At 44.0% G+C, this 288358-nt stretch overlaps 9 protein-coding genes and 2 long non-coding RNA genes across 58 annotated transcripts in view; 1 reads left to right on the top strand and 10 right to left on the bottom strand.

The window, feature by feature from the left end:
• The window catches only part of LOC118365954 (protein O-mannosyl-transferase TMTC1-like), a 130513-nt gene extending 129562 nt beyond the window's left edge, over positions 1-951 (bottom strand). For both annotated transcript variants that reach the window (XM_052492073.1, XM_052492074.1), the window contains exon 1: positions 552-951. In XM_052492073.1, coding sequence (XP_052348033.1) covers positions 552-844 — 293 coding nt within the window. In that variant the 5' untranslated portion in view covers positions 845-951. The remainder of the gene's footprint in view (positions 1-551) is intronic.
• A 20143-nt stretch (positions 952-21094) lies between these two features.
• LOC118365952 (importin-8-like) lies at positions 21095-37061 on the bottom strand. Of its 2 annotated transcripts, none has more exons than XM_052492071.1 (25): positions 36868-37061; positions 35331-35412; positions 34903-35059; positions 34488-34646; positions 34085-34241; positions 33865-33954; positions 33655-33749; positions 33439-33523; positions 32769-32903; positions 31887-31986; positions 31671-31747; positions 31418-31534; positions 31231-31320; positions 30442-30607; positions 30206-30366; positions 29667-29792; positions 28855-28930; positions 28180-28305; positions 27911-28008; positions 27737-27832; positions 27249-27469; positions 23909-24111; positions 23103-23318; positions 22571-22700; positions 21095-21934 (listed from the first exon to the last, which is right to left on the bottom strand). In XM_052492071.1, coding segments are annotated over exons 1-25 (3048 nt in total). In that variant the 5' UTR covers positions 36952-37061; the 3' UTR covers positions 21095-21933. The 2 variants fall into 2 exon arrangements, with proteins under 2 accessions (XP_052348031.1, XP_052348032.1); XM_052492072.1 differs by having other exon boundaries at positions 28864-28930.
• A 9192-nt stretch (positions 37062-46253) lies between these two features.
• Positions 46254-47064, bottom strand: LOC118366002 (uncharacterized). The gene is made up of 3 exons (XR_008088893.1): positions 46734-47064; positions 46492-46606; positions 46254-46389 (listed from the first exon to the last, which is right to left on the bottom strand). It is a non-coding gene; the product is annotated as an uncharacterized LOC118366002 (long non-coding RNA).
• Positions 47065-53743: 6679 nt separating this feature from the next.
• Positions 53744-61852, bottom strand: LOC118366261 (caprin-2-like). Of its 4 annotated transcripts, none has more exons than XM_035748795.2 (21): positions 61649-61851; positions 60658-60907; positions 60485-60547; positions 60295-60381; positions 59465-59700; positions 59236-59318; positions 58947-59087; positions 58791-58831; positions 58421-58654; positions 58249-58287; positions 58028-58174; positions 57715-57817; positions 57588-57640; positions 57337-57465; positions 57110-57223; positions 56852-57004; positions 56560-56713; positions 55683-55859; positions 55367-55407; positions 55181-55247; positions 53744-55084 (listed from the first exon to the last, which is right to left on the bottom strand). In XM_035748795.2, exons 2-21 carry the CDS (start codon positions 60892-60894, stop codon positions 54504-54506), a joined length of 2880 nt encoding a protein of 959 aa, XP_035604688.2. In that variant the 5' UTR covers positions 60895-60907; positions 61649-61851; the 3' UTR covers positions 53744-54503. The 4 variants fall into 4 exon arrangements, with proteins under 4 accessions (XP_035604688.2, XP_035604690.2, XP_035604689.2 ...); XM_035748797.2 differs by having other exon boundaries at positions 55746-55859; XM_035748796.2 differs by having other exon boundaries at positions 57733-57817; positions 61649-61850.
• Positions 61853-65446: 3594 nt separating this feature from the next.
• On the bottom strand, positions 65447-76220 carry LOC118366260 (SIN3-HDAC complex-associated factor-like). 4 transcript variants are annotated; one of them, XM_052492068.1, is made up of 8 exons: positions 75991-76220; positions 72287-72414; positions 71634-71761; positions 70877-70976; positions 70503-70614; positions 70101-70251; positions 69618-69747; positions 68174-68323 (listed from the first exon to the last, which is right to left on the bottom strand). In XM_052492068.1, the coding sequence occupies exons 3-7, from the start codon at positions 71759-71761 to the stop codon at positions 69639-69641; spliced, it is 600 nt and encodes a 199-aa protein (XP_052348028.1). In that variant the 5' UTR covers positions 72287-72414; positions 75991-76220; the 3' UTR covers positions 68174-68323; positions 69618-69638. The 4 variants fall into 4 exon arrangements, with proteins under 4 accessions (XP_035604686.1, XP_035604685.1, XP_052348028.1 ...); XM_052492067.1 differs by having other exon boundaries at positions 69618-69806; positions 75991-76218; XM_035748793.2 differs by lacking the exon at positions 69618-69747 and having other exon boundaries at positions 65447-68323; positions 76081-76219.
• Positions 76221-76829: 609 nt separating this feature from the next.
• On the bottom strand, positions 76830-222948 carry LOC118366259 (DENN domain-containing protein 5B-like). 16 transcript variants are annotated; one of them, XM_052492028.1, is made up of 25 exons: positions 163333-163383; positions 163084-163149; positions 150443-150602; positions 119336-119395; positions 113772-113881; positions 109810-110494; positions 101402-101589; positions 98466-99041; positions 95181-95412; positions 93444-93594; positions 91558-91651; positions 91117-91227; positions 90289-90420; positions 87552-87704; positions 86981-87062; positions 86621-86702; positions 86299-86427; positions 86094-86215; positions 85214-85359; positions 84378-84419; positions 82543-82849; positions 82348-82430; positions 81440-81566; positions 80346-80520; positions 76830-79952 (listed from the first exon to the last, which is right to left on the bottom strand). In XM_052492028.1, the coding sequence occupies exons 3-25, from the start codon at positions 150549-150551 to the stop codon at positions 79769-79771; spliced, it is 4080 nt and encodes a 1359-aa protein (XP_052347988.1). In that variant the 5' UTR covers positions 150552-150602; positions 163084-163149; positions 163333-163383; the 3' UTR covers positions 76830-79768. The 16 variants fall into 16 exon arrangements, 13 of the variants coding, with proteins under 13 accessions (XP_052347988.1, XP_052347987.1, XP_052347989.1 ...); XM_052492027.1 differs by lacking the exons at positions 163084-163149; positions 163333-163383 and having other exon boundaries at positions 150443-150867; XM_052492029.1 differs by lacking the exons at positions 163084-163149; positions 163333-163383 and having other exon boundaries at positions 91558-91648; positions 150443-150867.
• Positions 95466-96303, top strand: LOC127914609 (uncharacterized). 2 transcript variants are annotated; one of them, XR_008089026.1, is made up of 5 exons: positions 95466-95613; positions 95679-95710; positions 95807-95870; positions 95967-96094; positions 96224-96303. It is a non-coding gene; the product is annotated as an uncharacterized LOC127914609 (long non-coding RNA). The 2 variants fall into 2 exon arrangements; XR_008089025.1 differs by lacking the exon at positions 95679-95710.
• Positions 179516-247612, bottom strand: ttll12 (tubulin tyrosine ligase-like family, member 12). Of its 4 annotated transcripts, none has more exons than XM_052492039.1 (14): positions 247359-247608; positions 245372-245520; positions 244827-245025; positions 244574-244733; positions 239913-240046; positions 239425-239501; positions 239226-239342; positions 238370-238564; positions 238160-238271; positions 237077-237228; positions 231008-231089; positions 230720-230788; positions 225895-226033; positions 223090-223999 (listed from the first exon to the last, which is right to left on the bottom strand). In XM_052492039.1, exons 1-14 carry the CDS (start codon positions 247509-247511, stop codon positions 223848-223850), a joined length of 1890 nt encoding a protein of 629 aa, XP_052347999.1. In that variant the 5' UTR covers positions 247512-247608; the 3' UTR covers positions 223090-223847. The 4 variants fall into 4 exon arrangements, with proteins under 4 accessions (XP_052348001.1, XP_052347999.1, XP_052348000.1 ...); XM_052492040.1 differs by lacking the exon at positions 247359-247608 and adding an exon at positions 247213-247353; XM_052492041.1 differs by lacking the exons at positions 223090-223999; positions 225895-226033 and adding an exon at positions 179516-179626 and having other exon boundaries at positions 247359-247612.
• On the bottom strand, positions 211403-217787 carry LOC118372255 (hornerin-like). Of its 21 annotated transcripts, none has more exons than XM_052492055.1 (5): positions 215650-217787; positions 215405-215470; positions 212777-212968; positions 212621-212692; positions 211403-212500 (listed from the first exon to the last, which is right to left on the bottom strand). In XM_052492055.1, the coding sequence occupies exons 1-5, from the start codon at positions 216473-216475 to the stop codon at positions 212178-212180; spliced, it is 1479 nt and encodes a 492-aa protein (XP_052348015.1). In that variant the 5' UTR covers positions 216476-217787; the 3' UTR covers positions 211403-212177. The 21 variants fall into 21 exon arrangements, with proteins under 21 accessions (XP_052348015.1, XP_052348017.1, XP_052348020.1 ...); XM_052492057.1 differs by having other exon boundaries at positions 212813-212968; XM_052492060.1 differs by lacking the exon at positions 212621-212692 and adding an exon at positions 212693-212776 and having other exon boundaries at positions 211403-212464; positions 212855-212968.
• A 10696-nt stretch (positions 247613-258308) lies between the features above and the next one.
• On the bottom strand, positions 258309-274811 carry LOC118372261 (patatin-like phospholipase domain-containing protein 2). Its single transcript, XM_035758080.2, has 10 exons — positions 274745-274811; positions 273998-274211; positions 272478-272710; positions 272103-272168; positions 265716-265925; positions 262851-262911; positions 262463-262651; positions 262127-262259; positions 261527-261646; positions 258309-261401 (listed from the first exon to the last, which is right to left on the bottom strand). Exons 1-10 carry the CDS (start codon positions 274751-274753, stop codon positions 261170-261172), a joined length of 1467 nt encoding a protein of 488 aa, XP_035613973.2. The 5' UTR covers positions 274754-274811; the 3' UTR covers positions 258309-261169.
• A 10931-nt stretch (positions 274812-285742) lies between these two features.
• Positions 285743-288358, bottom strand: part of LOC118372257 (patatin-like phospholipase domain-containing protein 2) — a 26486-nt gene continuing 23870 nt past the window's right edge. Inside the window, exon 9 of the mRNA XM_035758076.2 lies at positions 285743-288358. This exon is cut by the window's right edge and continues 98 nt beyond it. Coding sequence (XP_035613969.1) covers positions 288228-288358 — 131 coding nt within the window. The 3' untranslated portion in view covers positions 285743-288227.

Raw genomic sequence — 288358 nt, 5'->3', positions numbered from 1 at the left:
AAAAACGGTCAACATCTGTCAGGTCCAGCTGTATTTCGACTCTAGGATATTTGAAAATGTTTCACGTTGCATTTCTGTAACATATTCTAAGATGAAGGAGCACAAATAAAATCGTATTTTCTTGCGAGTGTGCAGAGTTCATGGCACGCTTCAGCAAGTTTAGCTAACTGCGCAACCTGACCGCCGTATCATTCTGATTATAACCCATTACAGGCGACATACATGTTTGGTGATGGTAGGTGCAGATGTGCGTCCTTCATAGCCGCTGGCGATCGACCAAGCTCAACCCAGCTCAAAGCGTGAAGAAACCTACAGTAGGCTAGTCTATGACGTTAGCCTATTTCGGAGAACCCGATACATGGTATTAATTGTATCGGATCACAAGTTGGATAGCCGACGAGGCCAGCGCATTTATGGACGTTGCCACCAACTTCAGCAACATTGTTTCTCATTCAAGCCCGAGACCAAGCTGTTCAAGTTAACTACAGAGACTTTGCAACCGATGCTGGGAAGATAACCACAGAGAGCTATAGGGGATAGAGAGAACTTACTTGAAGGTGAGGATGCATAACGGTCTGTAGGACTTGTGGCTCGTGTTATCCGCCATCCTCTTGCCCCAAAAGTCGTTGGTGAAGATGTTCTGCAGGCTGGACCCGGGCCGGACGTCGGGGTTATTGCTGATAGCCCACACATCGTCGTGCACGAACTCCCCGTGCAGAGAGTTGCTGTAGCACAGCGCGCACAGAGCCAGCAGCACCGCATATCGACCTGCTCCTCTCCCTGCTTCTAACGGGACCGTCAGGCGGAGCGGGCCAGGGGTCTTCTCTCGACCGTGTACTGTCATGTCGGCCCTCGCCTGGCAACAAGCCGCTTGGGTCTGGGAAAAAGCCGGGGTGAGTAGGGAGCCATAACCGTTCCGCTAGACAGACAGGCAGCGACTGTCTTGCCTACTGTGGGCTGCGGGGACTGACTATAAAGCAGCCAGCAAAATGAGAAGCCTCCTCTTAACGCATGCGCACGGAGCAGTACGGTCCTTCCCGGAGCTGGAGCGATTCATTTGCACCACCTAGACCGAAAATCAATAGCGCGCAGCATACTGTTTCAGCCGATTGCTATGGCACCGACATGACCTTTATCTTTAGACTAGGCCAATAATAAACAAATGATTGTCTAGGACAGGCCAGGCGTGGACGCGCTAATAGAGAGAGAGGGACATGCCCGTGTCCTGTCAGTCTGAGTGGGACAGATGAGAAAACAAAGACATTGTCTGTCCCCGAGCTCGAGGTCACTGACTCTTACCCTGCCAAGCGCGTTATTATACACACAAAACATTTGGGGTTCAACAAGGGTTCTTCTAAGATCATCAAAGTTCTTCGAAGGACCTAAGGGTTCTTGGCACTGAAATTTGCCCCAAAAAGGTTATTCTAAGAACCCAATAAGAGGAACCTCCTTAGTTGGTGGGGGTTCTGCCCAACTGAAACATTTGGATTTTGAAAAAGGACAGCAGGATGATATTTGTGCAAATCTTTCTAAAACAGAAAATGGACACAATCCAATGGATCAACAGAGAAGTATGAATATGTCGGCTATGAGAATATGTTCTATTGGGTGCAATGACTGAACGGCTCACCTCTGTGTCTGTGTCAGCAGGTATCTGAACAATATCTGAACAAAAACCAAGGTATGAAAACTGTCATGTGGATGTTTTGTTAATCATCTGTATAATAACCATTTTTGGATTCACAGACTTCACCCTCCCTACACCTCTGAATATAACAGGAAACGTGCTCAATCACCATGCACTGCAAAATCATTCTGGCTGTGGATACAGAGAACATCAACAGGCCAGAGGATATACCTATTGGACTTGGGGCTCTAATGGGAGTTCATCTGATATTTAAAGTTTTTATTCTGCTTTGCCACTAAAATCATAATAAACACTGTGAATTAAACTATTATCTGATGCATATTTTTATTAATAAAAACAAAATATTCCTGGAGTATCGTTTAGGGGTTCTTCAAATTGAAAATGTGGGGGAACCCCTATAAGTCTTTCAAAGAACCCTTTTAATGGATCCTCAAAGACCCCTTTTAATGGATCCTCAAAGAACCCTTTTAATGGATCCTCAAAGAACCCTTTTAATGGATCCTCAAAGAACCCTTTTAATGGATCCTCAAAGAACCCTTTTAATGGATCCTCAAAGAACCCTTTGGGGTACATTGAACTACTTCCCCTCCCCTGTTATTATTATTAATATTACACATAACAATAACACAATATGTTTGTTCTCAGTGTTTATTAATAGTGGCAAAGCAGAATTTAAAATATATATAACTATGATATAATCTCCCATCAGAGCCCCAAGTCCAATGGGTATATCCTCTGGCCTGTTGATGTTAAAGTGTTGATGTTCTCTGTATCCACAGCCAGAATGATTTTGCAGTGCAGGGTGATTGAGCACGTTTCCTGTTATATTCAGAGGTGTAGGGAGGGTGAAGTCTGTGAATCCAAAAATTGTAATTATACAGATGATTAACAAAACATCCACACGACAGTATTCATACCTTGGTTTTTATGGTGAATGTGAATGAAAAAAAACTGTTTTAATAATGGTTTTCATACACATACCTTGTCCATAATGTAGAGGCCTCTGGGATATTCATTGAAGTGGTAAGGGAGGAGAATGGTACATGTGATCTGCATAACATACCAATAGACATACCTTTGTATGCCTCCTTGTCTGTATACCTGCCGACACAGACACATAAGTGAGCAGTTCAGTCATCTGCACCCGATACATCTAGCCTTCAACATATTCTTATAGCCTAACTATTACCTCTGTTGATTGATATCCATTGGATTGTGTCCATTTTCTGTTTTAGAAATATTTGTACAAATCTGAAAAGACAATGTCAATTTAGATCATACAAGGGTCAAACCTTACCTTATAATATAATAATAATATATGCCATTTAGCAGACGCTTTTATCCAAAGCGACTTACAGTCATGTGTGCATACATTCTACGTATGGGTGGTGCCGGGAATTGAACCCACTACCCTGGCGTTACAAGCGCCATGCTCTACCAACTGAGCTACAGAAGGACCTTAAACTGAGGAGATCTTTACATTTTTCAGATAAGTGCGTGCACCTGCTGTCCTTTCAAATTCATATCCAAAATGTTCAGTTGGGCAGTTAGGTTCCTGTAAGAACACCCACCAACTAAGGAGGTTCCTGAATGAACACCACCTCCTATGGGGTTCTTGCAGGAATCTAACAGGCCAACTGGTATTGCCAAGAACCCTAAGGTTCTTCAAAAAACTTTGAGGATCATAGAATCCTTGTTGAACACCTCATTTTTAGAGTGTATATGTGCCATTCAGGGGGGAATGGGCAAGACAAAATATTTAAGTGCCTTTGAATGGGGTATGGTAGTAGGTGCCAGGCACACTGGTTTGCGTGTGTTCAAGAACTGAAATAGTGCTGGGTTTTTCCATGCTCAACAGTTTCCTGGGTGTATCAAGAACGGTCTACCACCCAAAAGAAATCCAGCCAACTTGACACAACTGTGGGAAGCATTGGAGTCAACATGTGCCAGCATCCCTGTGGAACCCTTTTGACACCTTGTAGTCCATGCCTCGATGAATTCACCATTTTCTGATCGCAAAAGGGAGTGCAACTCAATATTAGGAAGATGTCCCTGATGATTTGTAAGCTCAGTGTCGACACGGGTAATAAACACATGTTTACAAGAGAGATAATCATAAATCAGTGAACCATGATGATGGCTACGATGTGGGATGTTGACCTGACCATAGCAGGTTATGACGTAACATCCATCCACTTCCTTGTGGGCTACTGTTCTATTCCTACTGAAAATCAATCCATCAAATAAACAGCCACTTGGTCTGCATGTTTAAGCTACACTTTCCAAAAAACACTGCACATAAAAGCCCCTCTTTCAAAGCATTACTTTAATCATTTCTAAATAGGCAGGTGTTGAGTTTGTCCTCAGCAGCAGAATGCAGGTGTAGTGCCAGCCTGGTCGGTGGGAACGGCTGTTGTGTTGTATGATGATCATCCATCCAGCGGGCCCTGCTACAGGCACACCAGCTGGCCACTGCAACCCCACACCGCTCCTGCTGCTGTCCTCCACAGAAACCTGTACAGTCAAGACGGCTAGTAATGAAGGGCTACATTCGTATGCGGCAGGTAAAGGTGAAGGAATCGTCCAGTCCCAGTAGAGACAGCGGCTACTCTCAGACAGCTCAGAGCCCGTGTCAAAACCATCCCCGCTTACGCAATAGGACTAATGGAGAAAATTGACTACAGGTACTTGACTTCCAAATGATGTAGCACTTAAAAATAGAGGTGTGTGTGTGCGTGTGTGTCTGAATATGTCTGTCCAATTAAACACCCTCTCCATAAAGTTGCAGTGCCAAGGCAGCATCATCACCTGTTGATGAAGAGGAATGATTATACTTCTACAATGGCCTATTTTTATTACCACCATCTGTTGGGAGGGGAATATCATCACCATCCAGTATGAATTTGTTTGGGTTTGGTGTTTAATAATGCTAACAGTGCTTTAGGATGAATCCAACTCACACAGACTGATATGAGAAACATAGATGAGGGTGGACACACACACACACACACACACACACACACACACAGTTCCCTTAACTATCCAGTGTTCCCACTCACATTAACACATGTCAGTTCCAGTCTGATGCCTGAGACGACTTTAGCTCTCAGACAAATGAAGGGTAGAGAATTAGGTCTCCTTGTGCCCTGTGGGGATGGTGGGCACAGTGTGTGTGTGTGTGTGTGTGTGTGTGTGTGTGTGTGTGTGTGTGTGTGTGTGTGTGTGTGTGTGTGGTCTACTGTGTGTGTGTGTGAGACTGTGAACAAATCCAGTGCCACAACCTTGACAGATTGAGCCACGGGTAGGATGTTTTACCTCCTCTGTTTTAGAGGCTTCAGGACAGGAATGAGCAGTGAGCTAAAAACACAATTGCACTGAAGGACAAGTACAGATGGGCCAGACTAAGTAATGTCTTATTCAAGCAGTGTGGAGGACATCCGTAGAGCAGCTACCATTATTACATCAGGTTAGTCAGCTGATCTAATGCATACACACAGTGGCGATTTTAGCATGTACATCTTGAGTGGGGAGGAAAAAAGTGGGATGCATGCCAGCAAAGCCACTACACAACACAACACTAAACAATACATGAATTGTACTATAACGGTGACAAACGGTGCCCACAAACTGTTAGGGCCTACATAAAGCTGTCCCAACACCTTACCACTGCTACACCTGCCTTTCAGCGGAGCCGTGTCTGGCAACGAAACAGTTTAATCAACCTCATTTACTGCCTTTTAAAAAACCTAGCTGATATGGCTAACTTGCTTTGAAAAAATGTGATTTCTACTGGCAATTGAGATGTACAAACTATTGCATAAGGCGACAAGTGGATAAGAGGCCATCCGTAATTTCGATTAAGACATTAATGAGCGAACTAGGACGGATGTAGTCAATATAACTATTTGTTCAGCACTTTTGAAATGTACAGCAACCGAATTCAGAACATGGGTCGTTTTTATAGTGTTCTCCCAGTACACCAAGTCAGAACTGTAGGATAAATGAAGGGGGCATATAAGCAGACAATGATAGCTCTTACAATATTCAATGATTACATTTCTCTACAACAGGTTGTAGGCTACATGTACACCATCAAGTCAGAACAGGAGGCGAAATTAAGAGGAGAAAATAGACCAAATTATTAGGGTGAGGCACATGGGCTACTAACAGCTTACTACACAACATAAACTTAGTATTACTTTCTTAGCTACAGTATACATACAGTGGGGCAAAAAAGTATTTAGTCAGCCACCAATTGTGCAAGTTCTCCCACTTAAAAAGATGAGAGAGGCCTGTAATTTTCATCATAGGTACACTTCAACTATGACAGACAAAATGAGAAAAAAAATGTAGAAAATCACATTATTTGCAAATTATGGTGGAAAACAAGTTTTTGGTCAATAACAAAAGTTTCTCATTACTTTGTTATATACCCTTTGTTGGCAATGACAGAGGTCAAACATTTTCTGTAAGTCTTCACAAGGTTTTCACACACTGTTGCTGGTATTTTGGCCCATTCCTCCATGCAGATCTCCTCTATAGCAGTGATGTTTTGGGGCTGTTGCTGGGCAACACGGACTTTCAACTCCCTCCAAAGATTTTCTATGGGGTTGAGATCTGGAGACTGGCTAGGCCACTCCAGGACCTTGAAATGCTTCTTACGAAGCCACTCCTTCTTTGCCCGGGCGGTGTGTTTGGGATCATTGTCATGCTGAAAGACCCAGCCACATTTCATCTTCAATGCCCTTGCTGATGGAAGGAGGTTTTCACTCAAAATCTCACGATACATGGCCCCATTCATTCTTTCCTTTACACGGATCAGTCGTCCTGGTCCCTTTCCAGAAAAACAGTCCCAAAGCATGATGTTTCCACCCCCATGCTTCACAGTAGGTATGGTGTTTTTTGGATGCAAGCATTCTTTGTCCTCCAAACACGACGAGTTGAGTTTTTACCAAAAAGTTATATTTTGGTTTCATCTGAACATATGAGATTCTCCCAATCTTCTTCTGGATCATCCAAATGCTCTCTAGCAAACTTCAGACGGGCCTGGACATGTACTGGCTTAAGCAGGGGGACACGTCTGGCACTGCAGGATTTGAGTCCCTGGTGGCGTAGTGTGTTACTGATGGTAGGCTTTGTTACTTTGGTCCCAGCTCTCTGCAGGCCATTCACTAGGTGTGGTTCTGGGATTTTTGCTCACCGTTCTTGTGATCATTTTGACCCCACGGGGTGAGATCTTGTGTGGAGCCCCAGATCGAGGGAGATTATCAGTGGTCTTGTATGTCTTCCATTTCCTAATAATTGCTCCCACAGTTGATTTCTTCAAACCAAGCTGCTTACCTATTGCAGATTCAGTCTTCCCAGCCTGGTGCAGGTCTTCAATTTTGTTTCTGGTGTCCTTTGACAGCTCTTTGGTCTTGGCCATAGTAGAGTTTGTAGGTGACCAAATACTTATTTTCCACCATAATTTGCAAATAAATTCATTAAAAATCCCACAAAGTGATTTTCTGGATTTTATTTCTCATTTTGTCTGTCATAGTTGAAGTGTACCTATGATGAAAATTACAGGCCTCTCTCATCTTTTTAAGTGGGAGAACTTGCACAATTGGTGGCTGACTAAATACTTTTTTGCCCCACTGTATCTCCCTGGCATATTACATAATTTATGCAGCAGCATACAATACATTTTTGGACTCACCTTGTTGTGCTGTGCTCATTTGAACAGGAAGGTGGCCAACGGTGCTTTATGGGCAAATTTAGTCATCAAAGTCTGGCATTCTCTGGATTTATGGTGCTTTCAAGACAATTGGAAAATAACACCAAAAAAACAAGGTCGAATCACGATGACGTCAATAATCTTCAGGTCGTAGCTCTTAAAAGAGGCCCGAGTTCCAGATTTACAATTCCGAATTGGATGACCGTTTAAAACGTATTTTCCCAGTCGGAGCTCGTTTTTTTCCCCAAGTTTATTTTTTAACAATGTTTACAAACTGATATTAATGCCAAAATAACATGCAATACAGGCAAGCCAAAACAATTTCTTTTTTTTTGCAAAAAAATGTGCGGCTCAAAACAACCCCTCCCCCCTTTTGAATGTTGCATACTCAGTATAGGACTGAAAATCACCGTATCTAACCCGTGGTAGACCTTGGCAGAAGCTATAGTGTGTGTTCATGTGGGGAAATAGTGTGTAAGCAGGGTTGGAGTGTGTGCCAGCACCCTGGCACTGGACCCAAGTTTGCTTCTAACACTCATTCACGGCAGCGGAGTGTGTGTAACAGTCCCTGGATGTAACAAGTCAGCAGCTACATGAGTGGCGGTGGGAGCAACACAAACAGACAACTATGACTGGCTACAAGACACTCACGCAACACTGCGCTAAATTACACACACACACACACACACACACACACACACACACACACACACACACACACAGACAGAAGTGTGTTTGCACTCATGATGAAAACGCATTGGCTATGGCTTTAAATCAAATCATGTGCCGAATACAACAAGTGCAGGCATGAAATGCTTACTTTCGAGCCCTTTACCAACAATGCAGTTCAAAAGTAAGAAAATAGTAACACAATAAAATAATGAAGATATATATGGAGTATCTGTCTTCCCAAGGAAACTAGTTGAAACATATAGGCTAGGCCTACTGTATGGTGAATACATTCTGAAAGATCCACCATGCTGGCTTGTTTACCATATGACCGGGTGGCTCAGATTGGCCTACTGTATGGTGAATACATTCTGTAAGATCCACCATGCTGCCTTGTTTACCATATGACCGGGTGGCTCAGATTGGCCTACTGTATGGTGAATACATTCTGTAAGATCCACCATGCTGCCTTGTTTACCATATGACCGGGTGGCTCAGATTGGCCTACTGTATGGTGAATACATTCTGAAAGATCCACCATGCTGGCTTGTTTACCATATGACTGGGTGGCTCAGATTGGCCTACTGTATGGTGAATACATTCTGAAAGATCCACCATGCTGCCTTGTTTACCATATGACCGGGTGGCTCAGATTGGCCTACTGTATGGTGAATACATTCTGAAAGATCCACCATGCTGCCTTGTTTACCATATGACTGGGTGGCTCAGATTGGCCTACTGTATGGTGAATACATTCTGTAAGATCCACCATGCTGCCTTGTTTACCATATGACCGGGTGGCTCAGATTGGCCTACTGTATGGTGAATACATTCTGAAAGATCCACCATGCTGCCTTGTTTACCATATGACCGGGTGGCTCAGATTGGCCTACTGTATGGTGAATACATTCTGAAAGATCCACCATGCTGCCTTGTTTACCATATGACCGGGTGGCTCAGATTGGCCTACTGTATGGTGAATACATTCTGTAAGATCCACCATGCTGCCTTGTTTACCATATGACCGGGTGGCTCAGATTGGCCTACTGTATGGTGAATACATTCTGAAAGATCCACCATGCTGCCTTGTTTACCATATGACCGGGTGGCTCAGATTGGCCTACTGTATGGTGAATACATTCTGAAAGATCCACCATGCTGCCTTGTTTACCATATGACCGGGTGGCTCAGATTGGCCTACTGTTCAACTTGAGAAGGGTGCTCCTCACTCACTTCTGCCTGGTCATCTCTAATAATGTCTTACAAGTACTGTAGAAAACTCTCACGTCCCCCCTTCCCTGGAGGGGATCCTGCCCCTTATTGGCCACCACACACCTCCATTAAACTTAATCAAAAACCCAATAACGACCACCTGGAAAGAGGCGGGGCATTGCTATAAAAGAGTGAATTCATTTGGCCTCTTTCCACCAAACAAACCAGTTCAACAGAGTCCAGGCCAGCTAGAGCACCTGGTGTCAAAGGAAAGCCAAGAAGATCATTAAGGACCTCAGCCACCCAAGCCAAGGACTGTTCACCGGCTACCGTCGGACAGACAGTAAAGGTGCATCAGTGCCAAGACCGAGAGACAAAAAAAAAAAGTGTTGAACAGCCAACACTAGCCATGTACCAGGTGAAGCACAGTCATTCACACAAAACACACAAGCTATGACACACACACACCTCATATTCACACACACACGCAGCCAACACCACGGTCCCATGCTATAGAGACATTGAACCACTGGTCACTTCCCGTTTCACCCTGTACGTAAATACTGTATCTCACGTAGCTCATAATTCTACTATTGCACATTGTATTTTAATTACACCGTTTACACACCACATTTATTTATACACCTGACATACAGTAGCTTACTCATATCTACTGCTGTACATATTCTTAGCTGATCTTGTGTAAATTCTCCCGGTGTACATGCACACAGATTGCATTTGATTACTACTACAGTGCTATTTGGGTTAATCCAATTTGTCCTGTCTTTTTATCTTGTCTTTTTTTGTTGTATTTTGTTCCCCATTACATTTGAATTATTTGACATTTAACTGTTAGTAACATAAGCATCTGACACCCGCTCTAACATCTGCTAAACTGTACGCAACCAATAAACTGATTTGATTTTAAAGATGCTTGTATAGTAAGGTGCGTATTGTGGGTGGCAGCCAATATTAAGTAAGGCTGTGTTATACACAGACAGACCAACTGATTTCTTACAGGCAAAATACCTGCTCTGATTAGTCAAAAGAACAACAATTGGGCAGAATATCAGATTTGGGCTGCCAATGTAAAAGCAACCAAAGTGCTAATTGGAGGCCATCTTTAGAGTCTGTATTACTACAGCATCAGTGACTTCATACTGATTGTTGCATTTAGAATATTTCAGTTGAAGCGTTTCCGTTATGCCCACGTCAATATGCCCTGTTGTTTGTTTTGTCCTAGTAAATTCAGCAGTCATCCATCAAGACACACCGTTTTTTGGGTCATAAAACTATTTTACTAACAACGTATTGCTTGAAATCCAGTCTTTATAAAGTACAGTAACTTTACAGTTAATGATAATGACATTTCAGATGCACTCAATGGATGTGGTTTTTATGATTTTACCAGCCTTTGGTTGTTGGCCCACATCTCCACAGATGTTTCTGGACAACTCCCAATTTGAGTGCCTATCTCGTGAAAAATTAAGCATTTTCACTCAGGAGTTGTCCATTTTAATTTTAGGGATGAGGGTCCAAAATGTGGAAATCCCACAGGGTGGAGGTACAACCACAATCACTACTATTTGATTACAGTATTACCGGTTGCAAAAATCTAATTACCCCCCCAATTTGTTGAAGTACATGACATTGTAGTGTGTTTTAAAACACATTTTTAATAGGGTATGAATAACATGTTTGACAAACACACAGTTGTACTTTATACGACTTGTGAATAGCTGTCACCTTAGCCAGCAGGGGATACGATGGAGGGGGTTCTGATGGCAGAGTAGAGGGTTGGCAAAGGGTACACTGATCACTGAACCATGTACAGACTGCCAGGAAACAAACTGGCGTACAACACCTGCAGACAACCACCTCCTCCTTCCTGTGCCCTGAGTCCAGCATGACAGGACCTGGGGAGGAGGAGGGGGTGGGGCATGCCCACTGGGAAAGACATGCTAAAGGGCAAAACAACTCGAAGTTGTCAAGCACTCCTTCCCCTTACTCTTTCCTCCTCCTCTCTTGCTCTCTAGTCATAGCCAGAGGGTTGTGCGGTCATAGGATATCCTATGACAGCGGTGGGCAACTTTGATTGTGGTGGGGGGGTCACAACAAATCTAAACTCACGAGGGGCTGCAGTTGCTCGCGGGGTGTAGAGAATGTTAGTTTTAAAGCAACTGCTGCAATCCTACACATTTTTGCCATGGGACACAATATTTTTCAATTTTATAACTAATTTCATGCAATTCTACTCATTTCGCTATGGGGCAGATAGGAAAATGAGCTGTTTTACAGCTAATTTCCTGCAGGTCTACACATTCTGCCATAGGGTGGAGAAATGTTTGCATCAAAATTGCATCTTGTGTATTCTAACATGCAACAGTTGAAACCTGACTGAATTCCTAAAAGACATTTATTTTGTGGAAATTGATCTGAGGGCCTTCAAATGGGGTGGGGCTCGTGGGCCACCCGTTGCCCGCCAGTTTCCCACCCCTGTGCAAATTATACTATTGCTGTATGCACATCAACATGAAGGCTGGTCCAGGCCATTTCTTCACCCAGCAGCTGGCGTCTAGCCACCTACACGGATCAAGGTTGTCTTCTCGACCATGTGTTTCATCCATTATCAGCTCGCTATTCACCAGTGTATAAAAACACCTGTTCTTAGGTAGGCCCGTGTATCTAGCCGCTACACGCAGCAAGGTCATTTCATCCCTATCCATGCTGCACACCAATGTTCCCTCTAAACACGCAGTAGCCCCAAGACTGCTGCAGAGAAATATCAACACACAGAGAGAAGCACGAGATTGAACTTCACTAAACTTTCTAGTGCAATTGTCACCAACCCGATTGGTCAATCTCCAAGGCATTCCTAGTCAATCACCAAACATTTCTGTAAAAAACAACAACGATATAGCCTTGTGTTCCTATTTTTATTATTTGTCTCGGGCTGTTGGCGGTAGGTGCACCTTACTCAGCTGCCCTGCACGCCGGGTAGGCGAAATGTTGCTATTTTTTACTGTGGTAATGGTGATCACCCCACCATACACCTGTCTGCGCATTATGCCCTGAATATATTCTACCATGCCCAGAAATCTGCTCCTTTTATTCTCTGTCCCCAACGCTCTAGGCGACCAGTTTTGATAGCCTTTAGCCGCACCCTCATTCTACTCCTCCTCTGTTCCGCAGGTGATGTGGAGGTAAACCCAGGCCCTGCATGTTCCGCGGGTGATGTGGAGGTAAACCCAGGCCCTGCATGTCCCCAGGCACCCTCATTTGTTGACTTCTGTGATCGAAAAAGCCGTGGTTTCATGCATGTCAACATCATAAGCCTCCTCCCTAAGTTTGTTTTACTCACTGCACACTCTGCTAACCCTGATGTCCTTGCCGTGTCTGAATCCTGGCTCAGGAAGGCCACCAAAAATGGTGAGATTTCCATACCCAACTATAACATTTTCCATCAAGATAGAACTGCCAAAGGGGGAGGAGTTGCAGTCTACTGAAGAGAGCCTGCAAAGTAATGTCATACTTTCCAGGTCCATACCCAAACAGTTCGAACAGTTCGAATTTTGAAAAGTAGTCTCTCCAGAAATAAATATCTCACTGTTGAGCCTGCTACCGACCCCCCTCAGCTCCCAGCTGTGCCCTGGACACCATTTGTGAATTGATCGCCCCCCATCTAGCTTCAGAGTTTGTTCTGTTAGGTGACCTAAAATGGGATATGCTTAACACCCCGGCAGTCCTACAATCTAAGCTAGATTTACATTTACATTTAAGTCATTTAGCAGATGCCCTCAATCTCACACAAATCATCAAGGAACCCACCAGGTACAACCCTAAATCTGTAAACAAGGGCACCCTCATAGACGTCATCCTGACCAACTGGCCCTCCAAATACACCTCCGCTGTCTTCAACCAGGATCTCAGCGATCACTGCCTCATTGCCTGTATCCGCTACAGAGCCGCAGTCAAACGACCACCCCTCATCACTGTCAAACGCTCCCTAAAACACTGTGAGCAGGCCTTTCTAATCGACCTGGCCCGGGTATCCTAGGACATTGACCTTATCCCGTCAGTTGATGCCTGGTCATTCTTTAAAAGTAACTTCCTCACCATTTTAGATAAGCATGCTCCGTTCAAAAAATGCAGAACTAAGAACAGATATAGCCCTTGGTTCACTTCAGACCTGACTGACCAGCACAAAAACATCCTGTGGCGGACTGCAAGAGCATTGAATAGTCCCCGCGATATGCAACTGTTCAGGGAAGTCAGGAACCAATACACGCAGTCAGTCAGGAAAGCTAAGGCCAGCTTCTTCAGGCAAAAGTTTGCATCCTGGAGCTCCAACTCCAAAATGTTCTGGGACACTGAAGTCCATGGAGAACAAGAGCACCTCCTCCCAGCTGCCCACTGCACTGAGGCTAGGTAACACGGTCACCACCGATAAATCCACCCCCCCCCCGCAGCTACTCGCCCAAGCCTCTCCAGGTTCACCTTTACCCAAATCCAGATAGCAGATGTTCTGAAAGAGCTGCAAAACCTGGACCCGTACAAATCAGCTGGGCTTGACCATCTGGACCCTCTATTTCTGAAACTATCCGCCGCCATTGTCGCAACCCCAATTACCAGCCTGTTCAACCTCACTTTCATATCGTCTGAGATCCCCAAGGATTGGAAAGCTGCCGCAGTCATCCCCCTCTTCAAAGGGGGAGACACCCTGGACCCAAACTGTTACAGACCTATATCCATCCTGCCCTGCCTATCTAAGGTCTTCGAAAGCCAAGTCAACAAACAGGTCACTGACCATCTCGAATCCCACCGTACCTTCTCCGCTGTGCAATCTGGTTTCCGAGCCGGTCACGGGTGCACCTCAGCCACGCTCAAGGTACTAAACGATATCATAACCGCCATCAATAAAAGACAGTACTGTGCAGCCTTCTTCATCGACCTTGCCAAGGCTTTCAACTCTGTCAATCACCATATTCTTATCGGCAGACTCAGTAGCCTCGGTTTTTCTGATGACTGCCTTGCCTGGTTCACCAATTACTTTGCAGACAGAGTTCAGTGTGCCAAATCGGAGGGCATGCTTTCCGGTCCTCTGGCAGTCTCTATGGGGGTGCCACAGGGTTCAATTCTCGGGCCGACTCTTTTCTCTGTATATATCAATGATGTTGCTCTTGCTGCGGGCGATTCCCTGATCCACCTCTACGCAGACGACACCATTCTATATACTTCCGGCCCGTCCTTGGACACTGTGCTATCCATCCTCCAAACTAGCTTCAATGCCATACAACACTCCTTCCGTGGCCTCCAACTGCTCTTAAACGCTAGTAAAACCAAATGCATGCTTTTCAACCGTTCGCTGCCTGCACCCGCACGCCTGACCAGCATCACCACCCTGGATGGTTCCGACCTTGAATATGTGGACATCTATAAGTACCAAGGTGTCTGGCTAGACTGTAAACTCTCCTTCCAGACTCATATCAAACATCTCCAATCGAAAATCAAATCAAGAGTCGGCTTTCTATTTCGCAACAAAGCCTCCTTCACTCACGCCGCCAAACTTACCCTAGTAAAACTGACTATCCTACCGATCCTCGACTTTGGCGATGTCATCTACAAAATTGCTTCCAACACTCTACTCAGCAAACTGGATGCAGTTTATCACAGTGCCATCCGTTTTGTCACTAAAGCACCTTATACCACCCACCACTGCGACTTGTATGCTCTAGTCGGCTGGCCCTCGCTACATATTCATTGCCAGACCCACTGGCTCCAGGTCATCTACAAGTCCATGCTAGGTAAAGCTCCGCCTTATCTCAGTTCACTGGTCACGATGGCAACACCCATCCGTAGCACGCGTTCCAGCAGGTGTATCTCACTGATCATCCCTAAAGCCAACACCTAATTTGGCCGCCTTTCGTTCCAGTTCTCTGCTGCCTGTGACTGGAACGAATTGCAAAAATCGCTGAAGTTGGAGACTTCTCTCCCTCACCAACTTCAAACATCTGCTATCTGAGCAGCTAACCGATCGCTGCAGCTGTCCATAGTCTATCGGTAAATAGCCCACCCATTTTTACCTACCTCATCCCCATACTGTTTATATTTATTTACTTTTCTGCTCTTTTGCACACCAATATCTCTACCTGCACATGACCATCTTTTCATTTATCACTCCAGTGTTAATCTGCAAAATTGTAATTATTCGCCTACCTCATGACTTTTGCACACAATGAATATAGACTCCCCTTTTTTTCCTACTGTGTTATTGTGTTGTCTGTTCACACTGCTATGCTTTATCTTGGCCAGGTCGCAGTTGCAAATGAGAACTTGTTCTCAACTAGCCTACCTGGTTAAATAAAGGTTAAAAAAAAAGAATTTAAAAAAAATCAACTCAACATTAGCCACTTTCAATTCAAAATATTAGCCACTTTCAATTCAACATTTTGTTGTTGGCAGAACGCATCGGAGTAGGATTCTATTGCAATCAGACTTGCAGTAGACCAGTAGTGGAAAAGTACTCAATTGTCATACTTGAGTAAAAGTAAAGATACTTTAAATCTTCTTTGGGATAGGGGGCATTTCACTTCTGGATGAATAGCGTGCCCAGAGTAAACTGCCTCCTACTTAGTCCTGGATGCTAATATATGCATATTATTATTAGTATTGGATAGAAAACACTCTGAAGTTTCTAAAACGGTTTGAATGATGTCTGTGAGTATAACAGAACTCAGGCAAAAACCCGAGAAGAAAATCCAAACAGGAAGTGGGAAATCTGAGGTTTGTAGTTTTTGAACTCCTATCAAATACACAGTGGGATTTGGGTCATTTTGCACGTCCTAAGGCATGGGGTCAACCGTTGTTAGAATGTTGTTTCAGGCTTCTACTGTGAAGTGGGAGCGAATGAGAGCTGTTTTGACTAAGGAGTCTGGCAGCAGCCTCGTTCTCAGTCACGCACAGTTCACATGAGAGGTATCTCTCGTTCCATTGCTTTTCTACAGACAATGGAATTCTCCGGTTGGAACATTATTGAACATTTATGACAAAAACATCCTAAAGATTGATTCTATACTTAGTTTGACAAGTTTCTTCAACCTGTAATATAACTTTTTGTACTTTTCGTTGTTTACCAAAACTAGCTAACAAAATAAGCTATTTGGACATAAATGATGGACATTATCGAACAAAACCATTTATTGTGGAACTGCGATTCCTGGGAGTGCATTCTGATGAAGATCATCAAAGGTAAGTGAATATTTATAATGCTATTTCTGACTAATGTTGACTGCGCAACATGGCGGATATTTCTTTTGGCTGGTTTGGGCTCTGAGTGCCATACTCAATTTCATTGGCTGCTGGCGAAGTCTTAGACAAGTTCACAGAAAACGACTCAAGTAAAAGTGAATATTACCCAATAAAATACTACTTGAGTAAAAGTATAAAATTATCTGGTTTTAAATGTACTTAAGTACAGTAGTAGAAAAAGTACTAAATTGTCATACATGAGTAAAAGTACCAAGTAAAAGTAAATGCTATACATCAAATTCCTTATATTAAGCAAACAAGACAGCATGATTTTCATATTATTTTTAATTATAGGGGCACACTCCAACATCATTTACAAACACAGTAGTTGTGTTTCGTGAGTACGCCAGATCAGAGGCAGTAGGGATGACAAAGTGTTATATTGATAGGTGCCATAATGCTGTCCTGCTTGAGCATTCTAAATGTAACTTGTACTTTTGGGTGTCAAGGAAAATGTAAGGAGTAAAAAGTACATTATTTTCTTTAGGAATGTAGTGGAGTAAAAGTTGTCAAAAATATAAATAGTAAAGTACAGATACCCCCCCAAAAAGTAGTACTTAAAAGTATGTTTACTTTAGTACTTTACACCACTGCAGTAGACCTGCATGCAATAGACCTGCATGCAATAGACCATTGCCATATATGGATCTTTGCCATTTACTTTGAACTGGACTGTGTTTACAGCATGAGTGGTCATGAGTAGATTCACTTGTTTTGAGATCAAAGTGAGAGTTGCATGTAGCCACATGCACATTTTGTTCATATCCTTTGCTAGTTAGGGAATTATTAGGCCTGTCTATGTAGTAATGGTATGAGAATAATAATGCATTGTATTTTGTTAAGTGGTTACTTGCATCAAACAACAACATTTTCAGTCACCCCCTTGTCTGAAAGACAAGTGGATAAACAGGTTAATGTCAAGCTCTGCATGTTTTTTTTTTTTAAGTCTCATGGAATGTAGGCCGACATTGAACACCACACATTGGCTGCTACTGTAGGCTGAGGGCACGGGAGAACACCACACATTGGCTGCTACTGTAGGCTGAGGGCACATGAGAACACCACACATTGGCTGCTACTGTAGGCTGAGGGCACAGGAGAACACCACACATTGGCTGCTACTGTAGGCTGAGGGCACAGGAGAACACCACACATTGGCTGCTACTGTAGGCTGAGGGCACAGGAGAACACCACACATTGGCTGCTACTGTAGGCTGAATGATAGAACAGCTACTTCCATGTTAGAATGTTATGGGATGCATTTTCTCCTTTGATTTTGATGGCAGGCCATTCTGGTAGGCCTACATTATGAGCAAATAGTCACAGTAGCCTACTTGGCCACTGTTAAAACTGTGTAACTTAAAGTGGGTACAGCCTCAGTGTTCACATTAAACACGCACTGGAAGTCGCATAGAATTTTCACAATGTTCAAGTTTGCACTCAGCAGACCTGAAATTTGCTCAGTGCCTGGAAAACATTTGAGGGAACATTGCTACACACAGCATTGTGAGGTGAATATATATATTATATATTCACCTCACAATTCTGGGACCAGGAGAAAACTAAAAATAATGAAATGGTTTTGCCTCGTTAATTTGCTTATTTATTAGTTATTTTTTTTCATTGGAACGATGCATCTGCGAGTGTTCAAGGTGCCGTTCTGTGCGCTAATTGCCTTCAGAATACATGGTGCACTCACCAACCGCCACACCGCCCAGAAGGGCTAGGCAGGCCTACATTCCTGTGGGCGACGGAGCGTGTCGACCACAATAGCCGTTATCCATCGGTAATGATACGGTTACATGTTCGAGGCGAGTGTGGGCCCCTCTCTTTCTACAATAGCGTTTGATTTCATTACCTTAGGCTTACAGCTCGGTGGCTGACTGCCACCAAACGAGCCGGTCTGGCAGTTATGCCACCACCAGTCCCATCGCAGCACGAGGTGGTATTCAATCTCAAGGGTGTACTTGAGGATGAATAGCTCATTAGGAGGAGAGGTGATTATAATACTACTACTCTGGAATGAAGAGCTTTGGGATGGAGTCGCCAGACTAAACCTATTGCTAGTTGTTAATAGTAGTTGATGCTATTATACAGTCCTTTGCGGGTGTCACTATCTCCTTAGACAGTCCATTATTGCTCTTGTGCCATTACTGATTCTGTCTCATGCCGTTTATTCATTCACATCTCTCCTCTGTACAGAACCACATGTCCTCTGGAAAACCTCCCTCTGAGGTTGCCTTATTCCTCTGACCGGGAAAGGTGACGGTGAAGCACAGACCAGCCCAACTGGAGACCCGCTCTCTTTCAGAACCCCTCCGGGGTTAAAGAAGATGAGGCACAAGGGCAGGAGAGTGGCACATGATTCATGATATGCAATCAGCCTCCCTCATTACCAAAGCAAATGCAATTAACTGGCGTGTGAGCAGAAGTTGCAATGTAGCCAAGACCTCCATTCGGAATCAAATATCCCATTACTAACGCAGCGGTGGAGGGGGAGGAGTCAGGAATGAGGCTTGAACCAGTGACCCTATATTGTTACATTGCGAGGCAGCACACTCTCACCTGTGCCATAGAAGTCCACTCCTCTTAGCAGAGGCCAGTTTCATAGGGAGGCTACACTGTTTGTGGATGCTCCCTCAAGTCGACACCAGCGCCTGGGAAACTTGACACCTTTATTTATTCCCACTCCTCACCAACTGTGGTGGAGTCTGGGGACCTCTGACTCACACAGCGGAGATAAAGCCACAGTCAGCGCTAGTCAGTCTGCATCTCTCAGCTTCAATGGCATGTGGAGACAGCCCCTGTGTGCCCTGGACACACACAGACAACGGCAGGAGAGAGTTCTCTGTGTGTGTGTGTGTGTGTGTGTGTGTGTGTGTGTGTGTGTGTGTGTGTGTGTGTGTGTGTGTGTGTTTTGGGTGGCTATAAAGGGCAGGGAACTACCACGTGACACAAAATGCACTTCACCTGAACTTTGCTTACCCCCATCCATCCAGGTAAGTGATTCTGACAGAGGCACACACTGCAGAGAGACAACAGGCAGTTAGCTGCCCCAGAGAGCAAACACACATCACAGTACTCCACTCAATAGTGAGCTGGGGACTTCAGCTCACTTTTTAAACTGTCTGTGGAAATGGGTTATTTGGTTGCTGAACTGCAGTCAGGTCTCTCTCTCCGACTCTGGCCTTGTTTTCCCTTCTCATACTCAGATCTGATTAGCTTTGCCCAGCACACCATGGCCTATGGCCATCATCATTACCTCCACTCTGCTCCCCAAGGGGAAGAGGCCACCAGGCAGGCTGGAGGAGAGACACCCTCACTGGGACACAGTGGCCAGAGAATCCCCTCGATTATTACCAGGGCAGTAGACTAGAGTTAACTGAAGGGAGTTTAGATCGGCATAGATAATTGGCCACATTTGAAACTTTGACACAATCACCCGCAGGGATCAGCATCACTCTTTGTAACTGGTACCTTCTATACTGGGTCTCTCTATACCGCTCTCTCTCACCTCTACTGGTGTGAGACTGAAGATTAATTACTGCAACAGCATCCTAGCATGGCCTGGAACTGTTAGGAATACGCAACATCACCTACAGAAAACGGTCACTCAGTCATACAGGCCAATAGAAATGAAGAGAGAGAGGGGGAGGGTGTTTGTTGAAGAACACCCCCCCATGTTGGTTTCACCGCCCGCAGAGTTCGACTGCTCTTCAACGCTTGGCTGCTCCTTAATGTCTCGCACACACACAGTCTTCAGTACAAACTGCAGTGGGCTAGAACATACAAACTGCAGCTGAACACACACAGAATACTAACACAGGGAGAGAGAGAGGGAGAGCAAGAGCACCATCGCTTTACCAAAACCCATCCAAGTGTCCAATCTGAAACATCAGGATCTGACTCCCAACCCTGCAAGCAGAGCCCTCTGACTCCACTAGAGAATCAAATGCTGACTATAAAACGCAGAAAGAAGCCCTGTGGTATTTGGACATCTCTAACATTCCAGAGGACATTTTTCTGGACAGCTGGGGACACGAGAGAAAGAACTGTCTGGTATGGAGAGATTCTCAGCTGTGATATGAATTTGATACCCAAGTTCAGATAGTTTGTGGACTGGTGAAAGCCAGATTTCACCCTGTTATTCCCTCTGTCTTGTGTCAGAACCATGGAGGGAGGAATCCCCTTTTAAAGTATCTGAACATGGGCCCTGAGAGAAGCCTGTAAATGAAAACATATTTACTCCTGCCGATACTGTTAACCTGCATAATGTTACAGTAGTTGTTCAATCCAACTGTGTGTTACTGGGCTGGATGTTTTATAAATGAGGATTGATCGCAGCAGTGAACTCTGACCTAGTATTGATTCAACAGAGCAGGAAGAGATGTTCAAAGATGCAAAGTTTCAGCTACAGCAATATCCACATGTTCTCTGCGAAATCAATATAAAAAATCTTAACCCCCACACGCACCTGCAGGCTGAGGAGCACAAACCTACAAACACTCACTATAGTGACATAACAGGAAAGAGCACTGGGCTAGATGTTACATGAACGTTTATGATTTTCTTAAGTTAAAATGAAAACAGTTATAAAAACAAGACAGAGACAAACAAAAGCTCTCCTCCCAGCATCTTGCCCCCTATTACATTTCATCAGAGTGAAAGGAACCCCCCCGTGGGTCAAAGGTCACTGACCCCTAACCCTTAACCTTTCACCCCAAACACGTCTGTCTGTCCGTCCATTAGCACCACAGCCTTGGTTCAGACTAACTGACATATGGTTCTGATTGATGCTATGGCAACCAAGGACATCTGGCCAGTCCTCTCAAGACCATACAAAAGCCAGGCTATAAAGAAACAGGGATTTTGTATACAATACTTACATTCACACAGTTACAGAATCACAGACCCAAGGACTGCACTGTACTAGATGATGAATTCGCTGGTCAGTGATACAGAGTAGGACATCAACCTCTCTCACACACACACACACACACACACACACACACACACACACACACACACACACACACACACACACACACACACACACACACACACACACACACACACACACACACACACACACACACACACACACACACACACTCTCTGGGGTGGGTGTGGTCCAATTACGGTCTGGGATATGAACCGTAAAGTGTGTAAAGTCCTGGTATTATGGTTTCTGGTGGGTCTCCACCCAGTTCAGTTATGGGTCTAGATGGCCCGGTGTTGGTGAGATCAGTAAAGTCTAGTTAGATCTGGTCTGATCTGGACTGAAACAGTTCTTGGTGTGTTTTAAATCCACTTCAGATCAGGCCAGAAGCCTGCTGCTACTCCTCCTTCCATCCAGGCCTTCAGCCAAGTCCCTTACAGCTCTGAAACAACATGACACAGTGTTAGGACTCAACGTAATGGAAAATACAGCATGCTTGTCAAAATACATGTTTAAATCAACAACCTTTTACTGTATGTTGTATTTTCCACCCTGCATCCTTATTCTTCAGCCTCACCAGCTCCCAACCCATTGGCCCTCTGTCCTCTCTCCCCCGTTGGCCCTCTGTCCTCTCTCCCCCCCCGTTGGCCCTCTGTCCTCTCTCCCCCCGTTGGCCCCCTGTCCTCTCTTCACCCCCCCGTTGGCCCCCTGTCCTCTCTTCACCCCCCCCGTTTGCCCCCTGTCCTCTCTCCTCCCTGTTGGCCCCCTGTCCTCTCTCACCCCCCGTTGGCCCTCTGTCCTCTCTCACCCCCATTGGCCCTCTGTCCTCTCTCACCCCCATTGGCCCTCTGTCCTCTCTCACCCCCATTGGCCCTCTGTCCTCTCTCACCCCCATTGGCCCTCTGTCCTCTCTCACCCCCATTGGCCTTCTGTCCTCTCTCACCCCCATTGGCCCTCTGTCCTCTCTCACCCCCATTGGCCCTCTGTCCTCTCTCACCCCCATTGGCCCTCTGTCCTCTCTCACCCCCATTGGCCCTCTGTCCTCTCTCACCCCCATTGGCCCTCTTTTCTGCCTCACCATTGGCCCTTGGCGGCGGTGCTCCTCCTCTGCTGGGACAGGCTGTAGATCTCCTGCAGCTGTTTCTTCTGGTCATCACTGAGGGGCGTGGTCAGAGACTGGTACCAAGGCTGGTCAGTGTTCTGGACCCCTATAGTACACACAGGAGAGTAAGGAATTAGATGCCTGGCATGTATGCATGCATATTCCTTTTTTTCAAATCAAATCAAATTTTATTTGTCACATACACATGGTTAGCAGATGTTAATGCGAGTGTAGCGAAATGCTTGTGCTTCTAGTTCCGACAATGCAGTGATAACCAACAAGTAATCTAACTAACAATTCCAAAACTACTGTCTTATACACAGTGTAAGGGGATAAAGAATATGTACATAAGGATATATGAATGAGTGATGGTACAGGGCAGCATACAGTAGATGGTATCGAGTGCAGTATATACATATGAGATAAGTATGTGTGTGTATGTGTGCGCACAAGTAGCTGTGTGTGCGTTTGTGAGCGAGTCGGTGTGTGTAGATGTGTAACCGCTTACTGAGTAGGGCAGCGGTGAAGAACTGGTACTCGTCCTCCCCATTGTCATAGTCCAAGGGCGTGTTGTACTCCTCCAGGGGTGTCCCCTCCAGCCCCTCTTCATCCCAGTAGTCTTCATCCTCCTCATCGTCCTCGTGGCCTACGGGTGTGCAGGTCTGCTGTTGCATCGTGGTGTTACGGTTTGCATTCACCTCATCCTCATCACTGGGGATCTCCTCTGTGGACGCAACACACATGCAGACAGAGACAGACACAGCGAATCACAAACACATAGAAAAACAGAATGACTAGAAAGAAATGACCCTTTTACCTTTTTTGAAAGGCACAATTTTTTCTTAATGCCGTTTTAATATACCCAATTACAGTAACAGCTGCTTAGCTAACATACATAACAATTTCCTTCATCCTAACGTCCCCTGTACCCTGCCGATCTTTACACTTGACTGAGGAATGCCAGCACAGCTGCCCTGCGGCATGTAGGGCAATGTAGTACAACTAATATGACCTGTATTCAGAGTGAGGAGTCAAGCGAGAGAGAGGTGTTGAAACCTGGCCACAGATGTGTAAAGCAACACGCGTGATCAGCTGAGGACTGATTCCTACCACATCCATATCTAGGTCTAGTCTTAATCTTCTACCATTGACATTATCCCTGACCTTACCCCATGGCTTCCAAACAGAAGGTTTGACTCAACAGTATTAGCAACTCGCCATTCCCTTTCTCTCCTCCTCTCTTGCCTGCTCTCTCCATTCCTCTCTCATTTCTCCTGCCCTCTCCTCCTCTGTTGCCCGTTTTCCTCCTCTCACCGTTCTGGTCCTCCTCGGGTACCCCAGTGCAGGCCAGTAGGTCTGGCTTGTTGAGGCGGGAGGAGTACAGGTGTTTGAGCCCCAGGAACAGGAGCAGGACGCTGGGGACGATCTGAGCCGCTACCCCTTCGACCACCTCTGGCCTGGAGGGTAGCTCCATCAGAACACTCAGTCCGATGATACACATCTTACGGTCATGGAGCCTGGGAGAGGGAAGAGTGGAGGGAGGGAGAGAGAGAATGAACGACAGGTAGGTGGTGAATAAATCATGTATAGTGTACTGTAGTAGGTATAAATACTGTATATCCCATATGTTTTACACTGCTATAGGAAGACCACAGTGTGACTCAGTGATGGCTAACAATATAGTTGATGAAGTTGACTGTATACAGTATGGGTCTAGTAGTATTTAGGCATCATGGTTTAGGGCACGTTGTTTAGCCACTGTGTAATTTATAGTGGGTTGTGTATATGGCATAGGATGTAGGGCGTGTCATGACGTTGGCCTGGTGGTAGGTTTATGACAGTCATAAATACCTCTTCCCCCCTTTGCCTCTCTCTACCCTACTGATGTGACATTTGCAAAACCCTTGGCTAACATAGAGATTCTGGGAACGTCAGAAGGTGGGGGGAAATTAACTATATTCTGGTAATCCGACCAATTGAACATATGCGGTGGTAGTTAATGAATATGATGTCAGTTCGGTTGTCATCTGAGACAGTCTCATCGATGATAGGATGACATAAACTCTACAGTGGAAAGTCTACACATCAGAGTTATCGGATTCACATGGAATTGTTGTTCAATTTAAATGTTTGAATATAAAATTATTGGTGAAAAGATTAAATGTAATTTTAGCTTCCAAATGAGAGATTTGGGTTTTCATAAGGTTAGGGTTCTGCTCAATCAGTGGCCCGCCCCTGTGAAGAGACATGGGTTATAAAACTTTTTAGACACACCCTTCTCGCCTTCCTATATAAAGCCTTGACGAAAATGTAACCTCCCGTTCCGAGGATGTGAGGATGACGGTCCGATGTCAGAATGGTTCAGATAATAACTACAGAACGTAGCCAACCTCAGCGTGAGCTTTGGTTGCGAACGGTATGAACTTTGAACTCTTATTCACTACAGAAGTGATACCTCCTAGCCGTTGAGTTAGCAACAGCAGCTGCAAACGTAGGCTAGGAAAGAACAGACAGAGTACCCCGTCTACCACACAACGACGTTACTACAACAGCCCCTTTTCTTTTGTGTAACCAGCTGTCATATCTTTTCCGCCCGCTAGGAACGATTTTCCTTTATGACGTCATTTGTAATCAAGGTATAATTCATTCTGTGTATATGTAATTCTGTGTGATTAGTTAGGTACAGTGCCTTGCGAAAGTATTCAGCCCCCTTGAACTTTGCGACCTTTTGCCACATTTCAGGCTTCAAACAAAGATATAAAACTGTATTTTTTTGTGAAGAATCAACAACAAGTGGGACACAATCATGAAGTGGAACGACATTTATTGGATTTTTCAAACTTTTTTAATAAATCAAAAACTGAAAAATTGGGCGTGCAAAATTATTCAGCCCCCTTAAGTTAACTTTGTAGCGCCACCTTTTGCTGCGATTACAGCTGTAAGTCGCTTGGGATATGTCTATCAGTTTTGCACATCGAGAGACTGAAATTTTTTCCCATTCCTCCTTGCAAAACAGCTCGAGCTCAGTGAGGTTGGATGGAGAGTATTTGTGAACAGCAGTTTTCAGTTCTTTCCACAGATTCTCGATTGGATTCAGGTCTGGACTTTGACTTGGCCATTCTAACACCTGGATATGTTTATTTTTGAACCATTCCATTGTAGATTTTGCTTTATGTTTTGGATCATTGTCTTGTTGGAAGACAAATCTCCGTCCCAGTCTCAGGTCTTTTGCAGACTCCATCAGCTTTTCTTCCAGAATGGTCCTGTATTTGGCTCCATCCATCTTCCCATCAATTTTAACCATCTTCCCTGTCCCTGCTGAAGAAAAGCAGGCCCAAACCATGATGCTGCCACCACCATGTTTGACAGTGGGGATGGTGTGTTCAGGGTGATGAGCTGTGTTGCTTTTACGACAAACATAACATTTTGCATTGTTGCAAGTTCAATTTTGGTTTCATCTGACCAGAGCACCTTCTTCCACATGTTTGGTGTGTCTCCCAGGTGGCTTGTGGCAAACTTTAAACAACACTTTTTATGGATATCTTTAACAAATGGCTTTCTTCTTGCCACTCTTCCATAAAGGCCAGATTTGTGCAATATACGACTGATTGTTGTCCTATGGACAGAGTCTCCCACCTCAGCTGTAGATCTCTGCAGTTCATCCAGAGTGATCATGGGCCTCTTGGCTGCATCTCTGATCAGTCTTCTCCTTGTATGAGCTGAAAGTTTAGAGGGACGGCCAGGTCTTGGTAGATTTGCAGTGGTCTGATACTCCTTCCATTTCAATATTATCACTTGCACAGTGCTCCTTGGGATGTTTAAAGCTTGGGAAATCTTTTTGTATCCAAATCCGGCTTTAAACTTCTTCACAACAGTATCTCGGACCTGCCTGGTGTGTTCCTTGTTCTTCATGATGCTCTCTGCGCTTTTAACGGACCTCTGAAACTATCACAGTGCAGGTGCATTTATACGGAGACCCGATTACACACAGGTGGATTGTATTTATCATCATTAGTCATTTAGGTCAACATTGGATCATTCAGAGATCCTCACTGAACTTCTGGAGAGTTTGCTGCACTGAAAGTAAAGGGGCTGAATAATTTTGCACGCCCAATTTTTCAGTTTTTGATTTGTTAAAAACGTTTGAAATATCCAATAAATGTCGTTCCACTTCATGATTGTGTCCCACTTGTTGTTGATTCTTCACAAAAAAATACAGTTTTATATCTTTATGTTTGAAGCCTGAAATGTGGCAAAAGGTCGCAAAGTTCAATGGGGCCGAATACTTTCGCAAGGCACTGTATTTAGTAAATAAATAATTAAACCCAATTTTGTATTGCTGACTCAACTTGTTAGCCAGGGTTTGTGAAGATAACCAAGAATGTACAACTTTCAGATGAAACTGAATTAAGGTGACGATTAATATTGACTGCTATTGATGTAAAATAATACTAGGTCTTTAAGAGTTTATTCGGAAGATAACAGCTCTATAAATATTATTTTGTGGTGCCCCGACTCTCTAGCTAATTACATTTACATGATGAGCTCAATCAGGTAATATTAATTACGGATAAAGGATTTTATAGAATAGCATATCACTTAATCCGGCATAGCCAAAGACACGACAGGCGTATGGCTTAGTTTATACACTTACCCCAGGAAGAACTCAGTATCATTCATCCACTGGTTGATGAAGTGAGCGGTGATGGGCTGTGGGGTGTGGGGGAAGTGCATGTTGTCCAGCGTGTGGATGAGCAGGGCTGGGTTGTAGTAGAGAGCAGCGATGGCCACCTGCAGACACATGGTCCTCAGCTCACTGGACTTCACACCTCTGGTTAGCCGCTCCAACACAGCCTCCACGAACAACGGGATACACTGGAGGGGAAGAGGGAGTGAGAAAGAGAGAGAACAAGAGATAGCTATTGTTGACTGGGTAATATCTGTCTGACATTTACAGGAAGATCATTAAAACTGTGGCAGATAACATGGGGCTGAGAGAGAAGAATCAATACAATATTGATAGCAATCATCCCTCCTAACGGGAGATTCAGGGTGTGGGAAAGGAAAGCTAACTGGTTTGGGCTGAACTGGGACCACGTCTACCCTTAAATACTACCCAGAAGTCTTCGCGGTCATTCTCACCTGGTCGATGCCCCTCCCCCGACACTGGAGGACGATGACCTCTAGCAGCTTAGCAGCGTGACACTCTGCATCCTCACCTGCATCACTGGTCAGCACCTACAGCACAGGAGTCAAAGGTCAACATGGGACACTTCATCAAACTCTACCTGAACACATAAACACACACACACACACCTTTTTGCACATGGTGTATATGACCTCTAAGTATTTGGGGTTGGACAGGAGCGTGTCTGTATCCACGGTAACGTAGTTGTGCAAAAGAGGCATCATATCTGAAAGAGACCAGACCGAGATCATCATCGTGTTGGGCGAGCATCAGCGTCACCATCATGCAATTCGACATTACATTCACTGTGATATTCAATGTTCATCTAGACAGGTGTGTAAGCCCAATATTCTCACTAACAGACAGGTGACTGTTGACCAGTGACTCTGTACTGTACCCGTGAAGTAGTCAAAGCAGTCGTGCTGGAAGACCCCGTAGAGAACCACCAGTAGCTGCCACATCTGAGGGGAGATGGTCTGGCAGGTCAACCCAAACGCCAGGGACAGAATCTCCTCGTAGAACTCTGGAGGGGAGGGAGAAGAGGAGGAAACAGATCATCGAATTGATGTTTCCCTTTGAGAGATAAATAATCTTCCACAATGACCCTTCCACTCGTCCTGAAGGAAACTCTCGTTATAACAGGTTATCACATAATCCATTCATTAACATAGAGCTGTATTCTCTCCTTACACACACAGCACAGAGGTGATACAGACACACACACACACACACACACACACACCACAGATGGGATTACACACCCAGAAACACACACACACGAGCCAATTACAGGCATGAATGGTGCCTGGTCATCTGGGATTTGGGAAGTGCAAGGTGAACAGCTTTTGACAGTTAGACAGTGTTCATTGTGAGACGGAAATGGACAAGGTGTTATACAAAAGAGGGGGGTGGCTCACTGGAACAGGGAAGTGAGATGAATATGGTTATTGTGTGAGGTGTGTGTGAAAAGCACACACACACACACAAAAGGTCACAGAGAGGAATAGACACACACAGCAAACAAATGAGTATGTGTGTACACACAAAAACAGAGTGACGTGAGCACACACACCTGCCATACCTATGATGGGCTTCTGCAGCACCAGGCCTATCACCTGTAAACAGATGCCCTCCAACTGCTGAGTGATCTGAGAGAGAGGGAGATGGAGAGGGAGAGAGGGAAAGAGAGAGAACACGATAACGAAAGAACGAGAGGCAGTCAAGAGGGTGAGAGAGGGAAGATACAGGCAGAAAGAGAAAGTGATAACAAAAGGTTAAAGATCATCTATTGATCCCAGGCTAATATCGGTCTGACATAGGGCTGGCACAATTACCATATAACCGACGGTTACGGATGAAGACCTCCATGAAAATAAGTCATAACCGTAAAATGGGGAAGAAAAAAATGAAAGAAAGTGGAACGAACAGCCAGCTGAAGACAGGACGCCAGGGCATTCCCGCGGTTGAGCGTTTCCCGCGGTAACGTGGACTCTTAACAACATTATGAAACTTATGCCATCATTGACTTGAATGGGGACGCCCGTTCTATTCATTCTATTTCTATGGCGGCACATGCAATCAGGAGTGGAGAGGAACAAATATGCGTAAAAGATCAAACAGTTATTACGTTATTACGTTAAGCAGTCATTTGGCAGGACAATTACAGTCACGCAAAATGACATGACCGTCACAGCCCTAGTCTGACATAACATTCACCCCCATGCTCAATAACACTGTGTGTTCACACAAAGCAGGGGAGAGGGAGCAAATCAATCACCAATCATCACACATTCAACTGGAGCTCCAGAGGACTCGATTCAGAATAGGGTGAGTGTGTGTGTACATCTGTAGAATGTGTGAGTGAGTATCCAGTGTCTGTCTCACCTCCTTGTGGTCCTCCATAACAGTGAGTATGGTGTCTATGGTGCTGAGGATCCCCAGAGCCATCACCGTCTTGTCTTCACTCTCTTCATACTCTTCACTCTGTAGCACCTTGGTGAAGATCTCGGCCTGGAGACACACATATGCAGGCGGTGTTAAGGCTTTCGCATGCTTCGGTTTGTCTGTGCTGGCTTAAAATGACCTTTGCTTGAAAAAAAAATGGGGGGAAAAAACGACAATAGTACTGTTTGTCCGTCTTGAGACACCGCAGCCAAAACAGTCAGAATTAATCTAACTAAAAAAATGGCATGCCTAGGAGATCTTAGTCACGCAATTTCACATCTAACGAAGATGTTTGGTGCAGTCCGCTATCGACTTTGGCTTGCCTCAAGAAACAAATGCGGACGCCTGTACACACACACACACACACACACACACACACACACACACACACACACACACACACACACACACACACACACACACACACACACACACACACACACACAGTTAACCAGTAGAGCACGACAATGGAGGCGTACCAGGTTCTGGGTCATGTCGACGGCGATGACAGCCACTTCCTGGTTGTACTCGCAGATCATCTTTTGAATGACGTTAGTGAGGTCATCGTTCTCCGTCTCCTTGATGACGTGGAGCAGCTCCTGCATGACAGGCCTGATGTAGGGCCTGATGTAGACCTTAGCTAAAGAGAGGGAGAGAGAGGGTTCAGTGTGTGTGTGTGTGTGTGTGTGTCCATGCATGTGTGTGAACCTCAGACCTTGCTCCTGGTTGCTGACCAGTGTCTGCAAGGCGATAGCAGCCTCCACCTTGACGGGCATCTCCTTGTCTGCTATGAGGCCCTGTTTGACCAGCTCCACCGCATTCCTCAAGACCAACTCGTTATGGAAACGCAGCGGGCTGAACGAATGCAGCACCCAGCACGACTGAGGACAAACACAGGGTTACAATCACTGATCTATATCTACAATCACTGATCTATATCCCACACGGATGGGCATCGCTATCAGTTTGGAGCCTATCCACATCATGTACAAATCAGCACTATCCACTTCCAGTCACCAAAATGTGCAGTGGTGCTTCCCAACACGTTCACCTGCCCGAAGGTGGCCAGTAAGTAAAAGAGCAGGGGTGAGGGGGGTAAAGAAATGCAGGGAGGGGGATGTTTAGTCTATATAAAACAGGACTGACAGACCATTCTGACTCACATGGATGGGACTGTATGGAATGTAGCACCCAACAGGACTGTAGATATAAAGAGGGAAGGAGCCATTTTAAAGATTGAAGAACTGCAAACACACTCACACATGTTCTTACACACCCATTCTCAGCTCCATGAGAAGAGTTGGGTTAGAGGCCCCTTGGAGTGAAAGCGCGCTGCGTGTGTGTGTGTGTGTGTGTGTGCTTCTACACCTGCATTGCTTGCTGTTTGGGGTTTTAGGCTGGGTTTCTGTACAGCACTTTGAGATATCAGCTGATGTACGAAGGGCTATATAAATACATTTGATTTGATTTTGATTTGATTTGTGTGTGTGTGTCTCTCTCTCACCCTAGCCCGGAGGTATCCCAGAGGGGAGTTGAGTAGAGGGAACACATAGTTCTGTAACATCAGCTCCATCTGCTCCCTGTACACCCGCTTCTACAGGACGACAACAGGAAGAGAAGACTCAGTCACAGATAGACTAAACAGGCCATAAAACAAGAGGAGAAAGTACAGAGACACACACACTGCTGACCTTCAGTAGGAGTTCGGCCAGTGAGCCGATGACGTGCAGTGCCCCATCCTTCCTGCGGGGGTCAGCAGAGGGCTCCATCATGATCTGGTGGCAGAACTCCATCATCTGGGGAAGAACCTGGGAAGAGGGGGGGGCAGAGCAGTGATGAAAGTCATATCAGCAAAGACTCAGTTAAGGAAAGGAAACTAGGAAAATAAGCTATTTAGGACTGTTGGGTAGTGTTTGTTAGGTTCTAGTGTGGTTCTCCACTCACCTCCTTCCTCTTGCGGGCTGCTTTACACAGGAGGCTCTGGGCGGCAGTGGCAGGGAGGGCATGGTCATCATACACATCTGGAACAGAGAAAGAAACCCAGCCAAGCTCACAATTCACTGTATGTCTATTCTACGGAAGCCTGTGTATACAGACCATACAATGTCCCACTACCTCCGTAACTACTAACTGATTGAGTTACAGAACGTGTGTACTCACTGAACTTCATGCGGATGTACTCGTATGGATCCTCCTGCCACAGTTTCTCATCCTCGTCTTTGTAACACATTAGAGGGAAGATCACCTCTTGGCTGATGGTCTGTGGAACACACAGTACACACACGTTCAGGTTAACTACTAACTGCCAGAAGTGGAATTGCAACAGTTTTTAGAAGCATAGCGGTATTCAGATTAGATCAATTACTAAACAGTGGATTTAAATGCTGACATGAAGATTAATCAAAGTTACATACTGTAACTCAATCCAAAGTGTAATGTCACAACCTTATAACAATGGTATAACAAGGTGTAATTTCACACACAATCCCACATTTGTGATGGAGAAGCGCTATATATATATAAATCCATTATTATTTACATGTCACAGGGATACAAGGTGTAGTGGTGTCTGTATGACCCACCTGCATGTGTGGCTTTATGGGTTTCCAGGTGAGGGAGTGAGACAGGCAATGGTTCAGGTCGTTCAGAGAAAGTGTGTGTGTGTGTGTGTGTGTGTGTGTGTGTGACCCACCTGCATGTGTGGCTTTATGGGTTTCCAGGTGAGGGAGTGAGACAGGCAATGGTTCAGGTCGTTCAGAGAAAGTGTGTGTGTGTGTGTGTGTGACCCACCTGCATGTGTGGCTTTATGGGTTTCCAGGTGAGGGAGTGAGACAGGCAATGGTTCAGGTCATTCAGAGAAAGTGTGTGTGTGTGTGTGTGACCCACCTGCATGTGTGGCTTTATGGGTTTCCAGGTGAGGGAGTGAGACAGGCAATGGTTCAGGTCGTTCAGAGAAAGTGAGTGTGTGTGTGTGTGTGTGTGTGTGTGTGTGTGTGTGTGTGTGTGTGTGTGTGTGTGTGTGTGTGTGTGTGTGTGACCCACCTGCATGTGTGGCTTCATGTGTTTCCAGGTGAGGGAGTGAGACAGGCCCTGGTTCAGGTAGTTAAGAGATTTCTGGAGAACGTGAGGCGTGACATACTGCTTCTGTCGGTGTTGGTCCAGCACCTTCAACAGGACCTGAAGGAGACCACCCAGAGAAGAGGTCACACCAGATCGTACAAGGTCAGACTTTAACAGAAGACTACCGCTGCTCATGTACACACATACATCAACATTGGTAGATGTGGACAACAGACATATATACATTCAAGGTTTGATGTAAATATTTAGAGTGTTACAAACTCTTACCTGTTGGATCCCTACAGCGTACGTCTTTAAGAAAAAGTCTACAAACTATTACCTGTTGGATCCCTACAGCGTACGTCTTCAAGAAAAAGTCTGCAAACTCTTACCTGTTGGATCCCTACAGCGTACGTCTTCAAGAAAAAGTCTGCAAACTATTACCTGTTGGATCCCTACAGCGTACGTCTTCAAGAAAAAGTCTACAAACTATTACCTGTTGGATCCCTACAGCGTACGTCTTCAAGAAAAAGTCTGCAAACTCTTACCTGTTGGATCCCTACAGCGTACGTCTTCAAGAAAAAGTCTGCAAACTATTACCTGTTGGATCCCTACAGCGTACGTCTTCAAGAAAAAGTCTGCAAACTATTACCTGTTGGATCCCTACAGCGTACGTCTTCAAGAAAAAGTCTGCAAACTCAAAGTACTCCTTCGTCACGTTGCCTGGGCTTCCGTACCTGCCACGCAAGTATAGAAGAATATGGTTAGACTGAAAAGAAAGGCTACGATCCATAAACACACAAACATATTCACATCAACATACATCCAAATTCATCAACACACAAACACATCTCCCGTGTCCCCTCACCTCTCGAACAGTCTGGTGATGATGTGTAGGGCCCACTTCTTACTCTTCCACCACACCAAGTCGGGACGGTCGTCCTCATCCACTTCCAACGTCTCCTAGCAACCACACACACACAACAGAGGTTTTTTACTCCCCTTCAATAAAAAAAAAACATAGGTAGAGGAATTTGCAGAAGGTCTACACAATGAAGAAGGATGAGATAAACCTTACTGGGGGGACATCTCTGTCCATAACAGCTCTGAGGATCTCCATCCACTGAGTAATGACTGTGTTATTAATCAGCTGGAGAGGCAGGGAGTACTGTAGGAGCAGAATAGACACACACTGGTATTAGTATCACACAAACGTGCACACGCATGCCACATGCAGTTAGTCACAGACACTTGAGCGTACAGTCAGTCAGTCACACACACACAGTCCCTTCTCTCACCTGTACGAGTGCGTGGAAGATCTTGAGGATCTGTTTCTGTATGAGGACAGAGAAGATGGTGCCGTCAGGCAGTAGCTGGGTGACGAGCTGCTGTATACGGGGCAGGAAGATCTGCATGGCTGCTAGCAGCGGATCCCTCTCCTCCGCCTTCTTATACCTGACACACACACAGACATAGACATAGACACAGACACACACAGCACATCAGCATGAGACAGCACGCAGATGTGACATCATCGACAACAAGCTGGGTGCAATGAGTGAAAAGTGTAAATGGAATAATCATTTATGTCACTCAGCTTATACACCAGAACTACTAAACTCGGACTAAAAAATGGTGTCTCAAAATACAGCATCGTTATGACTTGATCACTAGTAAGTGATCCTCGGGTGGTTGACTCACTCGTAGGTCTTGACCAGCTGGTAGAGGGCCAGGAGGCTGCCGTACCAGCTGCCACTGTTCTGAGACTGCAGATACAGGCCGATCTTATCCACTATGGCCGTCCAGCGCCCGGGGAAGTCGTGCTTTATGATGGCTCGCAAACACACTGTCAACTGGGCCCTGGGAGAGAGAATACACACACATACATACATCAGCATTGTATTCTTTCTCTAACATGCCATCACTAAATTATCCTCCCATCGCTCTTCATTGGGCACTTGTAGTCACCTATACAATCAAGTGACACAGTTTCAAAGGCTCTTGGTAGAGCAGAGCAGGGGACCGGAGCACGGCACCACCTGCCCTGAGTATCAGGCTAAGAGGTAAGGGTGAGTGTGTTAAGGAAGGTAAAGGAGGTTAGGACAGCAGGACCCACCGGATGGACTCGGGACACTGGATGATGCCCTCCACGATGTTGTCTCTGATCTGCGTGCGGTCGTTCTCGTGGATGTTGAAGGGGAACACCACCTCCCCTAGAGAGGGCTCGCGGTCCTGCCAGTACTGGCTCACCATGTTCTTTAGGTAGATGGCCGCTGGCGCACAAAGATAAACATCACTCAGACTGGCAAGACTGACACAATTCTACCTTACAATTCATTCATTCACGTGGCAGCTAAAAAGCCAGCTTGATGAAGAATCTCCATTGAAAGTGACTTCTGTCCAGGAGGCTCGATCTGTGTCCGGGACACCGGCCCAAAGTGAGGCTATTATCAGTGTTGTTTGTAGCTGTTGCATTGGTCCAGTGATGTTTTAAAAACAGCCAGATGCAGGTCTTTATGTCATGTTCTGGGGCAGGGTTCTTACCTGCTTGGCGAACAGGGAACTCCACCTGTTCAGACACAATGATCTGGAGCAGAGTGGGGGCGAAGTTGATGATCTTGTACGACTGGAACACACAAGATAAGACTGCCTTGAAATGAGCTCAACCCAAATCGGACCCCATACAGTCAAGCGCCTGACCACTTGAGCGGTCAGTTTGACATCTACAGCACATCGTGAGCACAGGGGTCAAAACATCTTTATGGTGACATGGCAGAGTGTAAGGAGGTGGATTCCCAGGTTGTTTGTTGAGGTCAGTACTAAATGAAGAACAAGGAAAATACACAACAGGTGAAGCATGTAGCCTATTCGCTCGCTCCCAGACCAGTTATCAGATTTAAGGTAGTAGAATAAGCCATGGTCTGTCAAAGATATAACCAGAAACCAACAATTTAAAAAGGGATATTTTGTACCGAACGCTTTCTCTTTCCCTCACTATCTCCCTCTATCCCTCCTCCTCTGCCTGTCAAAACTGCTCACCTGCTGCAGAACAGTCAGCATTCTGTCTCCAGCAAATGCCCCTAATGTCACTTGGTTGCATCACTGACAGGCATTTCACACAGACACACCAATCTTTTGTCCTGATTAGTGTAAACCTACTGAAGTGGACATTATGTAAAGTCAAGGCAGTGCAGCCCTATTGCAGATGTAGTTATTCTCAGTGATGCAATCATGACCTAGGCCTGCATGTGCTACAAGTCTTATATGTAACACATCTTTCAACTAACACAGCGTTCTGCCCGCCCCTAATTCAGTAAAAAGCTGAGGAAGTGGCTGAAGAAAATGAACTACTATTAAATTCATAGACTGAGCTATGGATGCAAGGCCTGACCATCCATGAAATAAACACGAGGCTATAGAGTTTGTTTACATTTCCCTTTGTTTACAAACAGAGTGAAACAAGTTTATATTTTGGATTCTGATGGGGTGGGAGAGTGGAACTAAACTCGGGAGATTCTTCACGAATCAATAGGTACATATGATGAATTTATAGTCGAAAAATAGATGTGGCAATTGCAGATTGACCCTTTAAAGATGCATTTGTCTATCGCATTTAGATTTGGTTTTGGATGAAAGAGCGATTCTAACGAATTCACCGGTCAAATCCCATCAGAATTGTAAACTTTTACTATCGCTGGCTGAAATTTCTGCAATTGTTACAATGTTTCAACTCGCGCATGATGTCTACAATTACAATCAAATCGGACACTTGCTAGCTAGATTGTTTCACGAAAAGCCACATCTCTGGACTGCTGCACAGTGTGCGCACACTGCCTCAAAATTCTATTGTTCTCCGGTGCAACAGTTTGTGTCGGAAGTTACATTAAATGTCAAACTACTGTTTCGTGTCCTAAAAAATAAACATAGAGATGCACATATAAGTTATAGAAAGACAAAATCATTGATCCCGAAACATGGCCTTATTGCGATCCAAATCATAAACACGGACAACCCTTTCTGGAAATGGGTTCATGCTGCCCGAATAACAAAAACAACAAAGTTATTTTGGCCATTCACCCACCTGATTGAGTTCGTTTTCAGCTGCTATCCGAAGGTTGGGATCTATCGTCCCTTTCAGTGCTTGAATTATCCGATTGGGATCCATAGTATTTAATCGAGCGGTAATTGCTATGTTTCACAATCACATTTATGAACTGCTCCAAATTCGGCAAAGCGTTACGGAACTGCCCTAGCCCTGCCCCATTTTACCGGCAATCAGCAGGCGGTGGACGCAAATCAATGTAAATAGTGGCGATTTACGATAGCCCTTCGTTCTTCTTCTCTCTGTAATAGGTATTTACAGTGCAGAGATTAGTTTTTACTGCCACCTTAAGACCTGGAGTGGTCATGACTGAAAATATCCCTTCTGTCACAATCATTTGCGGTAACCTTAGATTTGACATGATGTTTCTTAACCAGAGACGTAGGCCAGGGTGGGCCCAATGGGGAGCCATGGCCCACTAAATCAGATTGAGCAACAATAACAAAAACTGCTCTTTACTTGTCTGTGTTCCAAACAGGCCATTAGTCTTTTTACATAAACATGCAAACACCATCATATATAATTCATAGCGAGCAGTGCACTGAGTTAGTCCGATTCGATGAAATATGAACAAATTAACTCACAGGATGTGTTGCCAAAAAGAGCCAACTGAAAGCCACACCCCCAATAACAAACCAATATGACTGCATTGAGGCATGTCACTGTGCTTCTATGGCTGCGGCAGGTACCCTAGTGGTTAGAGCATCAGACTAGTAACCAAAAAGTTGCTGGATTGAATCCATTAGCTGACAAGGTAAAACTCAGTTGTTCTACCCCTGAACAAGGCAGTTAACCCACTGTTCCTAGGCTGTCAATAAGAATTTGTTCTGAACTGACTTGCCTCATTAAAATATATGCTGCTGCCTACTTCGTTTGTTCATTTTGCAGAGCTGCCAACTTTTGAAGAAAGCTTAGAGAGATTTGCTATGTGAATTTCCTTGCCCCCTGGCACAACCCCTAGAGAGGGGGAAACGTTACTATTTTAAAGCTAATTTCCTGCAATTCTACGTATGTTGACATGGCTTAGGCCTATGACCAGGGTGGAAGATAAAATAAATAAAACACGGGTCAGGTGTATTCAGAATGTTTTGAACATGAAATGAACACTCAAAACTGGACGACTTGTTACATTGCAATTTTTGGTGGATGACAGGTGAAGTATGGGGGAAAAAAGGTGGTTTGACACTTTATTCAGACAGTAATGAAATGAGATAGGGAGACAGGCCGATGCTATAAACAGTGGGAAGGTTGGAAGCAGGGATTAATCCCTGTTCTCAGGTGGACAGTTGTATCCAACATGGTGTGTAGTGTTTCCACTACACCAAGATTTTGGCCAGGACATTTTAATGGTTAATGGCAGTGGGTAACCAAATCATAGATTGCAGTCTCCTTGTCCATAGACTGCTTTCAAGGTAAGGACACAAACATTTTGTAATTTGGGTGAAATATCACTTTAAAAAGGGCTGGAATAAAATCATGCTTGGTCTTCAGGAGGGTTGGCCAAAACTGATCCATATTTACCAAGTGCTGGGTGTTTGAAAATGTTCTTGTTATAACAATTAATTTATCAAAATCACCAAAACTTCAAGAGAAATTGAATGAATATCAATATTCAGGTGGTTTATGCCTACTGGTTGAAGACTCTTGCCATCATCTTACTCTAGAAAATATGATGTGTTTATGAGTTGCCTAGCATATCCACAATACTAAAATGTCAAAAATGATATTGGATACCTGGAGCATTTCATATCCAATGCTTATTTGTATTTCTTATTCAAAACTGCCCACGAATGACTGAAAAAATATAAAAAACAAAAATTTAAACGCAACATGTAGTGTTGGTCCTGTGTTTCATGAGCTGAAATAAAAGATTGCAGAAATGTTCCATATGCACAAAAAGCTTATTTCTCTCCAATTTTATGCACAAATTTGTCCACCAGAGCTGTTACCAGAGAATTTAATGTTAATTTCAATTCAACGCAATGGCTTTATTGGCATGGGAAACATATGTTAACATTGACAAAGCAAGTGGAGTAGATAATAAACAATAGTGAAATAAACAATAAAAATTAACAGTAAACATTACGCTTACAGAAGTTTGTAAATAATAAAGACATTTGAAATGTTATTATGTGTATATATACAGTGTGGTAATGATGTGCAAATAGTTAAAGCACAAAATAAGTAAATGTAACTGATGTGAAATGGCTAGCTAGTTAGCGGGGTGCACGCTAATAGTGTTTCAATCGGTTACGTCACTTGCTCTGAGACCTTGAAGTAGTTGTTCCCCTTGCTCTACAAGGGTTGCGGCTTTTGTGAGCGATGGGTTACGATGCTTCGAGGGTGGCTGTTGTCAATGTGTGCAAAGGGTCCCTGGTTCGATCCCAGGTAGGGTCGAGGAGAGGGACGGAAGCTAAACTGTTACATAAACATAAATATTGGTTGTATTTACAATGATATTTGTTCTTCACTGGTTGCCCTTTTCTTGTGACAACAGGTTACAAATATTGCTGCTGTGATGGCACATTGTGGTATTTCACCCAGTAGATATGGGAGTTTATCAAAATTGGGTTTGTTTTCAAATTCTTTGTGGATCTGTGTTATCTGAGGGAAATATGTCTCTCTAATATGGTCATACATTTGGCAGGAGGTTAGGAAGTGCAGCTCAGTTTCCACCTCATTTTGTGGGCAGTGTGCACATAGCCTGTCTTCTCTTGAGAGACAGGTCTGCCTACAGCGGCCTTTCTCAATAGCAAGGCTATGCACACTGAGTCTGTACATAGTCAAAGCTTTCCTTAAGTTTGGGTCAGTCACAGTGGTCAGGTATTCTGCCGCTGTGTACTCTCTGTTTAGGGCCAAATAGCATTCAAGTTTGCTCTGTATCTTTGTTAATTCTTTCCAATGTGTCAAGTAATTATCTTTTTGTTTTCTCATGATTTGGTTGGGTCTCCTTTTTTTGCTGTCCTGGGGCAATGTAAGGTCTATTTGTGAACAGAGCCCCAGGACCAGCTTGCTCAGGGGACTCTTCTCCAGACCTTACAACCATAAAAAGGCCATTCGGTTCTATAACTGATTCAAGTATTTTTAGCCAGATCCTAATTGGTATGTCGAATTTTATGTTCCTTTTTGATGGCATAGAATGCCCTTCTTGCCTTGTCTCTCAGCTCGTTGACAGCTTTGTGGAAGTTACCTGTGGCGCTGATGTTTAGGCCAAGGTATGTACTGTATATTTTTTTGTTTGCTCTAGGGCAACGGTGTCTAGATGGAATTTATCTTTGGGGCCCTGGCGACTGGACCTTTTTGGGAACACCATTATTTTTGTCTTACTGAGATTTACTGTCAGGGCCCAGGTCTGGCAGAATCTGTGCAGAAGATCTAGGTGCTGCTGTAGGCCCTCCTGGGTTGGAGACAGAAGCACCAGATCATCAGCAAATAGTAGACATTTGACTTCAGATTCTAGTAGCGTGAGGCCGGCTACTGGAGACTGTGCTAGTGTCCTCGCCAATTTGCTGATATATATGTTAAAGAGGGTGGGGCTTAAGCTGCATTCCTGTCTCACCCCACGGCCCTTTGGAAAGAAATGTGTGTGATTTTTGCCAATTTTACACTTGTTGTTTGTGTACATGGATTTTATAATGTCTTGTGTTTTTCCCCCAACACCACTTTACGTCAATTTGTATAGCAGACCCTCATGCCAATTTGAGTCAAATGATTTTTTTAAATCAACAAAGCATGAGAATACTTTGCCTTTGTTTTGGTTTGTTTGCTTGTTTGTCAATTGGGCTGTGCAGGGTGAATACGTGGTCTGTCGTATGGTAATTTGGTAAAAAGCCAATTTGACAGTTGCTCAGTACATTGTTTTCATTGAGGAAGTGTACGAGTCTGCTGTTAATGATAATGCAGAGGATTTTCTCAAGGTTGCTGTTGACGCATATCCCACTGTAGTTATTGGGATCAAAATTTGTCGCCACTTTTGCGGATGGGGTGATCAGTCCTATGTTCCAATAAGTGGGGAAGATGCCAGAGCTAAGGATGATGTTAAAGAGTTTAAGTATAGTCAATTGAAATTTGTTGTCTGTATATTTTATCATTTGATTGAGGATACCATCAACACCACAGGCCTTTTTGGGTTGGTTATATTTTGTCCTGTAGTTCATTCAATGTAATTGGAGAATCCAGTGGGTTCTAGTAGTCTTTAATAGTTGATTCTAATATTTGTATTTGATCATGTGTATATTTTTACTGTTTGTTATAGGGCCAAAAATATTGACCCATACATCTCCACTTGGATAGATATCTCTGTGTTGTTTGGTTAGTGTTTTCCAATTTTCCCAGAAGTGGTTTGTCTATGGATTCTTCAATTACATTGAGCAGATTTCTGACATGCTGTTGCTTCTTTTTCCGTAGTGTATTTCTGTATTGTTTTAGTGATTCACCACAGTGAATGCATGGACTCAGGTTTTCTGGGTCTCTATGTTTTTGGTTGGATGGGTTTCTCAATTTCTTTCTTAGGTTTTTGCATTCTTCATCAAACCATTTGTCATTGTTGTTCATTTTCTTCGGTTTTCTGTTTGAAATGTTTAGATTTGATAGGGATGCCGAGAGGTCAAATATACGGTTTACATTTTCTAATGCCAAGTTTACACCTTCACTATTACAGTGGAACGTCTTGTCCAGGAAGTTGTCTAAAAGGGACTGAATTTGTTGCTGCCTAATCGTTTTTGGTAGGTTTCCACACTACATTCCTTCTGGCATTTAGGTCACTACAGACTAGTACATGTCCCTGGGCCTGGTAATGATTGATTTCCCCCTCCAGGATGGAGAAGATGTCTTCATTAATGTATGGGAATTCTAGTGGGGGGATATAGGTAGAACAAAAAACATGAGTTGGCGCACACCCAGAAAAATTTGGAGAAATAAGGAGAGTCGCACACTCCATATATAAACTCCCAGTAATTGATATAATTATAATAATTTAGTATTTACCAACGTTTCGGCATCACTGTGCCTTCTACAGGGTAATGTCATGAGTACTTGAACCAGGTTATGTAGACAAACAGTGCAATTAGTGCAACCAATGACAGTGAGGGGTGTGTCATAATGATTAAGTTAATTCGAATGAATAAACAATAGTTTATGGCATATTAAATATATTAGGCTATTGTTATCATATAGAAACATAATTGAATATTCTACATAATATTAGCATCAACATACACATTGTTTAATTCAATTTCACATATTTGTTTTGCATTTCATTTGTTACATGTCATATTTTGGTTCAACCTTAATGTATAATAAGCATCATCAACAGAGGAAAAATATTAGGTGTACGCTGATAGGTTGTAGAAAGAATATATACATTTATAAGACTTCATAAAATAAAGAATTGTTCTTAAGGCCATGAGATCAAAGTCAATATTCAGACCACTAGGGGTCAATGTTTTTAGATATTCAGTGAGCCTCCCTCTGTAGTAGTAGGATCTCCATGTTACCTCTCCTTGGTAGAGCAACATGCTCAATGCCTGTGTATTTGAGGGAGGATGGGATGGTTAGCTTCAACAAAGTGAGCTTCTACTGGATAGTCAATGTTTTTACACCTGATTGAGGTGCAGTGCTAAGCTATGCGTTGTTTTAACTGCATTTTCACTTGTCCTACGTGGGCTTTTCCACATGAAGAGGTGATGATAGATTACTCCCTTGGTCTTGCATGAGATGATACCCCTAACAGGGATTTTTCAACCTTTTTGTGGTTGTCTGAAGGATGTTTTTAATTGTGCTGTGGCACTGTGCGCATGAACATGTCGTTCCCATTTGGAATGGGTATCAAGAGTGTCGGAGTGGGCTTGTCAGATCTCACCAATTTATCTCCAATATTGTGACTATGCTTCTGGACCACCAGTGGGGGTTCCTTGAAAAAGATGTGCGATTTTGTCTGATTGCAGAATATGCCTGTGCTTTTTCAGGATTTGCTTTCATTTTCTCTGAACCCTTGGTGTACTCAGTGCAAAACAGGGCTCCGGGCAGCCGAGCGGAAATGGAGGAAAACTCGCCTCCCTGCGGACCTGGCATCCTTTCACTCCCTCCTCTCTACATTTTCCTCCTCTGTCTCTGCTGCTAAAGCCACTTTCTACCATTCTAAATTCCAAGCATCTGCCTCTAACCCTAGGAAGCTCTTTGCCACCTTCTCCTCCCTCCTGAATCCCCCTCCTCCCTCTCTGCAGATGACTTCGTCAACCATTTTGAAAAGAAGGTCGACGACATCCGATCCTCGTTTGCTAAGTCAAACGACACCGCTGGTTCTGCTCACACTGCCCTACCCTATGCTCTGACCTCTTTCTCCCCTCTCTCTCCAGATGAAATCTCGCGTCTTGTGACGGCCGGCCGCCCAACAACCTGCCCGCTTGACCCTATCCCCTCCTCTCTTCTCCAGACCATTTCCGGAGACCTTCTCCCTTACCTCACCTCGCTCATCAACTCATCCCTGACCGCTGGCTACGTCCCTTCCGTCTTCAAGAGAGCGAGAGTTGCACCCCTTCTGAAAAAACCTACACTCGATCCCTCCGATGTCAACAACTACAGACCAGTATCCCTTCTCTCTTTTCTCTCCAAAACTCTTGAGCGTGCCGTCCTTGGCCAGCTCTACCGCTATCTCTCTCAGAATGACCTTCTTGATCCAAATCAGTCAGGTTTCAAGACTAGTCATTCAACTGAGACCGCTCTTCTCTGTATCACGGAGGCGCTCCGCACTGCTAAAGCTAACTCTCTCTCCTCTGCTCTCATCCTTCTAGACCTATCGGCTGCCTTCGATACTGTGAACCATCAGATCCTCCTCTCCACCCTCTCCGAGTTGGGCATCTCCGGCGCGGCCCACGCTTGATTGCGTCCTACCTGACAGGTCGCTCCTACCAGGTGGCGTGGCGAGAATCTGTCTCCTCACCACGCGCTCTCACCACTGGTGTCCCCAGGGCTCTGTTCTAGGCCCTCTCTTATTCTCGCTATACACCAAGTCACTTGGCTCTGTCATAACCTCACATGGTCTCTCCTATCATTGCTATGCAGACGACACACAATTAATCTTCTCCTTTCCCCTTCTGATGACCAGGTGGCGAATCGCATCTCTGCATGTCTGGCAGACATATCAGTGTGGATGATGGATCACCACCTCAAGCTGAACCTCAGCAAGACGGAGCTCCTCTTCCTCCCGGGAAGGACTGCCCGTTCCATGATCTCGCCATCACGGTTGACAACTCCATTGTGTCCTCCTCCCAGAGCGCTAAGAACCTTGGCGTGATCCTGGACAACACCCTGTCGTTCTCAACTAACATCAAGGCGGTGTCCCGTTCCTGTAGGTTCATGCTCTACATCATCCGCAGAGTACGACCCTGCCTCACACAGGAAGCGGCGCAGGTCCTAATCCAGGCACTTGTCATCTCCCGTCTTGATTACTGCAACTCGCTGTTGGCTGGGCTCCCTGCCTGTGCCATTAAACCCCTACAACTCATCCAGAACGCCGCAGCCCGTCTGGTGTTCAACCTTCCCAAGTTCTCTCACGTCACCCCGCTCCTCCGCTCTCTCCACTGGCTTCCAGTTGAAGCTCGCATCCGCTACAAGACCATGGTGCTTGCCTACGGAGCTGTGAGGGGAACGGCACCTCAGTACCTCCAGGCTCTGATCAGGCCCTACACCCAAACAAGGGCACTGCGTTCATCCACCTCTGGCCTGCTCGCCTCCCTACCACTGAGGAAGTACAGTTCCCGCTCAGCCCAGTCAAAACTGTTCGCTGCTCTGGCCCCCAATGGTGGAACAAACTCCCTCACGACGCCAGGACAGCGGAGTCAATCACCACCTTCCGGAGACACCTGAAACCCCACCTCTTCAAGGAATACCTAGAATAGGGTAAGTAATCCTTCTCACCCCCCTAAAAAGATTTGGATGCACTATTGTAAAGTGGCTGTTCCACTGGATGTCATAAGGTGTATGCACCAATTTGTAAGTCGCTCTGGATAAGAGCGTCTGCTAAATGACTTAAATGTAAATGTAAATGCAAAAGACCGAAGCGTTGTTTTTCTTCCAAGTTCAGTCATTCTTAGTTTAAGATATTTGTCATTGTAGCATCAAGAGTTTTGTCCTTGTCGCCTCATTTTGAATTTAGCTGTTATTTTTCTGTTATTTCTGTTATCTGTCTGGTGGCCACAGAATGATTTAACCCTGCATAACTGGCTAGATGGTAGACCATTCTTGAGGGGAAGGGGATGCATACTATCCACAGACTGCAGTACCTTGCTGTGGGCTTTGTGTATTAGTCTGCCCATAATGCGTCATTCTCTTTGATGATCCATAAATCCAGGTAGTTTATTTCTCACTCAATCTGCATGGTGAATTGGAGGTATTCAGCGCTCTCGTTTAGTAGAGTTTGGAATTAATTTAGTTCCTGCTGACTTCCTTCCCAGAGCACAAAGACTAAATGTACATAGCTACAAATCAGGTCACCCTCCCAAACGTCACTGCTAAAACTTACTGTAGGTCTGTCTGCTGCCTTTTCGTCGTCACAGCCTAAATGTCAATCACGAAATCGACTTTAGGACATGCTGTCAAAAGGCTGCCTTATGCAATAGGGACGGGAGTAACAACCTAACTTTGACAATATCGTACATAGAGATATTATTTTCACAGTTTTATCAACTGAGCAGATAGCGTTCTTTATCTCCAATATTGAGAGGCATTTCTTTAAAACATGCATCCAATCTCTTAACTAGACCAATCGCATGCTTCAATGTGCTGTGGTTCAGTGCTGTGGCAAGACAGGAAAATGAGGTTACGCACGTGATAAATTACAGGCGCAGATTTCAAAAAGATTGGAGCGCAGAAGAAAAGTTTACGCGCAGACTATATAAAATGGACGAATTAGTTAAATAAAAGTAGTACTTTTCAAAGCGTGAGAAGAGGGTCAAATGCGTGTCACTGCCAATGCGTAGTTGGCTGGTCTGCATTTAGCAAACAATCCTGTGCCCTCAGTCAACACGTAGTTTTCAGCTTTAAAAGTGCTAAGTTCTGTAAACGCAAAATGTGTAGAACAGCATGAGCTATAGAACTGCACATTTATTTTAAGTTTCCCCTGCATCATTCTCTCAGCCTTTATTTAACATTCTATTCTGACATGTAGAGTTCGAGAGAACTTTCCTGACTCAAACACTCATTTCTGCCTGGAGTAAAATTTAATGCAATTTAACGTTGAACTTCCAGTCAATGCTCAGCCCTACTTATAAAGTAGGCCACACTCACTATACTTTTAGTGGGGCCATTTGAGCAAGTAGTACTATAAATGTATTTAGTACAAATAAAGTAAATAGAAAATAACATGGTTAGCCTTCACAAAACATTTTATTAGGATATTTTAGTCCTCAATGGGACTCATCTTTCAAGAGTCCATAAAACACATTAAAATACATTAAAACAGTTGATGACAGCGTGGTCCTTAGGGAACCGATATTTACATGCCTGTAAAACAAGAATTGTGGGGGGGGTTACTATTACACTTTAGCATAACAGCATATAATAGTCATTGTGTTTCTGGTTTTAATGTAGACAACCTGTACGTACCATACACCACGGGTGACCTGCCTGGGAAGTATGCAGGCCATGGAAGAACTGCGACATTGTCACCCTCCAGGAATTGTGTCTAGATCCTTACGACATGGAGCCGTGCATTAGCATGCTGAAACGTGAGGCGATTACAGCGGAAGAATGGGCCTCAGGATTTCCTCACGGTATGTCTGTGCAGGAACACTGTCATCGATTAAATGCAATTGTGTTTGTTGTCCGTAGTTTATGCCTGCCCATACCATAATACCACCGCGACCGTGGGACACTGTTCGCTACGTTGACATCAGCAAACCACTTTCCCACTCTACGCCACACACGTGGTCTGCAGTTGTGAGTCCGGTTGGATGTACTGCCAAACCCCCTAAAACGGCGTTGGAAGCGATGTATGTACACAGGTGTAACTGTTTAATGATGTATGGTTAAGAAATGACACAGCAGCACCTGTGTATTGATAAATGCTGTTTAATGATGTATGGTTAAGAAATGACACAGCAGCACCTGTGTATTGATCATACTGTTTAATGATGTATGGTTAAGAAATGACACAGCAGCACCTGTGTATTGATCATACTGTTTAATGATGTATGGTTAAGAAATGACACAGCAGCACCTGTGTATTGATCATGCTGTTTAATGATGTCTGGTTAAGAAATGACACAGCAGCACCTGTGTAATGATCATGCTGTTTAATCATTTTATTTATATGCCACACCTGTCAGGTGGATGGATTATCATGGGAAATGCTCAATAACAGGGATTTAAGCACATTTGTGACCCAGTGTACATCCATTTAAAATGTCACACAGCCTACATATCAGCATATACACACACCATATCTAAGTCAAATAGGGGTGCAGTATTGTGCAATTAGGTGCTGCTTTATCTGTTTTTAAAAACCAGATTTGCTGCCCACTTCTGAGATGAAACGGAGTTCCTTGCAATGATGGCTCTATATAATACTGTACGTTTTCTTGAATGTGGCATGTCTGGTGGGGTAAGTGTGTGTCAGACCTGTGTGTAAGTTGACTGCAAACCATTTTGAATATAACACTCCCAATTGAAATAATTTTTTTGTGTTTTTTTTTTTTGTGATGCAGTCAATGCCTCCTCTACCTTTAGCCAAGAGAGACTGGCATGCATAGAGCATAGCAAGACATGCCTCTGACCATATAACTGGGCAATAATCAAGATAAGATTCAATTAGATCCTGCAGGACTTGCTTTGTGGAGTGTGGTGTCAAAAAAGAAGAGCATCTATCATCACAGACAGACCTCTCCCCATCTTTACAGCCATTGAATCAATATGTTTTGACCATGACAGTTTACAATCCAAGGTAACACCAAGTAATTTAGTCTCCTCAACAGAAACGTTATTAATGATCAGATTCAATGAGGTCTAGAATTTAGGGAATGATTTGTACCAAATACAATGCTCTTAGATGTTCCAGACTAGTTGATTACTGGTCACCCATTCTAAAACGGACTGAAACGCTTTGTTTAGGGTTGCTGTGGATGTGTAACCTTTTATTTAACTAGGCAAGTCAAGTTGAGCATATAGGGTTGAATCATCAGCGTGCATAGACACACAGGCTTTGTTTAATGCCAGGTCATTAGTAAAAATAGAAGAGTAGAGGGCACACCACACTTAACATGTTTAATAACATCTGAATCCATGATATGGCAGAGGTTGAAAAGCCATACGTCTTTTTTAACACGTGGTCAATAATATCAAAAGGCTGCACTGAAATCTAACAGCACAGCTCCCACAATCCCCCAATTTCGTGACATCCAATTGCGATCGTCTCATCGCTGCAACTCCCCAACAAGGTCGGGAGAGGCGAAGGTCGAGTCATGCTCGCTCTTTAACACCCGCCCTCTTAACCCGTAAGCCAGCCACACCAATGTGTTGGAGGAAACACAGTTCAACTGATGACCAAAGTCAGCCTGCAGGCGCCCGGCCCGCCACAACGAGTACCTAGAGCGCGATGTTTGGCTCCCTGCCTTTGACAAAGTGGGCACTGCCTATCAAAGGGCGGCATCAGCAATCACGTAAAAAGTCCATATGCCACTGGTTAGGAGAAATTGTCATTATTTTGGGGCAGAATTGTGAGGTTTTCTGTGTTTGAGGTGAGTCTTGGTCAGTTTAGCTCAGAATAGGCCGCCCCTGTCAATCTGCAGCCACAGGCGGAGGCCTTGCCAGCCGTGAGGCTACCATCCTCAGGCTACCATCCTGTCAATACCAGGTAGTTTCTCATTTATTGACAATACATTTTCCACCTGACCCAAACTAACTCATTTTAAATGGCACATTTCTTTCAATAGGTATTCCATGCATGAATAGCATGGCTCAGTTTGTTGTTGGAATTTCATGCCTACATTTGCCAATGAAGTAGTAATTATTTAATTGGCACCATCAAAAGGTTGTGAGTTAATTTAGTCTGTCCATAATTTCCTTTAAAGTATTCGGAAGCTTTTTTCCACTATAGGTTATGTCACTTATATTGGCTTCATAATACAATTTATTTTCAGTTTAGTCATTTCTCAATCAGATGTGCAGCCAAACTTATTCATCACTCCTTTTGCCTCGTCCCTCAACCAGACAGCTTTTAAATTCCTCATCGATCCACAGGGCTTTAAGTTCTGTCCGCTTCTTATGACAGCACCCCTGTGCGTTCAAGTGTACATCACATTAGGAAGATGTTCTTTCCATGACAGACTGACCAGATGAATCCAGGTGAAAGCTATAATCCCTGGTTGATGTCACCTGTTAAATCCACTTATATCCGTGTAGATGCAGGGGAGGAAACAGGTTAAAGGAGGATTTCTAAGCCTTGATACATGGATTGTGTATGTGTGCCGTTCAGAGGGTGAATGATTTAAGAGCCTTTGTATGGGGAATGGTAGGTTCCAGGCACACCGGTTTGTGTGTGTGTGAAGAACTGCAACTTTCTGGGATTTTCCATGCTCAACCGTTTCCTGTGTTTCAAGAATGGGTTACCACCCAATGGACATCCAGCCAACTTGACAACTGCTGGAAGCATTGGAGTCAACATGGGCCAAGCATCCAAGTGGAACACTTTAAACACCTTGTAGTCCAAGCCCCGAAAATGTTGAAGCTGTTCTGAGGGCAAAAGGGGTGAAACTCAATATTAGTAATGTCTCCTAATGTTTTGTACTTGACAATAAGGACAATTTTCAAACACAAGTATGAACAAACGCTAGTGTGTAGTTTGAGTCTCAATGGATAGTTGACCCTTAGGGCTGGATCCAAAGCCTGGACAGTGGTTCCTCAGGACCAGGACGGAGGAAGAGAAAGTTACATTAACCCTTGTTCACCTTATCAGATAGTGGCAGAGGAACCATCAGTTTTCCCCTTGGCCATCAGCATAGTATTGACCTTAGTAGACATCTCCACTCCTCCCCATTTTCTGTAGGCTTGGCCCCTGAGGTCCGGGGCCCCAGTAGACCTGCTCCAGGGAAACAATAACTGAACTGGGACACTTCAAATTGGGTATAGATATCCAACAGCTAGGGTCTAATTTACCTGTCTGGCTAGTTTTCCATCTTGCTCAAGCCGATTTTGCAAGGCCGGGTTGGAGGGCTAGCTAGTGTCTGCCAGCCCAGGTTCTGTTACAAACAATATATACATTTTCAATAGGGATATACTTAACAATGGCCACCACAATAATACATTCTACAGTATACAATCTGTAAGACTCTGTTGAACTGGTTTTGTTAGTGGAAAGAGGGCTGATGAATACAGGTGATCACCCTTTATAGCAAAGGCCCACCTCTTTCCAGGTGGTTGTTATAGTTTTTTTGATGGAGGTGTGTGGTGGCCAATAAGGAGCAGGCTACCCTCCAGGGTGTTGCCCGTGTTCCCCTGCTCAGACATTGCTGACGCATGCCAGATCTTACAACGCCCGCATAGGTATTTTTCATATCAGCTAACCACATCATATGTTACAGCAATCGGGTGCCTGACGGCATAATTGATGACATGGCATGCAACCAGTGGTTGACGCATGAAACGGGCACGTAGCTCTTGTAGTGGATATTTGAATCAATAATGAGAAGAGTCAAGGTCAATCATCAATCAAGATATTCTCTATATGTATCGATAAGGAGCTGGTCACACCACCAACAATGTGAATGGAGTGAGATCCCACTGAGTGGAGTGAGCTTCTGGGTTATATACCATCTCAAGATACAGTGGGGCAAAAAAAGTATTTAGTCAGCCACCAATTGTGCAAGTTCTCCCACTTAAAAGATGAGGCCTGTAGTTTTCATCATAGGTACACTTCAACTATGACAGACAAAATGAGGGAATACAATCCAGAAAATCACATTGTAGGATTTTTATGAATTTATTTGCAAATTGTGGTGGAAAATAAGTATTTGGTCAATAACAAATGTTTATCTCAATACTTTGTTATATACACTTTGTTGGCAATGACAGAGGTCAAATGTTTTCTGTAAGTCTTTTCTGTAAGTCACAAGGTTTTCACACACGGTTGCTGGTATTTTGGCCCATTCCTCCATGCAGATCTCCTCTAGAGCAGTGATGTTTTGAGGCTGTTGCTGGGCAACACGGACTTTCAACTACCTCCAAAGATTTTCTATGGGGTTGAGATCTGGAGACTGGCTAGGCCACTCCAGGACCTTGAAATGCTTCTTACGAAGCCAGTCCTTCGTTGCCCGGGCAGTGTGTTTGGGATCATTGTCATGCTGAAACACCCAGCCACGTTTCATCTTCAATGCCCTTGCTGATGGTAGGCTTTGTTACTTTGGTCCCAGCTCTCTGCAGGTCATTCACTAGGTTCCCCCGTGTGGTTCTGGGATTTTTGCTCAGCTTTCTTGTGATCATTTTGGGGTGAGATCTTGCGTGGAGTACCAGATCGAGGAAGATTATCAGTGGTCTTGTATGTCTTCCATTTCCTAATAATTGCTCCCACAGTTGATTTCTTCAAACCAAGCTGCTTACCTATTGCAGATTCAGTCTTCCCAGCCTGGTGCAGGTCTACAATTTTGTTTCTGGTGTCCTTTGACAGCTCTTTAGTCTTGGCCATAGTGGAGTTCGGAGTGTGACTGTTTGAGATTGTGGACAGGTGTCTTTTATACTGATAACAAGTTCAAACAGGTGCCATTATTACAGGTAACAGTTTGTAAGTCGCTCTGGATAAGAGCGTCTGCTAAATGACTTAAATGTAAATGTAATGTAAATGTAACAAGTGGAGGACAGAGGAGCCTCTTAAAGAAGAAGTTACAGGTCTGTGCGAGCCAGAAATCTTGCTTGTTTGTAGGTGACCAAATACTTATTTTCCACCATAATTTGCAAATAAATTCTTTAAAAATCCTATAATGTGATTTTCTGGATTTTCCCCCCCCTCATTTGGTCTGTCATAGTTGAAGTGTATCTATGATGAAAACTACAGGCCTCTCATCTTTTTAAGTGGGAGAACTTGCACAATTGGTGGCTGACTAAATCCTTTTTTCCCCCACTGTAGGTGCAACCTCAGTGCCAAACACCAACCCCACACATCCTGTGCCAGGACTTGGCCTCCAGTATAAAGAACTTGTTGTTTTGTTCAGTACTAAGAACACAAAAGGACATATTTCGTGACTTAGTCTCCACCTTGCTAAAAAAAGAAACCAGGGGAGAGGATCATCTCCCCCAAGGCCCAAGGAGAGACTGACGCACAGACATTGTGGAGACAAGTGATTGGTTCCCCATTACTCACACCATCCCTTCACATGGTTTATATTAGATACATATTCACCTATGGAAACAATGTTCCCTTCTGACCTCCTTTGTCATATTCTCTTTCTGATATTCTGTATAGCAACAGGGACATGTGACTGAGGCCCATATGAGGAAGTGCAGCTGCCAACACCAGAATCCGAAGGGAGACATTCTAATAACGAGATCAACAGTTCAATTATATAAGCATATTCTGCAGATCAGACATGTTACTTAACTAATTCTCTGCTTAGACTTTACTGACGACTGGCAGATTTTTCAATCCCTGGATAGGTATTTTATGTATCAGCATGCCACATTTTGGGCACGTTCCTCTGCCCAGATGTTGCTGACGCATGCCAGATCTTACAACACTTGGATAGGTATTTTACGTATCAGCAAACCACGTTACAGCAATCTGGCCGTCGATGGCACAGTCGATGACGTGGCGCGCAACCATTGTTTGATGCATGCAACCTTTAAGCAGGGGAACGCCACCTATATGTTATGCAGCGTTTCTAACCAAGTGGGAAGGCGGTAACTACCAGTTGGATGCATTCATGTGCTTTGAACTCGTTGAGAAACACCGATTGGCTAATGGCAAACCATAAACTAAAAGTACAGTGATCATGCTAGTGAACAAATTTGTTAATTGCATTTTGTTTTATATTTAACTGCCAAAAATGTTAGAGGTAATTTCCTTAGTCTGGAATGCATCTTCGTCTGAGCAGGGAAACAGATGCATTATTCTCAAGTAGAAATGTGTTAATGTCACATTCATACCCTATAAAATGTGATTTACTATTAAATACAATGTAATGTACTCAACACCATAAATGCACTGAAAGACAGATGATCCATTAACCAGATACTCAAAGTGGCCGCTCTAACAGAAAGAAGTGTCATAAAGGGAAGGCAGTTGAGAGGCGGCAAGATCACGTGGGACCAGTCTAGCCAATGAGAGGGCAGATGTGTGTGAACAGGCACACTCCACATTTGACACTCATTGACCGCCATACAATAACTTGTTGCTTGGTGATAACATTTTTAGAAATTCATGTTGCAGAAGACAGATTTTGGGACCAGTTGTCTTGGTCACTTGGCCTCTTTCTGCTGTACTGAAAGAGGGTTGGGATATGCTAGTGACGTTACACACGTGCGGTATTTCTTACCATTTGCTAGTATCCTTTAGTCACTAGCCTAAGATTTGACATTTGAGTGTAATTATACCTGTAGAAATAGACAACTACTCAGACAGTAATACATTCACTGTGATCCGTAGGCTGAGATGCTAATGTGAAGTGACATTTCACAAACCATACAGAGATGACATATCCTTTGGAAAAACTAATACTCTCCTTTCCGCATGGACTGTACATTAAGATGCAGAACTGTACAGCATCTAAAATGCATTTATAGTGAGATACAATGCCATAGCCTACTGCTAACTAAATGGATGGACCAACAAGTGAACAGGTAGTGCCACGCAAAAACACAAGGCAACTTAAACTGCTGAAACATTGTTTTATTCAGGCACATAAGGATCACATCTCCATAGACAATATGGCCTTTAGTGTTCAGAATCAGACCCCCCGAAACATTTTACCCCGATCACCCCACACAGCAAGGCAGCACGGAATGCATTTAAAGTGCTTAGCATTGTCAAGTACAGTCCATTATAATTCATATTTCACCAACCATACATTAGCCATTCAATGAATTTACCCAGTCATTCAGAAACAAACAAAGAAAACAATTCATAACTTTTCATTTAAGGTCTTAGAGACCTGACACATATTAACTAAAGCGGACCTGCTACTAGAACTAAAATTGTGACACCGAATACAGCAGCAGCAGTGTATAGTAGAGGCAGCTTTCTGAGTTAATGTGTAACAACTATTCACAATCTAACAGTTTGTCAGAAAATGGAGTGTCGGTCTCTAAGCACCACAACCAAAAACCACATTTATGGGAAAATGCTCACATTATGGGTCATGAAAGGTCAAACCAGGAATTATTCCCCTCAACCCCTTAGTGACCCAGAAGTTAGTGGTTGCAATTTATAGGGTAAACAAAAAGGTGATCCTGAAAGGTTTGAACATTGAACACACCCCATACACTCTAGGACTGGGGTAGGCAATGAACCCAGCACTGGGTGGATATGCAGTCTGCCACATGAAATGGAAAACGTCAGTTTCTCCTTTTAAGTGCAAAGCAATAGTCTCTCCTCCACCTGTATCCTCCATGTTGGCTCAAGACGCCACAATAGCTCAGTCCTGGTAGAGCAGGAAGCCAGAGAATGTGCTGTACTTCCAGCTGCTGCCATAGATGGATCCGCGGTGCAGCCGCAGCCACACCTGGTCTCCCTGGTACAGCTGCAGGATGGAGTGGTTGCTGGCCGTCTCGTGGTCCGGAGCCCCGTCGTTGGCATACGCAGACACCATCACCTCGTCGTTGCGCATCAGGTTGACGTAGAGCGGCACGTTGACCGCCAGCTTGAGGATGTGGAAGAGGAAGACGTAGGTGCCGTTGGCTGGGCAGATGAAACGACCCACGTTGGTGTTGAACATCTCCCCCAGGTTGCTGTGGAGCTGGTCGAAGGTGATGGGCTGGTCCAGGGTGCCCGGGGTGTAGTTGGCTGTGCGGGCTGCTGTGAAGGCCACGCGGAGGGGCTGGGGATGCTGGGGGAGCGGGTACATGGGTACGTGCATCAGGGTGTGGGGGGCATGAGGGGTCACCTGGGGGGTGAGGTCCATGCCAACACCCTGCAGCGAGTCGCCGTGGGCGGAGTCCACCAGGGAGTAGTTGCCCTCCCGGTCTGGGCTGCTCACCTGGGAGGAGTCACTCCAACCTGTTGCGGAGGACCAATCAAAAGCCAGTTAACTAAGCTCCAAAATACCCAACCAATCAGATTTTGTATCAAGCCTGAAGAATGATGTGAACTTACCACTATTATTGTGCCTTTGTCCTGCATTGCCTCCACCACGCCTGTAGCTGTGCTGGTAGCCAGTGTCCTAATGGTGAAGAACACACCATTACACAAATCAAAACCTCAACATATCACTTCAGCAATCTATACTAATGTACATACAATATCAGATTGTGCGCACAGAGTCGGGAAGCAGTGTCTTACCCGAGCGCCGTACAGGTGAGCCTGGGGGATGAAGCTTCCTCCTGGGGAGAACAGACCAACCAGAAACCCATCAAACCCAAGGGGAAGGGGACATATACAAATTGGGTTGTGAAGGCTAACTCAAAACCTCGTAATTTTAAGAGAAGGTCATGTGGAAACTGTTGTGAGGCAAGGGAACAGAGTTTACTTGATCCAATCCATTAAGGTTTAGAAGCTCAATCTGAATCAGTAGCAGACATGCATACGCAGAAGATAGGATAGAGTGAAAGGATGAAAGACGGGATTGAGGGATGGGAGAAGACAAGAGGATAAATACCTCTGTGCCCACCAGGAGAGCGAAAGTAGGAGTGTGCCAGCCCCTTGCCACCACGTGCAATACCTCTAACAGATCCTCTGTAGTATGATTGGTCAGAACGGCCCATGGTGCCACCTGATTGGCTAGGGGACAGGAAGATCTGCCCACCACCACCCACCAGACATTCCGACTGGTTCACTGCCCAAGGGAGAGAAATAAGAGTAGACTTGGTCATATTCATTAAGAAGAAAACAGACAAACAAGGGGTGTATTCATTACGTCTTGGAAACCGTTTACCCAACAAAGTCCAATAGAAACATATTTCACGCGTATTGAATACACCCCTGGTCTTTTTATTTATCCGTTATTTTACCAGGTAAGTTGGCTGATAATGCATTCTCATTTACAGCAACGACCTGGGGAATAGGTACAGGGGAGAGGGATGAATGAGCCAATTGTAACCTGGGGATTATTAGGTGACCATGATGGTTTGAGGGCCAGATCAGGAATTTAGCCAAGACACCGGGGTTAACACCCCAACTCTTACGATAAGTGCCATGGGATCTTTAATGACCTCAGTCAGGACACCCGTTTAACGTCCCATCCGAAAGACGGCGGCACCCTACACAGGACAGTGTTCCCAATCACTGCCCTGGGGTATTGGGATATTTTTTTTAGACCAGAGGAAAGAGTGCCTCCTACTGGCCCTCCAACACCACTTCCAGCAGCATCTGGTCTCCCATCCAGGAATTGACCAGGACCAACCCAGCTTAGCTTCAGAAGCAAGCCAGCAGTGGTATGCAGGGTGGTATGCTGCTGACTTGCCCAATAAAGGAATTTGAGTTTTCCGTTACAAAACGTTTGATTCCCTGCCCTAATGAACACAACTCTGGCATACCCGACTGTAGGTGTTCGTCCTCCAGGGGAGCAAAATCCGGTGGGGTCTGGGTGCTGGTGGTGACATAGCACAGGTCGTTGCCGGAGTCCGAATAGGGGATAATATCAGATTTAAAGTCTCCAGTCGGAAGTAAGGGGGCATTCACCTTGAATACCTTCAGAGACAAAACAGACCCAAGACTCATACTAAAATGTCCCTCAAAGACTACCTGGGAGTGTATTTTATGGGTATTCAGACTAAAGCCTGTTGCCCATTCTATGACCACGTTAAAAGTATGGTAGGGTAGACTTACTGAATGCATGGTCTGGAAGGGAACAGAGGGGGCCATGCTGAGTGTACGTCTGCTGGGAGGGGTAGAAAACGGCTGCCCCTGGGTGGGGGTTGGGGTGCAAGGAGGCACTACCCCGTTACAGGGGGATTGCTTCCCAGATTCAGAGATGGGAGTCTGGGTACAGATAGGGAACACTGTCAAGGGAGACTTAAACAAAATCAGAATAGTAAGCACTTTAGACTTGCTGATCCTACATGTTAAAGGAATGAGTTGTTTTACCCGAGCAGAGGTCTTCTCGTCCAGGGTGATGGAGGACTCCCTACGGTAGAAGGGAGGAGGAGCTGTAGGAGAGGGGCAGGCAGTCTCACTCTCAGACAGCAGCAGAAATGGATCCTGGAGAGGACAACCATTGCGCTTTATAAAAGGCTTCATAACAATTGTGGATCTCAAAGAAGAAAATGGCATTGTTTTAATGAGTCTCATTTAACAGATAGGAGAGTTCTTACAATGGCTATGACATGAGCCAGGTCCTCTGTAGTCAGGTCCAGGTCACAGCTCTCTAGACAACCCCCGTCTCCATTGGTCATATTGGGTTCGTCATCAACAGGGAGGAGTTTAGAAGGCAATGGAGTGGACTGAGGACAAAAATATTAATTTTAAAATACTTACTCCAACAGTCAAAAGCTTAAATAACTGAGCCCTGGTCAAACTTTGTGCACTGGAATAGGGTGCCATTTCACACTTCTCCAGATCTTACATGCAGTGTTTTAGGGAGAAGGTCCACTGGGCTTCTCCTTGACTCTCTCTGTACTGTTGAGATTAAGAGATAAAACATATGTTAACTGTTCACTGTTCTGCTAGAAGACAGCCACTTAAATACCAACTTTGTTGTGGTAGGCTACCGAGTGGAGAGGGGGATCCAGAGGCTTGCCGGCCCAGTCTAGGATGGCCGTTAGTGGATGATCCTTCTCCATCCAGAAGAGAATCCTGGAGACAGGGGATTAATCCAGCATTATTATTATTATTATTTATTAGACACCCAAAAAAACAGACTTAAACATTGAGGGACTACATGGACTTAACCAATAAGGAACTTTTATTTTTCGCGCAGTGCCCTGTGTTAAACCCGACCCAGGTGGAACATTGGAAATGACCCATGACTTTTCACCTGGAAGTGATTTTTGAGCAGTACTGTACCTGCATGAAGCTGAAGGAGCCTCTGATCTTGGTCATCAGGTCCTCCAGCTGCTGCTTGCGCAGGATGGGGTCCTTGGGCAGGATGGGGTCCTTGGGCAAGGAAGACTGGGAGTTGAACACCTCCACAGGGGTGTCCACACGAAGTGCCTGATGGAAATTATAATGTGATGGAGTGGTATGGACAGGTCCATCAAACCTAAGAGATTCAAGAGTCTACTCACAGCTGTGGCGTCTCGCTCCCTTTTAGACTTCGCTCTTCTCTGGGGAAACAGAGTCATTGAGTTGTATGATTGATCTGAACTAAGATCAGCTAGCCCAATGTTGCCCATTATTAGATGTCACAACTAGTCTCATGTTCCAACTGCCCTGAGAGTTAAGGTATAAGAATCTCACCTGTTTGGGTTCAGCATTTTCTTTCTTGGTAGTAACCGGCACTTTGGAGATGAACACAGCCGCCCCTCTCCATGGTTTCTGGACTACAGGCTGAGTGGAGTCAGACTCCATATCCCACGAGTCCGGTGGCTCCTGTTCCTTCATGGCCTGGAACTCAGCCTTCCAGTTCGGAGTAACGGGAGTGTCTCGACACCCATTGGGGTCTGTGTCAGGCAGGTAGTGTCTGTTAAGAAACTGGCATCACCCACAGACTATCAGCACAACAGTACGATATCCACAGTGCATTCAGCTAAATAGCTTAAGGAGAACGCTGGTTGAACGTTGAAAAAATAGTGGCACACAACTCGCAGGAAATGTTAGAGGTTCTTACCTCTCTGCTAGGCACGTCTTTTTTGTTTGACATCATTAGGGCTGCAAGGCAAAATAACACCCAGCTAAATGACAAAATGTTGTATACATTCATTCTTCTATACCCAGTCTGATAAGTGGCTTTTCAATAAGAATTTTTGCACTGTTGTAGACTTACTAGAGAGGCTGGCTGTTTCAGACACAGTCTTCTTGGTCATGGGATCCTCCACTTCCTTGGGACTCTTGCTCGGAGGCGGCGGTACACAATCAAAGTACCCACAATCCATCAGCTTCGCCAACTTAGCCTTCAGGACCTTGTCTGGAAACATGTGAAGGCATGCATTTTAAACACGGCAGCTAAAGTAGTTCAGCAAATGGCAGATAAAGTTGAGGATACAGGTTATAGTAAATGGAGTATCTGTGCAGGTGTGTAAAAAAGGTACAGGACAGGTAGTGTTTAAACTCACAGGTGGTTCCAGCTACAGCTTTATTATTCCCCTCCAGCAGGTCCAGGTAGACCAGGGCTGCGCTCTCCATCTGCTCCTCCAAACTGGGACACAGTAGAAGGGGATCAGACTAGTCTTCTATCAACACAGTCGTGTGAGAGTGCGTTTCATAGTAACTTATGCTGTTGTTCCTCAAGTCCAACAGAATGTGTGTGTGGGGTGTGTGGTGCGCACATCTCTTCCCCAGTACCTCACATTGTTGTCCCTCTTCACCCCCAGTAGTTCAGCGAGCTCAAGCAGGCTTTGTAGCTCTGCAACCTTGAGCTGGGGGTTGCGGGCAGAGAGGAGGTCCTTCCTGATGTGCTCGTGCTGCAGCAGGGTCTGCAGGAGGAACTTAACCTGCAGCACTACACACAGCCTCCTCTTCTCTACCTCCTGCTTGGCCATCTGCTCCTTCCTCAACGCCTTCTTCTGGGCTTTTAGCAGCTAAAGGGGGATGGTTAGATGGATTCTATGAACCAATCCCCAAAAAACTCCCACACCTAGGCCTGATCAACAGTCCTAGGCCAATCGACAGGCTGTTGTAGATTTCAAAAGTCTGGATGGGTGCAAGATGAAGTTCATTATGTTGTCTTGCAAAATTACAAGATGATTCATCATGAATCTGGACCAAAAAAAAAAAAAAAAAAAAAAGTGATCTGTTGACCAGATAATAGTTCTACATTACTGACACTATCTGACCATGCACTTAGAAGCAGGGAAAGTCAAAACTAACCACGAAAGAAATCAAGGCATTCAAGCAGCCGAATGGAACAGCAGTGTTCTAACTCCCAACTCAGCTCTGCAATGGGCTGTAGCCTCCAGTATACAATCCATTGACGAGGCTGGACTCCAATCCAATACGTCATACCCTTATCGACCTATTCTCAGACGCTTGAAATGAACGGAGAAGCGCTATTCAGACTACGCATAAGAAATGACACCCGGTCTACCAAAAAGAATGCATGCGGAGCTGCTCTGCCCACCCCCAATCATACACACAGCAGCACTATGATAAGATTGGCTAACAGAGATCCTTACTTCCTGTGTTAGGCTCCCCAGGGTCTTGTGCAGCTCCTGGGCAAACTGCAGGTTGTGGATCACTTCGTCATACTTCTCCACTGCATCCTGACACACATTGAAAGAGTTCAAAAGACAAGGCAACATCTCAATCGTCTGGTTGAAAGAAGTGTACTGCTTTTATTACCACAGTTGGAAATCCTGTTCTTACTATCTGGTCTTGATTGAGTGAATCCCCATGTTTCAAACGCTTCCTGTAGTCTTCCAATTTAATCTGTGGATACAAACACTTACGGTAACACGCAGGAAACACTGAAAGGAACGGTAACTTCTCTTACTCAAACACCCACCAAACCTCTAATCTTGTCAAGTCCTCCATCCTACCTTCTTTTTCTCCAGGTTGCGGATCTTGTGCTTGAGGCAGATGAGGCCGTCCTCGATGTAACTCTCGTAGCCCTGGTAGTTGGGGATGGAGGTTCCCAGTGCTAGCTGGAGAGGACTCAGCCCACCGTGGGAGCCCATCTTGGGGCTACCTGTCTTTGGGCTCCCCTGCCTCCCCCTCTCGGAGCACTCAGGTGAAGGAGACGCATCCCGGGCTGGGGATGGAGACAGCTGCACCATGTTCAAATCCTCGCTGGCGGGGGTTCAAGACAGAACAGGTAATGGTCGTGACTGGTGTCCATAGGATGAAAATGTTGGCCATGAAATGTGTTGCTTTAATGGGCCAATTTAATTCCTAGCAGAAAGGATGTCTCCCCCCACTATGAGTTTCCATAAATGTGCGAATGTTCTAGTAACGCGCTAGCCTCTGGGTGATTGCCAAACCCGTGATAGTGCATTTTTGGCCATTGCACAATCGGTGTGATTACGTACGGTGTTGATGGATTTTATTAATTAGAGAAACAGCAGATAGAAATCACATAGCACGCGACGACGTTAAACAAATCATTAAAATAATTGTTATTATTTGTAATTATTCCCAAACACATACCCAATGTGTGCGAATTTAGTGTCGCCGAAAGGATTCATCTCATGCTTAAAGTTGTGCATTTTTTTAAACGTTGTTTGGGAATCAGGCGTGGATGTTCATTATGTAATCTTAAACGCTTCCATCTTAATCAGTATCACATTCTTCAGACCCGCCGTGCCCGTATCTCTTCTTCAAATGCCTACTCTCTTTATAGAGCACAGACGCCCCAAACACATCCCAAACCAAAATTATAAGAACGAACAGCAACTCGAATACTGCATTTCTTAACCATTCATTATACAACAAGTATGGAGTTCTTGAAAAATGTGTAAACATAAATTGAAAACCCGTGTCGTCATTCTTGACAAAAAAACAAGTGCCACGTTTAGAAAACAGCTGACTAACCTCGTGGCTGGTTGTGTGTGTTGAAAATGCTGTTGCTGCAAATCCCGACGCTTGCTATTCAAACACCAAATAAAGTACTGGTAGCCCTCTCTAACCCGTCCAAACAGTGATGTTAGTTTACAGAGGGAAACGAGTGCGAACTCATACCTTTATATAGGCCTACCTTTCTACGCCCAAACATTGAGAGAGTTCGATTAAACCTAATTGCACCGGGCTATGGCCCGTGACTTAAATTGGCAAAAGCGGGGAGGGAGGAGCGACCTTCTCAAATCGATCAGTAATCTGTGCCGCTCGGTCTTGTTGTCAAGAAGGCAGCATACATAGTTCAGAAACATAAATATATTTTCCATAAAATATATGTTAGAATTTTCAAATTTGTTTTATGTGGAAAGGCAGATAAAGCCTTTTTTATCAAACGCGTTTATGCAACAACAACAAAATAAACTACTTTTGCATGTGAAAACAGAATCATGCTCATTAAGCCTTCTCCATCTGCTTAACCTACATCACTTTTATTTTGAGGCCACTTCGCTGTCGGCCAAAATGGGGGACCTGGCTCATGCCTGGGAGGTAGTCTCGTTCCAAAACGTAAACGAACAAACTCGGTTGCAGGGCATTAATCGAATTCCCACATTTGGACTGCTGGGGCACAGAAAATCGACGTGACGTCAAATAGCACCTGCTTTGCAAGCGCATCCACCTCCAATCCCAATTTAGGGCTGGGCGGTAAATCGTATAAACTGTATATTTTTAATTTACTATGTACCTAGTAGGCGACACCGGTAATTCATCCACGGACCGGTTTGGGTTTTTATAATGTTAATGTTTAGTTTGTTAAATGTCAAAATTGAGTAATGGAAGTAAAACAATTAACATATTTTTTATTTCACCTTTATTTAACCAGTTAGGCCAGTTGAGAACAAGTTCTCATTTACAACTGCGACCTGGCCAAGATAAAGCAAAGCAGTGCAACACAAACAACAACACAGAGTTACACATGGAGTAAACAAACATACAGTCAATAACACAATAGAGAAATCTATATACAGTGTGTGCAAATGAGGTAAGATAAGGGAGTTAAGGCAATAAATAGGCCATAGTGGCGAAATAATTACAATATAGCCATTAAATGCTAGAGTGATAGATGTGCAGAAGATGAATGTGCAAGTAGAGATACTAGGGTGCAAAGGAGAATTAAAAAAATAACAGTATGCGGATGAGGTAGTTGGATGGGCTATTTACAGATGGGCTATATACAGGTGCAGTGATCTGTGAGCTGCTCTGACAGCTGGTGCTTACTAGTTAGAGAGGGAGATATGAGTCTCCAGCTTCAGTGATTTTTGCAGTTCGTTCCAGTCATTGGCAGCAGAGAACTGGAAGGAAAGGCGGCCAAAGGAGCATTTGGCTTTGGGGACGACCAGTGAAATATACCTGCTGGAGGGCGTGCTACGGGTGGGTGCTGCTATGGTGACCAGTGAGCTGAGATAAGACGGGGCTTTACCTAGCAAAGACATATAGATGAAAACATAGAACTTACTAGCACAGCCAAAGAAACCTTATAGTCTATAACTCAGTGTTGGGACCATATACATTAAAGGGACAGCTTCTGAAGCGGGAGAAAAGGCGTAGAAATCGGTTCAAAATAAGAACTGCCATTGAATCAATAAAAAATACATTGTCACAGAGGAAAATCAAAAAAAATAACTGATTTTTTTTTACTAAATAGAGGCATATAAAGACAAAAGAAACATAAGTGTGTAAATAACACGAGTGCATGAAATGAAGAAAATGAAGGACTACAAGGAAATGGTGGAATTGAACAAATAACTTTAGTTCTAATCTAGAGTGAGGCTACAAGAGGATTTTGATTCCTTTGAATAGTTAATTGGATGCTTCAGTCAATTTTGTCCTATTATTTTTGGTTGACGTTTAGAAGAGTATAAAGCAATCAGTTTTAAAGCCAATGTCCTGTAATTGTGAACATTGTTTTCATGTCTTATGAAGTGTTCATACATTGTTCATACATTGCCTTCTGACAGTATTCATCCCCTTGATTGATTCCATATGTTTCAGCCTGAATTCAAAATGGATTACATAAAAATCTCACCCAACACATATTTTTTAAAATTTTAGCAAATTTGTTGAAAATGAAATGCAGACATGTCTATAAGTATTCACAACCCCAAGTCAATACATGTTAGAGTCACCTTTGGTCGTGATTACAGCTGTCTTTCAGGGTAAGCCTAAGAGCTTTTCATACCTGGATTGTACAATATTTGCACAATTTTTTTTTTCAATTCTTCAGGCTCTGTCAAGGTGGTTGTTGATAATGGCTAGACAGCCATTATCAAATCATGCCATGGATTCTCAAGCAAATTTAAGTCAAAACTGTAACTAGGCCACAGGAACATCAACGTTGTTTTGGTTAGCAACTTGTATATTTGGCCTGTTTTTCCTTTTCACTCTGTCATTTAGGTTTGTTTGTATTGTGAAGTAACTACCATGTTGATCCATTCTCAGTTTTTGCCGATCAAAGCCATTTAACTGTTTTAAAATTGGACTCATGGTGAAACCCTTGAATGGTTTCCTTCCTCTCCTGCAACTGAGTTAGGAAGGACGCCTGTATCTTTGTACTGACTGGGTATTGATACACCACCCAATGTGTAATTAATAACTTCACCATGCTCAAGGGGATATTCAATAACTGCTTGTTTTATTTGTACCCATCTATCAATAGTTGCCCTTCTCTGTGAGACATTGGAAAACCTCTCTGGTCTTTGTGGTTGAATCTGTGTTTGAAATGTACTGCTCGACTGAGGGACTTTACAGATAATTGTCTGTGTGGGGTACAGAGACAAGGTAGTCATAAAAAAATCTCCATGTAAACTGAACAAAAATACGAATGCAACATGCAACAATTTCAAAGATTTTACTGAGTTACAGTTCGTATAAGGAAATCATTAGGCCCTAATCTATGGATTTCATATGGCTGGGCCTTGGAAGGCATAGGCCCACCCACTTGGCAACCAGGCCCACCCACTGGGGAGACAGCCCCAGGCAATCAGAATGAGTCTTTCCCCACAAAAGGGCTTTATTACAGACAAAAAAAATCCTCAGCACCCCCCAACAGATGAAAAAGCCAGATGTGGAGGTCCTGGGCTGGCGTGGTTCCATGTGTTGTGCAGTTGTGAGGCCGGTTGGATGTACTGCCAAATTCTCTAAAACGACATTGGAGGCAGCTTATGGTAGAGAAATGAACATTACATTCTCTGGCAACAGCTCTGGTCTACATTCCTGCAGTCAGAATGCCAATTGCACACTCCCTTAACTTGATACATCTGTGGCATTGTGATGTGACAAAACTGCACATTTTACAGTGTCCTATAGGGGCTAGCCTACTTTATAAAGACTGTATTTTACACAATACATCATTATTCAAATAGTTTTATGACCAGAAAAATCATGGTTTGTTTGAGGATGATGACAGATGGTTTTACTATAAAACACAAACCATGTCAAAACAGGGCATCTTCGCTTGGGCAATAAAAAGGAAACATACTTGAACTGAAAGATTCTACACTCTTGCTACAACATGACCAACAAATCAGTATTAAACAGGCTGTAGCAATGATACAGGCTTTAATTATGGCCTTATACTTTTCAACCATCCTATTGTACCCTTGTATTAAAAAAGGACAACACTTCAAGAAGATTCATGGCTTTTGTGTAAAGATACATACCTGGCCAAAACAATTAGGCATAGTCCAGAGACAGAGAGAAAAAAAAGAAGAGACATACTCAAAAGCAAAACTACATTTAATCAACAAGTTTAAATTGTGTATAAAAAATACAAAATTAGCTTTGAGAAAGAATTAGGACTTTCCAAGACAGATAAATAACAGTGCATATCTACCACAGGCGAGTAGCACTACCACAGACAAAAACAAGCACATTCTACCGCCATATAGGAGATCTCAGGAGAATAACACCTAGTTAGTTTACATAAACCAATCTATGAGTAATAGTATAGTTTTGATACAATCCATATCACAGTATATGGCAACATTCACATAATGTGAATTCAACAGTATAAGCCTTTAATAGAACAAAGGTTATGGTAGGTTACAGGGGAAAGTTATCAAATGATTCAACAATAACTGAAAAAATGATAAACACATACAAATAAATTAACAAAGAGAAATGACCACTTCCCCTAACATTCAATCAAACCTGAAGATTAAAGGAACATTAAAAAAAACTTGAGTTCGTGTCTGATGCCTTTATACATAAATACATTACAAATAGCGTTGCGTAGTAAAGCTTTGATCAAACCATCAAACCATGGTTGAAATTGCTGTAGTCATGCACTGAGTGTAGAAACCATTAGGAACGCCTTCCTAATATTGAGTTGCACTTCCTTTTGCCCTCAGAACAGCCTCAGTTCGTCAGGGCATGGACTCTACAAGGAGTCAGGCAGGGCATGGACTCTACAAGGAGTCCAAAGCGTTCCACAGGGATGCTGGCCCATGCTGACTCCAATGCTTCGCACTGTTGTGTCAAGTTGGCTCGATGACCATTCTTGATACACACGGGAAACGGTTGAGCGTGAAAAACCCAGCAGCGTTGCAGTTCTTGACACTCAAAACCGGTGCGTCTCACACCTACTACTACCGTATCCCGTTCAAAGGCACTTAAATATTTTGCCTTGCCCATTCACTCCCTAAATGGTACACATAACCAATCCATGTTTCATTTGTCTCTAGGCTTAAAAATCCTTATTTAACCTGTCTCCTCCCCTTCAACTACACTGATTGAAGAGATTTAACAGATTCCATCAATTAGGCTGCACGCATGCATTGACAGAGCTCTGCAACGTAAATACAGAATGTGTCAGTTAAAAAACAAATCTTACCGTGGTTTGAAGAACATTTAAATTATATGAACATGGAGGTACAGAACAAGAAAATACATTTCTTGAAATAAAAGTGAAGACAGGGGTAGCCTACATGAGGGATGTGTTTAGATTAAATTGACCTTGTACTGACAATTGTATAGAACCAGCCTCAATAGCCATGACAGTTTTGGGACAAACACTAAGAACTAAATGTTGGTGGCCTATTCACTATGTTGTAGTCTTGTCCATTTATATTCAAAAATATATTCAGAACTGTACAGTATTTTGTCCCAAACAGAGGCAAAGTGACAGACAAAAAAATAGTGTTATTTCACCCCTAAGGTCATCATGCAAAAGATGTAGATGGATTTGTACAACCGAGTCCTGCAGGACATGGAACAGTTATTGGAAGGCCTCAAACCTAAAGTACAATTACAAGGCATCAAATCTCTCAATAGGAGAAAACCAGGGAATCTTTTTGGTTGGCCCACTCAGCTAGTCTTTTGACATCATAGGCCTAGTTCCACTTAGCCCCTTCCCAGAACCCTGTTTGTGTTCACAGATTTGAAAGGAATAAATAAGTGTCCACTATACCATCACCTTCAGATATGCTCTAAGGGGCTAGGAAACTAAATGAAACTGTCCATAGACTGAAATAGGAAGTGCTCAAAAAGTGCTGCGCCAAGGTCAGTTTGTGGGTTTTAGCTTATATTGGTTCAGGTGAGGACTGGCGATCGAGGGCGCTTGCATCAAGATCACTGCTTAGAGGGCACACTACATGCTCCCTTAAAACATTTGAATGTGCTTTGTACATACATCCAAACACTGAACAAGATCACTGGTCTTCCATATTAAACGTGCACTGGAAAGAGTATAGTGTCAATATCTCAAAAGAGTACACCTGGTGCACAATCAAGGGTGGATATGACGACATTGATTGTGTACACGTGTCCCTTTACCAAATAATAAGGCTCTGGACAGATTCTTTAAAATTGCATAATTTCTTCCCACTTTTCACACCTCTGACATAATTTATCAAATTACATTTTCTACAGCTTTACCCTAACAATAATAGGTGTCCGATCAGTGACCATGTGGCGTAAGGGAATTTTTTTTTTTTATTAAAAAGAGAATACTTCCTTTCAGAAAGTGACCAGGGCCGATGTGTGAGTTTGCACGCACATATGTGTGAGGTACAGGACAGGAGAAGGCAGAGTGCTGATGGCTGTTCTCTATCCTAATGGATATGGCTCTATCCTACTACAAAAAGGTGCAGTTCCAGAGGTCGCTATTTCTCATACAGCTTTTGTGAATCCAAAATTTCATATTGAAACCAAATTGTGAATATTCACAATCTCATAGCACTCAGAGACAAAGAATCGATATTTGTTTACAGATATAATAGAACAAACCTCACTGCATAGTACAGAACACAACATTTGATAAGTAGTCCAGCTGCTCCGGAATAGAAAGCAATCCCAGTAGACGGTCCAGGACATCATAAAATCCCAACGGTCTCCATCAGACTTCTGTAGAGTCATTATGACATCAAATCCCCACTCTTCCTTCCCCTCCCCTAATCTTCTTTAACCCGGGGGGGCTGGGAGCTGTTCGGTGGGGCGTGGCGCATCACGTTCGCTCTGCTCGCCTGTGCTTCCTCCTCTCCTTCCTCTTTTGGCTGGTGCTGCTGTTTCTTCTGGCAGCAGGGCTTGTAGAGGTGGGGGTCTAAGAGTACCTCTCCGAAGCGTCCCTTGTAGATGATGCCACAGCACACTTTCTGCCTAAAACCCACAGAGGACGGTCAAGACAGCAAAGCACTATAGTGAGAGAGTGAATCAAATCAAACAAATGTACCATGAAGGAGGATTAAATAGGGCTAAGGAGTTTTTATTTAACCAGGTAGGCCAGTTGAGAACAAGTTCTCATTTACAACTGCGACCTGGCCAAGATAAAGCAAAGCAGTGCGACACAGAGTTACACATGGAATAAACAAACATACAGTCAATAACACAATAGAAACATCTATATACAGTGTGTGCAAATTAAGTAAGATAAGGGAGTTTAGGCAATAAATAGGCCATAGTGGCGAAATAATTACAATTTAGCAATTAAACACTGGAGTGATAGATGTGCAGAAGATGAAGGTGCAAGTAGAGATACTGGGGTGCAAAGGAGCAAAAAAAATATGGGGATGAGGTAGTTGTATGGGCTATTTACATATGGGCTATGTACAGGTGCAGTGATCTGTAAACTGATGCTTAAAGTTAGAGGGAGATATTAGTCTCCAGCTTCAGGGATTTTTGGAGTTCGTTCCAGTCATTGGCAGCAGAGAACTGGAAGGAAAGGTAGCCAAAGGGGGAATTGGCTTTGGGGGTGACCAGTGAAATATACCTGCTGGAGGGCGTGCTACGGGTGGGTGCTGCTATGCTGACCAGTGAGCTGAGAAAAGGCGGGGCTTTGCCTAGCAAAGACATGTATGACCTGGAGCCGGTGGGTTTGGCTACGAGTATGAAGCGAGGGCCAGCCAACGACAGCATACATGTTGCTGTGGTGGGTAGTAAATGGGGCTTTGGTGACAAAACAGATGGCACTGTGAAAGACTGCATCCAGTTTGTTGAGTAGAGTGTTGGAGGTTATTTTGTAAATGACGTTGCTAAAGTTAAGGATCGGTAGGATAGTCAGTTTTACGGGGGTATGTTTGGCAGCATGAGTGAAGGATGCTTTGTTGTGAAATAAGAAGCCGATTTTAGATGTAATTTTGGATTGGAGATGCTTAATGTGAGTCAGGAAGGAGAGTTTTACAGTCTAGCCAGACACCTAAGTATTTGTAGGTGTCCACATATTCTAAGTCAGAACCATCCAGAGTAGTGATGCTAGACGGGCAGGCAGGTGTGGGCAGCGATCGGTTGAAGAGCATGCATTTAGTTTTACTTGCATTTAAGAGCAGTTGGAGGCCACGGAAGGAGAGTTGTATGGCATTGACACTCATCTGGAAGTTAGTTAACACAGTGTCCAAAGAAGGGCCAGATGTATACAGAATGGTGTTGTCTGCGTAGAGGTGGATCAGAGACTCACCAGCAGCAAGAGTGACATCATTTATGTATACAGAGAAGAGTCGGCCCGAGAATTGAACCCTGTGGCACCCCCATAGAGACTGGCAGAGGTCCGGACAACAGGCCCTCCAATTTGACACACTGAACTCTGTCTGAGAAGTAGTATGTGAACCAGGCGAGGCAACCATTAGAGAAACCAAGGCTGTTGAGTCTGCCGATAAGAATGCGGTGATTGACAAACAAACAAAAAAAGCCTTGGCCATGTTGATGAATACGGCTGCACAGTATTGTCTTTAATGATGCATTAATTATGAGGAAATACAGCATCTGAACCCAAAATGGTGGAGTATAACATGAAATGTATTCATTTGTGCACACTGTAGCACGGCATTTTGCAACAGAAAACGTGTGTTTCTCAATGGACAAGTTCATGTAATTCCTCATTAGTTTCAGTATTTTTGGTGCCTGATAAATATGACCCTGATTCCACCAAACCGGCCATTACCTTTTCCAGTAGGTGAGGTCCAGGAAAGAGAAGACTGGCGAGTGGGTGGCACCTGGTGAGAGTTCCACGTCCGAGCCCTCGTCTGATTGGTTGCTGTAGCTGGGAGAATGGGCGGGGGAGGCACTGGAGGTGGTGCTGTGGGCGTCAGAGTCTGTGGGGGCCAGGCAGAGCACAATCAGAAACTCTTCTCAACTTATTCATAACGTAGCAGGCATGGTTCAGATAAACATCTAATATTCATTTTGGAATTAGTCCAAAAATATAAATCGAGGTCTCTTGTTTCACAGCCCTTTAGGAAGGATAAATAATGGAGAAAAGAGCTGTGATACATTTACTTTTGAAACACCAAAGTTTGCACTGCACAAGGCAGCGTAGCCGAGAGACAGAGTAGCAGCTGCTTACTGTGTCTCTTGAGCTCCTTCTGCACTCTGCTGCTCTGTCTTGGCCTGGCTCTATTCATCTTCTTGGACCTCACGGTCTTCCAGCTTGACCCTGAACCTTTAGCGTCAACAACCTGTGACACAGGAGAGAAGGGTTGAGTGACATCAGAGCAGGATGGATGTCTGTTTCCAAGGTAACTGCATGAATGTATAGAATGGCCTATAGGACAGCAAACAAACAGGGTGTACTGCATCTAAGGAAAAGCGGTTATTATACGCCTACAGGTGTTGCGTCAGTCACCCCCCTGTAAGTGTTGTCTTACGACTTATTATTTGGAATAGTGAGAGTGGATGGGAGTAGGACAGGGAGTATGGATGGATTCTGAGAGGCCTTACATGATTCCAGTTCTTTATGGATCCGGCTGGGAGTTTCTGCCACCTTTTCACCAGGAGAACACAGGCATTACAGATCTCCCCAAAACGCACCTCACTCAGCCTGGAGGGACACATTATAGGGGAGAGAATGAGGATGAGTTTCATATGGAGAGAGGTGTGTGAGAAAGAATGAATGATGACAGCCTTGAAGCTCAGTGCACGGTTATTATTATCCCTGCTCCAGTCAGTGGGAGTCGGTCAGATCTATTTTCTGCCGGAGCGCTTCTCCTGTTGACTCACATCACTGGTTACCATAGCAATGGACTGACGCATACTGGCCCGGCCAATAGCAGAGAGGCAGAGTGACAAGGTGAGGATGTTAAACTCTTTAAATTCTGGTTTCATACAAAAATACTTATTTAAATGAGATGAAAAGGGAAGTGTGTCCTAGTTTGAGTATTTTACCCAAGGAGTTGATAAATTATTTAGGTTATTGCATTGGGAGTTAAAACAAAACAGTCTCTTAAATGCAATGAATATCTAATTGCATTACAGAGTGCATGGCTCTAACAAGGAGTCACATAGTCATGAGAATGAGCATTGACAAAAATCCTAAAAAGAATGTGATGACTTTACTGTCCAAATCTGATGGAGAAAGTCTTAAGGCCTCAGACCTCTCTCCCCCCAGAGTTGAGTTGCAGAGGGAGGCTGAGAGCTGGACCTGCCCAGGGTCTGAGCTCTGGGTCTGAGCCAGTGTATAGAGGAGTGGTCCACTCACCCGAAGCAGCTGGGAAAGTCCCTCTCGTAGCGCTTGCTGTCGGTGAAGCGGGAGCTGGAGGACTTGGCCCGACAGATACAGCAACCGTCTAGGCTCCGGTACATCTTGGGCTTGTGGAAGCCAAACATCTGGGACACACAGGAGATACAGGAATGAAGCAATGATAGATTACAATCACATGTGTTTATGTACAATCTAAGGATATGTATTCTGGCAAGAATTATGATGACACACCCATCAATCTATAAGAGTTTCCTCTTATCAACAGCAGCATGGATTAACAGTCTTCATAATTCACGCATGTGGCCGTAACTACATATGAGGACACAGAAGTCCGGACCTCGGTCATTTTGTCTAACATGGAAAAATACCATTTTAAAACTGTCCCACGTCTACAGATCCCCCAAATAAACAAAAACAACCCCTGAAGAATGACTGCAGAACAGGTAAGTCGTTTCTGATAGACATGTCAGTCAGGTGGCTAGCTGCCAGGAGACTTCTGATGTGGCAACGTTTAAGAGTTCTGGCTAGAATGACCAAACCAGCTGGAAGGATGAAGTAGGCTCCGTTTAACGGTAGCTTATCTCAACAGGATAAAGAAAAAAATGTACTGAGTAGTCATAACTTTGATTTAAAGAGAGCAAGTAGGCTACCGAGAGATCGTGGTGTGGTGAGGCTGAAGCACGCCTGCAGGAGAACGCAGAGGAAGCACTCAGAGGTTAGTACTGTGGTTCCAAAACTTGGAGTCAATGCCTCATGTGGGGTGGTCTTTTGAGAAAATCTGTAAGAATATTATCAAAAACATTAGAAGATTAATATACATCTACAATAGATCAATATACATCTTCCCTATAGGCCTATAATAAAATGCAAACGATACAGTTCTATAAAAATGTAATAAGTTTCCATTTCATCTGATGCTACAGTGTGAATCATGTATCATACACCCCCCTGAACATTACAATTGTATCGCTAGTGTTTGTCGATTGACTGAGGTGAAACAACCTACAGCAGCCAAGTTTATAGTGGCCCAAATCATTTTTGTTGTTCTCCAAATAGCATTTTGAAGTGTTTTAAATTGTATAGAAAAGCAGTAAATGAGCTTCAGGACCTCACTAAAAACCTGGTTATGGCCCTGTTCAAGCATTACTACGAACATAATACAGTCATAGGCCTGCATCACACAATCCCTGCGGAAACGAGGCCCCCTTAATGCTTGCACGGCCCAGAGTTACAGACAGAGAGAACTAGGTTATCATCACGTCAATGAGACCGGAACAGGACAGCCTGTCCATGTACCGTGACCCTGTTATGCAACCACAGTGCTGATGCAACAAAAAGCCATGTGGTCCCGGCTCCCTATAGCAGGGATGCGGGCATGTGGTAGCATCCATATGATGCTCGCTTGTCCGTGGTAAACAGATCCGATTATGATGTGAAAACGGATAAAAGGGAGTTGATACATCGTGATTGAAGCTTTTTTGTTTCATCGTGCCAAAGACATTAAAAAGGTTAAGCTAACCGCGGTGAATGTAATAGCCTACCTACATAGAAAAAATATATACACTGTAAAAGCAATACATGTGGCCAACAGAACCAATCGTAAATCTTTAGCACACAAACGATTGTATAATACCAGCTCTAACGTAAACTCTACAAAAAAAAATAAACATCCCCTTTTTAGGACCCTGTCTGTCAAAGATAATTCATAAAAATCCAAATAACTCCACAAATATTCATTGTAAAGGGTTTAAACTCCGTTTCTCATGCTTGTTCAATGAACCATGAACAATTAATGAGCATGCACCTGTGGAACGGTCGTTAAGACACTAACAGCTTACAGACGATAGGCAATTTTAAAGGTCACAGTTATGAAAACGTAGGACACTAAAGAGGCCTTTCTACTGACTCTGAAAAACACCAAAAGAAAGATGCCCAGGGTCCCTGCTCATCTGCGTGAACGTGCCTTAGGCAGGCTGCAAGTGGGCATGAGGACTGCAGATGTGGCCAGGGCAATAAATTGCAATGTCCTTACTGTGAGATGTCGAAGATAGCACTACAGGGGACAGGAGGGACAGCTGATCATCCTCGCAGTGGCAGACCACGTGTAATAACACCTGCACAGGATCGGTACATCCGAACATCACACTTGCGGGACAGGTACAGGATGGCAACAACAACTGTCCGAGTTACACCAGGAACGCACAATCCCTCCATCAGTGCTCAGACTGTTCGCAATAGGCTGAGAGAGGCTGGACAGAGGGCTTGTAGGTCTGTTGTAAGGTAGGTCAGGTCCTCACCAGACATCACCGGCCACAACATCACCTATGGGCACAAAGCCACCGTTGCTGGACCAGACAGGACTGGCAAAAAGTGCTCTTCACTGACGAGTCGCGGTTTTGTCTCACCAGGGATGATGGTCGGATTTGCGTTTATCGTCGAAGCAATGAGCGTTACACCGAGGCCTGTACACTGGAGCGGAATCGATTTGGAGGTGGAGGGTCCGTCATGGTCTGGGGAAGGTGTGTCACAGCATCATCGGACTGAGCTTGTTGTCATTGCAGGCAATCTCAACGCTGTGCGTTACAGAGAAGACATCCTCCTCCCCCCCTCCCTGTGCGTGATTTTCTGAAAGACAGGAATGTCAGTGTTCTGCCATGGCCAGCGAAGAGCCCGGATCTCAATCCCATTGAGCACGTCTAGGACCTGTTGGATCAGAGGTTTGAGGGATAAGGGATAAGGCCCCCACCACAGAAATGCCCAGGAAGTTGCAGGTGCTTTGGTGGAAGAGTGGGGTAACAGCAAGAACAGGCAAATCTGGTGCACTCTCTTCCAAGGAAGAGATGCACTGTAGTACTTAATGCAGCTGGTGGCCACACCAGATACTGACTGTTACTTTTGATTTTGAACCCCCCCTTTGTTCAGGGACACATTATTCCATTTCTCTTAGTCACATGTGTGTGGAACTTGTTCAGTTTATGTCTCAGGTTGTTGAAATTTGTTATGTTCATACAAATATTTACACATGTTAAGTTTGCTGAAAATAAACGCAGTTGACAGTGAGAGGACGTTTCTTTTTTTTTGTTGAGTTTATATAGGCCTCATTGCCAACATGCTTCGAAGGATGCAAGGCGGGGCGGCATGGCGCCGACTGTACACAGAACAGGTGATGTGCTTGCGCAATTTACTACGTTCAAAATAACTGCTTTTAATCGTTTTTTCATCAATAATTGGATCAAATTAAAACAAACACTGCATTCTCGACAGGTTTTTAGAATAATATATATATATATATATATATGTTTTAAAGACTTGCATGTGTCGAATGTACATCGATCACCACCCACCGAGAAAGCACGGTCCCCTCTAGTTCTCCTGCATCATAAACAGCATCTATATTCAGATACAATGACCTTACGAGTACGAATGCTGCTTCTACCAGTTCATAAAACCACCAAAAACAATTACTACCACGTGACACAACACCGCCGCTGCTATACTGTTTCTTTCTCCACGTCTTTGTTATCCGAATTATTGTGCGTCAGTGCGCAGTGGGAAGGTTCCAAACCCACCGCCGGACTGTAAACACATGCACGTTTCAGAGAAGCTGGTTGCTACCTACTGTTAGGAAGTTTATTAACACAAGTGTTAATTATTTAAGGATAGAAGACCTAAACAACAGTCCATGCATGCACACAAGTTACAGAGTTGAACAATATTGGAAGGGGACCAGTGGCATGTTTGGCGCTGAGCCACACACCCACCCTACCACCCAAATGTCACTCACAAACGACATCCAACATATTTTACTCAGACTGTAATCGTTACTTGATAAAATAAAAAAAAGGTTATAACACAACGAAATTATTAACTCCTAGTCAAGTATTCTAGCCTACACTGTTTGCATTGAAGGTTTTGTTGATGCGGCGGTATGGTGTCTAATGAGAACGAAACCAGCCTAGTCTACATAACATCAATACGTTATTTCAAAAAAATAATATTACATAACTATTTAAAATAGTGTAGGTTAGAATAGTGTTACACAAAAACAAAACATTTGTAGGACTCTAGTCCTGATCAAAGAATGTGAGCATTCATTGTCACTGGATACCAAGCAGAAGAAGAAATGAGCGCCCAACACGAATACCATTTCCAGTGTGTCATTCGCTGACAAAACACAGAAATAAATGTGAATTAACTCAAAGTTTAAAACAATTTAGAATAAGAAATTAACGTTTAAAATGGCTTTTTAGAGATATTTAACCATGTTAAATTGCCTACATACTCGAATAACTTCAGGCATACTGTGAAGCTTGACAGACAGTCAATTCTATTTCAAACAAAGTAATGTCCTTACCTTGATTTATAATCAATGATGAATGAGTTGTAATAGTTATAAAAAAACGTCGTTAGTAAGCTATTTAAACTCATGTAACAATGAATACACCTTTAACGTCCACACCGTTCGGATGTTGCAGTTTTACTTGCGTGTCTGTGGGAGAATGTCAATTGTTTAAGCTCGCGTCCTCGCTCCTCAACGTGTTTTCAAAACCCATTGGAGGAAAATGTCAGAGGGGCGAGACCTCTGGCTCTCTCATCCAATGGGTTTTGAGAAGGAAGCGAGGACGCGAGGTTCCTATGAGTATTCGAAATGTTTACGCATGCGCGTTTGGCAACTCCACCATTTTCTGATTTTCTTCAATCAAACCAATTTACATACGGAACTGAAGTTGACTGCGTCTGCATTCTATTGTCCATATAAGGAGGGGAATTACGCGGGAAATTAGGGGTGGAACCCGTTGAAATCTGTGCGCTGCGAATCGAAGAAAGGAGGCGTGACTACTCCAAAAATATAGAGGCTGTATGTCTGTAGGTAGGCTCCGTGTGGTACGTGGAGCACATTAGGTTGTTTTAACAGACAATTTAGTCTATTTTAAACAAGTAGTAATGCAATAAACACGAAATGAAAAAGTTCAGCTAGAAAACATTCGGGAAATAACAGGATGTTCCATGTATGTAACAATAATTGGTTTGGTAGGGAAATAGGAATCAGAAGTTGCTCAATGAGTAAAACGTATTGTTTGTCATTGAATTCTCATGAGAATCATATGTCATCTCCACCCATAGAGGCGATCTCAGTATCACAATGGACATGTATTTTACCCGAGGGCTGGGCACACACACATGAATCAAAGATATTGAGCAAGTTTTTAATGAAGTGCATCATAAATATCAGAACAGTTATCATTTACTTTTACATAAGACTCCATTCATTACATGACCTCCTCCCACTGGACATCCAGTTTACACATGCACTTGTAGGAAAGGAAAGGTTCCATAGGAAAGGAAAGGTTCTGTAGTAGCATTTTGCCTACCTAGTATTGTTAGGACAGATACTCCACCCAGCGGGGGACAGCCTTTGTCACAGTTTCATGTAACATGAAGACAGAAGTACAGTACAGGACTACTGAATGAGTCTAGCTGTAGCGGTGTGTTAGGAGAAAGTACACAGTCCAGTCGCAGAGGTACAACTGCATTCCGTAGCACTTTAGGAGATGCAAAGAAGGACCCTTATTATCGCCACACTACTGTAGACCGACACTTTGCTCACAGCTATGCACTAAACACCTATGGATGTCGATCATCCTCCTATGTTTGTTGCTTCTTACAGATAGATCGTTTTTTACATTTTATTGTTGGAATCTATGTTACACAAGACAGTAGGAACCTAGCAGCAGGACCAAACTGTGAATGTTACAGAAGGAAAGTCACATGGCTCAACATGCAGCATGTCATTTCACAGGCGGCTCTTTGCCCCGGTCGCAACCAGTGTCTCAACGTTTCTTGATGACTACCACAGTTTAGAGGAATAAATACATCAAATCAGAACATTAAAAAATACATTTGCTGTCCTTTTTTTTTGCGTTAATACTGGAAAAGTACTGTGGTCTAAACACAGTTAAAAGTGTGATTCGATATCTGTCAGTTGTTTCCCCTTTTGGTTGGGTTCAAATCTATTGTCTGGTCATAGTTAGCCTCAACATTTTAGTTCACATGTATTTTGATGACCTTTTTTAGTACACATGCATAAAAACCCTATTTACACTTGTTGTTACAGAAATATAAGAACGTGTTCATCAAGGTTGATTGAAAAAGTGGCAATAGATATATTTTAGATTGAAAAATACCACCAGCTAGAAATAGTCCCAGAAGGAGTTAACACTCACCAGAAAATAAACACTTATCATAGGAAGGTTTGAGGCATTTATGATACATACATCATTAGGGGTTGTATGTATAGGTTCTTATTGTTTAATATTCCAGTGTATTTCACATGTATCACATTAATAAGGGGCTGGAACATTTCAATACCACAGAGAGTAATGCAGAAGGAAGTGTCCATTTGAGGTCAACAATCTCTCTCACTCACACACACACACACACACACACACACACACACACACACACACACACACACACACACACACACACACACACACACACACACACACACACACACACACACACACACACACACACACACACACACACACACACACACACACACACACACACACACACACACACACAGTGCATGACAGAGACCAGGATGAAGTTCAATAGATTGACCATTATGATTTCTAACAAAAATAACATTAGGAGAACAAATTTACTGAGTGTACAAAACCTTATGAACACCTGCTCTTTCCATGTCAGACTGACCAGGTGAATCCAGGTGAAAGCTATGATCCCTTATTGATGTCACTTGTTAAATCCACTTCAAATCGGTATAGATGAAGGGCAGGAGACTAGTTAAGAGGCCGGTTAAAGAATGATTTTTAAGTCTTGAGACAATTGAGATATGGATTGTTTATGTGTGCCACCCAGAGGGTGAATGGCGAGCCAAAATATTTAAGTGTACTTTTACGGGGTATGGTAGTAGGTGTCAGGCACTCTGGTTTGTGTCAAGAACTGCAATGCTGCCAGGTTTTTCACGCTCAGTTTCCTGTGTGTATCAAGAATGGTCCTCCACCCAAAGGTCATACAGCCAACTTGACAACTGTGGGAAGCATTGGAGTCAACATGGCCCATTCCTGTGGAACGCTTTCGACTCCTTGTAGAGTCCATGCCATGACGAATTGAGGCTGTTCTGAGGGCAAGGGGGAGGTGCCCCGAATCGCAATATTAGGAAGGTGTTCTTAATGTTTTGTACACTCTGTACATAGACACACACAGTTTGAAATAGGGTCAGGTCAATGCCTGTAATTTGTTTGGAATGTCCATGCAACCCTAGAAAAGCCCCTGCCCCCCTAGGAAAGACCTCTCCAATTCATTGCAGTGTTTGTGTCCGCCAAGATCTGCTAGCCAATCACAAAGCAGAACAAAGATCCAGTCCAACACAGTAGGTGTATCTAGAATGAGCCAACATCCAATCAAAAAGCTGCATTGCACACAGTGTAGTGCTGAAAGCAGATGAGTCCAGTTTTTCTTTCCATGGTAGTCATCTTCAGCCAACTGATGAAGTTTCACCAACTTATATTCCCAGTGCAGAGACTATGGAGAGGTAGCAGGGGCAAACAGTCACTTTCTGTTTTTGGTTTCCTTATTCCTGGCCTACTATGACCCACAGACATGCTTGCTAACGCTAGCTGGAGTTGGAGCAGGATCCAGCAGACAGAGAGATGGCAGACAGGCAAAGATAGGATCTCCATCACACAGGCTAAAAGTGTCAATTGAAGAGCTACCTACAGTGGGATACACACATCGAGCACGTAGGGAAACCATGGGTTTTCTTTAAAAACAGTCCCTTCTTATTAAATATCAAAAAGGATATTTTCAAAACCACAAGCTATGTAATAATAATACTGCATCATCACTCATCAATGATTCAAAGCCCAAACTTCTGTTCTGAAGCAGTGGAATCGATTGCTTTGGTAGCGAACTGTCTCTGGTCTCTTTCTAAAGTCCTCAATCTTTACTTCCCTCCCTATAAGACTTTTCCCAGAGTGAATCAGCTGAAGCAGATCTCGACGACGACGACAGGGACAGTGAAAGGGCAAAAGGGAACAGAGCAAGGGTTTGTGGGTAATGTGGTCCTGAACTGGGTGGTTTCCCAGCAGGCTGTGCGGTAGGGGTTAAAGGTCAATGCCCTTGACGAGCGAGGCCTCCAGGGTGATGGGGAAGTCGTGGAGAGTCTGCAGGACAGCAATGAGATCGTTGACCGTGGTCCGGTCCCGCAGCAGAGCAGACTCCTCGTACATCCGCTGGATCACTGGACACTCCACCAACAGAGGGAGCCACTGAATCAGCAGACGATCTCTGCAGAGCGAGAGGAGATAATTAGGAGTATGTTTGCTAAAACAGCTGGTTCCATGTTACCAGTGAGACTATTTAGAAGTGTGATGTTGATTCCCAGTACAGCCCTCTGGATGCTTTGTGCCAATAACAACTACAGCAAATTTTTTTAATGTAACCTTTAACTAGGCAAGTCAGTTAAGAACACATTTTTTTATTTACAATGACGGCCTACCGGGGAACAGTGGGTTAACTGCCTTGTTCAGGGGCGGAATGACAGATTCTTTCCCTTGTCAGCTCAGGGATTCGATTCAGCAACCTTTCGGTTACTGGCCCAACGCTCTAACCACTATGCTACCTGCCGCCCCAGTTCTGCAGCCCCATCTCTGTCTCACTGCGCGTGAGTGGCGCCCTCACCTGGCCCCCAGGCAGACAAGCAGCTGGAACTTCCCGTCCTTGCCAATGTTCCTGGGCGAGGAGTTGATGGCACTGACATAGTGACAGAGAGAGACACAGGTCAGGCCCAGGGGCTCAGCAGTCTCCTGCATGTCCCCCATCTGGTCTGCTGACTCCATGTAAGCCACCGCCTTCTCTGTAGAGGGGGGAGATATGTTAGAGAGGTGGGAGCAGAGAAGGAGAACAGGAAGAGGAGACATGGAGGTAGGGTCTACTGTAGAAGAACTTTGTAACAACTCCTAAACAGAGGTTCATAAAATACATTTGATTGATTGATCTGGAGCTAAAAAGAGTATGTCAAGTCTACAGGGGTTCATGCTCCATTATACTGGAACCTTTGACCTGTGCAAGTGCTCTATGGAAACCATCATCTCATATCCTTCATCATATCAGTCAAAAGCTGTGTTATGAATATTAATGCCGTTTCATACGACAGCTGAAGCAGCCGTTTCATACGACAGCTGAAGCAGCCTTTTCATACGACAGCTGAAGCAGCCTTTTCATACGACAGCTGAAGCAGCCGTTTCATACGACGGCTGAAGCAGCCGTTTCATACGACGGCTGAAGCAGCCGTTTCATACGACAGCTGAAGCAGCCGTTTCATACGACAGCTGAAGCAGCCGTTTCATACGACAGCTGAAGCAGCCGTTTCATACGACAGCTGAAGCAGCCGTTTCATACGACAGCTGAAGCAGCCGTTTCATACGACAGCTGAAGCAGCCGTTTCATACGACAGCTGAAGCAGCCATTTCATACGACAGCTGAAGCAGCTACCTGCAGGGTTACTTTGAGTATCAAAGGGACTTTTTAAATGGACTATTTTATTTCCATTGGGGAAGTACAGTATGCCATCCCAGTTGTCACCACTAGAGGGAAGCCTATTACATAGATCTATAATCATACCATAAAGATGGATAGCGGGTGCACCTGAGCACCTTCATAGAAGAAGAATAGCCCCTCAATCCATCTCAATGTATCATACGTCGGGAGAAAGATGTGGTATTTCTAGGTCATTCCACTAGATGGAGGCAGCGGTGTGTAGGTAGACCACTCACCCACAAAGTCCCAGACAAAGACAGTCTTCTGGAAGAGGCGGGCAGACTTGAAGCCGTTGTGGAAGAACAGCTCCAGAGCCCCGACCAGACCGACCTCACCACACAGCAGGATGGTCAGACTGCCCCTCTGGAGAGAGAGAGAGAGAGAGAAGGAGGGTGAGAAGGAGATACTCAGAAAGAGAGCTTTCGTATCATTTCATTAACCTTGGAGACTTTTTTTTTTAAAAGGTACCAATTGTTGATTCTCAAACAACAAACATGATGCAACACTACCCTTTTGAAGCACCAATTAGAAACAGTGAAAATGTTCACTTAAAATCAACATAACATTCCCTTTATTCTCCTCAAAAGATTAAAAAACACTGTTCTCATTTTCCCCCTCACAGAGTTCACCGGCATGCGACAGTGGAGAGCATTTATACCGCACTATAAAGGCCCTTACATTAGCTGCGGCTAATGCTAAACTATTCCTCCAGTTAAACTAATGTAGATGCTGAGTTAACGGCTCTCTCCAGGGGTTTAGACTTATTTCACTTTCATTAGTTGTATATACGGGACACGCATGGTATACATCGTCCAATGAAATGCTAACTTGAGAGAGAGAGCGAGAGAGCCTGGAGGAGAGCACAGAGAGAGTAATTCTACAGAGAGAAGAGTATATTTAAAGAGAGAGTGTACAGAAAGGGGGTTGAGGGGATTGTTAAGCACTAAAATGAGTTCGTGTTCAGAATGAAAGAGAAATAACATCTGCTCTCTGCCCTGACATAATTCCCCAGACAGAGCACCTCAGAGACTATTAACCTGCCAGATGAGGAGAGTGCTGCAGCAGTCACAAATCTATTATACAGACCCCTCACTGTTTGAACTCAAATTAACACACACACACACACACACACACACACACACACCTCCTTCTCAGGCTTGTGGAAGTGTTTGCAGATGCTGTTCACTGCCTCGCCAATGGCCTCCTGGATTTGAGCTGAGGTGGGCTCTGCAACCGAAGAGAGAGAAGAACAAAAAGTGAATATCTATAGTTATGGTCAACAGTAAATCAGGTATTGGTTATGTTATGCTATGTCATGTCATGAAGGGGTGTTACTCACTGTATCCGCGTCCTCCCATCGAGGTGATGCTGGCGCGTCTAGTCTGACCCGGCGAATGCTGCATGTCGGGCGTTCGACACCCTCTCCCACAATCCTCATCTGCGTTGGGCGATGCCAGCTCACCTATTAGAACACGCTCCAGACTGCCGTCGTCCACGCCTTTGCCAAGCCACCGCCCACACGGGAACTTGTAGGTGTGTCCTGTGATCTCGTTGCGGACCATGACACAGTCCACCAACCATTTAGCCAGCAGCCCAGAGTTATCATGACCCAACTGGACTGTAGTCAGCTTACCCAGGTTCTGACACTATAGAGAAAGACGAGAGAGAGAGAGAGAACGAGAAGAATCAGCATCAAGATGTCATTACCGGTACATGTTTTTTCTACATTAATTCACAATGATAATTCAGAAATAATCTGTTAACGACAACAGTATGGCTGCTATTTCTAGAACTATGCAGTGTGATCTCTATCGAATCTAGTGCTACTCATCTATCCAATTGATCAACTAAAAGTCGACATCAGACCAATATACAAACAATGACAGGTGAGTATTCCCACAATATGCCCTTGAATGCCACTTAGGAGAAAGTTGCGTCCCCGTTCCAAACCCTTTAGTTGAAGGTGAGCTTGGTGCATTGAGTGAGATTTGGCATTGGTCCTGAGGGTCCTGAGATCCTCAAAAAGGTTCTACAGCTGCAACATCGAGAGCATTTTGACTGGTTGCATCACTGCCTGGTACGGCAATTGCTCGGCCTCCGACCGCAAGGCACTACAGAGGGTAGTTTGTACGGCCCAGTACATCACTGGGGCTAAGCTGCCTGCCATCCAGGACCTCTACACCAGGCGGTGTCAGAGGAAGGCCCTAAAATGTGTCAAAGACTCCAGCCCCCCCAGTCATAGACTGTTCTCTCTACTATCGCATGGCAAGCGGTACCGGAGTGCCAAGTCTAGGACAAAAAGGCTTCTCAACAGTTTTTACCCCCAAACCATAAGACTCCTGAACAGGTCATCAAATGGCTACCCGGACTATTTTTATTGTCACTAACTATACATTAATGTACACCAACCAGTGTTCCCGCACATTGGCTAACTGGGCTATCTGCATTGTGTCCCGCCACCCCAAAAACCCCTCTGTTACGCTAATGCTACTCTATGTTCATCATTTACACATAGTCACTTTAACCATATCTACGTGTACATACTACCTCAATCAGCCTGACTAACCGGTGTCTGTATGTAGCCTCGCTACTTTTATAGCCTCGCTACTGTTTTTCACTGTTGTTTTTATTTCTTTACTTACCTATGGTTCACCTAATACATTTTTTCAACTATTGGTTAGAGCCTGTAAGTAAGCATTTCACTGTAAGGTACCTTTTGTATTTGGTGCACGTGACAAATAAACTTTGATTTGATATGCATAACATCAGCATCATGTCAAGGAAATGTTAATGAAATGTTAAACTACACTAAGTGGCATTCAAGGACAAACACATACATCTAGAACACCATTAATACACTATAACCAACAGACGGTACACAGACCAAACCATTGGTGAGTGAAGCCCTCAACCCAGAGAGAGAGCTGGGTCGTATTCAGTAGGCCACACCGTAGCAAAATGTTTTGCAACGGATAACAGAAAAAGGAGCGTTTGTTATTGGACAACTTCAGGTAGTCCCTCCCCTGTTTCAGTCAGTTTTCTTCCGTTTGGTCCCAAATGAATACGACCCTGGAGTCTATGGTACACAGTGAACATTGAGTCTGGGATGATCCAAATGGGTCCGGTGGAGAGAAGGAGGGAGGGAGGGAGGGAGAGGGAGATGACGTTTCTAACCTTGAACATGGCGTCGATGTGAGTGTGTGGCCTGAAAGCAGACTGGGGAGATGAAGACATGTGTTAGGACATGATGGACAGCATGAGTGGGAGAGGATGGACTTGGGTTGCTGGTTTCTAGTAGACTACCCTTCACCAGGCTACAAACCAGGTGTGTACCCAAATCATCACCATTGTAGCAAAGCTCCTCTAGAGAGATGCTCTACAAAGCTATACTGAAGTTAGCCATCACCCAAACTGTTCACAAAGCCACAAAGAGCTACCACCCAACACTAGTGAACACGGCACCACTCAGAACGGTAGAGATTATAAAAAGGCTCAGTAGGTAGAGACATGCACTTCCTGTGAGGAAGGAAGTAGGAACGAGGAAAAAACGAGAAGTCTGGGTCCATCCGCTCATTGTGCCAGGCAGCATCTCACAGAGTTAACTACTATTCAAGCACACTTCCAATATCTACCAAGTGGAATCAGCTACATGAACCCAACTTTTAACTCATCAACCCCGGCTCTAAGTGGAAGGTATCAGAGCAAATAGTCACACAAAGATGAATGAATGGATAAATGAATGAGTGAAAGAGGAGATAGGGGATTAGTAGTAAGTATGGGATGGTAGAGAGCGAGTTAGACAGTGTATTCTGCCTTATGAGACCATGCGAGAGTTCATGCCACAAAAAGGGAACAGCCATCCACTTCAGCCCAGCGGGCAGCGAACAACGACTTAGTGACGTTCTCAGCAAAACCATCAATCAATGCTGATATAACCTTGCTGCAGAACGTCACAGAGACATGAGAGGAGGCGTGGGGGCCCTGGCTGTAGGGTCATAGTTCAGACTCACATCGAAGGTCATCTCCAGGACATTCTTGGTGATCTGCCTGACGCCCGAGTCGCCCAGCTCACCCGACACACACACCCACGGGTTGGAGGTCGTCATGGCATTGCTCAGCTTCTTGATTGGGATGATGACGGCGCGGTACGGGATCACTGCAGGGACAAAAAAAATATATATATATTTCATTCCAACAGAGAAAGAATAAATGTATTCATATTTTTATAGTAAATTATAACTAGGGAAAACTAAAATCGGGGACATTTCAGTGGATTGCACTGCTTTAGAGTAATAATTCATTTATGAATTTGGCTATAATAAATTATCCCAGTTTCTCTAAAGGCAGACAAGGGTTCCAGAGAAAGCAAACCCAGGGCTATTGATGATGTGTGTGTGTGTGTGTGAGTGTACGTGTGTTAAAGAGAGACATTTTGTTTATGGTGCTGCTTCAGTGTAAACTGCTATGTGAATAATGTAATCCTGCTCTCAACCTTTGATTACATGTACATAGCCTCATGCTTTACTCAGGTTAATACCGTCTCTGCCATTGGTCCAAGTTGTAAATCTGCATTAACATGAACCTCCATGGAAAACAGTGATCGGACAAGGCAAGCACACCAATTAGGACTCTCCAAAGCCTACTGTCCATCCTCTCCCCAGTGGCTGAGTGGAAAGGTTTGCTGTTGTTGACTTGTGGTAAGTTAAAGTGGTTGACTTGTCGTTAAGTTGTTTTTAGCTAGTGTGCAGACTGATCGAGGTAATGTCACCGGTGAAGTAGAATTAGTCAACCGTCTTGTGATGTGACTGTTCTGTATAGGTTGTGGTAATTTAGTGGTTATATTATGGTCATATTGAGGTTGAACCGTGGTTATGTTGAAGTCCTACTCACTGATGGTGGTGAAGACACTGGTGAAACAAAAGTAGTCGACAGTGTTGAGGGAGAGCAGGTGAAACAGGAACTGCTCCTTCTCCTCCTCACAGCGCAGGAAGGCGTAGCGCTTATACAACTTCCTGGAAACGCCACAACACACATTAACCATGGCTTCCACACTGTCGACGTGAATAATATTGGGTGTTTATGTGTGCGTGCGTACTTGGTTAAGGCTTGGCGGGAGAGCAACCGTTTGAGGTGTTGTGAGAGCAGCTTCTTCTCCAGAGAAAGACGGATCCAGGCCCTCGCTCTGCCCACATCCGTCTTTATCTCCCCCATACTCTGGATGTGCCTGAGAACGGGGAGGAGGGAGGCGTGGGGATGTGAGAGAGAAGGTGAAGAGGTAAGAACGAAAAAAAAAATGTTTTTTTAAATAACAGCATATAACAAAACAAATAGTTGACTTACATGGATGAAGTTGTTAAATAATACCATCTATCTATGTAACATCGTAATGTACAGGTTCAGTGGTGGGGAATTCATACCTCATATCCTGTATGACGGACTCTCGCAGCGATGGCATCCCTAATGACGACTCAGACTTTCGTCTCTCTGGACCATTTGACCCTGTGGGAGGGATAAAGAAGCACACACACATCTCAGCTTTGGCAGCGCTCCAATTGAAATCAGATGCCACTGGAGTGTGAAAGGTCTGTAGATTCATTTTAGCAAATGAGTTGAATTTCAAATGGAGTATTTCATGGGATCATTGGCTATAGATATTGCGTGACTGAATGAATTGAGGGTAGGAGGCACATGTGTTTTATATTAAATGGACCGTGTAAGGTGTGTGTGTGTGTGTGTGTGTGTGTGTGTGTGTGTGTGTGTGTGTGTGTGTGTGTTACCTGGTGACTCTGCCTGCTGCTGCTCCAGTGTCTCCTCTCTGGCCTGGTAGTGCAGAAGGTGGGACCACAGAGCTGACTTCCCCTACAGCGAGCGGTCACAGTCCAGAGGTTAGAGGTCAACCCACACTCTGTTAATAGTCAATACACTGCCTAATACAGGAATCACAGCTCTGCCAATAGCTAATATATTCACTAATACTACTAGACTATAGATAGAGGAATACCAGCCAATAAGCCTAATGAAATAGGGTCATATGGTTATGACTATAAGACCTGATTAATCAAAGTGTTGGTAGACTGAACTCTGACCTATAGCAGGTTCTTCCAAGTAGAGCACTGAGCATGAGAGTGAGTATATATTGTAAATGCAATGTTGTCATTACGATAAAACCTGATTAACGAGAGAAAGAGAGAAAGAGAGTGTGTGTGTGCATGTATGTGTGTTTCTGTTCAGTGCATGCGTGTGTGTGTCTGCATGTGTGTGTGTGTGTGTGTGTGTGTGTGTGTGTGTGTGTGTGTGTGTGTGTGTGTGTGTGTGTGTGTGTGTGTGTGTGTGTGTGTCTGCACAGACCTGTTTGACCTGCAGGCCATGGCTCCAGATCCTCTCCAGCAGGTCACAGAGGGAGGCGATGAGAGTGTTCTCCTCCAGACCTGTGATGTTTGCCTCCCCATGACCCAGCTCCACCGCCTCCCTGCCCATCTTCTCCACCAACATACGCTTAGTCTGGAGACAGGAGACACAGCAACATGGTCAACACAACATGACCACTACACATAGGATACAAACAACATGTTTGTAGACTGGAACCAATCCGCTCATAACATGAATTAACAAAATTGCGCCGATATACAGTACCAGTCAATAGTTTGGACACACCTACTGATTCCACGTTTTTTCTTTATGTTGACTATTTTCTACATTGTAGAATAATAGCGAAGACATCAAAACCATGAAATAACACGTATGGAATCATGTAGTAACCAAAAAAAGTGTTAAATCCAAATATATTTTATATTTGAGATTCTTCAAAGTAGCCAACCTTTGCCTTGATGACAGCTTTGCACACTCTTGGGATTCTCTCAACCAGCTTCATGAGGTAGTCACCTGGAATGCATTTCAATTAACAGGTGTGCCTTGTTAAAACATTTCTTTCCTTCTTAATGCGTTTGAGCCAATCAGTTGTGTTGTGACAAGGTAGAGGTGGTATACAGAAGATATCCCTATTTGGTAAAATACCATATTAGGGCAAGGACTGCTCAAATAAGCAAAGAGAAACGACAGTCCATCATTACTTTAAGACACGAATGTCAGTCAACTACATTACTTCAAGCGCAGCCGCAAAAACCATCAAGCGCCATGTTGAAATTGGCTCTCATGAGAACCGCCACAGGAGAGGAAGACCCAGAGTTACCTCTGCTGCAGAGGATAAGTTCATTAGAGTTACCAGTCTCAGAAATGGCAGCCCAAATAAATGCTTCAGAGTCAAAGTAACAGACAAAATCAACATCGACTGTTCAGAGGAGACTGCGTGAAATCAGGCCTTCGTGGTCAAATTGCTGCAAAGAAACCACTACTAAAGGACACCAATAATAAGAAGAGACTTGCTTGGGCCAAGAAACATGAGCAATGGACATTAGACAGGTGGAAATCGGTCCTTCGTTCTGATGAGTCCAAATTTTAGATTTTTGGTTCCAACCGTCATGTCTTTATGAGACACAGAGTAGGTGAATGGGTGATCTCTGCATGTGTAGTTTCCACCGTGAAGAAATGGAGGAGGTGGTGAGATGGTGCTTTGCTGGTGACACTGTCAGTGATTTATTTAGAATTCAAGGGACACTTAACCAGCATGGTTACCACACCATTCTGCAGCGATTTGCCATCCCATCTGGTTTGCACTTAGTGGGACTATCACTTAATTGAAACAGGACAATGACACAACACACCTCCAGGCTGTGTAAGGGCTATTTGACCATTAAGGAGTGTTTGAGTGCTGCATCAGATGACCTGGCCTCCACAATCCCCTGACCTCAAGCCAATTGAGACGGTTTGGGATGAGTTGGACCGCAGAGTGAAGGAAAAGCAGCCAACAAGTGCTCGACATATAACACCTTCAAGACTGTTGGAAAAGCATTCCTCATGAAGCTGGTTGAGAGACTGCCAAGAGTGTGCAAAGCGGTCAAGGCAAAGGGTGACTACTTTGAAGAATCTAAAATCTATTTTGATGAGCTTTTTTGGTTTCTAGATGATTCCATATGTGTTATTTCATAGTTTTGATGTCTTCACTATTATTCTACAATGTAGAAAATAGTAAAAATAAAGAAAAACCTTGAATGAGTCGGTGTTGTCGTAGCTGAATCAGAATTAGTTAGGTAACATGGATAAATAAGATGTTTTATTTACTTTATACTTGTCATTAGAATGTCTTCGTTTGGACTATACTGTTGGCAGTTGCATTTTCCTCTCTCTTCTCTAGGGAAAGGTCACTTGGGGGCCAGAGAGGGGAGAGGTCAGGCTTGTCTTTTACATGTCTGGTAATAGGCAGAATATCAGAAAGGGAGAAGTCAGGTTTGAACATTGTCTTCCTAATGAATATATATGTTAAATCATGTGAAGGGCTCCACTATGTCTGTACTCCAGTCATTCCCTCCTTTTCCCATTGGGGGGAGGAGTATGGCAGTGCCTGGAACCATTGTATGTCCCCTCTGATGTTGAAACGTATCTTTTATAGTATATGACCTAGAGGCTCACTCCTCAGGGAGCTTGTCCAGGAGGGGGTGTATTTGAGATGGGAGTATCTAGAATTGACAATTGATATATGCCATTGGATGAGGTAATGGTTTGGTACTATGTTGTACCAAGAACGAGAAGTAGAACCTCGTCTAAGAGACCAAACTGAACGATAATTTATAGCTAATGTTATCTGGCTATGGGATACTCCTCTTTCAAGTAAAAGGCCCTTTGTGAAGTTCCTAAGATCTGTGGTTCGTCATTGTGAGTTGAGAGGGGTGTATCTTGGCTATTAAAGATTAAGTATTCTTTTGTAAGCAATCTCAGAATTCATTTATAGACACTGAATTGATCTGAGAGTCACAGGGCTATGGTGAAGCTCATATAATTAAAGATGAAGTTTAAATAACTCTGACTGGTGTGTGGTTTGCGCCCTCATCATTTGGTAATATAGGAAATTGCCACGACAGTGTGTCCAAACATTTGACTGGTACTGTACATTGGAGACACACAGCAACTGCAACCACAATACATTTCAATACATTTCAATACACAATACATTTCAACTGTACAGACTCACCTTCATGCGACACTCCTTGAGTAGTCCCTCTACAAACTTCCAGTTGGTCTGAGCGATGACGGCAGGTGAGAGGTCAGACAGCTTGGGCTGACGGAGGTTCTTCCCCAGGCTCCGAGCCTCCTGCATGTACTTCTGATAGAGACAGACACAGAGCAACAGTCAGTTCGGTCTATAAAACTCTACACCTACTATTAACCATTACAGGTGGATGGAGGGACATTTCTCAGCTGGGTCAAACTTTAAGGGCTTGTGTAAGGGTAGGAGTGAGGGTTTTGTACAGTCTTGAATACCTTTTAACAAACATTGGGTTGTGGTGAGGGGTTATGTGCTGGTGGAGAAAACAAGGCAAAGTGAAAATAAAATGTTCTGTTTTCTGTTAACTTCTCCACAGTGTTTTGAGGCGCTAAGCCCATTTCAGTGACACCCTCTGGTGGGTTCAGTCTAGTTGACTTAAATTGGCTTAAATTTGAAATTATTACGGATTTTGTATCCGTTACAATTCAGAAATTCCTTTCTCATCTCTCTCCTCCCCACAGAGATCATACAGTAGATACAGAACTGTAAAAGGGTAGGAGAGAGATAAGGCAAAACAAGATCCTCTGCAGAGCCATGACTCACTCTTCAGTGCTGTTGACTTTAACTAATGTAACAGGTACATGAGTCATCTATCAAACAGAGCCAGTGTGTGTGAACAAGCAGGAAGTGTGTGTATGTGTGAAGCAGGACTGGAGTGGAGAAGTGGAGTGGGGGTCGTCTTGGGGGTTGGGGTAGTTTTTAAGGGGTTAGTGGGAGGGTCAGTGTGGGGGGGTTCATCACTCCTCCACGTACCAGGCAGCACTCAGAGGCAGACTTTTTTGGTGGTTTGAGAGGCGGGGGAGAGGACTTGTCCCACTCCCAAAACGCCATGGAGTTCTGCAGGACTAGACACCCCTCTACCTGCTGAGAGGTGGTACGGCCCAACCCCAATGCACAGGACCCACAGAAAAGACAGGAGCGAGAAAAGGGGGAAAAAAAGCACCATGCACATGAATGCACTGGACATTCAAATAATAGAAAGAAACTAAGAAAACAAAGTAGTAAAAGAGAAAACAAGCTACAGAAGAAAACAACATGAAATCAGTTAAGACAAGGACGAACAGGCTTTGAAAACAGAAGCAGAGAACAAGCTCTCAAAATAAATCAAATAAGAAGGAACATAAAGGCATGCAATGGAACCAGAGGAGGAGGAGTGAGGATGAACAGGGAGGGATGTCTGTGTCGTGTCCGTACCTCTTTGAGGTTGTTATCTAGAGTCAAGTGTTCTGTCTGTTGTCTGTGACGGTCTTTCCTGCGCTGAGCCGTAGCGGTACGATTGGACCACCTGCTGACAGACACAACACTGTCAACTGCATAGAGTCTACTCACCTACATACTACGGATGGAAGATTATGGATAAACATTTGTTAACTTGGACTACATCACCGTAGCACAACTGTAGCATATATACAGTTGAAGTCAGAAGTTTACATAGACCTAGGTTAGAGTCATTAAAACTAGTTTTTCAACCACTGCACAAATTTCTTGTTAACAAACTATAGTTTTGGTAAGTCGGTTAGGACATCTACTTTGTGCATGACACAAGTAATATTTCCAACAATTGTTGACTTACAGTGAGTATAATCCATGTATCACAATTCCAGTGGGTAAGAAGTTTATACACTAAGTTGACATTGCCTTTAAACAGCTTGGAAAATTCCAGAAAATTATGTCATGGCTTTAGAAACTTCTGATAGGCTAATTGATATCATTTGAGCCAATTGGAGGTGTACCTGTGGATGCATTTCAAGGCCTACCTTCAAACTCAGTGCCTCTTTGCTTGACATCACAAGAAAAATCAAAAGAAATCAACCAAGACCTCAACAAAAAAAATAGACCTTCACAAGTCTGGTTCATCCTTGGGAGCAATTTCTAAACGCATGAAGGTACCACGTTCATCTGTACAAACATAGTACGCAAGTATAAACACCATGGTACCAGGCAGATGTCATACCACTCAGCAAATCAATCCCAGAACAACAGCAAAAGACCTTGTGAAGATGCTGGAGGAAACGGGTACTATAGCCACAGTAAAACAAGTCCTATCTTGACATAACCTGAAAGGCCGCTCAGCAAGGAAGAAGCCACTGCTTCAAAACCACCATAAAAAAGCCAGACTATGGTTTGCAACTGCACATAAGAACAAATATCGTACTATTTGGAGAAATGTCCTCTGGTCTGATGAAACAAAAATATAACTGTTTGGCCATAATGGCCTTTGTTATGTTTGGAGGAAAAAGGGAGAGGCTTGCAAGCTGAAGAACACCATCCCAACCGTGAAGCACGGGGGTGGCAGCATCATGTTGTAGGGGTGCTTTGCTGCAGGAGGGACTGGTGCACTTCATAAAATATATGGCATCATGAGGGAGGAAACTTATGTGGATATATATTGGAAGCAACATCTCAAGACATCAGTCAGGAAGGTAAAGCTTGGTCACAAAAGGGTCTTCCAAATGGACAATGACCCCAAGCGTACTTCCGAAGTTGTGGCAAATTGGAATAAGGATAACAAAGTAAAAGTTTTGGAGTGGCCATCACAAAGCCCTGACCTCAATATTATAGAAAATTTGTGGGCAGAACTGAAAAAGCGGGTGGGAGCAAGCAGGCCTACAAACCTGACTCAATTACACCAGCTCTGTCAGGAGGAATGGGCCAAAATTCACCCAACTTATTGTGGGAAGCTTGTGGAAGGCAACCCAAAATGTTTGTCCCAAGTTAAACAATTTAAAGGCAATGCTACCAAATAATATTTGAGTGTATGTAAACTTCTGACCCACTGGGAACGTGATGAAAGAAATAAAAGCTAAACAAATCATTCTCCACTATTATTCTGACATTTCACATTCTTAAAATAAAGTGGTGATCCTAACTGACCTTAAGACAGGACATTTTTACTTGGATTAAATGTCAGGAATTGTGAAAAACAAAGGTTAAATCTATTTGGCTTCAGGTGCATGTAAACTTCCGACTTCAACCCTATTACATTCATATAGCCGTTCTATGTTCAAAACAATTTTTACAAATCCCAGAAACAATGCCCGTCATTGGTTGGCTCTTCGTTGATGGCATCATATACGCACTTGTTATTGGTGGGTCCGACTGAGAGCACATCAGACTGCAGCTTGGGGAAGAAGCCTTGTTCATATTTGCCCTGTCCAATCTTCATATCCAACAGGTGGGGGTGGATGGCTGTGTGGTCGATCTTCAGCAGTCGCTGTTCGATGGCCTGGGCTGGGCAGGGAGATCAAATCAAGGGAGGGGGATTTGAGTAAGGCCTTCTTTTGCTATAACCACTAATTGAGAATACATGTATTACAATGCTAGAACTAAACCTTTTGAGTTCACTTTGAATGAAGAGACATACACACAAAGACACACACAAGCGTGTGCGCACACACACACACACACAAATAAGCTGCCACTCTTGTGCTCCTCTACACAAAGCTTAGCAGGACATAAAAGCATTGTGTTTGTTCAATTCATCATCTCAGTGCTTGCTCTGTCTTTCTCAGTCTCTCTGTTTGCTCTCCAAACCTACCTCCTTCTAACCATTTCCTTTCTTTCTTTAACGAACACAAGGTAGAGAGAACAGATGCAGTACACCTCAACCCAAACCAACAGGCATCTGTCAATTAACCCCTGCTCGTATCTGTTGGCGAGGTCATTATTTACATGGCAGATATGAGCTTTTTTTGTCTAATCAAAACCCTCTGAATTTATCCTCCAATCTCAGTCCTCTTTGTTTGTCAGACAGGAGAGAGAGAGAGGAGCACCGGAGCGACCGAGGGAAATTAAGCAGAATAAAATAGTTTCTTTTGTGTGTGTGTAATTGGGGAACTGCATGCGCCACCACCTCTGAAAGAGCTCTCCCTGAACAATTAGGCTTTTACAGCATTAAAATCTGCCAATGTCAGACCCTGTGAATTGACTCCTCATATACCTGTAGCGTGCACGTGCAACACACACACACTTCATTGTCTGTGAGAGTGTCTGGTCAGGTCTTTTTTAAGCTTAATTAGAACTCATTTGGCTTGCCCTCGTTAAGTCTCAGATTTCTGCTGCATAGGCAAAATGAAGTGAGGAAGCCAGACTCAGTGGGGTAGGGGAGGCAGGGGTGTTTGGGGGGGAAGCGTGTGTGCGCGTGTGTGTGTGGCGTGTATGTATGTATGCGTGTGTGTGTGTGTGTGTGTGTGTGTGTGTGTGTGTGTGTGTGTGTGTGTGTGTGTGTGTGTGTGTGTGTGTGTGTGTGTGTGTGTGTGTGTGTGTGTGTGTGTGTGTGTGTGTATGAGAGAGAGAAAAAGAGAGCTTGAAGGAAAGAAAGAGAAACAGAGCGTAGAAGAATGAGCTTTGTGGGGTGAGGCTTTCTTTGAGACAAAGACAAATGGGCAGAAAAGTCCAAGGGGAGCACCTGCTGAGTGGAGAGAAGTCTGCGGTTTCCAATGAACACATGAAATAGAGGTCAAGAGGGGGAAGAGGATGATGAGACGGAAAGTAATAGGATGGATGTGGAAAGAGATGGATTTAAAGTGAGTCCTGTGTGACCTCTTAAAGCATTGTTGGTATGCCAGCCAGGCAGAAAGACAGCAGTCATCTACAGCATGCTGATCAGACAGACAGCACAGAGGAGCACATTCTCATTCAAGATCAATCTTTCAATTAGTCCCTCTCCTATATCCATATTTTTCTGTTAACTACCAAAAACTCATTTTAAACGACTATAGATTTGTCCTTCAATTCCACCTGTCCCTCTCGGTCTTTCTCTCTCGTACCCCCCACACACACACCCCAGCCCCCTTCCCCACTCTCTTCTGACTCACCTGACTCCTTGAGGACGGTGCACCTCTGGTAGTTGGAGGATCGCAGACTTGGGGCTCTAACATTGTATAGACGAGCTTTATCGATGCGTCCGTCGAACACGCGGAGCAGCGGCTCCTTCTCCTCCCATTGGGACATGATCTTGTTGTCGATGAAGGTGGCGAACATCTGGGTCTCGATGAAGTGGGACAGGAAGGGCAGATAGGGCTCCGGCTGGTCAGACAGGAAGGATGCCTGGAGAGAGGGGAGATATGTTAATACAGATACACGAAAGAGTAGGGAAAGACATGAAGACAAATACTAGTAGGTAGGGAAAGACATGAAGACAAATACTAGTAGGTAGGGAAAGACATGAAGACAAATACTAGTAGGTAGGGAAAGACATGAAGACAAATACTAGTAGGTAGGGAAAGACATGAAGACAAATACTAGTAGGTAGGGAAAGACATGAAGACAAAATACGAGTAGGTAGGGAAAGATATGAAGACAAATACTAGTAGGTAGGGAAAGACATGAAGACAAATACTAGTAGGTAGGGAAAGATATGAAGACAAATACTAGTAGGTAGGGAAAGACATGAAGACAAATACTAGCAGGTAGGGAAAGATATGAAGACAAATACTAGTAGGTAGGGAAAGACATGAAGACAAATACTAGTAGGTAGGGAAAGACATGAAGACAAATACTAGTAGGTAGGGAAAGATATGAAGACAAATACTAGTAGGTAGGGAAAGACATGAAGACAAATACTAGCAGGTAGGGAAAGATATGAAGACAAATACTAGTAGGTAGGGAAAGACATGAAGACAAATACTAGTAGGTAGGGAAAGACATGAAGACAAATACTAGTAGGTAGGGAAAGACATGAAGACAAATACTAGTAGGTAGGGAAAGACATGAAGACAAATACTAGTAGGTAGGGAAAGACATGAAGACAAAATACGAGTAGGTAGGGAAAGATATTAAGACAAATACTAGTAGGTAGGGAAAGACATGAAGACAAATACTAGTAGGTAGGGAAAGATATGAAGACAAATACTAGTAGGTAGGGAAAGACATGAAGACAAATACTAGTAGGTAGGGAAAGACATGAAGACAAATACTAGTAGGTAGGGAAAGACATGAAGACAAAATACGAGTAGGTAGGGAAAGATATTAAGACAAATACTAGTAAGTAGGGAAATATACAAATGTAATTACAAAATGATATTAGGTGCACACAGGGATGGACAGAAATGACTAAATAAAATGACAAAATACCATAAAGATCAACGTGTCAAAATAAACTACTTAATACTTGGCTTTTGAAATGTATTTAATAAAAAATACATGTATTTTGTATTTAGAAATACATTTACTTGCTAGGACTGTGTTATGTTGTTTATACACCTTAGTTGAATGCACTGACTGTAAGTCCACCTGGATAAGAGTGTCTTCTAAATGACCAACATGTAAATGTAAAAATGAACTGCAATGCACACTGGGTATTATTATAGGCCTCGTTTCAGGGTAGAGTTCCTTAAAAGGCATGCTGTGAAATTGTTCATTTTTGTATATTTGTATGTATATTTAGTTAATTTATCACACCATAGTACCATTCAAACTATGTACTAAGTACCTTGTCACAAAATACAGTGCCTTTAGGAAGTATTCAGACCCTTTGACTTTTCCACATTGTGTAGTTCAGCCTTATTCTAAATTGGATTAAATAGTTTTTCTCCCTCATCAATCGACACACAATACCCCATAATGACAAAGTAAAAACAGGTTGAGATTTTTGCTAATGTTTTTTTTAATACAAAACTGAAATGACACTGACATAATAACTATTCAGACCCTTCACTCAGTACTTTGTCGAAACACCTTTGGCAGCCACTACAGCCTCAAGTCCGGGCTCTGGCTGGGCCACTCAAGGACATTCAGAGACTAAAGCCACTCCTGCGTTGTATTGGCTGTATGCTTAGGGTCATTGTCCTGTTGGAAGGTGAACCTTCACCCCAGTCTGAGGTCCTGAGTGCTCTGGTGCAGGTTTTCATCAAGGATCTCTGTACTTTTCTCCGTTCATCTTCCCTCAAACCTTAATAGTCACCCAGTCCCTGCCACTGAAAAATATCCCCACAGCAGGATTCTGCCACCATGCTTCACTGTAGGCATGGTGCCAGGTTTGCTCCAGACATGAACGCTTGGCAGTCAGGCCAATCTTGTTTATCATGGTCAGTCTCTTTAGGTGCATTTTGGAAAACTCGAAGCGGGCCGTCATGTGCCTTTTACTGAGGAATGGCTTCCATCTGGCCTGATTGGTGGAGTGCTGCAAATATGGTTGTCCTTCTGAAAGGTTCTACCATCTGCAGAGGAACTCTGTAGTTCTGTCAGAGTGACTATTGGGTTCTTGGTCACCTCCCTGCCCAAGGCCCTTCTCCCCCGATTGCCCAGTTTGGCCAGGCTGTCATCTCTAGGAAGAGAGTCTTGGTGGATCCAAACTTCTTCCATTTAAGAATGATGAGGCCACTTTGTTCTTGGGGATCTTCAATGCTGCAGAGTTGTTTTGGTACCCTTCTCCAGATCTGTACCTCGACACAATCCTGTCTCGGAGGTCTACGGACAATTCCTTCGACCTCATGGCTTGGTTTTTACTCTGACATGCACTGTCAACTGTGGGACCTTATATAGACAGCTGTGTGCCTTTCCAAATCATGTCCAATCAAATGAATGTGGACTCTAATCAAGTTGTAGAAATATCTCAAGGATGAACAATGAAAACAGGATGCACCTGGGCTCAATTTTGAGTCTCATAGCAAAGGGTCTGAATACTTAGGCTATTTCAGTTTTTTTTAATACACCTGTTTTCAGATTATCATTATGGGTTATTGTGTGTAGATTGCTGAGAATTTTTATTTATTTAATCAATTTTAGAATAAGGCTGTAACGTAACAAAATGGAAAAAGTCAGGGGTTCTGAATGCCCTGTACATTGGAGTGCAGTTCAGCCCACTGTAATACAAATGACTAAATACTAAGAAGTAACTGAAATGCATGTATTTGAAATATGTAACAGAAACACTGCCCATCTCTGGGTGCACAGCACGTAGCATAAACTCACACCAACCAACTCTGTTATCTGGCTGTTTGCTGATATGAATGCATTTCCCCTGTGATTTTATAAATGCAAACATTGTTATTGCCAATACCATGTCTTAACAGCTCCAGCTGTGTTAGTCTTACTTATTTATCAAATGGAATATGGATGGGTTTCAGGAAAGAATTTAATCCAGCATCAACCCATCTCACCTTATCAAAGTTGTGCATCTGCTCTCGGTTGGTGAGCCAGGACTCCAGGTCTGGAGCGCTCTGGATGACGAAGGCCTCATAGTCCGCGAACATCATGGTAAACCTGCTAGCGAACACCTCCCTCAGCTGTACATTCAGCGTAGCGTTCCTCAGCTCCTCCTCATCGACTGCCATCCTCCCCCCCTGAGCCTCTCCCTCACCCCCTACCCCCCTCAGGGCTTCCACGCGGACCCCTGTTCTCTTAGCCAGAGCCTGGAGTCTTTCCAGAGTAGCGTTCCCTTGGAGAAGCTCCAACACAGCTAACTGTTCCCCTCCTAGGTTCCCATTCCTCCCATCGTCCTCTAGCTCCCTCAGGGCCTGTTGGCTCTTCAGACCAGGGTGACGGGTAGAGACAGACCCAAGGGTGGTGGTGGAGGTGGGGACAGAGGTTGGAGGAGCGCCCCCCACTGGGGATATGCCGTAGCGGAGGAGGACTTCGCTGAGCTCCTGGATTAACTCTGGTTTGTTAGGGAACTGGGGGAAGTCTTCAGGCAGCTCGATACAGTGGTTGTCAATGTCCACGAAGCACAGGTTAGCCTATTAGGAGAGAGAGAGAGGTTAGAAATAACATGGAAGTTTATACAACAATTATAACATAGCTATTGCTCAATGAATAGATACTCAGGGAGGGGTGTGTTGGGGTTGGGGACTGGACATGGACAGATTGAGTATTGGGTAAGTGGGTCAGTATGTGATTGTCATTAATAAACCCAAAACACCAGTCTCAACGTCAACAGTGAAGAGGCGACTCCGGGATGCTGGTGTTTACTATTTAATGAAGCTGCCAGTTGAAGACTTGTGAGGCGTCGGTTTCTCAAAATAGACTAATGTACTTGTCCTCTTGCTCGGTTGTGCACCGGGGCCTCCCACTCTCCATATATATTCTGGTTAGAGCCAGTTTGCGCTGTTCTGTGAAGGGTGTAGTACACAGCGTTGTACGAGACCTTCGGTTTCTTGGCAATTTCTCGCATGGAATACCCTTCATTTCTCAGAACAAGAATAGACGGAAGAGTTTCAGAAGAAAGCTCTATGTTTCTGGCCATTTTGAGCCTGTAATCGAACCCACAAAGGCTGATGCTCCAGATATTCAACTAGTTTAAAGAAGGCCAGTTTTATTGCTCCTTTAATCAGAACAACAGTTTTCAGCTGTGCCAACATAATTGCAAAAGGGTTTTCTAATGCTCAAATAGCTAATCCAAGTTTATAATTTTAAAAAGGCTAACACAACGTGCCATTGGAACACAGGAGTAATGGTTGCTGATGACAGGCCTCTGTACGCCTATGTAGATATTCCATAAAAAAAATCTGCCGTTTCCAGCTACAACAGTCATTTATATTAACAATGTCTACACTGTATTTCTGATCAATTATGTTATTTTCTTTTAAAAACAAGGATAATTCTAAGTGACCTTAAACTTTTGAACAGTATACACATGCTGTGTTATAGTGTATACTTCCAGGCTCTACTGTCCCTGAGAGAATGACTAGGGGTTCCTGTACACCTGAATACATGACATTAGCATTTACTGTCTGGCATCTGTAACGCTGGGGTTCCACCAATTGACGATAGTTTTATAACAGCATTTGCTAGGCTCCAGATGTGAATTTCAAAACATGTTCTTCTCTGTGTACAGGTTTGACTCCATGTGCATTGCTCTGTAAGGGCTGAATCAGCCGTCTGTGCACAGATCTGACCTGACGTGGATTGGCTTAACGGAGGTTTATTTAGGTAGTGGAGAAGACTGCAGGCCATCCGCCTGATTTACGAGATGAGGGAAATGGAGCACGCACCCCGCTGGGTGATTGTACAGGCACACAATGTTTGGCCTAGTTTCGGGTTAAAAGCCATTGGTTCCTCTTTTGCATTAAAAAGAAAGGATGGAGGATCAAGATGGACAAACGGATATGAAACAGTTGGTATTCATGAGTGTATGCATGTACTTGTTTGCTTATTTGCTATGCAAACATGACTAATATGATTAGGAGACGAATTACTGTTCTGCCATTTGAAATGGAAATGAGATGAATTCTTTCGACAGAGCCAGGGGTTAAAAAAAGGCTTTCATTCATTCACATCCTCGCTCTATGATCCTTCCCTTCTTTCCGTTTGCTTTCAGCCGTCCATTTCTAGGTCATCCTCCTCACTTCAAAGAATCATTCAGAAATGGAGATATTTCTAAATTAAAACATTTGGCACCGTGTGATCTTTAAGGGAGGATCCAGAGGAACACAAAAGGGCAGAAAACTGGATTGTGAGGAGGAGGCAGGAGCAGCACTAGGGAACGACATCGGATGCTGCACTGACTCCGATAATTAGCATCCATACGGAATGGGCCAGATTAATGAGCGGTGGGAGTGGGGGGAGCCCTGAAGCTGGGAATCTCTTTGGGATGTTCCAGACCATTAGGAGTCTTATCTTGTCCACACACACACACACACACACACACACACACACACACACACACACACACACACACACACACACACCGAGGGTTCCATCACTTTCACTGTCTGAGGAGGTCGCTTGAGCCTTTCCAGAGAAATATCAGTTTGAGTTCCTTCTACAAAATAACAATAGGGGGCTATGAAAACACATTGGACTGCGAGTGATACTTCTATTGGGTTTTATCTCCAATAGGCTAAAATAAACTTTCAATAGACGTTCCTCTACAATAAGGGGTCTGAAAGCTGCATTTCCACTTCCTGCTCAGTCTGAATAGGAGGCAGGTTGTCCGTCTGTGTGCGTGGGAGGCACATTGTGGAGAGTCAGGGTTGGATGGCATTGGACAGTGTGCATTCAGCAACAATGAGCCCTTACTGTAACTGCCTACTGCATGAGACACACACTTACAAATAAAAAAACAGACCCAGTCTCACACACAGTCACAGAGACACACCTCCTGTGGCAGCTCTAGTTTGGAGCGGTCAGTGCCCTCCTTGGACTGCAGGCCCATGAGGTAGGGCACGGGGGCATCCAGGAAGTGCAGCAGTGACGCGGGTAGGATGGGCACGTAGACATGCTGCCACTGGAAGGGGAAGAGCAGGGTGGTGATGCCCTCCGCAACTGTCATCAACCGCTGGTAGTCTGGAGAGAGGTAGGGTGAGGGAAGGGAGAGAAGTTGGGAGGGGGAGAGGTGGAGGAAAAAGGAGGGATGGAGTGAGTGATTGGAAAGGTGGAGGGGAGGGGTAATACAAGGGAGATGTTAGAGGAGGGAGGAGAGAAGAAGGTGCAGAGAATAACTTTAAATCAACAGATCAAAATTGAATCTGGGGGCAATATGGGATGAAAGAAATTCTGTTCTGATGGATTCAATTTAAATCCCCATTCTGTGTGTGTGTGTGTGTGTGTGTGTGTGTGTGTGAGTGTGTGTGAGTGTGTGTGAGTGTGTGTGTGTGTGCGTGCATTACGTGTGTGTGTGTGTGTGTTGGCCCGCACTGGTTCCTGATTAAAGATTAGGATCAGTGGTCTCACCCTGGCTTTGGTACTGAGGTTCAGGAGTTCCATCATCAGATATGAATAAAATGATCAGACCGCAAGCCTGACTGACCTCCATAATAAGACGGCACGCTGTACCAATTTATCCACGCAACCCCTCTCTCTCCCTCTACCCTTTTCTCCATCCCTCACTCGCTTGCTTTCACTCTCGCCGCTGCTCAGGCACAGAGGTTCTGTGTACTTTCATTCAAAATGCATTACACTTTTCAAGGTCGACAAAGCATTAAACAAAGACCGAGCCAATTTACATTCTACAAGAGAACTAGGGGACCTGGCATTTGTATATTGCGTGTGTGAGAGCGACTGTGTGCGAGCATCTACCTTGCCTCAAAGTCTGTCTTCAACTTGACCATCTTGCCATAAACACACAGACCAATGCATGCGTCTCACACACAGATGGACGGACAGACACTAATTTACCCTCTCTCTATTCCCAATTCGCCCCCTCCCCCCGTACACATACAAGGTCTCAGGTCAGAGAAAGACAGCTAGATGCATTGGACATTACACTGGACTAAACACTGCACATACAATATATTCCAATACAGAGGATGGATCCAGACTGGCTATATCTACTCTCTGTTCCGGAGACCAATGGTCGGTTACTGTGTATTAGACAGAGTGGCTGTAAGGATCCAGATGCTCTTTCAGAGAGCTGAAAAAACAGCTCCACTTTAGCATCTCCTCCTCTCGGTCTCATGAGCAACTAATCATACTAATAACACACTAACACTGTGCAGAGAGCACACCAGACCTGGCCATTCATCAGTGTGTGTGTGTGTGTGTGTGTGTGTGTGTGTGTGTGTGTGTGTGTGTGTGTGTGTGTGTGTGTGTGTGTACTGCAGGAGCACCTGTGTGTGTTTCCATTAGCAATTGTAATTTTCATCATAGGTACACTTCAACTATGTCAGAGTATCACTCTGAGAGCCATCAGGTGACCACTTACACAATGTAGCCGCTTACGGGTATTCTTCAACATAAAGGCGTAAAACTACGTCACAGTACTGTAGACACCTTGGGGAATACGTAGAAAAAGTAATCTGGTTGATAGCCCATTCACTGCTCAATAGGGACGCATTGGAACGCAGAGCTTTCAAAACATGAGGCACTTCCGGGTTTGGATTTCTCTCAGGCTTTCGCCTGCAATATCAGTTCTGTTATACACAGACAATATTTCTACAGTTTTGAAAACTTTAGAGTGTTTTCTATCCTAAGCTGTCAATTATATGTGTATTCTAGCATCTTGTCCTGACAAAATATCCCGTTTACTTTGAGAACGTTATTTTTCCAAAAAGGAAAATACCGGCCCCTAGTCACAAGAGGTTGGCTCCTCTGTCCTCCACTCGTTACCTGTATGAATGGCACCTGTTTGAACTTGTTATCAGTATAAAAGACACCTGTCCACAACCTCAAACAGTCACACTCCAAACTCCACTATGGCCAAGACCAAAGAGCTGTCAAAGGAACCCAGAAACAAAATTGTAGACCTGCACCAGGGTGGGAAGACTGAATCTGCAATAGGTAAGCAGCTTGGTTTGAAGAAATCAACTGTGGGAGCAATTATTAGGAAATGGAAGACATACAAGACCACTGATAATCTCCCTCGATCTGGGGCTCCACGCAAGATCTCACCCCGTGGGGTCAAAATTATCACAAGGACGGTGAGCAAAAATCCCAGAACCACACGGGGGGACCTAGTGAATGACCTGCAGAGAGCTGGGACCAAAGTAACAAAGCCTACCATCAGTAACACACTACGCCACCAGGGACTCAAATACTGCAGTGCCAGACGTGTCCCCTTGCTTAAGCCAGTACATGTCCAGACCCGTCTGATGTTTGCTAGAGAGCATTTGGATGATCCAGAAGAAGATTGGGAGAAGGTCATATGGTCAGATGAAACCAAAATATAACTTTTTGGTAAAAACTCAACTCACCGTGTTTGGAGGACAAAGAATGCTGAGTTGCATCCAAAGAACATCATACCTTCTGTGAAGCATGGGGTGGAAACATCATGCTTTGGGGCTGCAAAGGGACCAGGATGACTGATCCGTGTAAAGGAAAGAATAAATGGGGCCATGTATCGTGAGATTGAGTGAAAACCTCCTTCCATCAGCAAGGGCATTGAAGATAAAACGTGGCTGGGTCTTTCAGCATGACAATGATCCCAAACACACTGCCCGGGCAACGAAGGAGTGGCTTCGTAAGAAGCATTTCAAGGTCCTGGAGTAGCCTAGCCAGTCTCCAGATCTCAACCCCATAGAACATTTTTGGAGGGAGTTTAAAGTCTGTGTTGCCCAGCAACAGCCCCAAAACATCACTGCTCTAGAGGAGATCTGCATGGAGGAATGGGCCAAAATACCAGCAACAGTGTGTGAAAACCTTGTGAAGACTTACAGAAAACATTTGACTTCTGTCATGGCCAACAAAGGGTATGTAACAAAGTATTGAGATAAATAAGTATTTGGTCAATAACAAAAGTTACAAAATAACAAAAGTTTTCCACCATAATTCATTCATTAAAAATCCTACAATGTGATTTTCTGGAATTTTTATTCTCATTTTGTCCGTCATAATCGAAGTGTACCTATGATGAAAATTACAGGCCTCTCTCCTCTTTTTAAGTGGGAGAACTTGCACAATTGGTGGCTGACTAAATACTTTTTTGCCCCTCTGTATATACACTGCTCAAAAAAATAAAGGGAACACTAAAATAACACATCCTAGATCTGAATGAATGAAATGTTCTTATTAAATACTTTTTTCTTTACATAGTTGAATGTGCTGACAACAAAATCACACAAAAATTATCAAGGAAATCAAATTTATCAACCCATGGAGGTCTGGATTTGGAGTCACACTCAAAATTAAAGTGGAAAACCACACTACGGGCTGATCCAACTTTGATGTAATGTCCTTAAAAGAAGTCAAAATGAGGCTCAGTAGTGTGTGTGGCCTCCACGTGCCTGTATGACCTCCCTACAACGCCTGGGCATGCTCCTGATGAGGTGGCGGATGGTCTCCTGAGGGATCTCCTCCCAGACCTGGACTAAAGCATCCGCCAACTCCTGGACAGTCTGTGGTGCAATGTGGCGTTGGTGGATGGAGCGAGACATGATGTCCCAGATGTGCTCAATTGGATTCAGGTCCGGGGAGCGGGTGGGCCAGTCCATAGCATCAATGCCTTCCTCTTGCAGGAACTGCTGACACACTCCAGCCACATGAGGTCTAGCATTGTCTTGCATTAGGAGGAACCTAGGGCCAACCGCACCAGCATATGGTCTCACAAGGGGTCTGAGGATCTCATCTCGGTACCTAATGGCAGTCAGGCTACCTCTGGCGAGCACATAGAGGGCTGTGCGGGCCCCCAAAGAAATGCCACCCCACACCATGACTGACCAACCGCCAAACCGGTCATGCTGGAGGATGTTGCAGGCAGCAGAACGTTCTCCACGGCGTCTCCAGACTGTCACGTCTGTCACATGTGCTCAGTGTGAACCTGCTTTCATCTGTGAAGAGCACAGGGCGCCAGTGGTGAATTTGCCAATCTTGGTGTTCTCTGGCAAATGCCAAATGTCCTGCACGGTGTTGGGCTGTAAGCACAACCCCCACCTGTGGATGACGGGCCCTCATACCACCCTCATGGAGTCTGTTTCTGACCGTTTGAGCAGACACATGCACATTTGTGGCCTACTGGAGGTCATTTTGCAGGGCTCTGGCAGTGCTCCTCCTTGCACAAAGGCGGAGGTAGCGGTCCTGCTGCTGGGTTGTTGCCCTCCTACGGCCTCCTCCACGTCTCCTGATGTACTGGCCTGTCTCCTGGTAGCGCCTCCATGCTCTGGACACTACGCTGACAGACACAGTAAACCTTCTTGCCACAGCTCGCATTGATGTGCCATCATGGATGAGCTGCACTACCTGAGCCACTTGTGTGGGTTGTAGACTCCGTCTCATGCTACCACTAGAGTGAAAGCACCGCCAGCATTCAAAAGTGACCAAAACATCAGCCAGGAAGCATAGGAACTGTGACGTGTTCTGTGGTCACCACCTGCAGAACCACTCCTTTATTGGGGGTGTCTTGCTAATTGCCTATAATTTCCACCTGTTGTCTATTCCATTTGCACAACAGCATGTGAAATGTATTGTCAATCAGTGTTGCTTCCTCAGTGGACAGTTTGATTTCACAGAAGTGTGATTGACTTGGAGTTACATTGTGTTGTTTAAGTGTTCCCTTTATTTTTTTTGAGCAGTGTATATATCATCCTGCCTCCCATGGGGATGACTAAAGACACATGACAGATAGGAGTAATAATACCCTCATAAAAGATCTGCACCACAGGACACGCAGAAAATGGAATGAGTCATGTAGAGGCACTGTGAAAGTGTGGTTTGAGGATCCCAGTAACACATTATATGATTGGATCCCAGATAAGAAAAGGGAGACAGAGAAATGAGACGAAGACCAACACAGAGAAAGTGTGGTTGCGAAAGAGCGAGACGGAGTGAGAAAGAGTGAGACTGAGTGAGAAAGAGTGAGACTGAGTGAGAAAGAGTGGGAGAAACCGAAAGAAAGAACTAAAAGGAGAGTGTGAGAGTTGCTGAGTAAACTTTCTAGCTCATCTGTGGTGCACTGCACACCCACACACTCGTACAATAACACACTGACCGTACACAAGCCAAACCCTCACACTGCAATACTCAATTATGTATGAGGGGAAACCTAGTAGAGCTGCAGATAACTTGGGACTTTTACATGGCTTTACTTAAGCAATACATAAAATAAAGGAAACTACACAGCAAACTAATACCCATGTATTTATATTGCATAAATGAACCAATTTTCCCTTCAGCTTCTAGTCTACCAAAGAAACGCTTGCAATCATTTTAGCGGTAACTACTTCAAAGTGCTGCCAACATGCCCTTTTGGCATTCCCTGTGGGAAACCAGTCTCTCTGAAATGAACAGCGCAATAGAACCACAACAAGGAACATAAGAGAACAAAAATCAGGAGAACAGAGTTTATAACCAAACATACTCTCACAAGCCTCTGCATGTTGAGGGTTTTGACTTGACACCGCCTGCTCTGTGATGCAGAGAAAGATAGTGATTCTCATTAAAGGATGAGTCACGGTACTCTACTCATGTCTCAGCAACTCTATCCCCACTTTCCTTCCTCTCTCATCTACTGTTATGACCGTATTATGTGAAGATACAGGGATACGAATACACTGTCAGACTCCAGTTTTCCCCAACCTGACAAACATCAAAAGCACCCTGTAAAGGCTCATGGGGGAATAATATTATTCTCTCCGCCCTATGTTGACCTCAGCTGACCTACATGGGGGGGTAATTTCAGGCAGAGATTATGGGAGTGTTCAACTCTGTTTCACAGGGCTAAAACTTTCACAGCACCCTCCAATACTGCTTTCCAATGGAGGGTGTCGTGTGAAATATTGTATGTTATTGCTTGATATTGAATTGTCATCATCTGCAGACGTCCAATACAGAAACAGTTGACCACAATGCTGCGGAGGCCAAGTGGAAAATGCGAACAGAAGAGACAAAAGATCGGCATCTGTGTTTCAAGGCTGAACATATGAAACGAGGCAACTCATCGTGAAACTGTCAGTCATTGGGACTGGTCCCTATCAGACAGTGTTAGAAGGGAAGAGACAAGCCAACAATGGTTAACAACAGAAACCAGGTCCGCTCATTTTCATACTAACGGTATGCGTTTGATCAACCACCTTACTGGGCGCTCTGACAGTCCCTCTGGATGAATGCAGGGAATTTTCTGCTATTGAAATCCTTGGGCAGGCCGCCTAAGCGTTTTCTTTCTGGTCGCCTAAAGTTCGGGATGGAAAAGCGCTTTCAGTGTCAACTTAAACCAGATATAATGTATGTTTAGAAGATATTGGAGCTATATATTTTTTATTATATAATCTTTGAGAACTAAAAATCACCAAAATAAAAGTCAGGGAGAATTTTCCCCCAAACAATGATTTTAGCTTTAAAACAGCAACCTTTCTCTCAACTGCATGTCAAAATGGAGAAATTGAGAAATGTGTAGACTTGTCGGAAAGTTGCTTAAAAATGGCAAAGTCTCTCTACACTGCCAAGAGGCCTCATAATGTTGCTCTAAAACTGTGCTCCTGGAATGACTAAAATATAAAATTACTGATTAATCATCTTATTAATTACATCTCAGACACACGCCCTCCACAGAGCAGCAGGATTGGACTAAATGCCTGCTTGTCACTTCCCGTGTCTCGGCCAATGAGTGAGCGAGGATCTTGGTGACCACTGGGCAGGTTCCGTCTGTTGTAAATTCATGGGTTGTTGATGGACCATATATGGCCAAACTTGTCACATTAACACACATGCTGCATCCTATTCACAATATTGTGCACTAGTGTTGACCAGAGCCCAATGTGCCCTGGTCAAAAGTAGTCTGCAATATAGGGAATAGGGTACATTGGGACCCATCCACAGAACATTTTATAGATGCAGTTTCCGTGCATCAACCCTTCCATCAAATTGCCTCCAGGCACTGTTTTTATTATAGAGAAATTAGAATGCCTTTTAGCAGCCGCGTCGCAGGGCAGGCGCTAGATGGGATGCCTCCAATGCTTCCCGGTGAAAAATTACAAACATAAAACATTTACTGGAAGTGTTTTTCATTCGGAAAAATAGTTTAAATTATTTTGTTTCAGGAGCGATTCCCACTGACAGTTGGTTTGATAAATTAAACATGGGAGATAATTTCTCATCAAAGGATATATGAATGGGGATGGATGGAAGCGAAGGGGTGGATGGGTAGCCTAGCAGGGTAGCCTAGTGGTTAGAGCGTTGGACTAGTAACCGGAAGGTTGCAGGTTCAAACCCCCGAACTGACAAGGTACAAATCTGTCGTTCTGCCCCTGAGTTAACCCACTGTTCCTAGGCCGTCATTGAAAATAAGAATTTGTTCTTAACTGACTTGCCTAGTTAAATAAAGAAAAAATAAAATAAAATAAATGAGGATGAGTGGTAGGAGGAGGGAGAGGCTGTCGCTCTCTGTCGCTTTTCGCTCAAGCAGACAGAAATGGCCTGGTGCTAGTAACAGTGTTTGACTGCCATCAACTCAACTAATGAACTCTCATGCATTACAGATAATTACATTAGAGACATTAAGCTCCAAACAACTCTAAAACAAAACAAGAACCACTTAATGGAAACTCACAACCATTAATTCATTAGGCAAGACTAGTATCCAAAAGGACGTCAATGGACCAGGACCACCCAATCAAACATTCAACACACAAGAAACTCTCTCGTTGTCTATTTCTCTGTAACAGTCAGATAATGGCATCCTGTAGTGTAGTCTACTGTAATCTATAGTGAAGTCTATGGCAGATACAGACTACTGTCTGTCTGGCCGTTTGCCCTTTGACTGACCATGCTTTCTAATCCCAGCCACTACCCTGCTGCTGTCCAGTCAGTCAACCCGCATAGCTCCAGTCCCAGGGAGAGGAACAGCTCTCTACCCCACCCAGATTACAGTAGTCTAATCCTAAACTCATTTGAGCCAGGGAGTCAAGGACAGGCCTGGACCACAGATTACACCCCAGTAATGACACAGCCAGTCATGTTCCATTGGCTCCAGCTGAGGGGATGTGTTGAGGAATAACTTATCCGAACCATCCCCCAACCTGGTATCAGTCATCACCATACCACCTGGCTGGAGAAGCAACTCCCACTCAACAACCTGCTGCCAAGGAATGTAGAGGCAGAGAGGAGTGTGTGTGTGTATGTATAATAAGCGTCCCTTACCCTGTGAGTAGAGCAGAATCTGCATCTCCAGCAGGGTACAGTTGAACAGCTGCACCAGGTTCTCTACCCCCAGCAGAGGGAAGGTCTGGCCCAGAGGGAAGTCAGCCAGAGGCAGCTCCCCGGGCCCAGGACGCTGACACACGATGGGCTCGTACACCCCGTGGAACTTCAGCGAGCGCCCCGGAGGGGGCAGGGGCACCTCGTACAGGATGTTGTGCACGTAGCTCTCCAGGGGGAGGGGTGGAGGCAAGGAGGCCGTGACGGCCCGGTGCACCTGGGACAGGAAACGGCGGCAGGCGTGCATGAAGGGCATGGGCGTGATCAGACACAACGCCTTGGAGACATAGAGCGTGTCACGCGACGCGTCGTAGCCGCCGCACGCCGCCGACCGGCACGAGGATGAAGACGGAGAATCTGCTTCGTCGAGGCTGCTAGCCAGAGAGTCCATACTGGAGGAAGAGGAGGAAGAGGAGGAGGGGGTGGCGGAGGAAGGGTTCTCGGCCTGGTGCATCTGGTAGAGGGTCTGCATGGCCGAGCAGATCTGAGGCGACGTCACCTCCTCGTAGAAGGTGTGGACGAAGCCATAAGTGCGAGAGCCGTCCTCCCGCGTGATCAGGAAGGAGTGGAACTGGGGCTCGCGGCTGTCTGCCTGTGTCCTGAACGACAGGCCTTTGGGCATACAGAGCTACGAAGAGAGAGAGGGAGAGGGACAATAATAATGATGATTATTAATGTGGTATTAATAATTGAGATAGTTGACAGAATCAATGAGGAGGCCTTACATCAGAAACAACTGAGACTGCATGTACCAGAATGTGTTGGTGTGTGTACATCTACAGTTTGAATATGTGTGTGTGTGTGGGCACGCGTCGCATCCCTAATCAAGTCAGCATAATCTGCTTTGATAGCAGCCCAGTCAGCAACACAGCAGCCAGCATGAAATAAAATATGGTTGATTATCTCCATTATGTTGATTTGCAGAGCTGAGCTGAATACAAAATGAATCATCACACACACAAATGAACCCCTGTTGCTAACACAGATAAACAGGCCTGTAGTTGGCCAATGTTCTGTTCAGAATGGATTATAAAAGTGGTGAGTGAATCATGGTTTCAACTGATCACTACTGACAAGATAATCACTCCCACACTACCTCAAACTGTTCTGTGTGGAAACCGAGAGGCAAATGAAAAACATCCGAAATGCTGCAATTTCTCCCCAGAAATTAGATTCCATACGCGTCCAAATCAAATCCTTCTATCCCAAGAAATATCATGAAACCATATGGATCAAGGAAAAAAATATTCATCCCTGGAAAAGTGGGAGAGAGTTCAAACCTTCTAATATCCCTTTGCAACAATGTGGCCATCTGTGCTAATGAGCAACGGAGTTGGTCCCAGATTTTGTCGCCTTAACCTGCACATATTCGACCTACTGCCGGTTGAAACTGGGGAAACATCAACAGGCGATCAAAATCAGTACAACTCTGCATGCATGTTAGAGCACATTTGCCTAAACCAACACTGCTCTGAAACACATTATACAGTATCAACAACTCAACACCGTCTGACATGTTGCATACAAGTGACTCCGTAGCACAGCAGCTTCATCTAATCCCATTGAAACACTTCAGTTGAAGTCTCCCTCAAAACTCTTCCTGTTCTAACTGTGTCTGGGGCCATCAACCTGGGCCTCAGCTCTGTTAGGCTCAAAATTACTTCAGATAGACATTTCAGAATTCCTAGCAGAACATTTCACAGTGTTCTTGAATAACCCCAGGTGATCTGTTAAACTATCCCCTTATTCCGGCACGGACACGGGAATTGTGGGGGTTCCGGGTGAGTGACCCACTGATGAGTATGGAGCAATAAGCTTAACAAACTGAAGCACATACACATTCATATCCTCGGGCACTAGCTCACACACACACACACACCTTCTGACTCAGGGCCCAATTAACAAGAAAATCAAATCAGTGCCAACAGCAGACTGTCTGTCTGACAGAAAGAGAGACAGAAAGAGAGAAGGAAATAAAGAAATAATAATCGAGGTAGGGATTTATGAGAAAAGGATTGGGATATGAAAAGCAATCATCAGAACGGCTTTGTTGCCAGGCCCACAGGGGCAGGAAGTGTGATTCCACTAAGGTCACCCTATGAGCAGGGAGAGTTGAGATGAGAGAGGAGGGACATGGAGAGTGGGAAAGGGGATATGGATGGTGAGTGGGATGGAGATACTATACATAGAAATGAATGGGGTTGTGTTGAGGCAAGCAGGGAGAGGGCTGAGATTCATTATGGTTCTGCCATTGGAGCCTTCATAGCTGCACTGCATTGGTGTTCCATTTCATTGGAACACACCGCACAATGGGCCATCGTTTCCATGCCGACGTAAACTGAGAACCCGATGTAAATAATTCAGCGGTTCTGACGCCAGTGTGTGATGTAATGGCCAACGCCAACGAGAGGCAACGGTCAGCCGACACCAAACGTTTCCAGGGCCTCCTCTATAGGGACTTGAGGGACAGTTATCAATGTTAGCTACCTCTACTGGGGCTCAATATGCTGGGCTAGGCAAACACACACACACACACACACACACACACACACATATCAAACCTCAACCACATACGCTTCAGTGGATCCAGATCATTGAGTGACAGGTCAGCGGGACCTTTAGCAGTCTCTTCCATGACAGGTCTTGAGTGATTCAAAACATGTTTAATGTAGTCTTCTGGTTTGTCATTTCCTGCAGTGTATGGGTTATATTGGACATCTATCACAAACCCCAGAGGAGATTTATTGCTGTTATAAACTGATTACCAACGTAATTAGAGCAGTAAAAAATACATGTTTTGTCATGCCCGTGTTATACGGTCTGATATACCATGGCTCAAACCACCAAGTCTATAAAATGCAATAAAGCACAAATACAATTTCATCATCTTAACTTTTCCCTTTTTTCTCATGAACGCAGATATTTGACAACATAAAGCTTTGTCTTATCAGATATTCCCTCCCCTAATGTACCCTTCCACCCTGGCACGCTTCCCCTCCCCTTGTCCAGTCAACACGAAACAACTCAATCTAAACCAAGACTGCAGAAAAGCAGCCACAGTCCGTGTAGCGCAGCCTGCAACCCCCCCTGGGTAAATCCATAGAGACAGAAGGGATTTGGTGCCTTCGCCACATTACCCAGGATACCCTAGAGAGAAGGCACTGCATTGTGTCTTAATCCTGGGCCTCTCCGCTCCAATGGTGTGTGTGTGTGTGTGGATTCCTAAAGCATTGGTTTGAATAATCCTAGCATGCCCTTCCTTTCCACTGTATATGATCGAAAAGGCCTTTCAATGCCTAGTTGGGGTATTGTTAGAGTCAATAGCCCCGTTTATCGTCCTCCTGTTCCCCAATAAGGTCCATCCATCCATTCCTTCCCCCAACCCAGTTTGGTTCCCTGCTGCCCACACATTAGTTGCCTGTCCAAAATTGTAATAAGTAACTTTTGGTTTACCCAAACTCAGTAATGTAATCGGATTACTTTCACTTACTTTTGGATTACTTTCCCCTTAATAGGCATTAGATGAAGACAAAAAGGATCCATCAAACGCATTTGGAGTGTCATTATAGTGGTCCATGACTTGTGATCAGACTTGCTCATGCAGAACAAATTTAAACTTGTCCTGATTTTCAATGCTGAATTGAATGTCACTGAGAAAACAGAAATGTATCATAATCTATTTTTTCCACAAACATCCTTACAAAGCCATCCAATAAGTAATCATCTAGTTTTTCATAAGTGTCTGTAACCTGACTACACATTTTTTGCCGATAACATAACTGATCAGTTACTTTTTTTGTAATCAGATTATATGTAACTGATCACCCCTCAACCCTGCAATATGGTCCCTCCATCCATCCATCCATCACTCAGTTTGGCTCAGAACTCAGCGATGGTTCACCCACCATGTTGACAGCATCCTGGTCGAAGGGGTTCCACTCCACGTTCTCAGGGTAGTGGGCCAGGACTTTAGACTTGAATGTCCTCTTCAGGGGGCTCTGCTCAAAGTTCTCCCCTAGAGAGGAAGAGAAAGAAAGAGGTCAAGTCTCAGGTCCAGTTGAGAGGTTTACCTGGACAACCAAGTTGACATCCAACTAAAGATATTGGTGCATGTCAAAGTGTGTGTGTGAGTGTGCATAAGAGGGGGATCAAAGATTGTCATAAGGGAATTACAAGGAAGAAAACAAGAATGAGCACAGGTGTATGTTGCACAGCATTCTGCCCGCCCGTCCAGCATCACTACTCTGGACGGTTCTGACTTAGAATATGTGGACAACTACAAATAACTAAAAATACCTAGGTGTCTGGTTAGACTGTAACCTCTCCTTCCAGACTCACATTAAGCATCTCCTGTCCAAAATGAAGTCTAGAATCTGCATCCTATTTCGCAACAAAGCATCCTTCACTCACGCTGCCAAACATACCCTCGTAAAACTGACTATCCTACCGATCCTTGACAATGTCATTTACAAAGTAGCCTATAAACACTCTACTCAGCAAATTGGATGCAGTCTATCATAGTGCCATCTGTTTTGTCACTAAAGACCCATATACTTCCCACCACTGCGACATGTATGCTCTCATTGGATGTCCCTCGCTTCATATTTGTTACTGAACCAACTGGCCGCAGGTCATCTATAATTATTTGCTAGGTAAAGCCCCGCCTTATCTCAGCTCACTGGTCACCATAGCAGCACCCACCCGTCGCACGCGCTCCAGCAGGTATATTTCACTGGTCGTCCCCAAAGCCAAATGCTCCTTTGGCCGACTTTCCTTCCAGTTCTCTGCTGCCAATGACTGGAACGAATTGCAAAAATCACTGAAGCTGGAGACTCATATCTCCCTCACTAACTTTAAGAACCAGCTGTCAGAGCAGCTCAAAGATCACTGCACCTGTACACAGACCATCTGTAAATAGCCCATCCAACTACCTCATCCCCATACTTTTATTAATTGTATTGATTTTGCTCTATTTGCACATTCATCTTCTGCGCATCTATCACTCCAGCGTTTAATTGCAATATTGTAATTATTTCGCCACTATGGCCTATTTATTGCCTTAACTCCCTTATCCTACCTCATTTACACACACTGTATATAGACTTTTGCTATTGTGTTATTGACTGTATGTTTGTTTATTCCATGTGTAACTGTGTTTTTGTTTGTGTCGCACTGCTTTGCTTTATCTTGGCCAGGTCGCAGTTGTAAATGAGAATTTGTTCTCAACTAGCCTACCTGGTTAAATAAAAGGTTAAATAAAAAATAAATACAATTAAAATCTGGGATCTCTCATAGGTGGGATTCCTATCTGTCAGCACCTGTGCTATGAAGCTTTCCACTCCACCCCCAAACAAAACAATACATATTTCCCCTTGCCAGCCTTCCTTGTTCTGGTTCTCCTCATTTTGCTAACCTCATTGGAAAAACAGCAAGGTGTAATGAACAACACATTACATCATCATGAAGCCCCAGCCTTGATGCTAGGCTGCTAAAAGATACAAACTGTTACTTGTGTAGCATTGCATCTAAATGGAGCAGCAGCCGTGTGTCTAATGGAGTATAAGCAGAACCATGTTGGTCCACTAAGCAAGGAGCAGCTGGGACCGTGTCATTAGCTTAGTTAAGCTAAGCAGTAATAAGATGTGTGCAATCGGAGTCTTATCCATTTCCTTCACTACTGTGTAGGGTTGCAAAGGTTCAGAAACTTTACAGTACATTCCTGGAATTTATCCTGAACTTTTCCACGAGAAGTTAAGCCCAGGAATTTTGCTTAAATTCATCAAAACAAGTTAGCTTATAACAGTGAACCTTTTTTGTGGGATACACAAGCCAATTCTTGTGGCATATTTTGGTTAAACTATCCCCAATTCAATGGAATTGCAACCCTCTGCATGCACAGTACACTCTTCCATCACATGTGCAGCTGATTCTCAAGATCTCGCACGCTATGGAGTCCACACTACTACACGGTCGGAGTCAAGGACTACATGCTCTCTGGTAAGTTTTGATTATAAAACTGGGTGGGGTGAATATATTTTATATGACATAACAAAAATGTATTTAACTAGTAAATAGTAGCCTACAGCAAAGTGTGTTTAATAATTTCTAACTTTAACAATTTCTGCTAGTTAGTTTTTGCTACCATGTGGGTTTTAGCTTGCTTGAGCCTGCTAACTGAGGAGTGTTAATTCACCTGTTTCCATACATGTTTCATTTTAAAAATTGTGTCATGCACAAAGTACATGTCCTAACCGGCTTGCCAAAACTATAGTGAAGAAGACATTTTTGGAGTTGCTGAAAAACAAGTTTTAATGACTCCAATCTAAGTGTAAGTAAACTTCCAACTTCAACTGTATCTTACAAAGGAGTTATTTAATCTAAGTGCTTAACTATTCATCTGTACATGGAATTGTATTTAGTTTTTTTTTAACTCGTTTTTTTTTTTTTTTGTACAGGCAAATGCCACGGGCACTATCTGATGTGTGGAGATATTTCACTGCAGCAAATGTAGAAGGAAAAACTGTGTACATTTGCAAATACTGTGCAAAATCATACGTGAGACTGTGGTGGGAGATCTGTCAACGTGCCCTTGAGCAGGGTGTTGACCCTGGATGCTTCTGTGTGTCACTCTGAATGGAAGTCTGTTGGATGACTGGTATGGTGTAGTTGTTGAGTGGCTTCACTGCAAGTATATTGTATGTTTCAGATATTAAATACATTGAAAAAAAGATGAGGCCTCAGAGTCTGATGTTCACGAGGTGGACATTGATAAGTTCCAGGTAGAAGACATGGAAGCCTGAGAGGAAGACAACCAAAACTTTAGTTTCTAGACTAGCATTTTAAGATGCATGTTGAAAACATTTTTGGGAGATGCGATGGATCTTTGGGGATCATTCAATATTCCCTTTCTTCTGTTGTTCAGTGAAATCATCCCATGTGAAGAGTCAACTCCTTTAATTAAAGTTGAATTTGTAGCTAAATTGTTTTTTTTATATTGGAAGGATTTAATCATTTTCAATGATATCTACTTATGATGAGGTAAAAATATTTATGTTTCTGTCACCATATGATATGGTAAATATATCCAATGCAAAAAAACATTACATTTAAATGGTATTAATATTAATTCAATCATTAAATCTTAGTGCTAATCCAGGCACACTAGTTATTCAACTGTGGGTAACCAGGTCTCCAATACTACAGCAACAACAGGGAGACGAATACCCATTGATTTTAGATAAGTGAAAAGAACCGTTAGATGGGCCGGGGTCGTATCGATCATGATGACCGTTTCCGCACCTTTTGATGATGCGAGTGAGGTCAGAGGGTCGTGGAAAGATGAGAACGGAGGGAGGAGCAGAGTGATTGTTTGCAACGTGACACAATGATCGTTTCATGGCGAATGCAACTATCTCAGATCAATGTAGTGCGTTTTGCAGAGATAGTAAGATGAAGTCTATTTTTTTTTTTTTTTACCTTTATTTAACCAGGCAAGTCAGTTAAGAAAAATTCTTATTTTCAATGAAGGCCTGGGAACAGTGGGTTAACTGCCTGTTCAGGGCAGAACGACAGATTTGTACCTTGTCAGCTCGGGGGTTTGAACTTGCAACCTTTCGGTTACGAGTCCAATGCTCTAACCACTAGGCTACCCTGCCGCTATCATCATCAGTAAGAACAGTTGGAAGGTTACAGTGTTTCCAACACAAGATGTACATGTTGTTGATTTAGTTTGCTGTAGTAGTGGAACAATCTCATGGACAGTTACCATGGCAAGCTTCTCCTATACTAGTAAACAATAAAATTACATACACACACACACAAACAGTTTGTCACCGAAGTGCGAGGGCTGGAACTGGTAGGAAATCAAACCTCTTTAGATCAAAAGAGCGTTAGGAGGAGGTTGCACGCATGCCCAGTCAAAGGGTGAGATGTTGTGAGGATGATTGCAGGGCATAAACCAGCAGCAGGAGTCAGAGAGGTCAAACACAAGCAAGGGGCAGCAGAAAGAACCAGTGGCAGGGAGCCAGACAGCAGCAGGGGAGAAAGCTGGAAAACTGGAGTGTTGGGGGATCAATGGGGCAAGATGGGGACACACAGCGAGGTTAATGTAAGGAGATAGAAGAGTAGAGATGTTAGACAAGCCTTAACCTGCACTGCTTTGATGGATATTCATGGCTGACAAGAGCTAGGGATTTGGTTAACGCTTTAGGCATTATTGTGTGTGTGTGTGTGTGTGTGTGTGTGTGTGTGTGTGTGTGTGTGTGTGTGTGTGTGTGTGTGTGTGTGTGTGTGTGTGTGTGTGTGTGTGTGTGTGTGTGTGTGTGTGTGTGTGTGAAGAGATGAATTACATTTACATTTAAGTCATTTAGCAGACGCTCTTATCCAGAGCGACTTACAAATTGGATGAATGAATAATGCGAAGGGAAGTTGGTAAACTCAACCACTCTGTCATGTCATGTAGAGAAAAAAACAAAGGTCACAGCTGGATAACCTCTGTCCTCTAGAGGGATGTCTGTCTGTGTGTGTGTGGGTGTGTGTTTCCAATTTCCAACACTAGACTTTCCAGATTTCCAGTGCTAAACAGATGGCATGTCTTTTGCATGTAAACACAATGCCTAGATGTTCAGCTGCTGTTAAGCACTCTGCACTCTTATATTGTCTCTGTATCTCTATTGCTCTGTCTCAAAACACACAATCCTGCCATCTCTTGCCTAGGTGCCTTGTGGGTTGCAGTGCCAGTGGGTTAGCTCTTGGTTTCAGTGCCTGTGTGGAGGTGCAGTGATCTGAGCTGGCAAGTGAAGGATGCCTAAACTCTCTTAAGGCCTTTTGCTGAGACAAACAGGAGTGGACAGGACAGAGCGAGCAGAAGCCTCTTTCCTCTGTAATGACTCGCTCTCTCTTACTCATTCTCTCCCGCCCTCTTACTCACGCTGTCTGTCAAAGTTAAACCAGGACACATGTGAAATAAGAAAGAAAAAGAGAGAGAGAGAGCGAGCGCGAGAGAGAAAGAGAAGAAAGCTAAACCTCCACTATCAAAATCAGTGAGTGAAGAAGAGAGAAATAGCCTGGTAAAACACTTTCAGTAGAGAAAGAAGGAGGATGAGGAGGATGAAGTTAAATAGCCTGCTTCAGAGGAGAGTGACTGATTTGGAACAACAAGATCTGAGAACCTGACCCACATACCACGACTGGGGAAGGGTCGACCGAGAGAGACAGAGAGACAGAGAGAGATATGGAAAGATAGATACGAGAGAAGGAGGGGGGAGAAAGAGTGGACAATGGAGGCAAGGGAGATATGATGGACCCAATTAAATAGAGAGTGGTGGGGTAGAGGTCTACGTTTCAGTAAGGAAGGGTTTTAATAAGGAGGAGGGAGAGATGAAGGAAGAGAGGAGACACCATACAAGTTAGTATCTGAAGGGAGAGAGAGTTGTACACCTCTAGACGGGAAACAGTTGGTGGAGTTTACCTGCGGCTGCTGTATCGGGGTCCCTGCCTTGGCGGTCAGCCTCTAGCCATTGGTACAAAGCTATGGTGGAGGCACATGCAGAAAAGGGACAGAGGAAACAAACAAAAAAACAGCCCATGTCAAACCAAACGCAAAAAAAATAAAAGCACACAAAAGCAAAATGAATCAATGATTAAAGCACGATGAATGAACATGAAACGTAGTCGGACACATCAAAACAGAACATGACATCGTGGCAAAAAACACAAAAAAAAACATGGCAAGTCCCAATCGTCTCAAACAGCTTCCTTTCCTTCACGACCACTGATCACAGAACATCTGATAGGTATAAGCAAGATCAATCTATCCAGATCTTACATGTATCAGTGGTGGTGAAGAAGAAGAGACAAGCTGGAGAGGCCCGGTGAGTATTGGGGACAGAGAGAAATTGCATTAGCATATTTCAGTGACTGTGACGTATGATGGCGCAGAGGGTGCAGTGGCTTATGGCTAGTTAGTGAGCAGCAGGCTGTCCGGCTGCAGGCTGCAGACTGGACCATGTCATTAGGATGACATTCCCTGGCATCAAAGCAGAGGCAGCCTGCACAAACACCTTTAGTATCCATCAGCCCAATGCCTGCTGTGTAGCAGCACTCACAGCGTCAACCAAACACCACGATAAAATATGTTTCCTGTATATTTCCTGAGTAATTTCCAGTGATACACCGAGTATACAGAACATTAAGAAAAATCCATGACAGACTGACCAGGTGAAAGCTTTGATACCTTATTGATGTCACTTGTTAAATCCACTTCCATCAGTGTAGATGAAGGGGAGGAGACAGGTTAAAGAAGGATTTCTAAGCCTCGATACAAGAGACATGGAGTGTGTATGTGTGCCATTCAGTGCCTTTGAACAGGGTATGGTAGTAGGTGCCAGGCGCATAGGTTTCTTGTCAAGAACTGCAACGTTGCTGGATTTTTCACGTTTTTTCATGGTTCACTACCTTAAGGACTTCCAGTCAACTTGACACAACTGTGGGAAGCATTGGAGTCAGCAGGGCCAGCATCCCTGTGGAACACTTTCGGGAACCTTGTAGAGTCCATGCCGCAACGAATTGAGGCTGTTCTGAGGGCAAGGGGGGGGGACCAACTCAATATTAAGAAGGTGTTCCTGTTTGGTATACTCAGTGTGCATACACTCTCAAGCAGGAAACGACATCATCTTGAATCTCACACTATCAAATCCAAATATGCCTAAATCATGCATGCACACTGCACAGCCCAGTCTCTCCTGTTCCAAGCCGAGTCATTGGTTTGTTGATTAAAAGCCCTAGCTAAGTCATTAAAGCTCTCCCAGACGACTGACTGTCTAAGCCACAGAACTCTGACTGTCTCTCATGTCTAACCAGGTGAATGATCAGAGCAGAGCCACCAGTGTGTGTGTGTGTGTTTGGTCTCTCACTTATGGGATCTCCCCTGAAAACAGAGCTCCACAAACACACAAGCAGAGGAGACTGAAGGGTCATTATGGCGAGTATGACACAGCGTCTCACTCTCTGCCAGAGAGGGGTAGACATTGAGGTTAGCACTTGCTGAACCATACAGCAGCATAGGGCTCTGTCAAGGCATTACAGCAGTCACCATCATTACTCCAACCCTGACTCTGCAACACTCACATGGAGATCACACACACACACACACACACACACTACAGAATGTACGCATACAGGAAGGCCCCTCTATATCTATGTTATATAATGCCATAGCACGCATCCTATTTGTAGGCTGCAATCTCTCCCTCCCTCCCTCCCTCTCCCCCTCTATGTCCTTGTCCTTCTCTGCTGCAGACACATTCTTTATCCCCGTCTCTATTTACGGACTAAACTGTCATGAATCTGCTTTGCAAACAGCTTCAAATCGGTTGTTTTGATATGTCTGTTGTAACTGAACTGGAAGATGGTTTATATTGAATGACCCTGATGAACTGGGATAAGAGAAGATAAGAGTCGTCATAGGCACACAAACACACTGTGAGAAACACACACACACACACACACACACACACACACACACACACACACACACAACATCCTGTGCAACACGTGAGGCCCAATGCCAACCCCTGCCTTATCTCATAATCTATATCACTCCATCTCTCTCTCTCTGTCCATGACAGTCTCTCCATTACAGATGCAGTGTGTAGACCAGTGGCGGTACAAGGCAGCTCTCTCTTATCTCCCTGTTCTCACGGCAATTCATCTTGCCAAAACCACACTGGTATTACCTGATGCAGGGCTCATGCATGCACTCACAGAAACATACACACAGAGATCCACACTCACAGAAAAAAAAAAAATCTAATCAAATTCTATTTGTCACATACACAAGGTTAGCAGATGTTAATGCGAGTGTAGCGAAATGCTTGTGCTTCTAGTTCCGACAATGCAGTGATAACCAACAAGTAATCTAACTAACAATTCCAAAACTACTGTCTTATACACAGTGTAAGGGGATAAAGAATATGTACATAAGGATATATGAATGAGTGATGGTACAGAGCAGCATACAGTAGATGGTATCGAGTACAGTATATACATATGAGATGAGTATGTAGACAAAGTAAACAAAGTGGCATAGTTAAATGTACACGCATACAGAGATCCACACTCACAGAAATGTACACGCATACAGAGATCCACATGCACAGTAACGTACACACACACACAGAGACACTTCATTTCTCAGAACAAGGATAGACTGACGAGTTTCAGAAGAAAGGTCTTCGTTTCTGGCCTGTAATTGAACCCACAAATTCTGATGCTCCAGATACTCAACTAGTCTAAATAAGGTCAGTTTTAATGTCTACACTGTATTTCTGATCAATTTGATGTTATTTTAAAATTGGACAAAAAAAAGTGCTTTTCTTTCAAAAACAAGGACATTTTATTTGAACGGTAGCGCGCGCGCACACACACACACACACACACACACACAGACACACACACACACACACACACAGACAGAAATATAAACACATATACAGTGGCTTGCGAAAGTAATCACCCCTTTGGCATTTTTCCTATTTTGTTGCCTTACAACATGGAATTAAAATGTATTTTTTGGGGGGGAGGGGTTGTATTATTATATTTACACAACATGCTTTCAAGATGTAAAATATTTTTTCTGGTGAAACAAACAAGAAATAAGACAAAAAAAACTGAACTTGAGAATGCATAACTATTCACTTCCCAAAGTCGATACTTTGTAGAGCCACCTTTTGCAGCAATTACAGCTGCAAGTCTCTTGGGGTATGTCTCTATAAGCTTGGCACATCTAGCCACTGAGATTTTTGCCCATTCTTCAAGGCAAAACAGATCCAGCTCCTTCAAGTTGGATGGGTTCAGCTGGTGTAAGTCATACCACAGATTCTCGATTGGATTGAGGTCTGGGCTTTGACAAGGCCATTCCAAGACATTCAAATGTTTCCCCTTAAACAATTTGAGTGTTGCATTAGCAGTATACTTAGGGTCATAGTCCTGCTGGAAGGTAAACCTCAGTCCCAGTCTCAAATCTCTGGAAGACTGAAACAGGTTTCCCTCAAGAATTTCCCTGTATTTAGCTCCATCCATCATTCCTTCAATTTTGACCAGTTTCCCAGTCCCTGCCGATGAAAAACATTCCCACAGCATGATGCTGCCACCTCCATGCTTCACTGTGGGGATGGTATTCTCGGGGTGATGAGAGGTTTTGGGTTTGCGTCACACATAGCATTTTTCTTGATGGCCAAAAAGCTCAATTTTAGTCTCATATGGCCAGAGTACCTTCAATTTGTTTGGGGAGTCTCCCAGGTGCCTTTTGGCAAACACCAGTATTTGTTGGTGCTTCTTTTTTTTCTTTAAGCAATGGCTTTTTTCTCACCACTCTTCCGTAAAGCCCAGCTCTTTGGAGTGTACTTAAAGTGTTCCTATGGACAGATACTCCAATCTCTGCTGTGGAGCTTTGCAGCTCCTTCAGGGTCATCTTTGTTCTCTTTGTTGCCTCTCTGATTAATGCCCTCCTTGACTGGTCCATGAGTGTTGGTGGGCGGCCCTCTCTTGGCAGGTATGTTGTGGTGCCAAATTCTTTCAATGTTTTAATAATGGATTTAAGGGTGCTCCGTGGGATGTTCAAAGTTTCGGATATTTTTTTATAACCCAACCCTGATCTGTACTTCTCTGTTTGACCTGTTTGGAGAGCCCCTTGGTCTTCATAGTGCTTCTTGCTTGGTGGTGCCCTTTGCTTAGTGGTGTTGCAGACTCTGGGGCCTTTCAGAACAGGTGTATTGGTGCACATGAGATCATGTGACATTTAAATAAAGTCCACCTGTGTGCAATCTAACTAATTATGTGACTTCTGAAGGTAATTGGTTGCACCAGATCTTATTTAGGGGATTCATAGCAAAGGGGGTGAATACTTTTGCAAGGCACTGTACACACAGATCCATACTCACAGAAACGTACACAGAGATCCACCCTCACATGCATACACACTTGCAGAAACGTGCACACACACAAAATGGATCTGTTGTCCCAAATACAAAGCTAGTCGTGAGTGATTGTAATGATTAGAAATTGCATGAGGATCAATGTGCAGCAGTATTAAGCTGATTACTCATTGGGCTGGAATGGGTTGCGGGGTCCTAATGCAATTCTACTGGGAGACCAGGCTCAATGAAAACCAAGGCTAAATCAATACACACTGGTCTGAAATGATACCACTCATTATTGGTGCCATAAACACTAATAGAATAGACTGGACCAACTCATTCCAATGGTAGAACTGAATGATCTGACTACAATATCCTGTAAAGCACCAATACAACATCAGCTTTAAGCACAAAAGGAACAATAGGGTATATCAACAGCCATCAGCCATTGTAATGGTGTATTGAGTGGTGGTGGACGTAGTGGGGTTTAATACTATGTTAATTCTCTCTGCAGAGGAGTGTTTCCACCAATTGGAGGCAAAGCCACTTGGAGAGTATGGACCAAGCTTTGGCAAAGTCCTCACACAATCATGGATGATGGCATCACTATAATGCAAAATAGCACACACTAGGGCTGAACCCAATTAGTTGACTGGTCGAATGTTTTGTCCTTAGGCTGTTGGGTCGACCGAGATTGTTTTAGTCGAGCAGCAACAAATAAATATACAGTGCCTTGCGAAAGTATTCGGCCCCCTTGAACTTTGCAACCTTTTGCCACATTTCAGGCTTCAAACATAAAGATATAAAACTGTATTTTTTTGTGAAGAATCAACAACAAGTGGGACACAATCATGAAGTGGAACGACATTTATTGGATATTTAAAACTTTTTTAACAAATCGAAAACTGAAAAATTGGGCGTGCAAAATTATTCAGCCCCCTTAAGTTAATACTTTGTAGCGCCACCTTTTGCTGCGATGACAGCTGTAAGTCGCTTGGGATATGTCTATCAGTTTTGCACATCAAGAGACTGACATTTTTTCCCATTCCTCCTTGCAAAACAGCTCGAGCTCAGTGAGGTTGGATGGAGAGCATTTGTGAACAGCAATTTTCAGTTCTTTCCACAGATTCTCGATTGGATTCAGGTCTGGACTTTGACTTGGCCATTCTAACACCTGGATATGTTTATTTTTGAACCATTCCATTGTAGATTTTGCTTTATGTTTTGGATCATTGTCTTGTTGGCAGACAAATCTTTTCCGTCCATCAGCTTTTCTCAGAATGGTCTTTTGCTCCATCCACTCCATCAGCTTTTCTTGCCACCACCAGAATGGTGAGCCTTTTGTACGTTTTTGTTGCAAAAAGTTCCATCCATCTTCCCATCAATTTTAACCATCTTCCCTGTCCCTGCTGAAGAAAAGCAGGCCCAAACCAGGCCCAAACCATGATGCTGCCACCACCATATCCCCCCCTCATCAAATATTATTAGTCACATGCGCAGAATACAACAGGTGTAGACCTTCCAGTGAAATGCTTACTTACGAGCCAATAAACAAGTTCCTTTTCAAAAAAATATGGATAAGAATAAGAGATAAAAGTAAAAACTATATACGTGGGGGTGTTGGTAGAGTCAATGTGCGGGGGCACCGGTTAGTTTAGGTAGTATGTACATGTAGGTAGAGTTAATTAAAGGGACTATGCATAGATGACAACAGAGAGTGAGTGGTGTGGAGAGGAGGAGGGGGGGAGGGACAATGCAAGTAGTCTGGGTAGCCATTTGACAAAATGTTCAGGGTTCTTATGGCTTGGGGGTAGAAGCTGTTTAGATGCATCTCGGACCTAGACTTGGCGCTCCGGTACCACTTGCCGTGTGGTAGCAGAAAGAACAGAGTATGACTAGGGTGGCTGGAGTCTGACAATTTTTAGGGTCATCCCCTGACACCGCCTGGTATAGAGGTCTTGGATGGCAGGAGCTTGGCTCCAGAGAGTCCAAACAGTTGCCATACCAGGCAGTGATGCAACCACTTAGGATGCTCTCGGTGGTGCAGCTGTAGAAACTTGAGGATCTGAGGACCCATGCCAAATAATTTCAGTCTCCTGAGGGGAGGCAGGTTTTGTCATGCCCGCTTCACGACTGTCTTGGTGTGCTTGGACCATGTTAGCTTGTTGGTGATGTGGACACCAAGGAACTTGAGGCTCTCAACCTGCTCCACTGCAGCCCTGTCGATGACAATGGGGGCATGCTCGTTCCTGTAGTCCACAATCATCTCCTTTGTCTTGATCACATTGAGGGAGAGGTTGGTGTCCTGGCACCACACGGTCAGGTCTCTGATCACCTCCCTATAGGCTGGCTCGATGTTGTCGGTGATCAGGTCTACCACTGTTGTGTCATCAGCAAATTTAATGGTGGTGTTGGAGTTGTGCCTGGCAGTGCAGTCTTGAGTGAACAAGGAGTACAGGAGGGGGCTGAGCACGCACCCGAGGGGCCCGTGTTGAGGATCAATGTGGCGGATGTGTTGTTAACTACCCTTACCATTAGGGGGCGACCCGTCAGGAAGTACAGGATCCAGTTGCAGAGGGAGGTGTTTAGTCCCAGGGTACTAAGATTATTGATGAGCTTTGAGGCTACTATGGTGTTGATCGCTGAGCTGTAGTCAATGAATAGCATTCTCACATAGGTGTTCCTTTTGTCCAGGTGGGAAAGGGCAGTGTGGAGTGCAATAGAGATTGCATCATCTGTGGATCTGTTTGGGCGGTATGCAAATTGGAGTGGGTCTAGGGATTCTGGGATGATGGTGTTGATGTGAGCCATGACCAGCCTTACAAAGCATTTCATGGCTACAGACGTGAGTGCTACGGGTTGGTAGTCATTTAGGCAGGTTACCTTAGTGTTCTTGGGTACAGGCACTATGGTGGTCTGCTTAAAACATGTTGGTATTACAGACTCAGACAGGGAGAGGTTGAAAATGCATTTGAAGACACTTGCTAGTTGGTCATCGCATGCTCGCACTACACACCCTGGTAGTCTGGCCCTGCGACCTTGTGAATGTTGACCTGTTTAAAGGTCTTACTCACATCAGCTGTGGAGAGCGTGATCACACAGTCATCTGATACAGCTGGTGCTCTCATGCATGTTTCAGTGTTATTTGCCTCGAAGCGTGCATAAAAGTAGTTCAACTCGTCTGGTAGGCTCGTGTCACTGGGCAGCTCTCGGCTGTGCTTCCCTTTGTAGTCTGTAATGGTTTGCAAGCCCTGCCACATTCGAGGAGCGTCAGAGCCGGTGTAGTACAAAAACAGTCCTGTAGCTTAGCATCTGCTTCATGTGACCAGTTTTGTTATTGATCTTGTCACTGGTGCTTCCTGCTTTAATTTTTGCTTGTAAGCAGGAATTAGGAGGATAGAATTGTGGAATTGGTGCCAAATGGAAGGCGAGGGAGAGCTTTGTATGCATCTCTGTGTGTGGAGTATAGGTGGTCCAGAGTTCTTTTCCCTCTGGTTGCACATAAAAAATAAAAAAGTTTAACCTTTATTTCACTAGGCAAGTCAGTTAAGAACAAATTCTTATTTTCAATGATGGCCTAGGAACAGTGGGTTAACTGCCTGTTCAGGGGCAGAACAACAGATTTGTACCTTGTCAGCTCGGGGATTTGCACTTGCAACCTTCCGGTTACTAGTCCAACGCTCTAACCATTCGGCTACCCTGCAGCCCCAATTTAACATGCTGATAGGAATTTGGTGAAACTGATTTAAAATTTCCCAGGATTAAAGTCCCCAGCTACTATGAGCGCCACCTCTGGGTGAGAGTTTTCTTGTTTGCTTATTGCAGAATACACCTCATTCAATGCTCTCTTAGTGCCAACCTCGGATTGAGGTGGAATGTAAACCGCTACGAAGAACTCTCTCATTAGGTAGTGTGGTCTACAGCTTATCATGATACACTCAACCTCAGGCGAGCAATAGCTCGAGACTTCTCTCTCTCATATCTTCTTGTTCTTTCTCTCAAGCTCCCCTTTGTCCTTCCACTCTCTGACACAAAGGACACAGTGCTGATTGAGTCACAGCTGTTAACCAGTGTTTTTCCTGTTGTGCCACCTTGTTTTCCACTATACCTTTATGTCACTGAAAGTGATCTTACTGGCTATTATACTGTAGTGGTTGGCAGTCTATAGCTGTCCATCTCTTTAATGTCAGGCAGTTCATCAACCTCTTGGATCCAGGGTTGGGCAGTATTCATCAGATCTCACTATGGTCCATAAAACTAGGCGATTTTGCCTGGGAGACCATTACATCACAGCACAAAGCCTGTAAAACAATAACCGTAAAAGTGTGTTTGTGTGTGTGTGTGTGTGTCTGTTGGAACTTGCTACCTCAAAGAGCAACCAGCTGAGGAGGAAGATTGCTACTGTTTAATGAAGTGCATCCTGAGCTATGGGAGATAGAGAAATGGCCTTTGAGAAAGGATGAGCAATGAAAAAGATAGCAATTTCTCATCTTTACACACACACAGTAGGAAAGGGGGAGGATAATAAGAGACAGTGTGACCTTTGAGCGATAAGAAGGGAAAAAACATGAGATTCATCGTGGTGTTCCCCCTGCTGTCAGTGTGACAGGTTCACTGAAGTTCAGAGGTGGGAGGTCAAAGGGGGCAGATAAGGACAGTGTACGTTTCACAACATTCCTAGGGACAGGCTGTGCTTGGTCTCTGTATAGCACACAACAATGGAGCTACGCTGGTATCATATAATACAATCATGATAATCTACTACACTGGAATGTGTAACAGAGATGCATAGATGTAGAATTCAGGAGTACAAAAAGAGAGACGTGGGACAACACATTGAAATCCTAGCACCATTTGAGCTCTGACCAGTCAACTCAAGCCAAAACCAATGCCCTGGTTGTCAGAACCAAGTCTCCAACTCTGTATGTGTACGATGTGTTATTTTGGGAAATGACAGCCAGTGGTCAAAAGCAGCCCGACCCAGGGTACGCAGTAATTGACCGTTAATTAACAAACATGTTTAGTGTGCCTTTGGAACATCTCCATTTTAAAAAGTCAAAGAAATCCATTTTATATAGAATTCACCGTCACAATGAAATCATTTATTTAGTTGTGATAGGCCTACAAACCTGGGAGGGCCTCAGATCACATAGAAAAACTTAAGTACCGCATGGTGTGACTAATAAGTCAGTAAATAAGGCATGCGCTCTGATGGCTCGCCTCAATTAGCCTCGATAGCTAACTTCTCTCGGTTTGATTCAGTCCAGACAGGTACTCTGTAATCAGATGGGATGATAAATAACTAGCAAGAAGTTAGTCTGTTGCGAGTTGCTCTCTCCCTCCATCCTGTGTGCTACACACACACACACAACACACAGGGCCTCTACGCCCTAATCGCCTACAGCTGCTTGCTCTTTGCCTTTTGGTACGGGACCTCAAACTCCCATCACCATTTGTCCTCATTCAGACCATTCAGATTATTCAAATTCAATCATGAAGTGTTTAGAGAGTGATTATAGGAACACTAGAGCGCTTGGTACCAGGCCATTAACGAGGGCCGTTAGCCAGTTTGGTAGGCTACCCATCAATGCCATTAATTTGTTTTGGATTGGGATTACCGTGACCAACGGTCACAGGGAATTTGACTGTGGTCATGACTCGTGACTGCTGGTGCGGCGGTAATACGGTTACCGCGACAGCCGTCGTCTGATCCAGACCAGAACACCTAACAGACAAAGTGAGCCGACCACAAATCAAGGACTTGGATGGAGCAGCGCAGAGGAGCACACAGATTACCATCTCATAAGTGGCAACACCTTTAAAAAACACAAGACATGTAGCCTCCCTTTTTTCAGGCATTTCTGAGTGTCATTTTCTCATCTATCTAGCGGGGTAATTGTGATGAGCTGAATTCTATTGACAGGGTATGAAGTAATGGGATTCTATTCAGTGTGCTCATTCATTTCATGGCCTATCAAAGGCAGCCAGCGCCATTCTCCCTCCATTACATTATAATTTGCCGTAATTATTTCCATCCATAAACTAAACCCCACCCATCATTCCCAATCTAGTCCTCTGTGGCTCCAGTTGACTGTGTGATGATTGAAAGCAGAGACCAATTATTGCACCCCTTTTACCAGCTAAAATCCCCCCAGAGAATGACACACCCACGTGTTCTCACTCATTAGGAGGGAGACCCCAACTCCCCCTCCAGCATCAGCACAAAAAAAGACAGGCCAATTACAGCAGCAATCAGCTCATCTACACAATCAGAAAGTCTCATACGCACTCATCAATACGCAGACACATACACACACAGTGTAGCTCCAGGCGGTGATGTATAATGCATGCGTTGTGTTCAGCAGGCTGGGCTGCAGGGTGTTCATACGTGCTATACTGAGGGAGACTATAGTAGACAATACATGCAGCTGGGAATGGCAGCCACAGAGAATGAGGCTTTGTTGCCATGAAAGAGTTGGTGTCCGTCAGATGTGGCTGTAGCCATAGTGTGTGTGTGTGTGTGTGTGTGTGTGTGTGTGTGTGTGTGTGTGTGTGTGTGTGCACATGGCTGTATATGCATGCATGCATGGATGGGTGCGTCATTGGTTTGAATCAGCTCTGTGGGATCGTAGCAGACAGAATTGCTTTGAGGATGGTTGACAACACAGTCTGTCCCGATCGTCACCCAGCCCTGACAGAGACGGGAGCCGGCACTATGAATGGATAGATGTGGCATTCTGCAGTTGGGCCCATCATGACAGACAATCCCATGGGCTTTTAGACTAACTTCAAAAAAGCTTCTCCATATCGGAGTGTCTCCTGAATACATTATGCCACTATCCTCAACGAATGAAGCCTGTGATATGACAAAGTAGGAACAATGAATTCTGAGGACAAAATGTGATAATTATGACAGAGAAATGTACAGGTTGTAAAATTATAAAGATAAGCTTTAAGACGAAGCTGTTAACATTTCATTATTTGGCTAATACTTTACTTCCCCAGCTAGGAACAGTAGCTCAGTGTTAAAGTTAGCTTTGCTGCCTCCTGCAGTGCTGTCCCTGTCCCCATTGGCCTTCTGAACACATTCCCGTACGCACCAGACCAGCACCTGCTCAGGCTGGGCACAGGGCCTAGTCAGGACACACACACACACACACACACACACACACACACACACACACACACACACACACACACACACACACACACACACACACACACACACACACACGTGAATGCAGCCAAACTTTCTCAGACGCAATCTTGTACAATACACATACACACAACTCTTACCCCATAACCTCCAACCACACCACCCACAGCGCTGAACCCACCCAACCAAGACTGGCAGTGCTTCAGTGCTGAAATCAAATCAAATTGTATTTGTCACATGCGCCGAATACAACAGGTGAAGACCTTACCAGGAAATGCATACTTACAAGCCCACCCAACCAAGACTGGCAGTGCCACAGTGACACCAGGAAAAAAAATAGATAACATGTATATATATTTTGAACCTTTAGTGATGCAGGACGGGCAGCGATCGGTACTCTGGACGGTTCTGACTTCTGAATATGTGGACAACTACAAATACCTAGGTGTCTGGTTAGACTGTAAAACTCTCCTTCCAGACTCACATTAAGCATCTCCAATCCAAAATTAAATCTAGAATTGGCTTCCTATTATTTTGCAACAAAGCATCCTTCACTCATGCTGCCAATCATACCCTCGTAAAACTGACTGTCCTACCGATTCTGAACTTCGGCGATGTCATTTACAAAATAGCCTCCAACACTCTACTCAACAACCTGGATGCAGTCTATCACAGTGCCACCCGTTTTGTCACCAAAGCCCCATATACCACTCACCACTGGGACATGTATGCTCTTGTTGGCTGTCCCTCGCTTCATATTTGTTGCCAAACCCACTGGCTCCAGATCATCCATAAGTCTTTGCTAGGTAAAGCCCCGCCTTATCTAAGCTCACTGGTCACCATAGCAGCACCCACCCATAGCACGCTCTCCAGCAGGTATATTTCACTGGTCACAACACAAATCCAACTCCTCCTTTGGCTGCCTTTCCTTCCAGTTCTCTGCTGCCAATGACTGGAACGAATTGCAAAAATCACTGAAGCTGGAGACTCATATCTCTCTCGCTGACTTTAAGCACCAGCTGTCAGAGCAGCTCACAGATCACTGCACATAGCCAATCTGTAAATAGCCCATTCCAACTACCTCATCCCCCATACTGTTATTTATTTGGCTCCTTTGCACCCCAGTATCTCTACTTGCACATTCATCATCTTCACATCTAGCACTCCAGTATTTAATTGCTATATTATAATTAATTTGCCACTATGGCCTATTTATTGCCTTACCTCCGTTATCCTACCTCATTTGCACACACTGTATATAGACTTTTTCTATTGTATTATTGACTGTGTTTGCTTATTCCATGTGTAACTCTGTGTTGTTGTTTGTGTCACACTGCTTTGCTTTATCTTGGCCAGGTCGCAGTTGTAAATGAAAACTTGTTCTCAACTAGCCTACCTTGTTAAATAAAGGTGAAATAAAAATAAAAATGTAACTAGGCAAGTCAGTTAAGAACAACCTATTATTTACAATGACTGCCTACACCAGGCAAACCTGGACGCTGACGGGCCAATTATATATAGCAGCACAGCATCTGTCTCCTGGCAACAAGATAATTAGGTAGGGGGCAGGGTCACCACCTTGTAATCTCTTAATTATCATGAATTATCTTTACATGAGGGGTCTTGATGTGCAGGGCCGAATGTGTGTGTGGGAGTGTGTGAGACAGAAGAACAGTGTGTGCATGAATACGTTGGTGTGAGTGTGCATCTGCTTTCAGTTTGTTTGCCAGTGGCAGCCCGTGTGTGTGTGTGTGTTGTCACAATGGTCATGTATCACAGCCCAGATTAGCCTGGCTCTGATGGCCCTATTCAGCACTCTTATTGGCCCGAGTAAAGGGACAGAACACTGGCACGGTGATGTCACCACTCTGTCATTCTCTCAGCCACTACTTTGTCCTCTCCATGAGAAGGAGAGAAGAGAGCAGGAGGAGAAGGGTAAAACAGAGGGAAAGAGAAATGGGAGCCTGGGTTAAGTGGGATGAGGGGAGAGGAGGAGGGTGAGGAGAAGGCGAGAGAAAAGAAAGGAAGGGGGAAAGAGGAGGTGTATGGATGACACATTTTTATTCAGGCGCATGCATCACTCTCCCAGGGGTCCTTCATTGAGCCAGGTTGAGTTATCCCAGCTTAGTGAATCACTGTAACGTGATCCTCTGATAGGGATCAGCAACACCTAATTGACCTATGCTAAATGTGGAGGTGTAGCTGAGGAAGGGAGTGAGTACAGGTGCCGCTTCATAAACACTGTTTACACTACGAATAATCATCATCATCATCACAAAACAAAGGAAATAACAACCCATTAATCAACATAAGATGCATTTCCACACCCTGTAATAACTGATGGTACTGAACAAAACACAGGGAAAAATATGACACACGTTTGTGACGGGGGATTTAGGAGGGGGAAAAAGCTTCTGCAACAGATCTTTTATCCCTGCTAAGCTGGGTTCACCACAGTGGAACCTGTCCAACATTCTTTCCCCATGACAACGGCATCATCAGCCCCATTTGTTTAGGAGAGAGAAAGATGGCGCTTTAAAGTGGAGAAAATAATAATAATAATTGATAGTTACATAATCGGTATAGTATTTTTGACGATATTTCGGATCGTTTTGACAAATGTCGCAATATAATTTTGCTGTAACACCGTGCGAGGGGCGAAGGGAGTTTGTCAGGGGTGCACTGGGGAGTGAACATGAAGCAGGAGACGTCAGCCCATCCTGGAAGTGGGACCTGATGAAAGGGGGGAACAAACCGACCTGTGGAGAAAACTGTAGTAGGGCGGCTATTAGCTACCTGTTCTAATTATGTTTTGAGGGCAGGAGAAACTTAATATTAAGCAATTGGATGAGAGCACTACTAACAGCTGTTTTCATGGTAGCATTGCAATAACAAGGTGATGAAAACAATGACTGGTGAGTGGTCTGAGCTGAGTCAGTGTCCACCAAGCTGTGTGGTACAGAGGTGTATTCAGGTGGCCCGGTGTTCCTCTAGAAGAATCATCTGGGTTCAGTGGGATCATGTGGGGTTATATAAAAAGTTAATGTAGGTTCGTCCAAATGTTTCTTTCCACAGGGGTAAAGCCAGCTGCAGTAGTATACAGCCTGACTGACCCAGCCTCCTGTTGAAAGACAAAAGAGAGGAGAGAGCCTGCCAGGAGAGAACACTGAAGAGGGAGGGTGGGATTGTTAGACTGAAAAATACAGAGAGCAAGTGAGAGAAATGGTAGATGGAATGTGGAAAAAAGGGAGTGAGTGAGCCTTAGAGGACGAGCACAGAGCAAAGGAGACCAGAGTGAGGGAGTGTGTGGATGAAAATGTCGAAGAGAGGGATAGATGTAGGGAGAACAAAGGAGAGTGAGTGAGAGATAAAGAGAGAGATAAAGAAGAGAGAAAACAGCTGTAGAGTTCAGTGTAGTGTACACTAGGGAGAAGTGCCAGCTCTCAAACCTCCAGGGGAAAAGTGAAAACGTCAGGCAGGCTGTCAGACAACCCCAAAATAACTAGCCACATCCCATATAAACATTTCCCTTCCCGTAGGTGTATCTTTTGAAAGAAAAGCCTAGCAATGCCATTCTTACAAAATAAACAAACAGTCTTTCTGGCAAAAAAATACAATTAAAACACAGTATAATGGCGTAAGGGAGGCTTTGATTCAGATGTCAAGGTTAGCGATATTTCCACACCCGTAATCACATGGTCGATTTAAATAAAGTGATCATGAACTAAATAAAAACATGTAACGGTGGTAAAACAATGCCACTGGCAGCACATTTCAATTCCTCAGAGGCAGAGGAAAGGACTAGGAACACACTGGCCTGGAGGAGAGGGAACGGTCATCAGTTAGAGATACGGGGAGGAAGACCGAAAGAGGAACAAAACATCTGAAACTCTCTCCGTCTCCTTTGATATCCACAGATAAGGCTTTGGCTTGGTTGGCCCTCAGATTAATTACGGTAGTATTACGGAGCCTTCTGTAGACTAGTTCCTCCCCACAGTGCTGTACACACATCCCTGCAGCGTGGCCATGTAAGAGCCCTCTGTAGCCTTGTAAGAGCCCCTCTCAGCCCAATGAGGGCTGAGATCACACAAACAGGCACATTGAAGGCCAGCGGCGGCCATCTTTGATCAATTTGTCTCTAAGAGCTGTGCATAGGCTCAGTGAGGGCTCTGAAGAAAGGAAACTATTTCTTAAAATTACTATACTTCTGCATTGAAAATGATGTGTTTTGTGTGTGTGGCTGTGCATAAAGGGTCAAATATGTTGCTGCCTCGATGCTTCCAAAACGCCAACCACTGACAGCCAACGTAAATTATCTGAATATAATTAGGCCTAAGCAGAGTGAGAATGGGACTATAGTCGTGGAGAGGGTGGGGTCTCCTTCTACCGAACAACCCATCTACCCCTACGGCATAATATGGACTTGCTTAAAATCCTTTGGTTACCGTGGCAAGTTGTTAAGCATCCCAACGCTCTGAAGAGACGAATGGCCCTGGTTGAAGTGAGGTTACATCATCCTATTTCAACCCTATAAACACATGTTAATTGCGTCGCTCCATTAGAAGCCCCATGTCCACCTCGGAGAGAGGGGTACCTGTGTGTTGAGACGAGTGGACACATGAGTTGATTGACAACCAACAGACAATGCTAAGGTAATTTCACAACAAAGAAGAGAGAAGGGTCACTTTTATTACAGAGAGTGACAAAGGGTAGAGGTGCGTGAGAGAGGGAGATCTGTACTGCACAAGCTCAGGCCAACAAAGCGGAGTGCTCACTTGAAGCCAGGCAAGAGAGTGTAAAGGACAGAGCAAGAGAGGGAAAGAAAGAGATAGACAAGTGTGTGGGTGGTGGGTAGGGTAGAGAAGGGCAAATCATTTGTTCACCCCTAAATGTTTATAAAAACAAACAAAGAATCCCTTGTTTAATGTCAACAGTCCACTACTATCTGGTGATGCTTACTGCTACAGATGGGCTTCATACCAAACACCCAGAGAGGGAACAGATCACTGAGCACTAACGACACCTGAGCAACTGTGTGTGTGTGTGTGTGTGTGTGTGTGTGTGTGTGTGTGTGTGTGTGTGTGTGTGTGTGTGTGTGTCTCGCTCTCTCCAAGCCAACATGCAAATGACCAATCTGTGTTCATCGGTTGGCACGGATTGCAACATCCTGCAACAGGCTGAAATTGCATGTCACTTTACAGCTGCTCTCACAGATGGAGGCCTCGACAGTGGAGTATAAAGACAACATCCACCGTACATCTTGACTACAGATGGATAAGACGAAGGAAAGCTGAGAGACAAAAAAGAGAAAAGAGATGAGAAAAGAGATTAAAACAATGGTGGATGGACAGGTGGACTTCAAGGCTTTCAGAAATCAGAACCGGAACCAGTTGAAATTCAGCACACCATCCTCCACGAGCCAACACAACAAGCCACCATCCCCATCCTCCACGAGCCAGCACAACAAGCCACCATCCCCATCCTCCACGAGCCAACACAACAAGCCACCATCCCCATCCTCCACGAGCCAGCACAACAAGCCACCATCCCCATCCTCCATGAGCCAGCACAACAAGCCACCATCCCCATCCTCCACGAGCCAGCACAACAAGCCACCATCCCCATCCTCCACGAGCCAGCACAACAAGCCACAATCCCAATCCTCCACGAGCCAGCACAACAAGCCACCATCCCCATCCTCAACGAGCCAGCACAACAAGCCACCATCCCCATCCTCCACGAGCCAGCACAACAAGCCACCATCCCCATCCTCAACGAGCCAGCACAACAAGCCACCATCCCCATCCTCAACGAGCCAGCACAACAAGCCACCATCCCCATCCTCCACGAGCCAGCACAACAAGCCACCATCCCCATCCTTCACACCAGATAGAGCCGTAAGATAATAAATCTGGACTTCCCCCATCATAACGCTACTGACACCTTTCATCAATCACCATGGTGTGGAGCTCAGCGTTCACCAAGGCCCCATCAGATCTCATACAACAGTCCATCTGTCTCCATTACAAGTTTCGTGCAATCACTCTCTACATGTCCGACCAAGTATGGTGTGAAAACGCGCTTGTGATGAATTTTCACTTTGTTAAAAAATTAAAAAAATTATAATTTGGGTTCTGAAATATTCAGTGGGGTCGCTCAAATATATAATTAATCTTATGTAAAAAAAAAAAAATTGGATTTCGTAACCTAATACATCCGATAATAAGCACCGAGCTCTGTTGATATAGCAGTGCAGGTTACACGTAAACAAATTGAGGATTTTACGTTTTATGGTCGTTGTCTTTAAAGTAGTTTCCGCGGGTCGCAAAAAACTAAATTAGCATGATGAAAAAGCTATGAAAATAAAACGATTGGTATGCGCTCAGCGCTTCAAATAAATGCTTGCTTTCGTGAAAAAATGACATCAAATAAAAAGTTGGTTAATCGCTCCGCATTATTGACCATCCTACAAGGGCAAGGGTAACTCCATAAGGTTTGGACCATTGGTTGTCAAGGGGGATTAGCTACACAATTTGACCCATTGGTCAAAAGATGCACCCTATAACAAGGCTTCCATGAGGAGAACAGTTGCTCCTGAACTGGGTGGAAAGTACATTTGGTGTAGTGGTTAGTGTTGAGGGTCGACTCGATCCATGTTACACAAGCACTAGAATGAACTCTATCAAAAGGATAACAGACAGTACCACTCCTAACCTTAACGTATGGGAATAATCCATGTTCACTTTGAATAGTTCAGCACAGCCCTTCGCTATGATCCACTGTAACACCTTCATGTAACCGACAGCATATAAGACAGAAAAACATGGCCCTCACAAAGAAACTGAAACAGATCAGAAAACGCACATAAACTATTTTGATGAGGAAGAACATGGACAGATTGACTAAAAGCAGTCTGACGTTTACGGTCTTGATCGTCACGGACGCAGCCGGAGAATCTAAGGCAAAGTGACTTTTGCAACAACCTCGGTCGGTGTGGCCAACAGACCGACTCAAATAAAGCAAACAAGAGCAGAGCGAGGTACAACAAAACAACTTATTTCCCTGGTGTGGAAATGAGGCTTTCAGAGAACAGAGATTTACACTTTGTGTTTCATCCAGGAAAAACACAATGACATTTTTTTATTAATTTTTATTTCACCTTTATTTAACCAGGTAGGCTAGTTGAGAACAAGTTCTCATTTACAACTGCGACCTGGCCAAGATAAAGCATAGCAGTGTGAACAGACAGAGTTACACATGGAGTAAACAATTAACAAGTCAATAACACAGTAGAAAAAAAAGAGAGTCTATATACATTGTGTGCAAAAGGCATGAAGAGGTAGGCAAATAATTACAATTTTGCAGATTAACACTGGAGTGATAAATGATCAGATGGTCATGTACAGGAAGATATACTGGTGTGCAAAAGAGCAGAAAAGTAAATAAATATAAACAGTATGGGGATGAGGTAGGTAAAATTGGGTGGGCTATTTACCGATAGACTATGTACAGCTGCAGCGATCGGTTAGCTGCTCAGATAGCTGATGTTTGAAGTTGGTGAGGGAGATAAAAGTCTCCAACTTCAGCGATTTTTGCAATTCGTTTCAGTCACAGGCAGCAGAGAACTGGAAGGAAAGGCGGCCAAATGAGGTGTTGGCTTTAGGAATGATCAGTGAGATACACCTGCTGGAGCGCGTGCTATGGGTGGGTGTTGCCATCGTGACCAGTGAACTGAGATGGTGGAGCTTTACCTAACATGGACTTGTAGATGACCTGGAGCCTGGCGACGAATATGTAGCCAGGGCCAGCTGACTAGAGCATACAGGTCGCAGTGGTGGGTGGTATAAGGCGCTTTGGTAACAAAACGGATGGCACTGTGTTAGACTGCATCCAGTTTGCTGAGTAGAGTGTTGGAAGCAATTTTGTAGATGACGTCGCCGAAGTCGAGGATCGGTAGGATAGTCAGTTTTACTAGGGTAAGTTTGGCGGCGTGAGTGAAGGAGGCTTTGTTGCGGAATAGAAAGCCGATTCTAGATTTGATTTTAGATTGGAGATGTTTGATATGAGTCTAGAAGGAGAGTTTACAGTCTAGCCAGACACCTAGGTACTTATAGATGTCCACATATTCTAGGTCGGAACCATCCAGGGTGGTGATGCTAGTCGGGCGTGCGAGTGCAGGCAGCGAACGGTTGAAAAGCATGCATTTGGTTTTACTAGCGTTTAAGAGCAGTTGGAGGCCACGGAAGGAGTGTTATGGCATTGAAGCTCGTTTGGAGGTTAGATAGCACAGTGTCCAAGACGGGCCGGAAGTATACAGAATGGTGTCATCTGCGTAGAGGTGGATCAGGGAATCGCCCGCAGCAAGAGCAACATTGGCGTTTGCCCTGATAAATGTTTAACAGCTGGAGGGAGATTACGCCCATCCACATATCAAGTAGCTACTACTGTTCATTCACAATCTCGGCACACCAATCCATTCTCATTTTAACAGTATTACAGACTCCAGCCAATTCCCTCTCAATGGTGGTGTGGAGAGCCTACAGCAGCGAGCCATCTGAACTGAACTCAGAATGAATCAACTGAGAATGTCTCCGTCAGATTTTGTCCAAGTATATTTTTCAGATCGGAAAATACAGAATCATTCTAAAGACTCGCAATTCATGGTGGATGGACAAAGAAATGTGTTTCGTCTTGTAATAGGCCTAAGAAGCAGGTGGGAAAATAACTGGACTACAGCCAACCCCTGCCTCCTACTTCCCTCTTCTTCATTAGAAACTCCACTCCAACTCCTAAACACCAAACTCATCTACACTGTCACGGCACAGGAGTTCTCTTTCCCTTTCTGCCGTTGGAGTCGGGGTTCAACGTGGAACATTGTTGGGGGGGGCGTCATAATGAAGCTTGGGAGGGGCTGCGGGCGGAGAAAGCATGTGACAGCACTGATAAGGGGAGAAACTGTTGACGGCTCATATCACTTAGCTCCCTGCTTAGCAAGAATGATGCAATGTTTAGAGATAAGGAAGAGACTCCACCCGAAGTGGGGTATGAATACCACCACAGGGGAATCCATGTCTGTGTCTGAATTACAGCTGTGTCGACCCGTTGGGGAGAATTTTACTTGGTTAAGCTTCTCTAGTGCCCGTGAGTTATTTGCTCTGATAATTAGAACCTAACACTGCTGACTGTGACTGTTACAGAAAAGCGCTTAAGCGGAAAACAATCACAGTCCTCCAGCAGGGTGAATGTCTACATCGCAAATGACACTCGGCTTCTAATAAAGTGCACTACTTTTGCCTTCGCCCTCTTGTGCACTCTACCTGCCTCATTCTCTCGCTCCCCCATTTAATGGTCTGCTTTCATGAGCAGATCATTAAATTAATGATATTTCAATGGAGCAGACAGGAGAAGTATAATGTATGTTGTATGTTGTACATAGAAACAGAATGGCTAGAACATATAGGGTTCTGTGTTAGCTCTAGTCCTGCATTGCCAGCCCATTGTCCCCCTCTACTCCATCCTTTTCCATAAACGGCGCTCTTTATGAATCATCAGCGTGTGACGGAGAAGAGACAGTCCTAGCCAATGACTACCCACAGTCTTTTAGGCTTTATGGTCACCGTGACACTACCACCGGAGCTATTTATTACATGTCTTTATCATGGCGGTGTGTCTGTAGGCCACTGAGGAGCTCTCAGCCTCTGCTGATCTCTCTGTCAACATGAGACCTGTAGGGACAGCCTGGGGATGTAGCGACAGCCAGTGTGTGTGCGCGCGCATCTTTGTCCTGTGCAAGACACAGAGAGGGAGAGAGAAACAGAGAGAAATAGAGAGAACAATGTGTCCTAATCAGATTGCGGTCACGTATTGTTTACCCAGCAGGCTTATCACAGGGCACAGGTCGCTGGATGAGTTGGAGCTCGGTCAAAGAACAAAGTCGACATAACCGGCCAGCTAAGCGTCCCCAGAAAGACACAGACACACACACATTGAAAGATCGTTTCCCAGCAGCCACAACAGAGAATGCCTTCCAATTAATCCCTAGCAGATTGACCATACTGTGAAGCAATTGGATACATATCCCGGGGTTGTCATGGCAACTAGATGTTCTGGAATGTTCCGAGGGCCTTGGAGGTTGTTGGTTTCCTTCTGGACTGGACAGCCAATGTGACTCAGCTTTAGCCTCTATCAAGTCGTTGAATCAACATTACTATTGGCTGCACTGGAGCTCTTCAAATATATTCACAAATGTATCCAAACATCCATAATCGAACTAAGTACATTGAAACCGATATTAAAATAGAGATTCATACATGTTGACGTTACATAAAAATGCTTGTTGGACAGATTCACAGATGAGAAAAGGGCTCTAAAAACCATACCTGCTACACCAAGCTCACATATGTTGCATGTCTGTGATCATGGCAATCTCTATAAAAACATGCTTTTCTTCTCATTCATCAACTGGTCTGGCTGGCACACAGGAATGACGTAATTAATACACTTCAGCTCTTCAATGTTCTGATTTACACAACATGAATAATCCCCAACTGTCCAGTAGCATGGCTTCACACTGGACGCCGCAGCGATAGTCCCGTTGCTAGGCACCGCCAGCAGCCTACCACTGCCCTGTGCTGTAATCTGTCACGGGAGATGGCCCTGGATGGCTGCCGTGGTGATGGCTATCGGGTGTTAGTTACGTAAGGAGAGGAGGAGGCCTGGTGCTGTTCTGCTGACGGTGTGACCCGTGTTGCTAGGGACGCTGGGTGGTGTAGTATTATCATCCTGTGATTGATGGAAAGGAACCAGCGTGCACTAAACCACACACGGCTCTTCATCTGAGAGGGATTTTCCCCCTCGCTTTCATCCAGAAGCCTCTTTCTTCTTCTACATTTCTATCCCTCTCTTGCCCTTCAGAAATTCTCTCTCTCCCTTTTCTTCATCATTTGATTCTCCCAAGATATGACTATTTCCTGTCTCCCTGGGTCCCCACCTTCCTGTGTGTAACCCTCTCATTCTTTCTCCCTGTCACATATCTATTTATCTCCATCCTTCTCCGTCTCATTATTTCTCTGTATTGCCTCTCTCCCTCTCATTATCCCTTGCCCCTTTTTCTCAATCCCAGTGAGCCATTTCAACAGAGGCCTGGTCTCTTTGAAATGTCTTTCAGTGACACTGACACTGCCCTCTCTGGGTCAGCCCACTCCAGGGCAGAGACCAAACAAACAGGACATAGCACACAGACCGCAGAACCCTGGCTGTACCATTTCACCACTGGGTATAACCACTATCCGTTCTCCAGGGTACACACACCAACTGCAGCAACAACACTTGTTGCCCCTTGCATGACAGAGAGACTGAGGGGGAGGCGAGAAAGGGATGGCTAGAGGAATAGAAATTAATTGCTTGAAACCTGCATATTGGGGAAAGGGGGATAGCTAGTCAGTTGTACAACTGAATGCATACAACTGAATAGTGTCTTCCGCATTTAACCCAACCCCTCTGAATCAGAGAATTGCGGGGGGGCTGCCTTAAATCGACATCCACGTCGCGGGCGCCCAGTGAACAGCGGGATAACTGCCTTGCTCAGGGGCAGAACGACAGATTTTTATCTTGTCAGCTCGGGGATTTGATCCAGCAACTTTTCAGGTACTGGCCCAACGCTCTAACCACTAGGCTACCAGGACAAGCAGCATATGTTTTGTATAAATTGTGTTGTATAATGAGCCTTAAATATATGTTGTGGTTCTATTGTTGGAGATGCTATTGTTGGGATGGAGAAGTCAGAGAGAGAGTTCATGGAAGACTTTATACTATACCTGGCAACTGACCATTATGACGACACAAACAATACATTCTATGGAAATGGAAAACCATTATGTTATAGTATTTTTTATTTGACCTTTAACTAGGGAAGTCAGTTAAGAACAAATTCTTATTTACAATGACGGCCTACCCCGGCCAAACTTTCCCCTAACCCGGACGACGCTGGGACAGTTGTGTGCCGCCCTATGGGACTTCCGATCACGGCCGGTTGTGATACAGCCCGGGTATCGAACCAGGGTCTGTAGTGACGTCGTCTCTAGTGCCTTTGACCACTGCGCCACTCAGGAGCCTACATGTACCGGATAGGCTTTGCTTGGCTACCCAGACTCCTTGCTCCGTTCAAACGCTATGCCACGCTAAAATACGAAAAAAGGCAGGCCGTCTGATTGGTCCCAGAAAACAATGGGTTGGGCCAGAGCCAGAACACACGTGGGTGAAGCGGTGCATTTGAAGTACATAATTGGCTTTGATACTTTGATTGGTTATAGGCGATCCAATCGTTGACCACTTTGTTTTCACCACAAACCACGTCACCCAAACAACTTTAAATGTGTCATATTCAGACTAAAGTCTGTCGCGGACAACAGAACGAATGAGGAGTCAGGCAAGGGTAGGATACCACCGATTGTCATATATTGTGGCTTAACTGACATTGACTTGTGTGTAACATACATCAGGATTCTCATAGTTGAGCAGAGTGTACAGACTGACTCATTGTAGAAAACCACAGGAAGTCTTCTTGAAATTGACAAGAAACAATGGCATTCTACAGCGTCTATTCAAGTCCAGCTTCAATCCCCTCCAGAAGGGACATATTCATAGAAAAAAAACACAGCCAGTGATTTTTAAGTACATTTATGTTTTTTCTAACAAGGAAAGAGTGTCATTTGAACGTCAAATGAGGATTATGGAGGCTACCTTAATGATGTATAGTTATTCCACTAGTCTCTGCTCTGTAGAGCTACAGTATTTGGTTACAGTGATTTTCAGCACATTCCTGTGGCTCTCACTTCTTTTTTGGCAGATAATTATGTTCCTAGTGTTAGTGTTTTTACTCTTAAAATTAGAACGTATGAAAGCTTAACCAAGTTTATTCTTCCCAGAGGATCAATACAGCTGCATTAGACAATATCATTTCCACACAAGCACTGATATTTAACCCTTCCTCCTTGGCCGAGTTTCCTTCTATACATCTGAACAGCCAATGCATCTCTGTTGCTAAACAGAACCTTAGTGATATCTGTTCTTCCTCACTTCATCTGACCTGACCTCTGCCCCAAAGTGCTCACTCCTCCCCAACTCAAGGCTGTCAAGTTGATTGGTACCAGACTGTGTCTCGTCTCCTCCCAGAGGATCCCTCCCATAGGATCCCTGATGGCTAACCATAACATATCCTGACAATGTAAACGGTATTCATTACCCTCTCTCCCTCAGTGACATGAATAAGCACATTTCAGATTCTCAGAACCAAACACTAGTCAATAGGTTTCTCTGCCAGTACTGTTCCCACATAGATAGCAGCATAATAAATAACTGACAGAAACGGAGAGAGTGAAATGTCAGATAGTGACATTTCCATATACTGAGCGCCTCGCAAGCATATGTTGTTTGACTTTCAATGATGTAACAAATGGTGTTTTTACCACAGGATGAATCAAGGCCAGTTCATACAAACAGCGGAGCTAGTTGGTACACTACAAACCTCTACTAAACAGTAAACATGGTCCGTAATAGACAAAAGGTGGCACTTCAAAAAGAACCAAGGACACAGCACACATTACCTCACTATAACCATTTAGATTTATACCTAGTGTCTATTCTGGACTGCAAGTCATTCTATTATAGAAGAGAAAGACAGTGGAAGAAAATGTGACAGAAAAGCAACAAGAGAGTAAATTTAGCTTCAGAACAATCAAATCGACAAAAGCTGTAAGAGAATCTGCTAGAAGCTTATAACCACAGAAATGTGATTACTCCAAGAGCCTACTAACACTGAACACTCCCATCTAAACATGGCTCCTAGGCCACCAGTATAAATAACGTTAAGCCCCTGGTTGGCCTTACCAAAACAACAACTCGCTGTCCCAGTTGGGTTAAATGCGGAAGACATTTTGGTTGAATGCATACAGTTGTGATTGACTAGGTATCCCTTTTCCTTTCCTTTCCCCCTCACCCACTACACCCCATTCTCCCACATCTGCTGCTGCCAAGCCTAGGGAGAGAGGAAGCATATTGGAGACCGGGTCAAGGGTCACCGGGAGGGGTGTGTGAAATGGGGCGCACAGCCCTCAGTGATCAACTGCTCGTTTTGAGACTGGTCGGGGGTATATGTGTGTTTGGACGGGGGTTTGGGGGACTGACGGTGCTACCGTGGCAACAGGCTCCCAGCAACAGCAGCCCCACCTCTCGCCCACTCCTCCCTGAGGCTGGGTATCCATCATGATCAGGTGGGTCGGTTCCAACTCTTAACCTCTGATCTTGATCTTTAACTTAAAACACTTGACAGTGATCGATGGGGATAATGGTGGTGACAGTGTCCAGGACATTGATCTAACAAGCTTCTTGCTACACTACGCTGTAAGGACAGAGTAGCCTACGTTATACCTAACAAACAAACCGTTCCCCCCCATTGAATTCCAGTATGCGTCAACTTCAGTGTCTGGACATTTTCACAGCTTTTTGGCATAAATGTTATCACTAAGTTACTACTAGTATTATCACTAGGTAATAAGAGGTAAATCCCCTGACCTCCTTGGTGAAGACTACAAACAAGCAGACATGGTGACTGTGGGAGTGGAGTTGAGTAACCTTCATGTCTAAAAGGGTCAAACGTTCAGGGAAGCAGAGTGCAGAGGCTGTGGTTGAATGTGTGCCTGCGTGTGTGGAGGCCTGCGTTAGATTAGAGAGATTGTTAAAACATGGAGCACTGCTCAGTGTAGCCTGGAGGACCTGTCTGAATGGATTAAACTAACAGGCTTAACACAGCCCACAGATAGATAGCCCTGCCTACTGCCTCGCTAACTGGCCTGACTACAGATCACACTATTACACACAGGAGACGATGGCATAGAGAGATGGAGGAAATCACTACACAGTGGAGAGAGAGGGGGGGGAAGAGAGAGGGGGAGAGAGAGAGAGCGAGGGGGAGAGCGGGGGGTGAGAGAGAGGAAGAGAGAGGGGGAGAGAGAGAGAGCGAGGGGGAGAGCGGGGGGTGAGAGAGAGGGGGGGTGGGAGAGAGGGGGAGCGGAAGAGGGAAGAAAAAAAAGTCATGAGAGAGAGAGAGAGAGAGAGAGAGTGGGAAGAAGGAAGATTTCAGTGTGTGACCATTAAGAGTACTCTGCTTTGGAGGACATTTAGCTTTTGTCTAGAGAAACCTCATTGGTCACATTACCAGAGAACTGAAGGTGTTAGCCACAATGTTTACCTATTAATATGAACTGGCATCAGTGTTAGCCTATGGTTTATGTTAATTAACAGATTCCTACATGGTCATTAGCATATGTCAACAAGGGCGTGCATCAGCGCTGGCCTGTGTCATCATTAGCATATTTCAGTGTTGTATTAGCATTAGCCAAGGACTGCATTGTTCTGACTTCCAGACTGGCCCCTGGAGGACAGATGGCCAAGGCCAGCAGTAAAGCCCTTCAAATGCCTTTGTGAGGCTCCTTCATTGAGCTTGTTGACACTCCCTGTCCCACCTCAGCCCAGTTTAGCTCGTCCCTACAGGCCTGCATTCCTTTATCAACGTGTAGGTCATATCACCAGAAACACTAGTACACTTGTAGCCTACACGTGTACACTCTTGCACTCCAGGGACACGTATAGAGTTCTAGGAGACAGACGCTAGAAAATGTGCGCATGTATTAGCCAATACAGTTTATGGATGGGGTGGAATTACTCGCACGATTTCACTAACCCAACCTTAATCCGCCAGTATCAAATGTGCCGGTTAGAATAAAAGACTGGTGTGAGGAGTCTGCGGTATGAAAGAGGGAGACCTGATGAAGTACATAGCATCATTGCAGGATTGCGTACTGAAAGCTGAACATTGTTGTTCACTGGTACATGCTGCATCTTAAGTGTGTTTGTCAGCAAGACTACTTCATTTCATATTTATGGATGCTTTGTGCATGCCTTTCCCATCAGTGGGGGGTTAGAGTGAGGGGTGTGAGGTGAGGCTCACTAGGATGGAACACTGACCTAATAACTTTCCCTGTACAGCTGGTGTGCCAACCTCAACTCCCAGAATAGCACACACCCTTTCTCACTTTTCAGCTACACACACACACACACACAGCAGCTGGTCCTAGAATACAGGGAACGAACAACACATTGGTGGCGGGCCTCTGTTAGAGTGGAACCATTTCTGTCGCTCTAGTCACCAGCCAGGATATATATATAAACCACTTCAAGACTCTGATACAGTCATTGAGTAAGACTTCTATTATAGTGCCACCATTAAAGTGATACGAAAAGGATTTTGGCAATGAAGCCTTTTATCTACCTCCCAAGAGTCAGATGAACGTGAATCATGCTAGCTGTTCCCATAGACTTCCAGTCGTTACGCTACAGCTAGTTTGTTTCGCGAGCCAATGCTACTTATTAACTTCCTTCATATTGGATACAGAGACATAAAAATGGTATCCATGAGTTCATCTGACTCTGGGATAGTAGCTTTTTGGCTTCATTGCCAAAATCCCGAACTATCCCTTTAATAGGAGTGACACACACTTCAACTCTCCTCCACTTTGGAAATGTTTCATCTCTGGAGGACAAACATTGAGGTCGAAGCCAACAAAAAGTGTGGTACTACCATGCTCACTGAATGAACAAATAGGGAGATAGACGGCATCCACTGGGACAGTGACCTCCCCAGCAGCCACACATGCAGGTGGGAAGGCCGGTCAAATCCACAGGAAGTCTGGCCCTGGCGCCTAGAACAATGGACTTGGGGAAACAGGCCTACTGCCACACAAAGGGACTGGGAGGGGGATGGAAGGAGGGGAGTCAGAGCCACATTAACAGCTCAAAATAAGCAAGGCCAAGCCTGAGCCTAACGTGGATCAGACTGAAACCAGCCCAGACCAAACCAGCCACTGTAAAACAGGATACAAGCCAGGCTTGGGCTGCTATAGCGATAGCTAATAAAGAAGAAGCTCACAGCGAGTGGCGACATGTTGATGTCAATGATATCCATCACGGCCATCTGAAGAGTGTCGTGGGGGGGAGAGCAGTGGGCGAAGAGCAGCTTGATCTGAATTGTAAATGAATGTCAGTTTGGATGTTCAGTTGCTCACTGGGGCAGATGACAAAGCCCTGGGGATGGGATGCTGAGTGAGAGGGGGAGGAGATAACGGTCTACAAATGGCTCCTGTAATGGATTCTACTAGAACTTTTCCCACCGCGTCTGTGGATAAACAACGCTACGTTTAACGGACCTCCACAGCAGCCCACAATAGAGCACTCAAAAGATCAATGGAGAAAATGTTGCAGCAGACTACCAAAAACACACACACAAATCAGACAGACCCATTGACATAGTGTAACATAATGCCCAAGTATAGGTATAGTTCTTTCTGAGAGACTTTGCTGAGTAGTATTCTGTAGGATTAAGAACAGTAGAGTTAGGATTTTGACAGGTGGTTCCGTCTCAACTATCTAATCATGTTTGGAGACAGATTGATCAAATCCCCTAAAGAAACTTAAACTCAGTCCCACAAAGCTTGGTTAATCATCACACCAGAGATACAGTCTCTGAATGATCTAAATCAACAGCAACAGACATTCCACTCCAGCCACTCTTCTAACGAATCACTCCAACACGCCATCTCTTTCTCTCACCCTGTCCTTTCCTCTCCTTTCCTAACAGCCGATGGCTCAACTCCTCCGACTGTTAACTTGTGCCCCAGTTCAACACAGACACACAGGCAGATGATCAGAGGGTTGGGGTGATCAGTGCGAGGGCAGCAGACAGGGAGGCATATGGGCTCATTGTGGTGGATGCTCAGCAGTGTCACATCTGAGGATCAACGACGCGCCATAGCCTGAGATCAACACACTGGCAACAAATGGCTCCGGTGCAGACTTAACCACAAGCAAATAAAGAGAAACAGCAACATGAATTGTCACAGAGACAACACACACACATTTGTAGAGACGAGACAGGAACACAGACAGGAACATCCCACAGTGTCATAACCTGATAGCCGTTGAACTGCCTGTGCCATATCATTCATGATGCCTCCTCACCCTGGCGCAAATTAATCCTCACAGAATCTAAATATTAGCCCCAAAATAACACCCCGATCAGCACTCGGATTGTCCCAAAATCCTGCCCCCCCCCCATAGAGAGGCTAAATGTGTCTGATTAAACACGCAACTAAAGGAATCCTGAATCCTCCCATTCTAGAGTGTTGTGCTTGGAAAGTACTAGAAGAGCTGTTTCCCCGAAGGACAAAGGATCCACATCACAAGCGATCACAGCTCACTCACTTCAGGTAAAGCTGTTCCATGGAGACGCTCAGACCGTTAAGTAATTCTGAACGTCTAGTTATATAGAGACTCAGCCATGGAGACGTGATATCATCTGCAACAACAGCATGACGAGACCATACAGGAACATTGTCTACTTCAACAGAACCACGTGCAAAACCCTCAATGTCAAAGAAAGCTCCCTTTCTATAGAAGGACTATGTCAGAGAGGAAATATTTGAACACAACAGGAGAAGACGAGTCTGAATCTGCCAGGTAATTCAATTTGAACAGGATGCAAACTAATTAAAAACATGCAGCAACACCAGAATACTGCTCTTTGGCAGTGTTCCAGTGACTCTGAACGCAGCTCAGTTGGCCCCTGAACGTAGCCAAGTGGAGGCTGGCGATCGATGGAGGGCCTCTGCTTTTGTTCTTAGCGGGCTGTGCACTTTGTTCAGTCACTGATGCAAAACGGGAGGGGTGACCCTGAAATCAATACTGGACCTGCATGGTTAACACAGAGTACTTAGAGCTTGCTATCGCACTGAACAAACACACAGCCTCGCCAAACACAAACAGAGAGAGGACCGGAGTCCAACGCTGATTGAACCTAAAATATGTGCAGAGATATAATCTCAGTTCTTCGAAACTGAGGAAGGGTACATGGGGTTTTAACTATTTTATTAGTAAAATAACGATGATTATCCTCATTAGCAGCCTTTGTAAACAAAAACATCCTAAAAGCCTCCACTTTTGCATCCTTCACTGTGCTTCACTGAAACACCAGCATCATAAGAAGTGTTGGAGTTTTATCATTGAAATAATGACATTATAGCCATTGCCTTCTTGCGCTCTCTTTAGTCCACAAAAACAGCCTGGACAGGTCTAACAAACATGTGAAGAAATGTCCCCAATACCTTTCAAATACCTTTAACCCAGTTCACCAGAGACTACAAGAATGTAAACAAGGTGATATCAGCCTGCAACTCTAGCCATTGTCCTTATGTTGTTGTCTTTAAATACAGCACATAATGTATTACCTTCAGACTGTAAAATATGTTCCAAATAAATGATATGCATTGACAGTGTCACTAAGATTCAAGTGTATTAGTTTAAAATCAAATAGATCGTTTTTAGAAAAAAAATTGTTTTGCATAGTTAACTCATAGGGAAAAGGTTCATAAAAATATAAATAAAGTCATCTTACCGGCTAATTCGTCCGGTTCCAGCCCAGTTTCGGTGTCTATTCCGCATATCACAAAGTAGTGAGCAAAACGGAAAGGCGCCGCTCCAGAAGCCGCGTTGGTCCCACTCATCTTGGATCACAGATCAGCGTGCTCCCGTTCCTAGTACTCCAACCGAGACATCTACATAGCGAGAATAAAACTGGTTTTGAAACTATTCTTTAGTCTTTGTAAATGGCAGAATGATAGTTCCGACGCGCGATTAAATTCGTTTTCTGTTCATCAAATATATATTTAAATTGACTGAAATATCGAAGGGAATACTTGCTGGTTGTCAGCTCTTGGTCGCACTGACAATACTGACCGAACCGAGTTGGAAACGCTAGCTCTAGCTGTGTCTGTGTGCGTGTGCGTGTGCGCTTGCTTTACTGCCTCGCGAGGGCGGACGCGTGGCAGGCGTCGCAGGGCGGGACATTTAAATCAAATCTGATGCATATATTAGGTCAATTAGGTGCAAAATGTGCACTGTGTGTGGTCTACATATTAATCAATATATTGCATGCTAAAGCCTATGTTTAATTTTCTCTGAATTGATTGTTAATGAAAAAAAACGTTATATGGACATTATCTTATGAGATGGGCCTAACATACATTAGGTCAGCTTGCTTTTCTTTCTGTTATCGTTTTCCTCAACTCCAGTGTTTTACTTAATAGGCTACAACAGTGGTTCCCAAACGTTTTATAGTCCCGCACCCCTTCAAACATTCAATCTCCAGCTGCGTACCCCCTCTAGCACCAGGGTCAGCGCGCTCTCAAATGTGTTTGGCATCATTGTAAGCCTGCCACCCACACACTATACAATACATTCATTAAACATAAGAATGAGTGTGAGTTTTTGTCACAACCCGGCTCATGGGAAGAGACAAAGAGCTCTTATAGGACCAGGGCACAAATAATAATAATAATCAATCATTGTCCAATCAATGTCCTTTATTTAGCCATCTTACATATAAAACCTTATTTGTTCATCCAAAATTGTGAATAACTCACCACAGGTTAATGAGAACGGTGTGCTTGAAAGGATGCACATAACTACAATGATGGGTTGTATTGGAGAGTGTATCTTAAATCATTTTCCACACACAGTCTGTGCCTGTATTTAGTTTTCATGCCAGTGAGGGCCGAGAATCCACCTTCACATAGGTACGTGGTTGCAAAGGGCACCAGTGTCTTCTGAGCGCAGCACTATCCAGAAATTTAGCAGTGGCTTCTGATTAAATTACATTTTCACAGAACCGCTTGTTGCAATTTCGATGAGGCTCTCTTGTTCAGATATCGGTAAGTGGAGTGGATGCAGGGCATCAAAGGGATAACAAATCCAGTTGTTTGTGTCGTCCGTTCCGGGAATGTGCCTGCGTAATTGCGCATCCAGCTCACTCAGGTGCTTCGCTATATCACATTTGACATTTTCCGTAAACTTGAGTTCGTTTGCAAAAAATCATACAATGATGGAAATACCTGTGTGTTGTCCTTGTTAATACAGACAGAGAAGAACTCCAATTTAACCATAGCGTCAATTTTGTCCCGCACATTGAATATAGTTGTGGAGAGTCCCTGTAATCCTAGATTCAGATCATTCAGGCGAGAAAAAACATCGCCCAGATAAGCCAGTCGTGTGAGAAACTCGTCATCGTGCAAGCGGTCAGATAGGTGAACAGTATGGTCAGTAAAGACAACTTTAAGCTCATCTCTCAATTGAAAAAGAAACGTGTCAATACTTTCCCCCTTGATAACCAGCGCACTTATTCTGTATGTTGTAAAAGCTTTACATGGTCGCCGCGCATATCATTGCATAATGCTGAAAATGGTTATTTCGCTGAACACTAGATGGTTTAATTTTATTTTTGGTAGTGAAACGAGGCTACTCAGGCAAGAAAAAAACATCACCCAAATGTATAGCCCTGTTGAAAAGTCTAAATGGACTGTTTGAAAATGTGACTCACATTTTTTTTTATGGCATACCCCGGACGGCATTGCTACCCCAGTTTGGGAAGAGCCAGGCTACAGGATTCTGTACATGGCTGACCTTGCCTGGGGGATCGGAGGGTTAAATCCAGCCAGTGTTCACACAATCCATGACAGAGAATTATGGAGTTAGCCAATGTAATAATAGCTTTTCTCCTCTATCCTCCTCCCTGTTCTCCCCTCTTATTCCTCAGACTATGTGACAGGAAGATAGGTTCTCACAAGGGGTCATAATATCCCACTGTCCTCTGAATGGCTGTAAATGAGCTGTGTGTGTTTTGATCTCAGCAGGTGTCAGATGAGAGGCGCTGGGCTGTGGAGGAAAAGGCCCTTCCCAGCACAGTGCTAAAACTCTCATGTTCATTCTCCTCACCTCACCAGTCATTAACCTGAGGAAGTCCATTGTGTCTGTTACATGGGATAGGAATATCAGGGAAATAGCAGGCTAGGTACTGTATGTAAGGTTAGGAATTTTCAACTCCTGAAGAGATACATCTTGTATTATAAACTGGGTGGTTTGGCTGACAGCCGTGATATATCAGATCATATATCACCAGTATGACAAAACATTTATTTTTACTGCTCAAATTATAATTTTTAAAAACCTTTATTTAACTAGGCAAGTCAGTTTACAATGACGGCAATTGTGCACCACCCTATGGGACTCCAAATCACTTCCGGTTTAGATACAGCCTGGAATCGAACCAGAGTCTGTAGTGACACCTCTAGCGCTATGATGCAGTGCCTTAGACCACTGAGCCACTCGGGAGCCCAATTACATCAGTAACCAATTTATAATAGCAATAAGGTATCTCGGGGATTTGTGGTATATGGCCAATATACCATGACTTAGGGCTGTTCTTACGTACGACACAACTTGGACCATATCCCATGCCTTATTGCTTAACTATACACTACCAGTCAAACGTTTTATAACAACTACTCATTCAAGGGTTTTTCTTTATTTTTACTATTTTGTACACTGGAATAATAGTGAAGACATCAGAACTATGAAATAACACATGGAATCGTGTCGTAACCAAAAAAGTGTGACTACATCATGAAGCTGGTTGAGAGAATGCCAAGAGTGTACAAAGCTGTCATCAAGGCAAAGGGTGACTATTTCAAAAAATATTTTGATTTGTTTAACACTTTTTTGGTTACCACTTGATTCCATGTGTTATTTCATAGTTTTGATGTATTCACTATTATTCTACAATGTAGAAAATAGTAAAAAAAATAAAGAAAAACTCTTGAATCATTTGGTTTTCTAAAACTTTTGACCGGTAGTGTACATTCTCAACAGGCCTCCACCACTCTTGTCCTTGTAGGCAGCAGTTTCTCTTTGGCTTTCTCCAATAAATATACAATAAGTGTTGTGTAGAAACAGAAAATATGACTGAAGATTCCCCTCTGTTATCTGTTCTGATCCATTCACCTATGTGAGTCTTTCAAGTCTCAACACATAGGAGAACCCGAGAAAGAAGCCTTGCACAAGTGAGTGACTGAAATGAAAGGAACATTGTACTTTGCTTCTCTCTGGTGGTGTAACTGTGTGTGTCTCAAATGTAGTCTTTGACTGGTGGTGAAGGTAAATAATACTACAATTACCTTCATTGGATGCTGGGTAGCCTGAGAGGATAGGTAACAACAACTTATTTTCTATAGTAATATTAGTTCAGTGCCATAACAATACAGTAAACATCAGAGGAGTATATATAAAACAATACAGCATCAAAACGGACAAATATTAAAAACAAAACATGGGATTGACAACTTTAAGACGTAGTATAAAACCAGTGACCTGTAAACTACACACATTCCTCAAAACCCGAAACATCAGCAGCATCAGTTGAATTTAACTACAAAAATCATCTATAGCCACAGATAACTATAAACCCAGTGCAAGGAACCACATTAAACAAATGACAACAGCTTTCAAATATCATTTGATGTCAGACATATATGATACATGTATAACCAGTGTTAAAAAACACCTGTTACAATTGACATGTTTTGTGTATGGGACAACATAAACTCGTCTGGTTTCTCCCCTTTAGCTTTGGTTCTGGCTGCAATAGGTAGAGTCAAAAAATACTGTAAACAAACAAAATACAATTTCCAATACCATCATTATGATTATGCCCTAACAATGCAGGCAAACAATACTGTAGGAATATGGATAACCAAACGCCAATCACCCTTACATGCTGACCACACTGCTTTCGTCGCATGCGCGAGCGTTGCAAAATAAATGTAAACATACATGTTAATCAATCATTGTGCGTCAGCGAGCGCCTGCGCGGCCAGGAGCTAAAATAGAAATTGGTTCTATTTGCGACACTCAACGTGCTGCAAGTCCGGTCTCTCCCATCTCCTCATTGGTTTTTAGGAGCATATACCCACCTGGGGTATTGAAAGATGAACTTATATCCACACTCTGGTCGGTTGTAGTAATGCAGTAATGTTGGTTGCCAACCGCCATATAAAGTCCAAAGAAGAAAAAAAAGCCTTAAGGAGAGATGACGAGAAACAAATTCGGTTTACCATTTTATCTGTGGATTAATTGTCAGAGTAGAGGACCTTGTGCATTTCAGGTAAAGTAACAACCCAATGTTTATATACAGTGGGGCAAAAAAGTATTTAGTCAGCCACCAATTGTGCAAGTTCTCCCACTTAAAAATATGAGAGAGGCCTGTCATTTTCATCATAGGTACACTTCAACTATGACAGACAAAATGAGAAAAAAATACAGAAAATCACATTGTATGATTTTTAATGAATTTATTTGCAAATTATGGTGGAAAATAAGTATTTGGTCAATAACAAAAGTTTATCTCAATACTTTGTCATTGCCAACAAAGGGTATATAACAGAGGTCAAAACGTTTTCTGTAAGTCTTCACAAGGTTTTCACACACTGTTGCTGGTATTTTGGCCCATTCCTCCATGCAGATCTCCTCTAAAGCAGTGATGTTTTGGGGCTGTTGCTGGGCAACACAGACTTTCAACTCCCTCCAAAGATTTTCTATAGGGTTGAGATCTTGAGACTGGCTAGGCCACTCCAGGACCTTGAAACGCTTCTTACGAAGCCACTCCTTCGTTGCCTGGGCGGTGTGTTTGGGATCATTGTCATGCTGAAAGACCCAGCCACGTTTCATCTTCAATGCCCGTGCTGATGGAAGGAGGTTTTCACTCAAAATCTCACGGTACATGGCCCCATTCATTATTTCCTTTAAAGGGATCATTCGTCCTGGTCCCTTTGCAGAAAAACAGCCCCAAAGCATGATGTTTCCACCCCATGCTTCACAGTAGGTATGGTGTTCTTTGGATGCAACTCAGCATTCTTTGTCCTCCAAACACGACGAGTTGAGTTTTTACCAAAAAGTTATATTTTGGTTTCATCTGACCATATGACCTTCTCCTAATCTTCTTCTGGATCATCCAAATGCTCTCTAGCAAACTTCAGACGGGCCTGGACATGTACTGGCTTAAGCAGGGGGACACGTCTGGCACTGCAGGATTTAAGTCCCTGGCGGCGTAGTGTGTTACTGATGGTAGGATTTGTTACTTTGGTCCCAGCTCTCTGCAGGTCATTCACTAGGTCCCCCCGTGTGGTTCTGGGATTTTTGCTCACCGTTTTTGTGATAATTTTGACCCCACGGGGTGAGATCTTGCGTGGAGCCCCAGATCAAGGGAGATTATCAGTGGTCTTGTATGTCTTCCATTTTCTAATAATTGTTCCCACAGTTGATTTCTTCAAACCAAGCTGCTTACCTATTGCAGATTCAGTCTTCCCAGCCTGGTGCAGGTCTACAATTTTGTTTCTGGTGTCCTTTGACAGCTCTTTGGTCTTGGCCATAGTGGAGTTTGGAGTGTGACTGTTTGAGGTTGTGGACAGGTGTATTTTATACTGATAACAAGTTCAAACAGGTGCCATTAATACAGGTAACGAGTGGAGGACAGAGCCTCTTAAAGAAGAAGTTACAGGTCTGTGAGAGCCAGAAATCTTGCTTGTTTGTAGGTGACTTATTTTCCACCATAATTTTCAAATAAATTCATTAAAAATCCTACAATGTGATTTCCTGGATTTTTTTTCTCATTTTGTCTGTCATAGTTGAAGTGTACCTATGATGAACATTACAGGCCTCTCTCATATTGTTAAGTGGGAAAACTTGCACAATTGGTGGCTGACTAAATACTTTTTTGCCCCACTGAACCAGGACAAATTAGCTAGCAACAGCAAGCTAGCTATCTAAATTGCCATAAATGTTTAATGCTTTTTGACCTGTCCACAAATGAATCTAATCAGAGTTTGTTTTGATATTTCAACCTGCGCGTCCTGATCGCTTCTGGTGTGGGTGAACAAAATCAACCTGCACGCGATGGCGTACCCACGCAAGCGGGCGGTTTGGTCAGCATGTTAGGTGTCAAGAGTAACAATGTACATAGTATATAATAATAATATAATACATACTTCTGAATGTTTCAACCGCAGATAACCGACCTTATTATAGGGAGAGAAATAAGACATGTATTAATTTTAAAACACGTAGAAAAGTAAACTGCATAATGTAGCCTAAATTTAGGCACTGTCTGTAGTGTTTCAAGTTTTTTTTAAAACAGCATAGGCACGATGTCATTGTCTTTGCAGGTTGCATCAACTATTGTACTGTCTGGTGTATCCTGTCATGGCCGGCTGATTGGCTTACGAATCACGTCTGTCTTCTGACCACCGCTCGTTCCATTCGTCCACCGGAAAGCCATGGTGCCTAGCCGTTGCCTCAATTATTTTCCCTTGGCTGGAGGATGAATGGTGACCACGAGGGGGGCTTACAATCTGAGAGGAACCTGAATGATGACCGTGACGGGGACTTGCATGCAGAGAGTCAATAGGATGGTTACCGTGAAGGGGACTTGCATTCTGAGAGGACGCTGGATGGTGACCGTGAAGGGGACTTGAATTTCGAGAGGAACCTGTGAGGCAAGCATAAGCAAGCAGGTGAGAAATAGCCGACCCCCAGCTACTGGTTTTCCAAGTGCAGATGAAGGACCAGTAAGGTGACTTTTCAGTTCAAAGGTCTTTTGAATGTACACAAGATCACTCTGAACAAGTACATCAACTTTTCCCCCGAGCTTTCTCTTTACTTTATGGGTCGTTCCATTTGATTGCAATCACTTTTTGACTGCACCCCTCTTGATTTGAACAGAACTTTCCATACATGCAAGTGGTCAGAAAGTGTATTTTTGGACCTGAAGGCCAACACTTTTAGGAGTCAGAGGTGCTCAATGTAAACACATTTTGCATATCCCATTCAAGATACTCAAAAACATGTGAACACACACACACACACACACACACACACACATACACACACACACACACACCCGTTCAAACATTTGGGGTCACTTAGAAATGTCCTTGTTTTTGAAGGAAAAGCACACTTTCTTTCTCCATTAAAATAACATCAAATTGATAAGAAATACAGTATAGACATTGTTAATGTTGTAAATGACTATTGTAGCTGATTATTCTTATGGAATATCTACATAGGCGTAGAGGCCCATTATCAGCAACTATCACTCCTGTGTTCCAAAGGCACGTTGTGTAAGCTAATCCAAGATTGTCATTTTAAAAAGGCTAATTGATCATTAGAAAACCCTTTTGCAATTATGTTAGCACAGCTGAAAACTGTTGTTCTGATTAAAGAAGCAATAAAACGGTCCGTCTTTAAACTAGTTGAGTATCTGGAGCATCAGCATTTGTGGGTTCGAAATTCGTCAGTCTATTATTGTTCTGAGAAATGAAGGCTATACCATGCAACGAAATTGCCAAGAAACTGAAGATCTCGTACGCCGCTGTGTGTTACTCCCTTCACAGAACAGCGCAAACTGGCTCTAACCAGAATATAAAGGAGTGAGAGGCCCTGGTGCACAACTGAGCAAGAGGACAAGTACATTAGAGTGTCTAGTTTGAGAAACAGATGCCTCACTGGCAGCTTCATTAAATAGTACCCGCAAAACACCAGTCTCAACATCAACAGTGAACAGGCAACTCTGGGATGCTGGTCTTCTAGTCAGAATTAATCTGTCCAGTGTCTGTGTTCTTTTGCCCATCTTATTCTTTTATTTTTATTGGCCATTCTGAGATATGGCGTTTTCTTTGCAACTCTGCCTAGAAGGCCAGCATCCCGGAGTCGCCTCTTCACTGTTGACATTAAGAGTGGTGTTTTGCGGGTATTTAATGAAGCTGCCAGGTACAGTGGCTTGCGAAAGTATTCCCCCATTGGCATTGTTCCTATTTTGTTGCATTACAACCTGGAATTAAAATAGATTTTTGGGGGGTTTGTATCATTTGATTTACACAACATGCCTACCACTTTGAAGATGCAGAATATCTTTTTAATGTGAAACAAACAAGTAATAAGACAAAAAAACTGAACTTGAGCATGCATAACTATTCACCCCTCAAAGTCAATACTTTGAAGTGCCACCTTTTGCAGCAATTACAGCTGCAACTCTTTTGGGGCATGTCTCTATAAGCTTGGCAGTGGCACATTTAGCCACTGGGATTTTTGCCCATTCTTCAAGGCAAAACTGCTTCAGCTCCTTCAAGTTGGATGGGTTCCGCTGGTGTAAAGCAATCTTTAAGTTATACCACAAATTCACGAGGCCATTCAAAGAAATTTAAATGTTTCCCCTTAAACCACCCAAGTAGTGCTTTAGCAGTATGCTTAGGGTCATTGTCCTGCTGGAAGGTGAATCTCCGTTCCAGTCTCAAATCTCTGGAAGACTGATACAGGTTTCCCTCAAGAATTTCCCTGTATTTAGCACCATCCATCATTCCTTCAATTCTGACCAGTTTCCCAGTCCCTGCCGATGAAAAACATCCCCACAGTATGATGCTGCCACCACCATGCTTCACTGTGTGGATGCTGTTCTCGGGATGATGAGAGGTGTTGGGTTTGCGCCAGACATAGCGTTTTCCTTGGTCAAATAGCTCAATTTTACTCTCATCTGACCAGAGTACCTTCTTCCATATGTTTGGAGAGTCTCCCACATGCCTTTTGGCGAACACCAAATGTGTTTGCTTATTTCTTTCTTTAACAATGGCTTTTTTTTCTGGCCACTCTCCGTAAAGCCCAGCTCTTTGGAGTGTACGGCTTAAAAAGTGGTCCTATGGACAGATAATCCAATCTCCACTGTGGAGCTTTGCAGCTCCTTCAGGGTTATCTTTGGTCCCTTTGTTGCCTCTCTGATTAATGCCCTCTTTGCCTGGTCCGTGAGTTTTGGTGGGCGGCCCTCTCTTGGCAGGTTTGTTGTGGTGCCATATTCTATCCATTTTTTAATAATGGATTTAAAATGGTGCTCCGTTGTTCCAAATTTTGTATCTTTTTTTTATAACCCAACCTTGATCTGTTCTCCACAACTTTGTCCCTGACCTGTTTGGAGAGTTCCATGGTCTTCATAGTGCCACTTGCTTGGTGGTGTTGCATTATCTGGGACCTTTCAGAAGAGGTGTATATATACACTGAGATCATGTGACAGATCATGTGACCTAAGTGTCCACCTAAGACCATCAAAATATGTGACTTCTGAAGGTAATAGGTTGCACCAGATCTTATTTAGGGGTTTCATATCAAAGGGGGTGAATACATATGCTTATGTTATTATTTTAATTTCATAAATTTTGAATATTTTGTGTATGTCCATTACATAAAAAACAAACAAAAATACATTTAAATTACAGGTTGTAATGCAACAAAATTCCAAAATACATTTTGGACACTACAGTTTAAATGGTTAACTTCTGTTAAAGCAAGGCTCCTGAACTCTCGTGTATTTTCTGCATTATGCAATGATATGGTCAGCGACCATGTAACGCTTTTACAACATACAGAAGTGCGCTGGTTTTCAAGGGGCAAAGTATTGACACATTTTTTTAAATTGAGAGATGAGCTTGAAGTTGTCTTTACTGACCATTTTCACTTGTCTGACCACTTGCATGATGATGAGTTTCTCACACGACTGGCCTATCTGGTTGATGTTTTTTCTCACCTGAATGATTAGAGTCTAGGATTACAGGGACTCTCCTCAACTATATTTTCTGTCTGTATTAACAAAAACAACACACAGGTCTTTCAGCCATTTAAATAGCTGTTCAGGAGTCTTATGGCTTGTGGGAAGAAGCTATTTAGGAGCCTTTTGGACCTAGACTTGGCACTCTGGTAACGCTTGCCATGTGGTAGCAGAGAGAACAGTCAATGATTTAGGTGGCTGGAGTCTTTGACCATTTTTAGGGCCTTCCTCTCACACTGCCTGATATAGAGGTCCTGGATGGCAGGAAGTTTGGCACAGGTGATGTACTGGGCCGTACGCACTACCCTCTGTAGTGCCTTGCGGTCGGAGGTCGAGCAGTTGCCATACCAGGCAGTGATGCAACCCGTCAGGATGCTCTCGATGGTGCAGCTGTACAATCTTTTGAGGATCTGAGGACCCATGCCAAATCTTTTCAATGTCCCAAGGAAATAGGTTCAATGGAATCTACAGGAATAGGTTTTGTCATTCCTTCATCACGAATGTCTTGGTGTGTTTGGACCATGTTTGTTGGTGAAGTGAACGCCAAGGAACTTGATGCTCTCAACCTGCTCCACTACATCCCCGTCGATGAGAATGAGGGCGTGCTCGGTTCTCCTTTTCCTGTAGTCCACAATCATCTCCTTTGTCTTGATCACATTGAGGGAGAGGTTGTTGTCCTGGCACCACACATTCGGGTCTCTGACCTCCTCCCTATAGGCTGTCTCATCGTTGTCAGTGATCAGGCTTACCACTGTTGTGTCATCAGTAAACTTAATGATAGTGTTGGATTCGTGCCTGGCAGTATAGTCATGAGTGAACGCTGGGTACATTAGGGGACTGAGCATGCACCCGAGGGGCCCCCGTGTTGAGGATCAGCGTGGCAGATGTGTTGTTAACTACCCTTACCACCTGGGGGCGGCCGTCAGGAAGTCCCGAATCTAGTTGCAGAGCGATTTGTTTAGTCCCAGGGCGCTTAGCTTAGTGATGAGCTTTGAGGGCACTATGGTGGTGAACGCTGAGCTGTAGTCAATGAATAGCATTCTCACATAGGTGTTCCTTTTGTCCAGATGGGAAAGGGCAGTGTGGAGTGCAATAGGGATTGCATCATCTGTGGATCTGTTGGTGTGGTATGTAAATTGGAGTGGGTATAGGGTTTCTGGGATAATGGTTTTGATGTGAACCATGACCAGCCTTTCAAAGCATTTCATGGCTATCGACGTGAGAGCTACGGGTCGGTAGTCATTTATGCAGGTTATCTTAGTGGTCTTGGGCACAGGGACTATGGTGATCCGCTTGAAACATGTTGGCATGACAGACTCAGACAGGAAGAGGTTGAAATGTCAGTGAAGACACTTGCCAGTTGCTCAGCGCATGCTCGGAGTACACACACTGCGGCCTTGTGAATGTTGACCTGTTTACATATCTTACTCAAATCAGCTGTGGAGAGCGAGATCACACAGTCGCCCGGAACAGCTGATGCTCTCATGCATGTTTCAGTGTTACTTACTTCGAAGCGAGCATAGAAGTTATTTAGCTCATCTGGTATGGCTTGTGTCACTGGACTGCTCTCGGCTGTGCCTCCCTTTGTAGTCTGTAATAGTTTGCAAGCCCTGCCACATCCGACAAGCATCGGAGCCAGTGTAGTATGATTCGATCTTAGTTCTGTATTGACGCTTTGCCTGTTTGATGGTTCGTCAAAGGGCATAGCGGGATTTCTTAAAAGCTTACGGGTTAGAGTCCCGCTTCTTGAAAGCAGCGGCTCTACACCCTTTAGCTCAGTGCAAATATTGCCTGTAATCCATGGCTTCTGGTTGGGGTATATACGTACACTCACTGTGGGGACGATTTCTGGATAGGGCTGCGCTCAGAGTTTCTTGCCTTAGCAAATCGCGCTGTTAAGACACTGTTTCCCTTTGCAACCACGTACTTATGTTATTGTGGATTCTCGGCCCTCACTAGCATGAAAACTAAATACAGGCACAGACTGTCTGTGGGAAATGATTTAAGACAGAGACTCTCTCCAATACAACCCAACATTGCAGATTTATGTTCATCCCTTCAAGCACACCCTTCTCATTAACCTGTGGTGAGTTATTCACAATTTTGGATGAACAAATAAGGTTTTATATGTAAGATGGCTAAATAAAGAGCAAAATTATTGATCATTATTATTTGTGCCCTGGTCCTTTAAGAGCTCTTTGTCACTTCCCACGAGCCGGGTTGTGACAAACTCACACTCATTCATATGTTTAATAAATGTAACTGCATGTTGAGTTTGTGGCAGGCTTACAATGATGGCAAAAAACAACATTTGTGAGTGCACTGACCCTGGTGCTAGAGGGGGTACGCAGCTGGAGGTTGAATGTTTGAAGGGTAAGGGAAGATAAAACGTTTGGGAACTACTGATCAAGATGATTCCAATCAGAACCCAACATCGAACTGTCTAGGTCTGACATTTTTATAAAAGGAAAAAGACATACAACAGTTTGAAATACTGGGAAATCATTGGTGCAATTGTAAAAGTAGCCTACGATGTGAGGCCAGCATAGCCTGCGACTTACCTTCAATTTCATTTGGCCTCTTCTTCTGCTTCTCTGACTTGATGTAAGCAACTCCAGTTATTTTTGCTGTAACCAGAAGAAATTGTCAATGACTGGAAATCCAACAAAATGTATCTAAATATTGACCTGTTGTGTGTTATTCTGTGTGTTCGTTTTTCATGTCCATGCTAGCTATACATATTACACAAAAACTTTGAGGGAATTACATGCCATTTTCTTTTGCCAGTGGCTTGTGATTTGTGTCCTTACCTGAGTGTCTGAATTCTTTTGGAGGTTCACGATGGAGAGACTTCGTCCAATGCTTTGCCTGAACAATGCTCTCCTTCATCAAAATGACAGCAGGCTCCTGCATTTCCCACTTCCTTTTGAAGCGCTTTTCACATAAACCGCTTGGTCCAGGCTTCAGCTCCCCTATATCTTGCTGCTTCGCTTCCATAACAGGGGGCTGTTTCTTCTTGTTCTGGCAGTTCACAGAAGCATCTTCCTCTTCATCATCAGAGTGCTGTGCATCTTCCGGATCTGTGTAAGACCTGTTGAACATGATGTAATTTTCATATTCACAGGGCTTGAAGTAGTGCACGTTCCTTGGATTCAAAGGAAAGCTGATGTTCCGCTTGGGTTTTGGTGGAGCATCGACACGTTTTAGAATGGGTCGGATGATCCTGGTCTCCGAGCTGGACCTGGGATTGGCCTGTTGACCTTCCACTTCCTCTGGAGGACACCCTGATCGCCTGCGAGTCCGGGGGATTGGAGTCGGGACAAAGCTGCTCTCCCAATTTGAGAACACCTGCTGCCTCGCAGAGACTTTTGCCCCAAAATGGCGGTTGTCATGTTCCGGTGATAACCTGGCCGGATTAGGGCAAGCATGACTACCTGGGCTATAACCTTTGGGCCTGGCAGGCTTCATAAAAGGTTTGGGCTTGTGTGCCACTCTTGCAGATTTGTTCAGCGTTTGTGATTCAGGTGAAGCACTGGGAGATGTCTCTTCTCTGTTCTCTCTCTCACACCAATCCTTTGAAACCTCTGGAGTCCTCGGAAGCTTCGGAATCCTTGGCAGCTTTGGCTTGAGGGGCAGCGAGTCGTACTCACACTCACTTTTTGACAACCTTCCTTTCTCATTCTTTTTCAACACCTTCGGAATCTGTGTCAATTTCTGTTGGGATGTCAAGTCACTCTCTGCCGTAGGATTTAGTTTCTTGGACGAGTCAGGAATCTTAGAGACCATTATCCCTAAACCCCCGGACTCTCCTCTATCCGCCACCCTCTTCTGCCTTGGTGGGGAACCTTTCTCTCTCTTCCGGCTTGGTGGAGAATCTACCTCGCTCTCCCGGCTTGGTGGAGAACCTTTCCTGACAAGATGTTTGGGTAAGGACAGCTTTTTCAATCTGACTTTTTGGCATTTAATTTTTTGCTTGTGTTTGATGTTGTTCCTCTGCCGCTCTTTGACAACAGGAGACATTGAATTTGCAAGGGAATGGTGTCTGTTAGTTTTGTTCTGGGCTTTAGTCTTTGGCATTCTGGGGACTTCAGTATGTTTTGAGGGTGAGGCGTTTATGGAAGGCTTTTTGGGGATGTTTATGGAGATTTTGTGAGGAATGGTGGTGGTTGAGGATCCCTGCACATGGAGTTGAGTTGAGTTCCTGCCGTCAGTTTCAGTTGAATTTCTCCTCTTCTGTGACATCTTGTCCCTACTTTGATTGTCCTCTCTCTCTTTCTCAGTTGAATGTCTCCTCTTCAGTGGCTTCTTGTCCCTGGATTGACAGCCCTCACACTCTTTCACAGTTGATGATCCCCTCTTCTTGTCTTTACATCGATTTTCATCACTCTCAGTTGAATGTCTCCACTTGTGTGATGCATGTGGCTTCATGTCCCTGCATTGATTATCCACAGTTGCCTTCAACCCAGAGCACTTCGTGGTTTGGGATGGTGTCCTTCCCCTCTCTGCTCTCCCATGGCTTTTCTTGTGCTTTTGCCTGTCAGATGACGTTGGATGGAGGGTCTTCTCCTTTTCCATTTTTTTATGTACTTTTTTCTTTGACTTGCAGGTTTTGTATTGAGTGACAAAGTCAGCAACTTCGTCATACTTTTCTACAGGTGAACCACAGTCCTCTATAGGTGAACACCAGTTGTCTGCTATGATGTTAGCTCTTAACTTAGAGGGGCTTTCAACCTTGGGAAGTGGTAATGTACTCATCCTGCAGTCTTGGTCCTTCTCTTGCCATCTTTCCCTATCCTCAGAACCAGGACTGACTTTGCTTTGGGTCGTACGTTCTTGGGCTGACTCACATGGTGCTTTGGCATCAGTTTCAGGCTCTGTCCTTTTCACATTAGAAGCATGAGCCTCAATCTGAGCATGTGGTTCATTATAGCTCTCCTCTGTCTCCTGATCGGAATCCTCACTTGTATCTGACCAGAAAAAAAAGTCAATGATCGGTATGACGCCTGTCCATTGCTGCATTTCACCCTGTGTCTTATTGTCACTGGATTTATTGTCATCACCCTCTTCTTCAGTTGAATGTATCTGCTTCTTGTCCCTGCATTGACTGTCAACAGTCACCTTCCCCCCAGAGTCCTTGGGGACCTCTGTCTCCTGATCATTTGTACATGACATGGTAAAGCAGTGAGCGATTGTCATGCATCTTGTATCTTGCTGCAATCCTTTCTCTCTCTGACAACTGGAGCATAGGCCCATTTCAAACCCATTGTCAGTTTCAATACCACAAGGACAGTAGCAGGACTTATCTAAGCTGCCACTTTCTATATTCTCTAGTTGCTTTGTCTGTGTCTTATCTTTGTTTTTAGAGCAGGATTCAGGGGACGCAAATTGGAGGTCAGAGCCATTCTCGATCTGGCAAAACAGTCTCATGGCATCCTCAGATGTCAGGATGGTCAAATTCATTGGGGAAAGGGGTTCTGTGTCCGAGTCTGTTGTGAGGTCTACGACCGTTTTGAGGTCTGTGTCTGGTGCCTCTGTTTCAGCAAGCAGTTTCACAGCATCCTCTGGTGTGAGGACGGTCAAAATCATTGGGGAAAGGGGTTCTGTCTCTAAGTCTGCGTTTGTTGGGAGGTCTGTGTTTGTTGGGGGGTCTACGTCCATCGTGAGGTCTGTGTTTGTTGTGAGGTCTGAGTCTGTTGCTTCTGCAGGCAATTCCACAGTCTCCATCTTGCTGTGGAAGGTGTCATCCATCTGGACACCCCCAACCACTTTGGAACTGTCCTCTGCTTTATCTGGTATGAACCACAGAGACCAAGCTCTTCCAGAATCTTTGTCAATGTCATTCAGCTTCTCGTTGACATTTAACCATGATGAATTATAACCCACTTGGGAAGAGGTGTCAACATGTACTGGAATGGGAAACTTCTCGAGCACTTCCTCTAGTGATATACCACTGACTGCAAAGAAAACCACAGCCTTCTCATCCTCTGCGGCCCAGGCAGACACATCCTGCATGATTTTCTCATCCATTTGATATTTTAAAGCTTCTAACAGGTTAGAGGTATCCCCTCCCCAATACAACTCCAATATGGCCCCGAGACAACCATCCTTTGCCTCTGTGACTGTTGTCGCACTCTCCAGATAAGTAACCAGTCTCTGCAGCGCACATAACTTGAACTGAACTTCAGCAATTGTGGACAAATCAAGAGTGCTCTCATCTGCAACATTAGAGCTACCTTCCATGATTATCTGGGCACCACCGATGCATGCGATATCAGTTGCCTGAGGGTTGGTGTGGACAAATGGTGAAGGTGATCTCTTGTCCATTTGTGTGATGACCTGAAGGACCTCATCATTGTCCTCTCCTGTAGATGCCATTGAACTTGTTTCAGATGCATCTACAGGTTTATCACACTCCAGAAGACTCTCAACTTGAACCATTTCATTTAGGACAGAGAGAGAACTTGCATCATCTTTAGCTCTTTCCCACAGGTTTTCCGCCTGTTTTTCGTTGATGGACCAGGTCTGTAAAATCTTAAATGGCAGCTCATTGCCTGCATTCTCTGTCTCCATGGGCTCTGGGGACTGCTGTGGACCCATTGGCGGGACGATAGCCACGGGGGGCGGCAGAGCGGTGGCGACTGCCGTCAGGGTCATGTACCTGGGGGTGGACTTACTCTCCAGCCGTATAGTGGAGTCCTCATCACTAAACCTCTCAGGGGGCCTCGCCTGGTAGTCTTTGGTGTTTAGATGTAGTTGTGCTTTGCCTGCTTGTAAAACATACATCTTCTCTGTGCTGAATTGTAGGGACTGAGAGGGGTCTTGTGTTGAGTTATTCCCATTTACAGGTCCATTTTTAGATCTTAAAACACTCTGGGGCCAGTGCTGTATTTCCTTGAGTGAGATCTTATGTTTATGAGGTTTTTCCTGAGGGGTGTCAGTGAGAGAAGGAGAGGAAGCATGTTGCTGTTCTGGGGTGGTAATGGTCTGTGTGTGAGAAACCAGAGCAGCATTGCCAGGAAGATGATCTGTATGTTGTGTTATGGCTTGGGAAGGAACACTAGGTCCGAGTATACCATGGGTGTCTGCACTTGTTACCTGGGCTGCTTTTAGGTCAACAACACCAGATTCTGTACCTCCCATGGAAGGGAAATCTGTAAAAACACACTGCTGTGCAGTCGTAGTAAAGGTCTGCACAAGTGATGTAGAATATCTCACAGGACCTGTTGTATGTCCTGATGTTGTTTCACTGTGTTTGTTGTTGACCATAGGAACAGTTGGAGTGATGTTGGCATTCTGAATGTCTGGAGAACTGTTGGTCATAGTTTGAAAAGGGTTGACATGCTTAGCCTGGAAGTCCAGCCTGGGAGACCTGCTGGAATGGACGCTAGAACTTCCACTAGAGCCACCCCTAGAACATCCACTAGAGCCACCCCTAGAACGTCCACTAGAGCCACCCCTAGAACGTCCACTAGAGCCACTCCTAGAACGTCCACTCGAGCCACCCCTAGAACATCCACTAGAGCCACCCCTAGAACGTCCACTAGAGCCACCCCTAGAACGTCCACTAGAGCCACCCCTAGAACATCCACTAGAGCCACCCCTAGAACATCCACTAGAGTCAGCCCTAGAACTTCCCTTTGAGCATTCAGTAGAATGAACCCTGGAATAGGAATTAGAATGTCCCCTTGAATGTTCATTAAAATGTCCTCTAGCATGTCCATTGGAATAGGTGGGATCTAACATCTGCCATTTGCTTTCCAAGTAATGGAGATTGTTATGATTCACTATCCGACCAACCATATAATCCCAGTCAGTTTTATGGTGATGGGTTATATCCTCGTGCCCTTTTTCAACAATGAGGGTGGGCAAAAACTCATAGCTGGGGAAGTGGGGTTCATTCTTAGCCCATGTTTCTGTTATCTCTCCACTGCGATGTAAGGTTACATTAGGGGATGCCTGGCCTCTCAGGGGTCCATAGAGATTTGGCCAATCCCTTATGTTCTGACTCTGAGCCATTCTGTGATGGTCCTGATGATACAGATGTGGCGGCTGGGTCTCTTGTGCCCCATGTCCACGGAAGTCCATTGGAGAGTTTTGTCTAAGGGAGTTGTAGTGGGCCCGTATGGCAGCTTCTTTCTCATGGTTCAGCCACTGGCGTTCCCTTTCTTGTTGGGTGAGGTACTGTCTTTCACCAGCAGGGGGAGCACTTTGCCACTGAGCCATATTATGGCGGCTGTATCCATCACCATAGCTCCATTCTCTTGCTTTGGCATTTTCACAGGCGTTATCCATGTTGTGTCAGTTCTATCCGTCCCAGCACATTGAGTTGGACTGCATTACAAGCATATGGGGCACCATACTCAAAAGTTCAATTGTGATAGGTCAATTCTGGAGAGAGAACAAAGAGAAACTATTGTGAAAACTATGCAATGGTTATCCATCAACCAAGTTATTGATTTTTCTAAAATACACTGCAACATGTTTATGATATATGACTGCCAGTTGACATTATGGTCTGAAAGTTAGTTAGAGTGCAGATCACAATCAAGTAACACCATCAATATAGTACACGCTCATATAGGAGGAGCCTGTGCCCCACACATAGCAGTCTGAGCAGGAGTAGAGTTCCACCTCAGATCAGGTTGACCCTCCAGAGGAATCAGAGAGGGTGTTGATCCCTCCACATCTATTTGGTATATAATATCGGCATTGTTGATATCCAAGGCCCTTTCTCAGGGTTAAACCAAGGTAACTTGTCTCAGGCAAATCATTATTATAACAATTGACCACACAACAACTTTCTCCAGCCTTGAAGTGATGCGGAGAAGTGAATGAATCACACTGGTCAATCGGTTAACATAACAATGGAGCCTATTCATTCTTAGCTATGTAGACAACTTCCCTAGTCACACTAGGTTTCAAGCTATTGGCCCCTTTAGGTTTGGACCAGAGTGGTATACTACGATCACAATCAATTAAGCCAGCTGACTTTAATAAGCAACCAGATACAACTATTGATTTTCTGGTTCATAAAAAGAAGATATGAGACATGTGTTTTGTTTGTTGAATCTATTAGACCATGCCCATTAAAAATGTAGCTTTCTAAAAAAGTTAGCTGAAATGCTTATGTTACTAGCTCCTAAGAATGCAGTAAAATGTCAAACAAGTACAAAGTAATATTTTATAATAAAATGTCGTAATGAATCAAATTCACAATCCAAATAGGGCTGTAACAGCAGTCTAAATGCAATCTATATGTATAAACACCGGATGAATTTACACAAGATATAATAACAATTATATATTAGAGTGAGTTATGGCAAGAATATCTTTTTTGTTGTCATTTAGCAGAGGCTCTTATCCAGAGAGACTTACGGGAGCAATTAGGGTTAACTGCCATGCTCAAGGGCGTAGACAGATTTTTAATCTAGTTGGCTCAGTGATTCAAACCAGCAACCTTTCGTTTAATGGCCCAACACTCTTGGCTACCTGCTGCCCCAGTATATAAATAAATATGTGTGTATTGTTGGATTCTAGCTTAAAATAGACGTATTAAGGTTACCATATCTTATTGATTACATGTCTAAGGAAGGTTGGGGTCAATGAAGGGGGTAATAAGAATGTGGCATATGGAAAGTTAATGAGTGAGACAAGTGGAGTACAGAACGTTTACATTCTGTCAAAAATGTTATGGTTGAATATCAAGGCTCCTAAGGAGAGAGGCAAAGCAAAATAATCTGGTTTTAGTCACTGATTCAGCCCAAGGTCAAGTAAACTGATGAAGTGAGAGAGAAAAAAACAGTCCTATCCCACACACATATCCTTCCACGCCAACACAGGTTATAGCATCCAGCAGGGCCATGACTACACCAGTGAGAAGAACCAGTCAAGTTCCTGTTAGGAAAATTATGATTAAATGACTGAACAAATCATTTTAAATGGAACTGTAACTAAGTAAAACTTATACTCTGTTTTATTATATCTGATTAACAATATGAGTTCATAAGAAGGGATTGTGTGACACGGACAAGGAGTAATTCAAGTTAATGAACACCATTCCAACTAGGAAAAAATAAATGGGTTGTGGATTAAGTAAACAGATAAGGTAGTTAACCTATGGTTGAACCGACAAAACTTAGCTCTGGGGTGTTTTAGATAAGACAGTGAGTGCATTCCTAGGTTTTCTGTTAATTAGAACTGTCAGCTAAGTGGTGATCGATAATGTTGAGGGGTCAAAAGTTAATTCAGTTGTGTTGTGTGTTCTGTGTATGTTCTAGGGTGGTCAGAATGAACTTTTAAAGTTCCCTTTGTCCCGGTCGAGAGGAGGGGATTCTGTTAAGCAATGAAATGACGTCATGTTATTGTGGCAGCGCGCTCCGAGAATAAATTCTGTTACTTATTATTGAAAAGACTGTTCTCTGTCTATTTTATGCAAACAAGAATCTTACAAATTCTCATAAAATAGATTAAGGGAATTCAATTAATGAATACATATTGGTATAATTAAATTACAGTAACAGTTCCTGACTAGCAACAGAGATTTATTGGCTGTCTAGATGTGCAAGGAGTTGACTCCCCCTAGTAGGAGGATATACATTTTTGTGCTCGTCTTTTGCAGCTATTTGACCTAGTGGGTGATTAAACTTGGTTTGCACTTTTTCTAGTCGTCCGTTTGAGTTTTTACTCTGTTTGTTCAGAAACTTTTAAGGTTTGTGTAATACATATGTAATACATTTTATGTAACCTATATTAAACTAAGCAAGTCAGTTAAGAACAAATTCTTATTTACAATGATGGCCTACACCGGCCACACCCGGACGACGCTGGGCCAATATTGCGCCGCCATATGGAACCCCCTATCACGGCTGGTTGTGGTACAGCCTGGATTCAAACCAGGGACTGTAGTGATGCCTCCTACACTGAGATGCAGTGCCTTAGACTGCTGCGTCCATGTGTATGTGTTACCTATTTAACTGTACTAGAATACTTAAAAGGCCGCAATTTTAAAAAATATATCGGTTATTGAACTGTTTTTTTTGGGCGAGGAAAATATTGGATATCGGTATCGGCCAAAAATGTCATATCAAATCAAAATTTGATGCGCCAAATACAACAAGTCTAGGCTTTACCGTAAAATGCTTACTTACAAGCCCTTAACCAACAGTGAAGTTCAAGAAGAAGAAAATATTTACCAAGTAGGCTAAAATAAAATGTAATATTAAAAAGTAAGTAATGGCTTGGGGGTAGAAGCGGTTGAAGGTCATTGTGGTCCCCAACTTGGCACTGCGGTACCACTTGTTGTGCGGTAGCAGAGAAACCAGTCTAGAACTTGGGTGACTGGAGTCTCTGACAATATTGGTGCATCACTAATAATAATAATAATGTCCCCCTCACTTCTAAAAACCAAAGTTGCGCCCCTGGAGATATTTATACTACGGGCTAAGAAAGTAATACTAAGTGTATGTTGTGTAGTAAGCTGTTAGTTACCCATGTGCCTCACCCTAATAATTTGATCCCTTTACCCCTCGTAACTAAGCCCACTGTTATGACTTGGTGGTGAAATGTCTTCATCGAATATTGTAAGAGCTTTTATTGTCTGCTTATATGCCCCCTTTATTTTTCATATGGTTCTGACTTGGTGTACAGGAAGAATACTGTAAGAACAGCCCATGATTTGAATTGATGTACATTTCAAAAGTGCTGAACAAATATGTATGTTGACTGTCTTAGCTCGCTCATCAATTTCTTAATAAAATGTATGGATGGCCTCTTATCTGCTCATTGTTCCATAGTTTGTACATCTCAATTGTCAGTAGTAACCAAAAACACACAGTTGTTTAAGCAAGTCAGCCATATCAGTTAGTAAATTAAGCTGAATACACTTTTGTAGCAGTTGTAAGGATTCAACCCATGTTGCTGAAAAGAAAGCTCTGCTGTTGGGACAGGTTAATGTAGGCCCTAACAGTTCCTGGGCACCGTTTGTCACCGTTATAGTGCAATTAATGTATTGCTAAGTGCTGTGTCTTTGCTGTCATGCATTAAAACAATTCTACTTGTTTGCCCCACCAACATTTACATGCTAAAATCGCCACTGACTATATAGCCTCAAAACGTGGTTAAAGCTATAATTTTTGATATCATGGATGGTCAGTCTTTGCATCCACAGCGATGTATATGAATTCTAGAGTAGCTACATTTTTCAAACCCCATCACTCAGCTTTTTATAGAAACAGTGGCAGGGATTCACTTCGTTATTGTTTTTTAAAAATTGTTTTTATTTTTATAGTTTTTTTTATTAATATGAAATAAATACATAAAGCACATGAGGGAACACAAGCATACATAGATTACAAACAATAGACAATCGAGCTAGGGGGTACAATATCACATTACAATTACACAAGGACCTTAAGGGACATGCATATACTTACAATTCTAACAGCTTTTTTGTTAGTAGAGTATTGTCTTAAAATACAGTTCAATGTATTTTTGTAGGGTACGAAAATGTGGTTTTCTGTTTGTAAATTTACATTAGTGTATATGAAATTTGGCCAAAAGTATAATGAAATTAATTACGTAAAAATGATTGCGCTTATTTCTATTGTATGTAAAGAATCCAAACAGTACATCTCTCCACAATAGTGTAAAATCTTCATAAATGTGTTCATCACTTCGTTATTGTTTCCTCTGCTGATTGCCGCTTTATGATGTGTTAGAAAGTGACGAACTACCCCAAGATATTCCTGAACAAGGTCTATTTGCGCCCCTACTGGATGGAAATTACAAATGTAATGGCTGTGCTCAATGCAATGGCACTTATAAATGTAGATCCTTCAAACACCCACAAACAGGGAAATCGATCCAAAAAAAAGGTGTTATTACGTGCTCCACTAAGGCAGTTATTTAACTTATAACTTGTCCTTGTGGTAAAAAAAGTATGTAGGTAAAACAAAGCGCGAATTAAAAGTACGTATCTCAGAGCATCGTAGCACCATTAGGTGTAAAAACTTTACTTATCCAGTTGCGGCCCACTTCTTGGAGGCAAGCCACTCGATTTCGTCTCTGCGTTATATTGGCATCGAACATGTCACCCTCCCTAGGAGAGGGGGTGACCTTGATAATTTATTGTTAAAACGAGAGGCTGTCTGGATCTTTAATTTAAAGACTCTTGCGCCCTTCGGTCTCAACGTAGACTTTGATCTGAAGCCATTCTTGTGATTATTGTGACTTTGCAATTGTTTGTAAACTTGTCTAGTCAAATTAATCTATGATCGTATGCTATCCATTTGTTGTATGTATGACATTTTAATATTTGATTATTAACCAATGATATTAGGCCACTCTTGGCCATGATTACAGACACCTGTGTCTTTTGACACTATATAAACGAGTCATCCCGCAGTGTTTGTGATTATACCCTGATGAAGACAGCTTGGCTGTCGAAACGTTGGTAATTTATTTTTGCATATGAGCTCCTAGAGTGTGCGGCTCTCTTTTATTTACAAAGTAACGAACAAACATATTAAAACGGTCGTCCATGTATTTACTTGGATAGCTCCTGGATTATGAATACCCATGCGTAAATCCGATGCTTTTTTTGGGGCACAAATATGAACTATTGTTCAACATAGATAGCATTGTTGTTCATGTCAACCATGATTGCGCTAAAAATGTGTTACTAAGTGACGCGCAAACACCTTGAAACGGTCATCCATGCATTTGCTTGGATATCTCTTGGGGAATGAATACCCATACGTAAATCTGCTGCTTTTTTTTGCACAAATATAACACTGTTCAACATAGATAGCATTGCTGTTCATGTCAACCATTGGATGTTCCTATGATACTTACAGAAAGTGTGCCCCGCTCCTCTCTCTTTCACATACGGCAGATCAGCTGAACACATGGATATCAACCGATATCTATCAATCAACAACTCGCACTCTTCTTCTTCTGGGGTGGGGTTTATCAGCATCCAACGTTATAGTGCATTATTGGCAAAAACACTCCTGTCTTCTGTTAGAACTTCTTCAAATGTATATGTGGGAGCGCCCGTGGCTGGTACTATTAGATTCAAGTTCCACGCCCCCAGAGTTTTCTTCGCAACTGATCCGCAGTATTCTCGAACTATTTCAAAGCAAATGACAAAAAACATCAAACCAATATTACAACAAGACAAATTAATCTACAGAAATACGTTATAATTTCTCTGCGGTTTTAGGTTTTTGCTATAATTTATACATTTTTTCTATTCCTGCTATAAATTGACCCTTGATCAAGCTCAAAACAATAACCAGTTGTCTGATTTATTACTGAACTAATGCTTAGTGATATGGAAGAAATGACTATAGATCTGCAGCTATTTAGAAAACATATTCAATGGTGAAATTGAAATTGTCCTGCATGTCAACTGTGTTAGACAACTGTACGGTGTGCTTTAAAGAGGTTATCCAAATAGAAAGAGACAAATCAGGATTTCAGAAAGGGGAGTATGAAAAGTGGCAACCCCACATTTATGTCTAATAGATAGCTTGGCAAGAAAACTCTGTGCTTGAGGCGTCACTACAGATACCGTGGTTTGAATCCAGGCTGTATCACATTAAGCTGAACATAAGTGCAAAGGCCAAAGCCATAAGCACTTAGGACAGCAGGACAGATCAATACCAGAAGGACACACCAAGGAGAGTGCTTGCCATGATAGATATATATATATTTTTTAGGGCATGAAAGAGCCACCTTTATAACCTAACTGAAAGCAGATATGGGCGTTATTGGGCGTGAACAAGCAAGAAACTTAAGCCAAAAGATAATGGTGGCAGAAGGACTGAGGGAAGGAACTTAATTTGCATGTGGGATGGACTCATATGCTGTAAGTGTATAAAAGCAGGGCCAGTGCACAAGGAAAACGGTTGTTTCGCGGACCAGCACGGCCTGTGATACCCTTGTATTAAAGGCCTTTATTGAATTCACAAGTTCTTGTGTGTCATATTTCTAAGACCATTTTCCACCACACTCTTCACACAAATTATGAAATACAAATTATGTGTAAGAAATATGATTAAGTATATGGGATTTACTATACAATGGTCTACACCGGTATACTCCTCAATGGTATAACTATTGATTTATAGATGAACAGTGCCATTGTACCTATCCCCCTGGGTGTAAACTATCACTACGGGGAAACTCCCACTAAGGTTTGTCACCTAAAATCCTCAAACTTTTACAGATACACAACTGAGAGCATCCTGTTGGGCTGTATCGCCGCCTGGTACGTCAACTGCACAGCCCACAACCACAGGGCTCTCCAGAGGGTGGTGCGATCTGCACAACGCATCACTGGGGGCAAACTACCTGCCCTCCAGGACACCTACAGCACCCGTTGTCACAGGAAGGCCAAAAAGATCATCAAGGAGAACAACTACCCGAGCCACTGCCCGTTCACCCCGCTACCATCCAGAATGCAAGGTCAGACTGTTAAACAGCCGTCACTAACACAGAGAGGCTGCTGCCTCCATAAATACCTGGAAATCATTGGCCACTTTAAAAAATAGATCACTAGTCACTTTAATAATGCCACTTTAATAATGTTTACATATCTTGCATTACTCCTCCCATATGTATATACTGTATTTTTATACCATTTATTGCATCTTGCCTATGCCGCACGGTCATCAATCATCCATATATTTATATGTACATATTCTTATTCCATCCCTTTACTAGGATTTGTGTGTATTCGGTAGTTGTTGTGGAATTGTTAGATTACATGTTAGATTATACTTCAGTCAGATCTAGAATCACAAGCATTTCGCTACCCTCGCAATAACCAATCAAATTTGATTCAATCATATACAGTATAGCCATTTTCCTATATGCTGTTCGCAGTTTAGTGAAACTAAACCTCTGTAGGGATCCGTATGTGTTATAAATCACAAATGAATTGTTAAACCCAGCAGAGATCGAACCCATGACCCATGGCATTCCAAGCACCATGCTCTACCAACTGAGCCACACAGGACCACATTTTAAATAACAGAAGACTTATCATCTACACTCTCACCCTCCTAGCCTGTTGGGTCCTAAATTATTCATGCCCACTAAATTAAGTTGTAGCATCTGGGTGACCTCATCGCCATAAAGCAGAACTTGGTATCCTAGGTGACCTTCCTGAGGCTAAGGCAGATAGCTGTAACTCAGCTATAGGCACCTTTAAATGATAGAGTTTACTCTGACCCAGAGGGTGGAGATGTTTTGACCATTTGGTGCCCTGTCACTCAGGTCTCATGATGACCTCTAGGCACTTGGAGAGCAAACAGAGATAAGATGAGTGGTTTGCACTAATACTGGAACTTGTAAATTCAGTTAGACTTTATCACAAAGTAACCGAGCCGAGCAATTCCATGGAACAACTAACTTCCTCATCACAGAGCCCTGTCTATTATAGTTTTCCCTCTTTACATACCACACAGAGTCACCTCCCTCTATATGGAGAATAATAAGTCCCCTTGACTTCGCCACCATTGTCTTCCAGTCTCAGTTCTTGCTTGTTAACGCTCACATCTGCTTTGGTCTAGATTATAATGGTGATCAGTAATCATTGAGTATTTGCTCCCACAATACACACACTTGGAGGTACAGAAACATACGCATGATAAGTACGCATGAATACTGCCAGGCCTCACCTCTGTCCCCAGTGCCCCACTTGAGCATAAGGTCTAAGGTAGACCTTACCGTGAAATGCTTACTTACAAGGCCTCATTTACCAATCGTGATTAAGCACAAATCTGTGTGTAACCCATGCGTGGGATCACTGCCACTCACAGTGGGAGATTATCAATGAGAACGTGGACAATAACAGTTAGCTTATCTATTGTTTGACTGTAGCCAGTTCAAGGCCAGACTAGCCGTCTTCCTGTTCCCACAGTGTACACAGCTCATCTTGTGAATGTGTGAAGAACTCAGTGAGGAATGTAGCGCTCTCACACGTACACACACTTGGAGGTACAGAAACATACGCATGATAAGTACGCATGAATACTGCCAGGCCTCACCTCTGTCCCATTCACCTCTGTCCCACCTCTGACCATTTCGAGGACAGCTTTTTTCCATCTACGTAACATTGCAAAAATCAGAAACTTTCTGTCCAAAAATGATGCAGAAAAATTAATCCATGCTTTTGTCACTTCTAGGTTAGACTACTGCAATGCTCTATTTTCCGGCTACCCGGATAAAGCACTAAATAAACTTCAGTTAGTGCTAAATACGGCTGCTAGAATCCTGACTAGAACCAAAAAATTTGATCATATTACTCCAGTGCTAGCCTCTCTACACTGGCTTCCTGTCAAAGCAAGGGCTGATTTCAAGGTTTTACTGCTAACCTACAAAGCATTACATGGGCTTGCTCCTACCTACCTCTCTGATTTGGTCCTGCCGTACATACCTACACGTACGCTACGGTCACAAGACGCAGGCCTCCTAATTGTCCCTAGAATTTCTAAGCAAACAGCTGGAGGCAGGGCTTTCTCCTATAGAGCTCCATTTTTATGGAACGGTCTGCCTACCCATGTCAGAGACGCAAACTTGGTCTCAACCTTTAAGTCTTTACTGAAGACTCATCTCTTCAGTGGGTCATATGATTGAGTGTAGTCTGGCCCAGGAGTGGGAAGGTGAACGGAAAGGCTCTGGAGCAACGAACCGCCCTTGCTGTCTCTGCCTGGCCGGTTCCCCTCTTTCCACTGGGATTCTCTGCCTCTAACCCTGTTACGGGGCTGAGTCACTGGCTTGCTGGGGCTCTCTCGTGCCGTCCCTGGGGGGTGCGTCACCTGGGTGGGTTGATTCACTGTTGTGGTCGGCCTGTCTGGGTTGGCGCCCCCCTGGGTTGGACCGTGGCGGAGATCTTTGTGGGCTATACTCGGCCTTGTCTCAGGATGGTAAGTTGGTGGTTGAAGATATCCCTCTAGTGGTGTGGGGGCTGTGCTTTGGCAAAGTGGGTGGGGTTATATCCTTCCTGTTTGGCCCTGTCCGGGGGTGTCCTCGGATGGGGCCACAGTGTCTCCTGACCCCTCCTGTCTCAGCCTCCAGTATTTATGCTGCAGTAGTTTATGTGTCGGGGGGCTAGGGTCAGTTTGTTATATCTGGAGTACTTCTCCTGTCCTATTCGGTGTCCTGTGTGAATCTAAGTGTGCGTTCTCTAATTCTCTCCTTCTCTCTCTCTTTCTCTCTCTCGGAGGACCTGAGCCCTAGGACCATGCCCCAGGACTACCTGACATGATGACTCCTTGCTGTCCCCAGTCCACCTGGCCATGCTGCTGCTCCAGTTTCAACTGGCCTGGGCCCTAGGACCATGTCCCAGGACTACCTGACATGAGGACTCCTTGCTGTCCCCAGTCCACCTGGCCATGCTGCTGCTCCAGTTTCAACTGTTCTGCCTTACTATTATTCAACCATGCTGGTCATTTATGAACATTTGAACATCTTGGCCACGTTCTGTTATAATCTCCACCCGGCACAGCCAGAAGAGGACTGGCCACCCCACATATGCTCTCTCTAATTCTCTCTGTCTTTCTCTCTCTCTCGAAGGACCTGAGCCCTAGGACCGTGCCCCAGGACTACCGGACATGATGGCTCCTTGCTGTCCCCAGTCCACCTGACTGTGCTGCTGCTCCAGTTTCAACTGTTCTGCCTTATTATTATTCGACCATGCTGGTCATTTATGAACATTTGAACATCTTGGTCATGTTCTGTTATAATCTCTACCCGGCACAGCCAGAAGAGGACTGGCCACCCCACATAGCCCGGTTCCTCTCTAGGTTTCTTCCTAGGTTTTGGCCTTTCTAGGGAGTTTTTCCTAGCCACCGTGCTTTTACACCTGCATTGTTTGCTGTTTGGGGTTTTAGGCTGGGTTTCTGTACAGCACTTTGAGATATCAGCTGATGTACGAAGGGCTATATAAATAAATTTGATTTGATTTGATTTTGTCCCCAGTGCCCCACTTGAGCATAAGGTCTACAGCGTAGATGGCCCGGGAGGAGGGGTAGGCACAGAAACCGTAGGGGGCCGGCCTGGACGAGGCTGCCTGGAAGATGCCTTGAATGCCTCTCTCTGAGAAAGAGGAGAGAGGGGAGGGGTGAAGTGTGAGAAGGGGGTAGAGAGAGAAAAAACAAGGGGGGGGGGGTAGACAGAGAAAGATGAGAGGTGAAGATAAGGACAGAGGGAAAGAGAGAGGATGGGAGTAGAGGGAGTGCAGTAACACAACTGTATTACCCACGCATTAAAGTTTTATTAGTCGTTTGTACAGGATACACATTGTCGACACCGTCCAACTAAATGCTTACTTGCAGGTTCTTTCTTGACAATACAACAATAAGAAATAATAAAAGAGTACGAACAAAGTAAATGGCAGTAGAACAGAACAAACATTTTAGCATAAGTATGATACGACTCTACAAAGTGTCGAAAGCGTTCCACAGGGATGCTGGCCCATGTTGACTCCAATGCTTCCCACAGTTGTGTCAAGTTGACTGGATGTCCTTTGGATGGTGGACTATTCTTGATAAACACGGGAAGCTGTTGAGTGTGAAAAACCCAGCAGTGTCGCAGTTATTGACACAAACTGGTGCTCCTGGAACCTACTACCATACCCCGTTCAAAGGCACTTAAATCTTTTGACTTGCCCATTCACCCTCTGAATGGCTCACATAAACAATCCATCTTAATTGTCTCAAGGCTTAATAATCCTTCTTTAACCGGCCTCTTAACTAGTCTCCTCCCATTCATCTACACTGATTTGAAGTGGATTTAACAAGTGACATCAATAAGCGATCAAAGCTTTCACCTGGATTCACCATGTCAGTCTATGTCATGGAAAGAGCAGGTGTTCTTAATGTTTTGTACATGCAGTGTATATGCTTGTGTGACTTATGCTATTCAGCTGAAGCATCCAGTTGAGTGAATACATCTGGTTTGTGCTTTTATCAGTGTCTGTCTGGTCTGTACCTGGAGTAGAACCTAACAGTAAACGTTGTTTAATATACCTTCATTAAGTTTAGGTAATAAACATGTTGGATTCGCAGTGAAAAATACTGACTTGCTGTTGTGCCAGATTGCATATCTGGGGTCTTCGGTCACACAGACACTTCCCCAAACATGCAGCAACCCTTTTCTCTTCTCACTTTATACATCAAAACATCCCAAAGGTTTAAAGCCTAATTGCACTTAAACTTAAATCACACTAAAGTAATTATATAGAAATTAGTATACATGGCTAATTAAGCATCCCATATACAGCGCAGCACTTGTAGACTAGCACAGGAAAGCAGCGCCACAGATGAAAGGGGAAACTAGTGATCGTCAAACCTGAGTTAGTAGTTCTGCATAGTGACACCACACATGCACACTGCTGCTACTGTCTATTATCTATCCTGTTGCCTCGTTACTTTACCTATGACAGTGCCTTCGGAAAGTATTCAGACCCTGTGGCGGAAGAATCAGAATTAGCTCGGTAACATAGATAATTAAGATGTCTTATCTGCATAAAATGCATATATGATTGAACTGTTGAACAATTGTAATTAGAATGTATCCCTTCTGTTAGGTTCTAATATATCAGGGTAAGAACTCGAAGGACACTATGAAAGCTTAAACCAAGTCTATTCTTCCCAAAGGATCGAACAGCTGAACAGACAAAGACATGGCTCACCCCGTGGTAGTATACATACCCCACTTTGGATGGAGTCTCCTCCTTATAGCTAAAAAGTGCATGTTTATTGCTAGGCTGGAAGCTAAGTGATATGGGCAATAAACGGTTCCTCTCCTTATCAGTACTGCCATATGTGACCGTTTTCCCTGCACTCAGCCCCTCGCAAGCTTCATTATGGCTCCCCTCGTGTCTCTATTATAACTAATGATTAATAATACCCATCACTTCGGACTCTGGTGTTGGTGGTTGCACTTCCTCCCTCATATGGGCCTCAGTCACCTGGGGCCCAGAGAGGGCAGAAGTCAGGCTTGTCTTTCACATGTCCCTGTTGCTATGCAAAATATCAGAAAGAGAATAGGGCAAAGGAGGAAAAGAGGGAACATTGTCTTCATAAGTGAATGGGTCTTTACCTATTGCAACGCATGTGAAGGGATGGCGTGATTAATGGGGAACCAAATACTTGTCTCCACAATGTCTGTGCGCCAGTCACTCCCTCCTTCGGTCTTGGTGTGTGTGTGGAGGGGGGGTAAGGTCTGAGACAGGATGTGTGGGGTAGTGTCTGGAACCATTGTATGTCATCTCTGATGTTGCACAGGGACAATGAACCAGAGGCTCACTCCCCTCAGTGAGCTCTGTGAGAGAAATATCTGGTATTTACCTGATTTGTTTAATATTAATAGTTAACAATAATATATACTTAACATATAGTGAAACATTACTGTTCTACTAAGGCTGTGTTTTTGCAAAGTGATGGGTTATACTCCAGCTCCCTGCAGCTAGCCTAGGTATGTGGTCAAGACATGGGTTTTACGTGAGAAAGGAGTATCTGGAGCTGACAATTGATTTATGCCATAGAATGGTTGGTGTTTCTGTGCTGTGAGGTACCAGGGATGAGATAAGAGCCTTGTCTTAGGGGCCAAACGCTGTACAATAAGAACAGTCTTCAAAGCAAATGCTATCTGGCTTGGGGATACTCCTTTCTTATACATCAAGTCTTACCTTGTGACCCATTCCATACAATCGGGGGAGAAGGGCTTTGGTCAGGGAGGTGAGTAAGAACCCGGTGGTCACTCTGACAGAGCTCTGGAGTACCTCTGTGGAGATGGGATAAACTTCCAGAAGGGGAACCATCTCTGCAGCACATGTGATAGGAAAATGACATATTAGAGAGTAATAGGATGATTGTCAAAATGATTGATTGGTGACAGGTGTCAAAAATGATTGATTGCTGACCTTATGACCTAATGACGTGTACTGAATATGTGCCCCCCCCCCCTGTTCGTGTGGTCATGTGTTAGAGGGTGTTTGAACTTTTGGGGCCTCCGGCCCCCCTCCACCCCCCAGTTTTATCTCCCTTATGGTTGTTATCTATGAAGCAGGAATGTCCTGGGTTATGGATCTGGGGCCTCAGCATTATAAATGTCCAGAACAAGCCATCTTTAAGACCTGAATATGTGTGTGTGTGTGTGTGTGTGTGTGTTAGAAACAAGGAATGTGTGTGTGTGTGTGTGTGTGTGTGTGTGTGTGTGTGTGTGTGTGTGTGTGTTAGAAACAAGTGTGTGTGTGTGTGTGTGTGTGTGTGTGTGTGTGTGTGTGTGTGTGTGTGTGTGTCTGTCTGTTAGAAACAAGGTCCCTTGGCATTGTGTCCATTTCAGGCTTTAAACAACAATTAAACAGCCATCTAAATAATGTTTCTCAACCTAGTTTCCTATTTAGTTATCTTTATATGTACAGACACAGAACTTCCAGAGGGCTCCAGCCTAAGGATTTTCAGGGCATGTACACACGGGGAGATTAGAACCCAGAAGAAAAGATCCTAAAGGTATTTTCAGATTCAGGTTTATCATGACAGCCGCTTTATGAAAGGCCTTTACTTATGGCTAAACAGCTTCTACACAGTTTATTAATTAATGCTGTGGGATGAAATTAGGTGTTTCTAGGAGGTCTTAAACAGATCTACAGTGAAACAAACATGTACACTTTCCACACATATTTATTGACTTTTAAAAAGACCACAGTAACATGACAGAATTTGTGCAAAGGCAACGAAATCTGCTAGGGGATATTAGATGTACAACAGTAGTATTCTGTAACAAGCCATACGTGTTAAACATGAGGCACATGCAATCATGACAGCTGCTTTATGAAAGGCCTTTAACTACTTCAACCTTTATGAACTACACCCGATGACATGAAAACTTAGTTAACGCAGCGCAGGATTGCCTTCCCTCCAAAAGTGTGTTGCTACAATAAGGATCCCCGTTACAACAGTATTAGCTACATAGTTCCGCTTGTATTATCATTTCCCCCGCACAGCGGACACAAACAATTCAAACAAAAGACAACGACATAACCTGTAAGTCTAACTGTCAGTTACAGGTCGGGGCTAACAGGACCCTTTATCTGTAAGAAATAGTAAACATTTTGGAATGTGTTAAAATGTAGGTACTAAATATTTTGAATTAAATCACTGGTTTTAAAAATGTATCTCACGCTTTATAGATAGGGGCAGAGGTAATTTCATATATCGGTTTAGGGGGGTTATTAACTTTATGTAAAACAATATTCACTCAAACAACACCGCTTAGAGCAGCTTGGAGATTATTAGCCATGTAAGTGGGGAGCAAAAGAGCGGATTTAACCAACTCTGTACAAACCCCCACAAGGGGTATGATAACTCTGACGCGTACGTCTAATGATTATTGTAGATGTTTACAACTGAGGGAGTTGACAGTAGGTCAATGAGATGTATAAAGGCAAATTGACATAACGGACCTCAAAAGACCAACAGCCTACTTAATAATATAGAATGCATAGGTGTGTAATGAACATGTAACCATTATAAAACAAAAAATGTCTCGAAACACCCCCCTAGTTAGGGACAGAACGTGGAGCATATACTTTAATACAGTTACCACAGCTTTAGCGCAAACCCACAGCCCCGAATATTTAGCTGCCAGGACAGATTAAAAAAAGAGATGTGAATAAGTGAATCCCTCCTAATAGATATTTCTGAAGGCTACTGGACATAGGGGGTTGGGAAGCGACTGTTAGACGTAGATTCTCAGAAGCAATTTATAGTTGTGACAACACAGAGGCGGATGCAAGATGCAAGCAACGATGGTTTAATGAATACAGTTTACAACAGCAACCGGACAGACAGACTGTACTCAGACGGAATCCGACCCAGGGACTAGGGCGCATCTTCCAATGATAGCGTGCTGAGAAATCCAGGGGAGTGTGTCCGGATGGGTAGGAAGGAGCACAGCAGATAATCCACACAAGGGCGGCGAGAGAAGAGCACAGACACACGACACAACCTCAGGGAAGTAACAACGATCTGACAACAAGAAACACTGGTTACAGGACATATAAAGGGAAGATAAGTGGTTCCAGCTGGCGCAGACAATCAGGCCGAGATTGGGAACCACACCCACACAAACACGGGAGAGAGAGAGAGAGAGAGAGAGGCAGTGGATTCATGAACCGTGACAATACCCCCCCCCTAGGAACGCCTCTTGGCGTTCCCAGGCGAATTTACCTGTCGATTGAAATCATCGATAAGGGAGTGATCCAGAATGTCCCTAGCAGGTACCCAACTTCTCTCCTCCGGGCCGTAACCCTCCCAGTCCACCAGGTACTGGAATCCGCGTCCCCTCCTTCTAGAGTCCAAAATACGATTGACAGAAAAGGTGGGTTCCCCATCAACAAGTCGTGGCGGCGGGGGAACCGGGACCGGCGGGTTAATGCGTGCCTGAAACACAGGTTTTATTTTAGACACATGAAAGGTAGGATGAATTCTCCTATACGCTGGAGGAAGCTTGAGCCGGACCGCCACCGGACTAATGATCCTGGTGACTCTGAACGGGCCGATAAATTTGGGGGCAAGCTTGTTCGAAACGGATCGGAGTGGAATGTTCTTCGTAGAAAGCCACACTCTTTGGCCAACGACGTATACCGGAGGCTTCGACCGGTGGCGATCGGCCTTAGCCTTGGTGCGCGCCCCCACCCGGAGAAGAGTCTCACGGGCTCTGCTCCATGCGTGACGGCACCTCTGGATGAAAGCGTGAGCGGAAGGAACAGTGACCTCGGACTCCATACTGGGAAAGATAGGTGGCTGGTAACCTAAACTACACTCAAACGGAGAGAGACCCGTAGCTGCCACTGGCAACGAATTGTGAGCGTACTCAACCATAGAGAGTTGTTGACTCCAGGAAGAGGGATTCTTAGAAACCAAACATCGCAACACTCTCTCCAAATCTTGGTTGGCCCTCTCCGTTTGACCGTTGCTCTGGGGATGAAACCCTGAAGACAGGCTGACACTCGCTCCCAGTAACCTACAGAACTCTTGCCAAAACTTGGACACAAATTGGGGCCCCCTGTCAGAAACTACGTCCATCGGCAGGCCATGTAAGCGAAAGACGTGATCGACGACAGCTACCGCTGTCTCCTTGGCAGATGGTAATTTAGGCAAGGGAATAAAATGAGCCGCCTTCGAGAACCGGTCCACCACGGTCAACACCACCGTCTTGCCCTGGGAGGGCGGGAGGCGGTAACAAAATCTAGCGCGATGTGGGACCAGGGTCTCGAAGGGACCGACAGCGGTTGGAGTAACCCATCTGGGGGTCGATTAGAAGTCTTCCCAGTGGCACAAACCGAGCAAGCCAAGACAAAACTGTGAATGTCACGAGCCATCAGTGGCCACCAAAAGCGTTGCTTAACCAAAAGCTAGTGCGGCTGACTCCTGGATGACACGCTACGTTGGAGCAATGCCCCCACCGAATAACGTCGGACCGACACCCCTCCGGCACAAACAAGCGATTAGGCGGGCCACCGGGCGGAGGCGTTACCCCTTCTAAGGCCGTTTTGACCCTCGATTCAACCTCCCATGTGAGTGTGGATACTACTAGGGTCCCGGGTAGGATGCACTCGGGGAGTGGATGGGCGTTCGGAATGGTCAAAAATGCGAGAAAGGGAATCGGGTTTGACATTCTTGGAACCCGGGCGATACGAGAGAGAGAAGTCAAAACGTCCGAAAAGAGTGCCCACCGCGCCTGCCTGGAGTTGAGTCGCTTGGCGGTTCTGATATATTCCAAATTTTTGTGATCGGTCCAAACTATAAAAGGTACCCCGAACCCTCTAACCTATGGCGCCACTCCTCCAGTGCTAACTTCACTGCCAACAACTCTCTGTTGCCAATGTCGTAGTTGCGTTCCGCAGGTGATAACCGATGGGAAAGGAACGCACAAGGGTGCATCTTGTCGTCAGAAGAGGAACGTTGGGAAAGTACCGCACCTACCCCCACCTCTGAAGCGTCCACCTCTACTACGAACTGACGCGAGGGATCGGGAGCTATGAGGATGGGAGCCGAAACAAAGCGGCTCTTGAGTTTGGCGAATGCAGCCTCGGCTGTATCGGACCACCTGAACGTCACTCTGGGGGAGGTTAAGGCGGTAAGAGGAGCGACTATCTGACTAAAGTTGCGAACGAAACGCCGGTAGAAATTGGCGAATCCCAGAAACCTCTGTAGGGCCTTACGGGAATCTGGGCTTGGCCAATCCACCACAGCCTTAACCTTGTCAGGATCCATGCGAATACCCTCAGTCGAGACGATGTAACCTAGGAATGGAACGGATTGTGCATGAAAAATGCATTTCTCCGTCTTGACAAAAAGTCCATTCTCCAACAACCTCTGAAGCACTCGTCTGACGTGCTGAACGTGTTCCTGGAGAGAAGAAAAAATCAGTATGTCATCCAGGTAAACATATATGAACTGATCAATCATATCTCTCAGCACGTCATTGACGAGTGCCTGGAAAACCGCTGGGGAGTTGGATAGCCCAAAAGGCATGTCCAAATATTCGAAGTGCCCTCTGGGGGTGTTAAACGCGGTCTTCCATTCGTCCCCCCCCCTTATGCGAACCAAATGATATGCATTACGTAAATCCAACTTAGTGAACACGGATGCTCCCTGTAACCTTTCAAAGGCTGAGGACATCAACGGTAAGGGATAGGTATTCTTCACTGTGATGTTATTCAACCCACGGTAATCAACGCAAGGACGCAGAGATCCGTCCTTCTTCCCCACAAAGAAGAACCCCGCCCCCGCTGGAGAAGAGGAAGGACGAATGAATCCAGATGCCAGAGAATCAGAGATGTATCTCTCCATAGCCTCCCTCTCAGGAACAGAGAGTGAATATAACTTGCCTTTAGGCGGAGACTCACCTGGCAATAATTCTATTGCACAGTCATAGGGACGATGCGGAGGAAGAGAAGCAGCACGGGACTTACTGAACACCTCCTTCAGGTCGAGGTATTCAACGGGCACGTTAGACAAATCCACTGCCTCCTCTAGAAACACAGAATCAGACACAGACGAACAGGCAGACACTAAACAGGACTCAAGACACTTGTTACTCCACATGGATATAGAGTTATGACCCCAGTCAACTCTGGGGTTGTGTTGGGTGAGCCAAGGGTGGCCGAGGACTAATGGTGCAAGGGGTGAGTCCATGAGTAGAAATGATAGTGTCTCAGTGTGATTGCCAGAAGTGATGAGTGTGATAGGTTCAGTGGTGTGAGAAATGTTGGGGAGTTCTTGACCATTGAGAGCGTTGACGGATATCTTGTGCATGAGTGAGGTGATAGGAATCTGGAGTTTGTGAGCGAGCTTGAAGTCCATGAAATTACCCTCTGCTCCTGAGTCCAGTAAGGCTTGGGTGTCGTGCGTGTGGGTGGCCCATCTTAGTCTTACCGGGAGGAGAGTAGATGATGAGGTCTTCTCTGTGGTGACACCACCCGATAGTAGCCTCATGTTTACTACCGGGCCTGATCTTTTACCGGGCAGGAGTGGATAAAGTGGCCCGCTCTACCACAGTAGAGACAGAGTCCTTGGGATCTCCGCCTCTCCCTCTCTTCCCGGGAGAGGCGAGCTCTCCCCAGCTGCATGGGTTCGTGAGCGGAGGCTGAACTGGCCGTGTTCCCGCCGCTGGCATGCCTGCCCTCCGTGTCGTTATACGGTCTGTTAGGGCATGCTCGGCGGCCAATACGACTCAGACGAGCGTCGACCCTCAAGGCTAGTTCCACTAGTCCGTTTAAACTCCTGGGAAGGTCCAGAACATAAATCTCCTTCTGGATCCGGTCCTCCAGCCCATGCAGGAACATGTCCCACTGCGCCTCCTCGTTCCACTGACACTCTGCGGCCAGAGTGCGGAATTGGATGGAGTATTCCGATACTGAACGGTCTCCTTGGCGAAGATCAGCGAGTAGTCTAGCCGCCTCCCTACCCGCCACGGCCCGATCGAAGACCCTTCTCATCTCCTCGGAGAGTGTCTGGAAAGAGGTGCAGCATGGGTCCTGGTTCGCCCACACTGCCGTTCCCCAAAGAGCCGCTTTGCCTGATAGCAGTGTGAGTACGAATGCTACCTTAGACTGTTCACGGTTGAAGGTCCGTGGCTGCAACGAGAAATGCATGGAACATCTCGTAAGAAAGGCTCTGCAATAGTCAGGATCACCTGAATAACCCTCTGGTGTCGGTAGCCGTGGCTCTAGCTGGGAATCCGGCTCTGGCGGGGCGGGTTGAACTGCCGGTGTAGGTGGCGCAGCGGAACCCCTCAGATGTTGAAATTGTTGGATCAGCTGGGCTACCTGCGTCGCAAGGGCTTCTACTGCCTGACCTGTGCTGGAGATGTTCTCCTCTTGTTGATCCATTCTCGTGATACTGCGGGAAATGAATTCGGTCAGACTCGTTGAACTCGCTGCATCCATGGTCTGGTCAGATCGTTCTGTGACAACACAGAGGCGGATGCAAGATGCAAGCAACGATGGTTTAATGAATACAGTTTACAACAGCAACCGGACAGACAGACTGTACTCAGACGGAATCCGACCCAGGGACTAGGGCGCATCTTCCAATGATAGCGTGCTGAGAAATCCAGGGGAGTGTGTCCGGATGGGTAGGAAGGAGCACAGCAGATAATCCACACAAGGGCGGCGAGAGAAGAGCACAGACACACGACACAACCTCAGGGAAGTAACAACGATCTGACAACAAGAAACACTGGTTACAGAACATATAAAGGGAAGATAAGTGGTTCCAGCTGGCGCAGACAATCAGGCCGAGATTGGGAACCACACCCACACAAACACGGGAGAGAGAGAGAGAGAGAGAGAGAGGCAGTGGATTCATGAACCGTGACAATACCCCCCTCTAGAACGCCTCTTGGCGTTCCCAGGCGAATTTACCTGTCGATTGAAATCATCGATAAGGGAGTGATCCAGAATGTCCCTAGCAGGTACCCAACTTCTCTCCTCCGGGCCGTAACCCTCCCAGTCCACCAGGTACTGGAATCCGCGTCCCCTCCTTCTAGAGTCCAAAATACGATTGACAGAAAAGGTGGGTTCCCCATCAACAAGTCGTGGCGGCGGGGGAACCGGGACCGGCGGGTTAATGCGTGCCTGAAACACAGGTTTTATTTTAGACACATGAAAGGTAGGATGAATTCTCCTATACGCTGGAGGAAGCTTGAGCCGGACCGCCACCGGACTAATGATCCTGGTGACTCTGAACGGGCCGATAAATTTGGGGGCAAGCTTGTTCGAAACGGATCGGAGTGGAATGTTCTTAGTAGAAAGCCACACTCTTTGGCCAACGACGTATACCGGAGGCTTCGACCGGTGGCGATCGGCCTTAGCCTTGGTGCGCGCCCCACCCGGAGAAGAGTCTCACGGGCTCTGCTCCATGCGTGACGGCACCTCTGGATGAAAGCGTGAGCGGAAGGAACAGTGACCTCGGACTCCATACTGGGAAAGATAGGTGGCTGGTAACCTAAACTACACTCAAACGGAGAGAGACCCGTAGCTGCCACTGGCAACGAATTGTGAGCGTACTCAACCATAGAGAGTTGTTGACTCCAGGAAGAGGGATTCTTAGAAACCAAACATCGCAACACTCTCTCCAAATCTTGGTTGGCCCTCTCCGTTTGACCGTTGCTCTGGGGATGAAACCCTGAAGACAGGCTGACACTCGCTCCCAGTAACCTACAGAACTCTTGCCAAAACTTGGACACAAATTGGGGCCCCTGTCAGAAACTACGTCCATCGGCAGGCCATGTAAGCGAAAGACGTGATCGACGACAGCTACCGCTGTCTCCTTGGCAGATGGTAATTTAGGCAAGGGAATAAAATGAGCCGCCTTCGAGAACCGGTCCACCACGGTCAACACCACCGTCTTGCCCTGGGAGGGCGGGAGGGCGGTAACAAAATCTAGCGCGATGTGGGACCAGGGTCTCGAAGGGACCGACAGCGGTTGGAGTAACCCATCTGGGGGTCGATTAGAAGTCTTCCCAGTGGCACAAACCGAGCAAGCCAAGACAAAACTGTGAATGTCACGAGCCATCAGTGGCCACCAAAAGCGTTGCTTAACCAAAAAGCTAGTGCGGCTGACTCCTGGATGACACGCTACGTTGGAGCAATGCCCCCACCGAATAACGTCGGACCGACACCCCTCCGGCACAAACAAGCGATTAGGCGGGCCACCGGGCGGAGGCGTTACCCCTTCTAAGGCCGTTTTGACCCTCGATTCAACCTCCCATGTGAGTGTGGATACTACTAGGGTCCCGGGTAGGATGCACTCGGGAGTGGATGGGCGTTCGGAATGGTCAAAAATGCGAGAAAGGGAATCGGGTTTGACATTCTTGGAACCCGGGCGATACGAGAGAGAGAAGTCAAAACGTCCGAAAAGAGTGCCCACCGCGCCTGCCTGGAGTTGAGTCGCTTGGCGGTTCTGATATATTCCAAATTTTTGTGATCGGTCCAAACTATAAAAGGTACCCCGAACCCTCTAACCTATGGCGCCACTCCTCCAGTGCTAACTTCACTGCCAACAACTCTCTGTTGCCAATCGTAGTTGCGTTCCGCAGGTGATAACCGATGGGAAAGGAACGCACAAGGGTGCATCTTGTCGTCAGAAGAGGAACGTTGGGAAAGTACCGCACCTACCCCCACCTCTGAAGCGTCCACCTCTACTACGAACTGACGCGAGGGATCGGGAGCTATGAGGATGGGAGCCGAAACAAAGCGGCTCTTGAGTTTGGCGAATGCAGCCTCGGCTGTATCGGACCACCTGAACGTCACTCTGGGGAGGTTAAGGCGGTAAGAGGAGCGACTATCTGACTAAAGTTGCGAACGAAACGCCGGTAGAAATTGGCGAATCCCAGAAACCTCTGTAGGGCCTTACGGGAATCTGGGCTTGGCCAATCCACCACAGCCTTAACCTTGTCAGGATCCATGCGAATACCCTCAGTCGAGACGATGTAACCTAGGAATGGAACGGATTGTGCATGAAAAATGCATTTCTCCGTCTTGACAAAAGTCCATTCTCCAACAACCTCTGAAGCACTCGTCTGACGTGCTGAACGTGTTCCTGGAGAGAAGAAAAAATCAGTATGTCATCCAGGTAAACATATATGAACTGATCAATCATATCTCTCAGCACGTCATTGACGAGTGCCTGGAAAACCGCTGGGGAGTTGGATAGCCCAAAAGGCATGACCAAATATTCGAAGTGCCCTCTGGGGGTGTTAAACGCGGTCTTCCATTCGTCCCCCTTATGCGAACCAAATGATATGCATTACGTAAATCCAACTTAGTGAACACGGATGCTCCCTGTAACCTTTCAAAGGCTGAGGACATCAACGGTAAGGGATAGGTATTCTTCACTGTGATGTTATTCAACCCACGGTAATCAACGCAAGGACGCAGAGATCCGTCCTTCTTCCCCACAAAGAAGAACCCCGCCCCGCTGGAGAAGAGGAAGGACGAATGAATCCAGATGCCAGAGAATCAGAGATGTATCTCTCCATAGCCTCCCTCTCAGGAACAGAGAGTGAATATAACTTGCCTTTAGGTGGAGACTCACCTGGCAATAATTCTATTGCACAGTCATAGGGACGATGCGGAGGAAGAGAAGCAGCACGGGACTTACTGAACACCTCCTTCAGGTCGAGGTATTCAACGGGCACGTTAGACAAATCCACTGCCTCCTCTAGAAACACAGAATCAGACACAGACGAACAGGCAGACACTAAACAGGACTCAAGACACTTGTTACTCCACATGGATATAGAGTTATGACCCCAGTCAACTCTGGGGTTGTGTTGGGTGAGCCAAGGGTGGCCGAGGACTAATGGTGCAAGGGGTGAGTCCATGAGTAGAAATGATAGTGTCTCAGTGTGATTGCCAGAAGTGATGAGTGTGATAGGTTCAGTGGTGTGAGAAATGTTGGGGAGTTCTTGACCATTGAGAGCGTTGACGGATATCTTGTGCATGAGTGAGGTGATAGGAATCTGGAGTTTGTGAGCGAGCTTGAAGTCCATGAAATTACCCTCTGCTCCTGAGTCCAGTAAGGCTTGGGTGTCGTGCGTGTGGGTGGCCCATCTTAGTCTTACCGGGAGGAGAGTAGATGATGAGGTCTTCTCTGTGGTGACACCACCCGATAGTAGCCTCATGTTTACTACCGGGCCTGATCTTTTACCGGGCAGGAGTGGATAAAGTGGCCCGCTCTACCACAGTAGAGACAGAGTCCTTGGGATCTCCGCCTCTCCCTCTCTTCCCGGAGAGGCGAGCTCTCCCAGCTGCATGGGTTCGTGAGCGGAGGCTGAACTGGCCGTGTTCCCGCCGCTGGCATGCCTGCCCTCCGTGTCGTTATACGGTCTGTTAGGGCATGCTCGGCGGCCAATACGACTCAGACGAGCGTCGACCCTCAAGGCTAGTTCCACTAGTCCGTTTAAACTCCTGGGAAGGTCCAGAACATAAATCTCCTTCTGGATCCGGTCCTCCAGCCCATGCAGGAACATGTCCCACTGCGCCTCCTCGTTCCACTGACACTCTGCGGCCAGAGTGCGGAATTGGATGGAGTATTCCGATACTGAACGGTCTCCTTGGCGAAGGTCAGCGAGTAGTCTAGCCGCCTCCCTACCCGCCACGGCCCGATCGAAGACCCTTCTCATCTCCTCGGAGAGTGTCTGGAAAAGAGGTGCAGCATGGGTCCTGGTTCGCCCACACTGCCGTTCCCCAAAGAGCCGCTTTGCCTGATAGCAGTGTGAGTACGAATGCTACCTTAGACTGTTCACGGTTGAAGGTCCGTGGCTGCAACGAGAAATGCATGGAACATCTCGTAAGAAAGGCTCTGCAATAGTCAGGATCACCTGAATAACCCTCTGGTGTCGGTAGCCGTGGCTCTAGCTGGGAATCCGGCTCTGGCGGGCGGGTTGAACTGCCGGTGTAGGTGGCGCAGCGGAACCCCTCAGATGTTGAAATTGTTGGATCAGCTGGGCTACCTGCGTCGCAAGGGCTTCTACTGCCTGACCTGTGCTGGAGATGTTCTCCTCTTGTTGATCCATTCTCGTGATACTGCGGGAAATGAATTCGGTCAGACTCGTTGAACTCGCTGCATCCATGGTCTGGTCAGATCGTTCTGTGACAACACAGAGGCGGATGCAAGATGCAAGCAACGATGGTTTAATGAATACAGTTTACAACAGCAACCGGACAGACAGACTGTACTCAGACGGAATCCGACCCAGGGACTAGGGCGCATCTTCCAATGATAGCGTGCTGAGAAATCCAGGGGAGTGTGTCCGGATGGGTAGGAAGGAGCACAGCAGATAATCCACACAAGGGCGGCGAGAGAAGAGCACAGACACACGACACAACCTCAGGGAAGTAACAACGATCTGACAACAAGAAACACTGGTTACAGGACATATAAAGGGAAGATAAGTGGTTCCAGCTGGCGCAGACAATCAGGCCGAGATTGGGAACCACGCCCACACAAACAGGAGAGAGAGAGAGAGAGAGAGAGAGAGGCAGTGGATTCATGAACCGTGACAATAGTCTTTCCTACAATGGTATGTTATAAAGTTTGTAATAATGTACAACTGTAGGTCTCCAATGTTTTTACATAAAAACACTAATGATGCATGTTTAAATAGTAGTACAATTTGGTAATTAATTCGAACATGTCTTTAAAAAGTTAGTACTATATATTTTGGTCTTAAATCAATGGTTTTAAAACAATATCTCACCCTTTAACGAAGGGAAAATGTCCTTTCCAGCCATCAACCCGGTCTGTCACGAAGAAAAAAAGACAGAAAATCCGGGTGCGTGCGTGAGTGTGCGTGTGACGGAGCAGCAGGAGTGTGTGTGTGTGTTTGTTTCAAAAACAAAGGGTGTGGGTGTGTGTTCAACCAGGGGGTCCCAGAACTCTTATCTGTAGAGAATCGTTTGAAACCAAGGTGTGCACTATTATGCATAAGGCATGTCTAGATATCAGCCGAACAGCGGGGGTTAAACATAGATATCTCTAATCTGCGGCTTCCACACACCCCGTTTGCAGACAGAATGTAACGACATCCCCTCCTGTTGTTTGAATTCACAGCCTGTGTTCTCTAAACCAAATATCCTGTATGCAACGCCTTGTATATCTCCCGAAACTCATTCCGGACTTTCGATAGTTAGGAACAGAACGTGGAGCATATACTTTAAACTATGTTACCACAGCTTTAGCGCAAACCCACAGCCCCAAATATTTAGCTGCCAGGACAGATTAAAAAAGAGATGTGAATAAGTGAATCCCGCCTAATAGATATTTCTGAAGGCTACTGGACATAGGTGATTGGGAAGCGACTGTACCCGAGTTATTTGTGTTTTAAACAGGGGGGGGACAACGTTTTATTTTTTATTTTTTATTATTATTTTTTAGGTATGATGGACAACGGACACAACGGGTGACTTGGATGCATTAGGGACTCTGAACGACATCGGAGGAACCGATGAAACAGACAGTATTAGGTATTTTTGTATGAAAGGTCTACGAACGTTGGAACATCTACAACTATTGAAGATGCAAAAAGGGGTTTTCAGAAATACATTTGGTTTGCAGATATGTATTATTATAAAAATAATATAACATTATTATCATAATCTAAAACACTTTAAAGGAGCTCTAATTCAAACATGCAAGGATATATATATATATATATATATATATATATATATATATATATATATATATGATACGATTACCCACTTTAAAACTGTTGCTGCAAAATCACTTCTCAATGTGTGTACATGTCAAGCGTTCAACAACAATAAACCAACCAGCTCAATAATGTTTCTCAGACTTACACACTGTTGAGTTTTTCTAGTTAGTAAAGGAACAACCACTAAGCCAAAACACAAAAAAAGTTGTAATATAATATGTATACAAGTCATTCTATACGGAAAACAGGTACATTTTGATTGATCAAGAATTCCCAATAGGTTTGTGTCACGCCCGGACCATAGTTTGCTATGTATGTTTATAGGTTTTGTTGGGTATGGTGGTGTGATCTAAGTGGGCATTCTATGCTGTATGTCTAGTTTGTCTTTTTCTGTGTCTGGCCTGATTGATTGAAAACCCTGAGGCCGGTGTTAGTCGTTGTCTCTGATTGGGAACCATATTTAGTAGGTAGCCTTTGTTGTCATTGTTGGGTGATTGTCTGTTAGGTGCTTGTGTCAGCACATTTGGTATATAGCGTCACGGTAGTTGTTCATTTAGTGGCTTGTTCACTTTACTTTGTGTTTGCGTCATCCATTAAAACGATGCATTCACACCACGCAGCGCTTTGGTCCGCTTCTTATTACCCATGAAGATCGTGACAGCTTGATCTGATCCTCGACCCTATTACGACAGCATATAATGCACAGTCATATGCAAAACCATAACTCTGACAAGAAAACAATGAAAACCTTAACACGACTACACGCATTGCCATTATTTTAGTTAACAGCCACCCATGGGTGTATTTGGTACTTTTTCTTTGTACATGCACCAAGCCTCCAAGGGGGGTGACAACCGTATTCCTAATGAGAAATATAGTCTAATAAAACAAATGTCTGCATAATGAAAGACATGAAAACTCTAGCCAACAATGTATTTTGAGCTGTTTTAAACGGGGATATTGTCAGTAAGGTCACTGAGACTAACAATAGACAATAGTTATTGTGGGCGGTTTAGGGTTAAAATATATGGGAAGGATCAGGAATGTTAGAGATTTGGTCACTGGGGCAAAAGAGGGAGATTAGAACCACAAAGTAATAGGGCGGTAAGAGATCCTAAAGGTAATTTAATATTTAGGTTTAGGTGTTATTAAATTTATGGCAAACAATATTCCCACTATGTGTATTATAAACATGTACATACATAGAGAGCCAACACATCAATATATAACAGGGATGAGTGGGGATTCATAGTACAACAAGAGGCTTCTGTAACCTGCAATACGTGTTAAATATGTTTTACATACATCCATGACTGAATGGTTTCACAAACTACCTTTAAAGGTTTTGTAAGAAAGTTGTAACAGGCCTCATTCACCAGTCTAGAGATGAACCCAGAGACACCAAAAACATCAACGTTTAGAGCAGCTTGGAGATTATTACCCATGTAAGGGGGGAGCAAAGAGCTGATTTACCTCTATGGTCAAATGCATCAATAGTTTTTAATGAAGGGGTCGCTGCATTCATTTAGATTATTTCAACATAGTCTAGAACCAGTAAGAACATAGATTGAATGATCTGCTTTGTGCTATTGAGCAAGAGGCCTGACCCATTTCTATGTAAGAAGCCATACTTTTTATATTCAGCTTCTGAATTAACTAAATCATAAATATTTTTTTAAGTCAGCTTAATAGCTTGATACACTTCAATCATTAGAATCATTTACATAATGTAGTTCAGATAGAGCACGAGCAGCAGGGCGGGCGATAGAGGACACAACTGTATCAACGGCTTGAATCTCTGACAAAATAATATTATCAATGTATACAATATATCGGTTTATTAGACCTACCAACATAGAACACAATAGTGTATATCATGGGTAACTCCCGTTTTCATGATTAATGTATATGTTGTGCAAAGTATTTTGGATTCTCAGTCCACAGAATTCTTGGTTTCAAACGTTTCTCTACAGATAAGAGTTCTGGGACCCCCTGGTTGAAACAACCCCCAACCTTAGGATTTATGTTACACACACACACCCACCCAACCACACACACACACACACACACACACACACACACACACACACACGCCTGTTGCTCCGCCTCAAGACCCCTCCCCACACACCCAAACACTCTGATATTTTACTTCGCGACAGAGCTGGAAGACGTTGTTAAATAGGCTTTTCCCATAGTTAAAGGGTGAGATACCGTTTTTAAACATTCCTTTTATTGAATTCCAAAATATTTCGTACAACCTTTAAGACATGTTTGAATTAAGTAACACATTTGAATAATATTTAAACATGCAGCACACGTGTTTTATGTAAAAATAAAAAAAACTTGGATGCAGGTCTTTGTACATTATTACAAACTTTAATAAAACGTAATATTCATAACATACCCATGTAGGAATAGACTATAAAATAATACATGTTTTTTTTCAGATCTTACAGTTGTCTGCGCCAGACCCTAGCTTGAGAGAAAAGAGCGCTACCCCTTAGTTAAATGGGGGGTATACATTTTCAAAAATGAACACCTACATTTTAACACACGTTATAATTCAACATTTATTTGAACTATTTCTTACAGATATAGGGGTCCTGTTAGCCCTGAACATTATCCGTTTCCAATTCCCCATCACAAAGTCTTTTCCGCGCTCTGTCGAAGCTCTGTCCACTTTCCTGCCAGGGAAAGATCCACCTTCGACCTTGTTGTTGTTCCGGGGTATGTCTCAACGATAACCTCGGCCATCGCCGTAATTGTTCACGATTTTCGAAAAGACTGTCCAGCTTATTCATCAGGGTTCGGAAAATGTGGTAATCGCGCCATTTAAAACTGAACATTATTTGAAAAAAATGTACATCCTTGCATGCTTTGGAGGATACATATGAACTGACCGTTTTCGTAGCATTTGACCTGTCAAATTGTTCACATGCTAAAATTGTCACTCTGGAGTCCGGGGTATACCCCATGGAAGTGACTCTCAGAGCCATTAGATCCTGGCGTCCACAGACTTGTTCTTCTAACGCATATCCTGGCAGCCTTGAAGCACTCAGGGCATGTTCCATTTGACACAAAGCTAGCCTTATTTTAAGCCATTCTCGCATCCTTAGCGCTGGAGAAAAAGGCTTGGGTTCTGCACGATAAAAGGGTTGGGACACGCTGTCTGTGAATATCTTAACCGTAGATTCCTCCGGGTTGAATATGTACGAAATATGGCCCTCGCTTGTACACAGAAATCCGTTAAAACATTCGGGAGCCTCTACCAAAATATCCTCCAAGCTTTTGGCGTTGGGTTCGTGACATGAGCTACAGAGCACTCCGAGAATTCCCCTTGTAGACATATTTTAGATGTTTAATATTCAGGTCTTAAAAAATGGCTTGTTCTGGACATTTATAATGCTGAGCCCCCAGCGCTATCTATAGCCCCAGACATTCCTGCTTCATAGATAACAACCATAAGGGAGATAAAACTGGGGGTGGAGGGGGGCATGGGCCCCAAAATACCACACACCCTCTAACACATGACCACACGAACAGGGGGGGGCGGGGCGGGGGCACATATATTTTGATACCTGTCACCAATCAATCATTTTGACACATGCCGTATCCTATCTCTCTCTCATATTTACCTGATTTGTTTGATATTGATAGTTAACGATTATATACTTAATCGTAAGACATTTATGTTCTATTAAATGTCTGTGTGAACTGAGAGAATCCTAAAATCCTACAGCTGGCATTCTGTAGATAAGATGTGGTGGGTGTAACCAAGATGAGGATAAGCCTGGGGAGTAGAATATAATCCTTATTGTGTCTACAATAAGAGGCAGATGGATAAACCCATAGTGGCTTATGGTGCACTCTCAATCTGCATGAGATGGGTGGAACCAGCCATGACTAAGCATCTTTAGTGTCAGCTATATAAAAACTGTGCATTGTCTGTGAAGTGTAGTCTACTCGAGAATGCTGGGTTGCCTTGTCTCATTATTGCAATAATTAATTCGATATTAAATAAAGATGATTTTTTTAAAAAGAAATGACAAAGACTCTCTCAGTATGAATTTTCTCGGGACTTTATGGTAGAGTGGCCAGACGAAGCCACTTCTTAGTAAAAGGCACGTGACAGCCCGCTTGGAGCACCTAAAGACTCTCAGACCATGACAAAGAAGATACATGGTCTGATGAAACCAAGATTCAACTCTTTGGCCTGAATACAAAGTGTCACGTCTGGAGGAAACCTGGCGCCATCCCCATGGTGAAGAATAGTGGTGGCATCGTCATGCTGTGGGGATGTTTTTCAGCTGAGGGACTGGGAGACTAGTCAGGATTGAGGCAAAGATGAACGGAGCAAAGTACAGAGATATCCTTGCTCCAGAGCCAAGACAATGCAGGAGTGTCTTCGGGACAAGTCTCAAAGTCCTTGAGTGGTCCAACCAGAGCCCAGACTTGAACCTGATCAAACATCTCTGGAGACACCTGTACTAGCTGTGCAACAATGCTCCCCATCCAACCTGACAGAGCGTAAGAGAATCTATAGAGAAGAATGGAAGAAACTCCCCAAATACATGTGTGCCAAGCTTGTAGCGTCATAGCGTCATAGAAGACTCAATGCTGTAATCGCTAACGAAGGCGCTTCCACAAAGTACTGAGCAAAGGGTCTGAATAGTTATTTATATTTCCGTTTTTTATTTATAATACATTAGCAAAGATTTTGATAAACATGTTTCTGCTTTGTATGATGAAATAATGAAAACCGAAACAGCCCTATCTGGTGCAAACACAAAGACAGGAACAATCACCCACGAAACACTCACAGAATATGGCTGCCTAAATATGGTTCCCAATCAGAGACAATGAAAATGTCACACCCTGGCCTGACCAAATAAATGAAGACAAACATACATACTTCGACCAGGGCGTGACAGAACCCCCCCCCCCCTAAGGTGCGGGCTCCCGGACGCACATCAAAACAATAGGGAGGGTCCGGGTGGGCGTCTGTCCATGGTGGCGGCTCCGGCTCGGGACGTGGACCCCACTCCATCAATGTCTTAATTCCTCCCCCTCGCGTCCTAAGGTAGTCCACCCTCGCCGCCGACCATGGCCTAGTAGTCCTCACCCAGAACCCCACTGGACTGAGGGGCAGCTCGGGACTGAGGGGCAGCTCGCGACTGAGGGGCAGCTCGGGACTGAGGGGCAGCTCGGGACTGAGAGGAAGCTCAGCACTGAGGAGAAGCTCAGCACTGAGAGGAAGCCCAGCACTGAGAGGAAGCTTAGCACTGAGAGGAAGCTCAGGCAGGTAGTTTGCTCTGGCAGATCCTGGCTGGCTGGCGGATCTGGAAGAGTCTGGTTGACTGGCAGATCTGGAAGAGTCTGGTTGACTGGCAGATCTGGAAGAGTCTGGCTGACTGGCAGATCTGGAAGAGTCTGGCTGACTGGCAGATCTGGAAGAGTCTGGCTGACTGGCAGATCTGGAAGAGTCTGGCTGACTGGCAGATCTGGAAGAGTCTGGCTGACTGGCAGATCTGGAAGATCATGGCTGACTGGCGGATCTGGAAGATCATGGCTGACTGGCGGATCTAGCTGCTCTGGCTGCTCCATGGAGGCTGGCAGCTCTGGCTGCGCTAAACAGGCAGGAGACTCCAGCAGCACTGTAGAGGAAGAAGGCTCTGGCTGCGCTGAACAGGCGGGAGACTCCGGCAGCGCTGTAGAGGAGGAAAGCTCTGGCTGCGCTGAACAGGCGGGAGGCTCCGGCAGCGCTAAACAGGTGGGAGACTCTGACAGCACTGGAGAGGAGAAAGGCTCTGGCTGCGCTGAACAGGCGAGGCGCACTGAAGGCCTGGTGCGTGGTGCTGGAACTGGTGGTACTGGACCCGAGGACACGCACAGGAAGCCTGGTGCGGGGAGCTGCCACCGGAGGACTGGTGTGTGAAGGTGGCACAGGATGGACCGGACCGTGAAGGTGTACTGGAGAGCCTGAGAGCAGGGCTGGCACAGGACGTGCAAGGCTAGGTAGGTACACAGGAGGCCTAGTGCATGAGGCTGGCACAATTTTCACCAGCCGACTAACACACACCTCAGGACGAGTATGGAGCGCTGACCCAGGTGCCATCAAATCACCGACACGCTCCGTCGGACGAATATCGTACCTAAAGCACCAAACTAGCAACTCCCTCATTACTCTCTCCTCCAATTTCCCCATTAACTCCTTCACAGTCTTTGCTTCGCTCACCTCTAACACCGGCTCTGGTTCTGGTCTCCTCCTTGGCTCCTCACGATAAACAGGGAGAGTTGGCTCAGGTCTGACTCCTGACTCTGCCACACTCTCCCTGAGCCCCCAATACATTTTTGGGGCTGACTCTCGGTCTTCCGTCCGCGCCGCCATGCCTGCTTCGCCAACTCCATTCTCCGATAACCTGCTTCGCACTGCTCCAGCGAATCCCAGGCGGGCTCCGGCACTCTCTCTGGGTCGACCGCCCACCAAGTAGTGTAGTCCCGATATTGTTGCTCCTGCTGCCGCTGTTGCTTCTCCTCATACCAGCACCTCTCAGCTCTCTCCGCCTCCAGTTCTTCTTTGGGGCGGCGATATTCTCCAGGCTGATCCCAGGGTCCTTCTCCGAACAATTCATCCTCCCATGTCCGTTCCTCCTTTCGCTGCTTCTGCTGTCGCTGCCTGTTGACACGCCGCTTGGTCCAGTTGTGGTGGGTGATTCTGTAACGGCTCTCTTCTATCTCCTCTTCTGACGAAGAGGTGGAACAAGGATCGGACCAAAATGCAGCGTGATGATGATTCATGATATATTTTAATGAAGGAAAAAACTATACATGCAGAAACTACAAAAATAATTAAATGAAATAATGAAAACCGAAACAGCCCTATCTGGTGCAAACACAAAGACAGGAACAATCACCCACGAAACACTCACAGAATATGGCTGCCTAAATATGGTTCCCAATCAGAGACAACGAAAATCACCTGCCTCTGATTAAGAACCGCCTCAAGGCAACCATAGACTTTCCTAGACAACCCTACTCAGCCACAATCCCAATACCTACTAAAACCCCAATACAAAAACACACCACAAAATAAACCCATGTCACACCCTGGCCTGACCAAATAAATGAAGACAAACATACATACTTCGACCAGGGCGTGACAGCTATGGTATGTACAGTACATCGACTCGAAACTGGTGCTCCCTGTATATAGCCATGTTATTTTTACTCATTTCTATTAGTTATTCACTGTTTATATCTTTCTTGTCACTATTTATATATTTTTATTTGATCTTATCTTTAACTCTGCATTGTTGGAAAAGGACACGTAGGTAAGAATTTCCCTGTTAGTCTACACGTGGTCTACAAAGCATGTGACAAATAACATTTGACTTGAGTAAGTATCCTGTCTCTGGTAGCGTATCTCTGACAGTCAAACAAATGAGTGAGATTTAGATTTTTCTCATGAAAGTAATATAACGCATTTACTATCCACACAAAGTAATATTGCAAAGTAGCGGGTTACTTTGTTCAATGTATCACTATATATTACCTTTCCAAGTAACTCATCTCTGATTATGTAAAAGAGTTACAGAGAAAATCCGGGTGTACCCTACACAATTTTGGCCGCGATATACCTGTCCTAGACAAGTTTGAGATCAGAGACAATATGCCCATGTTGCCTACTCGGGGTGCGCGGCCGTCCCCGATGCTCATTTAATGTGAGCCGGTCAAAGACACAATCTAAGGGTTACCATTCTAGTCTTTGAGCAGTCCCAGAAGTCCCAACACGTTCAAACATGTTTGATTTTACCTGCACAAAATCTGCAATGCTCTTGCAGTGCGAAATGTGCAACGACAATGTTTGAGAACGATGATCAGCAATAGCAAATGGGAGCTCGCCAGAGAAGAAGCCATGGAGATGACTTGTTTCACATCACCCAGAATGTGTCGACTCTGGGGCAGGAGCCATGACTACTACTAGTATGTGTTTGTACTCGCCTTTAGCCAAAGCGTCAAATCGTTACACCTCTGAAGTTCACAAGCAAATGTTACTCAATTCAAAATGCTGACTAGATATTTCAACTGAATGTCTGACTGAAAACATTTATGAGGCTGCTTTGAGCCACAGCTCGTTGTAGCTTAATTAAATCACATCATTGTTTTCGCGAGACATCGTGGTATCAACAATCCTCACGACCAAGTGAAGTATCTTGTAGTGTGTGACCCCCCCTTCTGTACCACGTCGTTTAGTGTGAGAACCACAACGTTGGTAACACCCCAACAAAAATACAGGAAAGACGGTTGTTTAATGTTGAAAGTCGTAATGTGTCCACCCATCTTAACTCACACACACAGACACAAGCGAAAGATTAAAAGTGTGTGTTTATCTCAACCTCTTTCCATGGATACTGAGGATACTGCTTTTCAAACATAGGTATGAATTCATCGTAGTGAACCTGGGGCAGAGAGAGAATACAGTAGACGGCATGTGTCCGAAAGTGATTGATGACCTATTTTATGTATCACGTGGTTATGCCCATTCATGTACATCCTGTCCGGATGTTCTCACGCTATCGAGTGAGTGCTTATGTAACCTGATAGTGCAACTGTTTTGGGTAAACCATGTGTTTGCAATAAAGCTGTCCTGGTGATTGATGTGTAGTGACGTTGTTGAACTGTGGAATGTGTTTGAGCATTTGAAAGAGTTGGGAAATGTACATGAAACGAAACCTGGATGGCTCTGGAGAAACGTATGGGAAGAGACAATGTCTGAACCAGTCACATCTTGACGGTGGTGATTTACAGACTGATGGAGGTGTTGGTTTACCATGGATCATTCCCCAGGCCTTTTTTCTCTTGGAAAGGAATTCAAGAATAATTACATTTAACATTTACATTTAAGTCATTTAGCAGACGCTCTTATCCAGAGCGACTTACAAATTGGTGCATTCACCTTATGACATCCAGTGGAACAGCCACTTTACAATAGTGCATCTAAATCTTAGGCCGCCCCATCCCGCATGCGGGATCGTGACTACAGCCTCAAGCTCATTACCATAACGCAACATTAGCGATTTCTGAAAATTGCAAATGAAATGAAATAAATATGCCTGCCCTCAAGCTTATCCTTTTCTTAACAATCCTGTCGTCTCAGATTTTCAAAATATGCTTTAGAACCAGAGAAAATCAATAATTTGTGTAAGAGTGGTGATAGCTAGCTTAGCATTTAGCGTTAGCATTTAGCACGCAACATTCACAAAAACCAGCAAAGGGATCAAATAAAATAATTTACCTTTGAAGAACTTCAGATGTTTCAATGAGGAGACTCTCAGTTACATAGCAGATGTCCAGTTTTTCCTGAAAGATGCTTGTGTAGGACACAACGTTCCGTTTTGTTACTATGCATTTGGCTACCGAAACTAACCGAAAATTCAGTCACCTAAACGTCGAACTTTTTCCTAATTAACTCCATAATATCGACTGAAACATGGAAAACGTTGTTTGAATCAATCCTCAAGGTGTTTTGTCATATATCTCTTCATTGAAATGCCTTCCCTGGAAGCGTGCATTCTTCTCTGATTCGGATGGAAAAATACTGGTACCTGACTTTTGCGCACCAATTTCCACGCAGACACCGTGCGGGACACTTGGTAATTGTAGGCTCTTATGGTCAATCTTCCAATGATATGCCTACAAATACGTCAAAATGCTGCAGACACCTGGGGGAAGTGTCCGTTCATTCCTGTCGCATTCACAGCCATATAAGGCGATCATGGAAAACGTGCCTCCAGAAATCCTGTTGATTTTCTGGTCACTCAAACATCTTGGTTTTGCCTGTAGATTTTGTTCTATGGCACTCACAGTGAAAATCTTTGCAGTTCTGGAAACGTCAGAGTGTCTTCTTTCCAAAACTATCAATTCCAAGCATAGTCGAGCATCTTTTCGTGACAAAATATTGCGCTTAAAACGGGCACGTCTTTTTATCCAAAAATGAAATACTGCCCCTATAGGGGGGTGAGAAGGATTACTTTATCCTATCCTAGGTATTCCTTAAAGAGGTGGGGTTTCAGGTGTCTCCGGAAGATGGTGATTGACTCCGCTGTCCTGGCGTCGTGAGGGAGTGTGTTCCACCATTGGGGAGCCAGAGCAGCGAACAGTTTTGACTGGGCTGAGAGGGAACTGTACTTCCTCAGTGGTAGGGAGGCGAGCAGGCCAGAGGTGAATGAACGCAGTTCATGTTAATTAATGTTAATGTTAATTATATATAAACATGTACAGTTGAAGTCAGAAGTTTACATACACCTTAGCCAAACACATTTAACTCAGTTTTTTACAATTCCTGACATTTAATCCTGGTAAAAAAAAATGTCCCTGTTTTAGGTCAGTTAGGATCACCACTTTGTTTTAAGAATGTGGAATGTCAGAATTTGTATGGTATTTCTTTCATCACATTCCCAGTGGGTCAGAAGTTTACATAAACTCAATTAGTATTTGGTAACATTGCCTTTAAATTGTTGAACTTGGGTCAAAGGTTTTGGGTAGCCTTCCACAAGCTTCCCACAATAAGTTGGGTGAATGTTGGCCCATTCCTCCTGGCAGAGCTGGTGTAACTGTGTCAGGTTTGTAGGCCTCCTTGCTCCACATGCTTTTCCAGTTCTGCCCACACATTTTCTATAGGACTGAGGTCAGGGCTTTGTGATGGCCACTCCAATACCTTGTTCCCTTCGGTCTCAACATAGACTTTGATCTGAAGCATTCTTGTGATTATTGTGACTTTGCCATTGTAATTGTTTGTAGGCCTATGTAGACTACATTGAAGCTATGATCGTGTGCTATCCATTTGTTTGTTGTATGTTGTTCTTTGTATGTCCTTTAATATTTGAGAATTAACCAATGATATTAGACCATACTTGGCCATGATTACAGACACCTGTGTGTGTCTTTTGACACTATATAAACGAGTCACCCTGCAGTGTTTGTGATTGTACAAGACAGCTTGTCTGTTGAAACGTTGGACATTACATTTTTGCATCTGAGATCTTAGAATGTGCGGCTCTCCTTTGTTTTCAAGTTTGTTTATTTTTCCACTAGATTGCTCTGTTACCCAGTAAACAGCACCCTACCGACAAAAAAGCTCAACAACGATGCAGAATGATAGTTATTTTCCTGATATTTGTCATAGACCCAAACAAGATTACTTTGAATGTAGCCAAAGGGAGCGTGATAAGATCATATGATTGCTCCCTTTTTGACATTACATTACATTTACATTTAAGTCATTTAGCAGACGCTCTTATCCAGAGCGACTTACAAATTGGTGCATTCACCTTATGACATCCAGTAGAACAGTCACTTTACAATAGTGCATCTAAATCTTAAAGGGGGGGGGGGGGTGAGAAGGATTACTTATCCTATCCTAGGTATTCCTTAAAGAGGTGGGGTTTCAGGTGTCTCCGGAAGGTGGTGATTGACTCCGCTGTCCTGGCGTCGTGAGGGAGTTTGTTCCACCATTGGGGGCCAGAGCAGCGAACAGTTTTGACTGGGCTGAGCGGGAACTGTACTTCCTCAGTGGTAGGGAGGCGAGCAGGCCAGAGGTGGATGAACGCAGTGCCCTTGTTTGGGTGTAGGGCCTGATCAGAGCCTGGAGGTACTGAGGTGCCGTTCCCCTCACAGCTCCGTAGGCAAGCACCATGGTCTTGTAGCGGATGCGAGCTTCAACTGGAAGCCAGTGGAGAGAGCGGAGGAGCGGGGTGACGTGAGAGAACTTGGGAAGGTTGAACACCAGACGGGCTGCGGCGTTCTGGATGAGTTGTAGGGGTTTAATGGCACAGGCAGGGAGCCCAGCCAACAGCGAGTTGCAGTAATCCAGACGGGAGATGACAAGTGCCTGGATTAGGACCTGCGCCGCTTCCTGTGTGAGGCAGGGTCGAACTCTGCGGATGTTGTAGAGCATGAACCTACAGGAACGGGCCACCGCCTTGATGTTAGTTGAGAACGACAGGGTGTTGTCCAGGATCACGCCAAGGTTCTTAGCGCTCTGGGAGGAGGACACAATGGAGTTGTCAACCGTGATGGCGAGATCATGGAACGGGCAGTCCTTCCCCGGGAGGAAGAGCAGCTCCGTCTTGCCGAGGTTCAGCTTGAGGTGGTGATCCGTCATCCACACTGATATGTCTGCCAGACATGCAGAGATGCGATTCGCCACCGGGTCATCAGAAGGGGGAAAGGAGAAGATTAATTGTGTGTCGTCTGCATAGCAATGATAGGAGAGACCATGTGAGGTTATGACAGAGCCAAGTGACTTGGTGTATAGCGAGAATAGGAGAGGGCCTAGAACAGAGCCCTGGGGGACACCAGTGGTGAGAGCGCGTGGTGAGGAGACAGATTCTCGCCACGCCACCTGGTAGGAGCGACCTGTCAGGTAGGACGCAATCCAAGCGTGGGCCGCGCCGGAGATGCCCAACTCGGAGAGGGTGGAGAGGAGGATCTGGTGGTTCACAGTATCGAAGGCAGCCGATAGGTCTAGAAGGATGAGAGCAGAGGAGAGAGAGTTAGCTTTAGCGGTGCGGAGCGCCTCCGTGATACAGAGAAGAGCAGTCTCAGTTGAATGACTAGTCTTGAAACCTGACTGATTTGGATCGAGAAGGTCATTCAGAGAGAGATAGCGGGAGAGCTGGCCAAGGACGGCACGTTCAAGAGTTTTGGAGAGAAAAGAAAGAAGGGATACTGGTCTGTAGTTGTTGACATCGGAGGGATCGAGTGTAGGTTTTTTCAGAAGGGGTGCAACTCTCGCTCTCTTGAAGACGGAAGGGACGTAGCCAGCGGTCAGGGATGAGTTGATGAGCGAGGTGAGGTAAGGGAGAAGGTCTCCGGAAATGGTCTGGAGAAGAGAGGAGGGGATAGGGTCAAGCGGGCAGGTTGTTGGGCGGCCGGCCGTCACAAGACGCGAGATTTCATCTGGAGAGAGAGGGGAGAAAGAGGTCAGAGCACAGGGTAGGGCAGTGTGAGCAGAACCAGCGGTGCCGTTTGACTTAGCAAACGAGGATCGGATGTCGTCGACCTTCTTTTCAAAGTGGTTGACGAAGTCATCTGCAGAGAGGGAGGAGGGGGGGAGGGGGAGGAGGATTCAGGAGGGAGGAGAAGGTGGCAAAGAGCTTCCTAGGGTTAGAGGCAGATGCTTGGAATTTAGAGTGGTAGAAAATGGCTTAAGCAGCAGAGACAGAGGAGGAAAATGTAGAGAGGAGGGAGTGAAAGGATGCCAGGTCCGCAGGGAGGCGAGTTTTCCTCCATTTCCGCTCGGCTGCCCGGAGCCCTGTTTTGACGTCTCGAAAAAGAACTGTTAAAGCGCCAGACGAGAACGCATCTACCTATAGTCACACTATCGCGTGGCAGCGCAGACATTCATATCGAATCCGATGCATTAAGTAGGTAAATTGGGTGTTAAATGTCCACTGTATGTAGTTTTCATATTAATATTATATTATATTATTATATTATTAATAAATATGTTGCATGCTGCAGGCTATATTTAATTTTCTCTGAATTGATTTAGTTGATTAAAATGTTTTATGGATATTATCTCATGAGGTGGGCAAAACATACAGTATTTAGCCTGTTATTCCCCGATATTCCTAATCCATGCGACAGACACAATGGGAAGGGCCTTTTCCTCCACAGCCCAGAGCCTCTTATCTGACACCTGCTGGGATCAAAACACACACAGCTCATTTACAGCCATTCAGAGGACAGTGGGATATTATGACCCCTTGCTGAGAACCTGTATTCCTGTCCATGGAGTAAGAGGGGAGGACAGGGAGGAGGGTGGAGGAGAAAGGTTACTATTACATGACTCCATAATTCTCTCATGGATTGCGTGAATATGTCGTGGAAATACAGTTTTTTTTTCTGAGATACAGGAACTTGTAAATTGAAAAATACTTTATTACAAAAGTAACAGAATTCCATGGAACAACTGACTTCTCTTGTTCAAAACATCAGTATTTATACATTTCCACCAGATAATGACACTCTTCTTTTTGTAGATTACATACATGTTCCCTCCTTTCTATGTAAATGATGAACTCCCCTTGGGCCACCATTATCTTTTTGTTTTAATTCTGGCTTGTTTACACCCACATCAGACTCAGTTTAAATTATATTGGTGGCGTCACCACCGGTTTACTATTAAAAAAAAAATACATTTATTACATACTGTATATATATGTTCCCATTATAAGTACATTTCCAATAGCTTTTGATTAATACAACCATGTCTTCCCAATACATATACATAGCTTGTGGCCCCTGTTGTGGCCCCTGTTTTGGTTGGTAAATATGTACAGTCACTGGCCCACACCAGTCCAGGTCTATGTCACTTGGAAATGATTAACCCATGTACCTGTATAGTAACCGTGACTAGATTCTGTGTGTCAGTCCAAACAGTCTGGTCTATGTTAGCTCAGGGTAGCATGTTCACATAGATACCTCTTAGTTCTGTTTATCCGTGTCTAATGGTTAACTCTTTGTTGGACCATTCCTGCACATTTACATGGTTTACACCTTCATTCTGCTTACACATCTAATATTTAACATTATACTGCTTCTTCCTCCAAACTCAAAAGGAAATAGAATAGGTACTGGAAAATCACCAGGTGACTGGACTCTCCAACATGGGTACTGGAAAATCACCAGGTGACTGGACTCTCCAACATGGGTACAGGAAAATCACCAGGTGACTGGACTCTCCAACATGGGTACAGGAAAATCACCAGGTGACTGGACTCTCCAACATGGGTACAGGAAAATTACCAGGTGACTGGGCTCTCTAACATGGGTACAGGAAAATCACCAGGTGACTGGACTCTCCAACATGGGTACAGGAAAATCACCAGGTGACTGGACTCTCCAACATGGGTACAGGAAAATCACCAGGTGACTGGACTCTCCAACATGGGTACAGGAAAATCACCAGGTGACTGGACTCTCCAACATGGGTACAGGAAAATCACCAGGTGACTGGGCTCTCTAACATGGGTACAGGAAAATTACCAGGTGACTGGACTCTCCAACATGGGTACAGGAAAATCACCAGGTGACTGGACTCTCCAACATGGGTACAGGAAAATCACCAGGTGACTGGGCTCCAACATGGGTACAGGAAAATTACCAAAGAGCTGGAAATTTCCCCAACAAATACGATTTGGATTTTAACCCTCCGATCTCCCAGGCCAGGTCAGCCATGTATATAATCCTGTAGCCTACCAAGTAGAAAAGGAGGTGGCAGGTAGCTTAGTGGTTAGAGCGTTGGGTCAGTAACCAAGAGGTTGCTGGTTAAAATCCCCAAGGTGAGAGGTTAAAAATCTGTTGTTCTGAACAAGGCAGTTAACCTACTGTTCCCCGGTAAGCTGTCATTGTAAATAAGACTTTGTTCTTATCTGACTTGCCTAGTTAAATACATTTCCTCCTGCATTGAGGAAAACAAGAGTCCAAGGCATGCTGACCTCAAGTATGGAAGATTAGGACTTTTCAACTCAGGATGAGATATACAAATCTCATTTGAAAGCAGTGATTTTGTACTGTTGATTTTGATCTGAAGACATTCTTGTGATTGTGACTTTGTAATTCTTTGTAGTCTAAATGTAATCTGATGCTATGCTATCCATTTGTTTTTTGTATGTCATTTTAATATTTGAGAATTAAACAATATTAGGCCATACTTGGCCATGATTACAGACACCTGTGTGTGTCTTTTGACACTATATAAACAAGTCACTCTGCAGTGTTTGTGATTGTACAAGACAGCTTGTCTGTTGAAACGTTGGACATTACATTTTTGCATCTGAGCTCTTAGTGTGCGGCTCTCCTTTATTTTCAAGTTTTCTACTCCGTTAGCCAGCACCTCACCTAAATAGGTGTGCATTTCTTTTCCCTCTAGATAAGTCTCAACACATTGGAGAAGCCTTGCACAAGTGAGTGACTGAAATGAAAGGAACATTGTACTTTGCTTCCCTCTGGTGGTGTAACTGTGTGTGTCTCAAATGTAGTCTTTGACTGGTGGTGAAGGTAAATAATACTACAATTACCTTCATTGGATGCTGGGTAGTCTGAGAAGACCGGTATCAATCAACAAAAACATATTTTCTATATTTATATTATTTAAGTGCCATAACAATACAGTAAACAGAGGTGTACATAAAAAAACAATACAGCATCATAACGTACAAATATTAAAAACAAAACATGGGATTGACAACTTTAAGACGTAGTATAAAACCAGTGACCTGTAAACTACACACATTTCTCAAAACCCAAAACATCATCTGTGGCCACAAAACTATAAACCAGTGCAAGAAATCACATTTTAAAAAAGCGACATAATGGCTTTCAAACATCATTTAATGTCGATATCCACGATACATTTACCACCAGCGTTAAAAAAAAGAACATATTACAACAACAACCAAAAGTTGTCGGGTTTCTTCCCTTAAGTTTTGGTTCTGGTTGCAATAGAAAACACCGTAAACAAACAATGTCCAATACCATCACTATGATGGTGTCCTAACAATGTAGGCAAACAATACTATAGGAATACAGGTAACCAAACACCAATCACCGTTAGGTGTCCAGAGTAACAATAACACATGTACATACTATATAATACACACTTCTGACTTTAACCACAGCTAACCGACCCTATTATTTAGGGAGAGAAATCAGACATTTATTCATTTAAAAACAGATGAAAAGTAAACTGCATAATGTAGCCTAAATATGTAGGGTTTCAAGTATTTTTTAAAGAACAGCATAGGCACGATGTCAGGTTTGAGGTAAAAGTATTGTCTTTGCAGGTTGACATCAACTACTGTTCTGTCTTGTGTATCCTGTCATGGCCGACTGATATGCTTACGAATCACGTCTCCCGACCACCGCTTGTTCCATTCATCCATGGGAGAGCTATGGTGCCTGGCTGTTGGCTCAACTCTTCTCCCCTGGCTGGAGGATGAATGGTGACTACGAGGGGGCTTACATTCTGAGAGGAACGTGGACAGTGACCGTGACGGGGACTTGAATTCTGAGAGGAACCCGGATGGTGACCGTGACGAGGACTTACATTCTGAGAGGAACCTGGATGGTGACCGTGACTTGCATTCTGAGAGGAACCTGGATGGTGACCGTGACTTGCATTCTGAGAGGAACCTGGATGGTGACCGTGACTTGCATTCTGAGAGGAACCTGGATGGTGACCGTGACTTGCATTCTGAGAGGAACGTGGACAGTGACCGTGACGGGGACTTGAATTCTGAGAGGAACCCGGATGGTGACCGTGACGAGGACTTGAATTCTGAGAGGAACCTGGATGGTGACCGTGACTTGCATTCTGAGAGGAACCTGGATGGTGACCGTGACTTGCATTCTGAGAGGAACCTGGATGGTGACCGTGAAGGGGGCTTGCATTCAGAGAGGAACCCGGATGGTGACCGTGACGAGGACTTACATTCTGAGAGGAACCTGGATGGTGACCGTGACTTGCATTCTGAGAGGAACGTGGACAGTGACCGTGACGGGGACTTGAATTCTGAGAGGAACCTGGATGGTGACCGTGACTTGCATTCTGAGAGGAACCTGGATGGTGACCGTGACTTGCATTCTGAGAGGAACCTGGATGGTGACCGTGAAGGGGGCTTGCATTCAGAGAGGAACCTAAGAGGCAAGCATAAGTGAGAAGGTGAGAAATATTCACATTAGCACTGTAGGAAATAGCCGCCACCCAGCTACTGGCTTTCCAAGTGGAGATGAAGGATCAGTAAGGCAACTTTTCAGTTCAAAAATCTATTGAACGTACACAGGACCCTGAGAACACTGCCTCAGAATATACTCAAGAGCATGAACAGAACATGTTGCAACCCTGTCAACAGAAGTCCCAATTACAGTGGGGCAAAAAAAGTATTTAGTCAGCCACCAATTGTGCAAGTTCTCACACTAAAAAAGATGAGAGGCCTGTAATTTTCATCATAGGTACACTTCAACTATGACAGACAAAATGAGAAAAAAAATCCAGAAAATCACATTGTAGGATTTTTAATGAATTTATTTGCAGATCATGGTGGAAAATAAGTATTTGGTCACCTACAAACAAGCAAGATTTCTGGCTCTCACAGACCTGTAACTTGTTCTTTAAGAGGCTCCTCTGTCCTCCACTCTTTACCTGTATTAATGGCACCTGTTTGAACTTGTTATCAGTATAAAAGACACCTGTCCACAACCTCAAACAGTCACACTCCAAACTCCACTATGGCCAAGACCAAAGAGCTGTCAAATGACACCAGAAACAGAATTGTAGACCTGCACCAGGCTGGTAAGACTGAATCTGCAATAGTAAGCAGCTTGGTTTGAAGAAATCAACTGTGGGAGCAATTATTAGGAAATGGAAGACATACAAGACCACTGATAATCTCCCTCGATCTGGGTCTCCACGCAAGATCTCACCCGTGGTGTCAAAATGATCACAAGAACGGTGAGCAAAAATCCCAGAACCACACGGGGGGACCAAGTGAATGACCTGCAGAGAGCTGGGACCAAAGTAACAAAGCCTACCAACAGTAACACACTACGCCGCCAGGGACTCAAATCCTGCAGTGCCAGACGTGTCCCCCTGCTTAAGCCAGTACATGTCCAGGCCCGTCTGAAGTTTGCTAGAGAGCATTTGGATGATCCAGAAGAAGATTGGGAGAATGTCATATGGTCAGATGAAACCAAAATATAACTTTTTGGTAAAAACTCAACTCGTCGTTATTGGAGGACAAAGAATGCTGAGTTGCATCCAAAGAACACCATACCTACTGTGAAGCATGGGGGTGGAAACATCACGCTTTGGGGCTGTTTTTCTGCAAAGGGACCAGGACGACTGATCCGTGTAAAGGAAAAAATGAATGGGGCCAAGTATCGTGAGATTTTGAGTGAAAGCCTCCTTCCATCAGCAAGGGCATTGAAGATGAAACGTGGCAGGGTCTTTCAGCATGACAATGATCCCAAACACACCGCCCGGGCAACGAAGGAGTGGCTTCGTAAGAAGCATTTCAAGGTCCTGGAGTGGCCTAACCAGTCTCCAGATCTCAACCCCATGGAAAATCTTTGGAGGGAGTTGAAAGTCCGTGTTGCCCAGCAACAGCCCCAAAACATCACTGCTCTAGAGGAGATCTGCATGGAGGAATGGGCCAAAATACCAGCAACAGTGTGTGAAAACCTTGTGAAGACTTACAGAAAACGTTTGACCTCTGTTATATACCCTTTGTTGTCAATGACAAAGTATTGAGATAAACTTTTGTTATTGACCAAATACTTATTTTCCACCATAATTTGCATATACATTCTTTAAAAACCTACAATGCGATTTTCTGGATTTTTTTTTCTCATTTTGTCTGTCATAGTTGAAGTGTACCTCTGATGCAAATTACAGGTCTCTCTCATCTTTTTAAGTGGGAGAACTTGCACAATTGGTGGCTGACTAAATCCTTTTTTTGCCCCACTGTACATAGGTTTCAGTTACCTAACAAGTTGGTATTGATGTTCTCATCGATAAGGCTGATTTTCTAGTGAAGTTTTTGTACACCTTGAACAAGTACATCAACTTTTCCCCCAAGCTTTCTCTTTACTTTATGGGTCGTTCCATTTGATTTCAATCACCTTTTGACTGCACCCCCTTGATTTGAACAAATCTTTCCAAACATGTTTGACCGGTCAAAACGCGATTGAAATCAAATGGAATGACGCTTATCAATTACATATGGTAAGGTAATAAGTCACATCCTGTGAGAGTTGGGAAATACACTAGTCTGTTCACCCCTATTCTCTGTCACCCCTCTCACTTTGACTCCCAAGTTTGCTTAGGTCATATTGACCCAGACTCACAGGCCTGTGTAAAATAGCATGATACATTTGCATTCACTACTCAGCTCCTATAAATAACATAATACCCTTTCATCTAGATGATTCCAATCAGAACCCAACAGTCAGTCAGTCTAGGTCTGAGATTTTTCTAAAAGGAAAAAGACATACAACAGTTTGAAATACTGGGAAATCATTGGTGCAATTGTAAAAGTAGCCTATGATGTGAGGCCAGCATAGCCTCCGACTTACCTTCAATTTCATTTGGCCTCTTCTTCTGCTTCTCGGACCACTTGTAACCAACTCCAGTTATTTTTGCTGTAACCAGAAGAACTTGTCAATGACTGGAAATTCAAAAAAATGTATCTAAATTGACCTGTTGTGTGTTATTCTGTGTGTTCGTTTTTCATGTCCATGCTAGCTATACATATTACAAAGACTTTGAGGGAATTACATGCCATTTTCTTTTGCCAGTGGCTTGTGATTGGTGTCCTTACCTGAGTGTCTGGAGTCTTTCGGAGGTTCACGATGGAGAGACTTCGTCCAATGCTTTGCCTGACAAATACTCTTCATCAAAATGACAGCAGGATCCTGCATTTGCCACTTCCTTTTGAAGCTCTTTTCACAAAAAACACTTGGTCCAGGCTTCAGCTCACCTATATCTCGCAGCTTCTCTTCCATAATGGGGGACTGTTCCTCCGTGTTCTGGCAGTTCACAGGAGCATCTTCAGAACACTGTGCATCTTCAGGATCCGTGTAAGACCTGTTGAACATGGCGTAATTTTCATATTCACAGGGCTTGAAGTAGTGCACGTTCCTTGGATTCAAAGGAAAGCTGATGTTCCGCTTTGGTTTTGGTGGAGCATCGACACGTTTTAGAATGGGTTGGATGATCCTGGTCTCCGAGCTGGACCTGGGACTGGCCTGTTGACCTTCCACTTCCTCTGGAGGACACCCTGATCGCCTGTGAGTCCGGGGGGTTGGAGTCGGGACAAAGCTGCTCCCCCAATCTGAGAACACCTGTTGCCTCGCAGAGACTTTTTCCCCAAAATCTACATTGCCATGTGACGGTGACACCATGGCCGTATGAGGGCAAGTATGACTACCTGGGCTGTAACCACTGGGACTGGCAAGTTTGATAAAAGATTTGGGCTTGTGTGCCACTCTTGCAGGTTTGTCCAGCATTTGAGATTCAGGTGAAGCACTGGGAGATGGCTTTTTCCTGTTCTCTCTCTCATGCCAATCCTTTGAAACCTCTGGAGTCCTTGGAAGCTTCAGAATCCTTGGCGGCGAGTCATTCTTACACTCAATTTTTGAAAACATTCCATTCAACACCTTCGGAATCTTTGTCAAATTCTGTTGGGATTTCAAGTCGCTCTGTGCCTTACGTTTTAGTTTCTTGGACAAGTCAGGATGCTTAGAAACCTTTACCGCTAAACCCTCAGGCTCTCCTCTTATCTGCCACCCTCTTCTGCCTTGGTGGAGAAACTTCCTCCCGCTTCCGGCTTGGTGGACAACTTTTCCTGACAAGATTTTGGGGTAAGGACAGCTTTTCCAATCTGATTTTTAAACATTGAATTGTTTGCTTTTGTTTGCCGCCATTCCTCTGCCTCTCTTTGACAACAGGAGACACCGGCTTTGTAAGGGAGCAGTGTCTGTTAGTTTTGTTCTGGGCTTTAGTCTTCGGGATTTTGAGGATTTCCTCTGCATGTTTTGAGGGTGAGGCATTTATGGAAGGCTTTTTGGGGATGTTTATGGAGATTTTGAGAGGAATGGTGGTGGTTGAGGATCCCTGCACATGGAGGGTTTTCACCCCAGGGCACGGGAGTGAGTTTCCACTGCTCCTCTCTATGTCCACCAACTGGCACTGTAACTCTTTGGAGTCTGAGTTCCTGCCGTCAGTTTCAGTTGAATTTCTCCTCTTCTGTGACATCTTGTCCCTACTTTGATTGTCCTCTCTCTCTTTCTCAGTTGAATGTCTCCTCTTCGGTGGCTTCTTGTCCCTGGATTGACAGCCTTCACACTCTTTCTCAGTTGAATGTCTCCTCTTCGGTGGCTTCTTGTCCCTGGATTGACAGCCTTCACACTCTTTCACAGTTGAATGTCTCCTCTTCTTGTCTTTACATCGATTTTCATCACTCTCAGTTGAATGTCTCTTCTTGTGTGATGCATGTGGCTTCATGTCCCTGCATTGATTATCCACAGTTGCCTTCAACCCAGAGCACTTTGTGGTTTGGGATGGTGTCCTTCCCCTCTCTGCTCTCCCATGGCTTTTCTTGTGCTTTTGCCTGTCAGATGACGTTGGATGGAGGGTCTTCTCCTTTTCCATTTTTTAATGTACTTTTTTCTTTGACTTGCAGGTTTTGTATTGAGTGACAAAGTCAGCAACTTCGTCATACTTTTCTACAGGTGAACCACAGTCCTCTATAGGTGAACACCAGTTGTCTGCTATGATGTTAGCTCTTAACTTAGAGGGGCTTTCAACCTTGGGAAGTGGTAATGTACTCATCCTGCAGTCTTGGTCCTTCTCTTGCCATCTTTCCCTATCCTCAGAACCAGGACTGACTTTGCTTTGGGTCGTACGTTCTTGGGCTGACTCACATGGTGCTTTGGCATCAGTTTCAGGCTCTGTCCTTTTCACATTAGAAGCATGAGCCTCAATCTGAGCATGTGGTTCATTATAGCTCTCCTCTGTCTCCTGATCGGAATCCTCACTTGTATCTGACCAGAAAAAAAGTCAATGATCGGTATGACGCCTGTCCATTGCTGCATTTCACCCTGTGTCTTATTGTCATTGGATTTATTGTCATCACCCTCTTCTTCAGTTGAATGTATCTGCTTCTTGTCCCTGCATTGACTGTCAACAGTCACCTTCCCCCCAGAGTCCTTGGGGACCTCTGTCTCCTGATCATTTGTACATGACATGGTAAAGCAGTGAGCGATTGTCATGCATCTTGTATCTTGCTGCAATCCTTTCTCTCTCTGACAACTGGAGCATAGGCCCATTTCAAACCCATTGTCAGTTTCAATACCACAAGGACAGTAGCAGGACTTATCTAAGCTGCCACTTTCTATATTCTCTAGTTGCTTTGTCTGTGTCTTATCTTTGTTTTTAGAGCAGGATTCAGGGGACGCGAATTGGAGGTCAGAGCCATTCTCGATCTGGCAAAACAGTCTCATGGCATCCTCAGATGTCAGGATGGTCAAATTCATTGGGGAAAGGGGTTCTGTGTCCGAGTCTGTTGTGAGGTCTACGACCGTTTTGAGGTCTGTGTCTGGTGCCTCTGTTTCAGCAAGCAGTTTCACAGCATCCTCTGGTGTGAGGACGGTCAAAATCATTGGGGAAAGGGGTTCTGTCTCTAAGTCTGCGTTTGTTGGGAGGTCTGTGTTTGTTGGGGGGTCTACGTCCATCGTGAGGTCTGTGTTTGTTGTGAGTTCTGAGTCTGTTGCTTCTGCAGGCAATTCCACAGTCTCCATCTTGCTGTGGAAGGTGTCATCCATCTGGACACCCCCAACCACTTTGGAACTGTCCTCTGCTTTATCTGGTATGAACCACAGAAACCAAGCTCTTCCAGAATCTTTGTCAATGTCATTCAGCTTCTCGTTGACATTTAACCATGATGAATTATAACCCACTTGGGAAGAGGTGTCAACATGTACTGGAATGGGAAACTTCTCGAGCACTTCCTCTAGTGATATACCACTGACTGCAAAGAGAACCACTGCCTTCTCATCCTCTGCGGCCCAGGCAGACACATCCTGCATGATTTTCTCATCCATTTGATATTTTAAAGCTTCTAACAGGTTAGAGGTATCCCCTCCCCAATACAACTCCAATATGGCCCCGAGACAACCATCCTTTGCCTCTGTGACTGTTGTCACATTCTCCAGATAAGTATCCAGTTGCTGCAGCGCACATAACTTGAACTGAACTTCAGCAATTGTGGACAAATCAAAAGTGCTCTCATCTGCAACATTAGAGCTTCCTTCCATGATTATCTGGGCACCACCGATGCAAACAATATCAGTTGCCTGAGGGTTGGTGTGGACAAATGGTGAAGGTGATCTCTTGTCCATTTGTGTGATGACCTGAAGGACCTCATCATTGTCCTCTCCTGTAGATGCCATTGAACTTGTTTCGGATGCATCTACAGGTTTATCACACTCCAGAAGACTCTCAACTTGAACCATCTCATTTAGGACAGAGAGAGAACTTGCATCATCTTTAGCTCTTTCCCACAGGTTTTCCGCCTGTTTTTCGTTGATGGACCAGGTCTGTAAAATCTTAAATGGCAGCTCATTGCCTGCATTCTCTGTCTCCATGGGCTCTGGGGACTGCTGTGGACCCATTGGCGGGACGATAGCCACGGGGGGCGGCAGAGCGGTGGCGACTGCCGTCAGGGTCATGTACCTGGGGGTGGACTTACTCTCCAGCCGTATAGTGGAGTCCTCATCACTAAACCTCTCAGGGGGCCTCGCCTGGTAGTCTTTGGTGTTTAGATGTAGTTGTGCTTTGCCTGCTTGTAAAACATACATCTTCTCTGTGCTGAATTGTAGGGACTGAGAGGGGTCTTGTGTTGAGTTATTCCCATTTACAGGTCCATTTTTAGATCTTAAAACACTCTGGGGCCAGTGCTGTATTTCCTTGAGTGAGATCTTATGTTTATGAGGTTTTTCCTGAGGGGTGTCAGTGAGAGAAGAAGAGGAAGCATGTTGCTGTTCTGGGGTGGTAGAGGTCTGTGTGTGAGAAACCAGAGCAGCATTGCCAGGAAGATGATCTGTATGTTGTGTTATGGCTTGGGAAGGAACACTAGGTCCGAGTATACCATGGGTGTCTGCATTTGTTACCTGGGCTGCTTTTAGGTCAACATCACCAGATTCTGTACCTCCCATGGAAGGGAAATCTGTAAAAACACACTGCTGTGCAGTCGTAGTAAAGGTCTGCACAAGTGATGTAGAATATCTCACAGGACCTGTTGTATGTCCTGATGTTGTTTCACTGTGTTTGTTGTTGACCATAGGAACAGTTGGAGTGATGTTGGCATTCTGAATGTCTGGAGAACTGTTGGTCATAGTTTGAAAAGGGTTGACATGCTTAGCCTGGAAGTCCAGCCTGGGAGACCTGCTGGAATGGACGCTAGAACTTCCACTAGAGCCACCCCTAGAACATCCACTAGAGCCACCCCTAGAACGTCCACTAGAGCCACCCCTAGAACGTCCACTAGAGCCACTCCTAGAACGTCCACTCGAGCCACCCCTAGAACATCCACTAGAGCCACCCCTAGAACGTCCACTAGAGCCACCCCTAGAACGTCCACTAGAGCCACCCCTAGAACATCCACTAGAGTCAGCCCTAGAACTTCCCTTTGAGCATTCAGTAGAATGAACCCTGGAATAGGAATTAGAATGTCCCCTTGAATGTTCATTAAAATGTCCTCTAGCATGTCCATTGGAATGGGTGGGATCTAACATCTGCCATTTGCTTTCCAAGTAATGGAGATTGTTATGATTCACTATCCGACCAACCATATAATCCCAGTCAGTTTTATGGTGATGGGTTATATCCTCATGCCCTTTTTCAACAATGAGGGTGGGCAAAAACTCATAGCTGGGGAAGTGGGGTTCATTCTTAGCCCATGTTTCTGTTATCTCTCCACTGCGATGTAAGGTTACATTAGGGGATGCCTGGCCTCTCAGGGGTCCATAGAGATTTGGACAATCCCTTATGTTCTGACTCTGAGCCATTCTGTGATGGTCCTGATGATACAGATGTGGCGGCTGGGTCTCTTGTGCCCCATTTCCACGGAAGTCCATTGGAAAGTTTTGTCTAAGGGAGTTGTAGTGGGCCCGTATGGCAGCTTCTTTCTCGTGGTTCAGCCACTGGCGTTCCCTTTCCTGTTGGATGAGGTACTGTCTTTCACCAGCAGGGGGAGCACTTTGCCACTGAGCCATATTATGGCGGCTGTATACATCACCATAGCTCCATTCTCTTGATCTGGCATTTTCACAGGCGTTATCCATGTTGTCAGTTCTATCCGTCCCAGCACATTGAACTGGGTAGGATTTCAAGTATAAAAAAAGAGAAACTATTGTGAAAACTAAGCAATGGTTATCCATCAACCAAGTTATTGATTTTTCTAACAAACTGCAACATGTTTTTGATATGTGACTGCCAGTTGACATTATGGGCTGAAAGTTAGTTAGAGTGCAGATCACAATCAAGTTACACAATCAATATAGTACACGCTCATATAGGAGGCCCCACACATAGCAGTCTGAGCAGGAGTAGAGTTCCACCTCAGATCAGGTTGACCCTCCAGAGGAATCAGAGAGGGTGTTGATCCATCCACATCTGTTTGGTATATAATATCGGCATTGTTGATATCCAAGGCCCTTTCCCGGGATTAAACTAAGGTAATTTGTCTCAGGCTAATCGGTATTATAACGATTAACCACACAACGGTCTCCAGCCTTGAAGTGCATGAATCACACTGGTTAAACGGTTAACATAACAATGGAGCCTATTCATTCTTAGCTATCTAAACAACTTCCCTAGAGCAGCGTATCTTAAAGTATTTTTTCGGCATTTTTCTTTTAGATCACTCAGCGTCTGGGCGGCAGGTGATTAACTATCAGACTTGTTAGTCCCACTCCTCAGCAACTCACCGCCGTTATCGAATGGATTCAAGCTACCTACAGGTGCTGACTGAGCTCAATCGTCATGAAACGCAAATAGCGATGATTTTCTCTCTTGTTTTCCATACAAACTTTGAGAAATAACGAAGTGCGCCCATAATGTGTTTTGTGGGGTGAAGAGCTTAGTAATGATTGCGCAAACAGCTTGGATATCTCTTGGGGAATGAATACCCATACGTAAATCTGCTGCTTTTTTTGCACAAATATAACACTGTTCAACATAGATAGCATTGCTGTTCATGTCAACCATTGGATGTTCCTATGATACTTACAGAAAGTGTGCCCCGCTCCTCTCTCTTTCACATACGGCAGATCAGCTGAACACATGGATATCAACCGATATCTATCAATCAACAACTCGCACTTTTCTTCTTCTGGGGTGGGGTTTATCAGCATCCAACGTTATAGTGCATTATTGGCAAAAACACTCCTGTCTTCTGTTAGAACTTCTTCAAATGTATATGTGGGAGCGCCCGTGGCTGGTACTATTAGATTCAAGTTCCACGCCCCCAGAGTTTTCTTCGCAACTGATCCGCAGTATTCTCGAACTATTTTATTGAAGCAAATGACAAAAAAAAACATAAAACCAATTTTACAAGACAAATTAATATACAGACAAATGTTATAATTTCTGTGGTTTTTGCTATATATTTTTTTAAAAATATAAATTCCTGCTATAAATTGACCGATCAAGTGAAAAAAAATCACCAGTTGTTTCGTTGATTTATTACTGAACTAAAGCTTAGTGATATGGAAGAACTGACTATAGATCTGCAGCTATTTAGAAAGCATATTGAAATGGTGAAGTCCGGAGAACGTTGTCATAGAATGAGAAATGCTCACAGAAGGAAAACGTTATAAGCTTAATGACAACTGTATTGTGTGCTTTAAAGCTATTATCCAAGTTGAACTAGAACCAGACAAATCTGGATTTGAGAGAAGGTAGTATGAAACGTGGCCGTATCGGATTTGTTAAGTTTGCCAAGAAAACCCAGCAGAAAAGAGAATACTTAATTAAACCCGATGTTCCTTGCCTATATAAGCTAAACATTGATGAGTGTCCAGAAAACGGTATTCCCAGCGCAGGTCACTATTGAATAAACCCTGTGTGAATGCTTAACAGTTTGTTCAACTACAAGAGCAAATTTTTCTACAACACTAACCCATCAACCACCATACTTATGATTGGGGTATGATTATGAACGCCTCTTCACACAAATTAATAGTAATACACCACTCAGTTAATTTAACATTCTCATGAGGTTTAATACCGATCAGAACATTCACAAAATGTTCCTTGGAAGTTGGAGGATCTAGAGAGAAACCACAGCGCAATGCCCTTACTTTGCCTGCTCAGCAGTCCTCTCCAGGAGGAAGTGCAGTGGTCGACCTCCCGATTTGTACTGGAGCAGAGAAAAACTTGCCTTTCCCCTTGACCTCCTTTCTAGATCACTTTCCCAACCTCTAGTTTGTTCCCACTCTCTCCCCCCCCTTGCCATTTTACTGGGGGTGTGTGTGATCTTTGTGTATCAGTCCAGACCAGGGATGTCAAATATACAGCTCACGGCCCAGATCCATCCCGCGAATAATGCTAATAATAAATACAATTAAAACATTCGGAGAGAAACTCATTTAACATTTAAATATGACTGAAGCCAAATCCAAACGGTGTAGAAATGATAATGAACCTACATTTACAGTCTCTTTCCAGTTTGCTAACAGTCATCAAAACAAAATCTAGACAGTCTGGGAGCATAGAAAAGTCCAAAAGTGATTTAAAAACAATGTCCGTACTAATTTTAAGGAAGAGGAAATATAATACATTTGAAGTGTGATCCTCTGGACCTCAGTAGTGAACTAATGCAACCCAGGGGGAAAATGTGTTTGGCACCGCTGGTCCAGACCATTACTCCTGATCAATTCCTACTAGAAACACAAATTGTCCAAATGGACCTTTTCAAGTGTGTAATATGGGTTCAAGATCAGGGGTTAGAGGTCATCATGAGACCTGAGTGACAGGGCACTGATCAGCCTCATCCAGGAAGAGTGTTTGAAACATGTGGTCGTAGAAACCAGGGTGATGGAGGCAAGCCCGGGCACAGTCTGGACTGAAGTTCACCTCCAGGATCTGAGGCTTCATCACACGTTCACCTGATCCAGGAACAGATCAAAGAGGGTTTAGATCATACACTGAATATTATTAGCAGGGGATAATAATGGATTACATTTCAATGGAACTTTTATTATATAACTAAAATATGAGTTTTAAAGAAATACAAATTAAGTGAGAAATTTGATTTAAGTATATGGTATGTAGTGTACAATGTTCTATACTGGTAATACTCCACAATGGTATAACTATTGATTTATAGATGAACAGTGCCATTGTACCCATCCTCCTGGGTGGAAACTATCACTACGGGAAACTCCCACTAAGATACATATGTCGGAATCAGTATATGTTATACAGCACTAATCAACTGTTAAACCATCCAATCTACCCCTGACAGATCTGAGTGAGTAATGCATGTTATTTAGCAGATAGTCGCTTTGGATAAAAGTGACTAAGTCATTTTATTTAACTAGGCAAGTCCGTTAAGAACAAATTCTGATTTACAATGACAGCCTACCCGGACAACGCTGGGCCAATAGTGCACTGCACTATGGGACTCCCAATCGCGGCCTATTGTGATATAGCCTGGAATCCAAACAGGGTCTGTAGTGACGCCTCTTGCACTGAGATGCTGGACCAGTCAGGAGTCATGTGTACCTTTTACCTATGGGTGGCCCCAGCAGAGGTCGAACCCATGACCCTTGCCATTCCAAGCACCATGCTCTACCAACTGAGCCACACATTTTAAATAACAGAAGACTTATCATCTACACTCTCACCCTCCTAGCCTGTTGGGTCCTAAATTATTCATGCCCACTAAATTAAGTTGTAGCATCTGGGTGACCTCATCGCCATAAAGCAGAACTTGGTATCCTAGGTGACCTTCCTGAGGCTAAGGCAGATAGCTGTAACTCAGCTATAGGCACCTTTAAATGATAGAGTTTACTCTGACCCAGAGGGTGGAGATGTTTTGACCATTTGGTGCCCTGTCACTCAGGTCTCATGATGACCTCTAGGCACTTGGAGAGCAAACAGAGATAAGATGAGTGGTTTGTCCTTCAGTTCTTCAGTAGATAAGTACAGACCTTCCAAGGAACATGTCTCCCCATATGCATGTGTCTATTAAACCTCTTAAAATACTAAAACGTGTTCACTATCTTTTTATCCAGCATTTTCCACACCTTGAAAAAATGTATTGTTCCCAACAAGCCCCAGTAGCCATACAGTTTTAGGTCTGTAAATGTAGGAACCCAACGTATACAGAGTAACAACCTTATGCCAATGAATGTGTTACTTTACACACAAAAAAATGTATGCAGCTGCTGCTGGTCCTTCCCCCACCCCCCATACTGGCAGTACCACACATCAGATCAGGTTCTTTACTTCTCACAGTGCAGCTACATGGTGTCATCATTACAACGCGATCAGTTATGGGGGTCTCCTATAGCTGGTTCAACTAGTCTGGTCACAGAGACAAGAGGCTGATTTGGCTGCGTTACCTTGCATACAACGTGGGTACTGGTCAGCTGGTCTGGCCTTGAACTGGCTATTCTCAGAAACAATAGATCAAATCAAATGCATTTGTCACGTGCGCCAACAGGTGTAGACCTTACCGTGAAATGCTTACTTACAAGGCCTCATTTACCAATCGTGATTAAGCACAAATCTGTGTGTAACCCATGCGTGGGATCACTGCCACTCACAGTGGGAGATTATCAATGAGAACGTGGACAATAACAGTTAGCTTATCTATTGTTTGACTGTAGCCAGTTCAAGGCCAGACTAGCCGTCTTCCTGTTCCCACAGTGTACACAGCTCATCTTGTGAATGTGTGAAGAACTCAGTGAGGAATGTAGCGCTCTCACACGTACACACACTTGGAGGTACAGAAACATACGCATGATAAGTACGCATGAATACTGCCAGGCCTCACCTCTGTCCCCAGTGCCCCACTTGAGCATAAGGTCTACAGCGTAGATGGCCCGGGAGGAGGGGTAGGCACAGAAACCGTAGGGGGCCGGCCGGGACGAGGCTGCCTGGAAGAGCTCTGCAAATGCCTTGAATGCCTCTCTCTGAGAAAGAGGAGAGAGGGGAGGGGTGAAGTGTGAGAAGGGGGTAGAGAGAGAGAGAGCACAGCAGCAATATTTGTGACCTTTTGCCAACAACGGCAACCAGTGAAGAACAAACACCATTGTAAATACAACCTATATTGATGTTTATTTATTTTTCCTTCTGTACTTTGACTATTTGCACACCGTAACACTGTACCTGACATTAAAATGTCTATTCCTTTAGAACTTTGAGTGTAATGTTTACTGTTCATATTACTTGTGTTTATTACCCATTTCACTCTCTTTGGCAATGTTAACATGTTTCCCATGCCAATAAAGCCCTTAAATTGAAATAAACAAGGGGAGGTAGAAAGCTGAGAAAGAGGCAGAGACATAAGGGAGACCGAGATCGAGGGGGGTGAAGAGAGAACAGTAACAACTGTATTACCTACAGTGTTGGGGGTAACGCATTAAAGTTTCCAGTTTTATGAGTCGTTTGTACAGGATACACATTGTCGACACCGTCCAACTAAATGCTTTTACTTGCAGGTTCCTTCTTGACAATACAACAATAAGAAATAAGAGTACGAACAAAGTAAATGGCAGTAGAATAGAACAAACATTTTAGAATATAGTATAATACAGGAAGGCACAATTTATAGTCCAATATTTACACTTGTTTTGGGGAAGGGGTGATTGGGGACAGGTGTTTGATTACTTTTATGATTAACGGAGTAAAATCATTTTCTCAAATTGGGTAATATGAGTTACTTTGTCAAACAACATGTATGTTACTTTCAGAATCATCTCTCTACCGGGAGTGTTTCCATGATCCGAGCTCAACTGGTTCCCTCAGTTCTCTAGCGAGCAGAGAAAGGCTGTTTGGAGGAACGTCATGACAGCTGCTGTCCATGGTAAGGAAGAGGCACCTCCAATCTTTGCCATTGATCGCTTCTGAGATCGATTTAATAATTACTCGCTATTTCAACATACATTTTCCCCATTCTACTACACTTGACAAGCAGTTTCCTTATTCCACCACTTGGCACTGTGCATACGCATGGTCATGGCTGTGCATACATTTTCACACACACGCAAACACTCATATTGATAACATCACTTTGCGTGGAAATCCCATGCATGGTTTACACAGATTTGTGCTCAAGCATGATTGATAAATGACACCGCTGGGGTCTTTAGGTCACAGGGAATACACTTCTCCAAACAGACGCCCTTGGAAAAAGCACACAATCTGCTGGAAGGTATTGGGAATATTCCAGTACATGTGTTATGCATCTTAGAGTAGTAAGCAGAATCCATGTGAATGTGCAAAGTTGGATCAGAACAGGCATAACCATTCTGGGCCATGCCTCTGGTCTTGTGAAGGCCATACACATTAGTTAATCATTTATAGGCGCCAGAAGACATCTACCTGCATTAGGAGCATAGGTGTATATTACTTAAGGACCATTAGACGTAAAAGTGTGTGCCGAGGCTGGGAAGACAGTTGGCTCGGCTTGTTACTTTGTAATAAAGTCTATTTGAATTCACAAGTTCCGGTATCTGAGAAATATTATTGAGCAAATATTTCTATGACAAAGGGGGGCCACAGGGGCCCGCATCGAAGAACATCTGATTACAGTCATCTCTCACATACTCACTTCCATCAGGGTCATAGAGTTAGGCAGGGCCATGACAACACCAGTAAGGAGGAACCTACGGCATTTCTGCCTAAAACCAAAGAATGATTGGTTGGTTATCTTAGACCTGCAAGGAGGTGACTCCAGCTAGTTGGAATGTACAAAAGCTGTGTTTGTGTGACATATCTGTTGTCTTTGCAACTGTATGACTCAGTGGGTTGAATACATTTTCTAGTCGTCCGTGAGTTTCTCTTTTTGTTCAGAACCTAAACGGGTGAATTAATCTGGTTTGAGCTTTTATCAGTGTCTGTCTGGTCTGTACCTGGAGTAGAACCTAACAGTAAACGTTGTTTAATATACCTTCATTAAGTTTAGGTAATAAACATGTTGGATTCGCAGTGAAAAATACTGACTTGCTGTTGTGCCAGATTGCATATCTGGGGTCTTCGGTCACACAGACACTTCCCCAAACATGCAGCAACCCTTTTCTCTTCTCACTTTATACATCAAAACATCCCAAAGGTTTAAAGCCTAATTGCACTTAAACTTAAATCACACTAAAGTAATTATATACAAATTAGTATACATGGCTAATTAAGCATCCCATATACAGCGCAGCACTTGTAGACTAGCACAGGAAAGCAGCGCCACAGATGAAAGGGGAAACTAGTGATCGTCAAACCTGAGTTAGTAGTTCTGCATAGTGACACCACACATGCACACTGCTGCTACTGTCTATTATCTATCCTGTTGCCTCGTTACTTTTTCTCTACCTATAGAAACCTAGCTAGCTCAGTTACCTCGTGCCTCTGGACATCGACTCAGTACTAGTACTCGCGGTATATAGCCATGTTATTCACTTGATTTCTTCCTTGTGTCACCATTTATATATTTTTATCTTTGTTGAAAAAGGACCCGTAAATAAGAAATTTACTGTTAGTTCACACGTTGTCTATGAAGCATGTGACAAATAAAATTTGATTAAGTAGCTCATCTTTGGTAGAACATGCTCGTGTTGCCTTGTTCTGACAGTAACACCGGTGAGATTCAGATTTCTTTTCATGAGTGAAAAGTAATAACTCGTTAGTTCCGACAAAAAGTAATTGCAAAGTAACGTTACTTTGTTAAACGCAAATGGGTAATATATTACTTTCCCAACCAACTCATCTCAACACTGATTATGTAACAGAGTTAGAGTAAAGCTGAGTGTACGCTACACGATTTATCAGTCCTAGACACATTTTTGAGACCGGAGACAATATGCCAATGTTGTTACCTATTCGGGGCGCGCCGCTGCCACCGACGCTCATTTAATGTGAGCGGGTCAAAGACGCAATGTGAGGGTTACCGATCTAGTCTGACAATATCGGGACGTCTGGGACTGCTCAAACATTTTAGATTTTATCTGCACAAAGTCTGCAACGCTCTTGTAGTGTGACAATTTTTGAGAACGATGATCAGCAATAGCCAATGAGAGCTCACCAGAGAAGACATCACCCAGAATGTGTCGACTCTGGGGCAGGAGCCATGACTACTACTAGCATGAGTTTGTACTTGCCTGTCATGAGCAAAACTCATGACAATGATTACACTTCCAGTATCCGGACTGACCACTGAAGTATTGAGACAGAAACACATGTATAAGGGATAAAAACATATGTGAGCTGAATATCTGCTTAGGTAAATGGGCAGAGCTAGATAAATTACATTTAAAAAAAAAGAGTTAAGCATTGGACTACAGTAAAAAATAATGTCAGCAGGAAAGGTATATGGACCTGATAACTAGACATGTAGAAACTGAATGTCAGCAGGAAAGGTATATGGACCTGATAACTAGACATGTAGAAACTGAATGTCAGCAGGAAAGGTATATGGACCTGATAACTAGACATGTAGAAACTGAATGTCAGCAGGAAAGGTATATGGACCTGATAACTAGACATGTAGAAACTGAATGTCAGCAGGAAAGGTATATGGACCTGATAACTAGACATGTAGAAACTGAAGAAACTGAATGTCAGCAGGAAAGGTATATGGACCTGATAACTAGACATGTAGAAACTGAATGTCAGCAGGAAAGGTATATGGACCTGATAACTAGACATGTAGAAACTGAATGTCAGCAGGAAAGGTATATGGACCTGATAACTAGACATGTAGAAACTGAATGTCAGCAGGAAAGGTATATGGACCTGATAACTAGACATGTAGAAACTGAATGTCAGCAGGAAAGGTATATGGACCTGATAACTAGACATGTAGAAACTGAATGTCAGCAGGAAAGGTATATGGACCTGATAACTAGATTTGAAGAAATAGAATGGCAGCAGAAAATACAGAACCTATACAGGAAACACAAGTATTATTTTTTGTATAGTAACAAGGAAACCCCGCAATCGTTATAATCTAGACCAAAGCAGATGTGGGTGTTAACAAGCAAGAACTGAGACTGGAAGACAATGGTGGGGGACTTATTATTCTCCATATAGAGGGAGGTGACTCTGCTTAAAAGGTGTGGAAATATTGAATCAAATATTTGCACCAATACCGGAACTTGTAAATTCAGTTAGACTTTATTACAATGTAACAGAGCCGAGCAATTCCATGGAAGAACCGACTTTCTTATCATAGAGCCCTGTTTATTTGAGTTATCCCTCTTTACATAACACACAAAGTGTCAGATTGTTACGGCTCTGAAGTTCACAAGCAAATGTTACTCAATTCAAAATGTTGCCTAGATATTTCAACTGAATGTCCGACTGAAAACATTTATGAGGCTGCTTTGAGCCACAGCTCGTTGTAGCGACGATAAATCAGTGTCGATACCACGCTGTCTCGCAAAAACAATCCTCACGACCAAGTGAAGAATCTTGTAGTGTGTAACCACCCACTTCTGTGACACATCGGTTAGTGTGCGCACCACTACGTTGGTAACACCCCAACAAAAACACAGGAAAGACGGTTGTGAGGCTCAGTGATGTTAGGATGTTGAAAGTCACGTAGTGTCCACCCATCTTAACTCACACATACAGACAGACAAGTGAAAGATTAAAAAGTGTGTGTTTACCTCAACCGCTTTCCATGGATACTGAGGATACTGCTTTTCAAACATTGGTATGAATTCGTCGTAGTGAACCTGGGGCACACAGAGTATCAGATTTAGGAAATACATTCAGGTGGTGTGTGTTTATTGTAGCTGTGTGTATGTTTTTGTGTTGCTGCTTTGTGTGTGTGCGCGTTTTCTTTGACAAGTGTTTGTTTACTTTTCTGAGTGTGTGTGGATGTGTGTGTCCTTTGACGTCGGTTGGCTTCGTCTGCTTTTGATGAATGCGGGGGTTTGCTTTGTCATCATTACCTGTTTGAGCTGGACCCCCTCTGCATAGTTCATGACAGTGAAGTGCTTCTGGTAGTCATCAAAGTGGTCCAGAGAGAAAGGCCTGTGTGGAACAGAGATGAGACCAGCATAAAACTCCAGGCCTGTATTCACAAAGCGTCTCAGAATAGCAGTGCTGATCTCGGATCAGGTTCCTCTTCTATGAGGCAAAACATATCCTAGATCAGCACTCTCATTCTGGAAGTGTTAGGAAAATGACGATTAAATGACTGAACAAATCATTTTAAATGGAACTGTAAGTAAATGTATACTCTGTTTTATTACATCTGACTAACAATATGAGTTCATAAGGGATTGTGTGACACAGACAAGGAGTAATTAAAGTTAATGAACACCATTCCAACTAGGCAGAAACTAATGGGTTGTGGATTAAGTAAGCAGATAAGGTAGTTAACCTATGGTTGAACCGACAAAATGATCTCTGGGGTGTTTTATATAAGACAGTGAGTGCATTCCTAGGTTCTGTTAATTAGAACGGTCAGCTAAGTGGTGATCGATAATGTTGAGTGGTCAAAAGTTGATTCAGTTATGTTGTGTGACCTGTGAGTGTGTTAGTGAGTTAGAATTAACCTCACTTGATTCTAGGTCGGGAGGAGGGGATTAATTTTAGGAGCAATGAAATGTAATGTTATTGTATATAAACTGTTGCTCGTGGTAAAGTGGCAGCGCGCTCCGAGAATACATTCTGTTACCTATTATTGATAAGACTGGTCTCAGTCTATTTTATGCAAACAAGAATCTTACAAATTCTCATAAAATAGATTAAGGGAATTCAATTAATGAAAACACATTGGTATATTTCAATTATAGTAACAGAAGTCAACGCATCATAAGTGGCATTTAAGGAGAGACACTCAAGTGTTTTAGTACTATATCTCTTGACACAATGATGAAAATAATCATGGCTTCTAAACCGTCAAGCTGTATACTGGACCCTATTCCAACTAAACTACTGAAAGAGCTGCTTTCTGTGCTTGGCCCTCCTATGTTGAACATAATAAACGGCTCTCTATTGTTGGATCCTGTGTTTTACATGATAGCCATTATCATATATATGATTGAATATTATCTGCTGTTGGCTTGTGTGGATGTATGTATGTGTTATGCAACATAGCTGACTTGAAACATTGTTAAAAGCTTCAGGGCCATGGGCCTTTCTCATAATGGAAATATACAGAGTAGCATGGGGTGTTGCGAGAACAAGCAGTCTTTTGTTAGATAACAGGAGCCAGGTGCGAGATAACGGTATGGAGCATGAGCGCATGGATGTTCTTCACAGCAACAGTTACATCAACAGAAGCGCCAAGAGGCGGGGACCCGCCTGAGCACCTGCAATAGGCTGAGCAAGTTTAAACCACGCCCAGTCTCTACTGTGATAGATAGGCCAACATACATGTTGGAACTATCACAGTATAAAGAATACTGTTTACATACTTCTTGTCAGTTCCCTGTTCTGCCCTGCGTGGTATTACAGTGAGCCCGTTTATACAAAAGTTGCATTTGCCATTTATTACTTAGCTAATAAAAAAATATATAGTATAAAAATCGGTGACTCATTGTTATATTTATCCTGATACCAGATTCGAATTTACGCAACCCTAACACTATCCACCGGATGTGTACCAAACTCACTAAAAGTGGCATTAATAAAGCCTCTAGAAAAAGGCAGACCGTGACCCAGAAAATATAAAAAACTAAATCGGCCTATATCGAATTTTCCATTCCTCTCAATATTAGAAAAGGCTGTTGCGCAGCAACTCACTGCCTTCCTTAAGACAAACAATGTATACGAAATGCTTCAGTCTGGTTTTAGAACCCATCATAGCACTGAGACTGCACTTGTGAAGGTGGTAAAATACTTTTTAATGGCATCAGACCAATGCTCTGCATCTGTCCTCGTGCTCCAAGACCTTAGTGCTGCTTAACTGTAAATTTCGGTGTTCCTCAAGGTTCCGTTTTAGGACTACTATTGGTTTTCACTATATTTCACTATATATTTTTACTATTGTTTTCACTATATATATTTTTTTTATGTTTTCATTCGAAAACATAATGTTAACTTTCACTGCTATGTGGATGACACACAGCTGTACATTTCAATGAAACATGGTGAAGCCCCAAAATTGCCCTCGCAAGAAGCCTGTGTTTCAGACATAAAGGAAGTGGATGGCTACAAACGTTCTACTTTTAAACTCAAACAAAACAGAGATGCTTGTTCTAGGTCCCAAGAAACAAACATCTTCTGTAGAATCTGACAATTAATCTTGATGGTTGTACAGTCGTCTCAAATAAAACTGAAGGACTTCGGCATTACTCTGGACCCTGCTCTCTCTTTTGATGAGCATATCAAGACTGTTTCAAGGACAGCTTTTTTCCCATCTACGTAACATTGCAAAAATCAGAAACTTTCTGTCCAAAAATAAATGCAGAAAAATGAAACAATGCTTTTGTTACTTCTAGGTTAGACTACTGCAATGCTCTACTTTCCGGCTACAAGGATAAAGCACCAAATAAACTTCAGTTAGTGTAAAATACAGCTGCTAGACTCCTGACTAGAACCAAACAATTTGATCATATTACTCCAGTGCTAGCCTCTCTACACTGGCTTCATGTTAAGGCAAGGGCTGATTAAGGTTTTACTGCTAACCTACAAAGCATTACATGGGCTTGCTCCTACCTATCTATCTGATTTGGTCCTGCCGTACATACCTACACGTTCGCTACGGTCACAAGACGCAGGCCTCCTAATTGTCCCTAGAATTTCTAAGCAAACACCTGGAGGTAAGGCTTTCTCCTACTGAGCTCCATTTTTATGGAATGGTCTGCCTATGTGAGAGACGCAGACTCGGTCTCAACCTTTAAGTCTTTATTGAAGACTTCTCTTCAGTGGGTCATATGATTTGAGTGTAGTCTGGCCCAGGAGTGTGAAGGTAAACGGAAAGGCTCTGGAGCAACGAACCGCACTTGCAGTCTCTGCCTAGCCGGTTCCCCTCTCTCCACTGGGATTCTCTGCCTCTAACTCTATTACAGGGGCTGAGTTACTGGTGCTCTTTCATGCCGTCCCTAGGAGGGGTGCGTCACTTGAGTGGGTTGAGTCACTGACGCGATCTTCCTGTCTGGGTTGCCCCCCCCCCTTGGGTTGTGCCATGGCGGAGATCTTTGTGGGCTATACTCGGCCTTGTCTCAGGATGGTAAGTTGGTGGTTGAAGTGGGTGGGGTTATATCATTCCTGTTTGGCCCTGTCCGGGGGTATCATCGGATGGGGCCACAGTGTCTCCTGACCCCTCCTGTCTCAGCCTCCAGTATTTATGCTGCAGCAGTTTGTGTCGGGGGGCTAGGGTCAGTCTGTTATATCTGGAGTACTTCTCCTGTCTTATCCAGTGTCCTGTGTGAATTTAAGTATACTCTCTCTAATTCTCTCTCGGAGGACCTGAGCCCAAGGACCATGCCTCAGGACTACATGGCATGCTGACTCCTTGCTGTTCCCAGTCCACCTGGCCGTGCTGCTGCTCCAGTTTCAACTGTTCTGCCTGCGGCTATGAAATCCTGACCTGTTCACCGGACGTGCTACCTGTCCCAGACCTGCTGTTTTCAACTCCCTGGAGACTGCAGGAGCGGTAGAGATACTCTTAATGATCGGCTATGAAAAGCCAACTGACATTTACTCCTGAGGTGCTGACTTGCTGCACCCGACAACTACTGTGATTATTATTATTTGACCATGCTGGTCATTTATGAACATTTGAACATCTTGGCCATGTTCTGTTATAATCTCCACCCGGCACAGCCAGAGGAGGACTGGCCAACCCACATAGCCTGGTTCCTCTCTAGGTTTCTTCCTAGGTTTTGGCCTTTCTTGGGAGTTTTTCCTAGCCACCGTGCTTCTACACCTGCATTGCTTGCTGTCTGGGGTTTTTAGGCTGGGTTTCTGTACAGCACTTTGAGATATCAGCGGATGTACGAAGGGCTATATAAATACATTAGATTTATGGGTTGCAGCATTTGCCTTTCAAATTCTGCCTTCGCTTAAATCTTATGAGCCTCACACCCCTCCCCCACACATTCTAAAAGATAAGCGACGAACAGAGGACCTATATGCAGTCTTGAGTGGAGCATGTCGATAAAGGGGGAAGCTGTGGTTAGCAAGGCAGCTGGTTTCTAGCTAAAAACAGGAAGTACCAGTGACGCGCTTAATACGGATGTGGTCGGATGAAGCAGACACGAGGCAACAAGACTGTTTTGCTAGTACAGACATGTTCTGGGACTCATCTGAGGGGTTAACCACAACAGTCAAGTGCATAGATGATGTCATCCCCACAGTGACTAAGAATGTATGCAAACCAAAAACCTTTACAGGCAACATCTGCACTGTGCTAAAGGCTAGAGCTACCGCTGACAAGTAACAGGACACAGACGCATACAAGAAATCCCACTACGACCTCCGACGAGACATCAAACGTGCAAAAGGACAATATAGAAGGAAGGTGTTATCGGAGAAAATTCCAGTATACGTGTTATGTTTTTATAAGCTTCACTGTATGCATCTTACAGGGTTTTACCACATGTAGAGGACAAGGTTCCTAGGCTGAAAGTCATTACTTAGTCCAAAGAGTCCATTATAATGTATGTGTGTGTCATGGTCACTGGACTAGAGGAAGGGTTACTAGGTTGGAAGTTGTGTGTGTGTGTGTGTCATGGTCACTGGACTAGAGAAAGGGTTACTAGGTTGGAAGTTGTGTGTGTGTGTGTGTGTCATGGTAGGTGGACTAGAGAAAGGGTTACTAGGTTGGAAGTCATTGCTTAATCCCAAGAGGCCATTAGATGTGTTCCTTGGAGCCATTGACCAACTATATGGGCACCAGTGGACACAGACCTACATTAGGAGTGTGCGTCCAAACTATTTTTGCATTAACACTGTAGTTTCGCCACAAATATAATTGATGCTTGGAAACTAATGCCAGGAAGAGGGGTAATCAGATATTGTCAAGGTTACGCCACCAATATAATCTAAACACGGACCAACAAGGGGAGCAGATTAAGATGGGAGTAAACATAATGGAAGTAGACGAAGATAATGGTTGTGAGAAGCCAAGGGGTATAGATCATTTACACAAGAGGGAACGGCTATGGATATGATGCAAGGATGAAACTGTATAAAAGAAATGTCCCGAGAATGGAAAATCAGTTGCTCTGCAGACCAGCTCGGCTCTATCGCTTTTGTAATAAAGTCCATCTTGATTCCACAAACTTGGAGATGCTTCGCTTTTATGAAGGAAACTTGAGGACAATTTTCCACAACAGTGGCAGGGCTTGCAGACCATAACAGATTACAAAAGGAAACCCAGCCATAAACTGCACAGCAATGCAGAACTGCCAAACGAGCTAAATGCCACAAAGAGTGGTGTGGACAGCCCAGTACATCACTGGAGCCAAGCTTCCTGCCATCCAGGACTTCTATATCAGGCAGTGTAATTGCCAAAGACTCCTGCCACCCAAGCCATTGAGTGTTCAGTCTGCTACCGTCCGGCAAACGGTACCAGAGACAATATGTGCACTGACCCCACACAGCCACTCCCACAACACTCACTCATTGCTGCAGCAACTCATTTCTTTATTTTACTCCTATTATCAATCCTGATGCCTAGTCACTTTACCCTGCCTTCATGTACATATCTACCTCAAATACCTTATCATCATCATCATATATCCTGATGCCTCGTCAGTAGAATTGATCTGGTACTGGGACTCTCTGTATGTTGCTCCAATTGTGTGCATATTTTATATTATATTATTTTTTTATTTATTTTTTTTTCCCTCCACATCGTTGGGAAAGGTTTGTAAACGAGCATTTGACTGTAAAGTTGAGACCAGTTGTATTCGGCGCGTGTGATAAATACAACGTGATTGATTGGTTTCCTACTGGAAAGAAACCCAGTATAGACCAGCATTTTGTGGTGAACGCCAGCATGACAAACAAGTGTTGCAAGGAATCTCCACCTCCTGTAGCAGTGGATGGGAAGTGTCTCTAACCTGTTGGCGAAGCGCAGCCAGAACACGTTGTAGGAGTAGAGGCGTAGAGGCTGAACGGAGCGCAGCAGCAACATGTAGCGGATATCAAACTTCACCATCCCCACCTCCTCCCTCTCAAACAGCACCGGATCCTCCAGGTACTTACACACCACCTGGGACACACACACACACACACACACACACACACACACACACACACCTTCAACAAATAGGCTAGTCAACAACTTCATTTATCAGGTGACATCTAATTGCTGTGTTCACTTCATAATGTGCTGTTTTGACTGGATTTGTATAGGCATTATGGTTCTCTCTGAGGCTTGCCTTTGGCTTACACCTGTGGTGGAAATCCTAACCAAAAGAAGAGACTAGATGATTTTTAGCAGAAATTCACGAGGCCATCTGGACCGGGTCTCAGAGGGGTTTAAGATGGGACCACATGGGACACAAAACTCCAGGCCTTAGACAGAAGAGACTGGTGGTATTAATATTTAAAAGTCTGATGTAAATAGATACAACTGCTGGGGGTTAAATTAGCATGCTTTTCCACAATTGTTTTTCCATATGACCATGGTGTGCGTGTTACCTTGGGCGTGCTCTCTCTCAGTCTGTCGGATGATGTAGTCTAGATTGTTGGTGGTGTGTTACCTTGTGCGCGCTGCGCTCTCTGTCGGATGATGTAGTCTAGATTGTTGGTGGTGTGTGTGTGTTACCTTGGGCGTGCTCTCTCTCTCTGTCTGATGATGTAGTCTAGATTGTTGGTGGTGTGTTACCTTGTGCGCGCTGCGCTCTCTGTCGGATGATGTAGTCTAGATTGTTGGTGGTGTGTGTGTGTTACCTTGGGCGTGCTCTCTCTCTCTGTCTGATGATGTAGTCTAGATTGTTGGTGATGTGTGTGTGTTACCTTGGGTGTGCTCTCTCTCGGTCTGATGATGTAGTCTAGGTTATTGGTGGTGTTTTACCTTGGGCGTGCTCTCTCTCGGTCTGATGATGTAGTCTAGGTTATTGGTGGTGTTTTACCTTGGGCGTGCTCTCTCTCCGTCTGATGATGTAGTCTAGATTGTTGGTGGTGTGTGTGTGTGTTACCTTGGGCGTGCTCTCTCTCTGTCTGATGATGTAGTCTAGATTGTTGGTGATGTGTGTGTCCAGCCCCCGAGCCAGGTTCCAAGGCTTACAGATCCAATGATTGTCTTCTCCCCTGGAGCAGACACACACCCACAATGACTTTGATGAAAACGTATCAAGGTAGCAAGTTATGTCCTATATGAAGGTAGACATCTGATTATCTGAGCTCACCTCCCTTGTCTTTGTTGGTAATGTCTGACAAACTGAGGCAGCTCGGTCTGCAGGTTGAATGTCTCTGGCAGCCACTCGGCCCCCTGGCCTCCCCGGGCCCTCCGCGACACGGCGGAGATGCAGTCCTTCACTGTGACAACCGTCTCACAGGGAAACTGATTAGTCATAACGTGAGGACGCTCCTCGCTTAACTTCCTGTGGAGACACACAGACTCGGTGTTTGAGGGAGAGTGAGTCAGATTAGGATTATTATGTTAGTTTGGTATTGTTCACATCAAGGCTAGGATTGAGAGATCCTAGATGAGTAAGTTATCAATAAATCACTTGTACCCTCATTAATGGTGTCCTAAAAGACATTAGTCTCCAGGGCTCTGGCCTCAATCTCATCTCACCACCCAAACAGCCTGGAGGCTTTGGTTAAAGTGTCTGTGGTGTGTGTCATTGGGACAGAGAGCAGCCATCTCTGTCCCAATGCACTATAAAATAACTACAATTTGAAGCATCTCATCATTTACATGTCACCTAACACTTCTTACTAAAAAGGTACTCACACTTGGAAGGCCACCAGCGTTACATATGTACCTGTGATGTCGGTGGTTGACATAAGATATGGGTTGTGGTGAAGTGAGCCCTGATCTTACTAAGACGACAGTGCGGTGTCAGCCAAAAGCAACATTCTCAGAGAGCACACCAAAAAGACCACATCTAGTGAAAACCCCACATTAGTTGTAGAAGTGAACAATATAATTTCTGAAATAATGCAGGCGTTTGATACGTCGGGTAGATTCTCATCGGGCGTCAGTGTGATTACATGATGGATGTTTTGGGTACATGTCGAAAGAGTGTGTTTGTCCACCTGTAGTCTCTGATGTGGGAGAAGGTCCAAAGAATATCCGCCTCCTCTTCAGTCTCGGTGAAGGTGAACCGGGGGTGATGGAGATTGTTTAGAACTTGTTCCATCTCTGTGAACACCCTGCAAGGCAGACACGCAAAGAGGTGTGTGAGCATGATTATGTCACATCTCCGTAAGGAAATCAAAATGGACTTGGACTGACTTGAGCACTTTGTCTTTGGGGACAGTATGGGGTCGAATGTCCAGAGGAAGAATCTCCTTGTTCTCCTGTGAAATGGTCTGAGGAGAGAAAGACAGGGGGAGAAAGAGGGGTTGGCAGTTTAAAAATGGCACTCCAGTCTGCTTTTCACTCCATTTAACAAAAGGCACATCTCAATAACTCGTCCAGGTAAGTCATGACATGGCACAAGTGTGTGTGTGGGGGGGGGACAATTTATTACCCTTTAGTGTGTGTACTTTACTGTACTTATACTTGGGATATCGCTTTTCAACAGCTTCTTAATTTTTTTAATATTTTTTTTATACATAATTCACTAGGGGACATATTTAACTGTAGTTAAACATTTAATTCATTTGACCTCTGCAGGTTTCATGTGTCGACTTTTCACTTATGAACTTCCTCAAGACACGGCGTGAGTCATTCATTGGCTGACTGTATTGACACTAGAAACATGTTTCCGGTCTCCCTACCTCATAGTAGATATCAGAGGGTTCAGGGGTCAGAGTGCTGACCCCTTCCAAGTCAGCGGGTACCCATGGCAACAGTCGACATCTCCTCACCAGAGGGTTGCTCTCGCCATAAGCATAGTCCCGTGTCACTTCCTCTGGGAGGAGAAACTTAGTTAAGAGAGACACACTGGGGAAAATAGGGTTATGGGGACATAGGGGGAACACACACGAGAGAAAGAGATGCACTGACCGGTTCATCACACCTAGCCTATAGATTACGTGGACCATTTTTAAGCAGTGTGTTGTTGGGTTCTCGTTTGAAATACTTGCTATACTAGAAGTATACATTCGTCATACAGTTACATGTATAAAGGATGCATATGGTGGGGTCAATGGAGGGTGGATAAGAGCCTAGGGGAAATGGGAATAACATTGTTGCGGTCACCGATACGGGTGAATTCAAATCAAATCACATTTTATTTGTCACATACACATGGTTAGCGGATGTTAGTGCGAGTGTAGCGAAATGCTTGTGCTTCTTGTTCCGACAATGCAGTAATAACCAACAAGTAATCTAGCTAACAATTCCAAAACTACTACCTTATAGACACAAGTGTAAGGGGATAAAGAATATGTACATAAAGATAAATGGATGAGTGATGGTACAGAGCGGCATAGGCAAGATACAGTAGATGGTATTGAGTGCAGTATATACATATGAGATGAGTATGTAAACAAAGTGGCATAGTTAAAGTGGCTAGTGATACATGTATTACATAAGGATGCAGTAGATGATAGAGTACAGTATATACGTATACATATGAGATGAATAATGTAGGGAACATTATATTAGGTAGCATGGTTTAAAGTGGCTAGTGATATATTTTACATCATTTCCCATTATTAAAGTGGCTGGAGTTGAGTCAGTGTGTTGGCAGCAGCCACTCAATGTTAGTGGTGGCTGTTTAACAGTCTAATGGCCTTGAGATAGAAGCTGTTTTTCAGTCTCTCGGTCCCAGCTTTGATGCACCTGTACTGACCTTGCCTTCTGGATGATAGCGGGGTGAAGAGGCAGTGGCTTGGGTGGTTGTTGTCCTTGATGCTCTTAAATGGCCTTCCTGTGACATCGGGTGGTGTAGGTGTCCTGGAGGGGAGGTAGTTTGCCCCCGGTGATGCGTTGTGCAGACCTCACTACCCTCTGGAGAGCCTTACGGTTGTGGGCGGAGCAGTTGCCGTACCAGGCGGTGATACAGCCCGACAGGATGCTCTCGATTTTGCATCTGTAGAAGTTTGTGCTTTTGGTGACAAGCGAATTTCTTCAGCCTCCTGAGGTTGAAGAGGCTGCGCCTTCTTCACGATGCTGTCTGTGTGGGTGGACCAATTCAGTTTGTCTGTGATGTGTATGCCGAGGAACTTAAAACTTACTACCCTCTCCACTACTGTTCCATCGATGTGGATAGGGGCGTGTTACCTCTGCTGTTTCCTGAAGTCCACAATCATCTCCTTGGTTTGGTTGACGTTGAGTGTGAGGTTATTTTCCTGACACCACACTCTGAGGGCCCTCACCTCCTCCCTGTAGGCCGTCTCGTCGTTGTTGGTAATCAAGCCTACCACTGTTGTGTCGTCCGCAAACTTGATGATTGAGTTGGAGGCGTGCGTGGCCACGCAGTCGTGGGTGAACAGGGAGTACAGGAGAGGGCTCAGAACGCACCCTTGTGGGGCCCCAGTGTTGAGGATCAGCGGGGTGGAGATGTTGTTGCCTACCCTCACCACCTGGGGGCAGCCCGTCAGGAAGTCCAGTACCCAGTTGCACAGGGCGGGGTCGAGACCCAGGGTCTCGAGCTTGATGACGAGCTTGGAGGGCACTATGGTGTTAAATGCAGAGCTGTAGTCGATGAACAGCATTCTCACATAGGTATGTATTCCTCTTGTCCAGATGGGTTAGGGCAGTGTGGTTGAGATTGCATCGTCTGTGGACCTATTTGGGCGGTAAGCAAATTGGAGTGGGTCTAGGCCCTAGACTCTAGGGTGTCAGGTAGGGTGGAGGTGATATGGTCCTTGACTAGTCTCTCAAAGCACTTCATGATGACGGAAGTGAGTGCTACGGGGCGGTAGTCGTTTAGCTCAGTTACCTTAGCTTTCTTGGGAACAGGAACAATGGTGGCCCTCTTGAAGCATGTGGGAACAGCAGACTGGTATAGGGATTGATTGAATATGTCCGTAAACACACCAGCCAGCTGGTCTGCGCATGCTCTGGGGGTGCGGCTGGGGATGCCGTCTGGGCCTGCAGCCTTGCGAGGGTTGACACGTTTAAATGTTTTCCTCACGTCGGCTGCAGTGAAGGAGAGTCCGCATGTTTTAGTTGCGGGCCGTGTCAGTGGCACTGTATTGTCCTCAAAGCGGGCAAAAAAGTTACTTAGTCTGCCTGGGAGCAAGACATAAGAACAAATTCTTATTTTCAATGACTGCCTAGGAACAGTGGGTTAACTGCCTGTTCAGGGGCAGCACGACAGATTTGCCGTTAAGAACAAATTCTTATTTTCAATAACTGACTTGCCTAGTTAAATAAAAGTTAAAATAAAACAAATAAAAACTCTTTGGGGACCAACCAGGTCAACCGACGCTAAGGTAATCAACCGCTTGTTGTAATACATAAGGCATTAATAGTAGTAAGTGTTTTGATGATTGTTGATGTTATATATTAAGGACAAAAAATAAACTGTAATAACGTGTACAACTGTGTGAATTGCAAACATTGAATAAAAAGTAGAAGCTAGACCCAAAACCCTAGGGGAGAGAACACCTCTGACACTCCCAATCTAGGGAAACAAGTCTAGTTTCTTTAGTGTAGAAACTAGAATGGTTTGGGCAGAATAATCATTTTATTGTAACAGTTATCCTCTATATTAATACTCAAGTAGTATTAGTGGACGGACATAGACCAAGTTATAGCTTGCGTAAGTCTAGATATAAGAGCATACAAAGGGAAAGTAAGGTACTCTAAGTATGATTGATATTATCTAAGATCCCAAAACAAGCCTAACGGCATCACACAAGGCTAATCTATGAATAAAGGGCAGGATACATAACCAGGCCAGTCCGGCGGACCCGAGTCACCTGTTAGCCGGGTGACATAAGAACTTTAGTGAGACGACTTGTATCACTCTCGACGGGGGTACCTTAACGGTCCTACAGCAAATCCCCTACCGCGACAACGCTTGTGCCTTGCAAACAGCATGTTTTGGAATATTTATTTTATGTACAGACTTCCTTCTTTTCACTCTGTCATTTAGGTAAATAATGTGGAGTAACTAACTTCAATGCTGTTGATCCATCCTCAATTCTCCTATCACAGCCATTAAACTAAGTTTTAAAGTCACCATTGGCCATATGTTGACAACCCTGAGCAGTTTCTTTCCTCTCCAGCAAATAAGTTAGGAAGGACACATGCATATTTTTAGTGACTGGGTGTACTGATACACCATCTGAGGTGTAATTAATAACTAATGCTGTAATGCTTTGCACACCGAGTGAATCCATGCAACTTACTGTGTGACTTGTTAAGCAATGTTGTACTCCTGAATTTATTTAGGCCATAACAAAGGGACTGACATCTCTGCTTTTCATTTTATTCTAAAAAAGAAAAGGAAAAACATAATTCCACATGGAAATGATGGGGTATTGTGTGCATGTCTGAGACACAATATCAATTTAAGAACTTTAATGTTCATGTTGTAACAACAAAATACAGAAAAAGAAAAGGGGTGTGAATACTTTCTCAAGGCACAACACTCACCACAACATACACATAACATGCATACTGGAAACACACACACACACACTGCTGGCACAGTCTTATCTATTCTGTTGCCGAGTTACTTTACTCCTACCTATATGTACAGCACATTGCTAGCTCAATTACCTCATACCCGTGTACATTGACTTGGTACTCCCTATATATAGCCATGTTATTCTGTTTCCAGCCATGTCATTTTTATGTCACCCATTGAGCATGTTTGGGATGCTATGGATCGACAGTGTTTCAGTTCCCACCAATATCCAGCAACTTCGCACATCCATTGAAGAGGAGTGGGACAACATTCCACAGGCCACAATCAACAGCCTGATCAACTATGCAAAGGAGATGTCTTGCGCTACATGAGGCAAATTCAAATCAAATCCAATCGTATTTGTCACATACACATGGTGGTCACATCAGATACTGACTGGTTTTCTGATCCACACCCCTACTTTTTTTTTCAACGTTTGTCACCAACAGATGCATATCTGTATTCCCAGTCATGTGAAATAAATAGATTAGGCCCAAATTAAATTATTTCGATTGATTTCCTGATATGAACTGTAACTTAGTAAAATCTACGAAATTCTTGGATGTTGCGGTTATTTTTTTCAGTAGTTTCCTTCTGTCATAATCACATTATGATGAGTATTGCATGGATTCTACAGGTTGAGGAAACTCTCTCCAATGTAGATCAAGTGGTGATTGAGATCCATGTGTGTTGGAAGTTTGTATGCTGCATGTGTACAACTCGTCATGGCTCATCATTTATAAAACCTTGAATTGAAGTGTTTTTGTCATTCTGTTCTCGGGATTCATCAAGACTCAGAACCCTCCACTGTGAATGTGTGTGTTGTGTGTATATGCACATGAGTGTCTCTACCTCCCTCCTGCAGGTCTGCGAGAGGCCAGAGCACAGTGTAGGCCAGCTGGCCCTGTGTGTAGAAGAAGGGGGCCATGCAACAGCTAGGCTGGTCAGAGTGCTGCACCTGGGAGCCAAACTCATCCATGATGTACCAGACGGGCACTTTTTCCTCTGCTGACTGGACACACACAGGAGAGAGGGCGGCGGGGGGGTGTTAGAGAGCGAGAGAAAGAAAAAGTGTGCGTGAAAAAGAGAGAGTATGTGCTCATACCCCCTGGGCCAGCTGGTAGGTCTGGTTGTACTTCCACATTTGTTCCAGCACCAGCTCCACAACGTCTGGGTCAGGGGCCTCTCCGTGGAAGTCCACCCCCATGAGGGAAGCCATCCTGGGTAGGAGTCCGGGGATCTGCTCCAGCTGCTGCCTAGAGCTCTCCACACGGTACGTCCATGCATGGTCAACCAGGAAGATACTGGAGGATGTAGGAATTAGAGGATATGAGGTAAAAGAGATACAGGATAGGGAAGTGGAAGAGGAAGTGATGAGGCAGGACAGACAAAGAATAGAAGAGATGTAGACAGAGGTGAAATGCTAGTATGTGGGATGTCTTTTAAAAAAATGGGTAGACCCACCAAAGCGTAAGAGAATAAGTGTACCCACTTTATATAATACTATCTGTAGTTTTACACCTACTTATGAAAACACTGCACTTGACCTTGAGAAAATAAAGAAAAACGATAGATCTCCATGAAAAAGTGAGGTGACGTGCACTGGTGACTTGCATGAGATATTATTTATTATGACTACAGCGCCCTCACCTGGTGGGGTCCGAGGCTTGCATGCCAGTCCCCCTGGTCACAACCACTTTACTCCTAATCTCTACACTAGGATAAGCCTTCTTTCCCTCTTCCTCTTCATCGTCCTGTTCTACCTGCATGACGCCAAACACTTCTCCTGCATCGTACACCTAGATCCGAAGAGCAAGGGCAGATTTAGATGGGACATAATATAAATTAAAAGTGTACATTAAGGTGCCTGTAATAGAATTAACTCATGTAAATCTTAATAAATTTATTTCTATAGCTTCCAAAACATATCAAGTATCAAGATGGCTGTGCAGTGGGTTCAATACAGCAGCCCCTGTCCTGTCATCAAGGATTTTCAATTGTATTATACACATCTTTTAGAAACATCAATAATGATCACTTTCGGTATGGCTTTGAAACATATGGCCCTTCTCTTTCATCAGCGAGAAAGAATCAACATAAAATATTTAAAAAACAATTACTGTAGCAGTTTTGCACAGATCCATATAACCATGGATCCATACAGCCATACGAAACGACACTTCCTGAGTTACTTTTACACATACACTACATGAGCAAAAGTATGTGGCCACCTGCTCATCGCATATCTCATTTCAAAACCATGGGCATTAATATGGAGTTGATGTTGGGCGATCAGGCCTGGCTCACAGTTGGCATTTCAATTCATCCCAAAACTGATCAGGCCCTACACCCAAACAAGGGCACTGCGTTCATCCACCTCTGGCCTGCTCGCCTCCCTAACACTGAGGAAGTACAGTTCCCGCTCAGCCCAGTCAAAACTGTTCGCTGCTCTGGCCCCCCAATGGTGGAACAAACTCCCTCACGACGCCAGGACAGCGGAGTCAATCACCACCTTCCGGAGACACCTGAAACCCCACCTCTTTAAGGAATACCTAGGATAGGATAAGTAATCATTCTCATCCCCCCCCCCCTTTTAAGATTTAGATGCACTATTGTAAAGTGACTGTTCCACTGGATGTCATAAGGTGAATGCACCAATTTGTAAGTCGCTCTGGATAAGAGCGTCTGCTAAATGACTTAAATGTAAAATATAAATGTAAGTGTTCGATGGGGTTGAGGTCAGGGTTCTGTGCAGGCCAGGCAAGTTCTTCCACGGCAATCTCGACAAACCATTTCTGTATGGACCACCGTTTGTGCACATGGGCATTGTCATGCTGAAACAGTGAAGGTCTTGCCCCAAAAAAGTTGGAAGCACAGAATCGTCTAGAAAGTCATTGATGGTTGTAGCATTGAGATTTCCCTTCACGGGAACTAAGGGGCCTAAGCCCAAACCATGAAAAACAGCACCAGACCATTATTCCTACTCCACCAAACGCCACAGTTGGCACTATGCATTCGGGAAGGTAGCATCCTCCTGGCATCCGCCAAACTCTTACAAGGCAGAAATTTGACTGAGTTGTTGGAAAGGTGGCATCCTATGACGGCGCCATATTGAAAGTCACCGAGTGCTTCAGTAAAGCCATTCTACTACCAATGTTTGTCTATGGAGATTGTATGGCTATGTGCTCGATTGTATACATCTGTCAGCAACTGGTGTGACTGAAACAGCCGAATCCACTAATTTGAAGGAGTGTCCACATACTTTTGTATAGATAGTGTAGGTTTTCGGAGCATGCTACATAGCTAATTACCGCAGGTGGTCGGTCTCCTTTTGTCTTGTTTTCCGTAAATAAACGCGCGGTAAAAAAAAAATGTAGGGGTTACTGTTCCTACACGGCCATAACACGTGTATATCAATTTAATCTAACCGTTTGTTTTTTGACAATTCTTTCTCACTGATTTCAACGATCCTTATGTTTGCAAAACCGTACCTCAAGCTTTGCATGTGTTCACGACCGAGCGCCCAGGTTCTTAACAGATATCTCCCCTTCGTCCAATGACTTAACGTTACGCGTAATGTAATTGAACAGAGACATGATCAAGGGCTACATCTAACTTCAGCCATTACGCTACCGACCTCGTTGATAAGTTTGTAGTACAAGCTCTTCCAATACAGCGAAGGGATTCTTGAGGACTGTAGTGCAGCGGAGTGCAAAGACAGGAAGGTATTGAAATGTTCCTCCTCGCCATTCATAACGTTTGTGTTAGATTCCGTATTTGGCTGCTCCATCTTTAAAGTTATGCGTGAATCGCATGAGGTAAATAAGAACTAGTACCAGAGCATACTGGCGGTGCATTATGGGAGATTTCTGGAAGGAACCATAGACTTGGATAGACATGTCGTCATTGTATTTGTCCCATTATTGCGTCTGTTAGAGCAGTGGTTTCCAAACGGTGGGGCGCGTCCCCTAGTTTAAAGTTGTAATAGTAGAATGCACAAAGTGCAATTTCGAAATTGGTTAGTGCATCATAAGTTATTCTTGTCATGTTAGTCATTGCATACCTTCAACTAGCCCATGTCAGATACCGGGTTTTTTTGTCACTCAAATATCACATTAGACATGGCAAAATGATAGAATTGCAAGAAAATTTGCTTTAAAACTGCTAAATGTTATTTTCACCCCATGACAAAATGTGTATAATTTCAGGAAATAAATCTGTAAAATTCTCTCCACCAGCAGGAGAGTTGTGAACAGTTTGTCATGAACAGTGCTTGTGCCCATAGAAATAGATGTGGTGCGTGTGGGATGTTCCCCAATGCTGGAAGGAGGGCCCTGAGGGAAAACGTTTGGGAACCCCTATGTTAGAGCACCTGAGTGGTCAGCTAAGGCACTGCATCTCAGTGCTGGAGGTGTCACTACAGACACCCTGGGCCGAATCCAGGCTGTATCACAACCGCCCATGATTGGGACTCCTATAGGGCGGCACACAATTGGCCCAGCGTCGTCCGGGTTTGGCCCGTGTAGGCCGTCATTGTAAATAAGAATTTGATCTTAACTGAAGTTGTGGAAATATTAAGTCAAATATTTACACCGATACCGGAACATGGAACTTGTAAAAGTTTAGACTTTATTACAGAGTAACACAAAGTAACAGAGCCGAGCAATTCCATGGAACGGCTGACTTCTCCTGCCCTGGGCCTCTGTTTTTATAGCCTTCCTTCTTTCCATAGCATAAAGAGCTACGTCCTTCTATATGGATAATAACTCCCCTTGCCCCTCCGCCACTATTATCTTCCAGTCTCAGTTATTGTTAACGCCCACATCTGCTACAGTCTAGATTATAATGGTGGCTGTGATACAAAAATAAATACATTTATTACATACATGTGTTTCCAGTACAACCATTGTTTGTTTTGTTGCATTTTCTGCTGACATTCTGTTTCTATATGTCTGTTTTTTTAGCTTCGTGTACCTCTTCCTGTTGACATGCAATGTTTACATGTCTGGTGAGGGTTTCCAAATGTATTTTCAGCTGACATTATGTTTTCACTGTAGTCTAATGTTCAACTCTATGTTTATCTAGCTTTGTCCATCGTTATATATGTTCATCTGTCCTAAGGCTTCAGAGTGGCCAGTCTAAAAACTAGAACTACAATCATTCACACATGTGTTTTTGCTCCTACACTGACTTGCCTAGTTAAATAAAGGTTAAATAAAATAAATATATATAAATAAAATAGAGCATTTACAGCAGTTTCCACTAGCACAGCCACAAAGTCAAAATTGGCAGTATCGTAAACATTTATGAAAACAAAATAATAATTTTTAGTCTTAATTAAAGGTTAGGCATGATTTTGGCAGTGTGGTTAAGGTTAGGTTTAAAATCACATTTTAATTAGATAAATTGTAGAAATAGGCGGGGTTCAGGACTTTGTGGCTGTGGTAACGAGTCCATGAGCGCCATTGAGGCCATCTCCATTTTGAAGTAGTCCATTTTCTTCCTCTACTACTTCTTTGAGTTGGAAAACATACATACTATAAAGCCAAGGTTGACGATTTACTTCCACTTTCAGTTAGGGAATGTTTCCTCACAAGGTATAATTCATTGGCTGATCCCTCCCGATGACCTGGATGGAATTAGGTGATCATCCCTTAATCCATAGGGTTGAATCATGATTTACAAGTGGGCTACACTTTAAGTGTGGTAATTTTAGCATATGGAAGTACACTTTGTTGTCATTTTATAGTACTATTACAAAGTACGAAAATATATGCACTCACAAAGTCGCTCTGGATACGAGTTATTTTTTATTTTGTAGGGGTAAGTCAATGAGAATTACCCAGGCCACCTTGACCTATGGGATGGTGGTTTATTTTTGTAGAGGTAATTCTGTGAAAAATATCCAGTGAATGAGCTGTTTTTGAAAATGACCCAGTGAATGAGCTGTTTGAAAATTACCCAGTGAATGAGCTGTTTGTGAAAATTACCCAGTGAATGAGCTGTTTGTGAAAATTACCCAGTGAATGAGCTGTTTGAAAATTACCCAGTGAATGAGCTGTTTGTGAAAATTACCCAGTGAATGAGCTGTTTGTGAAAATTACCCAGTGAATGAGCTGTTTGTGAAAATTACCCAGTGAATGAGCTGTTTGAAAATTACCCAGTGAATGAGCTGTTTGAAAATTACCCAGTGAATGAGCTGTTTGTGAAAATTACCCAGTGAATGAGCTGTTTGTGAAAATCACCCAGTGAATGAGCTGTTTGTGAAAATTACCCAGTGAATGAGCTGTTTGTGAAAATTACTCAGTGAATGAGCTGTTTGTGAAAATTACCCAGTGAATGAGCTGTTTGTGAAAATTACCCAGCTCATTCAGCTGTTTGTGAAAATTACCCAGTGAATGAGCTGTTTGTGAAAATTACCCAGCTCATTCAGCTGTTTGTGAAAATTACCCAGTGAATGAGCTGTTTGTGAAAAGTGCTTTGTATGTTTCATTTGTTTGTTTGTCTGTGGATTATGGTGGGGTTTATTGGGTAATGGCCCAATGGTGGAATAAAAAGTTAGGAGTAGGACAGAAGTTATTTGAATAGAAGGTTGAACATATTTGTTAGTGACTTTTTTCTACCATTGGAAATGTACAACCCTTAGTATACCAGTAAAATTATTACAAGGAAGTTGTGTTCTGTAGAGATTTTCATCGAAAATTACTTTGTGACGCTATCACCAGGGGGCACTGGTGTATAACATATTACTGTTACTGTGCACCCTTAAGATATAATATTAGGAATTGAAGTATATCATGCGGTTGTCTCTGTGAGGACCATGTGTGAAATATATTTGCGTTTAGTAGAACCATTTACTATAGCCTGGATTAAGTGAGAGGACAAATAGGATTACAGTATCATCCACTGTTGTTTAACACACACTAAAAGGAGATAGAGAATAATTTATATAGGCATACTGCTACATATTACGCCCACTTTAGGATAACCCTATAGGAATTAAACAATACATTACACGCAGACTAGCTAAATAAAAAGCCGGAGCACCATGGCACAGTGGAACCAGAATGAGGAGATTGGAGCAAGACTGGGTTGGATTTAGTCAAGGAGATCATTCAGACAAGAAAAATGGACAAAAAGAAAGTGATGAAGAAGAGGTGAATGCACCAATTTGTAAGTCGCTCTGGATAAGAGTGTCTGCTAAATGACTTAAATGTAAATGTAAATGTAAGAGTACCCTCGTATCAGAAACTGTGATAGGAATGATGATGCTGAAAGGACAGATCTTTCTGAACAAGGCTACCACGACCAAACTAAAGCTGGAGAGAACAATAGAGTGCGGGAGGAAAGACATGAGTCAGGACAGAGGCAGAACAGGAATACTCCCCACCGTCGTATGAGACTCAACCCAGAGGACACCCCGGGTGACTGTACACAGATCTACCCTCTCACACCCCTGACAGAAGAAAATGGAGAAGCAACCACAACTGTCCTCACAGGGACTCTGATGAAGGAGGTGAATGACACAACAGCAGCAACAAGCGGCATGAGAACAATAGAATTGGATGGAGGAAAAGGAGGCACAGTTCCTGGAGGGAGTATCCTTCGACACCCCAACTCACTCCACAAAAAGAAACATACTGGCAGACCCTAGACATATGTCCGTCTGTAGAAAACAAACTAACAATTAAAGAAGTAAAAGACCAGTCTTACCATCCACGGTTGACCTAATCAGAGATCAGAGAGAAATGGAAGAAATGAAGAGAGAAGAAGGAGTCAATCACCACCTTCCGGAGACACCTGAAACCCCACCTCTTTAAGGAATACCTAGGATAGGATAAAGTAATCCTTCTCACCCCCCCCCCCCCTTAAAAGATTTAGATGCACTATTGTAAAGTGGCTGTTCCACTGGATGTCATAAGGTGAATGCACCAATTTGTAAGTCGCTCTGGATAAGAGCGTCTGCTAAATGACTTAAATGTAATGTAAATGTAAGGAAGACTGGAAAACGATAAGTTGTATACACTGTGAAAAGAGAAGAGAAATTTGAAAGAAGATCTGCAGGTGCTAATTGCTGATAAGATTAAAGAGACAATGGACACAGATGATGTGGACAAAAGTAAAAAGCTAAAAGAGGAGGTCGGACAAGCCACTGATATGGTAAGACAATTCCAGAGGGAGATAGAAGAGTGTGACAGTCTGCAGCTCTTCACAGTCACATCAGTCACACCCGTGAACCCAGTGCCTGCAGGGTAAGTGCTTTTCACCACTCAGCATTATGGTGACCCACAAACATGGACTGGAAGAGGAGGTGGGCCCGCCAGAGCCCCTCGTGACTGGAACAACACTCAATGCTGGACCTGTGGGCAGTTGGGGCATGTGAGTTTGCAGTGTGGGGGAAATGGAAGAGGAAGAGGTGACTAGAACAATGCTGGACCTGTGGGCAGTTGGGGCATGTGAGTTTGCAGTGTGGGGGAAATGAAAGAGGAAGAGGTGACTAGAACAATGCTGGACCTGTGGGCAGTTGGGGCATGTGAGTTTGCAGTGTGGGGGAAATGAAAGAGGAAGAGGTGACTAGAACAATGCTGGACCTGTGGGCAGTTGGGGCATGTGAGTTTGCAGTGTGGGGGAAATGGAAGAGGAAGAGGTGACTAGAACAATGCTGGACCTGTGGGCAGTTGGGGCATGTGAGTTTGCAGTGTGGGGGAAATGAAAGAGGAAGAGGTTACAACAGGGGCAGAGGAAACGTTGGGCCTTGCAGAGGATGAGGACAATATGGCAACATGGCAACAATATGCTCCTCAGCCACAGTACCACTCGCCCGGAGCTGAAAATGCTCCCCAGGGGCCACCTATGCCCTATGGACAAGGAGGACAAGTTAATGACAGAGGACAGCCATGGCCGATGGGCAATCAGAACACCAACAGCTCTTATTTCCCTCCCTGCACAAATTTGAATCAGCATGTAAAACAGTTAATTTATCGTTGCGAAACATATTTATTATTTATTATATAATATAGACAAGGGAACTCCACTGCAACCAGGGAAGTTCCCCACTCCAAAATGATCTTTTATCCACCTTGCTATGGATTTCATAGACATGGTAGAGCAAAAAGAAAGAAAGAGATGCTGCCTGGTGATAATTGACAGGTTTAACAGGTGGGTGGAAGCATTTCCCACCACCAACTGCGATGCACGAACAGTTGCAAAATTGCTAGTCAGAGAAATTATACTCAGGTTCAAAGTGCCTGAGGTTTTGTCTGCAGACAATGGGACCCATCTCATAGGAGATGTGGTTGCCCAAATGGCCAAAATGATGGGTGTTGACCAGAAGTTTGTGTCCATCTATCACCCGCGGAGTAACGGGAGTTACTGAGAGGGCTAATCAGGCCCTTAAAGGCTCCCTTGCCAAACTGCCATTCCACAGGAATGACATGGGTAGAGGGATTGCCCATTGTCCTCATGAAAATGCACACCAGCCTTAACAAAGGTATTGGGTGTACACCTTACGAGATGTTAACAAGACGACCAATGAACACGCCAGGAGTGAGACCTATGACTGTCCGACAGACATAACTGAGGCACAGTGTGATCACATTGAGTACATGAAAGAACTAACTTCTATTGTCAGTTTTCTCCACTCTCACACTAGGAAAGCAGCAGAACCAGTCCCAGGTGAGGATCCAGATGCTCTGACCATCTGCATGGAAGTCTGGGTGAAACTATGAGTCCATAAAAGAAAATGGAACCAGCCAAGATGGATGGGACCCTTCCAGGTAACCATGGCATCACCGATTGCAATCCAGGTAGCGGAGAGGTCCGGCTGGCATCATCTCTCCCACTGCAAGACTCTCCCAGAGTGGAAGCCTTGGATGAGTGACTGGAGGGAGAGCAGGGCCCCGAGAACATCTGAAGGAGGAAGAAGGTTTCGAGCCAAAGGACAGAAGCAGAGGGCCCAGACCAAATGGCCGGAAAGAAAGATGAAGAAGAAGGCTGTAGCCAACGAGCAGAAGAAGGAGACATCATTTCACACTCAGGTTCTATAACCACTGAGCTGTTCGGGAGTCAGGTTGAGCCTATGAGACGGCCGAGGTTTGAATGTGTTTTTTTTCCTTCTCCCTAATTTCGTGGTATCCAATTGGTAGTAGTTACTGTCTTGTCTCATCGCTGCAACTCCCGTACGGACTCGGGAGAGGCGAAGGTCGAGAGCCATGCATCCTCCAAAACACAACCAACCCAAGTCGCATTGCTTCTTGACACAACACACACCCAACCCGGAAGCCAGCCACACCAATGTGTCAGAGGAAACACCATACACCTAGCAACCTGGTCAGCATGCACTGCACCCAGCCCGCCACAGGAGTCACTAGTGCGCGATGAGACAAGGATATCCCTGCCTGCCAAACCCTCCCTATGGGCCTCCCACCCGCAGCCGGCTGCGACATAGCCTGGGCTCAAACCCAGAATCTCTGGTGGCACAGTGCCTTAGACCACTGCTCCACCCGGGAGGCCTTGAATGTGGGTTTTTATACTTTATAAAGAGAGGTAGTGAGACACAACCTATTAGGAGAAGGGAGACCACAGGACTGTTCTGCCATAATTACACAAGAATGTTACAAAACCTCCAGGGCGCCCTATTGTAGCAGGCATTGATGCGGTAATGGCTCCTCTATCAACCTTTGTTTACTTTTTTATTAGACCACTCGCAGAACAGCTCCCCTCCTTTGTAAAGGACACCAGCAGTATGATCTCTCTCATTGAATCTCTTGATCCTCTCCCTGAGAATACTTTGTTAGTTACTTTTGATGTTGAGTCGTTATACACAAATATTCCACACAAGGGCGGTATTGAAGTTATGGAACATTTTCTTCTGCAACGTGACCCTAATGAACTACCTTCCAGTGCATGCATTGTAACATTGGCTGAAATAGTACTCACACACAACTACTTAATGTTTCTAAATGATTTCTTTATTCAAACAAAGGGTACTGCTATGGGATCCCCCAAGGCTCATAACTATGCTTATTTGTATGTGGGTTACATGGAGAAATAGTCTATTTTCAATCCTCTCAAAAATGTTTTCTTGCCTAACATCATTATTTGGAAACAATATTTTTGTTTTGCGGAGGGGTGATGCAAAACAGCCCCAGGCGTTCCGTGCTTTTCTTAACTCCTGTTCTGAGCATCTGAGATCTACTATGCAATCTGATACACGTCAAATCAGTTTTCTTGATCTTCTGATCTTGTGTGAAGATAATGTTCTATACACTGATCTTTACAGGAAACCTACTGATCATAACAGTTTGTTGAGGGCTGACAGTTGTCACCCACTTCCCTTGAAAAACAGTTTGCCCTACAGCCAAATCTGTCGAATCAAAATAATTTGTAAAAAAACAATCAGATTTCGACAGAAATATGGCTGAGACGCAAAGCCAATTGAAGGAGAGGGGGTACAAAAATGGTCAGATTGATGCTGCCATTCAGAACATTCAGAACAAAACAAAGATAAGCATTCTTGCGTTCTAACTGCCTGCTATTCAAAGTGCTCTGAACAAACTAAGGGAATCGTTCACAAACATTGGCACATTCTAAGATCCGATGAAAAGTATCGGTAATATGTTTTTGGACCTTCCCTTGGTCGTATTCTCGCAGGGAAGAAACGTCTGAACCTCTGATTTACCACCCCAAGATATCTCTGAACAACATCTATTTGCTCCCCAACTGGATGGAAACTACAAATGTAATGGCTGTGCTCAATGCAATGGCACTTATACATGTAGATCCTTCATATACCCCCAAACAGGGAAACATATCCCAATCAAAGGTGTTATCATGTGCTCCACTAAGGCAGCTATTTATCTTAGAACGTGGCCTTGTGGTAAAAAGTTTGTGGGTAAAACAAAGCGCGAATTAAAAGTACGAATCTCGGAGTGTCATAGCACATTTAGGTGCAAAAACTCGACTTACTCAGTACTCGATTTCGTCTCCACGTTATATTGGCATCGAACATGTCACCATCCCTAGGAGAGGGGGTGACCTCGACAATTTATTGTTAAAACAAGAGGCTGCCTGGATCTTTAATTTAAAGACCTTGCTCCCTTCAGTCTCAACGTAGAGTTTGATCTGAAGCCATTCTTGTGATTATTGTGATTTTGCTATTGTAAATGTTTGTAGGCTTATGTAGCCAAATTATATCTATTATCGTACGCTCTCCATTTATGTTTTTAGTATGCTATTTTAATATATGAGAATTAGCCAATGATATCAGGCCATACGTGGCCATGATTACAGACACCTGTGTGTGTGTCTTTTGACACTATATAAATTAGTCACCCTGCAGTGTTTGTCATTATACCCTGATGAAGACAGCTTGTCTGTCGAAAACGTTGGACATAAACATTTTTGCATCTGGGCTCCTAGAGTGTGCGGCTCTCCTATATTTTTTTAAAAGTGTTCTACTCCGCTAGCCAGCACCTTGCCTAAATAGGTGTGTGTTTCTTTCGCTTCTAAAAGAGATTCATAGACACAGAACCCTGCAGGGGAGTGAAAGAGATAAGCGACTAGTCAGACATACCACTATAAAGCAACTTGGGGAGTGGAAAATGACTGCTGAGCCCTTAGAAAACACTGGAACTATTGTCTCTTCTGCAAGGTTGTATAACTGTATATGCATGGGCTTGGTCTCATGAGTAGAAGGCCTTGATGTAGGCAGTTACATCACTAGGGGTTGACTGCAAGCATATTAAAGCAACTTGGACCCTTTCCTATTTTGCAGAACTTCCTCGGAAACATGCGTGCTATGTTCCCGTTGTCAACTTCTGTCTGCAATTGCATTAATAAGGGTCTTTGATTTACTTGAAGACATTTTCTGATTGCTGATTTCACCAATAAGCAAATATTTGACAACGAACAAGGAACCTACCCCAACACTTGAAAGGAAGTGTATTGCGTGAACATTGGAATCGATTTTTCCATACTCCAAACATACAACAGATATGAGCTCTGTTGTAATCTTTGCTGCTCACCTGCTGTGGGATATATGTATGGTGTGAATGAAAAGTTACCATATCCACTGTCACCAGGTAGTATGTCCACTATGTTGTCCTCTCTGAAACTGAGCACACAATGAAGAGTTGAGAAAAATCCTTGAATCATGAGTTGCTCCTTTCCAACGGGCAACAGTGTTTGGAAACTCTAAATTAGGAGTGCATACACCCTGAACTGAAAACCAGTTCTTACGGTTCCTGTACTCCTCAGTCAGCATCAAGAGTTGATGGACACTTGATGGGAACATGACATCCATTTATACAGTCAATCACTCCTGGGAAGTGCCCATATTCACAGCACATTATAGTTGGCTTGGCCAGTAGTATCAGGAAACTTGATGTAAAGACTCCTCAGTTCACAAATGGCCCTGCAGACTTTGAACTATTCTACACACAGTTGCTTCACTGGCAACACACAAATCACCAGTTTCACAATGAAATATTCCAGATGCCAGAAACCCCAAAGTGATCAGAACTGGGAGAGAATTGGGAAAAGGACTTCCTCTTTGAGACAGAAAGGAAAGTCTAGGCTCAAGCAAAGATATTATCTCCAATGCATGTTCTTTGTACATACGAAGGCGGTCTCAAAAAGCTATTTCATCAAAGTCCTTTAATGGATTACTCCTATCCACAAATCCTCATCTGGCTGGCCTCTGTAGTGCATGTTGGTCTACATTTAGATATTCCAAAAAGTCTATGTTCCCTCACAAAAGGTACTAAGCAGAAGTTAAACAGGCCTCTTTGAAGGATTAATTTAAACTTCAATTTAGTCCTTAGAGTAGCTCTAATCCTCCATCTTGCAATCGGCTTTGTTTAATCCAGAACAGGCTAAATCTACGACTATTTTAAGATAAATCTGTGCAAGTCGCTTTGAGTTAAGACAGCTCAAACAGGCATTTTAGTCTTGGACTAACTAGGCTTAAGCCTTGTCTGTGAAACCGGCCCATAGTTGGTTTAATGAGAGATCACCTCATGTTGAGCCGGTGCTCAATGTTGGTTGCAATTGACCCAATGTTTTCAGTTTTCACTTGCACAAAGAAAGTACAACAATATACAGTACATACTGCGGCAATATTTAAAACACGTATACACAGTTTCCATAATGATGAGGCACCACAATAGGATTTTAACAGTTACAGTATATTTAAACACAGAATGTCACGACTTACGAATGTACAAACCTGGTTTCCATTCCCATAATTATATATTTCCTTATTTAACCCGCTGGTTCCCCCATGGTTTTGTGTGTGTTTGTTCGTTGTAAGTTGGTCTGTATTTGTGAACTTGATTATTTTCCTTCTTGGAATATTTGTTGTTTTGAGTAAAGTTACGTGAATTACTCATCTCTGTGTCCTGCACCTGACTCCGCCTTACCTGCTACACCTAGACGCCTTACACATCATAACATTTTTTGTTGTGCTTTATGTTATTAAGATAAGGGCCAACTGTGCAATAACAACAATAATTGATAAAAGGAACAAGTAGGCAGAGGTTTTCAGTGTAACACATACAGTACCAGTCAAAGGTTTGGACACACCTACTCATTCAAGGGTTTTTCTTTATTTTTGCTATATTCTTCATTGTACAATAATAGCGAAGACATCAAAACTATCAATTAACACATATGGAATCATGTATTAACCAAAAAAGTGTTAAACAAATCTAAATATATTTTATATTTGATTCTTCAATGTAGCCACCCTTTGCCTTGATGACAGCTTTGCACACTCTTGGCATTCTCTCAACCAGCTTCATGAGGTTGTCACCTGGAATGCTTTTCCAACAGTCTTGAAGGAGTTCATACATATGCTAAGCACTTGATGGCTGCTTTTACTTCACTTTGCGGTCCAACTCATACCAAACCATCTCAATTGGGTTGAGTTTGGGTGATTGTGGAGGCCAGGTCATCTGATGCAGAACTCATTCACTCTCCTTCTTGGTCAAATAGCCCTTACACAGCCTGGAGGTGTGTTTTGGGTCATTGTCCTGTTGAAAATCAAATGATAGTCCCACTAAGTGCGAACCAGATGGGATGGCGTATAGCTGCAGAATTCTGTGGTAGCAATACTGGTTAAATGTGCCTTGATTAAATGCACCAGCAAAGCACCCCCACACCATCACACCTCCTCCTCCATGCTTCACGGTGGGAACCACACATGCAGAGATCATCTATTCACCAACTCTGCGTCTCACAAAAACACGGGATTGGAACCAAAAATGTCTAATTTGGACTCATCAGACCAAAGGACAGATTTCCACCGGTCTAATGTCCATTGCTCGTGTTTCTTGGCCCAAGCAAGTCTCTTCTTATTATTTGTGTCCTTCAGTAGTGATTTATTTGCAGCAATTCAACCATGAAGGCCTGATTCATGCAGTCTCCTCTGAACAGTTGATGTTGAGATGTTTCGGTTACTTGAACTCTGAAGCATTTAATTATAAATATTATTATAGTCAACTAGTATACCATCTGTATGATTTATGGACAAATTACAGCATCATATTTTGTGTCTTATTCATATGAAATTAGGTTGTCCTAAATAAAAAATATATATAAAATGACTTGAGAATTTAATCCGAAAGCATTTCAGTAAAGAGAATTTGGGGTAAAAAAAATACAAAATTCTGGCAAAAATGTCAAATGTTTTTAAAATAAGACACTTTCCAAAAAACTAGACATCTTAGTCCTCTGAATGATAGTTGATTTTGCAGATGCATCATGGTTTTTTTTAACTCAGTTTTCTACATACATTTTTAAACTGGTTTCATGAAATTGACCCATTTGAGATGCCATATACAAATTGTGAATCCTATGCAACTCAAGTTATTGTGCAAAAGCAACGGTCAACATTAAGAGAAGTTCTGAAAGGAACTTTCAAGAACATTGTCATTCAAATTTCTTGACATCACAGCTCATCACAGTAGTTCATAGTTCAGTTCAAGGGTCCTGTCTAATAGTACTCAGGAAAACGCACAGCTCATAGTCAAGGAAGTCAACTTTAACTCAGGTCAACAGTCCATTAGGAATGAATGCTACATTTAATTGAACACACATAGGTATGTACTGTTGCAAAGGAGGCTGCTGAGAGGAGGACAGCTCATAATAACGTCTGGAACAGAAAACACATGGGAACCATGTGTTTGATACCATTCCACTACCGCCATTACCACGAGCCCATCCCCCCAATTAAGGTGCTACCAACCTCCTGTGTACTGTAGGTAGGTAGCAGAGGAGGCTGGTGGGAGGAGATATAGGAGGACAGGCTCATTGTATTGGCTGGAATGGAATTAATGGAACAGAGTCAAACATGTGGTTTCCATATGTTTTTTATTTTAACTAGGAAAGTCAGTTAAGAAAATATTATTATTTACAATGACAACCTACTGGGGAACAGTGGGTTAACTGCCTTTTTCATGGGCAGAACGACAGATTTTGACCTTGTCAGCTCAGGGATTGTCACGCCTTGGTCATAGTGTTTTGTGTTTCGTTATATATTTGGTCAGGCCAGGGTGTGACATGGGTTTATTTTGTGGTATTTCGTATTGGGGTTTTGTGTTATTGGGATTGCGACTGCGTAGGGGTGTTGCATAGGCTTGGCTGCCAGAGGCGGTTCTCATTCAGAGTCAGGTGATTCTCGTTGTCTCTGATTGGGAACCGTATTTAGGTAGCCGGGGTTCACTGTGGATTTCGTGGGTGATTGTTCCTGTCTCTGTGTAGTTTCACCAGATAGGCTGTAATTAGGTTTCACTTTCCGTTTTGTTGTTTTGTATTTGTATCAGTTATTTCATGTACCGCGATTCATTCATTAAAGACATGAGTAACCACCACGCTGCATTTCGGTCCGACTCTCTTTCAACAAACGAAGAACGCCGTTACAGAGATTCAATCCAGCAACCTTTCGGTTACAGGCCCAACATTCTAACCACTAGGCTACCTGCCGCCCCTGTTTGATGTGGTTGATACCGTTCCATTTATCCTATTCCAGCCATGAGCCAGTCTACCTATAGCTCCTTCCACCAGCGTCCTCTGGTTGGTAGGTACTGTAAGTAGGTAGGTATAGTTGTAGTGACAACAAGTAATCTGGAAAAACTAGACATAGTTATTTATAAAATGTATAATTTCAAAAAAGAATTCACTTGCAGAGGCCTTTGGTGGTGAGCTGGTAAATTGTTCTACAATATGTACTGTAGAATAAAATATGATTGTTAGACTGATCAAAAGACATGATTAGTGTGTCTATAGCAACAGTTCTGGATCCCAAAGCTATTCAATCACATGACCATCATTTGTCCATCCCAGTTCCTATAGCCTATAGACAGGCCCTGTGGGAGGGATCTTGAGCTGGACTGTCCTATCATCTTTTAAAACAAAGTCAAAGTGTCCTCTCATTGGTGGATGGGACTGTCAGTCAGTCTCGTCCTGCGAGCCAACAAAGAAGCAGATCTGTCGTGGGGAGGGGCTGGGCATGAGGGGGCTGGTGGGGCGGCGGGAAGAGGGGGCGGTGGGGATGTTCCAGTATTGACTTTGGAGGTCAAGAGCAGAGAGAGCGAACCCGGAGAGGTGACAGTCTCTCTCCCTGGGTCCGTCACTGTCCAGGGGTAGGGGCAGGCTCATGCAATTCCTCAGGGAACCATCACTGCAAAAAGAAAAACACACAAGGCCATTAGACTTTATTCATACTGTATGACATACATCCAAATCTACACGTAGACTCCATCCATCCATAATATAACCCAGTAGTAGAAACTCCATGTCTCTCACCTGGTTATGTCTGCTGGTGCTCCTCTCCGGGTCTGTCTGTACACGCTCCCAGCCACATCCCCAGCCACCCCAGCTAGCCAACGCATATCTGCAGGCACCTCTGGGATCCACTCCACAAACCTGGAGTACAGGAGAGGGACAAGAAGAGTCAATGTACTGTGATGTACCACCAAGTGTGTGTGTGTGTGGGGGGGTCCTCAACAATTCCTGCGGTGGATTGACTTGCCAACTAGGTGGAGTCCCTGTGCAGCACATTCAAATGTATTGCGTTTAGTAGGAAACCTGTTTGTATTCCTAGTTCGTTTGTGTTCACAGTGTTATTTGTTTGCTGTGGTGGGCTAATGACTACTTTAAAGACTACTTTGTTGTCAGTGGTTGCTGTCAGGGCTAGTTTGAAGGTATTGGCTGCTGTATGCTAAAGGCTAGTTCTGCTAAAGGATAGTTATGCTAAAGGGTATTTCTGGGCTTTTTAAAAGCTGATTTGTTTGCATTACTGTTGTCATTGGTTGCTGTTTGAGCTACTGTGACTGCATTGAGTTCATTGAGGGCTTGTTAGTTTGTGGTAGGTAGCACTAGTAGTGGTATAGGATGTAGACTTACCTCTTGCCCACTGAGTAGGCTGATACCACAGGTAGTGTGCAGGGCAGGAGCATGTAGGAGGCCACTCTGACCGGCAGCATCTCAGACACCTGAGCATACAGACCAGGCTTCTGCTGGCACGCCTCACAAAACACTACAGTCACAGAGACACAACATGTCACACTTCGCTGACACAGGCACAGCCTCAGAGGACTTTCAGATACACACAACAACCACACGTCACTGACAAGAGCATGATAACAACACAATGTTAATGTCAGTGTTGTAACTAGATAACAACAGTTTCTAACAGCTTTCAGCAGAAAACATCTGAGTCTAGGTTAACCTCCCATCTACCTTTTTTGATTTGGGTTGGCAGGTTGTCAACAATCTGCTCATCCAGCCACCAGTGCCGCTTCCTCAGGAGGCGGAGCCGGCGGAGCATCCAGTCCTTAGTGGTTTCCGTGGCGATGGGCTTGCAGCAGCAGGTGTGTGTGGCTTCTGATAGGCTGGGGCCGGCAGTCGGACACTCCAGCTTCAGCAGATCTGACATCATAAAGAATACATTCATCATCTTTGTAACACAGCATAAAAATATTACCCCATAAATAAGTGCAGGTTAACTCCATACTTCATGTTGAACCCTGTACATCATTGATGCCCACTGCATGTACTGTATATCACAGTAGCTTATGATCTTAGCACAGCCCACTACTACTGTCAAAGGCAACCTAGTTATACTCACGGTTCTCCTCAAGAAAGCGAAGGGCGTCCTTGTAGCCACTCTGACATATCTCTGCCATGACCTGTCAAAGAAAACACATAGATCATACCTAAGGGATCATATGCAAGAGGTAGATTGAATAAATATAAGACATACAGTGCCTTGCGAAAGTATTCGGCCCCCTTTGCGACCTTTTGCCACATTTCAGGCTTCAAACATAAAGATATAAAACTGTATTTTTTTTGTGAAGAATCAACAACAAGTGGGACACAATCATGAAGTGGAACGACATTTATTGGATATTTCAATCCTTTTTAACAAATCAAAAACTGAAAAATTTGGCGTGCAAAATTATTCAGCCCCTTTACTTTCAGTGCAGCAAACTCTCCAGAAGTTCAGTGAGGATCTCTGAATGATCCAATGTTGACCTAAATGACTAATGATGATAAATATAATCCACCTGTGTGTAATCAAGTCTCCGTATAAATGCACCTGCACTGTGATAGTCTCAGAGGTCCGTTAAAAGCGCAGAGAGCATCATGAAGAACAAGGAACACACCAGGCAGGTCCGAGATACTGTTGTGAAGAAGTTTAAAGCCGGATTTGGATACAAAAAGATTTCCCAAGCTTTAAACATCCCAAGGAGCACTGTGCAAGCGATAATATTGAAATGGAAGGAGTATCAGACCACTGCAAATCTACCAAGACCTGGCCGTCCCTCTAAACTTTCAGCTCATACAAGGAGAAGACTGATCAGAGATGCAGCCAAGAGGCCCATGATCACTCTGGATGAACTGCAGAGATCTACAGCTGAGGTGGGAGACTCTGTCCATAGGACAACAATCAGTCGTATATTGCACAAATCTGGCCTTTATGGAAGTGTTGTCCTTCTGTGGAGTGGCAGCAGACGCCAGGAAGTCATTTCTTAAAGATATCCATAAAAGTGTTGTTTAAAGTTTGCCACAAGCCACCTGGGAGACACACCAAACATGTGGAAGAAGGTGCTTTGGTCAGATGAAACCAAAATTGAACTTTTTGGCAACAATGCAAAACGTTATGTTTGGCGTAAAAGCAACACAGCTCATCACCCTGAACACACCATCCCCACTGTCAAACATGGTGGTGGCAGCATCATGGTTTGGGCCTGCTTTTCTTCAGCAGGTACAGGGAAGATGGTTAAAATTGATGGGAAGATGGATGGAGCCAAATACAGGACCATTCTGGAAGAAAACCTGATGGAGTCTGCAAAAGACCTGAGACTGGGACGGAGATTTGTCTTCCAACAAGACAATGATCCAAAACATAAAGCAAAATCTACAATGGAATGGTTCAAAAATAAACATATCCAGGTGTTAGAATGGCCAAGTCAAAGTTCAGACCTGAATCCAATCGAGAATCTGTGGAAAGAACTGAAAACTGCTGTTCACAAATGCGGCGCTACAAAGTATTAACTTAAGGGGGCTGAATCATTTTGCACGCCCAATTTTTCAGTTTTTGATTCGTTAAAATGTTTTGAAATATCCAATAAATGTCGCTCCACTTCATGATTGTGTCCCACTTGTTGTTGATTCTTCACAAAAAAATACAGTTTTATATCTTTATGTTTGAAGCCTGAAATGTGGCAAAAGGTCGCAAATTTCAAGGGGACCGAATACTTTCGCAAGGCACTGTACTCCTAATCATATCACTGGATCATTAGGACTCAGATATACCCACCCAAACACGATATAGAGCATGATCTCACATTATGTGATTAGTTATAACTATCACTACCGCTGACTGATTTAGCAATAATGTTATCGCTGACAGTTAACAACCGTGTTAAACAAGTACAGCTGTTTATAACCACATAAAACAGAGGGGAATAACTAATATCAGCGGAACCCTCCTGTGCAACAGTGTTTGACTAGGGGTTAAAGGTCAACGTGGCAGAGTTCTTTCTGTTCTCTGGCTACTCCTTATTCTGTGTTCCTACAAAAACAAAGCAACAGGGAGAGAGGTATCTGGACAGATAACTTCACAGTGGTACGACATATGTGTGAATTTAGTCAGGGTAGGTTGAACACTATTACACGTGAAGGAAAAGGTAGGGTGGAGTCTTCTATGTGTGTGTGTGTCTGTGAATGTCATGTGTAAACAATATGTCAAAGGTGGCAGAGTGAAGTGAAACACACACTTCCTTTTCTAAGTAGGGCCTCTGCACATGGCTTTGTCGGTGGGATTTGGCATAATCCCCAAATTCCAGTAACAACATTCCAGGCACACACGAAGGGAAAAGACGGTGGCAGATCTGGGCAAAAACTGAACCAAGAGACAAAGACCAACCTCAAAGAGGGCAAAGTTCACCTGACGCTAAAAGTTGACTCCCATGTTATTATCCAGACAGTGAAGAAGTATGTGCAATACAGGAAATGTAATTCAACAAGGACAGAAGCCAATAACGTCCTGCCAGTATTGATCACTGTGGAGTTAGGGAGGAACAGGGGAGGGCAAAGTTCAGATAGGAAGTATGGGGGCTAAGGATAGGAGTCCAAAGAGGAGACAGGGTAAGGGGTGAAATGGGGGAGTTGGGGTTATATAATCAGGGAATAGGATAGTGGAAGGTCAGGGGCCCAGTCTCCCATACCAGACTACTACGCTCTCCTACAGAAATGTATAGAATGTTTAGACTATTTCAAGGGTACCTATATAAGGATTTCATTACACAAAACCCATACATAAGGCTTCTATTTACAAGTAGTCATAAACAACCCATCTGATGAATTGGACTAAGGAGCATCCTGATCCTCCATCCTACCTTTGGGAATAGGGCCGACATAAGGACTACAAACCTCTTCCCAGGGCCATGCATAACGCATTGGTAAGCAGTCATAGCGGTCTACCTACCTTGGGTTCTGGGGGGAACAGGGCATTGCTGAGGCGGTACATATTGTCCAGGTTCATCTGGATGGAGGTTTTGGTGAAGCGCAGCTCGTGGAAGTTGAAAGAGGTGTCCCGGGGACAGATGTCGCTCTCGCCGGAGAACGGAGAGATGCTGATGGTGTTCTTCAGCTCCGACTGAGGAAGGTTGTCACTGATTCCCCCATCCACGTAACGCTGGAGAGAGAAGAGGGGGAGACAGGGAGGAGGAAGAGAGCGAGAAAGTGAGAATAATTGGGTGTTTTTGGACCCATGCACAACTATAAACAAGCTGTATTTGTTTGACCACAGGGCCACAGCCTTTACATAAAAACACCCCAGGCATACTGTAGTCCGGACGTCTCAGGGCCGACATAGATGACTGTTCTAAATCTCTATTTATATATTATAAATATTTGTTGTTGACTTCCTCTGCCTATCTTCTGCTAAAAAAATATGTAACTTATAACCCAACTCGGTTATCACTGAAATCTAACATGATACGATACAACACATTCAAGGACACATTCCCCTCTTGAGGGCATATTAGGCATGTCAGATTTCCCCTTAGCTAGCTTCTCCACACTGCCAACTCATGACCAAACAATCTCACATTACTATTTGGAGAATTAATCAATTTTTACACCAATCTCATGTAATTATCCGATGCAGCTCCATTCCAAGTTCAGATGCTACCCTCTAACATTTCAACACGAATGAATCGTTTTCCAGTGTAAAACGCTGAGAACATCTGAGGGGAAAAAAGGATAGCAGTGCCAGTTCCAAAGCATGATCAAGACTCAACTTGGCAGTGAGTTTAGCAAAGAGAGTTCAGGGCTGAGGACAAAGAATGCACTATATTTCCTTGTTCAGAGTGTCAAAGCCAACTGAGTCCAGTGATGAAATCTAGTTTAAATGAAACTTCATCACTTTCACAAGAAACTTAAATAAGTAGTATGCGCATTATTCTGAAAAAGTACATGCTCCGTCAACTGACAGATAGTTCAACTTCATGCCCTCAGATATGCTGTTTATAAGTCATTTATTACTGTTCTATATATTTGTCATAATAGACCTAGTATGGGGCATATATCTATATACAGAGATGAGGCAAACATCTATATAGAGACATGGTGTCACACCCTGATCTGTTTCACCTGTCTTTGTGCTTTACTACACCCCCCAGGTGTCGCCCATCTTCCCCATTATCCCTTGTGTATTTCCCCCTGTGTTCTCTGTTTGTCTGTTGCCAGTTTGTTTTGTTCGTAGAACCTACCAGTGTTTTTCCCCTCGCTCCTGTCTTCTCTTCCTGCTTTCTATTTTTTTGACCAAGCTCTGCCTGACCTGACCTGATGTAACTCTGAGCCTGCCTGCCATCCTGTACCTTTGCCCCTGTTCTTGTAATAAACATTGTAACTTCGACACAGTCTGCATCTGGGTCTTACCTTAAAACATGATAAATGGAGCATACATCTACATAGAGAGATGGGACATAAATATAAATCCAGAGATGGGACAGAACGTGTCTCCTTCCTGAGCGGTATGACGGCTGCCTGGTCCCATGGTGTTTATACTTGCTAGGAGACAGAACGTGTCTCCTTCCTGAGCGGTATGACGGCTGCCTGGTCCCATGGTGTTTATACTTGCTAGGAGACAGAACGTGTCTCCTTCCTGAGCGGTATGGCGGCTGCCTGGTCCCATGGTGTTTATACTTGCTAGGAGACAGAACGTGTCTCCTTCCTGAGCGGTATGACGGCTGCCTGGTCCCATGGTGTTTATACTTGCGTACTATGTTTGTACAGATGAACGTGGTACCTTCAGGCTTTTGGAAATTGCTCCCAAGGATGAACCAGACTTGTGGAGGTCTACATTTTTTTTCTGAGGTCTTGGCTGATTTCTTTTGATTTTCCCATGATGAGGTAGGCCTTGAAATATATCCACAGGTACACCTCCAATTGACTCAAATTATGTCAATTAGCCTTTAATTTTCTGTTTTTTTTCTGGCACAGTCAACTTAATGTATGTGAACGTCTGACCCACTGGAATTGTGATACAGTGAATTATAAGTGAAATAATCTGTCTGTAAACAATTGTTGGAAATATTATTTGTGTCATGCACAAAGTATAGTCGTGGCCAAAAGTTTTGAGAATGACACAAATATTAATTTTCACAAAGTCTGCTGCCTCAATTTGTATGATGGCAATTTGCATTTACTACACAATCAAAAGTCCCTCTTTGCCATGCAAATGAACTGAATCCCCCCAAAACGTTTCTACTGCATTTCAGCCCTGACACAAAAGGACCAGCTGACATCATGCCAGTGATTCTCTCGTTAACACAGGTGTGAGTGTTGATGAGGACAAGGCAGGAGATCCCTCTGTCATGCTGATTGAGTTTGAATAACAGACTGGAAGCTTCAAAAGGAGGGTGGTGCTTGGAATCATTGTTCTTCCTCTGTCAACCATGGTTTCCTCCAAAGAAACACGTGCCATCATCATTGCTTTGCACAAAAAGGGCTTCAAAGGCAAAGATATTGCTGCCAGTAAGATTGCACCTAAATCAACCATTTATCGGATCATCAGGAACTTCAAGGAGAGCGGTTCAATTGTTGTGAAGAAGGCTTCAGGCCGCCCAAGAAAGTCCAGAAAGCAACAGGACCGTCTCCTAAAGTTGATTCAGCTGCGGGGTCAGGGCCCCCAACAAGTACAGAGCTTTCTCAGGAATGGCAGCAGGCAGGTGTGAGTGCATCTGCACACACAGTGAGGCTGTCACGCCCTGACCTGAGTTATCTTTATTATTTGGTTAGGTCAGGGTGTGACAAGGGTGGTTTGTTTAGTTTTTGTATTGTCTAGGGGGTTTTGTATGTCTAGGGGTTTTTCTAATCTAGGTGTTTATATGTCTATGGTTGCCTAGATTGGTTCTCAATCAGAGGCAGCTGTTTATCATTGTCTCTGATTGGGAACCATATTTAGGTAGCCATATTCCTTGGTTATTTTGTGGGTTGTTATTCTATGTTTAGTTGCCTGGTCTGCACTATTAAAGAGTTATGAACGCTTACCACGCTGCGCCTTGGTCTCATCAATATGACGAACGTGGCAGAGGCGAAGACTTTTGGAGGATGGCCTGGTGTCAAGAAGGGCAGCAAAGAAGACACTTCTCTCCAGGAAGGAGAAGACAAGGTGAGCACTACAACCAGTCCTGTGTCATGCCAACAGTAAAGCATCCTGAGACCATTTATGTGTGGGGTTGCTTCTCAGCCAATGGAGTGGGCTCACTCACAATTTTGCCTAAGAACACAGCCATGAATAAAGAATGGTACCAACACATCCTCCGAGAGCAACTTCTCCAAACCATCCAGGAACAGTTTGGTGACAAACGATGCCTTTTCCAGCATGATGGAGCACCTTGCCATAAGGCAAAGGTGATAACTAAATGGCTCGGGGAACAAAACATCAATATTTTGGGTCCATGGCCAGGAAACTCCCCAGACCTTAATCCCATTGAGAACTTGTGGTCAATCCTCAAGAGGCGGGTGGACAAACAAAAGCCATAAATTCTGACAAACTCCAAGAATTGATTATGCAAGAATGGGCTGCCATCAGTGCCATGTGGCCCAGAAGTTAATTGACGGCATGCCAGGGCGGATTGCAGAGATCTTGAAAAAGAAGGATCAACACTGCAAATATTGACTCTTTGCATCAACTTTTTGTAATTGTCAATAAAAGCATTTGACACTTATGAAATGCTTGTAATTATACTTCAGTATTCCATAGTAACATCTGACAAAAATATCTAAAGACACTGAAGCGGCAAACTTTGTGAAAATTTATATTTGTGTCATTCTTGTCATGGACGTCGTCGTGGAAATGACCGGACCAAGGTGCAACGTGGTGAGCGTACATTTTCCTTTATTTAGGTAAATGTCGCCAACAAAACAAGAAACAAAGCAACAACCCTAGTCACACCCTGGCCTAACACGACTGTAGATGTCCTATCCGACTTGTCAAAACTGCAGTTTTGTTAACAAGAAATGTGTGGAGTGGTTGAAAAAATAGTTTTAATGACTCCAATCTAGGTGTATGTAAACTTCGACATCAACTGTACATCTATATATATATATATATATATATATATATATATATACACTGCTCAAAGAAATAAGGGAACACTAAAATAACACATCCTAGATCTGAATGAATGAAATATTCTTATTAAATACTTTTTCCTTTACATAGTTGAATGTGCTGACAACAAAATCACACAAAAATGATCAATGGAAATCAAATTTATCAACCCATGGAGGTCTGGATTTGGAGTCACACTCTTAATGAAAGTGGAAAACCACACTACAGGCTGATCCAACTTTGATGTAATGTCCTTAAAACAAGTCAAAATGAGGCTCAGTAGTGTGTGTGGCCTCCACGTGCCTGTATGACCTCCCTACAATGCCTGGGCATGCTCCTGATGAGGTAGCGGATGGTCTCCTGAGGGATCTCCTCCCAGACCTGGACTAAAGCATCCGCCAACTGCTGGACAGTCTGTGGTGCAACATGGCGTTGGTGGATGGAGCGAGACATGATGTCCCAGATGTGCTCAATTGGATTCAGGTCTGGGGAAAGGGAGGGCCAGTCCATAGCATCAATGCCTTCCTCTTGCAGGAACTGCTGACACACTCCAGCCACATGAGGTCTAGCATTGTCTTGCATTAGGAGGAACCCAGGGCCAACCGCACCAGCATATGGTCTCACAAGGGGTCGGAGGGTCTCATCTCGGTACCTAATGGCAGTCAGGCTATCTCTGGCGAGCACATGGAGGCCCCCCCAAAAAATGCCACCCCACACCATGACTGACCCACCGCCAAACCGGTCATGCTGGAGGATGTTACAGGCAGCAGAACGTTCTCCACGGCGTCTCCAGACTCTGTCACGTCTGTCACATGTGCTCAGTGTGAACCTGCTTTCATCTGTGAAGAGCACAGGGCGCCAGTGGCGAATTTGCCAATCTTGGTGTTCTCTGGCAAATGCAAACATCCTGCACGGTGTTGGGCTGTAAGCACAACCCCCACCTGTGGACGTCGGGCCCTCATACCACCCTCATGGAGTCTGTTTCTGACCGTTTGAGCAGACACATGCACATTTGTGGCCTGCTGGAGGTCATTTTACAGGGCTCTGGCAGTGCTCCTCCTTGCCCAAAGGCGGAGGTAGCGGTCCTGCTGCTGGTTTGTTGCCCTACTACGGCCTCCTACACGTCTCCTGATGTACCAGCCTGTCTCCTGGTAGCGCCTCCATGCTCTGGACACTACGCTGACAGGAACAGCACACCTTCTTGCCACAACTCGCATTGATGTGCCATCCTGGATAGTGGGTTGTAGACTCCGTCTCATGCTACCACTAGAGTGAAAGCACCACCAGCATTCAAAAGTGACCAAAACATCAGCCAGGAAGCATAGGAACTGAGAAGTGGTATGTGGTCACCTACTGCAGAACCACTCCTTTATTGGGGGTGTCTTGCTAATTGCCTATAATTTCCACCTGTTGTCTATTCCATTTGCACAACAGCATGTGAAATGTATTGTCAATCAGTGTTGCTTCCTAAGTGGACAGTTTGATTTCACAGAAGTGTGATTGACTTGGAGTTACATTGTGTTGTTTAAGTGTTCCCTTTATTTTTTTGAGCAGTGTATGTAGATAGATAGATAGATAGAGAGAGACGGCTGTGCAGGGGTGGAGGAGGTTAAACAGGATATCTAAATAGCTATCTATGAACGTGACACACCAGACAATGGCCTATACTTATTGAACAATCTAGTGTGTTCCGCCTGTGTTCTATGGATGTATAATTTGGCACTGAGCAAGGGACATGCCCAGATGGAGGCTATATGCCCTCAATGATAACAAGAGCAGATAGCAGTGAAATATACTAGAGAATAATAGGTCATTGATATATGGTAGTTGATGTTTTGGAGGACTGTGCTCCTATGTCCTAGTGACTCAGTTTAGAATGGAGCAACCCTGGACTTCCTGGTCCCAATCTGCTGAGGCCAGAAACCAGTCTGGAAGTATATAATACACCACTGGTCTGCCAAGGGAAATGGTTCACAGGCTGATTAGCTCCTAGAGTAAGGTAGACTGACACATGAACAAGTACCAGAGTGTATGCACAGACCGACAGACAGACACACAAACAGAAAAACACAACATTGCGCTACACTTGAACCTAGCCACCTTATGACTATGACCTGAGCAATAAAGGCATTAGAGACGAGACCATAATAAACCCAGTCTAACATCTGCTGCTTTTTCTTAGAAAACAAGGAAACAGTGTTCAAAGAAACGTAAGAAAGCAGTTGAGGCATTAGGGCCTTGGGCACTTACCACTCCTTGGAAGGATGGAGGGATCAGGCCACAGTATATGGGGATGAAACAGCTACACAGCAGTGCCTGTAGACACATCAGAGAGAGAGAGAGATGTTACACAGTCCAACCCAGTTTACATTACATACAACACATGTAAACAGTCAATGGCAAGGCCAGTAGGTGAAAGGACAAATATGTATGGGATATGTATGGGATATGGAAAAACTCAAGTGCTCAGTGGTGTTCAGGGCCCATATTCACAATGTGTTTTACAGTATGAGTACTGATCTGCGATCAGGTGCCACCTCCTTATCCAACTGATCCTAGATCAGTACTCCTACTCGGATATGTTTTGTGAATAGAAGCCCAGGTGGGTTGAGTGGGGACACTCACCTGGATGAGCTCCTCCTTGGACTTGAACTCGGACACGATGACGTTTTGTCCATCAGACACGCGAGTGAGTGACACACACAGCCTCCCGGAGGCGAGTGTGTGCGCGTCGGCGGGCAGGTCACGCTCCAGGCCCGACCTGATGACCTTGACCAGGTTGAAGGAGGGGTGGAGGGGACCCAGGTTACGCTTCCGGGCCTCCTTTACTGTCTCGATCACATCCTCACAGCACTTAGCTAGAGGAGGGGAGAGACAGAGAGACAGTGTGTTAGTTGTGTTTGGGCCTTCCGCTGGGAGGAATTGGATGTTTTTTATTCAAAGGAAGATTAGTTCTCAAGGGAACTAAACAGTGATCTGTAGCTCACAAAACATTTCTCAACTGGTTTAACTTATTTACTGCTCTGCACCTGTACTGAGCTAGTTATATGTGTTCATCTTGTCTACACTTGGATGGAATGGATCTGAAGACTGTTATACACACAGACAGAATTCCAGTAAAGAAAATCAAGTGATTACAAAAACACTGAGGTTGTCTTATCTGGCTGAAATAAGGATGTTACTCCTACTATCAGTGGAACACATTGGAGTCACTGAGTGACAGTGAAACTCTGAGGACATGAACGGTAACCTATATCTTCCTTCTGCCAATTTTCACAACAATCCAGTACTTTCTTTTGACTCTTAATGACGCCTTTATTGACTGTTCACTCGATTGTTATCTCTCTATTACTATTTCAAATCTCTCACCCTCTTTAACTCTCTCTCTCCCGCTCTCATTTAGATAGGACACAACTGGGACACTTACTAAGTTCCCCAGTCTTTCGTCTCTTCACTATAAGGTTATTGGGTTTAAAAGACAGTGAAAGAGGCATGGTATCACACCGAGACTCAGCGAAGAGTCACGTTCTATGTCAAGCTGGGGCATGTTTGCTCTTAATCATGATTGCGTTTTTCCCTCAGTCAGCGAGATCTATCAGTACCATTGGGAGGCCTCTGATCTAGAGGACCAATAGGTCAATAGTCCTATAACTGACCCAGATGACATTTATCAATGGTGTGACATGATCAATGAGTGGAAGGCTACCATATTTAAATACAGGCAGCCATTTTGGCTCTAACCATGTAATTCTTAATAATTAGTAGTTTATTACATGAAAATAATACATGCCATTTAGCAGATGCTTTTATCCAAAGAGATGTACAGTCATGTGTGAATACATTTTGTGTCTGTGTGGACCGGGGAATTGAACCCACTACCCTGGCGTTAAAAGTGCCATGTTCTACACTGAGCTACAAAGGAGCCCCAGTATAACCACCTATCCATTACATAAGAGCAAAGTTTTAAGCATTGCTGAAATAATTTCGCCCGTGTATCAAGGCCACAAGTGATTATTCTTTAAAGGTAATTTAGTTGCTAATCTAAAATTGCGACTTTTGCGTAAAAGTCACCATCCAGGCATTCATTCCACTGATGACAGGGTGCGATGAACTCAAGGGGCCAGTGTAGGGTATTGGATGCTCACCTATGGATGCCTGGCTGGCGAGCACCGAGGCGGTTAGGGCACCGGCCGAAGCCCCGTAAATCTTGGTGGCACCTTTGATAAGGTAGGGCGCTTGTTCCAACAGGCAGCTGGCCACTCCGATGTGATAGATCCCCAGGAACCCGCAGCCGGCGAACGACAGATTCCATTCCTTCGTTAGGTCGAACATCCCGGGAGGACAGTCTTTAACGAGGACCTACAAGTTTGGGTAAATGCGCTTGTAATAATGACTCCAAAATTTTACCCTTGAGGTCTATGACAAGTTCCCTTCATTACTGAATGTCAACAACAGTTCCGAAAGAGGACGGCTCAAACTAGCGCACACTACTCAGTCTACTCCTCTCGTGTAACGTACAAAGAGACAGTTATGTATTGAGAATCGCTGGAGGGCTGACTTGCCATAAACTTCCCGGTTCCAGAACAGGGCAGGTCTGGCCAATCCGCATAAGGAGGCTGAGCCTTATTTTAGGTGGAGCCACGCCCCCACATTCTGCATTGGTAACACATGAAAGCGATGCAATCCATTCATGTCTATTCTATTCTAATATATTATTTTCAAATCTATATTCGTTTCACCTGCCTGCTATTACTGTGACATGTCGAACTTTATTATTAACCGATTTCAGCCTATAGGCTAACATCCGGAGTATTCCATAGGCTCATGATACCATTCACGTATATTTAAAAACCGAATCTGTTAATTTGATCTTCCAAGAACAACAGGCCTACCTGCATCATATTGAATGCTTCGCGTACGCTTGAAGGCGTTCCTCTTCCGGCTACAGAGACTAGTGAGCACGCGCATACAACGCCACAACGAACTGGTGCTGAAGCTGAAGAGGAGGCGCTCGCATTACATGATCGCATACAATTCCATCACGTTGCAACGACGTGATTGGCTGAAGCCTGGAGGCCAATGAGTACTTCGCTCACGCACTATCACGTCCTTGCCAAGCCATACTGAAGAGGAAACAAACTATCGCTCTCAAAACAAATCTAATTATAACCGTTGAATTGATTACGAAGATATTTTCGTTTGGTGCCCGTTTTGAGGATGGCCGAGAGGAGGCAAACACGCTAAGCACCCAGATAGAGTTCGAGAGCAAATACTTCAAGTTTGATGGAGTGCGGCTCTCACCCTTCTGCAGAGGAACGATGGAGGAGATTCTCCCTCAGAAGTAGCGATTTATGGCTTGTTATGTATCCCAAGTCAGATTAACAATATTGACATGTGTTGATGCTATGCAATATGTTAGTGCAATACCCTCACTTCCCTGAGATGCAGCATGCTGTAGGCTTGAGAATGCAGGGTCTTAGGTGTATCAGTGGAGGCTCCTCAGAGGAGGGAGGGGAGGGCCATCCTACTCAGTGAATGTAATAAAAATAGTGAACAATTAAAAAGTTAGCCTTTTTAGATAAAACTATACTACAAATATTGATATCACCACATAAACTGATTAAAACACACTTTTTTTGCAATGGTCAGTAGCCTCAACAGCACTCTCTGGGGTAGCACCATGGTGTAGCCGGAGAACAGATATTTTCCACACTCCTCTGGGTACATTGACTTCCATACAAAACCTTGGAGGCTCATGGTTCTCATCAACCTTCCATAGATTTACACATTCATTTTGACAACTTCCGGAGGGCGTCCTCCAACCTATCAGAGCTCTTGCAACATGAACTGATATATTGTCCACCCAATCAAAGGATCAGAGAATTAATCTAGTATAGAAAGCTTAATCTAAAGCTAGCTAGCACTGCAGTGCATAAAATGTGGTGAGTAGTTGACTCAAAGAGAGAGAAAGACAATAGTTGAACAGTTTTGTACAGAAGCAGCAGAGAGAGAGCTACGATGCATTGCTTTGTCATTATGGGCTATTGTGTGGAGATTGATGAGGATTCTTTATTTATTTCATCCATTTTTAGAACAAGGCTGTAATGTAACAAAATTTTGAAAAAGTCAAGGGGTCTGATTATATTCTGAAGTATAGCTTACATAGCTAATGCAGCTAGCTAATTTAGCCTACTCAAATACCCGGCTCAAACAGAGAGGAATGCTATTTATGCTAGCTATCTGGCTAAGGCTATCCAACAATGGAACTCTTCCAAGTCAAGGTAAGCTTTCGGTTTTACTTATTTATTACCATCGGGTCCCGCCAGTAACTGCTAAACTGCTTGCTGTACACTGTACTGCGTGATTTTAACTGGTTAACAAACGTTTTAGTTCTAGTAGCTATGTTAGCTATGACATTAGCTAATATGGTGACAATGATGTAGGCTGTGTGTAATGGTTAGCGGTTATTGTACTGTATGAAGGTTTGGCTTGGAAAGGTTTTTTTCGCTTGGCCACAGACAGCTGTTGTGTTCTGCACTGAACTCTATGAGCAAAGGGAAAAGGTGAGAGGAGGAGAGCACATAGATGCGAGAAGGAAATATACAACGAGCAAAGTGATGATGCTGTTCATATGTGGCTGCTATGAAAGTGAATTGTGTGTGCGGGTGATCAGTGGCGTATTCACTCGGCCGAGTCTGGTGAAAAAAAGTTTCTTAAATGGAACAAATGGAACGAAACGGGGATAAACCTACTTGAATTTGTCCAATAGAAACTCTTGCTTGCAACTGTTTGGCCTAATGATTACACTGTAGATCAGCTTGATGCAAGCAAGAGTGTGCAAGGCAGTATTCAAGGTGTCACTGTCTGTCACCTTAATTACTCCAACTTGTACCTCGGCCTGTGCACCTACATTACAAACTTTCATTTGTAGGCTAGGCTGTAGGAACCTCATGAAGGGTATAGGAGAAATTAGAGTAGTAGCCTAAACCTATCGATATTACATTGAGCTTGTTGAATTGAATATGAATGACTGTCCTCCCCAATCTTAAACAGCACTGACTGCCACTGGTGTAGGTCTATAGTTGCTTTAGAAAGACAATGTCCCGTGGCAGCAGCTCAGGTTGATGTTATTTTGATCTTTTCCCAAAGACCAATAATAGAAAGGCTTCAGAGTGAAATATGTGAAACATATTTGGTGGACAAAAATAACTAGCCTGTCATTGCACAGTATTTGCATATTTCCCAGTGATCTTTGCCCAAACTTAACTCTTCAGTGAGGTTTGTTGTGTGAACCCTACAAAAATGCTGACACAATGGCAGATTTGAACTGCCAAGCCTGACTATTTTCTCTGTAAGTGTGCCTTAAAAACCTCTTGGTGACAGGGGGGCAGTACTGAGTAGCTTGGATGAATAAGGTGCCCAGAGTAAACTGCCTGCTACTCTGTCCCAGATGCTAATATATGCATATTATTAGTATTGTTGGATAGAAAATACTCTGATGTTTCTAAAACTGTTTGAATGATGTCTGTGAGTATAACATAACTCATATGGCAGGCGAAAACCTGAGAAAAATCCAACCAGGAAGTGGGAAATCTGAGGTATGTAGTTTTTTTTAAACTCAGCCCCTATTGTAGATAGATACAGTCCATTGGTTATGTTGTACTTCCTAAGGCTTCCACTAGATGTCAACAAACGTTAGAACTTTGTTTGAGGATTCTACTGTGAAGTGGGACAGAATGAGAGAGGAATGAGCCAGGTGTCTGGCAGGCGCGGTCACGAGAGAGTTAGCTCTCGTTCCATTGCTTTTCTACAGACATAGGAATTCTCCTTTTGGATTTGTTTACCAAACGCCCTAACAAAAGAAGCTATTTGAACATAAATGATGGACATTATCAAACAAAACAAACATTTAGTATGGAACTGCGATTCCTGGGAGTGCATTCTGATCAAGATCATCAAAGGTAAGTGAATATTTATAATGCTATTTCTGACTAATGTCGACCACCCAATATGGCGGATATCTTTTTGCTGCTTTGTTGTCTGAACGCTGTACTCAGATTATTGCATGGTTTGCTGTTTCTGTAAAGATAAAAAAAAATTGACACAGCGGTTTCATTAAGGAGAAGTATATCTCTAATTCCATGTTTAACAGTTGTATTTTCATCAACATTTATAATGAGTATTTCTGTAAATAGATGTGGCTCTCTGCACAATCACCGCATGTTTTAGAACTACTGAACGTAACATTTATAATGAGTATTTCTGTAAATAGATGTGGCTCTCTGCACAATCACCACATATTTTAGAACTACTAAAACTAATTCTGGTGCACATGGATAGGAGTCATGAGTCATTAAGTGGCGTGTGCCGCGGCATATTTTCTTCACAGTAGACAAACACAGGCTCATTGTGTTCAGAATAACACAGGGTATGACGCAATGTCATCTCGTAACTGTACGTCAAACATAGTGATCATAAACGTTGGCGTGTTTTATGATATAGAATTGTGAAGTGAACATTTGACTTGTTTGGTTTGCTTGTATGACAATTAAAGCAGCATTTATTATAATCCTCAACGTCTCATCTTTCAAAATACAATGAGTCCTCTTAACTTAGAGCATTTCCCTCAGTCCGACAACAAAAGATTTGCAAAACTTGCCCAATTAGCAGGAGGGACAGGGGCAAATTCCTGTCGCATGAGGTGCTCAAGTTCAGAATGGCTGTCAGTCAAAACCCATACAGATTTTGATTGACAGTCAGTAATTGTGTGCTAGTGCGGATGCAGGGTTGTGTTCCAAGCAAAACAACTACAAAAGTGTGCTTTCTCTCGGTCCTCGATGACACAGCTAAGAGCTCAAAAAACCACCTCAGAGTTTAAGACTCTTTGAGTCATGAAAGCGCTTTGAAATGATTTAAATGTGCACACTTTGGAGAGGTGTGTGGTTACTTGTCTGACTGGATACACCAGTTAGTCTTCTCACTCAAACCCTTGTCATGTGTTTGTCTTATGTTGCATCTACACCACCTTTTCCAGGAATATTCTTATCGTGTCACTGAATGTATACAGAGTATAACATTTCATCATCAAGAAATGCAGCATAAAGTACTGTAAATGTAAAATGCACATAAAATCAACAGTTTAAGTGTTTCCAATGACATCAGTGTGCATTGTGCGACTTTAACCAATTATGAGTAGGTATTGCCTACTAATTGGTTATCTTCCTCTATATTTCTTACTACAAAACATAGAAACGTGCAATTTTCATGTTGATGTTGGGGTGATGCTGGAGATAATGCAGCTGATTTAAAAAAAAAATGTCTCTTTTAAACACTGTACAGGAAATATGTATTCTTTTGCATTTGATGTGATATGAAAGTACAAGGCTTTGTGATTTTAGACCCTTATCGCAATTGAGATTGTTGGGGGTGGTGCTGGAGATGATAGATGTGGTGCTGGAGATGATAGATATGAAGTAGATGTTGTTTTATTTATTTCCCTTTAACACAGTTGCAGCCAACAGTACTTCTCAGTTTCAACCATTTTCTGCCGTCCATCCGTTTCACACGATCATTCAAAGACGCTTCCGTAAACAAGCCGTAAACATGGAAATAGAGCCGTGTGGTGGTAAGAAGGAAGTGGTGGTCTGGAAGGGAGATACAAAAAGGAAACATTAAGAGCACGTTAAACATAAAGGTGCTCAAAATGATAAAGTAGGGCCAGGTGACTAAAGGAAATCGACATATAGCATCGATAAACTTAGGAGCCTGCCAGGACTAAACATAACTAGAACAGAGCATTAGCATAATCGTAAGCATAAACGGAGGGGCATAGATATATTACATAACACTTACATCTACGCGATTATATAATAATATAAAGGCACTTACATCATCATATCATGCACGTAGGCTTGATATGCTGCTTATATGGGGAAACAGGAGAGACAAATGCAGAGGGGAGGTGATTAGGGAGTAGGAACAGGTATGGAGGGAAAGGGCTTGACATTTTTTGACAGTTGGAGTTCTGTAGTGGTGCACCCCGCATTTAACCTAACCCCTCAACAACTACTCATTTACATTTGAGTCATTTAACAGACGCTCTTATCAATAGTGATTAGGGTTAAATGTCTTGCTCAAGGGTACAGACAGATTTCCCACCTAGTCATCTCGGGGATTCAAACCAGTGACCTTTCAGTTACTGGCCCAACGCTCTTATCCGCTAGGCTACGGCTAAAACATTAAATTAGAAACATATTGTGATATGACATTTAGGCTATATCACCCTACACACAACGCATCTCTTTAATAATAAGACAATAATGCTTGGGTTTTATATAGCATTCATCATGGAACCAAATATGATGTTATTAGACTCTGTATTGTAAGCTTTGTACATCTTGTCCCCAGTGCAAGCTCAAAACATGATGTCCCGAAAGCCAGTATTAGACATGGTTATGGCAGACAGGCATTCCTTTTGCGGGACATGATGTGGCCTGTCATTACTTCATAAACCTCGATCACATGAAGCCAATTCTAGTGAAGCTAACTTTTGGATTATCTTGAAATTCCTATTTTATTTGATTGTGGTCAGTGCCACTGGGCTCTGTTTTGAGACTTGGTTTCCAGAAAGACATCATAACTACTGAGAGACATGATTGTTAATTGTAATGTGTTGGATGCATGGATTCTGTGGGACTTGCTGATTCTATGGGATTTAATGTGGTGTGTCATTGCCTCTGGAGCTTATATGCCCAATGATCGGTAACCAGGCTGTCTAGTATCTGATCTCTACTTCACAGTAACAGTGTTTGTTTCCCTTTAAGAGAGGGTTCATGGAAGCCGACTACATAATTTGGGGTGTGAGGTTGGCATAGCTGTGAAATCTCTTGTCCTAGGCTACTGTAGGGCAAGTCTCTGTCACAGACAGTGGGAGACGCTAAAAGCTGACAAGTTGCACATTGAGAAAGACCAGATTTGGAAAGAGAAATATAGTTTGGAAAATGTTTGCCTGACATAGCACTACAGTGCCTTGCGAAAGTATTTTGCCCGCCCAATTTTTCAGTTTTTGATTTGTTAAAAAAGTTTGAAATATCCAATAAATGTCGTTCCACTTCATGATTGTGTCCCACTTGTTGTTGATTCTTCACAAAAAAATACAGTTTTATGTCTTTATGTTTGAAGGCTGAAATGTGGCAAAAGGTCGCAAAGTTCAAGGGGGCCGAATACTTTCGCAAGGCACTGTATACTGGTTGAGTTTGGGCTGTGAATATTTCCCTCATTGGTGTCATATTCCATTTTAACTAATGACTAACCATTTATCTTTTCCTCTAGATTTCAACTACCCATTACCCTTTCCTCTTGATTCTCTCTACCTCCCTCAGCCTGGCCTAGACATTATACAGGTAGGCCTACAGTACTGACTATTACTACTGTTCTGTAGTACCCTCAGCCTGGCCTAGACATCATACAGGTAGGACTACAGTACTGAGTATTACTACTGTTCTGTAGTACCCTCAGTCTGGCCTAGACATCATACAGGTAGGCCTACAGCACTGAGTACAAAGCTCTCCCTCAACCTCCATTTGGCAAATCTGACCATAATTCTATCCTCCTGATTCCTGCTTACAAACAAAAATTAAAGGAAGCACCAGTGACACAGTCTAAAAAAAAGTGGTCAGATGAAGCAGATGCTAAACTACAGGACTGTTTTGCTAGCTCAGACTGGAACATGTTCCGGGATTCTTCCAATGGCATTGAGGAGTACACCACATCTGTCACTGGCTTTATCAATAAGTGCATCGAGGACGTCGTCCCCACAGTGACTGTACGTAATTACCCCGACCAGAATCCATCATACAGGCAAAGCGTCAATACAGGTCAAAGATTGAATCATATTACACCGGCTCCGATGCTCGTCGGATGTGGCAGGGCCTGCAAACTATTACAGACTACAAAGGGAAGCACAGCCACAACCTGCTCAGTGACACGAGCCTACCAGACAAGCTAAATAACTTCTATCCTCGCTTCGAGGCAAGTAACACTGAAACATGCATGAGAGCATCAGCTGTTCCAGATCACGCTCTCCGCAGCCGATGGGAGTAAGAACCTTAAATAGATCAGCATTCACACAGCTGTTCCACATCAACAACATTATCCCAGAAACCCTAGACCCACTACATTTGCATACCGCACCAACAGATCCACAGATGATGCAGTCTCTAGGGGCTTAGACAGCTGCCCTAGGGAATTCCTGATTCTATCTGTATTATGCTGGAGAGAACACCCTCTGTGTTTTGTGAGACAGGTAGCTCTTTATCCACAATATCGTAGGGAGTGTCAAGCCATAAAACGTACATTTTTCCAGCAGCAGACTGTTATCGATAATCTTAAAAGCCGCACTGAAGTCTAACAAAACAGCCCCCCCAATCTTTTTATCATTATTTTCTCTCAGCCAATCATCAGTCATTTGTGTAAGTGCTGTGCTCGTTGAGTGACTTCCCTATAAGCGTGCTGAAAGTCTGTTGTCAATTTGTTTACTGTAAAATAGCATTGTATCTGGTCAAACCCCATTTTTTCCAAAACTTTACTAAGGGTTGGTAACAGGCTGATTGGTAGGCTGTTTGAGCCAGTAAAGGAGACTTTACTATTCTTAGGTAGCAGAATGACTTTAGCCTCCCTCCAGGCCTGAGGGCCCACACTTTCTAATAGGCTTAAATTCAATATGTGGCAAATAAGAGTGGCAGTATTGTCCTCTATTATTCTCAGTAACTTTCCATCCAAGTTGTCAGACCCCGCTGGCCTGTCATTGTTTATAAGACAACAATAATTTGTGTGTGTGTGTGTGTGAGTGAGAGTACTCGTACACCCTGGGCAAGCTGGTAGGTCTGGTTGTACTTCCACATTTGTTCACCAGCTCCACAACATCTGTGTCAGGGTCCTCTCTATGGAAGTCAACCCTCATGAGGAAAGCCATCCTGGGCAGGAGGCTGGGGATCTGGGGCGGCAGGTAATCTAGTGGTTAGAGCATTGGACTTGTAACCAAAAGGGTTGGCAGATCAAATCCCTGAGCAGACAAGGTATAAGTATGTTGTTCTGCCCCTGAACAAGGCAGTTAACTCACTGTTCCTATGCTTTAATTGAAAATGAGAATTTGTTCTTAACTGACTTGCCTAGTTAAATAAATCTAAATCTGCTCTGTCCATGCAAAGTCAACCAGGAAGATTCTGGAATTAGAGGATATGGGAGAGGGAGATGGAAGATAAAGTCATTAGAAGGCAGAAGAGATGTAGTGGGATGTGAAAGAACATTTTAATTTGACCCTTTTCCTCCCCAATTTCGTGGTATCCAATTGTTAGTAGTTACTATCTTGTCTCATCGCTTCAACTCCTGTACGAGCTTGGGAGAGACGAAGGTCGAAAGCCATGCGTCCTGCAAAACACAACCCAACCAAGCCGCACTGCTTCTTAACACAGCGCGCATCCAACTCGGAAGCCAGCCGCACCAATGTGTAGGAGGAAACACAGTGCACCTGGCGACCTGGTCAGCGTGCACTGCGCCCGGCCAGCCACAGGAGTCGCTAGTGCGCGATGAGACAAGGATATCCCTACAGGCCAAACCCTCTCTAACCCGGACGATGCTAGGCCAATTGTGCTTCGCCCCATGGACCTCCCGGTAACGGCCGGCTGGGACAGAGCCTGGGCTCGAACCCAGGGTCTCTGGTGGCACAGCTAGTACTGCGATGCAGTACACTGCTCCACCCGGGAGTAAGAACATTTTTAATTAAGTATAAAAAACCCACTTCATACAATACTTTCCATAGTTTTACACAGAGGCCTACTTATAAAGACATTCTGTGCTCTTGAAATGCTCAACGGCATATCTCTATGAAGAAGTGAGGGGGTAGGTGACTTGAGTTTGTTACTTGTCTGAGATCCAACAGGTGGTTATTTGTTATGACTACTGCGCCCTCACCTGGTGGGCTCTAAGCCTTGCATGCCAGGCCCCCTTGTCACAGTCACTCTTTTGTATCTCTCTACTGGACACCAGGATTAGCATTCTCTCTTGATCTCCTTCCTTATCGTCCTGTTGTACCTGCAGTGATGCCGAACACATCGCCTGCATCGTGCACCTAATGCAAGGGCAGATCTAGGTAGGCTAGCCAGATAATAAGAACAACATGACCAACAAAAAACAAAACAATTAAAACTGCATGCACAGAACGATAACTTTAAAATAGCGTTAAACCAACTGTAAAATATGCAAACCATTCAGAAAGGCATTTGATCTGATACTGAGCTGTCGCTAACATTATCTAGCCATAGCCATAAGGCTACCAACCTCACTGATACATTTGTAGTACAAGCTCTTCCAATACTGCGGTGGGAATTGTTCTTTTTTGCCTGCACTACAGACTCCACTAATACAGAACTAGTAAAGGCCCAGTGCACTATATATTTCTTTGTATTACATTTATTTATTATTATATTTTTTTAATTTTTATATATATAATATACATATATTTTTGACCTCCCGAGCCTATGCCCATGGCTACGCCCATAAGCACTCTGTTATGTTGTGCTGGATGTCATGCACGGATGCTGCTTTATAATGTTTCTAAATTTGAGTCTTCAGTCGAGCCAGAGTCCTTAAAAGAACAGCAAGTTACCAAACCACGAGAAGATTAAAATGTGTTTTTTGGTGATGGCTTTATGGGATACCTAGCAACTTGTAAACAACTACCCATTCCTTTGAGTGAGTACTATTTTAATAGTTATGTTAAATAATACACACAAGGCCCAATTATATTAAATGACTGTTGCCTCCCGTTTATTGGGATGGTAATGTCGTTTGTTTTCTGATTTTATTTATATGTATATATATATATATGTATATATATATATATATATATATATATATGTATGTATGTATGTATGTATGTATGTATGTATATATGTATGTATGTATGTATGTATGTATGTATATATGTATGTATATATATATGTATGTATATATATATATGTATGTATATATATATGTATGTATATATATATGTATGTATATATATATATATATATATATATATATTTACATACACTTAGGTTGGAGTCATTAAAACTTTAATTCAGAACCAAAAATGAACCTAACTTCAACATCTGGGAAAATATATATTTCAGATGTGTACAAAACAGAACACCTTCCTAATACTGTGGCAGGTAGGTAGCCTAGTGGTTAGAGCGTTGGACTGGTAACCGAAAGGTTGCAAGACTGAATCCTGAGCTGACAAGGTAAACATCTGTTGTTCTGCCCCTGAACAAGGCAGTTAACCCACTGTTTCTAGGCCGTCATTGAAAATAAGAATTTGTTCTTAACTGAATTGCCTAGTAAAATAAAACTGCACTCCCTTTTGCCCTCAGAACAGCCTCAATTCGTCGGGCATGGACTAAAAGCGTTCCGCATGGATGCTGGCCCATGTTGACTCCAATGCTTCCCACAGTTGTGTCAATTTGGCTCAATGTCCTTTGGGTGGTGGACTATTCTTTACACACAGGAAACTGTTGAGATTAAAAAAACCAGCAGTGTTGCAGTGCATAACAGACGAAGCGGTGTGCCTGGCACCTACTCCCATACCCTGTCCAAAGGCACTTAAATATTTGGTCTTTCCCACTCATCCTCTGAATGGCAGACATACACAATCCATGTCTCAATTATCTCAAGGTTTAAAAATCCTTATTTAACCCATCTCCTCCCCTTCGTCTACACAGATTGAAGTGGATTTAAGTGACATAAATAAGGGATCATAGCTTTTACCTGGTCAGTCTGTCATGGAAAGGTTATGTTTTGTGCACTCAGTGTATGTACCCAACAATGAAAACACTTACGGGAGAGTGGGGTAAGTTAAGACATTTTTTACATTCAGCATCACCCGGTCAAGGGAAATGTAATATTTTTTTCACAATAGGATTTTAATACTTACAGTATATTTAAACACAGAAGGTCCCATCATAAAAACCGTTGTTGCGTTTGTTATTAAGATAAGGTCCTTAATGTGAAATAACAACAGTAAAGTATATTTAAGAAATATACCGCTAACCACTAGGTCATCTTAGGGACATCTTAACCACCTGCCATCTTAGGGACAAGTAGATAGAGGTTTTCACAGTGTTACACACATTATAAATACAAGTACAGTATGTACCCTACTATAAATGGGGCAGTGTGGTAACTTAAATTTGACATTTGATTATGCCATTAAAATTGTGAATCCTATGCACCTAAAGTTATTGTTCAAAAGCAATGGTCAACATTGAGAGATATTGTGATTCAAATTTCTTGACATCACAGCTCATCACAGTAGTTCATAGTTCAGTTCAAGGGTCCTGTCTAATAGTATTCAGGAAAACACACAGCTCTTAGTCAAGGAAGTCAACGTCAACTCAGGTCAACAGTCCATTAGGAAGGAGGCATGAATGCTACATTTGACTGAACACAGGTAGTTAGGTACTGTAGGCATGTAGGTACTGTAGGTAAGTAGGTAGTGATAACACGTTATCTGGTAAAACTAGACAAAGTGATTTATAAAATGTGCATTTCCAAACAATAATTCACTGGCAGAGGGTGTGAGCTGGTTAAATGTTTTACAATGTGTACTGTAGAATAAAATATGATTGGTGGAGTGATCAAAATACATGATTGAGTCAATAGTGTGTCTAACAGTTCTAGATCCCAAAGCTATTCGATCACATGACCATGTTTTGCCTATCCGAATCCACCTTTCAGTTCCTATACACTATAGACAGGCCCCGTGGGAGGGAACTTTAGCTGGTACATGTGGTTTCCATATGTTTGATATGTTCCATTTATTCCATTTCAGACATTACAAAAATGCCCGTCCTCCTATAGCTCCTCCCACCCGTCTCTTTAATCGCTCAAATAGGTTAATAACTGATTGATAGTGCTAGCTTTGTGGTTTGCTGCAACCTACAGTATCAGACCACTACTTATGACACAACTTTGATTACAATATAGCTACAGTATGTCAAGGGGCAAGGCTCTAGACTGAAACCATTTAATGGCGTTTGTATTGGGTGCCGTGCGAGCTGAACATTCATGACATGTTCACCTCACTCAAAAGTTTAAAAAAATAATTAAAAAAAAAAGTCCTATTTTTTTGGGTGGCTAAGACCATGATTTGGTCAAACAGTAAAGTGCATTATCCTCATGATTCCTGCAATGAAAGTGTCTGCCCAGTCCCTTGGCTTGTTTCGCTGGAGCCACTGTGTGCACTCCAGGAGAGAGAAAAAAGGCTTCTTGATTGTATAGCATTTCAATATAACATTTCAAAATCCAATTGCAGGAAATAAATAGCTTTAGAAGCAACTACTGTGCTCAGCTTTCTGTGGGTATACTTTATATTTGTCATTTCCATAATATTCAGCTCAATTGAGCTCCTGAGTGGCACAGCAGTCTAAGGTACTACATCTCTGTGGTTGAGGCATCACTACAGACACCCTGGTTCAAATCCAGGCTGTATCATGACTAGCAGTGATTGGGAATCCCGTAGGGTGGCGCACAATTGGTCATCTGGGTTTGGCCGGTGTAGGCCGGCATTGTAAATAAGAATTTGTTCTTAGTGGACCTGCCTAGTTAAATAAAAAAAATAGCAACTATTTTACAATCAAAATATTAGATATGGCTTTAAGATACGAAGCCTGTGAAATGCGCTATTGCGAGGGTAGCAGGGCTACAACTGCAACAAAAAGGACATTACATTTACTTTTAGATTAATACATGGCTACTAGTAGTGGGTATTATATTTAGTATTAGTGATCTAGCTAATGTGTTTTGAGTTTTTACTTTATCATGTGGTGTATAAGCCCCAAAATAAATTTGTCTATGATATTAGTGCACATAACGATATAGGCAAATTCATCTCTATTGAACAAAAAATATCAAATTCTGGAGCCCTATTTTAACAATAAAATATAACAACTCACAATTCATAAATATATCAATTCGCAATTCATGACAATCACTGGATTAGGTTGCACATCAAAATAGTGTATCTGGAATCATGCTTTCCTGCTTGAACGTTAGATAGAACAACTTATTTCTTGAATAACCTACCATCTCAGTAGTTATGGTCCATCTTGGGTTAGTTATAAAAATCTTTGGTTTGACTTTACTCCCATAAAAACTCTGGATGGATATGTGGTTTGTGGCTAATGAGGCTAAAATATGACTCAAATTAAAGTGCATTCAGTTGACTAAAATGGCTCTGTTTTTATCATTTTAACAATGATTAAATCATTATTCAAATCACAAAAATGTGACTAAGATTTAATGATATTTTAGTCAAAATGCCAGACTAGAATGAATCTAAAAAAGAGTGCCAAAATGAACACTGAAGCAGATCTGTCGTGGGGAGGGGCTGGGCGTGTGGGGGCTGGTGGAGCAGTGGGAAGGGGGGGGGACAGGGATGTTCCAGTATTGGCTTTGGAAGTTGAGAA

Source organism: Oncorhynchus keta, chromosome 33 (assembly GCF_023373465.1).
Source record: "Oncorhynchus keta strain PuntledgeMale-10-30-2019 chromosome 33, Oket_V2, whole genome shotgun sequence".
NCBI classification, from domain to species: Eukaryota; Metazoa; Chordata; class Actinopteri; order Salmoniformes; family Salmonidae; genus Oncorhynchus; species Oncorhynchus keta.
The sequence above is the reverse complement of the archived record's forward strand: the minus strand, read 5'-3'. Positions and strand labels throughout refer to the sequence as shown.

What these genes read in the sequence shown, in the direction of transcription:
- LOC118365952 (XM_052492071.1), bottom strand. Translation starts at nt 36,951, where the DNA reads ATGGATCCCAATCGGATAATTCAAGCACTGAAAGGGACGATAGATCCC. An exon ending in GGTCAGCAACCAGGAGCAAG is followed by an intron (nt 30,367 to 30,441) that starts GTCTGAGGTTCA and finishes CCCTCTCTTTAG; the next exon opens with CTAAGGTCTACATCAGGCCC. An exon ending in ACCCGAGGAGGACCAGAACG is followed by an intron (nt 23,319 to 23,908) that starts GTGAGAGGAGGA and finishes TTGCGTCCACAG; the next exon opens with AGGAGATCCCCAGTGATGAG.
- LOC118366261 (XM_035748795.2), bottom strand. Translation starts at nt 60,894, where the DNA reads ATGGTGCAGCTGTCTCCATCCCCAGCCCGGGATGCGTCTCCTTCACCT. An exon ending in CTCTCCTGGTGGGCACAGAG is followed by an intron (nt 55,408 to 55,682) that starts GTATTTATCCTC and finishes TGTTCTCCCCAG; the next exon opens with GAGGAAGCTTCATCCCCCAG. An exon ending in CTCACCTGTACGGCGCTCGG is followed by an intron (nt 55,248 to 55,366) that starts GTAAGACACTGC and finishes CTTCACCATTAG; the next exon opens with GACACTGGCTACCAGCACAG.
- LOC118366260 (XM_035748793.2), bottom strand. Translation starts at nt 71,761, where the DNA reads ATGTTTGGCTTCCACAAGCCCAAGATGTACCGGAGCCTAGACGGTTGC. An exon ending in CCATAAAGAACTGGAATCAT is followed by an intron (nt 70,615 to 70,876) that starts GTAAGGCCTCTC and finishes CCTGTGTCACAG; the next exon opens with GTTGTTGACGCTAAAGGTTC. An exon ending in GACCTCACCTACTGGAAAAG is followed by an intron (nt 68,324 to 70,100) that starts GTAATGGCCGGT and finishes TGTGGGTTTTAG; the next exon opens with GCAGAAAGTGTGCTGTGGCA.
- LOC118366259 (XM_052492026.1), bottom strand. Translation starts at nt 168,814, where the DNA reads ATGGATAACGCCTGTGAAAATGCCAAAGCAAGAGAATGGAGCTATGGT. An exon ending in AAAAGAATTCAGACACTCAG is followed by an intron (nt 163,150 to 163,332) that starts GTAAGGACACAA and finishes TTCTGGTTACAG; the next exon opens with CAAAAATAACTGGAGTTGCT. An exon ending in GAGGCCAAATGAAATTGAAG is followed by an intron (nt 157,421 to 163,083) that starts GTAAGTCGCAGG and finishes CTTGCCTCACAG; the next exon opens with GTTCCTCTCGAAATTCAAGT.
- LOC118372255 (XM_052492044.1), bottom strand. Translation starts at nt 216,475, where the DNA reads ATGTTTTCAAAAATTGAGTGTAAGAATGACTCGCCGCCAAGGATTCTG. An exon ending in GAAAGACTCCAGACACTCAG is followed by an intron (nt 215,471 to 215,649) that starts GTAAGGACACCA and finishes TTCTGGTTACAG; the next exon opens with CAAAAATAACTGGAGTTGGT. An exon ending in GAGGCCAAATGAAATTGAAG is followed by an intron (nt 212,969 to 215,404) that starts GTAAGTCGGAGG and finishes CTTGCCTCTTAG; the next exon opens with GTTCCTCTCTGAATGCAAGC.
- ttll12 (XM_052492039.1), bottom strand. Translation starts at nt 247,511, where the DNA reads ATGGAGCAGCCAAATACGGAATCTAACACAAACGTTATGAATGGCGAG. An exon ending in TACCAACAAAGACAAGGGAG is followed by an intron (nt 238,272 to 238,369) that starts GTGAGCTCAGAT and finishes TGTCTGCTCCAG; the next exon opens with GGGAGAAGACAATCATTGGA. An exon ending in ATCCATGGAAAGCGGTTGAG is followed by an intron (nt 226,034 to 230,719) that starts GTAAACACACAC and finishes CCTCTTTCTCAG; the next exon opens with AGAGAGGCATTCAAGGCATT.
- LOC118372261 (XM_035758080.2), bottom strand. An exon ending in CCAAGGAGGAGCTCATCCAG is followed by an intron (nt 272,169 to 272,477) that starts GTGAGTGTCCCC and finishes ATGTGTCTACAG; the next exon opens with GCACTGCTGTGTAGCTGTTT. An exon ending in GCCAACCCAAATCAAAAAAG is followed by an intron (nt 262,260 to 262,462) that starts GTAGATGGGAGG and finishes CTGTGACTGTAG; the next exon opens with TGTTTTGTGAGGCGTGCCAG.